The following is a 288,358-nucleotide window of genomic DNA, read 5'->3' as shown; positions in this document are numbered from 1 at the left end:
TCTAGTCAGGGTAAGGGGGTACACTCCTAAAATAACCCCTGCTCACCCCCTTGGTAGCTTGGCACGAGCAGACAGGCTTATCTCAGAGGCAGTCTGTAAAGCATTTGTGAACACATACAGTAACCCAGTGACAACACTACAGATGGACACCACACAGATTTTATATCAAAAATAAGTATTCTTTATATAGAGTTACCACAAGACCATTAAGCGACAAAAATACACAATCCTGTTACTTAGATGGTAGAAGGTTGCTTAGTTCTCTTAAGTTCTTAAATGCGACACTTTAAGTCAATGTACCTTTTAGATGCGACACGCAGGGCAACGAAAGTGTTGCAAGGATATTGATGCGATTAAGTTTTTGTTGCAAAGAAATAAAGACGTGAAGATCTTCCAGATGCGGCACGCTTCTCCGATGTTGCGAGAAGACTCGACTCGATGCTGCAGCGGCGACACCCTTTACGCGATGCGACGACAGCGGCCTTGGCAGAGACACTCTTCTCTGACGTTTGCGAGATGCTTACGCTCGATGCGATGCTGCAGCGGCGACACCCCTTTACGCGATGCGACGACAGCAGCTCTGATGGCGGCACGCTTCTCCATGGATGCGAGGCGCTTTTCTTGATGTGGTGCAATGCGACAGCTACGATGGCTGCGATGGCGACACGCTTCTTCCTCGATGCGAGACTCTTCTCTTGATGCGGTGCAATGCGTCAGCTACGATGGCTGCGATGGCAACACGCTTCTTCGGCGTTGCGAGACACTTCCTGGATGATACGAGACGCTTCCGCTCGATGCGATGGTGCAGCGGCGACACCCTTTACGAGATGCGACGACAACAGCTCCGACGGCGGCATGCTTCTCCTCCTTGAGTTGCGCTTCCAGCTCCTTACGACACGCAGTCCCTCAGAAGGCCCAACAACAGCAGCAGGCACTTCCAAAGCACTCTGGGAAGCTGGGGCATGAAGTCTGTTGTTCCTGAGACTTCAGCAGGAGGCAAGCTCTATTCCAAGCCCTTGGAGATCTTTTTAAGCACAAGTTGAAATAAAGTATTTTGTAGTCCTTCTCCTCTCCTTCAGCAGCAAGGTAACCACTGCAGACCAATCCCCCTCGTCAGGGACAGTACTCCTCCTTACAGCTTTCCCAGTTCCTTCTCCTCAGGCAGAGGTTCTTCTTGTCAAGCAGGATCTAATTCCTTGGGAGCAGGGTCCCAATACTTATACCCCTAATTCCTTTGTTCCTCTGGGGTAGAGGGGCCTTTGCCCAGTCCAAACCAGTTCCTGAGCACTTTGTTGACATGACTCTGACTTTCTATTCAGGGTACAGGGCAGAGTCATCAGCCGCTCCACAGGAGGTGGAGCCAGCATTGTGGTGGCAGAGCACAGCTCTATTCAGAGTCCAGGTGTACTCCTCCCACCCATCTGGATGTCAATCTCTATATTCACCACCAGGCTAACTAGCCCTGCCCCTCTGGAATTCCCCAGCCCTGTCACTCACAGAAACCAGACAGGCAGATGCACATCATAGCAGAGGCGGGCTGAAATGGTTAGGCAAGCAAATACCAACTTTCTAAAAGTGGCATTTGAAAACACAGAATATTAAAATAAACTTTACTAAAATATGTATTTTATTATTCTGAGTTCAGGCATACTAAACTCGAATTTCTACCATGTTCCCTGGGTCTGTTAGGATCATAGAATGTAACAATTCTAACAGCCCATTCTGGCCTATGGAGAACAGGTAGCCTTACAATAGTGAAAAACGAAAATGGCTGTAATTTTCTATTAGGACATGCCACACACATCAGGGCTTGTCCTACCTTATGCTTACAATGCATGAAGTTAAGGGTAGGTTTAGGGACTGGCAAGTGGGTGCACTTGCCCAGTCAGCATGACAGTACCAGACTGCACACAGGTTCTGCAATGGCAGACCTTAGACACATTTTACTAGGCCGCTTCTGTGGGTGGCACAGCCAGTGCTGCAAGCCCACCAGCAGCATTTGTATTTTCAAGCCCTGGGCACTCCTGGTGCACTCTACTGGGGTCTGACAGTAAACCAAATAAGCCAATCATGGAATCCAACCAACATAGACATTTTATATAGGGAGCACTTGCACTGTGGCACTGGTTGACAGTGGCACAGTGCTCTGAGCAGCTAGCACCAGCAAAACACATGAGGCACAGCGATAAAAAGTGGAAGGGAGACTCACGCAAGGTGCCAGGTCTAACACTCATCAAGCGGGGTGGCAGCCGCAACTTAAATACTCATCAAGTGGTTTGGGCACCCACCAACAACTCCAAACGCAGGATGGGCACCCGCCATCAAAATATCGATAAAGCGGGGTAGGCTCCCGCTTGTAAGAAGCACAAACGCAGGGTGGGCACCCGCTAATCACAGCGGCAATGCGGGGGAATCCCTATGTCGGGATTCCCTCAGAAAGGGCGGCAGCTCCGCACTGCGAAGTCCATGCTCTCCCCTTCCCTGTGGAAAATAAAATAAAGCGCTCACAGGGCTCCAGATGCAGTCAAAGTCCTGAAGGTCCTGGAATATCAAAAGTAAAGTACAAGGGTCCAAGCAGAACGTTCTTCCAGGTCCAAGGGGCATAGCTGGGCACAGTGTGGTCAGCACACAGGGCCCTCCAGCAGGGAGGCAAGCCCCCCATGGCTTTTCCTCCTGGGCCCCAGCAGCAGCAAGCCCCCAGCAAGTCAGGAACAGCACCAACAGAACAGAACCCACCAACATGGGGTCACTGCCCCTATACTTATACTCCACAATCTCTTTGTCTGGAGTACAGGGCATGGGGGAACCAGATGCAACTGGTTCAGGGGGGAACTGGAGCACTTTGTTTTCCAAGCTCCTCTTCCCCTTTGTCAGGTGGGGGCTAGGTGATCAGACACACCACAGGGGGTGAAGCCAGCATTGTACAGGCTGGGCACAGTCCTATTCAGATTCAGGGGATTAGTCCTCCCACTACTTCCACTGTAGATGTTCCATTCAGCCTAGCGCTGACTCACCCTGCCCCTCCTGGAGCCACACACACCTTCCAGCCCCAGTCACTCAAAAGCCAGACATGCATTTCACATCAGGCAGGCAGACACATAGCACACAGAAATGCCAGCTTCTAAAGTGTCATTTCTCAACCAGTCATCATAAATCTGCGCACACCATTGCGCAGCATTTATTCTTACAATTTCATACACACTAAACTCGACCAAACTGCTCCTCCCATTCCAGGAATTATCACTGACACACTTTATCTGGGAATCCCCAATGCATTCCTATGGGAGAGCAGGCCAACCTTGCTAAATGTACACAGAGAGCTCACACACTTTACACTGAACCACAGTGCTAAAGTGCCCAGAGGCCTAAAACCACCAACACCAGGTTAGAGATAAGGTGGGGAGAAAGGCAAAACGTTTAGGGATGAATCTGCCAAAAAGGGCCAAGTCCAAAAGTAATGAAGTAACTGTTAGTGTGTTTATATATCTGAACAAGCAGTAACATGTTCAGAGCATGAAATACTCACTCATTCGAGGCTTGGCAAAAGGCCTTGAATATTGCAACAAATGGGAACATCCTGGACATGGCTTCTTTGTGAGGAATCAAATAAAACAATTGTATTTTTGTCAACAACAGATACCATGAAGAGAGCTTCTATTTTGCTTATTTTTCGAAAATAGAAAAGCACACAGAGGCGTGCACATGGAAAGGCTTCTTAACGTAAAATAAAAATGCACATTTCCCTCTGAAAATATGAATGGTTGTCAATGTTAGACCTGGCACCTTGGCGTGAGTCTCCCTTCCACTTTTTGTCACTGTGCCTCATGTGTTTTGCTGGTGTTAGCTGCTCAGAGCACTGTGCCACTGCCAACCAGTGCCACAGTGCAAGTGCTCCCTATTTAAAATGTATATGTTGGTTGGATTCCATGATTGGCTTATTTGGTTTACTGTTAGATCCCAGTAAAGTGCACCAGGAGTGCCCAGGGCTTGTAAATACTAATACTGCTGGTGGGCTTGCAGCACTGGTTGTGCCACCCACAGAAGCGGCCTAGTAAAATGTGTCTAAGGTCTGCCATTGCAGAACCTGCGTGCAGTCTGGTACTGTCATGCTGACTGGGAAAGTGCACCCACTTCCCAGTCCCTAAATCTTCCCTTAACTTCATATTAGTCACCCCTATGGTAGGCCCAAGGGCAGGGTGCATTGTAAGCATAAGGTAGGACAAGCCCTGATGTGTGTGCCATGTCCTAATAGTGAATTACAGCCATTTTCGTTTTTCACTATTGTAAGGCTACCTGTTCTCCATAGGCCAGAATGGGCTGTTAGAATTGTTACATCCTATGATCCTAACAGACCCAGGGAACATGGTAGAAATTCGAGTTTAGTATGCCTGAACTCAGAATAATAAAATACATCTTTTAGTAAAGTTTATTTTAATATTCTGTGTTTGCAAATACCACTTTTAGAAAGTTGGTATTTGCGTGCCTAACCATTTCAGCCCGCCTCTGCTATGATGTGCATCTGCCTGTCTGGTTTCTGTGAGTGACAGGGCTGGGGAATTCCAGAGGGGCAGGGCTAGTTAGCCTGGTGGTGAATATAGAGATTGACATCCAGATGGGTGGGAGGAGTACACCTGGACTCTGAATAGAGCTGTGCTCTGCCACCACAATGCTGGCTCCACCTCCTGTGGAGCGGCTGATGACTCTGCCCTGTACCCTGAGTAGAAAGTCAGAGTCATGTCAACAAAGTGCTCAGGAACTGGTTTGGACTGGGCAAAGGCCCCTCTACCCCAGAGGAACAAAGGAATTAGGGGTATAAGTATTGGGACCCTGCTCCCAAGGAATTAGATCCTGCTTGACAAGAAGAACCTCTGCCTGAGGAGAAGGAACTGGGAAAGCTGTAAGGAGGAGTACTGTCCCTGACGAGGGGGATTGGTCTGCAGTGGTTACCTTGCTGCTGAAGGAGAGGAGAAGGACTACAAAATACTTTATTTCAACTTGTGCTTAAAAAGATCTCCAAGGGCTTGGAATAGAGCTTGCCTCCTGCTGAAGTCTCAGGAACAACAGACTTCACGCCCCAGCTTCCCAGAGTGCTTTGGAAGTGCCTGCTGCTGTTGTTGGGCCTTCTGAGGGACTGCGTGTCGCAAGGAGCTGGAAGCGCGACTCAAGGAGGAGAAGCATGCCGCCGTCGGAGCTGTTGTCGTCGCATCTTGCAAAGGGTGTCGCCGCTGCAGCATCGCATCGAGCGGAAGCGTCTCGCATCATTCCGGAAGTGTCTCGCAACGCCGAAGAAGCGTGTCGCCATCGCAGCCATCGTAGCTGACGCATTGCACCGCATCAAGAGAAGAGTCTCGCATCGAGGAAGAAGCGTGTCGCCATCGCAGCCATCGTAGTTGTAGCATTGCACCGCATCAAGAAAAGCACCTTGCATCCACGGAGAAGCGTGCCGCCGTCGGAGCTGCTGTCGTCGCATTGCGTAAAGGGGTGACGCCGCTGCAGCATCGCATTGAACGGAAGCGTCTCGCAAACGTCGGAGAAGAGTGCCGCTGCCAAGGCCGCTGTCGTCGCATCGCGTAAAGGGGTAACGGCGCTGTAGCTGACGCATCGAGTCGGGCCTTCTCGCAACATCGGAGAAGCGTAACGCATCTGGAAGATCTTCATGTCTTTATTTCTTTGCACCAAAAACTTCATCGCATCAGCATCGTTGCAACACTTTTGCTGCCCTGCGTGTCGCATCTAAGGTACATTGACTTAAAGTGTCGCATTTAAGAACTTAAGAGAACTAAGCAAACTTCTACCATCTAAAGTAACAGTATTGGGTATTTTTGTCGTTTAATGGTCTTGTGGTAACTCTATATAAAGAATCCTTATTTTTAATATAAAAACCTGTGTGGTGTCCATCTGTAGTGTTGTCACTTGGTTACTGTATGTGTTCACAAATGCTTAACCTATAATGCTCTGAGATAAGCCTTGTCAGCTCGCCCCAAGCTACCTAGAGGTTAAGCAGGAGTTATTTTAGGAGTGTAACCCAGTGGCGTAGCTGGAGCTCATGGCGCCCGGGGCTATCCCCCAGATTGCCGCCCATGGCAGGTAGCGGCAGAGGGGGGTGGGGGGGGGGGGGATCTGGGGAAAAATGACGGCGAGCAGCAGGGGTGGATTGACAGGGTTTAAGTTACGACGCCACTTTCTACTCCACTGCACAAGAAAGGGTGTGAAACTGCGGCGTAAGCATAGAGCAAACCTCGAAGGTCAAGTCTCAGTTGATGAAGGCCCACCAGCACTAAAATGGTAGCTAAACGCATAAGTAAATGTATCCCTTCCTCCTCTTTACACCACTCCATACTTGACTGCTGCTACAAGACCACAGCAGTAAAACCACCCGCTAGACATCAAGAACACCAAAACGACTCCCACATAGGTCACACTCTACACCCACTCTGTACACCACCAGAGCAGAAAAAATACTTTTACACTCTAAACAATGCTATTATGATTGGGGGATGAAGGCTGGACGCCTTCTGGCCTTGCAGGCTCACCAACAGGAAGTATCTGGGCAGAAACTAATACCAGAGGTGCGGCATGAAGCCACACTTCGGTAGCTTCTAAGACCTTACAATTCACAACACACAGATCGGAGCACTCGGTGATTAACAGAGTTACTGGCAATGAACGGAACAGGCTGACTTCATTCCCCCCCCAAAAACTCAGAGCATTAACCACTAGGTCACCCCCAAAAAAACAATGCAAGCTCAGCTGCTGCTACATCAGTGACCTGAGCGAGTGACCCGAGCCCTCCCATTTCGGCGGCCGTGAGGCAAGCCACAGTGGCCAGCTGGACCATATGAGAAGAACGAAGAGGATTCATTTGTTTAACAACCCTTGGTCGATAGTATCTGGAACCCAACTGCAGCACAATGGTGGGTAGTTAGTTGTTTTTGAAACAATTAATACATTTTAAAAAACACAAGAAAAAATCATAACTTTAACTTGCACAATCGTGTTCCATTAAGGACAAAGTTTAAATGATCATTGGCACTCGTGTGTACGCTCGGAAGGGTGGCAGAGCATACATACAGCCTTTTTAAAACATGTTTTTACAAAAGCTCTTTGATAGAGTACATGCTTTTAAAAAAATATTTGTTACTTGCATTTTCTCTCATCATGTAAAGGTTTTAATTAACTGAATATATGATTACTAAATTAACTCCAGTAAAAAAATAACTCGGAGCAGTTTACCAAGCCAATTAATAGGCTTACCCAAAAAGAATTAGTCCCGCAGCTGAATAGGCAACTCATAATACAATTACATATATTACCAAATTCTGACAGGGAAAAGTACAAGCCTGACTCCGCGCTGATGAGAAAACCCTGAGGAAAGGGCCCTTATTAAGCAACTTTGAGTCAGTTCCCCCAAACCAATCTTAGGCAAAGATTCAAAGAGGCTGTGCTAAACAAGGGGAGAGAATCAGTAATGGCTATATCAAAAGTATGCATTCACGAAGCATGTAGCAGGACATAGAAATGGCACATAGTACACCGCAGGGAGCAGTAGAGTCTGCCAACTACTTTCAACAGCTATGAAGCAAAACCAAAGAATACGTCATTGAACAAAGAGAACTGCAGTCACGTTTTCTTTCCTACCAGATCGTACCCCCAAAAACACAGTCTCGCATACAGTCAGCTAGCTGTCCATAAGGGCGTTATTTCAGATGGCGATTTAATCACCCGTTGTTCTAGAACGAAAACGCAGTCTGTCCAGGGCTGCCCCAGTGTGACAAAGAGCTGCATCTTCAGGGGAGTTTGGAAAGGGCGTCCACTGAAAGTAATCGGAGGCGTCTGCAATATTATTTTGATGGTAACGTGAGCGGGACTATAATCTGCACGGCTTTCCGCTGCCAATAAGAATAGGTCAGAGTTTTGCAGGCGGACATGAGACCCACACGATTTATAGAAATGAAAGACTCTAACCGAGTACCCTGTGAAACAGAGAATACAAATAAAAATGGACTGATTATGCATTATATAATAACCTTGGACTGATTATGCATTCTAGAATAACCCTATGAAACGGAGAATACAAATAAAAATAGACTGATTATGCATTTTATAATAACACCACCTACTATGTTCGTGCTGGCGGCCGCTCAGGAGAGGCGAGCGTGTGACGCGTCACTGCTGCCGTGCTGCGCTACGTTTCAGCGCGAGGGCTGGCCAAACATTATGCCCAGGGCCAACATTGGTAGCGCTTTCGCGCGCTACTAGATTGACGGCCCTGGGACAGGAAGCACAAACTGGGTACGTCGCTGCTTAAAAAGCAGGTGCACGCGCTTGCTGTTCAGACGGGGCCACGTGGCCCGTGGCGGCTGCCTTTATCATTTATTTGGGGACAGGACACTACTGTGGACTGAGTGTCCACCAAATGATAAGGCCGCCACCATGGGCCACCAATGCCGCACGGCTGCCGCCTCAAAAATAGTGCCGCCTGGGGCGGACCGCCCCCACCGCCCCCCCCCTAGCTACGCGCCTGGTGTAACCCCTTACCCTGACTAGAGGAAAGGTTCCCTGTTTGTCACAAGTACCTACCTGTGCCAACCAGAGAACCCGGATTATAATAGTCAATATAAGATGCTTGAAACCTAGTTATGCTAACTTAAACACCTCTAACTTAAGCGTGCATTTTGTACTATTAAAAACACTCCTACATAAGAATGAGGGAAGATACAGTGATAAGCCAATTACATGAGGTGAGAGTACAATGCTCCAGTGAGCTGAGCTAATGTGTGATTGACAAATCCAGAAGCCAATGACTGAAAGAGGCTGGTACAAAAAAGCCAATGGTTAAAGTGAATAAACTCTAAGTGCATTCTGTCTGTGTTGTAAGCAGTGGGTCCGGCTGAATGTTGTGCTGCTAAACCCATACCTTTAAAAGCAAGACATTGGCCCATGCACACATACAATGCAACATTCTCAATGGAAAACATAATTCTATTTAATATTTTACAGAGGAGCTTTGTTCGATCTAAGGCAACACTGTAATTTGTACAACATCTGCGTGACTTCCGGTAACTACTACTAGAAAGGTCAAACTAGTGTACTTTACAACATTTTGATATATGTCCCTATACTATTACATAGACTTTGGAACAGTCACTTCAATTAAGCCCAGTTCCTGATGTTTACAATACTATTACTGATGCACCAGCATGCCTGAATTCCTTGATTGGTGCCCTACCAAGAGTCCGGAACCTATAGCGCTACCTACTCCTCTAGTACGTGCGGTCCCACCAAATTGATTACTTTTTCAAAGTTCTCACAGACTCTTCATACAAGCTTTGGACAGATTACAAATAATTTTGCACAGATATAGAATCAGACAATTTAGGATACATTCAGCAACTGATGGAGAGAGCAAGTTCACTCTTACTGTACAGATACTAAAGGATGGCTAGGCATCCCATCAAGCAGCTCTAACAAGCACACTCCACTTCCAACTCCCAGTTGCAGCAAAACCTGTTTTTCCTATCACTATTTTATTCTGCTATTAGACTGGTTGCAACATGATTACAATCTTCAGTTTCTAGATCACTCTCTAGGCACTACAATATATGCCCCTTTATGTGTTGCTCCTAGAGTGCTCCTTGCTCCTGAGTCCACAAATAACAAGAGACTAATTCAGCTGCTTGCAGTCTCATCCCCCTTTAAACATGTGTGTATTTTAAGAGGACACTCTGCTACCCCAAGTAACTATGGCTACTCTAAACCTCGGTCTACCAGAAACAGAAAAGTATGCAACCTCAAGCCTCTACCTACTGACTCTAATTATTACATGACTGGCAGGTCATCTTCTCACTAGCTGTGCAAAGGCTGCCTACACGACTGACACTCAGCAAATTCTCATCACGCATTCATAGCCGACTCCCTTGCTGATATAAACTTGGACTTTTTGTTTATCATGTAGTCTAGGCTAAGCCCTGGGTTTCGAGACATTATGGGCATCTTGATCCCAATTGGTTATGAAACCATCCGAGCAGAAAGGGTAAAAAGGCACTGCATCCTAAATTGAATGCAAAATCTGGCATGCATTAAAATTGTTACTTCCCATTGTAAGGCCCATGATTTGCTAAAAGTGGACTAGTTAACCTTCTCAACACAAATACTTAATGTCACATAATTGATGTACCTTGCCTGACCACTGAAGACCTTTATTGATGCTCTCAGTGGATAAGTCCCTTATAAACAAATGCTAAATGATCATAACATCTACTGCGGTATTTTTATCTTAATTGAGGTATTTTGACTGATACTCATGGGTTAGCCCTCTGGAAAATCATAATCCAATACAACCTACATCAAATCTCATCATTCCCCCTGTCTTTTATACAAGCAGAAATGTTGATCTAATCATTCACTATGTGAATATGGTGCTCAACCAAAATCCTATAGAAGTAAATAGGTCGGCCCACATAATGGTTCTCATAGATATGCACCTGTGGTCGAAACAGAAGAGTATTCACTGGCCACTGAAGTAAATATATAAAAGATAATTCAATCCAAGACTGGCTGACTATCTTAGACTACGTATCAGTTTATACAACCATCACCCTTGTGGTAAGCAAATCTTTCTCTAACTAATGTAGACATGTTTAAAAGACAATTGAATCAATTGCTCCCAACAAAATAAATATACGTTCATAAACAACAGACACAACTAGTGTTCTTCTGATGCTCTACTTCCCATAAGAAAGAAAATTAACACAAAAAAAAACGAAAAACAGTTAACGAGACAACAATGAAAGTACTAACCAGCTTAAAAAATTCTCTCACGGAAAAATATATGCGCAAAGTGCTAACTTCAAAGGCACATTATTTCCATGTTCAGGCTGTATACGGTGCCCCTTGGAATCCTGATGGAGAAGGCAGGTAAGGCCATTCACCAATATGCTCAAGACAGTGAGATCTATTTCAAGATTCCCTCAATCCAGGCGAAATCAACACTGAACGAATGCCCTGCCTGCCGGAAAAATTGTACAGCTTCAGTTCTTCACGGGCTTAACCCAGACCAAATTAAATGCATTCTAATTCGTTGAAACAGGACTCAAATTTGAAAAGAAACTGTCTTGAAGAGCCACAATGTGATACTTTCATCCCGTCTTTTATAAACAAAGAGAAGCAGTGCCAGACTGGAAGCCAAAACCAGCACTGGCAAAAATATTCAATCAGCCACCTCCCACCACTCTCTCTATCTTTCCACCTATCCAATCTCACTAGCACTTTCCTTCCACTCTTTTTCCCTTGCACCTTTTTTCTTTCTCTCCTCTCTTTCTGCCTATGTCCCCACCATGTCTGGGAAGATAGAAAGAGTGAAATAAATTGAATTGGGCACCTCAGGGGTGTGCCCAGAGCTCTGACCAGTGGAATGAAGGTTCTGACATGTTGTGTTTTGGCACAGCAGGGCACTGTGGAATTGTTTAGGGCCGAACATCAGGAAATTATGTCAAAGTGAAAAGTGTTACCCCTGGTAATGTTTTCTCTATTGGTCAGGGGTTTCCCCACCCACAAACTAGTGCCAGGCATACAAGTGGCACTCCTAGGTATCTTCTTCTGAACACTGCTGGATCAGCGGAAGACAGAAGGAGAACTGCTCCTGCTGAGCTCTTTGAACTTCATAAAGAGGACTGCACCAGCTGTAACCTGTGGAGAAAAACTCCAAGTATTAGACCTACTACAAATGTCCCCAGCACGTAGACGGATCTGCTCTCCACCTCCCCCAGCGCCTTGAGACCCACACGGGTGAGCAGTTGCGCTTTACCAACCCTTTACTGATTGATTGATCATCTTCATTCTTGATGCAATGCAAAGAGAGATTTGCAGCACACACTCTAAATTGGAATATGAATGACAGTCAAAGGTTGGAAATGTAAGGCAGCATAGATAGTTATAAAACATGTGAGGTAAAATCAACATTGCGTGTTTTCATTTCTGAAGGAAACTGTAAGATTTCCTGGCTGCTTAGAAGTTGTGATGTTTGTCCTGGAAGCAGTTTCCTTGCAGCTGTGGGAAAGTGGATTATTAGTTTGAAGTGGGTGGTAGCCCTCTTTAAGGATTAATGGCACCATTCAAGACTTGGTCAGTTAGGTCTCAATTATTTAAACCTGAGCTCAAAGCTTGGTAGCTGTAGCACAGAGCAGACAGGTGTAGCTTAGACGAAATGTGTAAAGCATTTATCAGTACGGGAACAGTTAAGAAGTAGAAAACACAAAAAAATTAAAATTCCACTACAATTTATAAAAATAGAGAAACTTTTAATGAGCAAATAGACACCAAGACTACAAATTCACATTTAGGGAATCGTAGATATGATTTAAAAAAACTTTAGATGTTTCTAGTTCGAAAAAGGGCATAGCAGCAACCGCAGGTATCTGGACGCCCTAGATGAGTTAAAGCCGTGCCAGAGCGTGGGTTGGAAACAGGGGACAGGTTTGTCCCGCTGAAAGGTTTACCTTTTGACTTGGTTGTTTTTCTGGAAAAATATTTTGTCAACGAGGTCCTTAATGGATGGGACGCAGCCTGGATCTGAAGAAGGGCTTGTCATCATCAGGCAACTGGAGTGTAGGAACTTGGTAGTGATGGAGCAGGTAAAACAAAATTTTGTATACCTCCTCTATCTTGTATGAAAATATTAATCATTTAACCGACTAATAATAATAATTTGACTGACGGTGTGTTATGTTATACTAATCAACCTTTTGCAAAATTTTGTAAACACCAATTACACGTGGGACTTATTGCTATTTGCATGGCAAAATAACTCGAATAACTAAATTATGTGCGCATATTAATAGTAGTACATGTGGTATTAGAATATCGCATGATTTATGTTGCTTTTGTAATGTTTGCATTCTCGTTCTGGACTGAAGAGTGAGTGTTATTGCTTTAAGTGTTGCTAAAAGCTAGGAAAAATACTAATACAAAAAGGGATTAGTGAGGGTTTAACATTAGAATCTTCATTTCTGTGTATTAATTACTCTTTTGTGTTTGTTTCGCTTAAGTTGACATTTGGGCCTACCAAAACATTGCATCCAAAATGGAGTTCGGAAGTGGCCACCGTCTCGTGAGCACGATGATTACTGCGCAGAAGCGGATGGCTTGGGTTAAAGTAGGTTGGTGTTGGAGTGTACTCTTCTCCTGCGATAACTGCAAAACTGGACACTTGCAAACTTTTTCTAAACTTTAAAAAAAAAGAACCAGAGGATATCACTGGAGTGCCGCTGAGCTGCAGCCCAGCTGAAAGGAGTTTGACTTCCAGAAAAATATCTGAGTCTTCCACAGAGGCTGACGTCTAGAAGTATCCAACTGCTGACTAGACCTTCCTGGGCAGAGACTTTAGACTTCGCCTGCTCAGAACTTTCCTGCCACTGACGCAGTGATCCTCGAGCTTCCTTCCAAAGCTGGGTTACTGCTGATCCAGCGCAAAGCCGGAAGAAAAGAGAGCAAATTTACAATTATCCTCCCTGCATCGCAGACCCGACGTCACACTAGCTCACTCACGCACGCATTTATTGGTGGGGCCCATAACACCAACACTCATACGTTTCTTTTACGAGTCTGCACACAGGAGGGATGAATAACTAAGCGCTGGACATGTGGGGGTGTACCTTATCACCTATAGGGAGGAAAAGTTATTTACAGAATATACATTTGCATTACCACCTATAGGATCCTACCCTTAACATCAAGACACTCCACCACTTGGTCAACGGACCAATTAGTTGGACTGGTTGATGGTGAAATAGAATCAGCTAAAACACATTTAAGCTTCAGAAACCTATAGTTATTTGATCAAACAAACCACAAACTCATAAAATTCGGTTAATCAATTATTTGTTTATCTAAATTTTGTTTCGCAGTTAATATTAGCATTTCGCTCAATCAAAGTTTAGATTTTTTTCAATCAGCACAATTCGCATGTCATTTATATTGACCTATTCTTGCTATCTGGATTTCTCTCTAATTCATTTGGCTCTGCATAACCGAATTTAACCGTTAAATTGTCCAAATAAGCAGGCCAAAGCTCAAAGTCCGAAAGTTCTTTGCTCAGCACGTTATAGTCCAAAAGATCTCCAAAGGAACAGAAATCGTGCAAGCATCTGTCATCGCCTGTGGGGTCAATAGAGGTTTGCGGTCATTGAGCAAGAAGGCAGCATCATCATCTAACCCCCTCCCCTAGTCTACTACCCTTTTTATAATGAAATTCGGGATAACATAAAACATTCTTAGACTAAGAAGACAGACGATTGGCTGATTTGATGAGATTTGTAATATCATCCGATTTTACGTTAGTCCAGGTTCTCATGGATTTTGCTGGTTCACTTCCTCTGTCCATGTTGCCCTTATGCAACATTGTATAGTTTGCTTGTATGTCCCAATTGTTCATTTAGACCAGATTTTACTGAGTGAAGTTTGGCAGTCCTCCATGTTCCTATCCTTGACCAGGAACACTGTCCACAGGCAGGAGGTTGCCTGGAAGTCTACGGAGCCATCCGCGTCTGCGCAGTAAACATCGCGCTCACGAGACGGTGGCCACTTCCGAACTCCATTTTGGATGCAATGTTTTGATAGGCCCAAATGTCAACTTAAGCGAAACAAACACAAAAGAGTAATTAATACACAGAAATGAAGATTCTAATGTTAAACCCTCACTAATCCCTTTTTGTATTAGTATTTTTCCTAGCTTTTAGCAACACTTAAAGCAATAACACTCACTCTTCAGTCCAGAACAAGAATGCAAACATTACAAAAGCAACATAAATCATGCGATATTCTAATACCACATGTACTACTGTTACTATGCGTACATAATTTAGTTATTAGAGTTATTTTGCCATGCAAATAGCAATAAGTCCCACGTGTAATTGGTGTTTACAACATTTTGCAAAAGGTTGATTAGTATAACATAACACACCGTCAGTCAAATTATTATTATTAGTCGGTTAAATTATTAATATTTTCATGCAAAATTTTGTTTTACCTGCTCCATCACTACAAAGTTCCTACACTCCAGTTGCCTGATGATGACAAGCCCTTCTTCAGATCCAGGCTGCGCCCCATCCATTGAGGACCTCGTTGACAAAATATTTTTCCGGAAAAACAACCAAGTCAAAAGGTAAACCTTTCAGCGGGACAAACCTGTCCCCTGTATCCAACCCACGCTCTGGCACAGCTTTAACTCATCTAGGGCGTCCAGATACCTGCGGTTGCTGCTATGCCCTTTTTCGAACTAGAAACATCTACAATTTTTTTAAATCATATCTACGATTCCCTAAATGTGAATTTGTAGTCTTGGTGTCTATTTGCTCATTCAAAGTTTCTCTATTTTTATAAATTGTAGAGGAATTTTTATTTTTTGTGTTTATCTACTTCTTAACTGTTCCCGTACTGATAAATGCTTTACACATTTCGTCTAAGCTACACCTGTCTGCTCTGTGCTACAGCTACCAAGCTTTGAGCTCAGGTTTAAATAATTGAGACCTAACTGACCAAGACTTGAATGGTGCCATTAATCCTTGAAGAGGGCTACCACCCACTTCAAACTAATAATCCACTTTCCCACAGCTGCAAGGAAACTGCTTCCAGGACAAACATCACAACTTCTAAGCAGCCAGGAAATCTTACAGTTTCCTTCAGAAATGAAAACACGCAAAGTTGATTTTACCTCACATGTTTTATAACTATCTATGCTGCCTTACATTTCCAACCTTTGACTGTCATTCATATTCCAATTTAGAGTGTGTGCTGCAAATCTCTCTTTGCATTGCATCAAGAATGAAGATGATCAATCAATCAGTAAAGGGTTGGTAAAGTGCAACTGCTCACCCGTGTGGGTCTCAAGGCGCTGGGGGAGGTGGGGAGCAGATCCGTCTACGTGCTGGGGTCATTTGTAGCACTTAGACAGATCTGCTCCTCACCTCCCCCTGTAGTTGTGAGCCCTTGAGGAAACTGTGGGCTTTACCCCGCGTGGAGTTACCACGCAAGTAGATACCACGCAGACCCCTTTTTGGTACTTTACTCCACAGTAATTTACCATACAAGTATTTTTCTTTTTTTTTAATGACATTACGTCATTTAAAAAAGGAATATGGAGGAGTGGTAAGAGTTAAGTGATGAGTAAGGGTGGAGGAGAGGGAGGTAAGGGTATTTTAGGGTTCAGAGGCAGGTAGAGGTAAAGGAATCCAGAGAATGCCTAGTCGGTTTGCTTGCACCTCCAAATAGTTTATAATTTAATAATAGGTAAAAGTGAAATGACAGTCTACATGACAATCCCCTCTGAAATCTCCCTGGAATATCATTTGTTTGAGCTGCATAGAGGAAGGCTGTGGTAGAAATTAATGACATATTTGCTGGCATTGCTGTACCTAGACACTCTTTACTGGTGAGCTGAGTCTGATTTATAATAAGCCGGTCTGACGCCCGAGGGTGCCTCACACTAAAAAAGCGTTTTCACACTCCCTGTGTGCTGAAATATCTCCCAGCAAGGATTCACAGCCTCCTCGCCCACCCCCAATGGAGAGCACATCTTCTTAAAGTAAGTGTCACATCACAAAATGGCATAGCATAGGGGGTGGTTGCTAAGTCCAATTAAACACTATGCAGGGTGACAACGGAGATATAAAACCTAAGCGGTTGCAATATTCAAGCCTTTTTTGTACACACATTTTGTACGTGATATTTTTTTTAAATAAAAAAATATATTGTTTTTATACCACACTTGCTTAAACTGATTTGGCAGTTTGGTAACAGGGTGAATAACAGATATTAGTATTCTCTAGTTCAACGTTCTTCAATTTCACCAACCTCAGAATGATGAACGGTTGACCTGGCCCTGTCAGGATTCAAACCTCTGACCTGCAGGTTGTACAGATATCTCATGAGCGAGCACGGAACTGGCAGAGTTGTGTTTTTTCCCTTCTTGATACAACATGAAAATGAGACTGAAGATTTACATTACCCAACCCTCTTGTAGTTAAGTGTCATTCTGCAGAGATCTGTGTGTTTATGAAGGGGAGTCCAATCTATCGACGGGAGGGCTGGATCGAGGCATGTTTTCAGATAACGAATCATTACCTGATGGAGCCTTATTCATCTTCATTTTATGTAAATCTATGTCAGGTGCATAGCCTGAAAATCTGGCATGGATCGGGCCCTCCTGACCTATGATGAGCAAAGGCTGATTTGAGGATACAGTGATGAGAGAACTACATTTCTCAAAGACACTGTGAGGGTCAGCTGTTTAGGGGGCGATTTGATCATATTCACACATGGCGAGGGGCTGTTATTCCATAACACGCAGGTGATGAATAATCGGTCTTAACTAGGGACCCCAAACTGTGAATTATTGTATGTGTCAAATATTTTCCTTTTGAAGAACAATTTCCATAATTATTTTAATTTTTAATTTTATTTTACACCCTGTAAGAGTGCAAACATAACCCAAAAAGACACTTCAGCAAAGAAAATTGCTCTTTATACAGCATCATCCTCCAATTATAAAATGACTGAAGGAAGAGAAGCTGACGGAAGGGTCGTAAGCGTCCGCGGAAATCGATGCAGCCTTGCCTGCAGTGTACAATAAGGAGAGCTTGGATGGTGAGGATGCTGCAAGCTGAAAGTGGAGCCATGTAGCCCGCTTTACATTTGATAACGTAGCGACCCCCCACCCCGAATCACAGGCCCCAGCCCCATTCTCGGGTGACTCTTGAAGGACAGTGCCCCATGTTGCCTCCAGGCTCCGGCTCAGGTTATGTCAGGCTGTGGTATGGCACCGCGCCATGGCCAGACTGGGAACACAAACCTTTTCTACATGTTAGTCACCCCTAACGTAGGCCCAACGTACCCCTGTGGGCAGGGTGCAGTGTAGGTGAAAGGTAGGACATGCCCTGGTGTGTGTGGCATGTCCTGATAGTGAATTACTGCCAATTTCGTTTTTCACTATTGTAAGGCTACCTGTTACCATAGGACAGAATGGGGAGTTTGTTTATAGCATCTTATAAACATAACTGGCCTTGGGAACTAGGTAGGACAATAAAGTTTAGTATGCCTGAACTCAGAATCTAAAGACACATCTTTTAGTGAAGGTGATTTTTACATTCTGTATTTGAAAATACCACTTTTAGAAAAAAGGTATTTTCTTGCTCAGCCATCCAGTAGGCCTCTGCTAAGTTGTGGATTGACTGCGGGCTGAATTGACCTGGGCAGCATTTAGAGTAGAGGGAGGAGATTTCCTTACATCTGAATTGGCCTGGTCTGCCTCTGACAATGCCGTATCCACCTCCTGCCAGGGAGGGCACAGACACTCTCTGCCTAAGAGGACAAAGGATTTTGGGCTCTAAAAAGTGGGGCCCAAACCCCTGAACTTTAGAACTCTTTTGGAACCAAGAAGAATGCCAAGAAGAAGAGCTGGAGAAGCTGTGGGGAGGGACTACCACTTTGCTGTGTGCTTTGCTGTGTTGGCCTGCAGTGGCTGCTTCTGTCTTGAGCAGTGAAAGGACTGGACTTGAACTTTCTGCAACATTCTTTTTGTGAGTTTTTCCAAGAGCTTTTCCCCTGTTCAAGAAGTCTCAGGAACAGCAAAGACTTCAAGTTCTTCTGCTATCAGCACTGGGGACTGTGTGTTTGGTGCTGCAACAGAAGAAAAGGAACCCTATGCCGTCTACAAAGTCGCTGCTGACTCCGTGTCCTGAAGGCAGGGCAGAGGGCACCACCGCATCGCAATCCTGGTCTCACCGACTATGCCATTTGATGCTGCTACCGAGCCGCTGCTCTCACCGTGACCTGTGGGCACCGCACTCCGCACCACCTCACTTCACGACGCCACCTTGGTATCCCCGACGACACTGCTTGACGTCGACATCGACGCCGCTGCTTGCACCTTGGTTCGAGGGCAGAGCTCGTAAAGTTACATGACGCATCACCCTCATCCCGCACCGCAGCCTTGGTCTACCATTGCCGGCGCCACTGGCTCCAGTTCGTCAGCCGATGACAGCGCTTCAGCAACGACGCTGCTTGCACCATGACCTGCCAGCACGCGACGAGCTCCGCATCACTTCGTACCGCGACCCTGGTCTCACCGACGACGCCATCTGACACCGCCACTGAGCTGCTGCTCGCACCGCGACCTGAGGGCATCGCACGCCACAACGCTGCACTTCGCATCGCAGCACCCGATGCCTGCTACCAGCACTCCTGACTTCAACCTCGAGGAGTTCGATCTGCAACGTGTATGACTTCAAGGGCCTGACGACTCCTGCACCGACCTCCGAAACCAACGCCTGCGGACGCCATGATTTCGGAGCTCAACGAGAGGTCACCGACGCTCTGCATTTCTATAGATATTGTTTTGCGGGTCTTCCCGACACCGTAGCTGGCCCGCAATGCCGCTGTCAGTCAGAACTGTTTGGATTTTGTTGCTCATGACACCGGGATAGACCCAGACAGAGCCATCGACTTCAAAGAACTGTTTTTCAAGGTTATTTTGATAACTGAAGATTTCTAAGTACTGTATTGTGGATTTTTATCGTTTTTGGTCTTGTCTTAAGTATATAAAAATATTGGATATTTTTCTAAACTGGTGTGGTATCCTTTTGTAGTGCTTACACTGTATTACTGTTTGGTATGTGCAAATGCTTTACACACTGCCTCTAAGATAAGCCTGACTGCTAGTGCCAAGCTACCAAGGGGGTGAGCAGGGGTTATTTTAGGAGTGTATCTCCCTTATCCTGACTAGAAGGAAGGGTCCCTACTTGGACAAGGTGCAAACGGATGTATGTCGTTACAACGCACACTTTTACAACGCATGCACTTACAACGCATTTTTTACAACGCAACATCGACTACAACGCATTCCATTACATCGCATGACACTACAACGCATTTTTAAAAACTACCTTTACATCGCATTCCATTACATCGCATACTACCTTTACAACGCATACCATTACAACGCATAATATTAAATTGCATTTAAGGTAAGTATTAGATAGTATAGGGTTAAAAATTAGTATTCTAACTCCAGGGGGTGCAACAGTAGGGTAATTGTTGGATAGTATAGGGGTAAAAATTACTATTCTAACTCCAGGGGGTGCAACAGTAGGGAAAGTGTTGGATAGTATAGGGGTAAAAATTACTATTCTAACTCCAGGGGGTGCAACAGTAGGGAAAGTGTTGGATAGTATAGGGGTAAAAATTACTATTCTAACTCCAGGGGGTGCAACAGTAGGGTAAGTGTTGGATAGTATAGGGGTAAAAATTACTATTCTAACTCCAGGGGGTGCAACAGTAGGGTAAGTGTTGGATAGTATAGGGGTAAAAATTACTATTCTAACTCCAGGGGGTGCAACAGTAGGGTAAGTGTTGGATAGTATAGGGGTAAAAATTACTATTCTAACTCCAGGGGGTGAAACAGTAGGGTAAGTGTTGGATCGTATAGGGGTAAAAATTACTATTCTAACTCCAGGGGGTGCAACAGTAGGGTAAGTGTTGGATAGTGTAGTGTAATATTATGCGTTGTAATGGTATGCGTTGTAAAGGTAGTATGCGATGTAATGGAATGCGTTGTAAAGGTAGTTTTTAAAAAGGCATTGTAGTGTCATGCGATGTAATGGAATGCGTTGTAGTGGATGTTGCGTTGTAAAAAATGCGTTGTAAGTGTAGTGCGTTGTAAAAGTTGCGTTGTAAAGGTTGTTCCCGGTGCAAACCATTGCCAACTAGAGACCCCCATTTCTAACATTGGTGGCAGCGGTCAGATAGGACTTGTGTTTGCACTTGACTTACAGTGATTGGTGTGCACTACTACCATATCGCTGACCATAACATACCACATACAGTTTTTTGTTGGTCTATTCTTGTGATCCTATCGTTTTGGAACTTTAACTTCCTACTGAGTCATGCCTGACACAGCAGCATCATCATTTGCATCCCTAGAGTTGGGCTGTGAGGAGGACAGGTTGGAAGCCTACAACATCAAGGAGTTGAAAGCTATTTGTAAAAACCTAAAGGTCCAAGTCAGAGGCCTCACCAGGAAGGAGGAGCTTGAAAAGGCCCTGAGGGCCTGGGTAGCAGCCAGACATATGTGTGAAGAACAGAGGGTTACCCCTAATTATTTTTCCTAAATCAGGGTAAGAAAGAACTGAATGCAAAGAAACATAGATTTAGGAAATAGATTCAATAACAAAATCAGCGTTACTCTCGAACCCAGAATTAGTGAGAGCTTAAATACTTTTTATACAACATTTTATTTTTATGAATTTGTAGAAAAAAATAATATATATATTTACAATTACATGTTTTAGATTTGCTGTTCATATAAAAATTGATCACAGTTTTTCAATTGATTCAACATGTGTAAAATTGTCTGACACAGATAACATGGGAAGTCTCCTCAATGTAAACATCAGTGTGTAGGTTACACATGTGACAAGAAAATATTCAAGGACTGCTGGGCAAAGGGTTGAGCGTTGCTATGGCCTTAGGATGTATCCACAATCCTACGCGCGTTTCGGCATGTGCCTTCATCAGGGGGCCATACAATATTTTCACCAGTACCTAGGTGAAATATGGACAACTGTCAAGAGTATGCTGCATATTGAAGTTTAACAACAAACAAAGATCTTCATAAATCTCCTGTCGTGACATTTTCTACGGTATAACAATTAAAATCACTAGTCTATTATATCTTATTGGACATCTTTTAGTTGTGCACTAAAAAATGCTGTACACCTTATATAAACCCATCACCAAATGTGACTTTTGATTAAGTAACCTATTGGTTAAAAAGTGTCTAAAATTAGGACTGAAAGATAGGTAAAAGAAGGAAGAATTAAGAAAAAATAATGGAAATGTGGCTATGCCCTGAAACTTGGTCAAGTGACCTGGAAGCAATGAAGACTTACGAATAGAAGATTGAATGAGGGGAACAGACTTATGTGTCTTACTCGTGTATCACAAATTTTCTCGGTTCTTCGGTATGTGTACTGCTAAATTATGTCTGAAATAAACAAGAAAGGGGGAGATGTGTATAATGAAAATACGAGGACCGGCGTGCTAAGTATATTACATTAAGGGAAGTATAAAGCTGACCTGAGTCCTAGTAGATGGAGTATTCAATCTCGCTAGGAAGTTTTTTCTAAGATGTATAAAAAGGGTACGATGCACGGGATATTTCATACAAATTCAGTCATGATAGACTACGACCCATACGATTATCTAGATGGAGAAGAATGGAATCAATAAACCAGAACCGGTCTTAGGGATGTGTAAGTATGCTATATCCTGAGCATAATGATATGACTTACAATCAGACGAATCCGGTTCTCAGAATGTCATGTAAGGAGGAGAAAGGAATTGCATACGGAGGTCTAGTAGTGGGAAAAATGAAAAAACGTAGGTCGGTGGTTATGGCTAACAAATCAGGCTGTATTGAGCGTCAGATTTAAATGTGACGAGTGCAGGTCGACTTACTTAAAAATGTGTCCGAAGTATATCTAGGAAGTCTTCGTGTGATAGGCAGAATCAGGTGGAGATAACGTTTCTCCAGTAGCTTCAATGGACGAGCATATGTCTCAGTCGTAGAAATCTAGTAAGAGACGATAGCGCAAATCAATTTGTAAATGTACGTGTCTCCTCTATTAGTAATATTTTTTCAAAATGCGAATCCAAATGCACTTACTTCGCAATATACTAGAACGCGAACCAGGTGACATTCTCTGGTAGCGTCGGTAGATGAACTCGCGTCTAATTCGTGAAAATCTAATGAGAGACAAATAGCGTACAGCACTGTATAAGTATATATGTCCTCTCTAATGTGGTATTTTTTAGTAGCGGGTATAAATGTACTTACTTTGGAATATGTTTACTACGCGACCCAGAGAAACGTCATGGTGCACTCGGGTGTCTCCGGTATAATGCCTCGCTGCTCTCGCTTTGCCGTTCAGGGAGGTTTTGATGCGAAGCCTGAAGTCTCTAATGTAGTGTTTGTTTCGTGTGATTGGGCGATGGTGTGGCATAGCAGAGATGGAGGGAGGACTGGCGTTCATATGGATCATACAAGATGGTAAATGTAGCGGCCATCTTGGAGGGGAGATAAAAACCAAAGTTATATTGGAAGTTGCCAATTGGAAGAAGGGGATAAATTTTAGAAATCGACTTGATACTGATACAAATATATGGCCATACCAGTTGTCGTGCATTAAAGGTGGGCTGAACGGATGAAAAAGGGGGTGGGGGGGGGGGGGGGATTTTTTGGGGAAAAAAACCACAATGGGAGTGAAGAGTTTTGCGTATATTAAAAGCGTGGATGACGATCTACAGCTTAATTGCTATTGTATTTGATAACTTGTTCCCACGGTATTTCACTGTTCATACCTTTAAGGTATGTGTTGAGATGGAAAATCCAAAATACTTCTCTTTTTTTGCGTATACTTGTACCTGTGTTGGTGGAATGGTTTCTGATTTTCTCTAAAATAAGCCACCGTATTTGGTCTGGTGTATGGTTTGCTTCCATGTAGTGGCGAACCAGGGGGGCTTGAATTTTCTTAGTCCGTATTGCTGACCTATGTTCCGTCAGTCTAGTGGACAGCATACGAGCTGTCTCTCCAACATAGCCTTGATTGCAAGAACATAGTAGCAAGTATACAACGTTGGTGGTCTTGCAATTGGTGAAACTCATGAGTGGTATGTTTTTGTTGTTAAAGGTGAATTGTTTCGTTTCTATCGCAAAATCACATGCTGTGCAAGACATGCATTTAAAGTTGCCCACCAGTTTAGTGAGGCCAGTACTGCATAATTGTGTTTGAATGACTGCAGGTTTGTGTGGTAAGCGCGATCTTACTACCAAGTCTTTGAGGTTTTTATTTTTTCTGTATGCATACAGAGGTTTGGGTAAGGCTTGATTTTTGGGTTTGGTGGCATTAAGAATATGCCAATTCGAGTTGATGACATGGCGTACTTTTGCATTCATTGTTGAGTGTCTTGATATGAAGACCAATCTAGAATTAGGGGTTCTTTGGCGGGGTGTTAACAAGTGTTGCCTGTCGTAAAATCTTGCTCTCTTGTACGAGTCTCGTATTAGGCGTTTGGGATAGCCTCTAGTTAGAAATTTCTGTTTCATTTCCTCAGATCTTAGATCAAAGTCTCGCAAGTTTGTACAGTTTCGGCGGAGACGCAAGAACTGACTGAAAGGTATGCTGGTTTTTTGTGTAAGGGGATGGAAGCTGTCAAAGTGAAGGAGTGTGTTACGCGCTGTAGGTTTCACGTAAAGATCTACTTCAAGGTGGTCTCTATTATTTTGGATTTGTATGTCTAGAAATTCCACTTTGACATTGTCTGTGGGAAAAGGAGGTGAGGGAAGTAACTAGGGGTGGCCTCATAAAAGGGGGATGGCCAATTGGACTTACCGGAGAGTCGGACCGGGCGGCGAGGATCACGCCTTGGTGCTTGAAATTGAGGAGACAACGTGCACGTTAATAAGCCTGTGTTCAGGTGGAATGCGGAAGTAATGGAAGCTATTATGAGGAACTGCGTCTGATGCCATGTGATCATCGTCACGTGGTGAAAGTGCCGGTGCATGCAGACAGAGTGAAACAGAATAATAAGATGGTGGCCATCTTGTAGTGATGAATTGAGGGTGAAAAGTACTGATAATAAACTAGCAGGATTACCCCCGATAAAAATGTGTCAGTTGGGAGCATTTTTGGGTGGTGATCAACAAGGCGTTAACCGCAATTAATATTAACAGTCAAATATTGATAAGAACAGAACCATATACAATTAGTAGTCACTGTGACTTGCTGTATGAATTCAGATTAATCAGAGGTGAAGAATTATCACTGGTGACTGTGTAAACCATGAAAAAGATATTGGTGGCCATCTTGAAGGTGAATAATTGCGACCTGAACTGCGGGTCAGAATGAAGTCACAATATGTACACTATGTGAGTGAGACCAAAAAATAATTATTATAGATTGTAAATAACAACGCTTCCACAGCGGTTGTCAACAATATCACGGCACATGGACAAGTATAAAGTCCAGTTTTTATCGAGATTGACAGATTGGATTAAAATCATATGTAAGGATATGGCATGGAAATCACTTCAACATTAGCACCACTGGACACTCGTGCAAGGGTTTGTAGACAACAGTTCACCTCATTAGAATGTGAAACAGAAGGAGCATAAGATCATTTGAACCATTAGCATGTTATAGTCATGTCTCCAATCAGGAGATGCTGGAGAGGCAATGAAAGAATGTGTGAGCACAAAACAACCATAGCAATTACAGACAAGTCAGAGTACCAGGAAAAGTTCATCAGAGTTAGAGCAGGGTGGTCCAATTCTCCAATGGATTGAGTCCTGTATCGATGCTGCCTGTGGGTAGGATCCATTTCAATTCCTCCTTATTGAATATCTGCACCTGTGTGGGCTTTATTACGCTAATGACCAACCATCTGATGTCATACTCTGTATGTCCTTTGGAGGTGAAATGGGGTGTTTTGCAACGAAGGCGGCTGTGATGTTGGCAAATCCTGATCCTTATTTTCTGGGTGGTTTGCCCAATGTAGATCATATTGCAAGGGCAAAGGATAGCATACACACCATTAGAGGTGTTACAGTTTGAAAATTGTTTCAATTGTAGCTTAACATAGCCGAAAGAGAGTTCCTTACATTGAATTGTAAATTGACAGGCAACACAGTTTCCACATTTGGAGTGTCTGGATAAAGGCACCATACCCCAGTGGTCATTTATTGCATTTCCTAATTATATTGTCCCTGTAACATTTCTATTTTCTGTGAATTTCTACATTTTTTAATGTTATTTCCTAACTATAATGTTCCTGTAACCTTTGTTTGTTTAAGTGAATTTCAAAGGTTTTTAAAAAATGTATTTCCTAACTGTAACTTGTAACCTTTGAGAGTGGGTGTGTGAATGGCAGGTTTAGGTTGGTGAGTGTGTGTACGAGTGTCTGAGTGGGTCTGTGAATGAATGTGAGAGAGTCTGAGTGGGTCTGCAAGTGGATGTTTGAGTGCCTGTGTGGATCTATGAGTGGGTCTGTGAATGTCTCTGTGGGTCTATGAGTGGATGTGTGAGTGTTTCTGTTGGTATGTAAATGGTGTGTGGGTGCCTGTGTGAATATGTGAGTGGTTGTGTGAATAGCTGTGTGGATCTCTCAGTGGGTGTGTGACTGTATTACTGAGTCTGTGAGTAGGTGTGTGAGTGTCTGTGTGGGTCTGCTATTGGGTGTGTGAGTGTCTGAGTGGGTCTGTCACTGGGTGCCAGAGTGCTTGTGAGTGGGTTAGTTAGTGTCTGTGTGGGTCTGTGAGTGGGTGTGTGAATGCCTGTGTGGATCTTTAAGTGGATGTGTGAGTGTCTGTGTGAGTCTGTGTATGGGTCTGTGAGTGGCTGTGAGAGTCCTACATGGGAATATGACTGGGTGTGTGAGTGTCTGAGTAGTTCTATGAGTGGGTGTGAGATTATTTCAGTGGGCATGTGAGTGTGTGAGCGCAAGAAGAACTACACAAATTTGCCACCATCTTACCATACATATTATGCCATGTAGCCAATAAAAATGGTATCTGTATACTCGATAATATACCAGAATGAGGAATGGTGAGAAACATATTATCACATTCGTGTTTCAGCTTTGACCCAGATTTCATTCAGTTGTATAATGTGATTCGCATACACCTTTAATATCATATTTATTCAGTTGGGTATTCCCTAACCCAAACAATTCATTACGGAAAAACTGTTGGCCCATGTGGGTTTCTAGCTAATCCATCAGATGGTTGGTCATCAGTGTAATAAAACCCCCAGCGTGAGATGCGATCCTCGCCGCCCGGGCAGACTCTCCGATAAGTCCAATTGGCCATCCCCCTTTTATGAGGCCACCCCTAGTTACTTCCCTCACCTCCTTTTCCCACAGACCGCTACATCTGAATAAATACCCATGGGTTACCGGACCGATCCTTTGGTAAGACCATAGATTGGATTATCACCTTTACGTTACCACATCCACTCTGGTTCTGACCCTTTTACTCACCTTACAGGTTATGCACGCATTCCCTTAATGCCTCCCTGTGTTTCCAGTTCCACTGTGGGACTAACCCTTCCCTACAGTTGGTAAGTGAAATTTGACCTTAACTCACGTCCAGAACACCAAGTCCTACCCCAACCACAGGTTACCTTTAGAAGGACACCCTCCGCTGGATTGCAAGTGCGACTATTGCATCATTGACTCACTCGCAGTCTTAAAATTATCATCCTTTTCGTTCACTCACTTTCTGTAAAAAATCAATCAGTTTTTGTAATAAATCACCTCCACTGATATTGGCTTAGAACATGGTTCCTCTCCTTCTCTTAAATTATTTCACCATTAGGACATACTTTTGACTAAAGACATATTAACCTTTTAATTGCATGTCTGCCTGGTTCTTCAAATCTTATGGTTAACTTTTCTAATGTTTTTTTTAACCCCAAATCCCTGTAATTATCTCCTTTTCTCCCCTTTTCATCTCTTCTCATTCCTTATATCCACAGGCATCCATCTCAGGCATGTACCTGTATGTCCTGATGATGATCCCGTTATCCCATGTTTGGGATCGAAATGTCGTCGACTCCATTACACCATGACACAATCCTATGAAACATTGCAATGTGCTTTGGTGTTTTTCTTCATTCCTGCTTGCCAATTTGTTTATTCCTTTTCAAGCAATGAGCTATGACCGAGCCCCCCTTTTCCTTTGTGTGTTCTTATTGTTACAGAATTTGTGCTTCCACTTTATTGTTTTCTTAATCCAAATATTAAAATATTTTTCTCCAGCTGGACAACGCAATAGAGATCTCATTGTAAGACTAAATGTATTGCTTCTCCCTTATCCTTCCTGTGATGGACCACTGTTTTATGTAATATAGTAAAAAAGAAGGGCCCATCGCTGTCAAAACTCAAACAGGGCCTACCCCAGCCGCAGCCCTAGCCCCCGACTTAGCCTATGCCAAGCACATCGATGTCTGTGAGCGGGCAAACCAGCACTAGAAGGGACTCAGTCTGGAGTCTGCCTGAAGAGGTATAAACCCGCCCGGAGACTCAGTGCGACAAATTCACACTTAATCCAAGCAATAATGGCGACAATTACCTGCCCTGGAAGGAAAAATCGATTGAATTCTTCTTTCTGAAGGGTAGGTGTTCTCAAGCCGAATCGCTGGATCTACCAGCGCAAGTGCCTACAGAACACTTGAAGCATTCAACCTCATCCACAGTGCCCATTCAAGCACCCCCATGTCAATGTATCTCTTCATGCCCTACCTCATGCAGAGATGTCTCCATCATCAAACTGCCATCTGACAGTATGTTAAGTGCATCATTGGAACGCAATCCAAGAGGAATGACAGGGAAGTGGCCTCCATCAACCTCAAAGGCTGGACCCAGTCTCCAAAATGACATAAACATTTCCAGAAATCTATATTACCCAGTACCCTCTAAGTTACATGCTCGCATATCCATCACTTACTTTAGAAACCAAGTAAAGGAACCAGCCCAGGGACCTCCTGGGACCCCCAAGATTATCAGGGTGCACATATCAGTGGTAGAGGTTGTGCCAGATCTAGAGAGGAGCATGCCGGACTGACTTGAGGCCTTTGACAATGGCAACTAACTTGGCAATATTACTCAACAAAATGCTGCTACCCCAAATTCCAAATGCTGCACATGCAACCAAGTCTCTAAGCAGCATAATGACTGGTCCCCCCTGGCTCAGAATTTTAAGCAAATAGAGTCACAAACGAGTTGCGTGGCATCCGGTCGTTTCCTCTTTCTAACCAGTACCGATCAGGGTAACTTACTGGCCTCGATGAATTCCACCCTGGCCTCCACAATAACCACCTTGACCTGGCATTTAGACAAACTGGAACTCCAACTGGACCTGATAAATATGCTAGCCACATCTATAACCAGGCTGGAGCGCAGACTAGATGCTCTGGACTCAGGTGTGCAACTTGCTAATAAAACCAGGGAGTGAGTTAATGCCTGCTCATGCCATCCAATAGTAGAAAAATTAAGAATCCTCCCGGAGGTCTTATCATCCACGATAACAGACTGGAAATAGGCCTTAAAAAGGCCTATTAAAGCAGGCACATGAAGCACAGACCAAGCCCTGACTGCCACAGCAACCTCCTCTGGCACAAATGCAATACATTTTCAACTATCTTTAGGTACTGGGTGCAACCCAATCGGCCCAGCTATGAGGATCTACATCCGCCTACATCCGAAACAGAAGCTCTTGCAATCAGCAAGGGCACACCAAGGACATTGCAGCTTCAACCACATCAGGCATGAGCCCCCAAAACACAGTCATCCAGTTGGACAACCCGGCCAACTCAGCTACTGTAGACTCTGTGTCCACCACTTGCTAACTGAGCACAATTCAAAACACAGCGACTCAGTTGGTTAATCCGGTCACTTTAGCTACCGTAGCCTTTTCTTCCATTGAAGGTCAACCAAGTGCAATCCAAACTACAGCTTCCCAGTTGGGCAGTCTGGCTACTTCAGTTACTGCTGCTTCCACAACTATTGGAGGACCTAATTACTGTGACAATGAAAGTGCATCACCTCAGACAGACAACCAGTGGAGCAGACCAGTATCAAAGAGATCCAGGAAAAGTATGAAAAAGGCCCAAAATTAAGTCATATACCAACGTCAACTACTGTCATAAAAGCTGGCATCCCAAATTTGGATGGGGCCAACATATACCCGATCTTCCAGGGTATCCTAGTCCCAAGGAAGACACCCAGCGGAGGCAACATAATTGATAAACCAACCTGAGGAATCGCATGAGCTTTCCCGCCCGGTACCCGAGTACTCCATAAACCTGCAGAACCAAACAGATACTCAGGAAATTCTTCCCCAGTTGCGAGCCCAGCCAGGGACCTCCCAAACAATAAATGCCCAGCCAGGGCAAGTGTTAGAAAAACTCCTACAAAGAACAATAATGCCGCTCAAAAATCAAGATCCCGGTAATGAGGTCATTTCTAACACCTGTGTAAATCAGCATCTGGATGGAAAGTATGACACCAGTCCCTCGAGTAGTAATAGCTTTAATAATGAGCTCAGAGATGAACAAACACTGGCAAAACTGATCCTTACACCTCTTTACAATTCAGAGGGCCAACACGATATACTAAACAGATCCAACCTGCTGAGACTGTTTCAAAGCATCTCCCACTTAGCAAGAATTTCTACAGAAGATATTTTGGGGGTCAAATTTAAAACATTGACAAATGGCCCGAATCGGCCCAAATCAGCAATCATAACATTTAAATCCTCCACATAAGTAGCACATATTCTGTCTAACAAGTATACGTTTGACAAGTGGGGGACTGAGATCATGGAACTTTTGGCCCCAAAATACCCTTACCCGCTGAAGGAACAACGAGAGTGTTCAAGGCCCCTGACCCAGCTACGCAGTATCCTCTTGGGGGCTGGAAATTCACAACTCAACCTTACATATAATAAATTGATGATATACTGCTCTTACGGCAACCAGGTAGGCACAATAAGGGGAATAGCCTTAGATCAAACTGAAAATACAAAACAAGGAAATGACTGCAGTTGCCTATCTACAACACTTCAGGGTAATACAAGAAAGCATTCCTAGCCCTGACTGCCACTCTCCTCAGCCTGAACGCAATAGGAACCCAAGTATAAATCTTATATCATGGAATGTAGCAGGTCTAGCAAAGCTACTAAAGTCCTCAGCTGCAATGTCCTTCATTCACACTGCTGCTCTACTCTGTTTCTAGGAAACTAGGGCAACTAGTTCCATCACAATCCCAGGTAGTAGCGGCTCGTGGTAGGAGTGCTGCGGGGCGGTGAGGCGGGGGAGGAGCAGGGTGGGGAGTAGTAAACTGCGGCATACGGCCGAACAGAGGTAAGTAAACAAATAAATAAATAAAACAAATTTAATTGCGCGCGCTGCATTGCCAAATGCGATGCAGCGCGCGCAACAACATTTGTTTTATTTATTTATTTGTTTACTTACCTCCGTTGGGCCGTATTCCATAGTTTACTACCCCCCACCCTGCTCCTCCCCCGCCCCGCCCCGTCCCACCGCCCCGCAGCCCTCCCACCACGAGCCGCTACTGATCCCAGGTTACTGCAAATACCTTCAACCAGCTGCAGGAACCAACTTATTTGGGAGACCCTCCTGGTGGACTTTCTATCTATGTAGGCTTTGGCTTAGACCTGAAAGTCGACTCAAACTATTCAATTAAATGTTTCAACTGGTGACCCTAAAAGGCCTGCAGCTAAATTTGACGATCCCGCTTGTTAGCGTATACTTTAACTGCTTTAGGCGGAGAACGCCTGGGAAAGCTGGTTCAGTTCTGTTACTCACTTGAAACAATCCCATACGAAAACACTGCACAAGAAGTTATCATTTCTGACTTAAATCAGCGATCTTTGGGAAATGATGTGGCAAACCTGGCAATGGAATTTTATACTGACAGTCCGTTAGCCACTCTTTATCAAGCACATAGCTTGAGCTCCATTCAGCATACAATTGAAAGCAAATCACTACCGCTCATATTCCTAAATTCTTTTAAGGGAATAAGCTCTTTGGATTATATGTTCACCACAGACAGGATCCAGGATGCGGTAGCAAACTTTGACATCTTGACTCGCTCAGAGAGCGACCACTTCCCACGTGTTACCTCATTAAAAGTTAGTTCCAACAGGCTTAAACACCTGAGGGCAACAGCTGATTCTACAGAGGAGGAAAGCTGCAACTTAATCAGAAGGATCACATGGGGCCCAGTAAATCTGCAGAAACTCAACGTCTGGGAGTCGACCAGAGGTGTGCATCTCAAGATCCTTAATGGTGGAACCCTCCTGACCAACTGGGACTCAACTGTCAGCGAATTACACCGCGTATTCTGCAATAATTCACACTCTCAAACCAATTCTGCCAATGCTTTGTGAAAAGCAAACAAACACTCACATCATTACTAGTAAACTAAGGCTATGTAGGCTTCAAAAATCCTGCAGAAGGGAAAGCAAAGCCTCAACTAAAGCCAAAAGCCGGATTACAAACCAATAAACAGCATAAATGGATAGTCTGGGCTGCTAAGTGTGAACAGATTGACAATGGTTGCATGTATACTCGCTAATGGGCAAACCGGGCCAGGCTGACCTTTAGAGGTATCTTAAGAACAAAGCAAGTCCTGCATCAGCAAGTGTTAATGCCGTCCCTGAATCTCAGTGGATAGCGCATGTGCAAAATTTGTATGCAGCCAGGAATGCACCAGACAAGGACTTGGAGCCTCAAAACTACTTCCTGGAAATCCTGCACCAGGAGCCGCTGTTTTCAGGTCATTATATCTTCAGAATCCTGAAGAAGATCAGAGCTGCCGGGCGCCTGGTCCAAATAGTATACCCACAGCAGTCTTCAGAGTGGATCTCACTCTGTGGTCTGCTATATTGTTCCCCCTCTACCAAACGTGTCAATTGACCACGCAATTTCCAGAGAACTGGAGGGGTTCTATCCTGAATCCTATCTATAAGAAGGGTACAGGGCAGACCCGTCCAACTACCACCTCATCGCCCTACTGGACATTGAAGCTCAGGCCTATGCTTCCACCCTAATGATAGAACTGGAGTCCTAGGCGGAAATTAATGATAAAATCCCATTCACGCAAACAAGTTTCAGGGCAAATTATTCTACACAGTATAACATTGTGGCACTTTCTTTGCCATCTCTCAGGACAAAGAGCAAGAAGCATCTCCCACTCTTTGCTTGCTTTGTGGCTCATTCAGCAGCTTTGACCGGGTAGACAGGAACAGTCTATGGAAAAAACTCAGAGGATGGGGCATCCAGAATACCTTGCTTCTAGCTGTTATATCCCTATACACCTCTACCTGGGTTAGAGTCAAGCTAACACCAATGACTGTCTCCAGGAAGATCTCAAGCAAGGCTGTGTGCTCATCTATTTAACCTCTTCACCGCCGACATGAGCGCCATTTTGAAACAAGCTAACCTTATTCCCCAAAAAATCGGAAGGACCAAGACTGCGATATTGCAATACGTGGATGATATCGTCCTCTTAGCTCAAAGACCAAAATTCTCGTCTTTGGACACTCAGTCAAAAAAACAAACTATAGGTGCAGTCTGGGAGCACTACAAATTTAAACACCAACTCTTGTAACAATCTGGGTGTCTAGTTTACCACCAAAGGTGGGTACAAAAAGCAACTGAGACATGCCACCACAAAAGCAAAGTCAACTATAATCAGTGTGTGCAAACTGAATAACTCTTTGGAAAGCCCATCCACTTCCCCAATAAGATAAGTACTGTCCGCCACTCTGTTCCCGACGATTACTTACGGTCAGGAAGCCTACCCGGGTCAGCTAGTACATAACTTGGGCAAATACCAAGTTATGGCTTACAAAAGGGTCTTTAGACTTCCGACATATCTCTGGAGCCACCTGATAAGGCTGGAATTTGAGCTTGTGGCCCAAACGTGGGTTAATATGGCATCCTTTGTAAACTATTACTACCGAATAAATGAGGCGCTGGCCAATACAATGAAATAAATCCTCCAGCCCATCTTCGCTCAAAGCGGGAATGCATTGTCACAATATCTACAACACTCAATTGACTCCCTTCAAATTGATCAAAATGTGCTAAACAGCTTACAGCTTACATGCACCATGCTTAACATTGACCTGAGAAAACAAACTAAAACATTATCCAAGGCAAGCGGCATGGACAAGCTTAAAAACTCAAGAGTCCTGCAAGCAGTGGAGCTGTCATACATGAGTGCACAACCGTACTCCCTTAGACAACAACCCTATTTGTCTAGTGCCCTCTGTGAAGGCTGCCTAAAACAAATAGGTTTTGCAAGGGTAATGGGCTTACAAACCAAGGAAGTAAACCCAAGATGATGATCCCTTAAAAAACAGTAAACCGACAAACTACAACTGCTTATTGTTATAAGGCACCTTACCCCTGGGGCAGCTAGATGATACTTTAGGGGTGACATTGTAAAAATACGGTAGTTAGAGACTTTGTAAGTACCTTTAAATCCAAAGTCGAATTTGCATATAAATTTAATGTAAAGGCAGCCTGAAAAGCAGTGCTGCATTTAAAGTGACAGCAGCCAACACAGTAGTGCACACTTAAGTACATTAAGTCTGCTGGACCTCTAAACCCACATGCCGTATTATATACTAGGACTAACAGCTCGGCTGTCAGTAGCAATTGTAATTAAACCTAATTACCATATACCTTATAATGAGGGCACTGGCCCTGGGTGAGGAAAGTGGAGCACACGGCACAGTCAGAGTCCACTAATATCAATAGAAAAATGGGGATGATCAGGGCAAAAAAGCATGACTTTCCAACACTCATACAAAGGGATGAACTATTAGACTGATCAGTGGTCTGGGCACCTCACATGTAGCCATCCAGGTAAGGACATTTTAGGGATTTAATGACATTTTGGCCACTACAAATATTTTCATATAAATCAGGTCCTTGTGTTTCACCAACCTCTGAATAAAATTTTCCTGACAATTTGAGTTGAATGGTGAAAGCCTGACAAAGAGAATTAAGTGTCGCTGGACTGATTAGTGTGTATGAAGTGAAAGACAAAAAAAAGTATGAATTCCTGGATGAAATGGCAGCATATTGCTAGGTAGCGCAGACTGTTTGAAGCAATTCAGAGAGCAGGAACATTTCATGGGAAAGAAAGGGCATTCTGGGTAAGTTCCCCTCATGGGGAAATTGAAAGAGCCTACAGTACCCTGCTGTCAATTTTAGGCAAGTCAGCTGTGGCCACCATGAAGCATGCTGTAAGACAAGACTATGCAAGGATGCTCGAACCCAAGACCACAATGAACCACGACAAGGATCTACTGTTAAAACATGTTTTTTATTCTGTGAGTTCATGCTCCTACTTCTGCCGAGGGTGATTTATTGGAACATGGTTGAGGCAGGTCTTTTAAACACTGCTTGTGCTCTCCTGAATGCGATTCATGCTGCAGCCCCATGAATATTTGTCTTGGTTATTTTGCTCCTGTGCTGTTTTTAACTCTTGTTTAATGCCTAATTTCTTTGGAACTAAGCAGTGGCTCTCGAAGTACATCAACCTGTAAACATAGACATATATTCGGGACTTATCTGTTGCGGGAACTGTCTAATTCAATGTGCCAACATTGTATGCAATCCTATAAACCCATGATGTGTACTGTGAAGGGCAGAATGACATCTGAACAGACCAATGGCTAAATAGGGCTGACCCAAAGTCCCTATATCTATGTGGGTATGTACTCATTTTCTACTTTTGGATGCTTGACATCCAGAGAGCTAACGCTGTCTCCAGGTCATACATATAAAGGAATTTAGTAATTTAAATGTGTCAATGTTTGTACCACCACATCAGTAATTCATTTTAAATAGTGCAAAAAACATTGCAATGTTTTAATATGCTTTACTTAAAGGAGCTCTCACTCATCTCAAAGGATCTGTGCTAAAGCACACATAAAATGTATCGGCATAATCTAAACAAGCACGCAAACGCAAAGTTTCAATGACTGCACATACATCTGTCAAGCTCTAGCCTAGTGGCTGCCAGAGAAGCTTGGAATGTCTGATGTGACATGCTACCAATTTGCCATCAGTGGACACCTCTTCTGCTAGCAGAAATATTATATTAATCTGTCATAGATATGACACCTCCTATCTCTACATTCTTGAGTACCTATGTATTTGGGAGTATTTCTTTTTCTTAGTTCACTGGTCACTTTTGTTATCTATTTTCATACTGTATAAAAGTCTGACAGTTTTAACTACCTATACGCTTTAGAAATAAATTTGAATTTGAAGTTTGAAACATTTGAGTGCTGGGGTGGATTGAAAGGCACAGATGTCAAAAATTGGGTTTCCATCATAAGAGTTGGTCCATGTAAAATGAGATCTTCTCTGCCCATGCGCACCATCATTGAAGTTCAAGCTTTACCTTGCCTCATATGGGAGTACTAGCTAGATTTTAAATACAGCAGTCCTAGTTTGTCTCTCCATTTGCTCTCCTGCCTGATGACATCACCCTTAGACTAAATTCTACCACTCAGGTAAGTAAGAGTTACTGCTAAATGTAAGTCTGCCTAATGTGTTACTTCTCACATTTTGCAATCAAAGAAAACAACCAATGTGAAGGCTCCGTACTACAGAGGAACAAGTCACAAACATTTGCAAACATTCCACCTCATTTCTATTAGTAGGTTGGGAATTAGACAGCAACTTCAGTAAAAAATATAAAAAAGACAATATGTGAAGAGCATCAGGGTCAGGACACAGAGTTACATCACATCGCGAAGTCCTTCTCCGAACACCCAAGCCCACATTCACAAAGATGTCCCTAATGGCCAGCTTCCACTGCCATAATACCATTGATAGAATAAGATTGGTGGAGTGGTGCACTGCTTGTTATTATGACAGTGGTGGTCAAATAGTCAATGAGTCTTGATGTACAGTAAATCTTTTTTATTTTCCAAGAAATGGTTTGCAGCTAACGCGTTTCGTTCATTAAATGAACTTCTTCAGGGCTGTAAGTTATAATGAGACATATAATGGTGTGCACAGAATAACCATATGCACGTGTGTGTTATATACGTTTTGTGACACAGAGGTGAGTACGGAAAAGGAACAGTGATATGGGGAAGGAAGAAAATGTGTAGGATGGGGGAAGGGGGGGGTCTGGTGAAAGAGTAACAATTATATGCTGAGTGAACAGTGAATAAAGGAAATGGGGTGGAGCCACGGTGAAGGCGAAACGGGTGCGCTATTGCAGATTCCTGGTTCCAGGGCAATGGTGCAGATACACTGAAGACATGAATAAGTCGCGAAATCACTAAAAACACTTTGACTGTAAGAATGTATACATGATAGCATAATATCAGTGGAGCTCCCAAATCAGAATGCGCAAATTACTCCAATGTTAATGCAGTGTCTACATGGCATGAAATAATAAAAAAAATATATATAAAAAGCAAAGATAGCGTATCAATATAAGTCAAAGAGCCTAGCCCAGTAACAAATGCATGCTAAATGAGCCGTTGGTGAAAAAACCCCCCAAAAAACTGAAAACAGTGATTGGAGCCGGGGTGTTGGGGAACAGTGGTGCGCTGTTACCGATTCCTGGTTCCAGAGTAATAGTGCAAGTGCAATGAAGGCATAAATATACCTGCAAAATCACTGAAAACACCATAGCTAAAACGTGCATACATTCTAACTTCAAATTGATGAAAACCCAAGTCACAAGATACAAAATATTTTAAAAACACAGATGTGTAGTCTACATAGTACAAGTTGGTTCAATTGTTAATTCTGATAGATGGTGTCGTATCAGGTTAGGCCAATGCCCCCAGTCCCGCCATGGAATAAATCTCAAAATTAAAAAAAAAATGTTTGCGCCAGTATGTAACAAGTATTAAAACAAGTGACGATTTCTAAATTCTAGACGCTGACCCTCCCACAGCTACTGCACACATAGTTGGAAATATGATGCCTGTACGTACCAAGAGTAAGTAAGTATTCATGTAGGTTCGTAGCTGTACAGTGGCCAATGTTCAGCGCGGGGGCCGCCTTGATAAGGGCCTGTGAGCGCAAAGTCTATGAAAAAAGAGTGCAATGAGGGCCAAGAAAGTGTAATGGGTGGGGAATGAGTGGTGGGGCGGCGGAGCGAGAGACAAGTATGGGAAATAAAAAGGAGGCGGGAGGGTGTGCACGGGCAGGGACTAGAAAGGTGGCGCATGAGCAAAAAGTAGCCATGCTGGACAAGGGCTAGCACAATGGAGCATGGGCACAATGGGGCCAACATGAGCGAAGGTAAACAGACGACGCGTAAGCAACAGGGAGGCTCAAGAGATGTGGCCGAAGCCAAGCGGTAATGGCGTCCTCTGAACGTGTCAGAGAGGATGGCCAAGTGGGTATAAGAGCGGGTATGGGAGCTCCGGTGAGGTTTGGAAAAGCTCGGGAGCATGAGGAGGAGCGAGAGGGAATCTGCGGTGGAGGGGACGTGAAAAGTGGAGGCTGGAGGGACTGTGGGCCAGAGAAGAGCGGAGGTAAAAGAGAGAAATTGTATGAAAAAATATATAATATAAATAATAGGGAGCACGGGCTCGAAGTCGGAGGTGCAGAAATCCTGGAAGTGGGATAACGGCGGTGGCGGGGAAGGTGCCTGGGCCAGGGTCGGAGGAGAGAGCGCTGAAATCGTAGGACGAGGTTCCTGGCTGTGGGGCATCAAAGGAGAAAAGAAAAGAAAAGAAAAGAAGAGGCGGGGAAGGAAAAAACCCGGGTCAGGGTCTGGAGGCCATAAGCGTGAAAGAGGAGGGAACGGGTGCGCCAGGCCGAGATGGCCTGCGGATCAGACGTACCTGTCAGGCGGGATGCGAGTAGAGTTGTCTGCTTTAATGCACAAATGGTGATTCCTCTGTGTAGGTATGGCGATATAAGTAGCTTTGCTGAAAGTTGAAAAAGCAAAAAAGTGCCGATGTGCACGTCGCTGGGTGGGCGGGGTTGGAGAACCACTAGGCAGTGTAGTTGCGATGCGAGATCGGGATGGGTCCGATGCTCTGGGTGTGTGGCGGCCCAGGGGGGCAGAGTCAGCACAGGTGCAAAATGTGCGAGTGGACGAACGGCATCACAAAGGAGACAAATGGGGAAAAACGGGTCAAGGACTCAGTGGTACAACAAGGGGGTAGTGGCAGGGACAGCACTGGTCAAGCGGGACACATATCAGAAGTTATGCTGGGGGGGAACAGCTCTGAATATAGATCGAAGTGATCAGTGCAGGCGGGCAATGGATAGAGGTGGAAGTAGAGTGAAAAAGAGTAAAAAAGGGGGGGGACTGCAATGCAAGTGGAATAAAAGTACCCAATAAATCTGAATGTATGTATGAATGAATGAATATGGGGATGAATATGAACAACCCTGACAGGGAGTCCAACTGTGACAAGGTGGAGTGAAACTCATGGTCAGAATTGTGTCCCCACTTCACCGCATCAAGTCTGCATATCCACTTACATTCTGCTCTCCTAAGTGACAGATCTCTGTTGCCACCCCTGTTGCTTGGTAGGATGTGGTCTATCCCTAGGAAGCCAAATTTGATTGGTCCTGTATGTGTGGTGCGGTAATGCTCTGTCATAGGGTACCTGTCGTCATTGTTGATAAGTGCTCTGCGGTGTTCTTGGATTCTGGTCTTGAGGTTGCGAGCTGTACTTCCTACATAGATGATACCACATGGGCATTCCAGAATATATACAACATATTGTGTATTGCAGGTGATGTGATGCCTGATTTTGTGTGTGCGACCTGAGTTGTACGTGAAGTTTTTACTTGTATTGTGTCCCAGGCAGCAGACCTTGCAATTGGTACATGCGAAGAATCCCTCTGGTGGAGGTGGTAGCCAAGTATTGGTATTTGCTTTCCTTGTGGTGATGTAGCTTGGGCAAAGGGAACTTCTCAAGATACGCCCTCTTCTGAAGATCAAGGATGGATGGTTGCTAATGAGAGGGCGTAGTGTAGGAATTTCAAACAGAAGGTGCCAATGTTTCCTGAATGCCTTGAATATTTTATCACTGTGAGTTGTGTAGTTAGTTAAAAATGATACCCTTTCTTTCATCGGTTTGATACCATGAGCAGTAGTCTTATGTGGGTGGTTGGTGGTGAGAGTCTCTGCCCTGGATAATGCAAGTGCTCTCTGTTCTGCCTTGTCTACAGTTTTTTGATCATAACCCCTGGATGTGAAATGTGCCTTGATGTCAGCAATGTTCCTCCTGAAGCTCCCTTCCTCACTGCATGTACGGCGAGCCTGTACCATTTCCCCATAGGGGATGTTGGCAATTACTGATATGGCATGGGCACTGTCTGCGTGTAATATGCTATTGCAGGAGGTGGGTTTGCGGTGCAGTGAGCTGTGTACTACTCCTTCTTTAATGAAGAAGTGGATGTCTAGGAACTGGATGTGTGTGGGGTGGTTTTGCATGGTGAGTTGGACATTGAAGGGGTTGTCGTTCAGGTAGAGTAGGAAGTCATGCAAAATTGTCTCAGGCCCTGACCAAATGCAGATGATGTCGTCTATGTACCTCCCCCAGTACAAGATGTATTGGGTCCAGGGGGAGGCACGTCTTGCCCATGCGTGCTATTTCTCGTACCAGCCCATGAAGAGTCCGGCGTACGAGGGCGCAAATCTAGAACCCATGGCGGTCCCTTGCAGTTGGTGGTACCACCTCTCATTATGTTTGAAAAAATTGTTGGTGAGGATTAACTCAATCATGTCCATGATCATGTTGTTATAGGAAAAGTGTTCTGCCCCTCCAGTGTCTAGGTAATGACGAGTGGCGAGCATGCCATGCTGCTTGTCTATGCATGTGTATAGTCCAACCACATCTAGCGTGACAAAACTGAGTTCCTCTGACCAATTAAAACCCTCCAATTTGACCAGGATGTCCTTGCTGTCTTTTAGATATGAAGGTAGGTTGATGACGTGTTTCTGGAGTGTAAGGTCCACAAACTGGGACAATCTCTCTGTGGGGGAGCCCACCCCTGAAATGGTGGGTCGGCCAGGTGGGAAGGGACCCCCTTTGTGTACCTTGGGCAGAATATAGATGCATGGGAAGCGTGCATATTGACATGAAAATATCTGTATTCCTGATCTATCAGTAAGCACTCCCCTTTCGATACGGAAAGTCTGGTGTTGATGGTGGTTTGCAGTGTGTCGGTGGGGTTGTGAGAGATGGGTTCATAGCAATGGGGGTCATTCAGCTGTCTTCAGTGATTTTGCAGATATATTTATGCCTTCATTGCACTTGCACTATTACTCTGGAACCAGGAATCGGTAACAGCGCACCACTGTTCCCCAACACCCCGGCTCCAATCACTGTTTTCCGTTTTTTTTTTCACCAACGGCTCATTTAGCATGCATTTGTTACTGGGCTAGGCGCTTTGACTTATATTGATACGCTATCATTGCTTTTTATATATATATTTTTTAATTATTTCATGCCATGTAGACACTGCATTAACATTGGAGTAATTTGCGCCTTCTGATTTGGGAGCTCCACTGATATTATGCTATCATGTATACATTCTTAGAGTCAAAGTGTTTTTAGTGATTTTGCGACTTATTGATGTCTTCAGTGTATCTACACCATTGCCCTGGAACCAGGAATCTGCAATAGCGCACCCGTTTTGCCTTCACCCTGGCTTCAGCCCTGTTCACAACTTCTCCCCCTTTCCTTTATTCACTGTTCACTCAGCATATAATTGTTACTCTTTCACCAGACCCCCCCTTCTCCCATCCTACACATTTTCTTCCTTCCCTATATCACTGTTCCTTTTCCGTACTCACCTCTGTGTCACAAAGCGTATATAACACACACGTGCATATGGTTATTCTGTGCACACCCTTATATGTCTCATTATAACTTACAGCCCTGAAGAAGTTCATTTAATGAACAAAACGCGTTGGCTGGTAAACCATTTCTTGGAAAATAAAAAAGATTTACTGTACTCATTGACTATTTGACCACCACTGTCATAATAACGAGCAGTGCACCACTCCACCAATCTTATTCTCTATGTTCTCTGCACAGCAGTTGGCACTCAACGACGGCGAGTGCTGGAGTTGGGTTTTTTTGCACACTCACCCTACATTTGACCACTAGTTAACAACAAGGAAACAACATAGGGTAGTGCGGTCACTGTGTCCGCCGTTGTCTGGAACAATAATTTTACATTTGTTGGACCGACCAGCACACCTGACTATCCTACAAAGAATATGTCCAAATTGATCGACCGACGAGAAGAAATAGCGCAAGACCTCTTTGGGAAGGGGTTCAGTGCAGTGACGTCTGCACACCCTACAGAACAACCCAACACTGGACTTAAATCATGCTTCTTACGTCTGGAAAAAATCAAATAACAAGAACTGGCCCGCTGGTGGGACTGAAGAACCCTCCAGCAGTACATGGGCAACGATAAAATCCCCAGAGGCCTCAGAATCCTCATTTTTCCAACGTTCGAGGACCTCAGTGGAGGCCTGTTGGAAGAATGGGAACACAACCTCAAAGAATCATCCTTCACTATGATGAAGATCCTCGTGAAACATGCTAACGAGAAATGCCAGAAATTACAGACAGAAATTGAGGAGCTTGAGAAACAAATAGCTTCCATGAACTGTCTCGACTTAGTTGAAAAAAACTATGCTATACTTAATAAAGTCATTGATGAACACCAGCAGTATCTCAGGGATAAAAAAATGGGAAAAATCAGGATGGACGACCGTGACTACAGGGATGGCAGAATTTACACATTTCCCAAAAATATGACAAGTCTGCAAACAGCGATGACAGGAAAAGAACCAGGGAAGAAAGCCTAGAAATTAAATCTGTCAGTAGTAGCTCATTAGCATCTAATGATAGCACCACATCCAGTACAGGACAACAATCCATCCCTTTAGGGGAGGGCACATCCAACTTCCAAAGGGAATTGGAAAGATTACGGATAGGCGAGAGACAGTCCAAAAGGAATACAAGAAAACCAGAAGAGGTGGGAGGACAGGGAGGAAGAACAGACAATCACACAATGTCCCTCCGCTCCAAAAAGACCAAGTAATCACTCACACCATTGAACAAACTGAGGATCCCACCACGGGGGGAACCATCGGGCCTGCACACCTGAACCTTCCCAACTCGGAGTTACAGATCATCAACCTCTCCAACAGATCACTTGACAAGCATGAATGTAATGTTTTAAAAATGGGCTTAGGTTTCTGTCCCACCCAACAGGGTGACCTTGTTGATGTGCACATTGATTTGTATAAGTTTATTAGAACACTTAAATTAAAAGAATTCTTTGCACAGCAACAAATCAGACCTGTTGTCAATACTGTACCCACTACACCATCTGACCGCACGATTGGAGACATATGGGGGATACAAACTCTTCTGGCCATCGAATCAGATGAAACACCCAACATACGGAAAATCCTGGATGACTTAAACATCCAAGAGGATTACAACACGGATACAGGCCTCAGGTGTAAATCCAAGTTCATCCCCCCCGGGGGATTCCATGCCAATATTGAAATATTCGGTGACTTAATCACACAGGAACTCAGGAAGTTAGAAACCCCTGACAAATATGCACCACATCCATCCCCAAATCTGCCACGAGAAGAGAGGCACTGCAGAGACTACAAGATGACACCAATATCGTCATCAGAGAGGCAGACAAAGGGGGTAACGTGGTTGTCATGAACATACAAGACTATATGGGAGAAATCTCTAGACAGCTGAATGACCCCCATTGCTATGAATCCATCTCTCACAACCCCACCGACACACTGCAAACCACCATCAACACCAGACTTTCTGTATGGAAAGAGGAGTGCTTACTGACAGATCAGGAATACAGATATTTGCATGTCAATAATGCACGCTCCCCCACAGAGAGATTGTCCCAATTTGTGGACCTTACACTCCAGAAACACGTCATCAACCTACCTTCATATCTAAAAGACAGCAAGGACATCCTGGTCAAATTGGAGGGTTTTAATTGGTCAGAGGAACTCAGTTTTGTCACGCTAGATGTGGTTGGACTATACACATGCATAGACAAGCAGCATTACCTAGACACTGAATGGGCAGAACACTTTTCCTATAACAACATGATCATGGACATGATTGAGTTAATCCTCACCAACAATTTTCTCAAACATAATGAGAGGTGGTACCACCAACTGCAAGGGACCGCCATGGGTGCTAGATTTGCGCCCTCGTACGCCGGGCTCTTCATGGGCTGGTACGAGAAAGAGCACGCATGGGCAAGACATGCCTCCCCCTGGACCCAATACATCTTGTACTGGGGGAGGTACATAGACGACATCATCTGCATTTGGTCAGGGCCTGAGACACTTTTGCATGACTACCTACACTACCTGAACGACAACCCCTTCAATGTCCAACTCACCATGCAAAACCACCTCACACACATCGAGTTCCTAGACATCCACTTCTTCATTAAAGAAGGAGTAGTACACAGCTCACTGTACCGCAAACCCACCTCCTTCTATAGCATATTACACGCAGACAGTGCCCATGCCAAATCAGTAATTGCCAACATCCCTTATGGGGAAATGGTACGTGCACGCCGTACATGCAGTGAGGAAGGGAGCTTCAGGAGGAACAGTGCTGACATGAAGGCACGTTTCACATCCAGGGGTTATGATCAAAAAACTGTAGACAAGGCAGAACAGAGAGCACTTGCATTATCCAGGGCAGAGACTCTCACCACCAACCACCCACATAAGACTACTGCTCATGGTATCAAACCGATGAAAGAAAGGGTATCATTTTTCACTAACTACACAACTCATAGTGACAAAATATTCAAGGCATTCAGGAAACATTGGCACCTTCTGTTTGAAATTCCTACACTACGCCCTCTCATTAGCAACCATCCATCCTTGATCTTCAGAAGAGGGCGTACCTTGAGAAGTTCCCTTTGCCCAAGCTACATCACCACAAGGAAAGCCAATACCAATACTTGGCTACCACCTCCACCAGGGGAATTCTTCACATGTACCAATTGCAATGTCTGCTGCCTGGGACACAATAAAAGTAAAAACTTCATGTGCAACTCAGGTCGCACACACAAAATCAGGCATCAAATCACCTGCAATACACAATATGTTGTATATATTCTGGAATGCCCATGTGGTATCATCTATGTAGGAAGTACAGCTCGCAACCTCAAGACCAGAATCCAAGAACACCGCAGAGCACTTATCAACAATGACGACAGGTACCCTATGACAGAGCATTACCGCACCACACATACAGGACCAATCAAATTTGGCTTCCTAGGGATAGACAAACATCCCACCAAGCAACAGGGGTGGCAACAGAGATCTGTCACTTAGGAGAGCAGAATGTAAGTGGATATGCAGACTTGATGCGGTGAAGAGGGGACACAATTCTGACCATGAGTTTCACTATTTTCTCTAACCTACCCACACTCTTTCATAGCTCCCCTCAACATTTTGCTCGTTCACACTGGAGCCCTGTCCCTCAAACGACCTATGTCCATTTCTTTACTTTCAGCATGACTCACTCCGCCTTGTCACAGTAGGACTCCCTGTCAGGGTTGTTCATATTCATCCCCATATTCATTCATTCATACATTCAGATTTATTGGGTACTTTTATTCCACTTTCATTGCAGCCCCCCCCCCTTTTTCACTCTTTTTCACTCTACTTCCACCTCTATCCATTGCCCGCCTGCACTGATCACTTCGATCTATATTCAGAGCTGTTCCCCCCCAGCATAACTTCTGATATGTGTCCCGCTTGACCAGTGCTGTCCCTGCCACTACCCCCTTGTTGTACCACTGAGTCCTTGTCCCGTTTTTCCCCTTTTGTCTCCTTTGTGATGCCGTTCGTCCACTCTCACATTTTGCACCTGTGCTGACTCTGCCCCCCTGGGCCGTCACACACCCAGAGCATCGGATCTATCCCGATCTCGCATCGCAACTACACCGCCTAGTGGTTCTCCAACCCCGCCCACCCAGTGACGTGCACATCGGCACTTTTTCGCTTTTTCAACTTTCAGCACAGCTACTTATATCGCCATGCCTACACAGAGGAATCAGTATTTGTGCATTAAAACAGGCAGCTCTACTCGCAGCCCGCCTGACAGGTACGTCCCCTCTGCAGGCCATCTCGGCCTGGCGCACCCGTTCACTCCTCTTTCACGCTTATGGCCTCCAGACCCTGACCCGGGTTTTTTCCTTGACCGCCTCTTCTTTTCTTTTCTTTTCTTTTCTTTTCTTTTCTTTTCTTTTCTTTTCTTTTCTTTTCTTTTCTTTTCTTTTCTCCTTTGATGCCCCGCAGCCAGGAACCTCGTCCTACGATTTCAGCGCTCTCTCCTCCGACCCTAGCCCAGGCACCTTCCCCGCCACCATCGTTATCCCACTTCCAGGATTTCTGCACCTCCGACTTCGAGCCCGTGCTCCCTATTATTTATATTATATATTTTTTCATACAATTTCTCTCTGTCACCTCTGCTCTTCTCTGGCCCACAGTCCCTCCAGCCTCAACCTTTCACATCCCCTCCACCGCAGATTCCCTCTCGCTCCTCCTCATACTCCCGAGCTTTTCCAAACCTCACCGGAGCTCCCATACCCTCTCTTATCCCCACTTGGCCGTCCTCTCTGACACGTTCAGAGGACACCATTACCGCTTGGCTTCAGCCACATCTCTTGAGCCTCCCTGTTGCTTACGCATCGTCTGTTTACCTTCATTCATGTTGGCCCCATTGTGCCGATGCTCCATTGTGCTAGCCCTTGTCCAGCATGGCTACTTTTTGCTCATGCACCACCTTTCTAGTCCCTGCCCGTGCACACCCTCCCGCCTCCTTTTTATTTCCCATACTTGTCTCTCACTCCGCCGCCCCACCACTCATTCCCCACCCATTACACTTTCTTGGCCCTCATTGCGCTCTTTTTTCATAGACTTTGCGCTCACAGGCCCTTATCAAGGCGGCCCTCGCGCTGAACATTGGCCACCGTACAGCTCCGAACCTACATGAATGCTTACTCATGGTACGTACAGGCATACTATTTCCAACTATGTGTGCAGTAGCTGTGGGAGGGTCAGCGTCTAGGATTTAGAAATCATCACTTTTTTAATACTTGTTACATACTGGCGCAAACATTTTATTTTTAATTTTGAGATTTATACCATGGCGGGACTGGGGGCATTGACGTATCCAGATACGACACCATCTATCAGAATTAACAATTGAACCAACTTGTGCTATGTAGACGACACATCTGTGTTTTTAAAATATTTTGTATCTTGTGACTTGGGTTTTCATCAATTTGAAGTTAGAATGTATGCACTTTTTAGCTATGGTGTCTTCAGTGATTTTGCAGGTATATTTATGCCTTCATTGCACTTGCACTATTACTCTGGAACCAGGAATCGGTAACAGCGCACCACTGTTCCCCAACACCCCGGCTCCACTCACTGTTTTCCGTTTTTTTTTTTTTCACCAACGGCTCATTTAGCATGCATTTGTTACTGGGCTAGGCGCTTTGACTTATATTGATACGCTATCATTGCTTTTTATATATATATTTTTTAATATTTCATGCCATGTAGACACTGCATTAACATTGGGGTAATTTGCGCCTTCTGATTTGGGAGCTCCACTGATATTATGCTATCATGTATACATTCTTACAGTCAAAGTGTTTTTAGTGATTTCGCGACTTATTCATGTCTTCAGTGTATCTGTACCATTGCCCTGGAACCAGGAATCTGCAATAGCTCACCCATTTCCCCTTCACCCTGGCTCCGGCCCTGTTCATAACTTCTCCCCCTTTCCTTTATTCACTGTTCACTCAGCATATAATTGTTACTCTTTCACCAGCCCCCCCTTCCCCCATCCTACACATTTCCTTCCTTCCCCATATCACTGTTCCTTCTCCGTACTCACCTCTGTGTCACAAAACGTATATAACACACATGTGCATATGGTTATTCTGTGCACACCCTTATATGTCTCATTATAATTTACAGCCCTGAAGAAGTTCATTTAATGAACGAAACGTGTTGGCTGGCAAACCATTTCTTAGAAAATAAAAAAGATTTACTGTACATCAAGACTCATTGACTATTTGACCACCACTGTCATAATAACGAGCAGTGCACCACTCCACCAATCTTATTCTCTCAGTTCTCTGCACAGCAGTTGGCACTCAACGACGGCGAGTGCTGGAGTTGGGTTTTTTGCACGCTCACCCTACATTTGACCACTAGTTAACAACAAAGAAACAACATAGGGTAGTGCGGTCACTGTGTCCGCCGTTGTCTGGAACCATAATTTTGCATAATACCATTGATGCTTGTCATTGTGATTCATAAAGAGGGAGGAAGCTCTACTCATTGCACCCTCCTCCGTTCCAAAAAACAATGAGTTACAGAGTGAACATTGCCACTTGCCATGCTTCTTTGCTACATTGTGACTTGTAGTTGTGCAAATGCAAAGTTTTTTTAATCAGAATTGGGATTAGTAACCACAAAACTATTTAATACATCAGACTCTAAGTTAAGTAATGGGATGTAGTTTTAGTTCATGTCCTGGACTAAATTAATATCCAAATATTCCAAGTAACCAAACACCTACATGAGCTTCACTGATCCTACATGTTTTCTTTAAACTATTTAGTTATACACAACAAGATCTTAACACAGATTATTCAAGAGCTGGTTTACCATCAATTAATTATAACCCATGTAAGGTACAAAGTAAGCCTGCCTGTTTTTGGCCACTACTTGACAGAAGTGGAATAGAGCTGTGGCTGGACTGTATTTTTTGCATTAGTATACATAAGTGCTTGCAACAGATTACTGATTGTTACACTTTGGTGTTTACATTTCACTTGGGGTATGTCTGTATGAAAGTTTGCATGCTTTAATTCATGGGGCATTCCAGTAAAGCCAGAGCTGTGGATTGTCTTGTTGTTATCACAGTCTGTTGGGCTGCTGTTGTCTGACAGTTATATCACATGCACTTGGTCAGAGATACTTGAGAGTCTGGAGATTAGCTGAAGCCTGGGAAGGGACATTTCATCCACGTTTCTTGAAGATCCTTCTTTCATGTAGTTCTGGATTAATTTTAGATTAAAAAAACCTACCCGGGACCCATAAAAGCGGTCTCAGGCTCCTTAATTATTGACCAGATTTGGTACATCCAAACCTGCTTTGAGGTGTGAGGTATACCCTCGAACAGAGATGACCCATCAGGATTCAGAATCAGGATTCAATATCAAGGATATTGTTGAGGCTGACAGACAAGGAAGCAGGAAGGAAAGACTGCACAAACATGGGTGATGCTGCATGTGAGCTGCCACTGAAAGTCAGACTTGTTAAGTATCTCAGCATAGTGTTAGTATGAGAAATTGGTATTATCACCTAAAATTGGTCAAAGGAAAAGGTGAGATACAGATAGGCTGAGTGTCAACCATAAAGTACAGGAAAATTTACAAAAATGTATCACATCTATCCTCCGATATCAAATCAAATCAGTAAATTACAAAAGACCAAGATTGGCGGCTAGACACTGTGTTAATAAAAGTCAAAAAGTTACTTTAAAAAGGTACACATGCAGTTCTTCAATGAATAGATGGAACTGTTGGTTATGGCTCAATCCCTCTAGTAGCGAGTTCCACAGTGTGCATGTGATATCTGTAAACACTCTGTTGTCAGATGTGCTTTCTTCATTTCCATTCAACTGCTCTAAGAGTGTGCCACGGGCCCGTTTAGTTGGTGAAAATACCAGAGTTAAAAAAAATATTTTTAGTTTATTAATTGGAGGGGGCAATGTTGTCTAATATTGACTAAGATGATTGCACTATTAGAGAATCAATTACCAGGTAATACAGAGGATCTCAGAAGATTTTAAGGAAGCCACCTTGCTTTCGGAAACATTTGGATCAATTATTTGCGACAACTAGAACCTTTCAAGGTTTATCTTGATAAAGTACCCTGCATAGGAGGGGTGCAGTAAAGAAGAAATGACAGAAAGCGGTGATCGGACCAGTTTACAGGCAGAAGGTCTAGTGTTTCCGATATTCCTTTCCTGGCATTGATGGAGCCTCTTTTGTGTGTATACGACTTGGAATACTGGACAAGATAGTTTTCATCTTGGAAGGTATTCAATCGACTGAAGGCCCTGTTGACATTCGGCCAGTGTATGTTGAAGTCACCAATGAACAAGTTGTCTTGAGGTAGGAACAACTGACTGGTTCTGAATATGATATGATCATGCATTATTATTAGCAAGGTGGTAGAGGATGCTTTGCCCAATCTGTTTATCCTTATCCTGATTCTACACCCTCTCTGCCTCAGCAGCTTCATACTCATCTTGCTGTTTGGACATCATACCCTGAAATAAAAAGGAATCAGTATCATACTGTGACATTCCAAAGAAGACCATTGGTTAGTTTCTGCAGCTTTATTGGTGACTATTCGCAAGTGCATTTCCCTTTCTCCCTTTTCTGAAAGCACTGTCCGTGAACATAGTTATGTAAGTATGCATGTAGCTGGTTTGTGGACATCTGATGCATTGTCATATCGAGTTCTTTAAGGTGACACGTCTTCAACTCTTTCCTAAATTGGAGCAGTGTTGAGACGATCCTGATGGATATAGGAATGTTGTTCCAGATTCTCAGTGCATAGATGGAAAATGAATGGTAGCTTGTTTTTTTGCTTTTTCACACTTCTTAGTCTGCAGTCTGGTGATGTCCTGGCTGTGAGTGTGCTGCAAATCACAAGAGATGGTACTCTTGGTAGGTTCAAGTTCTGGCAACTGTCTCTGTCTTGTGAATTTATATCTCAAAGGGGTGCTCATAACAAATTGACTCAGACACCTGACACCTCCTCCCTTTGCGTCACCTGTGCCTTCAGCGGCATAGCCCTTATTATTGATCTCTATGAGGGTGCGGAGCCTCTGACTTATGCTCACTTTCAAGCCAAATTTTCTCGCTCGAACACTGAGTTCTATAATTTCTTGTGCATTAAAGTAAGATCTCCAAACTCTGTCCTATGTCAGAACCTGAGCTACTAACAACCCTACTGCACTGGGTACATTTAGGTCACACAGCTTCAAGGATAAATTACTAGGTTTTAAAGCTAATGCTTCACCCAATACCATTTAAAGTACATGGACTAAATACTTTCAGGACATTGACAAATGCCCACACTCAACTACCACTTGGAAAGCAATTGTTCCATTGCACTTCAAAGTAATTGAATCCCCTGACTCACTCAGACTAAACTTCATGGAACACGTTTACTCTAATGGTCTCCAGATAAACTATTCAAACTAAACCTACTAGACAAAGACTTGTGCAGACTTGCCAAGTGTGGAAAGGCACAATTGAACACATTGTTTTCTCTTGCAAATGGGTCACATCCTACTGGAACTCAATCCAGGTGCAACTCAGCAACATCTTCAATATACCTATTGTACTTGACTTTCCCACAATTACTCTTGACCAATTTGCTTCTCCTATTTCCTCTGACCTATTGGAAGCTGACTAAGGTATTTTTGGTCTACTTTTCACCATTGCGATCAAAGTCATTCTCTTTGAATGGGAAGCATTAAATCATGTATCATATCATACATGATATATGTGTGTTATCTATCTTAGAAGCACACACAACTCACAGGCTAGCCTTCAGTGAAAGCCCATCATGTTTCAGAAATCATGGGGTCTACCTGGGAAAATTCATGCAAACCCCTTCGACACTATAAAATATCCAAGCTCTACCGAATCGTATTAGTTTTAGCCTCTTCCTTTCCAATCCCCTTATTGGCATTTTTCTTACTTCGTCGCTTGTATCCCTCTTCATCACTTCTTATATTTTAACCTCTTTACTTTCTCTACTCTACTCTTCCTCTCTGTTGAAGTTAAACACAGCCAAACAGATGTTAATGTTTGAAGTAGATAGATTTATTGCTCAACCCTCATCAGCTCCCCGGCAGCAACTGACGCCAAACAGAACTTTCAATATAAAACTCGGTGCATTCCACGTTCCAAGGCTGGACAGCTTGGAATGCAGAATACATCACACTACAACATATTTCCCTCCTTTCACAAACACTTCTGAAACAGAAATGCTAAAAAAAACAAAGACTAAAAACATAAATGAACATAAATAACTCTATACTTCACAAAATCTAATGAGTCTAGAAACAGACCTCTTGCTTCTGCAGAGTCCTTCAGGAGAAAAGTCTTTTACACCAATAAATTCATTGAGTAAGATTCTCTCTTTTTCAGGCATATTGCTTTGGTCATCAAATACACTCTCCTCACTGTTCATGACCCCAACTTTGTGCACTCTGCTCTTATTCCACCACTCATGACCATTAACTCTAATAGCATTCTTTGACACAGCATCAACCTGGACAGGATCCTTGAATTTAGAATTCCCTTTCACTACATGAGAAGGAAACTTAATCCGAACCCAATCCCCCACGCTAATCCCTGAAAAATCTTCACGAACTCTGTGTCTGTTGTCAAAATACTCTTTCATCTTGCTCTGGGACAACAGTACTTTGGGGCGTATTACTTCGTCAATAGCATTACTTTTTTCAGTTTTAGACTGATAAGACCTTAACCAAGCTGGACACAACTTTGACGAGGGTATCCGTCCCCTTAAAAGTTCAAAAGTGCTTTTACCAGTCACAGCATTTGGAGTAGTACGATGGGACCACAACATACTATCCACAGCTTCCTGAACAGGAACAGAATTCTGAACGGACCATTGAATGCACTCAACCAAAGTGTGATTCATTTTTTCCACCAAGCCATTGGCTTGTGGATGGTACAAAGCAATACGTTTATTTGCAATAACATTCTTTCCCAGAAATTCTCTAATTTCCCTAGAAATAAACTGGACCCCACATTTGAAACCGCGCGGTAAGGTATTAAATGGACTAATAAAATCTACCGCAATCTTATTCCATGGTCCTTCAGGTAAAGCACACGGTTGAAGGGGAAGAGTAGTACTGAGTTTGATACTCTTGTCACTATTTGCACAAATGACACATTTTTCTCTTTTCTTAATTATATCAGTGTCCATTGCTGGCCACCAGTAATCCTCCCTAATTTTCCTTTCAGTCATCGTCTGGCCTAAATGTCCCTCATGACCGATCTCAATAATCCTTTGTCTCAAACCAAAGGGTGGAACAAACCTCTCACCTCTCATTAAGATACCATTCTTTTGAACATGAAGTTCATCTGCAATTTTAGTGTAGACTTGTAAATGCACAGGTAACATCCTTTCTTTAGGCCACCCTTCAATCACAAATTTCTTAATTATGACTAAATCATCATCATCTTACATGTTTGATTTCCATTCTTCTTCACTAATTCCTTGTCCCTGACAAACATCTACTGAAGCTAGAAGACATTCATCGCAATCTTCATCGCAATCATCAGGATAAAGATCGACAGACACAGGTGAACGAGATAAATAGTCTGCCCGTACATTTTTCCCACCTGGGATGTATTCTATTCTTAGGTCATATTGCAACAATTTGGCACTTAATCTTGAGAGTCTTGAGGTATGGTCTCTAATGACGCTTCCACTTAAAATGTTGACTAATGGTTTATGATCTGTCTGTAACACAAATATTCTTCCCCAAATGAAACACTTAAATCTCTCCATCGCCCAACAACACGCTAAAAGCTCTTTTTGAATCACTGAAAATATTTTCTCATTCTCTTTTAGCGACTTTGAAGCAAAACCTAAAGTGACTTATTTTCCGTTACTTTTCTTTTGAGACAGTGTTGCACCCAAACCATCATTACTTGCATCCACAGTTATAATACATTCTCTCAAAGGGTCGAATGGTGCTAATACTGCTGCAGAACTAATTTCTTTTTTAAGATTTTCAAATTCTTTTTGGCACACAGAAAACCACTCAAACATTTTTTTCTTTTTTTAACAATTCCCTTAGGTTCACTGTTTTAGCTGAAAACTTTTCATCAAACTTTGCATAGAATTCGCAAACTCCCAAAAAAGATGATACATGTCCCTTTGTTGTTGGACATGGTGCATTTGTGATGGCATCAACCAGCCCAGGTCTTGTTAAAACCCCTTTTTCAGAAATCACATGTCCCAAGTATTCCATGCTTCCTTTAGCAAATTCAATTTTTTTTAGATTGGCAATAATTCCTGCTTTTTGTAACTTACTTAAAACCCTATCCATAATTTCATCATGATGATCAAGGTCTTTTCCTGCAACCAAAATATCGTCTTGAAAAGTTACTACTCCTTTTATACCACCTAAATTTTTTTCCAAAACATGTTGGAAAGCTGAGGCAGCAGACGCCAATCCAAAGGACATCCTCTTGAACTGGAATGTTCCGATTGGGGATGCAAAAGCTGTAAAATGTTTTGATGACTCATCAAGGACAACTTGATGGTATGCGGAAGCCAAATCGAATTTACTGAAAACATTTGCTCCAGAGAATGTAGAAATGATGTCATCAGTGTGTGTTAAAGGATGAGAGTCCACCCAAATAACTTTATTCAAGCTTCTAAGGTACACACAAACTCTAAGTTGACCATTTTTTTCCGTGCAATAACTAATGGCGATAACCAAAGAGAAGCTTCAATCGGTTCTATAACATCATCTTCACACATTTTCCTAAGTATTTGTGACAATTCTTCTCATATACTAAAAGGAACATTTCTCAGTTTGTGCTTAACCGGGGTGGTGCCACTCTGTACCTTAATCTAATTCTTAAAACCTGCAATCCTTCCCAACTTTTCACTAAAAACTTCCTTGAATTTCTCAATCCATTTCACACCATCATTTTTTGGGCCCGACTGCTCACACACAGGGTGTTCTGTGACTAATGATACTTGAACTTTCCATCCAGGTCTCAGTGTCATTCCGAATAATCCTTGATGATACCATCCAAGGATGTTCAAACCTTTCTTTGCTGCATAGACTTTCCCAAAAATCACCCTTTCCTTAAACATCAAATGAAACTCAAAATACCCTGTAAGTTCTATCTTCATCCCGTCATACGTAACAGGGTTTCTGGCCGGAGGATGTAAATGTCCATCACCCCACTTTTTTTGAACAAATCATCTGTGACCATTGTCATCCTAGCCCCTGAATCAACTAAAAAACGAACATTCTTACCATCAACCACAATATCCTCATATGGGTCGATACAATCCATCTCAATTCCTCCCTGTACAACCACAATGTAATCTCTCTCGAATTGTTCATTGCTAGAATCCTCACTAACTTCTCTGTCAACAATTGAGTTAACTCTGATACTTTCATTGGGAGACTGACATACTTTAGCAAAATGTCCCGTCTTGCCACATAACCTGCACTTTACATTCATGGCAGGACAAGGACGTCCATTGAAACCGTACCTAGGATTCCCACACCTGAAACAGATATTCTTCTGATTAAAAAAACTTTCTTTTGGCTCTTTTTTTTTGTAAAAACTTTATTAGTGCCCTTTTGTATATAACTAATATTCTTCTTGCTATTGTCCTTAACAACAGACACTCCAGATTCTGTTTTCTTTGTCAATTCTTTGGACGACTTACGTGAAAGTTCTATACTTTTTACTATTTCTATAGTTTCCTCTAAAGTGCGATTTTTTTAATGTCAACAACTTCTCTTGTACTTTTTTTATCCCAACACCTGACCACAATCTGATCTCTGATAAGTTGTGACGTGAAAGCTTCAAATTCACACTCTGCTGCTAATGTGCGTAAAACAGCCACATAAGTTACAATTGAATCATCTTGTTGCTGTTCTTGTGAAAAACTTGTGTCTATTAACAATTAAACTGGGTAGAACATCAAATTGCTTTTCTAATTTTGTAACTGCTATTTGATATTTATCAATATCATCATCCTCTTCTCTAACTTCATAAGGTGGTAGATGCTCATAAACAGATTGACCTTCAAAACCTAAACTGTGTTCCAACAAAAAAAAATTCCTTTCTGCACAATATCTGTTTCCACCAATAGCACCAGGATACTTTGTAAAAGCTCTATACCATGAACGCCATGGAATAGGAGGGTCTCCTGGAACCTGTAGAAAAGGAGGTGGGGCATTAATACTCTGCATGCTCATTGGAAAATGTGAGCATTTACACTACAATAAAAAACAAAATGCAATATGTGTGCATATCACAGTACTATAAACGTTGAGAATAGACACGCAAAAATTGAATTATAAAAAAAAACCAAAATGTGTGTGTGTCACAGTGTTGCGCAACGATTTGAGGAAAACCCAAACGTGTGATACGATGTGGAACCTTGGCCTGAATGACACACAAATAAAACGTGTGCGTGTCACGGTTTTGCGCATTTTTTTTGTGTGTTGCATAAATGGCACGCAAATTAATCATGTGTGCGTGTCACAATGTGGAATAGTGCTTTGTGCGATTCCTAAACGTATACAGTGATCCTCATAATAACGTGACGGTCTAACTGGCACGCAGAATGATCATGTTTGCGTGTCACAGTGTTGTGCAACACTTTAACAATCTAACACATAATTTGCGATTTTCATGCTATTCCTCACTTGCACGTAGATTAGTCGTGTGTGCGTGTCACAGTATGCGTTATATTTATATCTTTAATCGTTGTATCTATATCTTTAAACGCTTTCCGTTTCTTACTTTTTTAAATGTCCGCCGCTTATTTTTAGCGTACGTGACGTCGCAATTGTTTTTTAACCAGTCTCCAAAGCAAGAAACTGTAGCGTTGTATTTATATATTTAAAAGGCTTCCGTTTGTTAAATTTTTAAAATGCCGGCCACTTATTTTAGCGTACCTGAAACCACTAATGTTTTGACCAATCTCTTAAACAAACAAAATGTCCGCCACGTTTTCCTCATGCGTGGAGACACTCGCGTTGCTGTCCGTAGATTTTATGCCTGGCCTGTAACGTAAACCAGGCAGGTGACGTTGTAGCCAATGTTAACGGCATTAACTTTTTTTTTAAACGATTTGGGCTACGTGAACAACCGGAGCTGATTAAGTGGAAGAAACTTACCTTTGATGGTGGCAAGGAACTTACTTTTGATGGTGGCATGGACTTTTCCGCGCTTGGTGAGTAAGGGGTAACCCTACTTACAGTTTCAATTTTTCTTCTTAGTTTAAAGGACGTGTAGGTTCTTCACCGTTTCCTCCGAGGGTCGGCAACCACGTGTAAATCACCGCCAAATTTGTTGAAGTTAAACACAGCCAAACAGATGTTGATGTTTGAAGTAGATAGGTTTATTGCTCAACCCTCATCAGTTCCCTGGCAGCAACTGACGCCAAACAGAACTTTCAATATAAAACTCGGTGCATTCCACATTCCAAGGTTGGACAGCTTGGAATGCGGAACACATCACACTACAACACTCTCCTAGCCATTATTTTCTTTTCTTTACATTCGCAGATGTGTTTGTCTTTCATCTTTCACCCACAACCTCATCACCAGTAGACTGGACTACAGCAATGCACTCTACCCCGGTGTCACCCAGGAACAACTCATGAAACTACAGAATGTCCAAAGTGCCACTGCCAGACTGGTGCTCGACATCCCTCGCCACAGCCACATGACACAACACCTCAGACAATGCCACTGGCTCCCTATCAAAAAGAGAATCTCCTTAACGCTCCTCAAACATGTCTACAAAGCACTCCACGATGCAGGACCAGCATATCTCAACCACTGCCTCAACATCCACACACCCGCCAGACAACTCCGCTCCAACCCTGGCCCTGGCCTCCGTCCCATGGATCCACAAGACAAGAACTGGAGGAAGATCCTTCTCCTACCTCATCGCCAAGACCTGGAACACCCTGCCCATCCACCTCAGGCAATCTGCGTCCTTGACACAGTTCAGGAAGGACCTCAAGACCTAGCTCTTTGACTGAACCTCCAACCCCAGATGTATTAGCACCCCCCGTACCTTGAAATCCTCACAGGTGAGTAGCCACGCTATACAAACACCTTACCTGATTGATCTTGTAGTTTCACAACAGATCGGCCATTCCCAATACAGTAACTATAATCTTCATTTTAGATACTCATTTTCTAGCTCATCATCTGTAATACATGACACGTGCCAGGCCCTCTCTGTACAATTACCATGTCTTGTCCACTGCTAAGTAGATGTGCATGAAGTCATGCAAATCACAATACCATGGCTTTACTATTTCTGTATTCTGCTAAAAAAAATATTCAATTAAACTTATTGAAATGTAAAAAAAGTAATGCAACCTACAATACTATTTCTTTATTGATCTTTAATATTTCTGTATTCTGCTTGTTATATAAACTCTTCAATAAAACGTATTTAATTAAAAAAAAATTGTAATTGGTCCTATGGCCCACTGCCTACTCCTAAATATGTTTTTTTGACCATTCACAAAGGTGGGCATTATAGCCTTATGGTCCATATGAACATAGGGCCAGATTTATGAGGCCAGTTGCGCTGGACTCGATCCACGCAATGTGGTGCATGCGGGACACAACTCAAAATTTTGATTTATGAGGCCACGCAAGGCCACTTTGCATGGCCCTGAGTGGCTTCATATATCTGGAGTAATGCAACAGTGCAAATTGCTGCATTATGTGACTCTGCCCTGGGAAGGTGTTCCATAGACATTGCGTGTGTGTTTGCACGCAACTTCCATGGATTTTGACACATTCCCAGATTTGCCCAAACTTGTAAACCTGGGAATGCACTAAAATGGTATGCCTTTCCAGGGAGGTGTAACAAGGAGAAATATCTCTGGATAGATCGGTGTGTGACTGGCAATGGGGTGGCTGCTTCTTCTCACCATGCATCTCTAGAACACCTATAGCACAACAGATTTTTCCACCTTAAACTGCCTGATATCTTGCAGCATTTTTAATTATTGCATTAATAATACACTGTGTCACTTTTCTAGCTCGACATGGATTTCTTTAGAACTAATCCTATGTTTAGAATGTTGCTATGAACAGGCTTTGTGGTGGACACATCTAGAAGCTGTTGATGTGCTCTGTGAAAAGTAGTAACTCTCCGCCTAAACAGGAAACTACCCAGAGTTTCCTAATGTGGGTTTTCTATACTTTATAAAGTTTAAATTTGCGAACGTTTGGTTCAGATGTTATTTTCTATGTATCTTCCCCACCGTGGGTATCTTGGTTGGTTTGACCAGTCACACCACAGTTGCAGACATTAACTTGCCTCAAGAGAAATTGTGTTATTTGGATCACTGACAGAATATATCGACCACCATATTATCAACTTACACAAATATCGGGACATAAACATCGTTGTCAAAAATATCGACCTCCTATATTTATAATTGTAATTACAAAAATATTGAGAAAAAAAATCGTTGTAAAAAATATCGTTTTTATTATATGTATAATAAATACTGTAAAATAAAGTAAATAATAAATGTAACTTAAAAAAAATAATTTAGATTTATTTGTAAATTGTAACAATTATAAGTCATACATTTAATTAAAAAAAATAAACATACATATATAAAAAATAATATACATATATATATTTACTTGAGAACAATTAATAAATAATAATTTTAATTAATTTAAAAATGTTATAAATATATAAAAAATTAAAAATAAATATATATACATACACCTGTCACATAAAAATTAATGTAAACAAATTATATTTTATATTTTTTAAACCTGCATTTTGCACTACATTGAGTGCAACAGTAGAGAAAGTGTTGGAGAGCAGAGGGGTAAAAATCACTATTCCCACTCTAGCGTTTGCAACAGTAGGTAAAGTGTTGGATAGCGGAGAGTTAAAATTACTATTCCCACTCGGGCAAATGCAACAGTAGGGAAACTGTTGGATAGGGGAGGGGTAACAATCACTATTCCCACTCCAACAAGTGCAACAGTAGGGAATGTGTTGGATAGTGGAGAGGTAAAAATTACTATTCCCACTCCAGCTAGTGCAACCGTAGGGAAAGTGTTGGACAGCGGAGGAGTATAAATTACTATTCCCACTCCTGCGAATGCAGCAGTAGGGAAAGTGTTGGATAGCGGTGGGAAAAAATGTACTATTCCCACTTCAGTAAGGGCAACAGTAGGGAAAGTGTTGGATAGCGAAGGGGAAGAAATTACTATTCTCACTCCTGCAAGAGCAACAGTAGGGAAAGTGTTGGATGGCAAAGGGGTAAACTTTACTGTTCCCCCTCCAATGAGTGTAACTGCAGGGAATATGTTGGATAGCGAAGGAGCAAAAATTACTATTCCCACTCCAGCTAGTGCAACAGTAGGGAAAGTGATGGATAGCGGAGGGGTTGAAATTACTATTACCACTCCAGCAAGTGCAACAGTAGGGAAAGTGTTGGAGCGGAGGGGAAAGAAATACTATTCCCACTTCAGTGAGGGCTACAGTAGGAAAAGTGTTGGATAGGGGAGGGGTATAAATTACTATTCCCACTCCTGCGAGAGCAACAGTAGGGAAAATGTTGCATAGCAGAGGGGTAAAAATTAGTATTCCCACTCCAATGAGTGCAACAGTAGGAAATATGTTGGCTAGCGGAGGAGTAAAAATACTATTCCCACTTCAGCTAGTACAACTGTAGGAAAAGTGTTGGATAGCGGAGGGGATAAACTTAGCACTCCCACTCTAGCGAGTGCACCAGTAGGGAAAGTTTTGAATAGTGGACGGGAAAAAATTACTATACCCACTCCAGTGAGTGCAACAGTAGTGAAAGTGTTGGATAGTGGAGGGGTACAAATTACTATTCCCACTCCTGCGCATGCAGCAGTAGGGAAAGTGTTGGATAGCAGAGGGGTAAAAATTGCTATTACCACTGAAGACCATTCAGATTAAAAAACAAACAAAATATCAACTACAATACAAAAGATAATAAAAACATAAAACACAAAACATGTATAAAAATATAAAAAATTACAAAAGATAGAAACATTATGATGATAAAAAAACTAAAATTTACATTCAAAGATTAATTTTTAAAATGTGAAAATAATTTACGAACAAAAATATTTTGTAATAGAAATTATTTATAGTCAAAAACTTTAATTATTGAATACATTTAGGTGCCGATTCCGATCCTGTAAAACCCGGGTACAAATGGTCGTAAGGAGCGTTTTCTCCGTCCGACTCGTACCAGGGAAAAACACCTTACAAACTCGCAAGTACGATTCGCACAGAAATACCATTTCCATACGAGTCGTACAAAAGACCGACCGTCAAAAAAATACATACAAATCTGAATCTGGACGGTGTATACGCGACGTCTGGACGGAGTCAGGCAGCGTTTTACAGACCAGCAAGTACGATTCGTGCCTACGTCACTCCGCACGTAGCATTTTTTAACGGGAGCCAAAAACTGCCGGGAAATTGAGGACGACGCGAAGAAGGAGCACCGGTACGCGACGGACAGCAATGGACCCCAACCTACGCGTCATCCCGGGCCTCATAGCCTACGACCTCATGTTCAAAAACCGATGCAGACGCCGCAGAAGGTCAGAACAACCCCCAGGGGCAAAGGGGGGGGGGGGGTGCAAGGGGCAGGAAACATAACCCACAACCCACAAAAAACAAATATATCCTGCACATTAATTACCTCCATGGTCTGGTCACTTCGGGGGGCGTGTCCACCAATCCCATGTCCCGCCACAACGGAAGTGGACGCGTACCCGTCACCACCACGCCCCTCAGAGCGTGGGTACGGTCCGTACCACCATTGCAGTGGTGATGTAGGGGTACGCGTGTACGGCCCGTACCCACGCCCCCCAGAGCGTGGGTACGGGCCGTACCACGCGTACCCCTACGTCACCGCCACAATAGTGGTACGGCCCGTGCCCACGCTCTGGGGGGCGTGGGTATGGGCCGTACCACGCGTACCCCTACGTCACAGCCACAATGGTGGTACGGTCCGTACCCACGCCCCCCAGAGCATGGGTACGGGCCGTACCACGCGTACCCCTACGTCACTGCCACAATGGTGGTACGGCCCGTACCCACGCCCCCCAGAGCGTGGGTACGGGCCGTACCACGCATACCCCTACATCACCGCAACTATGGTGGTACGGCCCGTACCCACGCCCCCAGAGCATGGGTATGGGCCGTACCACCCGTACCCCTACAGCCCCATTACATGATGGATACAAGGCGTACACACGCCACGGATGTAGGTGTACGGCTTGGTGGAGCACATCATCTGTAAATTGGGGGTGGTGTATGCCCAGGACAGCAGTGTACCACTGCAAGGGCGCAAGTGGGAGGGTGGGTGGGTGCAGAGGAATACCAGCAGTGGACAGGGACATGGGGGTGGGTGCAGAGGACTCCCAGCAGTGGACAGAGACATGGGGGTGGGTTCAGAGGACTCCCAGCAGTGGACAGAGACATGGGGGTGGGTGCAGAGCAATACCAGCAGTGGACAGGGACATGTGAGGGTGGGTGCCCATCACTCCCAGCAGTGGACAGAGACATGGGGGTGGGTGCAGAGGAATACCAGCAGTGGACAGGGACATGTGAGGGGTGGGTGCCCATCACTCCCAGCAGTGGACAGAGACATGGGGGTGGGTGCAGAGGAATACCAGCAGTGGACACCGACATGGGGTGGGTGCAGAGGTCTCCCAGCAGTAGACAGAGACATGGGGGTGGGTGCAGAGGACTCCCAGCAGTGGACAGAGACATGGGGGTGGGTGCAGAGGACTCCCAGCAGTGGACAGAGACATGGGGGTGGGTGCATATCAACTCCAGCAGTGGACAGAGACATGGGGGTGGGTGCAGAGGAATACCAGCAGTGGACAGGGACATGTGAGGGGTGGGTGCCCATCACTCCCAGCAGTGGACAGAGACATGGGGGTGGGTGCAGAGGAATACCGGCAGTGGACAGGGACATGTGAGGGGTGGGTGCCCATCACTCCCAGCAGTGGACAGAGACATGGGGGTGGGTGCAGAGGAATACCAGCAGTGGACACAGACATGGGGGTGGGGGCATATCAACTCCAGCAGTGGACAGAGACATGGGGGTGGGTGCAGAGGACTCCCAGCAGTGGACAGAGACATGGGGGTGGGTGCAGAGGACTCCCAGCAGTGGACAGAGACATGGGGGTGGGTGCAGAGGACTCCCAGCAGTGGACAGAGACATGGGGGTGGGTGCATATCAACTCCAGCAGTGGACAGAGACATGGGGGTGGGTGCAGAGGACTCCCAGCAGTGGACAGAGACATGGGGGTGGGTGCAGAGGAATACCAGCAGTGGACAGGGACATGGGGTGGGTGCAGAGGACTCCCAGCAGTGGACAGAGACATGGGGGTGGGTGCAGAGGAATACCAGCAAGTAAGTAAGTAAATCTTTATTCGGTTATAATCATTAATAACCATAAAAGTAGATACACATAGAATAAAACTTACAAATGCAGTAAAAACAATTTCCAAAATACAAACTATATCAAATACATAACAGCATAATAATACCCCAGTCTGTACACCTTCAAGTTAAATTCATCCAAGGTTTGCTCTGTGTTTAAAAATGCACTTTAAGAAGGTGCTGACGGTTTTTGAAACTAGAGCATTATTCAAAAATTGCAAGTGTAGCATTGCGGGGCGACATCTATTGAAGCCGAGAGCTCTAAGCAAGGGTATTAGCCATAGTTTACGGTGTGGAGTGTAGTACTTACAGAAGAGGACTGTGTGCAATGTTGATTGTTGTGATAGTTCATCGCAAGGGCACAAAATTAACGAGTCATCCCAATTGTTTCTTGTAGGAAAGGCTACCAACCTATGGAAAGAGTTTAATCTAAAGCGTACTAGAAGGAACCGCTCAAATTGAGAGTCGACATAAGTCAAGTATGGTTCCATCTCCAAAGTAGTCATGACTGCCAAGGAGTGTTGGACAGAAGGTTTGTTTATCTCCCTGCTCAGCCGGAGTTCTTCCATGTGAGACAAAGCCTTAATTTTGAGTTCTTTCTTTGGGATCTCGGCAATTAATTCGGGGTTTGTATAATATTTATCTAAACCCAAATCTGTAAGGAGGTTTTTTACGTACAACAACCATTCTATTTTTTTCATGTGGTCCAGAGACATACAATCTATCACTATGTCTTTTGTAAGTGAATTTTTTGTTGCTGTCCAAATACGTCGCCACAGCATTAGGGGTTGGATTTTTGCCAAATCCTCAATATGAGGCATTCCAAGCTCAGCGTGGCAGGCATAGGTGGAAGCACGCTTAGGTGCCATCAGGAGAAATCTCATAAACTTATTTTCTGCTGTCTGTAGTGGGGTAGTGTTTTTGTGCCCCCACAACCCTGCTCCATAAAGTGCGGTAGATTGACACTTTGCCTTATAGATACGAAGGAGCTCTACTGGTGGTCTCTTTCCCAGCTTTTGAGAAAATTTTATGAGAGCAATTGTTGCTCGCAATAATTGGTGTTTGCGAGCCTCAATTGCCACTTTCCAGTTGAGTTTATCATCAATCATTATCCCTAGATATGGGTATTGGGAAGTCTGTTCTAGCCTCTCTTTGTCAAGGGATATAGTCCTCCCCCTTTCTGTCTCTTGCCTGCTCTCATTACATAAGTTTTTTTTATATTTATTTTTAGATCCAAGCTACCCATAAACCTAGCATATCTATCCAGTGCTTCTTGCAGTTCCCGCGGAGTGCGTGCCAAAATTACTGCATCATCCGCGTAGAGGAGTGCGGGGACTAGACGATTATTTACTCGAGGGAGGTCCTAGCAGCCCCTCAACATCGCTGCCTCGAGGCCATTGGTATAGAGGGAAAATAAGAAGGGGGCCAAGACGCAACCCTGTCTAACGCCCCGCTCCACCTTAAATGATTCTGATAATTCTCCCCGTGTTCCAAAACGAACCCTAGATGAAGCACCAGAATACAATGCACGAAGGAGGTTTACAAGAGTTGGATCAATACCTATATCCATAAGGACTGCCCAGAGTTTTAAGTGGGAAACGCAGTCGAAGGCTGCCGATAGGTCAACATAGACCATATAGAGCCTTCCTTGCTTTGCCGACACGTATTTTCCCATTATGAGGGCAAGATTCAAAGCCTGTTCCGTGGTTCCAAAACCCTCCCTGAAGCCATATTGGATATCAGATAGTATTTTTTGGTCATCCGCCCATTCCTGTAAACGAAGGAGAAGGACTCTCCCCAGTACCTTTCCAAGCGAGTCCAGTAATGAAATTGGGCGGTAACAAGTCACCTCCTCCCTGTTTCCCTTCTTAAAAATAGGGACCATGATGGAGTGGGTCCAAGTTTCCATTAGTCCACACTTCATGGCCGCATCGAAGACCCTTTTTAAAATTGGAGCCCATAGGTCTAAATTAAATTTAAAAAAGTCCACTGGGACACCATCCGGTCCCGGAGCTTTTCCACATTTACTCTTTTTAACGGCATCTGTGACTTCAGTAATTTCGAAATTTATGGGTATGGGAAATAGATTACCTTGTGGATTCTGATTAGTCTCCTCTGATTGTTCAGCTCCTGGTAGTCTACCGAAGACTTTGGAGAAATGATTGACCCATGCAGAGTCATCTATTGTTACTTCTATTGTTGGCTGATCACTTACATTTACCAGAAAGGGTGTTTTCACTACCTTCCAAAACTCTGCGCTATTTTTATTCCTGGCGGACTCATATAATTGATCCCAAAGTGCTTTTTTAATTTCCTGTTTTCTTGTTTTACAGGCTAGTCTGTATGACCTTCTTAGGGAACGAATCTCCTCTATGTCTCTAACAGAGTTCGTCAGGGATTTTTTTAGAGCTTTGTGAGCCCGGGTGCAGTCTCGATTAAACCATCCTTTCTTCCCACCCTTGCTCCCTTTCTTCTTGTGTTTTAGGCACTCGTTTACTTTGACCAAGATTTTACTGAAGTTTTCCAGAACTTCCTCCTCCTCTATCTCCTCCTCTAGGCACTTCATTACGGCGGGAAATACCGCAAGTACCACCTTCTTTGTCAAGTCTGCTGGCTCTATCTTGCCCCAGCCTATGGCATAGCCATTAATTTTAGTTAAGGTTAAATTATTTTGTGCAAGTGCAGTCATCAGCAGATGGGGGGTTAAATTTCCCAAATCCATCACTAAATCAAAAGCCAGAGCAACGTGATCACTTAGCGTGTTAATGACTACTCTAAATTCCTGCGCCTTACTCACAAAGGCGGCTGAAACCAATATATAATCAATGGTTGACTCCCATCCCCTGCCCACATAGGTTGGCTGTAATTGTCCAGTACTAATATCCGTTTTATTTAGAATCACTAATCCTAGTTCTGAAAGAAGGTCGTTTAAGAAATCCCCTGCCCTAGAATGACTAAAATGGGTGATATAGGTTTCTGTTTCATCCGCTATGCCGCATATCTTACTATTTTTCACGGCACAGAGATGATGGTTAAAATCACCTCCCCAAACGATAATTGGGGCATTTGAGCCTTGTGTTTTCTTTTGGAGGGAGGAAAGTTTGTTCCGAAGGGCCCCAAAGGTATTTATTCTCTCGGAATCGGGCAGATTATCATAGGTATTAACCAGGAAGATCGTATTTTTCTTTAGGAACGATAACCTCAGGATCTGATAGTTAGGCTGTAGGCTAAGTTCCTTGACTTCTAATCCTGGTATAGTATTTTTTATATATATCGTTAGGCCGCCCTTGGCCCTACCATATGAGCCTTCAACTGCTGGAGAGAAGTATGTTTTATACCCTATCATGTGCAATTCATTGGTGGTCCACGTCTCCTGCAAGGCTATAACGTGATAGTCCTGCAGAAAGTCCATTGCACTTCCATCCATTATTTTCAAGCGTAAACACGCTATATTCCAGGACATAATTTGTAGTGTTAGGGCGTCCTTTCTAGAATTGGTAATGTTTTTAGCACTAACTGTTTCTTCTACGGGTAGAATGTCCTGGATTTCCAAAGAACAATTTCCCTGATCTAAAGATCCGCTGCGGGAACTGTTGCCATGGGCAATAATATCAGCTCCTCCAATAGAAGGCATAATAGGGGATTGTAAGTGATTACCATTTTCAAATTCTTGCCTTTCTGTATCGGCACTTAATTTGGCTATCTCTTTGGGCGTGACGGGTACTGGAGAAATGGATTTTTGGGACGAGGACTCAACATCAATAAGTCAATCTACGCTTTCCAGATCGTAAAGTGGGAGGAAGTGGTTAGAGGTAGGCACGCTATATTCCTGATAAGGATAAAAATTCGCTTTATGAGGTGCTACAAGGGGCCTTTGATAATAATGGGGATTGTTCTGTGGACCCCTAAAAAGAGGTGGGTTAGGAATATAATTACAAGGATAAGAGGAAAAAGGTTGATAATTGGGTTCCTTCCAGCCTACAAAATGGTCTTTTACGGAATTCGGTTTTAGTTGAGAGATCAATTCTTGTGGGTAAAAATAATTAACATAATGGGTAAGAATGCCATCCCCCCCTCTGGCTTCATACCAGTCACCAACATATCTGACTGCTCTGTGATCCCTAAAATTTATGATTATGACATCCCCCTTCCTGTCTTTTGGTCTTGAACCCACCCAAGACGTGCGTCTTACCATTAAGATTTCTCCGTTTATGTGCGCTGGTAGGGGTCTGTTTTGTTTTAACCAATTTATAGTTTTGTTTCTTAGGGCATAATAGTCCTCCCTTGTTCCTTCTGGGAGTTGTGGTACTCCCGTCATTATGATAGTATATGGTGCTGATTCTGGGGGTAAATCCACTCTTCTACTCGGAAGGGTGGAGAGTGGCTGATTAGGATCCTCACCATTTCCGTTCTCTTGTCTGTTTTTTAGAGAGATGTTATTAGTAGCCATAAGGGTTTTATTCCCTACTACTTTTTCGACGTTTCCTATTTCATCGATTTTAGTGCTATCAGCCCTCTCTGTTTGTCTTCCTGATTCATTACCGCAGGAGTTAGTGGGACCTTTGCCTTTGATGTCTTTAGCTGACTTTCCCAGTGATTTTTTACCCAAAACATTATGCGTGTTTGTAACGATACCACTAGTTGATGGTTGTTGTAAGGGCCGGATGGGAGAAACGTCTGAGTCAGACGAGCTGTTTTTTGTCTACACTCTAGCTAGTTCGATTAGAACTAAACTATTCTCTTGCTGCTTTTTGCCCAAATCATCAAGGTGCAGGGTCATTAATCTAGTCCTCTCTAAGAGAGGAAGTAATAGGGACTTAAGCATGATCTCAATTTTATTAAGTAGTTCACCCACGAAATCCTGACCAGATGCGAACCCTGTAATAGTGGTGGTTACAGGTGGATTAGTTATTTCCATGGACTCTAAGGATGTTAGCTTTTTAGATTGTGATTTTGCTTTCTCCTTTTTTGTCCTAGATGATATATTAGATGAACCTCGCCTCTTTCTTGCGTTAGGCCTGGGGTCAGAGGGCCCTAAACTCGATGGGGACGATATGTCCAAATTTGGCGAGTCTGATAACCCAGAAATTGTTGAACTCAATGTATGGACAGGGTTAAGGATCGCGGGAGAGCGATTAATTTCAGTATTCATTTCTTCCCGTTCGAACATGGAGTAAGAACCAGGAACACTTATCTCCTTTGCTACCACCCCAGGGGAAAGAACATTCCCAATTCTACCCAGGGAAGATCGTTTACCCGTTAACAAATCTAGTGAGAGTCGCTTCTCTGTGTCCGCAATCTCCTTTTCCAAAACTGTGGTCACACGTTTAAAGAAATGATCAATAGTGCCTGTAACCACACCTTTAGATGTATTTACCACTAGGTTGCGGGATTTCCCAGGGCATATAGACATTTTCAAAGACCGTAGTAAAGGGGAACCTCAAATAAATGGTCAACAGTGACAGTATGATACCGTTATGACTTCAAAATTGGGAGTACACAATTAGCACGGCTACGAAAAAGTTAGGGGGGTGGCCCGGCCCGTCCTCAATCGTCCTCGGACGGCCTCAGATGGCCCGCCCTTTACCCGGGCTTAGCCCCGGTCTGCGCCCCGCTCGCGTCCCGCGTACGCGGGAGTCAGTGTTAGATATATCTCCTGAGGGGGAGGGGCCGGGAAGAGGCACCAGGTGCGCTGCGGATTTGCGTTGCAGGGCAGCCTGGGCCTCGCAGTCCCGGGACGGATATTTAGTTCCAGAGTATGTTGCGCTAGGGGAACTCTTCTTCCAGTCCTTTTAAAAAAGCTCCAATAAAAACTTCCAATTAAAAGGGGATTTCAATCACTCCTCCGTAGTATCCTCGGCAGCAGTAGACAGGGACATGTGAGGGGTGGGTGCCCATCACTCCCAGCAGTGGACAGAGACATGGGGGGTATACATCATTATCAGATGACCACAACTCCATGGGTGTATGTACGCATCCCTAACTTTGGACAATGATGATAGTGCCATAACAACACATCACTGACAGCAGTGTCCCACACCCAGGAGGATGGATGTCTTCCCCCACTGCATGACACACCACATGTGTGAGGACAAATAACACATGCATACCCACCCCTGGCAGATGCAGCACAATACACACACTGAGATCATGCCACAAGACTGTATAGTCATGTCACTGCCTAATAAACTAAGAGAGCCAAAGAGAACACACACTGCCACGCACATCCCAGGACTGATAGGAATGTTCAGGTGCTGGGCCAGCCACCAAGATGTTGTCTGTCATGGAAGGAATAGGGTGGAGTTCCCACAGATACAATGGCCACAATTGTGAGTCAGGTGTTCAAATACCCAGCAGAACAAGTACCATATGTGTACTAGGCTGGGATTACACACATGCATTGCGCGGAAAAGGGACAATTTCTCCATGAAGGCATGGCAAAATACTCTATACACAAGTACAGTGAGTACCAAGGATGGCACAGACGATGCAGCCGGAGACATTGCTGAGCAGGCATGGCTAGAGTTGAAGGGATCCATCACCAACAAAGGAAATGTAGACACAGGGCAACACAACAATTGTGCAACCCTCTGCAGGGGAGATGTCAGGTGCCACAGAGGAAGGAACACTCCTAGGGACAATGTCTCCAAACACAAAGAGCAGACACGACCAAAGATTCTTTGGAGAGACCTTGTGAGGGCACGCAGATACCAGGTTCCACCCCATGAGATGCAGACTACAGCATGTCCATGAAACATAACACATTCCCACAACCCCAACTCCTGGAGCCTCAGCATCAACATCAATACATGAAATGCAAGACTTTTCAAAACGGAAAACAAAATGCTTTATTCAGCATGAAAAAAATAAGATGTAGGAAAGAACACTATGTACAAAGGCCAATGGCCAGCCCAGATATGAAGTCCTTGGGGGGGACACATGGCCACGCGTCTCCCCTAGCTTGCCTGCACATACTAAACCTCTGGTTCAGCGACTGGGGGGGGCATCATGTGGGGAAGGACCAGGCACCACAGGGACAGGAGGGGGAAGGGTAGGTGTGGTGGGTGCAGGGACGGACGACTCCACCACAGGGGGTGGGGCAGCGCCAAAGGTGGAGGTGAGCTCGGCGCTGCACACTTCTGCCAGTTCTTCAAGCGTCTCCCCTGCACCCGGAGAAACAGCAGGCCCCAAGGAGGGAGTGGGGGTCGGAGGGATGGGTTGCAGCGCTACGGGGGGAGGTGGTGGACAGGCTGGGGGACTTAACTCCCCTACCCGTGGAGTGCCTTGATCGTTTCCGGCCAGGTGAACTAGTGGGGCTGAGGCCCAGCCCAGCAAAGTAGGCCTTCTTCTCCGAATCTGGGGCAGGGGAGCCAAGGGGAGTAACATCGGAGGGACTGGGGAGTGAGTCATGTGGACGTGGTCTGTGGCTGCGTGCCTGCCTGTGTGCCCCAGACCCAGTGGGTGTGCCTGCTTCCCCCTGAGTGTGCGTGTCAGGAGGTGTGCGCTTGCCCTTACGTGGTGGTGTGCTGCTTGTGTCTGGTGGGGTGCGTGTGTGTGGATGTCTTGGTGTGCTTGGGACCGGCATGGGTGTGGGACTTGTGGATGGGGCAGGGGTAGGGGGGGAGGCAGCGCTGCAGGTGACTCACTACTGCCGTCAGTGACGAGTCCAGGGACCTCAGCAACATCCGTTGGTCAGACATCGCTGATGACATGCCCTCCATGTACGACACCATCTGGGTCAGCGGTCTGGTGTGGCCATGGAGGACAGTCAGGATCGATGTCTGCCCAACTTGCAACTGCCGCTGAATGTCCACAGACTCGGCATTGAGGGCAGCAGGGGGGACAGGGGCAGGGGGTGCGGTGCCTGGCACGAAGGAGACACGGTGTGGCCTAGCACGGACAGAAGGGACCCGAGCAAGTGGGAGGGCGGTGATGGGAATGGAGGGGGCGGCGAGAGATGTACTGCTGCTTTCAGCGGTGGGAGCAGCCTCCGCCCCCTTTGGAAGCTCAGCCTCGGACCCGTCTGCCTCGTAGTCAGTGTTGGTACTGGGCAGGTCCTCCGCCTCACTCCCCTCGCCCTCCGTGCCACTAGATTCCACCGACTCCTCAGCAGTGGTGGCACCACTGCTCGATCCCTCCTCCACGTCCATGCCGGTGTCTCCCTCGGTGTCCTCCGATGATGCTGTGGGCAAGGTGAAGAGACAGGAAAAAATCAGTCACCTGTATACATCTGACACATGAGTCCAAACTAAATAGGCAACAGTGCATATCAGGAAAGGCATCATGAGTAACATCTAGGATACTCCCCACATATGTAAGCCCTGCACTCCCCAGTTGGTTGATCCACCATGCCACTTGGCAGCAATGAAAATTAGGACACAACAGCAAATAATTTGAAATCACAAGATCATGAGAAGCTAGTGTCTGGGATCAGTTGAGCACAGCAAGACTATGAAGGCATGCCACCTCTTGTTCACTGTGAACCAAACAGTATTGTCGCACCCAAGGCCAAATACCACATGCCAATGCAGAAGGTGTCCCCACACTCAGAGACCTGTGAGTACTTTTGACACCCCAAAGAAATACATTGTGACTCCTGGAGAATCACAACCCTTTACACAATAGACATGTCTAGAATGTGTGAATGTGGCACTCTGTGAACACAACACACATGTGTCTGTATAGCAGAAGTCACACAAGGAGGTGCACTCCAAACTACATGTACACAGTCATTGTCTGAGCTGCCAGACTCATTCAAATCAGCCACTGTTAGGCTGAAATGGCATATCAGTAAGTACATATACATGGCACCACGGTGGTCTGGATGACTTGACACTCGTAAGTTGGTATCAGCAACAACCAAAGACTAACCCAAATGCTACCACACTGTGGGAACATGTATATGTATGAACTCCAAACAAGTTTTGTTCAAACTGTGCCTTACTTTAAAATGTAAAAGGAGATAGAGTGGGCCTGCACACCTATACTTAAACCAATTGATCACAACGTAATAATTTAACAAATAATTATAAGGATTCTTTTTAGCGTGCCTTCACGTGAGGGGATGTGAGTCTACATCCCTAACTATTGTGATAACTGAAAAGAGGCTGTGGAAAACCATAACCTGCGTGAAGCACAGCTTGGACTCAAAGGTCTCATCTAGTGTAATCCATAAGTGCATACAATTTTTAAAAGAGAGTTATGTCAATAAAAAACATGAACATAATTAATTTTTGTGATTGATTATAATGTATAACATATGAACTTTAAACAATATTTCTTCTGCTGAAACATAAATACATAGATGTACTGTTATCAACACAATCCATCCAGTTTATATACTGTAATAAACATATATGTGTCTAGTAGACGATCCCAATGCATTTCGGGTTAATCCATAACTCTTCTTCAGGGGATATGTAAATTACAATGAACAGAGAAATTCTTCTAGGTTGTGTTTTGAAGACCTCCATCCGGAACTACAATAAAAACCATATGAAAAAAAATTGAGGAATCAGAACAAACAAAATGCTGTCATTTCTCAAGAGGATTTGCACTCAAAGAGAAGCACCCTGAGTAGAAAAAGTTAAACCAAGAAATTATCCAGAACCCATCACCAGAGCGTGAGTGTGCGCCACAATAATGTGTTAAAGTTCATATGTAATACATTATAATCAATCACAAAAATGAATTATGTTCATGTTTTTTATTGACATAACTCTCTTTTAAAAATTGTATGCACTTATGGGTTACACTAGATGAGACCTTTGAGTCCAAGCTGTGCTTCACGCAGGTTATGGTTTTCCACATCCTCTTTTCAGTTACTTTAAAATGTGCCAGTGTGTCCCTGGAAAGTGTAAAGGTGGTGTCTTGTGCACTTCCTTGGGAGACATCTGTCATGCAGGCACATCATTGTCCTTCACAACAAAACAACAAGGTCAAGCATATGAAACATTGAGACATGTTGACAGGTGTAGTGAGTGCCAATGGACATTTTCTCTGAGTAACAACTTGAATAATGTTATTTGTCACATGGCTATCCGTCACCTGATCACACAGTTGGCTACACATATGACCTACTGACTGTCATCTGGAGTGGCACACATGTCCACACCCAGGACAATGCATAAGCTAATGGGCCTGCAATTGTTTAGCAAAAAAGCCTAGCTGTACTGTGGGTTCCCCCTCATGGCAAGCCAGAATGTACCCACAGATGTCAGCATACAAAGTCACAACTGTGTAGCATCTGAACCACACACAGGTGCCAAAAATGTACAAGCAGGATACATGATTGTCAAAAACTGACACAGGCTATGAAGCATGAACATTAAGCACTGGCCAACATCACGGGGGCACTGCACGATGACTTTCTGTACTGCGAATCATCACACACAAGTCAGAACTGGCAATGAAACATCAGGGTTGAACATGTACGCCCCTCCCGCACACACCCACCCATACCTGAGTCAATGTGACTGATACCGATCAAGAAGTGACACCTCTTATTCAGGGTTACAATAACTGTGCTTGAAAACTAGCTTCATTAACACAACATCACCATGTAGGGATGCCAAAACATATTGCTCACAAACAAACATCAACAGATTGTTGTGAATAGCCACACAGGCACTGGCCAGTGTGAGTATGCACAAGCAAACTGGTGTATCCCTGTCCAGTGGACAAATGTATCACACATGTGAAAAATACTACCTAGGGCAGGGAATAATGCCACAGAGGAAGAGCCGTGCTGAACCCACAGTGAATGTGCACAGTGTTGGATGACACACATGAGTAGGAGGGCAGGCTGTGTCAGGGGACTGTAGTGGGCACACTGCTCCATGGTCCTGGAATGAGCTGACTGTTACAGGAGCAACAGACCCGGCACTATGCATATATCCCACTCATGCACATCATGTCTGAGGCTACAACATTGGTAATGCATGCTGCAAGTCTGTTCATTTGAACCCTCACACTCCTACGTTGAGACTCAGCATCAGTGCCAACAATTATGCACCCCCAAATGACAGAACAGGACAGGGCACAGGCAGACCACCCCCACACATGATGCTGAAAGCAGTGTGCACCTTGATAAACTGGCAGCCTAGATGAGCATGTGCAATAGTGATAACACACAGACCAGGTAACACATGTCAAGGAGGGGAAGGGAGGAAGAACAGCACAGGTTGACTTGGGGGAACAGGATATGCACTGCACATATATAGCCTGGCAGTGTATCCAGGCGACTGAGCAGCTACAAAAGCTGGCGACACACAACAAACACACATGTACCTACCCCTTTCCTGCTGCTGTAACTCCTGTATCCGCCTATCCAGGTCAGGGAAGACCACCGCCAGGACGCGCTTCATTTGGTGGGTCAGGCGCCGGCGCCCGCCATGCTTGCGAGGAGCCTCCTCCTTCAGCATGACCCGACTGCGACCCTCCACCGATTGCACGGCCTTGACGGCATCCTTCCAGATCTTCCCCTTGTGGTAGGTGGATTCCTGTGTGGATGCCAAAGTGGGACAACATCACTACACCTGCACCATGTCACAGAGACACACATTTGAACATCTTAGATTTGTTGAAAAGGGCATAGTATGCTGGCAAGTAATAGCACCTTAGTCATAGGGACTTTTTCCACTGGGGACGCACCAATGCACTTAATGGCATAGTAAGTACACAGGTGGCATGAGGGGTGCGAAACAATCCCTGATCATGGCACACACTGTGCATCCCAAGCAACACAAGGCTGATGGACAGCACCGCAAAGCAGTCACATGCCCCAGGCCACTGACGAAACCTCAGCAGAGTACACAGACACACACAGGCACACATCAATCACCTGCCATTGGCAACAGCGGATGCAAACCTCACTCTGCACATGTGCCACTTGCCAGGGAGGGTCACAGGTGTGGGGCTAGCTCAGCAAGTCAGACACACAGCACAGCTTACTTCACACATCAGATGGATTGAGCAGTTGCCTCCTCCATGCAGCTGTGGTGCAACACTCCACATAGACACTCACCCACATGACAAGAAACATTCACACACATCAATGTCCAGGGGGCGTACACATCATTTGGACACTCTCACCACTCTCACCACAGCTCCACTCAACTCTCACACACATCTGTGGGTGAAGTCTCCTGTCACACCGGGTTGACCACTGAATCACCGCAGGACAATCGAACAAGAATGCCCAAGAGGATTAGGCTGGCTGAATGTGCCATGCACTATGCAGTGAATGTCACAGTAAGCACAATGCAAGTGAGGAGTGCACACATGAACTACATCAAGCCCTGCATGAGAGACATAAGCCATCCACCCCCCCCCCCCCTGGGACCCACTCCAACCAACATTGCATGTCTGTCACACCTGGACACAATGCCAGAAGTGACAGACACAATAAAGGTGCACAGGCAAAGATAGTGGAGTCAGCACTCACCTGCTCCCCTGGTCAACCATACAGCAGGGGGTACCGTGGGAAGATCACATCCAGCAGGGCCTCGTTCTCCTCCTGGGTGAAAGGCTGGGCCCTCTCCACAGTCCTTGACATGGTGCCAGAGGGAGACAATACAGCAGCAGTGGTATCGACTGACATGTTGTGCAGGCAAGTGCCCTCTCATGGGTTCTGCCTGCCTTATATCTGCCTTGCTGCCCTATTTCATTTACAGGAGTACAGAGTGATTGGTCAGACCCATTTGCATCCTACGTTTCCTCCAATCCCTTTAAACATACACCAGTGACAGCCTTAGCATCTTTCGATTTTACAGCATCATGTCAAGTCAACAACCACTTTGCAACAATGTATAATGTGGCCAACTGCTTTTTCCAGACCACATGATGTTAAATTTTAAACTTGAAACTCGGCATCTATGACAACCAGCATGCATTTGGGCCCAATACTTGTCCCTCATGTGTCCCCATTGTAATTCTTAAATCCCCACACAGGTACGGCGCGTTTCACATGTACCCCTAGGGCACCATCACTACAGTGATACGGGCCGTACTCACACGTGTACTCAAGTGGGACTCAAGGCTTCAGCATGTAGTATGGTGTCATCGTCTGGGACATGGCACAGGTATCATCTCTCAGCATGTCAATCTACGGAGTGTCCAGGACCCCCCTCTCCACCATCACATGCGCAGAGCACCTCATCATCAACTCGTATGCCATTGACAGCCAGGTGCTCCTCACCCTCAACAAAGACACAGACATTGGCAGTTCCATCATTCAAGTATGCATGAGAACCATTGATGAATGGCTGAACACGAGCCACCTGAGGCTGGACTTGTACAGGACTGAGGTGATCATCTGAGGATTGTCCCCTTCCAGCTGGGTCAAGTGCTTGTGTCCCACCCGCAAGAGCCCTGCACAAGCAACCAGTGGCCACACACACAAGATGGTGTGCATCATGTTTGGCTCGCTCACATTTCCCATGCTAGTCCACAGCATCTGTACCTCATGCTGCAACGCCCTCTGCATTATGCACATGATCCACAGATAGATCCACTCCAAGTAAATACAGACCATCCCCCAGGTCCATGACAACATCCGTGTCAAATACTGCCCTGCCCTCTATGGAGCAAGTACATCCAAACTCCCAGGTAACTTGTCCACATCCAGGGTGCATCTGCACACCTCTGCTTCAACACCCTGCGCCCCAGCCACCTCACCGTCCACCATAGATAGCTGCAATGGATCACTGTCTGCTGCAGGATGACCTCCACACTCCCCACCCACACTCAAGAGGCAGTCCACAACCCCGACCCCAAACCAACCTTGTACGTCTGTCATCCTAGATCCCGTTGGGCCATCTCCGTGCATCCAACCTTGCCCTGGCCACCGTTCTTCACATCCACCGTACTCCAGCATACAGGATATTGTTCTCCCACCTGGCCACACATACCTGGGACTCCCTCCCCGGGAACCTCCACATGAGCCATGACCTCTACGCCTTGATGATAATCTCCCAAATAGGTCTGTCCGCACAGTTTAGCAAGCACCCCCTCAGCAGCCAGAGGCCATCACAGGTGAGTGGTGTGCTCCATGCCTACATTGAATGATACCTTGTGACCTATGTGTGTCCTGTACAGACTCTGATCCCAGGGTATGTGAGGAAATATGAATTTTTATGATCAATTGTGTCCCCTATCTAGACCCCAACGGCTCCATGTACATGCTACAAGTACATGTATGTTCCCTCCATTTCAAGCTATGAAGACGCAAATACAATTGTGTCCAACGTTAATATGTCCTCTTTCAGATCTGCCATGAATGGGTCAGATATTCCGTTCCTAAGTATGCCTTGCCACCGTCTTTATATGGTATACTTTTCACGTTTTCCAGCTCTGGCAAGGTAGGCCCTGAATTCTGCCATCAAGCCTTTTCCTGCTTCTGCCTCTGAATGCTCCAGCCTGGACCTGCATCTGTATCCATGAACTTTGTCTTACTTCCTGCGCGGCTAACGGTGCCTAGCCCGGCCTGTTGCCTGCCAAAACTGTATTCAGCCTTCAAGTTATCTGCTCCGCTCCTCGAGAAATGCATTCCTGTCTAGTAGCTTAGGTAAACATCCCTCCAGCTGCAGAGCAAAGGGCCCGGCCTTACTGTCTCCGTGCAAGTAATTCATGACTTTCGTTACCATGGTAGGCCCATGCCCCCTCGCATCTCATGTAGACACTTAGACGCTTGTACACGCACTAGCAGTCAGTTTAGAATAGGCTCTGTCCGAAAAGACCTTTCCTTCCAGATAATATAGTTCCTTAAACACAAGATATTAGATACAATTTGGGACTAGGTTGTCCTGACATCCCAGACTTCTGTCTCCTCATGTAGGGCTAAATGTCAAGTTCCCTTCACCCTCTAGTTGCACGTCAATCACACGACATGCGGCTGCGCGCACATCTCTGCCATGTATTTCTGCTGACTTTGCAGGATTCTTTTATGGATCCACCCACTTGTGTCATCATCATAATGACGTTTTTAGTATACACCTTTATGCACGCCTATTGTAACGCCTTTTTTATTACGTATGTGTATTCTTATCTTTCCTATCAGCTGTTACGCCTCCTGCATCTGTCTTTACTGTAATGCATTTAATATAAATATGATAACCTGTCAATAATGTATTGCTGATCCCTTCCTGAACCTTCGTGGTGACGGAACTCGATTGCCTGGTTCGAACCATCATTCCTTTGCAAGGAATAAATTCCCTTTTATAACCTCAAATACCACGGATTCTGCCTCTTATTTTTACTGAGTTATTCTTATTGAATTTTACCGCATAAATTAAGTCTAGGTAATTTAAATTTACCACATAATTGGCGCCCGAATAGGGACACCTCTCACACCCCACGCGCCAGAGGTGCGTTGCAGACCCGGTCTCCTGCCACAGCCGGACGGACAATTACGTGTACCCGCAGGATTTCCTGTATCTCCCTCAGGCCAACGGGGGTGACTGAGGCTGCGATCAACACCCAGACGAGGCGGTGAGGAGTGCGGAGAATCCCGACCAGAGCCTAGCTGAGAGAGCAAGATCCGAGGTATACAGAGGCCCACCAGATTCCGAAGTTCCGAAGTATCTAAGTCACGAGTCGAGTCCAGTCCAGTTTGGTCTAGTCCAGTCCAGACTTCTGAGGCCTTCCGTTCCGTGCTTCCCGGTGAGTACCGTTGCTGGGGACGCATCTAGACGTGCACATTAGTTTGTGCCGGTCAAGACGGGTTTGGGTACACAGACCTGGTCTGCACTGTTTTAGCAGTGTATCTGTACTGTTTAGCAGTACATACAGTATATTTAGTATTATGCAGTTAACTAGTTTTATTTTAATTATTATTGTACGTTCTAAAAAGGGTTTGTGATATGTTTTAAATGTCGTGGTATGAGTGATTGTTCGATCTTCATTATTATGTTTTATGGTATTAATTGTGTTCAAGTCCGAGTAAGAATCAAGTAGCAAGGTTTAAGATGCCGTTATTTTCAAAATTAAGACAGATAAAAACTAGAAAAGGGATACTCGAGGAAGCTGTTCCCATTCCGCCTAGGGACACTCCAGGGTACTTTATGTACCATAAACATGGCCTAGATGCCGTATTATATCTTGATCTATGGGTGGACTACACCAAGGATTTAGCAGAGAGTCAGAGATGGCCCGCTACTGGAACATGGGATGCAGATTGCATCATGAGAGTAGAAGAAGTATTATGGAAAAAGAAAGCCAGACAGTCACAGAAAGATGCCATTGAATTATGGCGTAAAGAATCGCATAGGCGCACAGAGAAAGCGCTCAGAAAAGAAGAGAAAAGTAGGGAAGATTCAGAAAGAGCCCGAGAAAACATATTAATTGACGAAGGTATCCGAGTAAAAACAGAACAAGTAGACAGACAACGAAACACTCTCATGAATGGTATGTATCCTCTTCTGGCCGAGGGTTTGCCTAAGGCCACCATGGAGGTACCAAAAGATCTGCCACCTCCATTACTCCCGATTAAAGTACATCCCAAGACCGCAAAGGACATTTTCCTTTCTTCCTATTTAGATGATGCAGCCCCCGAATACGCTAATGGTGCGCAGCAACGCACACCACCTGTTAACGACGCCCAAACCCAAGATCAGCTGCACCCACCTCCGCAGCAACAAACCCCTCCTCACGTTCTAAACATTCCATCTGTTTCTACAGTCCTTCCTGCACCCACACTCTCTACCCTACACCCAACAAATCCTTTTGGACTTGGCACCTCAGGAGGTGCGACAGGAGGTTTTTCCACGCCACCGCCAGCAACTAGATTGACTTATAGGGATTTAGCACACCAACGTACACCCCAAAGAGCTAATGACAATATATTAAATGAGCCTCTTACAGATTGTAGATATGATCCAGTGCCAGGTAAACACGACAGAATGCTGCTATCTTCAGTACGTTTACGACGAGTTGCAAACTATTTAATGACATTACCAGGAATGGTTGAACATCTAGACAAAATATATCGCTTTGTCCAAACAGGGCAAGGTCCTGAAAGTATTGGCGAGGCCATGGAATACCAGAAAGTAGATATGCAAAAATTATTGTTACGCTTTTTCATAAACTGCTTGATCAGAAACAGAGATAGGCCTGAGGTAGGTCCGGAGGAAATGCAAGTACTTACCAGATGGGGTCAGAATATAGCAGACGGAAAACATGATAAACAGAAGTATATAGAAGTCATGTGCCGAAAGATCAGAAAAGAAGTAGAACGAATACATGAAAGAAGATTAGAAGCAGATAAAACTGAATCAGAGGAAGAGGAGGAGGAACAGTCAGAAATGAACACAGGACAATTAGAATTACCAGCTAGACAAACGATAGCTTATGTAGGAAAAGGAAGATCTTTTAATAAAACAATACGTCCGATACGTCCAGAATGTAACAGAATTTTTCAAACAGCTATCTCAAATCCAAGGACCCCTGAACACTTATTCCAGGCTACTGATAAATTACTTCGAGAACGAAGGGGGTACCATGTGCTCGATTCTATGGATGAACAAGAATTAGCCAGGTCAGCAGTACAATGGGCTGACAGCTCTGAAAAATACAGTGATGATGCGCTAGCACACACGTTTCTGAATCTCGCCCCAGATGAACAGCGTTTAGCTAGTATATACATGATACAACATCTCTTTATATTATATAAAGGCCAACACTCCGATCCTGGTCCCCTACCTGATATACTGATAGAACTACTACTGAATAAATGGAGAGGTCTAGGTACCGATCTAATGAAAGTAATTCTAGAATACCGACATAGATATAGTGCCTTTTTGTGTCCAGAACATGATTCAGCTCCTTCCATGGAGAGAAAAACATATTACATAGACAGACAGAATCCCTTACGCGAAGTACACCCAGTTAGAAATAATGATAATACGTTTAGACGCGTGTTTGTGTACACGCCCATAACTAAAATAGAACTATTGGAAATGAAAAAATTAGTGCCCAGCCATGACAAAGATCCAGCAGGTTTTCACCGTGAACTAAAGGACATGTTACTCATGGGTGATTATACCTATCCTGACATTATGAAAATATTGAAAGTATTATTGCCTGCCGGTATTTATGAGAAACTCAAAGAAAAAGAATGGGAAGTGGGAGACCAAAAGATTGATTGGACAGTATTAGAAAACGAAGAAAATGCCCGAACTGCAGGCGTAGGGCTTGGGGACAAAACTAAAGCATTACCAGGATTATTAGTACAAGTATTGCCACGTTTATTAACTACGAAAAAGGAAGACTGGGGAGCAATCTCAGCTTGTAAACAGAAACCCGATGAAGACACTAGTGATTTTTATTCCCGATTTGAAAAATGTTTTGGTATTAATAGCGGCCTGAAAGCAAGTAGCGAGTCATATCCACATCTTTTTGTAACAAAGCTAGTCGAGAATTCCCTGCCACAGGTCAAAAACAGAGTATTGAAAGTTGAGAGCACTTGGCAAGCTAACACTCCTTCACAGATGTTACAAATGTTACAGTATCACCAGAATAGAATTAGAGAAGAACAAGAACACGAACAAAGACGTATGAAAGACACGAAAATGAAAATGCTCGGCGCTCAGTCAGTTCCAGCTGACGGTCATAAAAAGGGTGCGACACAGTCCAGTAATTCAGCGGTTCCCGTTAAAGGGACATGCAACTATTGTAAACAGCCAGGTCATTATATAAACGACTGTGCAGTTCGGAAACATAATATCTCTACGGGTAAAACAAAGGAGAGACCACGTCCGCCTAGACAGGATCAGATCCAACAACAAGCACCTCAACATGTACAGCCTATGCCGGTTCCACGACCACAGCCACAGCCACAGACACAGCCTATTGCCGCAACACAAAACACGACACAACAGATGTACCAGTATGCACAAAATGACTATCCAGATTATCAGCGCTACACATGAAATAGCCTAGAGAGGGAAGTTGGCTTACCCCTTATTGAGGTTCCTGTAGATCAAGAGGGTCCTTATGTACAGAGTCAAGTATTAGGGAAAGACAGAAAGTTTCTACTTGATACAGGGGCAAGCAGAACAACTATAAGTCACGACGAAGTCCCAGGGGCACCCCTCTCAGGCTCACAAAATATTTCCCTTGGTTTTTCAGGAAAGCCTACTATTAACGAAGTATCGCAACCGCTTGCATTTACAGTTGGTTCATTGACACGGACTACAGATCTATTGCTTACAAAATCATGCCCAGAAAACTTGTTAGGTATAAAAACATTGAAAGCTCTAGGAGCTATAATATGTTGTTCTCCGGACGGAGTACGACTATTTTTGCGTGACTTTAAAGGTCACTACGTGTCAAGAGACATGGATCACCGGTTACAGAATCTACCTGCACATTTATGGGCAAAAGGCCCTACTGATGTAGGTTGTATGCACATTACACCATATCGAGTCACACTCAAAGCAGGAGTGGTATTACCACGAATGCGACAATACAAGTTACCTCCAGATGCTGTAGTGGCTTTACTGCAAATCATTGACGAGCTCATTGCACAAGGAGTGGTTGTAGAAACCGACTCCAATGTATGTAATTCTCCGATCATTCCGATTCTTAAACGAACTGATCCAAAAGCACCCCCAGTATATCGATTAGTTATTGATCTGCGCGAATTGAATAAATGCATTGTACCACAATATCCCGTGGTCCCAGATATCTCTTCATTACTGACAGCTATTGATTCAGAGGCAACGTTCTTTACTGTAATTGACCTCAAGAACGCCTTCTTCAGCGTCCCAATCGATCCGGAAAGCCAATATTTGTTCGGATTTAGTTTAAATGGACGAAGCTTTAAATTCGCACGCGCACCTCAAGGATTTACAGAAAGTCCTAGCATCTACAGCCAAGCACTGAAAAGACAACTTGACAGTATCCACATGCCAGTTAACACTGCACTGCTTCAGTATGTCGATGATCTGCTGATCACCGCCCGAAGCGAACCCGAATGTGAAAAAGCATCACTGACGGTTTTACATTTTCTGGCCGACAAGGGGCACAAGGTGTCCCCTTCGAAGCTGCAATTCTGTGCCCAGCAAGTTGTATACCTAGGGCACTTGCTGTCCAAATGGGGGAGACAGCTTACACCTGACCGCATCCAGTTAATTGTAAACATGCCACCACCCAAGACACAAAAGGAGGTACGGGCCTTCATAGGCCTCACTTCATACTGTAGGCAGTGGATTCCCCAATATGCATTTCTAGCAAAACCACTCATTCAGTTGACAACCCAGGAGGCAGCGACATCGACTGTCCTCCCTTGGACTCCAGAACATACACAAGCTTTTGAAGACTTAAAGAAAGCTTTATGCCAAGCACCTGTTTTAGCGACACCATGTTACAGTAAGCCTTTTACACTCTTTGTTACAGAACGGGAAGGTACTGCCTTGTCAGTACTCACTCAGGAACAAGCAGGATCACACAAACCATGTGCTTACTTTTCTAGCACGTTAGATCCCGTAGCTCAAGCTCTTCCTGCGTGCCTGAAATCAGTCGCAGCGACAGCTTTAGCGATCAGACAAAGCGATTCCATAGTATTAGGACATCAATTGACAGTACAAGTACCACACGCAGTAGAGGTTCTCTTGAACCGGACACAAACACAACACTTGACTATAGCACGACTGACAGGTTACGAACTAACATTGTTTCAGCCACACATAGAAATCAGACGTTGTAGTACATTAAATCCTGCCACACTTTTGCCATTAAGTGGAACAGACCCACTGGCACATGATTGCATCGAAGTCATTACTATTACGACAAAACCCAGACAAGACTTGACAGATGTCCCATTACCAGACCCAGACCTGACATTTTATGTAGATGGTTCATGTATGAGAACAAGTACAGGAGAGTTAGTGGCCGCTTATGCAGTCACGACAGACACCGAAGTCATAGAAACAAATTGTATTGACACATTATCAGCTCAAGCAGCAGAACTTATTGCTCTGACACAAGCCTGTATTCAAGCCAAAAATAAGAAAGTTAACATATACACAGATTCACGTTATGCATTCGGAGTTGTACACGACTTCGGAGTCCTTTGGCGAGAGAGAGGTTATTTGACTTCTCACGGTGCCAACATTCAACACGGTCCCCTCATTCAAGCTCTATTAGATGCAATACATCTCCCTACTGCGATATCTATCATGAAGTGTAAGGCCCATACAAAAGTCACCGATATCATTTCCCAGGGTAACGACCTAGCAGACCGAACAGCTAAGCAAACAGCACAGAATAGGACTCATGCAACTGACTTGACAAAGACAATAGTTCCGATGCCGACACACTGCATGACAGTTAGGGATCCCGCCCTTGATGTGATTGACATACAGACACATGCTACACCAGAGGAAATAAAGAAATGGACTGAATTAGGAGGGACCCAAACAGATCAGGGATGGATGACGAAGGGAAAATCTATATGGTTTCTCCCCGACTCAATGGTTCAAGTTATCATTAACACAATACATAGTCCAGCACATCTAGGAGAAAAAGCTATGTTAGACAGTATTCAACACATTTGGTTCAACAAACACTTACGAGCTGCAGCCAAACAGAAAGTCCGAACTTGTATGATTTGTTGTCAGTTCAATCCAGGTAAAGGCGTACCTGTAGATCAGGGTGGATTTCAACCTCCCGATCACCCTTTTGAAGTCCTCCAGATGGATTATATCCAGATGGAACGATGTCGAGGATTCAAATATGTCCTTGTAGTTGTATGCGCTCTTTCCCGTTGGACAGAGGCATATCCCGTCTCAGATTACACTGCCCCGACTACTGCCAAACAATTAGTTCGTGAATTCTTCCCACGGTATGGTTTGCCCCGTATCGTGTACTCAGATAATGGCCAGCCGTTCTCATCCGAGCTAATGAAACACATTTCACTCTTGTTAGGCTATCAATGGAAATTCCACTGTGTCCGACATCCCGAGGCAGCAGGTCTCGTGGAACGTCATAATCAGACCCTGAAAATACGACTTTCTAAAATCTGTAGAGAGAAAGGTGTCGACTGGATAGTAGCCTTACCAGTTGCACTCTTTTACATGAGAATGGTAGCACATTCTCGCACAGGGCTATCCCCGTACGAGGTGGTCTTCGGTAGGCCACCAAATATGTGGGGGACGCCTATACCTCGTAAAATCACTGATGTTGATTGTAATATGCTGACAGATTACCTTGCTTCCTTGATGTCTGCACTACAATCTTGCCGTTCACAGGTAGCTGCAGCCTTTCCCGACAACACCGAGGTGAAGCCCCATGAAGTGGTTCCTGGAAACTTTGTTTTCATCAGAAACTTCGACAGGAGGAGCCCATTGGAGCCTCGCTGGCAAACGCCAAAACTGGTACTTCTAACGACGAGGACAGCAGTGAAGGTCGAGGGTCGCAAGGGTTGGTTACACTCGAGCCATATCAAGAAATTTCATGGACTACCATCTGATTTGAACTCTCAGCCCTGCCCCCTTCCACAGACTGATTCAAAACTCCCCCTGGTTGAAAAGACCGAATCTCAAGACTATAAACTGAAACTAAGGTCTAGTAAGTCAGACAATTCGATTGTTTAAGTCCTCTCCAAGGTGAATCGGTTGAATAAGTCTCTGACATGTATCCTCTAGACCGAATTAGAGAGAGAAATAGACAGAAACAGCTCAAGAAATATGCATACTGTAAATCACTTCATAGTCACTGTATAGTGACATTGTTGATTATGTTTTTTCTAAGTCTTTTTATTATTGCTGCAAGTATACTGTTGCACATGTACTATCCTATTTTTAAGCGTGCTCATTCTGCTTACAATGTTACTGCCGAACATTCTTTTAGTGAACTACCTCCACATGAGTTGTCCTATAGATTTGCGCTGCGCAACAACACATTCATTAGTATGTTACACCATTTCCATCAGACCAGCAATGTTACAAATTGTTGGATATGTGGCCGACTTCCTCCCTATCAGAAATACAAAGGAGTTCTGCCTCTCTTTCCGTACCCGTTCACACACAATGGTTCCTGTGGAGCATGGTTTAGTTTGATTAACTCTTTAGATTCAAACACTGTAGTTTACCAGAGCAACTGGGTATGGGGAAACCTGAACTTAGTTTTGCTTAAAGCCTGTTATCCTAACAAGGAGGGACTTCCCAAAAGAACAGGAACTGATCTAGAAAATGAAGTATATGGACTAGGTAATTTTACACTTAACCTCATGATTCTGAATATTGAATCTGAAGCTGCACTAGTCTTGCCTGCTATGTCAGTATTTCCAGTCAAAGGTGAATTCTGTGTAAGAAAGAATGGTTCAGTACACCTAGGTCATAGTAAATGTACTACTGTGATCGAATTCAGTGATAAAGGCAAGTCTACATTTAGAGCTTCCCGTCATTCCTACTTCATATGTGGTCATACCGCATATATACGCCTACCTCTAGATTGGGATGGTATCTGTTACATTGCATTCCTTCTGCCACCTGTTTTCCTAGCCCCTTCTGATTATCATAGAAATACCAATCTAGTACACCATAGACCCCAGAGAGATATCCCGATTGTTGACTACACTGAAACAGCATGGGAACAATATACAGACTTCAATAAAGGTCTCTTTCCTTACATAGGTGTGGTCTCAAATAGTAAACTGATACGTAGATTAACCAGAACCCTTGAAGCAGTAGTGAATGAAACTACCTCTGCCCTAGGCAACTTAACAGAGGAGCAGTCTGCGATGCGGATTGCTGTTCTCCAAAATCGTCTTGTCCTTGACGTCATCCTAGCCGATAGGGGCGGAGCCTGTAGGGTCATCGGATCAAGTTGCTGTGTTTTCATCCCAGAAAACGCGCCATCCGTATATAAAGCCATAACTCGTCTTCACAAGATTGCAAACCAGATACATCAGAATCCAGGCACCTGGACATGGTCCGGCTGGTTCTGGAGCGTGTTGTCAGCCTGGGGATGGAAAGTCCTATCCTTCCTAGGTATTGGCCTTCTCATAGTATTCAGTTGTTGCCTGTGTCTACAATGTGGACCAGCGATTTGCGGCCTGTGTGCCACATCATGTATTCCACGTTCAAGTTTTCATTCAAAATCACGGAAGAAGAAAGAAGAGCAAATGATGTTACATGAACAGATTGATGGATTCCTGAAGATCGATATTTCATGAAGGGTCCGTAGGGGACAAGGAGGGAATGAGGAAATATGAATTTTTATGATCAATTGTGTCCCCTATCTAGACCCCAACGGCTCCATGTACATGCTACAAGTACATGTATGTTCCCTCCATTTCAAGCTATGAAGACGCAAATACAATTGTGTCCAACGCTAATATGTCCTCTTTCAGATCTGCCATGAATGGGTCAGATATTCCGTTCCTAAGTATGCCTTGCCACCGTCTTTATATGGTATACTTTTCACGTTTTCCAGCTCTGGCAAGGTAGGCCCTGAATTCTGCCATCGAGCCTTTTCCTGCTTCTGCCTCTGAATGCTCCAGCCTGGACCTGCATCTGTATCCATGAACTTTGTCTTAACGGTGCCTAGCCCGGCCTGTTGCCTGCCAAAACTGTATTCAGCCTTCAAGTTATCTGCTCCGCTCCTCGAGAAATGCATTCCTGTCTAGTAGCTTAGGTAAACATCCCTCCAGCTGCAGAGCAAAGGGCCCGGCCTTACTGTCTCCGTGCAAGTAATTCATGACTTTCGTTACCATGGTAGGCCCATGCCCCCTCGCATCTCATGTAGACACTTGTACACGCACTAGCAGTCAGTTTAGAATAGGCTCTGTCCGAAAAGACCTTTCCTTCCAGATAATATAGTTCCTTAAACACAAGATATTAGATACAATTTGGGACTAGGTTGTCCTGACATCTCAGACTTCTGTCTCCTCATGTAGGGCTAAATGTCAAGTTCCCTTCACCCTCTAGTTGCACGTCAATCACACGACATGCGGCTGCGCGCACATCTCTGCCATGTATTTCTGCTGACTTTGCAGGATTCTTTTATGGATCCACCCACTTGTGTCATCATCATAATGACGTTTTTAGTATACGCCTTTATGCACGCCTATTGTAACGCCTTTTTTATTACGTATGTGTATTCTTATCTTTCCTATCAGCTGTTACGCCTCCTGCATCTGTCTTTACTGTAATGCATTTAATATAAATATGATAACCTGTCAATAATGTATTGCTGATCCCTTCCTGAACCTTCGTGGTGACGGAACTCGATTGCCTGGTTCGAACCATCATTCCTTTGTAAGGAATAAATTCCCTTTTATAACCTCAAATACCACGGATTCTGCCTCTTATTTTTACTGAGTTATTCTTATTGAATTTTACCGCATAAATTAAGTCTAGGTAATTTAAATTTACCACATATGGATGGCTGGAGTTAGTTCAACACTCAGGCATAGTTTGACATTTCCACACACATATGTCGTTGAATAATGCAAAATGACAGGACCGTCTCATGACCAAAGTAATATATTTATTTGCGGTGGGGTACGTGTTTTGGTAGATGAAATTAGGTGCTCTACCGGGGGAATAGAATCCAAAGTTCACAGGGGGAGATGGTATCCTTGGCATTGGAAGTCATCAGAGTCCAGGGCACAGTGTTGGTCTTCATTGGTCAGACTGTGACCAGCAAGTCCATGTGGCAGAGAATGTCATTGGATGAGGTGCTGCTGTTGCGCCAGAGGGCCAGGTGCCAGGCCAGGTGACCTGGGAGATGTGGATGGTCCGCTGACTCTCACGGTCTTTTCCGTGGACGACCCACCTTCCTCCGGGGACCCTCAGATGCAGGCCTTGATGATGCTTGGGACACTCCGTGAGACGAATCCTCCTCCTCCACCTCCCTCCCTGTGTCTGGTGCTGGTCTACGCCTGGTGGCACAGGGAGGGTTGCCCATGCTTTGGGCGATCTGACGGAGTGATTGGCTCATGTCCCTGTGCACCGCCAGGAGCTCAGCCAGTCTTGCCTCCATCCGTCCTTGGTGTTGTTGATGACTGGCATGATGCTCGACCTGCAGGTTCTTTATCTCATCGAGGGTCCCCTGCATCTCTGAGAGTCTCGACACGACCTGGTTGATGCCTCTGGTGTCACGCCGGTATGAGTCCAGGATGTTGCGTATGTGTGACATACCGGTGTCCTGAGCTGGCTGGTCAGGTTCGCGCCTCCGCCTGCCTCCACTCCCACCACCCCTGCCCACTTGAGCCTGGCCTGCCCTTGTGGGCACATCGGGTCTATGGGACCCCTGAGGGATGGCATTTGCAGGGTTGCCTGCCTCCTCCTGGGTGCCCGGAGAACCTTGTCCCTCCTGGTCAGACTGGCTCTGTTGTTCAGTGCGAGCAGGGCTCCTGGGTGTGTCCTGGGATGTGGTAGGAATGGGGGGGGTGGTTGGCACAGATGTACCTGACGCAGGTGCTGCAGGGGCTTGGGCACAAGAGGGTCCACGTTGGTCGGGGTCATCCACGGAGTGGTGAGAGTCGTCGCTGCCGGTGGGATCATCTTCACGCGGAGCCTGGGACTGTGATTCTTCCCCCCCAGTGTTGGGGGAGATCGACGACGTTGCCCTGTGTGTGAGAGAGAGACAATGTTAATGGTGTTTCATGCGACATCTATGTTTCATACATATTCAAGTTGACACAGTTCCTCCAGGTAGTTGGTTGTGTCTAGCATTCCTCTCAATGTCCACTTGGGGATGGGTATGTTGCGGGGGACAGATTGTGATGTTCTCCTGAGTGTTTGACCTGTAGATTGTTGGCTCTGATGCTTATTTGGCTATGGATTGGTATTGTTGTGTCACATGTCCATTGTGGGAGTGTGTAAATCCGTTGCCTGCCCAGGGGGTGTGTGCTTGTGTTAGGGGGGGGGGGGTTGTGACCGGGCCTGCTGTTGTGTGTAGTGTGAGTTGTCATTGGGTCTCCCAGGTGATGTGTCTGTCCCCTCATGGTGCATGCTGGCATGACAGCGAGTGTGAGTTCCTGTGCTAGATACCTGTGCTTGTGGAGTTGGTGTTTGAGTGTACAGTGGTCCCAGGAGGGCCTTGTGCTGCATACAGCAGGGCCAAGTGTCAGCTACCTTGTCAGTACTTTGCCAGTCCCTGTGCATTGTGCATGGGTATGTACCTATGCCATATGGGCTGAGGGCATTGGTGTCTGCGTCTCATTTTCACAATGTGTTGTGTGGGGCCCACCCTCCCGGACATCCAGTCTTGTGTTTGTGGTTGTTGTAGCCTTGGACACGGCCTTGCCTTGATTTGTGAAGGGTGCATGGAGACGTTAGGGGCATGAGCGTGGTTTTTGAGTGTGGTTGTGTGCGGTGTGTGCTTGGGGGAAGTTGCGTGCATTTGGTGTATATGTGGTGTGGACCCCATTGCCTCCATGTTACATAAGTTGTTTGTGTACTCACCAGGCTCTGCGACTCCTTCGACTCCGTCTACTCCCACCGGCGGTAGCAGGGCCATCACCTTCTCCTCCCAGGGATGGTAGTGTACGGGTCTGCGGGGCGGCCCACCTCCAGTGATGTTACTCTGGGCATATTCTTCGTTCATTTTCCTCTTGACCGCCCTGCGCAGATCGTACCACCTGGCTTGGCATTCATGCCTGGTCCTTCGAATGGGCGCAACAGCATTCACCTTATCGACAATCCTCTGCCACATGGCAGATTTTTCAGCTCATGCTGGTCTGTCTGACCAATGGGGGTACGACTCGTACATACACGGGTGTACATACACGGGTGGGGGTTCGACTCGTACATACACGGGTGTACATACACGGGTGGGGGTTCGACTCGTACTTACACGGGTGTACATACACGGGTGGGGGTTTGACTCGTACATACATGGGTGTACATACACGGGTGGGGGTTTGACTCGTACATACACGGGTGTACATGCACGGGTGGGGGTTCGACTCGTACATACACGGGTGGGGGTTCGACTCGTACATACACGGGTGTACATACACGGGTGGGGGTACGACTCGTACATACACGGGTGGGGGTACGGCACATACATCCGCGGGGTCTGGGGGGGGTTCGGCGCATACCGGACCCCCAATTCCGCTCGCATCGCGCCATACTTCGCTTTTCCGGCACTTTTTGGGTGCCGTAAAAATATTGTCGTCCGGACTGGTGTTGGTTCAAATCGTACTTCCTTGTTCGTGAAACGGAGCCTGACTGCGTCCCGACGTCACGTCGGCGCTTTCCCGGATCACATTTGTATGTATATTTTCGTCGGTCGGTGTTTTTTACGATTCGTACGGAAATGGTGTTTCCGTGCGAATCGTACTTCCATGTTTGTAATGTTTTTTTACCGGGTACGAGTCGGACGGAGAAAACCCTCCGACCGACGGTTTGTACCCGGTTTTTCCAGGATCGGAATCGGCACCCAAATGTTTATTATTTATTGATAAATTAATTGCCACAATTAAAACACTATAAAACAATATTAAATAATTTGATATGTAAAAATATTAATACATTTATTAAAATTAAATTACTTCCCACCCTACTCCCCTATCAACCCACAACCCACGCCTGAAAAAATGACACAATTCACATAATTACCAATTAATTATTAATAATTAGCAACCAATTAATAAATAATAAATTAATTCCCACAATTAACAGTATAAAATATTAAATAAATAAATATTAATTATAAAATAATAATTTAATTATAATTAAATTACTTCCCACCCTATTCCCTTTTAGACCCACATCCGCACACCTAAAACAAATGACACAATTAACATATTTACCAGTTAATGAATTAATAAATAAAACTTTAGAGCCAATAATTAATTAATTAATAATACTTAATTCCCCCACTTAACACTATAAATTCTAAATTAAATAAATACTATTAAATAAAAATGTATGTTTAATTTATTATAATTAAATTACTTCCCACCCTATTTCCCTATAAACCCACAACCGGCTACGGAACTAAAACAATTTTTTTATTTAAAATAAAATTAATTACCACTACAAATTTAACACATACATTAAAAAACAAAAGCAATACTTAGACAAAAAATAGAGTACATACATTTAAAATACATACTAAAATACATAACACTAACAAAAAAATCGATATTTTTAACAACTATACTTTTGCAAGTGATATTAAAGACTTTGATATTTTAAAAAAAGATATTTCTTACCTTAAACTCGATATTCTTGACCACGATATTCTTGCTGTCGATATTTCTGTGTCTCGATATTACCAACTCGATATTAGTGCAAGTCTACATTTCCAAATGGATATTCTGTCTCTATACCGTGTTATTTCTAGGGGTGGGCGGAATTTGCGAAATTCACTTTCGCAAATTATCGCGAAAATGTTAAAAATCTCCGCAAACACATGGAAATATCGCGAAAATGGGGAAGTTTTTTTCCCGCCGGTTCGCGGTATTTTCTGCGTGGTCGCGGCTCGCCAACTTACCCATGCGGTTGCTCGCGGGCGCGGCCATCTTGTTTTCACTTGTCTCGCACTGCATGATCGCGAGAAGAAAGACGTGATCGCGCGACGCTTGACGTTACTGCGGGCGCGAACTGTCGCGAGACAGCACAAATGGCTACCAACAATCCAACATCTCGTGGAGAACGCGACCGGATCGGGAAAAATTGTCGGCAAACGCGGGGATTCAGGTAAGGCGATCGCGTGCACGCGAGAATGTATTATTTTACAGCGCGAGCAAGAAATAAATTATCGCTAAGCTGCGGAGTGCGGAAATTTTGACATTTACGCGCTTTCCGCAGAACGCGAAAATGCCAAATTATCGCAATTTCCGCGAACGGAACGGAATTTTGGCCCAGGCCTAGTTATTTCCCTTGCAACTAAAAGGATGATGATTCATTAAGGTATATATTTCTCTCTGCAATAATTCCTGCATGACAGGATGAGAATTAGGCCCTGAGGTAATTTTAATAACACTGTCAAATTTTGTGAATTTGCGCTGAGTGAAATTCAGGAAATGCTATTAATTTTTTTTGATTTTGTGTAATTTATGACTGGGAGACTGGTTTGAGGAGAAAATGTCTCACACTTTTTCTGTTCAAACCAGTCTCCTTCTAGCGTCTAGTGGGAAGTTATTTTACTCAATTTATGCTTTTGTGTGACATTTTTTAAACAGGATACAGCCAGCCCGAATTTCAAGTGGTATGTGTAATTTTGTGCAATTTTTTTCAAAGCTTTATGAACAACTTACACAGTTTCGGAAACATTTCCTTCCATCAGGAACTGAGTGAACTGTTGAATTAGGGACAGCTAGTGAATGATGCCACAATAGATCTGAAAATTCCACCAGAGGTCATCAAACAAAGCAACATTCTAGAATGGTTAATGTTGGTGATGCAGGACTGGGTAAAGAGAAGTATTTATATATTCACTGGATGGTCGCTTTAGGGGGCACAGCTCCGTGCCATGTGTCCTGCCTTGATTCCGTATTTCCCTATGCATTAAAGATCAGTCAGATGAGTTTCCCCTTTGCCTTTTCACCAACCTAAGCAAAGCCTGATGATGTGAAGAGAGTGTCACAGAACAACTGTGGTTCCCTAAAGTACACCAGGTTAACTCTCCTAATGCCAGTGCCATGACTCTGCTGTCATGGGAATTGAATGTTGAACCATTACTGGCAGTTCTCTGATCCCATGCATGAATTTTACTCAAGTGACACTTACTCTGAAATTCTCAATAATTCACCACACAGATTAGTTGGAAAGTGGCCAAACCTTTTTTTTTTTCTTTCGTACGCTTTATGGCTCAGGACTCATTGTTACATTTTCATTAATATTTTTTGCCATCTTACATTGTCTGTTTCCCTTCTGATTATCTTATTGTAAATTGTCTAGAGAGGGGATCACACAAGGTAAGCCTTTTCTAAATTTGTGAAATTAAATCTTTGATTAAATCCTGGGCCGGTTATGTCAGCGCGTAATTAATGCATTATAATATTGGGAATTTTATGTAGATTTGCTGCGGGCTTCGGCTTGCTCGCCACGCTCTTCCTTCATTAAGACGCTACAGCTGTTTCCTCCAAAGAACCTAATACAGGCTGAAGAGCAGAAATAGGTTGATGTGTGCTGCTTTCCTTTGAGTTCAGTGCTGGGGATTTAAGGTGGTTCTTTTCTAATTTTTCATTTCTAATTATAGCGGCTTAATGACCAGCCATCTTGTAACAGGGGGGCTCCTTTCGGGTGAATGGAGATTTATGCAAATCTAATTAATTTTGACTCCTGCTCTCGTTGCGCTCCACAAATCTTTACTTTTTTTCACACTTTTCAGTAGATGCGATGCTTCACTGACTAGTATTTATTTATTTTTGCCTTTAATCTTAAACTGTTCTCCAAGAAATCAAAAATAATATCTTTTTACTATCATGCGATTCGGGACGTCAAGGATGCTTACCCTACCTTCTCCTCACTTTAGAATAATATAGATTATTCTGTTATTCAAATGGGAAAACATGTTTCAATAAAATCCTAAGATACGTACCACCACTATGATACAGATGCTTCTCTTATCTCCAAGTGGGATGGACGAACTGAAAGGTGAAAGGGGCCCTCTAATTGAACCCCTTTGTGTCTTAATGCATATACTGGGACCCTCACTAAAAGATATTACTTCAGGTATTAAATACCTGTCTTCTTTTGTCCCCACTCCATAGAAGTCTGCAGTACATATCAGCAAAGTGCCAGATCTAACTTTCAAACACTGAGTCTCTGTACTGCTTCTCACCTAGGGGGCTCATTAGGATGTCGTGACATTCACCACCGCCGAGCAGGCAGTGGCGACCGGCACGACATCGTAACGAGTAAAACCCCCCGCCATATTACAATGGCGGGTGGTTTTGTGACAGACGCAAAGTGCATCTGCCGCTTTTCCGCCAGTCGGCAATCGTTACGATTGTCAGCCGGGCAGACTGGGGCACTAATATGGTGGCAGTGCCTAACAGGCACCGCCTTCCATATTAGCATGGGTTTACACAAAAGCATTTCCGCCATGGAAAGGTTGGCGGGAATTGCTTTGGGGGCCCGTTGCGGGCCCCAGGGGTTGGGGGTTGGGGGGCGGCACTTTGGGGGTACCTATGGTACCCCCCTACATTGCCATGCTCAAGGTGGCAGGCACCGCGCAGTGCCTGCCAGGTTGTGCATGGCAATGCCCAACATGCCTCTTTGGCATCGAGGCGGGTGCCGCAATGTTAAAGATGCGGATTGCGACTGCCAGGGTGGTGGTCGTATCCTAATTGGCAGGTCGGGACTGCCGCACCCCTGGGGGCCAGTCCCAGCACTGCTAGGGTGGCGGGCAGACTGAAGTCCGCTGCCATCCTAATGGGGCCCCTAGTTGGGGTATTGACAACAGAGCAGCACTTTTCATGGCAATCTCTTTTTGAGCAAGACATTAAGATAAAGATTCCTCAAAGCCAATTTAAGGATTACTTTTCAGAGACTCGATTTCTAACTATCTTGCCAAACAGCACAGACTCTTTGTTGCCAAAGGTTTGGGTTCAAAAGTCTCTGTGGCTCATTAGGATGGCGGTCGGAAAACCACCCCGATCGACATGGAAGCGGAAAACAACCGCCCGCCTGTACCGTGGAAATACCGGCGGGCAAATTAGGATCATCTCCTAAAAAACACTGACTGCGGCAGAACGGGGCCAAGAAAAACCACCTGTAGCGGGCGGAGATGGCCAAAATCCGTCCGCGGCGGTCGGATGCGTGGCGCAAAAACACCAACTCGCCGCAAGCACAGCGGAGACACCGCACAGGAAATTAGGATATCCCCGACGGTCCCGCGCTACGTACCACTGTTTCCGACCGCTGCCGTCGCACACTGGGAGGAATGGGAGAGCCAGCAGAAGAGCTGAAGCACAGCCTCCGCTGCAGACGATCTGTGAAAAACATGGCAGACGAAGCCAAAAACCCACCATAAGGCTAAAAAGTGCACACAGCAAACTAGCCATGCCCCCCAACACACAAAACACACCCCAATGATACAACCACATGGGAAAAAGAAAAATACATCTCCAAGGACAACACACACACCACACCTGACAGCAATTCCCCATTTGGACACACCCACATAGATGAGTACAAAACCAGCCCCTTCCCTGACCACAATCCTTTGCAATACTCCAAGACAGAAGGGACACACACCCCAGTTCAAAGGAGAGGCAAAGAACACAACACCACTAGCCACACCACATACAGCAGCACCACCACTTCCACACCTGCACCACTAACCCCCTGCACATCACACACCATACACACCACAACCACACCCACCACTCACACCCCTGCACCCACAACCACTTTGCACACCACACACCATGGCAACACACAAAATGCCCAAATTCACTGAGAGTGAGTTGAAGGTTATGGTAAATTAGATAGTCTGAGTGGACCCACAACTGTTTGGTTCCCTGGTCCAACAGACACCATTAGCCACAAGGACACAAATGTGGGCAAGGATAGTCCAAAGGGTCAATGCAGTAGGGACCACCCCAAGATCCAAAAAGGAGATCATGAAGCGGTGGCATTATCTGAAGAGGGTTGTCAAAGAGAGGAGAAGCAAGAACCGTGAGCTGGCTCAGAGGACTGGCGGGGACCCTCCCATTCCACCAAAACCATTCACACCATGGGAGGAGAAGGTGCTTGCCATACTGCATCCAGAGAGTCTCACAGGAGTAGCCGGGGAGTGGAGGCTGGTAAGTACAAACAAATGACTACCACCACACTGCTATGTACTGTCTTGCACAACTCCAAAGCTACACCACCTAGGACAAATTCCATTCATCTGCACCACACACTCCCAAAAACATGTCTCACAGATCCAACATTCACTCACTCCCATTCACCCCAAACGTAGCTAGCAACATTACCATGGGGGCATGTGTACAGGCAGCCAGCACTACAACTCACACCAGGCCCCATTGTCCCACAGCATCAGCAAGATGGAGCCCTCCCCCACCCTACCCAGAAGCATGTGTCAGCCATTACATTACCCTTATCAAACTTACAGGTAGGTAGCCATCTTCACAGTGAGGGTGTTTGTGGGTGGGAGGCCTGCACTACCACTCCCACCATGCCCTCTGTCCCATACCTCATCAGGATGGAGCCCTCCCCCACCCCAGCCAGAAGCAGTTGGAAGCCATTGCAGTACACCAAACAAACTTACAGGTAGGTAGCCATCTTCACATTGAGGGTGTTTGTGGGTGGGAGGCCTGTACCACTACCCCCACTATGCCCCCTGCTCCCCCACCTCAGCAGGATGGAGCCCTCCCTCCACCCCACCCAGAAGCAGTTGGAAGCCATTGCAGTACACCAAACAAACTTACAGGTAGGTAGACATATGATGCTGGCCTGTGACCCCACTGAGCAGGATGTAAGCCGCCACCACGCATACACACATGTGTGACATAACAAACCCAAATGTGGGCACATTACAGGTAAGTAGCCAGTACGTGCACCCACCCATTCATCACAAATTAAATGGTGCCATATGACAACACCAGCCCTCTCATTGCACAAATATGCACACCGACCCCATTGCCAAGCACAGTGTGCACACAGTTAAGCTAAGGAAACTGGCACAGCTACCAAAGTGTGACACACCAGTGCACAAGTAGAAGAAAGTCAGGTCACAATCATGCACAGCACCTATTTACATGTGCATCGCCATGAGGCAAGTGCAACAAGGACCATTCGAAAAATACGAAAGCATGTGTGGTGGTACAAATCAATATATGCACATGACAGGACAAAGGTATGCAGAAGATGACAATGGCCAGTCCATGGTCAGATGTGACGCCTGCCAGCTCAGACAAATCAACAATGAGTCCTCAATTAAAAACATGTTGTGCCAGGCCCTAGATGGCAACAAGTCCCTGTAATCATTAATTGTGCATGGGTCGCATGGTATGCCTTGACACCTCACACCATGGACAAGTAATGCATGTACCACTGCATCATGTCAGGAAGCACAGTAGTGCACATAGGAAACAATGTGATGATCAGTCAATTGTGCAGTGTACAAAAAGTGAATGACACACAGCTATCACAAAGCTTGCCAGGTGCACTACAATGACCATATCCCATCTGACCCACAGGTGACCAAGAACTCACTGTAGAGGACAACACCAGCAACCTGCAGAGCCGGTCTGCTCCCCCGGTACATGGACTCTCGGATGTTGACTCCCAGCATTCCATGGACGATGAGCTCAAAGCCGGCCCATCTGGTGTGCCAGGGAGCAACAGGTCCCAGGACCCCTTCATCCCCCCCACCACATCTGCGGCAACAACAACTCCACAGCAGACCACTGCTGTCATGGCCTGTGCGGCTACCGCCAATACCACCCCCACCCCCACCACCAGTGCTGCCTGCAGCACCCTCCCTGTCCCAGAGGATGACCAGCACACCCACCGACAGAGGAGGGCGGGGAGAGGATACAGGTGCCCACAGTGGTGAGGTTAAGGTCCGTGGCAGCACGGCAGGTGGGAGGGGCAGGGTCACCCACGGACACCAGGAGGCTGGGACCTAATCCCTGGAACACATCACCAGAGTGCTGGGCGCATACGAACAGGCCCAGGGACGAACGGGCCGGTCAAACGAACTGTTGCACGAGCTCATCCTGCTGATGAGGTCCATCGACACACGCATGGGACAAATCGTGGACCTCTTGGACCAGCAAGTGGCGGCACTGAGGGACAGGCATGCACCACAATCAACACCTCCACCTCCACCTCCCTCTGGTGGGCAGCAGTAAGACAGTTCAACATCCTCCCCTGCGCCCACAGAGAGGGGTGAGTCCTCAGACCCCACTAGCCCTGCAGCCGGGCCCCCCCTGCCAAACGACGAAGGGGCCGTCCTAAGAAGACCCTGGGAGTATCTGGAGGCAAAGCACCTGCCAGACGCCAGTCACAGAGCCAGCCATGATGGCAACCCTCTTCACCACAGCATTGACTTTTTGGACTGTCCTCCCCCACACTGCCTTGTGAATGGCATCTGTCTGTTGGACTGGGTCACCACATCAATGTGGTGACTACTCGATTATCTCATCTACCACAACTGTCAACTCACTGCTCCACCCCCCCTATGGAAATGTACAACCCACTCGCATCTCACCATTGAAAATAAAATATCCTTACACACGTTGTTTATTGCAGGATGTACAGCCTTCAACATGATCACAATGTACCAGGAGCATTGGCTGCATGTAGGTAAGGAGAAGTTGAAGGCACCTAGGGAAACCCAACAGAACTACTTTCACTGGTCTGGGTGTGGCATCACCGACATCATTCAACCCCTACCATCAGGACAACCCAACATGCACACGTCACAATGGGCAACAAGTGTTAACATACACGTCCTGTAGATGTTCCCAAATGACCTGCCCCAGAAACATTGCCAAACACCGCTGGGTCTACAACTGGCTGCTGTTACAATTCTCACATGCCCCTTCACGACAACAACAATATCAGCCGACAATGGGTATGTTGCACATTGTCACCCACCTTCAAGTGAAGTAGCGGGTGATGAGCTGTTCAAGCAGGTCAACACCTTCCTCCTCTCCACTGTCCTCATCACTGGACACGGGTTGGTTTACAGGCTGGGGCCTTGGGTCCTCACCATCATCCAGGAGCAGGTGATTCTCCTTGCGAATGGCTAGGTTGTGGAGCATGCAGCATGCAACTACAATCTGACACACCTTCCCGGGCGAGTATGCCAGTGCACCTCCGGTCTTGTCCAGGCAGCGTAACGTGACTTGAGCAGACCAAACAAACGCTCCACCACACGACGTGTCCTCCCATGTGCCTCATTGTAGCGGACATCAGCTGGGGTCCTGGGATTCCTCAGTGGACTGAGCAACCAGGGACAGTTGGGATATGCAGAGTCACCTAGGTGTGACAAACACAAATATACATTGCAATGACGCTGAGGGCAGCAGCTCACACACCCAGCACGTAATACGACTAGGCATACTCAACCACAATCCATGCACGCTCAGGAAGCAGATTAGCCATCAGCTGGGGCACAATGCTGTTCCGCAGGATGTATGAGTCATGGGCCGAGCCTGGGAATTTGACACACACGTGGGAGATGATCATATCTGCCAGGCACACCACCTGCACATTTATGGAGTGATAATGCTTGCGATTCCTGTAAATGTGCTCACTTGCCTGTGGTGGCACAAGTTGGACATGGGTGCAATCAATGGCACCTATGACATTGGGGATGTGTCCAAGGGGATAGAAGTCTCCCTTCACAGCTGGCAATTCAGCACCCCTGGGGAAATGGATGTATCTGTCCTTGTATATCATCATGGCGGACAGTACCTCATGCAGCATCATGCTGAACATCGGTTGTGACATCACACCAGCGCTGGCCACTGTCTCCTGGAACGATCCAGTGGCAAAAAAATGCAGGGCCGCCATGACCTTGTAAGTAGGGGTGAAAGCTGTTGGATATGCCCTGCGAGGCTGCAGGTAGGGCTCCAACAGGTCACAAAGGGTTTTCAGGGTGGCTCGATCAGCCGGCTTTTCCGGATGATCGCAACATCCTCCATGTCCTCCAGCACCGTCAAGTGACGAATCAGATTTGGCCTCCTCCTATTTGAGATGAAAGTGGACATCATGAGATGGGCACAGCATCTTACGTTCTGGATGGCACAACGACAACAATGACTGCTTTCAAAATTGAGTTATAGACCAGCTTACATGTGGGAACACCTTCAGCCACACAAAGGGCACACCTGTCAACTTACACAAAAAAAGTAGCTCAAATAGCACCTTGGTCAATGTGAATGCACATAGGGATATGGCCACATTTCACATGGGTACGCCTGGGAGTATAGCATCCAGCACATGTGTAACAAATCAACCCCACTGTCTCCTACATAGCTGCTGTACCTTTCATACCTTCATGCTTCATCTCAACATGGCACACCTCCACTACACAATTACCACAGTCGGCGCAGAAATGTCAAATGTGTGCATGAGCAGACAGAAGAGGACATGCAAAAAGGATCATCATACATTGAGCCAAGCATTGCTGTGATTGTCAATGCACCTCAACACTTTGACATGTGTACACATTGTAGAGTCAAGGACAACACTGTCCTGCCTACCCGAACATCAAATCCATTAGTGACATGTGACGGAGTATGGGCCAATACACAACTGCACATACACAAACGTGGCATGCATAGTCACCAGTGGAGTAAATGGGACATTGGCATCGTGTGCACAATGATGTGTGTTAGAAGGTGACCTCAGAGGGGCCCGGAGGGGGCCCTGACTGTCCTGAGACCCACCCTCAAGGTATCGTAGCCGGGCACTGGCGGGAGACTCCTCAGGGGAGAAATCTCGTATCTAGGATCGTACACTCGGCACCACACGACAAAGAGACACCACACCGAGAGTTCTTAAGCCAAAATCTTTATCAGATCGGAGTTGTAGGATCTTTATGATCCGCAAGGCAAATATATACAAGTGGAGCGCGGGCTCACAAAGTCTTGGAGGGGGGTAGGAGGTAGCGGGACAGTCTTTGGGGATATGGATCAGATGCAGGAGAGTACCCGGCGCACAGCTCACAATCCTCGAGCTGGGGGATACGCTTGTCGTCGTGGGGTCCGGCGGGACCAAGAGAGTCTGTGGGAGCCGCGAGTCACTCAGCAGGGCTCAGGTACAAGTTCGGAGGTCTTACGATCTTCAGGGAGCCGCGAGTCACTCAGCAAGGCTCAAGCACAAGTTCGGAGGTCTTACGATCTTCAGGGAGCCGCGAGTCACTCAGCAGGGCTCAAGCACAAGTTCGGAGGTCTTACGATCTTCAGGGAGCCGCGAGTCACTCAGCAGGGCTCAGGTGTTTCCAAGGCGAATCTGCTGGACAGTCCCAGAGCACCCCTTGTTATAGGGCGACCCCTCTTTGATGTCCGGAGTCTGTGCAGGCAGGGGTCTTGTCACCTGGGGGTCGCTTGTTGGGGGTTTCCTGCCATTGTCCTTTGATCCTTTCAGGGCCGGGTCGGGAGGAGTCCCAGACACCCAACAGGCGTGGAGCCAGCCCTCGGGGAGGCCGGCGGGTCGATCGAAACCCACCTTCCCAGGGAAGCGCAGAGGTGTGATGGAAACTGCTCCTCCCTTTCTCATCCCAAGGGGAGCGCGATGTCCTCCAGCCGGAGTGGCGCCTCTAGGCCAGGGTCGCGCTGGGGCCGGGCGGCCATCTTGGTGCATGAAGTGGGCACGCAGGCCCGGTGTGGCCGAAAGGAGGAAGGCCACAGACGGGGAAGTCCGGGTCGGGTGTGTGTGTTCTGGTGGGAAGGATCGGCTAGGCCGTGGGCTCGGGGGCTGGTGTGAGGTGCAGGGGTCAGGTCTGGCTATGTTACAAGGGCCGGGTCTAACACGCGTCCCCCCCAGCTGAAAGCCGGAGAGAACTATCCATCCTCTTGGGGGTTCTCTTCGCTGAGGCGGAAGAACCGGGAGAGGCCATCGGCGTTGGCATGGTCCGTACCAGGGCGATGTTCCACGGTGAAATCCATCCCCTGGAGGGAGATTGACCACCGCAGTAGCTTGGGGTTTTCTCCTCGCATCTGCATGAGCCATCGCAAGGGGCGATGGTCGGTTTGGACCTTGAAATGGGTGCCGAACAGGTAAGGGCGTAACTTCTTGAGGGCCCAGACTACGGCGAACGCCTCGCGCTCGATGGTGCTCCATCTCTGTTCCCTGGGCAACAGCCTTCGGCTGAGGAAGGCTACGGGCTGGTCTAGGCCTTGGTCATTCACCTGGGAGAGGACTGCCCCGATGCCATGCTCGGAGGCATCAGTTTGTACCACAAACTCCTTGGAGTAGTCGGGGGCCTGGAGGACGGGGGCAGTGCACATGGCCGCTTTCAGGGCATCAAACGCCTCTTGGCAGGCAGGGGACCACTGCACTTTCTTGGGCTGTTTCTTGGACGTGAGTCCCGTGAGGGATCCGACCAGACTGCCGTAATTCCGGATGAATCTCCGGTAGTAGCCCGTGAGGCCCAGAAAGGCTCGGACCTCCGTTTGGGTAGTGGGGGGTTCCCAGGCTAGGATGGCGTCGATTTTGGGCTGTAGAGGGGCGACCTGCCCGCTTCCGACCTGGTGCCCCAGGTAGGTTACCGAACCTTGCCCAATCTGGCACTTGCTGGCTTTCACTGTGAGGCCTGCCTGGTGCAGGGCGGTCAGCACCCTCCGGAGGTGCTGGAGGTGCTCACTCCACTCAGAGCTAAAAACTGCGATATCGTCGAGATATGCAGCACTGAATTTTTCCAGCCCGGCCAGGACTCTATTTACCAGTCGCTGGAAGGTGGCCGGGGCATTTTTCATCCCGAAGGGCATCACGCGAAAGCGATAGTGCCCATCCGGGGTGGAGAAGGCGGACCGCTCCTTGGCTCCTTCTGTGAGCGCAATTTGCCAGTAGCCGCAGGTGAGATCGAAGGTGCTGAGGAACCGAGCAGCCCCGAGCCGGTCAATGAGCTCGTCGGCTCGGGGAATGGGGTGGGCATCGGCTCGGGTGACTTCATTGAGTCCCCGGTAGTCCACGCAGAAGCGGAGTTCTGGGGCGACACCGGGGGCAGCTGCTTTTGGGACCAGGACCACGGGGCTGGCCCAGGGGCTGTCTGAGGGTTCGATCACTCCTAGGGTCAACATTTTCGAGACCTCGGCTTGAATACAGGACCGGACCCGATCAGGGACTCGGTAGGCTCGGTGTCTCACCAGTGGGCTGTCCCCGGTATCCACGTCATGGACACACCAGTCGGTGACTTTGGGGACCAGGGAGAAGAGGTCAGAAAACTGCCCTAGGAGCTGGCGGCAATCCTCACGTTGCTGGGGAGTGAGGGATGGGGAGAGGTTCACTCCCTCTACGGAGCCGTCCTTCTCTTTGGTGCGCAGGAGATCAGGGAGAGGATCCGACTCCTCCTCGGACCCGTCATCAGTGGCCAGCAGGAGGCTCAGCTCCGTCCGCACAAAGTGGGGCTTGAGGCGGTTCACGTGGAGGACACGGAGGGGGTCCCGGGGTGACTGGACGTCCACCAAGTACGTGACCTGGCTCTTCCGCTCAACCACTTTGAAGGGCCCGGTCCATTTATCCTGGAGGGCGCAGGGTTTCACGGGGGCCATGACCCATACCTGCTGGCCCGGCTGAAACTCGACCAGAGTGGCGTTCTGGTCGTACCAGCGGTTCATCTCCTCCTGGCTCGCCTCCAGGATGGCCTCGGCCATCTCTCGGAACCTCCTAGTCTGGTTTCGGAGGGTCAGGACGTAACGGAACACATCTCGGGGGGGGGGCCTCGGGGCGCTGCCTCCCACCCTTCCTTGACCAGGCTGAGGGGCCCCCTGACAGGGTGTCCGTAGAGTAACTCAAAGGGGCTGAACCCCAAGGATTTCTGGGGAACTTCTCGGTAGGCGAATAGGAGGCAGGGGAGCAGGACGTCCCACTTACGCCGGAGGGGCTCTTCCAAGCCCGCGATCATCCCCTTCAGAGTCCGGTTAAACCGCTCTACCAGGCCGTTTCCTTGGGGGTGGTACGGGGTGGTGAATTTATAGGATACCCCGCATTGTTGCCATAAGCACTTCATGTAACGGGAGTGTTAGACCTGGCACCTTGGCGTGAGTCTCCCTTCCTCTTTTTGTCGCTGTGCCTCATGTGTTTTCATGGTGCTGGCCGCTCAGCGCGCTGTGCCACTGCCAACCAGTGTCGCGGTGCGAGTGCTCCCTTGTAAATTGTATATGTTGGTTGGATTCCATGATTGGATTGTTTGATTTACTATCAGACCCCAGTAAAGTGCGCCAGGAGCGCCAGGGCATGTAAATGCAAACACCGCTGGTGGGCTTGCAGCACGGGTTGTGCCACCCACAGAAGCGGCCGGTAAAATACGTCTAGGTCTGCCATCGCAGAACCTGCGTGCAGTCTGGTACTGACATGCTGACTGGCCAGTGCCCACACTTGCCGGTCCCTAAAACCTTCCCTTAACTTCATGTTAGTCACCCCTCTGGTAGGCCCACGGGCAGGGTGCGTTGCAAGCATAAGGTAGGACAAGCCTGGATGCGTGGCATGTCCTAGTAGTGAATGACCGCCATCTTGTTGTTCACTACTGTAAGGCTACCCTGTTCTCATAGGCCAGTATGGGCGGCTTGGATTGTTACACCCTATGATCCTAACCGACCCAGGGAACATGGTAGAAGGTCGAGTTTAGTATGCCTGAACTCGGAATAATAAGGTACATCTTTTAGCAAGGTTTATTTTAATATTCCGGGTTTGCAAATGCCGCTTTTAGAAAGCTGGCCTTTGCTTGCCTAAACATTTCAGCCCGCCTCTGCGTGATGTGTATCTGATGTCTGGCTGGTGTGAGTGACAGGGCTGGGGGAACCCAGATGGGCAGGGCTAGGTAGCCTGGTGGTGAATAGGACGATCGACAGGTAGATGGGTGGGAGGAGTGCTCCTAGGCTCTGAATAGGACAGTGCTCTGCCACCTCAATGCCGGCTCCGCCCCCTGTGGAGCGTCTGAGGACTCTGCCCTGCACTCTGAAAGAAGAAGCCTGCATCGCGTAAACAAAGTGCTCAGAAACCGGACTGGACTAGGCAAAGGACCCCCTGGCCTGGGAGAACAAAAGATTTGCTGTATAAATGGAGGAGCCCTGCTCCTAAGAAACTAGATCCGCTTTTGACCAAGAAGAATCTCTGCCTGAGGAGGAGGCACCGGGAAAGCTGTAGGAGGAAGACTGTCCCTATCCTGGGGGATTGGCCTGCAGTGGTGACCTTGCTGCCAAAGGGGAGAAGAGAAACTGTTGCTGAAGACTTTGCTTTATTTTTACTTTCAAGACTTGTGCTTTTCCAAAATGATCTCCAAGGGCTTGGAACTGAGCTTGCCCCCTGAACTGAGCCCCAGGACCATTGGGCTCTACCTGATCTTCACTCGCCTGCCGCTGGACTGTGGTGTCCTTTCCCTCGCCGGAGCTGTGACCCTCGTGCCCAGTCCCTCCCTGAGCCGTGACCAGGACTGCTTAGCCGCCCCCGCCTTGGGAAGAGCCTCGCTCGATCTGAGTCGCTCCCCCTACGCTGTGCTGGGCTGCCCCTGTCACCTCGCTCGCTGGAGGCTCGCTGCGCACCTTCACCCTCCCGCCGGAATCGGCGCTGTGAGCATCTCCAAGCCTCGGACGGCCCGGACATAACCTGTGTGCCCGGCTGCCCCGCTTTGTTCACCCGCCACCTGCAACACCCCGCTCTTGTCGTGAGCCTGAAGATCAGACCCCTATCGTGAAGTGTGGGAGCCCCGGACGCCGCCTCGCTCTTCTGTCGAAGAGCCGCTGAAATCCCGCACCCGCCTTTGCGTCAAGAAACAAGGTACTGTACTTACGAACTCGACCGCGAGCTCGCATCGGATCCAGGGTCCGCAACGTTCTGATTTCCCTGTCATCTGCCGTGTGCTTCCCGGCCGCCGCCTCAGCACGGAGTGCGCTGAGGCCTACAGTTACCTTGTGCCCGCCTAAAGAACTTTCCGTAACAAAGAGACTTTACCGTATTTCCAAGAATTGTGGCCCCATCAGTTCAACGTTACTGGGCCTTGTATTTGAATCTGCTGAATCTACATAAAAGCTTATTTTTATATACCTCCTGATTGGTGTTCGTTTGTGGTGCATGCAAGGGGTTTACTGTATGTGTAATTGCATTTGCTTAACCGTGTACGCCTGAGACTTAGCCTAGACTGCTCGCGCCACGCACCTAGAGGGTGAGCAGGGGTTATTCTGGGGAGTCATCCTTCGCCCTGACAAGAGGTAAAGGGTCCCTGCTTGTTGTGGGTTCACACCTGCGTCAACCAGAGCCCCCTCATTTCTAACATTGGTGGCAGCGGTGAGGATTTACGGATTTGCATTTACGGTTTGCGTATAGTGAACCACTGATCACCACGTAGTGAAAGCAGATCAGTAACACAGCCACAAGACTAGCCATTGTTTTTTGTTTTGCCAAGAATCTCCGTTGTTAGAACCATGCCTGGTTCACTTCCCACCGGAAGGGCAGCTTCTATAATCTCTGGATTTGAGGACATAGATTGGGAAGAAAGCGCACTTCGGAATTATAGCAATGAAGAATTGAAAGGTTTTTGCTCCAAGTTCAGAATTGCCCAAACTGGATTGAAAAAGAAGGAACAATTCGTGAAGGCGCTGAGGGCCTGGTATGAGTCAAAAGCACCAGAGAATCAGGTGGAAATGGTTCCACCAGAAAGTGTCCATGAGTTTGGCAGAAGCCTGTCGCCAGAAGAGTTGGCGGACAGGGCCGCAACCCGGGCACACAAGGTGGAGATGGCAAAACTTCATGGGCAGATGGATATGGAAAAACAAAGATTAGCCATGGAAGAAAAGAAACTACAATTAGAGCATGACATGAAGCTGAGGGAGCTGGAGCTGAAAGCAAAAAGTTTGGAGCTTAATCCCTCTGGTGGCAGCACACCGCCAGTACCGGCGGAACCAAGAGTTTATATTCCCAAGGATGTAGTGAAGGAGTTCTTCAAGAATGACGACATCGGGCAGTGGTTCAGAGCCTACGAGGTAGCCATGTCTTCCCATCGGGTCCCTGAGAAAGATTGGGGAGCGGGGTTGTGGGGACGGTTCCTGAGTGAAGGGCGGGACACACTGTTAGATTTACCTGCTGATGTTCATAATTCTTATGCCCATATGAAGGAAGCATTGATGGCTAGGTATGGGTTGACCCCTGAGTTATACAGACAGAGGTTTAGGGGTTGCACTAAGATTCCCAATAGTACGTATGTGGAGTATGTGACTTTCTTTTGCAGAGCGCTGGATGGTTGGGTAAAGGGTAGTAAGGTAAATGATTATCAAGGGCTTCTTGATTTAATGGCATGGGAGCACTTGTCCAGTAATTGTTTTCCTGAGCTACGCCAGCACCTGATCGATAGTAGGCTGACTAACCCTAGGAAGCTTGCTGAGGAGGCGGACCGCTGGGTCAGTACCAGGGTCCACAAGGGTACCTTGGGAGATTCCGCCAAAGGTGGGCAGGGTCCCCAGCAGAAGAGTGGGGGGGACAGGGGTAAACAGAAGCAGTTCCAAAAAGGGCCCCAAAATAGTCCCCAAGGGAACCAAGGGAAGGGTTCTCAGCCTCCCCCACCTCAGAAACCGACCGGGGCCCCGACAGGTCCTCCTGTTCAGAAGGGGCCCGTCAGATGTTACAGGTGTAACAATTTGGGGCATTTTGCCTCTGATGTGAAGTGTCCATTGTTTGGTAAACCCGCACCCACTGGAGCTCCACCCCGGCAGGTGACTAGTGTAGCCTTGGGGGAGGAGAGGGATGTCCAAGGTGGGTGGGGTCCCGCAGAGATGTCCCTGGTCTCGCTAGGAGACCGTGAAGTGGTCCCTCCAACCCAGCTGCCTGAGAACACTAAGAAGTACAGGCAGTGGGTGACCATAAATGGCCATAGGGTGGAAGCTCTTAGAGATACAGGAGCCAGTGTGACAGCTGTCAGGTGTCACCTGGTGTCTCAGGAGCAGGTGGTCCCCAATGCATTCTATCCCGTTGTTGCCGCTGACAACACAGAGAGGCACTGCAAGGTGGCTCAGGTTCCCTTTGAGTGGGGGGGGGGTCTCTGGTACTCTTCAGGTAGCTGTGAGGCCCGCCATGACTGTAGACTGTTTGTTAGGGAACGATTTGGAGAGCTCACCTTGGGCTAAGGTGGAGCGGAGTGCTCACCTGGAGATGTTGGGTATGCCGGATTGGGCGTGTGTCACCACACGATCCATGGCAGCCAGTAGAGGTACTCAAGAGGTCCTGGAGCCTGAGAGGGAGGCCCGGGAACCGGCCTCACAGAGAAGGAGCAAGGGGCGCGGGAAGCCGGCCCCTGAAGTTCCCACGGTCCAGGAGGAAGCAGACCTTGAGGGGGATGCCCTGGAGCCTACAGGGGAACAGATAGCTGAACTGGGAGACCTGCCGGAGCTGACCCATTGGCAGCAGGAAGGGGTCCCACCAGGGAGGACTTTTGCAAGGCACAGAAGGAGTGCCCTTCTCTCATGGGTATGCGGCAGCAGGCTGCAGACCAGGCCGCAGGTGATCAGTCAGGATCACATTTCGTTTACTGGGAGAACGACCTCCTATATACAGAGCCTAAGGTTGCTGAGCCTGGGTCAGCCCGTGCGCTGGTGGTACCCCAGGACTTCAGAGCCTTCCTACTGGGGCTGGCTCACGATGTTCCATTGGCAGGGCATTTGGGTCAGAACAAGACCTTTGAAAGGCTTGTCGCCCACTTTTATTGGCCTCAAATGCGCAGGAGTTCAGATACTCACTGCAGGACATGCCAGACTTGCCAGGCAAGTGGACAGAGTGGAAGGAAGCAGAAGGCTCCGCTCCAGCCATTCCCTGTGGTCGGTACCCCATTCCAGCGAGTGGGGATTGACATTGTAGGGCCACTGGACCCCAGGACAGCGATGGGCAATAGGTTCATCCTGGTCCTGGTGGACCATGCCACCCGGTACCCGGAAGCCATTCCTCTGAGGACAGTGACGGCCCCCGTGGTGGGACGTGCACTGATGGGAATTTTCTCCCGAGTGGGATTCCCTCTAGAGGTGGTGTCTGACCGAGGTACCAATTTCAGGTCCAAGTACATGGAATCTCTTTGGCAAGAGTGTGGTGTAACCTACAAGTTCACCACACCTTACCACCCCCAAGGAAACGGGTTGGTTGAGAGATTCAACCGAACCCTCAAAGGCACGATAATGGGCCTAGAAGGACCCATGAGGCGTAAGTGGGACGTCCTCTTACCATGCCTTCTCTTCGCTTACCGTGAGGTGCCACAGAAGTCTCTGGGGTTCAGTCCCTTTGAGCTTCTGTATGGTCACCCAGTCCGAGGACCTCTAAGTCTGGTCAAGGAAGGCTGGGAGCAATCTCCCAGGAAACCTCCCCAGAATGTATATAGCTACATGCTGGCCTTCAGGAATCAGACTAGGCGATTCAGGCAACTTGCTGAGGCAAATCTGGAAGCCAGCCAGGAGGAGATGAAGCGGTGGTATGACCAGAATGCCACTCTGGTAGAGCTTCAGCCTGGACAGAAAGTATGGGTCTTGGCCCCCGTGGAGCCGTGCGCGCTCCAGGATAAGTGGACCGGTCCCTTTGAGGTGGTGGAGCGCAAGAGTCCTGTTACCTACGTGGTGGACCTGAAGTCTCCTAGGAACCCCTTACGGGTCCTACATGTCAACCGCCTCAAGCCCCACTTGGAGAGGTCCCACGTGGGCATGCTCTTGGCAACAGATGCTGGGATGGAAGAGGAGACCGAACCTCTTCCTGACCTCCTGTCAGCCAAGGAGCAAGATGGGTCAGTGGATGGTGTCATCCTCTCTTCCGCCCTGACCCCTGAGCAACAGAATGATTGTCGCCAGTTGCTGGGACAATTTTCTGATCTGTTTTCCCTGGTCCCTGGTTTCACTGATTGGTGCGTCCATGATGTGGACACTGGGGATAGTCCACCTGTGCGGCACAAGGCCTACAGGGTGACTGACAGGGTGAGGACATGCATCAAGGAGGAGGTCTCCAAGATGTTTGCCCTCGGGGTAATTGAGTCTTCCAGCAGTCCTTGGGCCAGCCCCGTAGTCTTGGTCCCAAAGGCTGCAGCGCCGGGAGCCACACCCGAACTCCGGTTCTGTGTGGACTACAGAGGACTCAATTCAGTCACTAGGACTGACGCACACCCCATCCCCAGAGCTGATGAGCTCATCGATCAGCTAGGGGCTGCCAACTACCTCAGCACGTTTGATTTAACGTCTGGGTATTGGCAGATCGCCTTGACCGAGGGGGCCAAAGAGAGGTCAGCATTTTCCACCCCAGATGGGCACTACCAGTTCCGGGTTATGCCCTTTGGGATGAAGAATGCCCCTGCCACCTTCCAGAGATTGGTCAACCAGGTGTTGGCTGGGCTGGATTCGTTCAGTGTAGCCTACCTGGATGACATCGCAGTGTTCAGCTCCACTTGGGAGGAACACTTGCGTCACCTCTGGGAAGTGTTGATGGCGCTGCGCAAGGCAGGCCTCACGATCAAGGCGAGTAAGTGCCAGATCGGGCCGGGTTCCGTGGTGTACTTGGGACACCAAGTTGGGAGTGGCCAGGTGGCACCCCTTCAGCCCAAGATAGAAACCATCCTGAATTGGGAGGCGCCCAAAACCCAGACAGAGGTGAGAGCCTTCCTAGGTCTCACCGGGTACTACAGGAGGTTTGTCAAGGGGTATGGCAACCTGGTTGCCCCCTTGACAGCGCTGACTTCGAAGAAGCAGCCCAGGAAAGTGATTTGGACTGACACCTGTCAGAAAGCTTTTGAGGCCTTGAAAACTGCTATGTGCACGGCGCCCGTGCTCTTGGCTCCCAACTTCTCCAAAGAGTTTATTGTTCAGACAGACGCTTCAGAGCATGGTGTGGGGGCTGTTCTTTCACAGATTAATGAGGAGGGCCTAGATCAACCCGTAGCCTTTCTTAGCAGGAGGTTACTTCCACGGGAACAGAGGTGGAGTGCTATTGAGCGTGAGGCATTTGCTGTGGTCTGGGCGCTGAAGAAGCTAAGACCCTACCTGTTTGGGTCTCACTTCCGGGCTCAGACGGACCACAGGCCCCTCAGATGGTTGATGCATATGAGGGGTGAGAATCCAAAGCTGTTGAGGTGGTCCATTTCCCTACAGGGTATGGATTTCACGGTGGAACATCGCCCTGTTACAGATCACGCCAATGCTGACGGTCTGTCCAGATTTTTCCGCCTTAGTGATGAGGAACTCCCTGGGGTAGGGTAGTTCTCCCCACTTTTCAGCTGGAGGGGACACGTGTTAGACCTGGCACCTTGGCGTGAGTCTCCCTTCCTCTTTTTGTCGCTGTGCCTCATGTGTTTTTATGGTGCTGGCCGCTCAGCGCGCTGTGCCACTGCCAACCAGTGTCGCGGTGCGAGTGCTCCCTTGTAAATTGTATATGTTGGTTGGATTCCATGATTGGATTGTTTGATTTACTATCAGACCCCAGTAAAGTGCGCCAGGAGCGCCAGGGCATGTAAATGCAAACACCGCTGGTGGGCTTGCAGCACGGGTTGTGCCACCCACAGAAGCGGCCGGTAAAATACGTCTAGGTCTGCCATCGCAGAACCTGCGTGCAGTCTGGTACTGACATGCTGACTGGCCAGTGCCCACACTTGCCGGTCCCTAAAACCTTCCCTTAACTTCATGTTAGTCACCCCTCTGGTAGGCCCACGGGCAGGGTGCGTTGCAAGCATAAGGTAGGACAAGCCTGGATGCGTGGCATGTCCTAGTAGTGAATGACCGCCATCTTGTTGTTCACTACTGAAAGGCTACCCTGTTCTCATAGGCCAGTATGGGCGGCTTGGATTGTTACACCCTATGATCCTAACCGACCCAGGGAACATGGTAGAAGGTCGAGTTTAGTATGCCTGAACTCGGAATAATAAGGTACATCTTTTCGCAAGGTTTATTTTAATATTCCGGGTTTGCAAATGCCGCTTTTAGAAAGCTGGCCTTTGCTTGCCTAAACATTTCAGCCCGCCTCTGCGTGATGTGTATCTGATGTCTGGCTGGTGTGAGTGACAGGGCTGGGGGAACCCAGATGGGCAGGGCTAGGTAGCCTGGTGGTGAATAGGACGATCGACAGGTAGATGGGTGGGAGGAGTGCTCCTAGGCTCTGAATAGGACAGTGCTCTGCCACCTCAATGCCGGCTCCGCCCCCTGTGGAGCGTCTGAGGACTCTGCCCTGCACTCTGAAAGAAGAAGCCTGCATCGCGTAAACAAAGTGCTCAGAAACCGGACTGGACTAGGCAAAGGACCCCCTGGCCTGGGAGAACAAAAGATTTGCTGTATAAATGGAGGAGCCCTGCTCCTAAAACTAGATCCGCTTTTGACCAAGAAGAATCTCTGCCTGAGGAGGAGGCACCGGGAAAGCTGTAGGAGGAAGACTGTCCCTATCCTGGGGGATTGGCCTGCAGTGGTGACCTTGCTGCCAAAGGGGAGAAGAGAAACTGTTGCTGAACACTTTGCTTTATTTTTACTTTCAAGACTTGTGCTTTTCCAAAATGATCTCCAAGGGCTAAGCCCCAGGACCATTGGGCTCTACCTGATCTTCACTCGCCTGCCGCTGGACTGTGGTGTCCTTTCCCTCGCCGGAGCTGTGACCCTCGTGCCCAGTCCCTCCCTGAGCCGTGACCAGGACTGCTTAGCCGCCCCCGCCTTGGGAAGAGCCTCGCTCGATCTGAGTCGCTCCCCCTACGCTGTGCTGGGCTGCCCCTGTCACCTCGCTCGCTGGAGGCTCGCTGCGCACCTTCACCCTCCCGCCGGAATCGGCGCTGTGAGCATCTCCAAGCCTTGGACGGCCCGGACATAACCTGCGTGCCCGGCTGCCCCGCTTTGTTCACCCGCCACCTGCAACACCCCGCTCTTGTCGTGAGCCTGAAGATCAGACCCCTATCGTGAAGTGTGGGAGCCCCGGACGCCGCCTCGCTCTTCTGTCGAAGAGCCGCTGAAATCCCGCACCCGCCTTTGCGTCAAGAAACAAGGTACTGTACTTACGAACTCGACCGCGAGCTCGCATCGGATCCAGGGTCCGCAACGTTCTGATTTCCCTGTCATCTGCCGTGTGCTTCCCGGTCGCCGCCTCAGCACGGAGTGCGCTGAGGCCTACAGTTACCTTGTGCCCGCCTAAAGAACTTTCCGTAACAAAGAGACTTTACCGTATTTCCAAGAACTGTGGCCCCATCAGTTCAACGTTACTGGGCCTTGTATTTGAATCTGCTGAATCTACATAAAAGCTTATTTTTATATACCTCCTGATTGGTGTCCGTTTGTGGTGCATGCAAGGGGTTTACTGTATGTGTAATTGCATTTGCTTAACCGTGTACGCCTGAGACTTAGCCTAGACTGCTCGCGCCACGCACCTAGAGGGTGAGCAGGGGTTATTCTGGGGAGTCATCCTTCGCCCTGACAAGAAGTAAAGGGTCCCTGCTTGTTGTGGGTTCACACCTGCGTCAACCAGAGCCCCCTCATTTCTAACAGGGAGATAAAGTTGGTACCGCGATCGCTCACGACCTCGCGGGGAAAACCATGCGGGAGAAGATTCCCATCAATGCCCGGCCCACCACGGGGGCTGTGACGGTGCGCAGGGGGATGGCTTCAGGGTATCGGGTGGCATGATCCACCAGGACGAGGATAAATCGGTGCCCTTGGGAAGTTAGGGGGTCCAGCGGCCCACGATGTCGATCCCGACCCGCTCAAAAGGGGTACTGACGACAGGGAAGGGCTGGAGGGGAGCCTTGCGCTTTCCTCCGCTCTTCCCACTGGCCTGGCACGTGGGACAGGACTTGCAGTGGGCTTCTACATCTGCTTTCATTCTGGGCCAGTAGAAGTGGGTCACGAGGCGACTGTAGGTTTTGTCCTGGCCCAAGTGGCCTGCGAGGGGATCGTCGTGGGCCAAGCCCAGGAGGAGGGTTCGGAAGCGTAGGGGTACCACCAGCACCCGGCCGGACCCTAGCTCCACCTACTTCTGCTCGCTGTACAAAAGGCCATTCTCCCAATACACCCGGTGCGTCCCAGTCTGGTCGCCTGCGGCCTGGGCCTCTGCCTGTTGCCGGGGCCCGACCAGGGAAGGACAGGTAGCCTGCTCTCGGCAGAACTCCTCTCGGGAAGGGCCCCCCTCGTGGTGCCACTGGGCCAATTCGGGCAGATCGCCTAACTCGGTGACCTGGGCGGAGTCGGAAGGCGGGGGTTCGTCACTGGCGACCGACCCTTCTGGTGGGGGGATGTGGGGACCCTCGGCGGGGACCATCCTATCTTCAGTGGTCGGGGCGTCGTCGACTTCCCTCAGGGGGGTCAGTCAGGCCGCCATGGATCGAGTGGTGGCGCACACCCACTCAGGGAGGCCCATCATCCCTAGGTGGGTCTTGCGCTCGACTTGTTTCCAGGGGGAACTTTCCAGGTCGTTCCCCAGGAGACAGTCGACTCGCTGGGAGGTTCTCACTGCGACTCTCAGTTTACCGACCACCCCTCCCCACTCAAAAGGCACCAGGGCTACCTTACATAGGCTTTCCGTGTTTTCGGCGGAAATGACCGGGCAAAAGACGTTGGGGAGGACCTGGTCTTCGTGGACTAAATGACTGAGGACACCGGTGATGCTGGCCCCGGTGTCACGGAGGGCTTCTACTTGGTGGCCATTGATCGTTACGAGCTGCCCATATTTCTTCGTGTTGGAGGGCAGGAGGCTTCCAGGGACCATTTCTCTATCTCCTAAGGATACTAGGGCCATGGCTGCGGGTTCCCACACTTCGGTCTCCTCAACCTCCTCCCCCAGTACTACATTGGCTATCTGTCTAGCGGGGGGTGCTGCCTGGGTGGTGTGTGGGGCCATGGGGCATTCAGGGTCGTTGGCGTAATGCCCGGGCTTCTGACAACGGAAACAAGTGATGGTCACCCGGTGCCCCCGTCTCAGGGGGGGCCGGATACAGCTGGTGGGGTGCCAGGAAAGGCGGAGGTTGGGACTTTTTGGGACTAGACTGGGACTCTCTCTGCCCTCCCTGGTTTCCCCCCCCTCTCTGGCGGGGTGGTCCCTGACTGGCTCGGGGGTACTCTCCTACAGGGCCCCGGGAGACCCGGGTGTTGGTCCAGCGATCCGCCTCGACGGCCAGCTTTCTCGGATCCGTGAGCTTGCTGTCGAGCAGATGCTGGCGTAGTTCCACAAAGCAGTTCGCAGCCAGGTGTTCCCACAACATAAGGTCTGTTAGTTCTTCCAGGGTGGTTACCTTGCTGCCCTTGATCCACCCATCGAAGGCGCGGCTGAAGAAATTCACATACTCCACCCAGGTGGTACCCGGGATCTTCCTGCAGTCCCGGAACCGCTGGCGGTACATCTCCGGGGTGAGGCCGTACCTTGTGAGGAGGGCCGCTTTCATGTGGTCATAGGAGGTCTGCATGGAGGTTGGTAGGTCGAGCAGGGTGTCTCTCCCTTCGCTCAGGAATCGTCCCCACAACCCGGCCCCCCAATCCTTCTGCGGGACCCGATGGGAGGTCATGGCGACCTCGTAGGCCCGGAACCACTGTTGAATGTCATCGTTTTTGTAATATTCTTTGACCACATCTTTGGGGATGTGGACCTTCTGCTCCACCGGGGAGGCCGCCTCTCGGTTCCCCGGGGGCCACGCTTCTTCGCTTTTTGCTTTCAGCTCCATTTCCTTCAAGCTGCGTTCATGTTCCAGTTGAAGTCTCCTTCCTTCGTGTTCCCGTTGGAGTTTCTTCTCTTCTAGTTCTCCCTGCACTCGCAGCTGTTCCACCGCTAGCTTTTTCTCGGCTAATTTCAACTCGCCCTCAATTTTGAGTTTGGCTAATTCGAGTTCGTGATGGCGACTTCTTTCTCTATCTGCGAGTTCCTCCGGGGATAGGCCCCCGTCTGGTACGAAGCCTCGCACCTGGTTGCTGCTGCGTTCTCCTTGGGAGGGTCCAGCTTCGTCGTGGGGCTCCCCCGCTCCTTCTGGGCGGGAGGCTCCAGAATCCACCCAAGCTTTCAGTGCCTTTTGCATATCTTCTTTGGTGTTGAGACCAGTGGTAGCGATTTTGAGTTCCTTACAGAATTGCTTCAGTTCTTTGTGTGTGTACTCTTCCAGCTGTTCCACCTGGAACACGGTACTGGTGTCGTTTTCTGTGAGAACCACGGCGTTTCCTTCTGCCATCTTTGTCGGTAGTGCGTCAGCCGTTCACGGTACGATCTCTAGATTATGGGCCCGAATCCCACCGCTGCCACCAATGTTAGAAGGCGACCTCAGAGGGGCCCGGAGGGGGCCCTGACTGTCCTGAGACCCACCCTCGAGGTATCATAGCCGGGCACTGGCGGGAGACTCCTCAGGGGAGAAATCTCGTATCTAGGATCGTACACTCGGCACCAGACGACAAAGAGACACCACACCGAGAGTTCTTAAGCCAAAATCTTTATCAGATCGGAGTTGTAGGATCTTTATGATCCGCAAGGCAAATATATACAAGTGGAGCGCGGGCTCACAAAGTCTTGGAGGGGGGTAGGAGGTAGCGGGCCAGTCTTTGGGGATATGGATCAGATGCAGGAGCGTACCCGGCGCACAGCTCACAATCCTGAAGCTGGGAGATACGCTTGTCGTCGTGGGGTCCGGCGGGACCAAGAGAGTCTGTGGGAGCCGCGAGTCACTCAGCAGGGCTCAGGTACAAGTTTGGAGGTCTTACGATCTTCAGGGAGCCGCGAGTCACTCAGCAAGGCTCAAGCACAAGTTCGGAGGTCTTACGATCTTCAGGGAGCCGCGAGTCACTCAGCAGGGCTCAAGCACAAGTTCGGAGGTCTTACGATCTTCAGGGAGCCGCGAGTCACTCAGCAGGGCTCAGGTGTTTCCAAGGCGAATCTGATGGACAGTCCCAGAGCACCCCTTGTTATAGGGCGACCCCTCTTTGATGTCCGGAGTCTGTGCAGGCAGGGGTCTTGTCACCTGGGGGTCGCTTGTTGGGGGTTTCCTGCCATTGTCCTTTGATCCTTTCAGGGCCGGGTCGGGAGGAGTCCCAGACACCCAGCAGGCGTGGAGCCAGCCCTCGGGGAGGCCGGCGGGTCGATCGAAACCCACCTTCCCAGGGAAGCGCAGAGGTGTGATGGAAACTGCTCCTCCCTTTCTCATCCCAAGGGGAGCGCGATGTCCTCCAGCCGGAGTGGCGCCTCTAGGCCAGGGTCGCGCTGGGGCCGGGCGGCCATCTTGGTGCATGAAGTGGGCACGCGGGCCCGGTGTGGCCGAAAGGAGGAAGGCCACGGACGGGGAAGTCCGGGTCGGGTGTGTGTGTTCTGGTGGGAAGGATCGGCTAGGCCGTGGGCTCGGGGGCTGGTGTGAGGTGCAGGGGTCAGGTCTGGCTATGTTACAAGGGCCGGGTCTAACAATGTGCCATTGACCATGTGGGCACTGTGCACTGTTGATGTTTGCCAGATGGCCATTGCCATTGTATGGCACCCAAATCATGGTAGCTACCGCCTGTCCCCAGCGGTGTGTCACCAGCACTCCCCATTTACACAAGTGCAGTAGTGATAGGCATGGAGACATGGGGAAATTGCGGTTGCAATGCACCGCCATCCATGTCGCGGTAGCTACCGCCTGGCACCGGCGGTGTGTCACCAGCACCCCCAGTCACACAAGCGTGGTAGTGATAGGCATGGAGACATGCCCAAATGGCGTTTGGCATGCTCCTCTGCCCAAATCGCGGTGCCTCATGTGAATGTATGGCACACAAATCACGGTAGCTACCGCCTGTCCCCAGCGGGGTGTCACCAGCACCCCCCCTTCACACAGGTGCGGTAGTGATAGGCATGTAGACATGGGTAAATGGCGGTTGCAATGCACCGCCATTCATGTCGCGGTAAATACCGCCTGTCTCCACAGTGTGTCACCAGCACTCCCCATTTACACAAGTGCAGTACTGATAGGCAGGGAGACATGTGGAAATGGCGGTTGGCATGCTCTGCCGCTAAAATCGCGGTAGCGCACACCGTGCCCCTACTGTGTGTCACCGCCATGGAGCTTGCCCTAGAGCCAAAGCGAAGCTCGATAGCGGTGGCATGATGCAAATATGAAGATCGCTGTAGGCGTGCTCTGCCACCGCGGAGGCGGACATTGGCTGCATTTGAAAGATGCACCATCGCGGTAGTGAACCCTGGGCCCCAGCATTATGTCACCGCCATGGAGCATGCCCTTGCAGCCAATGGGAGCCATGATTGCGGTGGCATGATGCAATTTTGAAGATCGCGGTAGGCGTACTCCACCACCGCGGAGGCGGTCATTGAATGCATTTGAAAGAGGCAGACCTGGAACGCCAATTGCTGCAGCTTGGCACTTTTGAAACGACCCCAGGGGGCTACATATGTGTGCGAGTGAGCCTCACATTTACACTGCTCCCAGAGCCTGCTGCCTGAGACCCCTTACCTGCTGCTGCCTCCAGGGACTGCTGCCTGAGACCCCTCACCTGCTGCTGCCTCCAGGGACTGCTGCCTGAGACCCCTCACCTACTGCTGTCTCCTGGGACTGCTGCCTGAGACCGCTCACCTGCTGCTGCCTCCAGGGACTTCTGCCAGAGACCCCATACCTGATGCTGCCTCCCTCCAGGGACTGCTGCCTGAGACTCCTCTCCTGTTGCTGCCTCCAGGGACTGCTGCCTGAGACCCCTCACCTGCTGCTGCCTCCAGGGCCTTCTGCCTGAGACCCCTCACCACCCAATTCTGCTGCTGTTGTCTCATGTCCACAGTGATGGCAAGGACAGAGAAGATCCGTGCCAGTCCCTTCACAAGTGAGGAGCTGGAGGTCCTGGTGGATGAGGTGCTCACACAGAACCCAAGGCTATATGGTGCCCCAAATGTTGTGGTAAGTCTTCGACAGTGGTGGGGTAGGGCAGGGGGGCCACACATGTAGTTGGACAGATGCAGTATGTGCCTGAGAGTATGGGGTAGTGTCATGCACTGCCTGACATGCTGTCTCCAGTGGGAGGGTGTGTGTACCCAATGCCACAACTTTCCCTCCCTGCACATGTATGTATGAGTGACCTGTATTGTGTTGTCAGCCATACAGTGACACAGAAAGTTGTTTATGCTGTAATCAGGACAGTGATTGCTTGGCTGGATGGCTGTGTGTGCACCTGTAGTCCATCTCAGGGTGAGCCCAGCTGGCCTACACAGTCCCCGCCTACAAAGACAAGGACACCTCACTTAACTTACAGAGTATAACATCAGTCTTTTCACATTGCACTCCAGCTATGGGCCATCTCAGCACTGTATTTGCACACAACTGCCCTTGTGAATGGCATTTTGTATTTGTGAGATCTTGTCCCTCAATGTGACCACCATGACACATTCATCTATTCACAGGACAGGGACATTGATGGCTGCGCAGTCTTGGACACAGTGAGTCCACCCCCAAACACAGGTTGACATGTGATGTATGTGTTGCTCATGCCAACAATGGACTGTAGATGTGGGTAGGCTACATGGGTGTTTCAGTGCTGGCATCCTGCATGTGCGTGAGATGTGCAGGGACTGTGTTCCCCCTCACACCTGCATGATTTAACATCAGCTTTTCCCATGCAGGTGTCCCATGTGAGCTGTACTATAGTCTCTGATTGACATATCGTTAGATATGTGATGATTTTGTATCTTGCTGCTATACTGATAGATGTCGGTACATGACACTGTGTCACTGATCATTTCCCCCTCTTGTCTCCCATGCCTGCAGCTCAAGGTACACCAGCGTAAGGCCGTGTGAAGGGCCATTGCAGCGAAGGTGCGAGCTCTGGGGGTCTCAAACCGACAGCGCACCCACTGCCATAAGAGATGGGACGACATCAGCCGGCTGGCATAGAATGTGGCGGAGATGACCTTGGGGCTGCTTCCTCGCACTGGGCATTTGGCATGGCGCAGCATGACACCACTAATGGGGCGCATCTTGGCGGTGACACAGCCTGAGCTGGATGCACGTTTGAAGGAGCATCAGCAGCAAGCCAGGGGTGAGCATTTCGGGAGTCTGACTTTGGCTGGGAGTGGCTGCATGTGTATAGAGCCTGTGCCAGTGCTGGCCTATGTGATGTTGGTAGTGTGATGCTGTGGCTGCTGGCCTGGGTGCCGGTGGCATGCATTTGCCCTACCTGTACTTACAAAGGTGATTTGGATGCTGTGCCTTCACATTACATTCTGAGTTGTGCTCTTCAGGTTTCTTCTGCATTGGGGTAGTCTTGGGAATCCCATGGAAGGGAACAGCAGTGTGACCGATCTGACTGTGCATACATCAATGCGTCCATTGCATGCACCCAGATTGGTGAGGCCTACACATCTGACAACAATGTGCACCATTCTATTGTCCCCAAGGTACGACATGGTGGGTGGCATGGGCTAATGTCCATTGTGGACTGTCAAGTTGTAGTCTGGGTCTGTGTTGTCCCCTCCTGTTCCATCCAGATCTGTCATTGGCAACAAGTACTGTGCCCCCATCATGTCCCTAGGTGTGCTCAGAGCTAGTTGTGTGACTGTTTGAACAGAGCCACAAGCAGGGTGTTGTGCTGTGTGGTCATCACATGGCTCACTCATGCCTGTGTTTCCAGTTTCCACGCACTGCTTGAGTCAATATAGCGAGTTGGCACGATGTGATTGCACAGGGTGGTGTGCAACATGTAGATGTGGTCTTCTTTTGTGATGCATTGCTCGCATATGTTTGTTCTGTTGCTGTCACTGACCTGACCCTACATCTCTCTCTCTCATGCAGCATCACCTGTGGTCACGGAGGGACAGGAGACGGACACCAGTGGGGGTGAAACTAGCACAGCAGCTGCCCAGGAGCCCACTGACATAGATGTCACCAGCACCTCAGAGGGGGACAGGAGTCTGCTGGAGGGATCCCAGCCTGAGACGCAAAGCACCACATCATCCGATGCCATTGGGGATGCATCCATGTTGGAGGGCACAGGGAACAGGGACTCTGCATCGACCTCCACCACACAGCGGCCAGTGCCCACCCTCCCAGCCACTTCCTCTGGTGCTGCCCGTGTCCGCCTCAGTAAGAGGGAAGAGTGTCCTTCACCCCTGGCACCACTGCCCCTGCCCCTGTCCCCCCTACTGACATCAGTGCTGAGTCTGTGGATCTTTTGCGCCAGCTGTGTGTAGGCCAGACAGCTCTCCTCAATGCCTTCATTGACCACGACAAGAAATTGGCCCAGGTGGTTGCTTTCATGGAGGGCACACATTCAGACGTGGTGGGCTGCACCGGACAGTCCAGGCTTTGTCATCAACAGTGACGTCAGCCCTGCAACAGGCACATACTCACAGTCCAGCTCCAGTCCCTTTGTCCACCCCCCTGGCAGTGGCCACATCTGACAATAGTGACCACGGTATACATACGTCAAAGTCACGATACAGCACACGAAGCACACAGCAGCAGCAACCCAAGCAGTCCCAGGCGCAGACACCATCCCCACAGAAGACCAAAGCCACCCCAGAGCGCAGGGAGAAAAGCCCGTCAGGTGACACCAGTGGACAAAAAGCAAAGCAGCAGACCTCAGGCACACATGCCTCAGTGGCATACCCATCCTTAGGACTCTCCTGCCCCTAAAGCATTGCGCAAAGAGAAGCATACAGTGTCTGTGCTCACCAAGGAGGTGGTGCATGCCAAGGGTATACCTAGGAAGGGCTCCAAGGCAGAATCACCAACCACCTCGACTACCATTCCGAGCCCAGTGAATCAGGGGCCGGAAGGCACTGTAGGGGTAACACCTAGTAAACAGGGGAAGGGGGGGCAATGGCGAAGCCAGGCAAAGCGTTCCGCTGGGTCCAGCACATCACCAGTGGGACTGCCAGCGCTTGCACATGCTGCAGCTGTGGTGGTGAATGTGCCTGTTGTGCCCACACCACTTCCCATTGATCCACAGTCAGTCAAGCCATTTAGGATCCCCAAGAAGTGGAAGGGCACCCCCCCACAATCTCCCAGCCACACCGTGTCTCCCATCTGCATGACTCCACCTCCACGTGCCACTACACCACCTGGTCCAAGCAGCCCTCTAGATTGCCAAGCCACTGATAGCTCTACCTCAGCTGTTCCGCTCTCTCCCCAGTCAAGTGCCCCAACAGTACCCGAGACACAGCCAGCTCCCAGTCCGCCTGACAGCCAAGTCTGAGTGGTAGTCACCCTCACACACCTGTCTCTCACACAGGTGGGCCTGTACTGCACATTGTTGCCCCCTGACTGTGTTACTGACCATGGAAAGGTACAGTCGCACACATTCCCTGTGCAGCTTCTCATGGACATACTCTGCACTTCGTTTTGGCCACTGGCCTTGTTGCTCTTTGCTGTGTTGAACTATTCCCTGTGCAGCTTCTCATGGACATACTCTGCACCCTGAACTGGCCACTGGACTTGTTGCTCTTTGCTGTGTTGAACTATTCCCTGTGCAGCTTCTCATGGACAAACTCTGCACCCTGAACTGGCCACTGGCCTTGCTGCTCTTTGCTGTGTTGAACTATTCCCTGTGCAGCTTCTCATGGACATACTCTGCACCCTGAACTGGCCACTGGCCTTGTTGCTCTTTGCTGTGTTGAACTATTCCCTGTGCAGCTTCTCATGGACATACTCTGCACCCTGAACTGGCCACTGGCCTTGTTGCTCTTTGCTGTGTTGAACTATTCCCTGTGCAGCTTCTCATGGGCAAACTCTGCACCCTGATCTGGCCACTGGCCTTGCTGCTCTTTGCTGTGTTGAACTATTCCCTGTGCAGCTTCTCATGGACATACTCTGCACCCTGAACTGGCCACTGGCCTTGTTGCTCTTTGCTGCATTGAACTATTCCCTGTGCAGCTTCTTATGGACATACTCTGCACCCTGAACTGGCCACTGGGCTTGTTGTTCTTTGCTGCGTTTAACTATTCCCTGTGCAGCTTCTCATGGACATACTCTGCACCCTGAACTGGCCACTGGCCTTGTTCCTCTTTGCTGTGTTGAACTATCCCCTGTGCAGCTTCTCATGGACCTACTCTGCACCCTGAACTGGCCACTGGCATTGTTGCTCTTTGCTGCGTTGAACTATTCCCTGTGAAGCTTCTCATGGACATACTCTGCACCCTGAACTGGCCCCTGGCCTTGCTGTTTTGCCCTTGCCTGTGCAGCTTCTCATGGACTCACTCTGCACTTTGTCCTGCCCACTGGCCTTGTCCTTCACTGCTGTGTGCCCCCTGCCTGTGCAGCTTCTCATGGACTCACTCTGCACTTTGTCCTGCCCACTGGCCTTGTCGTTCACTGCTGTGTGCCCCTGCCTGTGCAGCTTCTCATGGACTCACTCTGCAATTTGTTCTGCCCACTGGCCTTGTTGTTCACTTCTGTGTGCCCCCTGCCTGTGCAGCTTCTCATGGACACACTCTGCAATTTGTCCTGCCCACTGGCCTTGTCGTTGACTGCTGTGTGCCCCCCGCCTGTGCAGCTTCTCATGGACATGCTCTGCATCTTGTGCCCTGCTCTTCTCTTCTCATGGTACCTTTCTGTGCAATATGTGAATAAAGACAGTTGCTCCTGTTGTCTATTTTGTCAGTGTCCTTACTGAATAAAGTTATCTTGCTGTGTGTAAATGGTTTACTGCGCCACATGGGCTGTGTGCCACTTCAACATAGTCAATTTTTGGGCTCACTTACTCTCTTGTTTTCAGGGGGTGACAGGGTCTTCAGTTCTTCTTGACCCAGATACTTGTGTGGGCAATGGTGTCAATTTACAATGGATAGCAGTAGTCATTTACTTTAGTTCATGTTGGCTATATTGTACACATGTCAGGTTGGGGGGCACTGCCAGCACAGAGTGGGTTTCTGCACACAGTATTGCAGGCAGGCTGGCCAGGGTCATCATGTATGTGTGTTCTTACTTTATGTTTGCCCAGTGGTGTTTGTGTGTGGTCATCTTGTGATGGCCAGTCATCCTAGTCCCATGGCTTACTTTCCATTTGTGCTCTTGGATGGCCAGGTAGTGTGCAGTGTGAAGGGGGTGAGATTGTGGGGATGTGTACATGCCTCTGCACTGTCATCTACACACATGTGTCACCCAGGAGTTGTGTGCCTGTTGTTTCGATTGTTCATCCCTGTGGATGTGGTTGTATGCCCATGTGTGAGTTGTATGTTATGCACTGTGCAGTGTGTTGGTGTGTCCTTGCAGTTCTGTCTGACTCATACCTGTTGTTTTTGTCACTTGTGAGTATGCAGAGAGTGTTACTGGCAAGTCAGTGTTGTGTTTTGTTGCACATCCATGTGTCTTGTTGCTGTTTGTGGAGACTGTGCAGACCTGCTGCTCCACACTGCCATTGTGGTTGTGTTTCCTCATGCATTGCTGTCACGTGGTGCCTTCTTGCCTCCAGTGTGCCATGTTGTGTGTGTTGTCATTCCATTCCCTATCTGTGCTTCAGCTGCCTACCCATTGTGGGTGTGCACTCCCTCTCTTTGTGTATGGTACACTCCTGCCATGTCCCCTACAGAAATGCAGTATACTTTATATGTGTGTGTGCCTCCCCATGACTTCATTTGTGACACTGTGTTTTGTGGTGCAGTTCTTTGGCCAGGGTCAATGTGTCACTCAGGGCATTTCCCCAATGGGTCATGTGTGATGTTCTGGTGCTGTTTGTCAGTCATGGTTGCTCCTATGCAGTTCAACTGTGTGTGCTACCGAGTCCTCTGGTCAAGTTGTTTCCACCTTTGTGTCCCAGACTTGTGCATCTGTTGGGTGTTGTGTTGGATGTATGTGTGTTGGCTGTGTTATTGCTTCACTTCCTGGGTGTGCTGTTGTCTTTGTGCTGTGCTGTATGGTGTTGTGTGTGTTGCTGTTCTGTCACTGATGTCTGTGTGTGGCTGGTATGCTTGGTGTGCACATACAGCTTGTTGTGCATGCAGTGCTGTGTGTGTATGTTGCCTTGCGATTGCCTGGTGTGCATCCCCTGATGTCCTGCTGTGTTTGCTATGTGATTGTTCTGCCTCTGCATCTGTTGTTTGTTTGCTGTGGCTGTGTTGTTCTGTGATGGTGCACTTCTTGTGTGTGTTGTGGTATGTTGTCTGTGCATTGTTCCTGAGTGATGAGGTTGTGCACTCCTGTTGTGTCTGTGCTCCCATTGCCTTTCCCCAGCTTAGCTGCACAGGGCATGGTCGTTGTTGTTGTGGCTCTGTGTGTGTTTCTGTTGGGTTATGTGTTTGTCTGTTGTATTTGTTTTGACATTTGTGGTGGCATCCCTGTGTGTGTGCGATGTTTGTGGCTGGCCCTAGGGTGTGTGGTTGTTTGTATGTGTATTGACTGGCAAGTATTGCGAGCCTTCAGTGGGTTTGGCACTGGTGGTGTGTGCTGCTGGTGTGAGGGGGGTATGTGTTTAGATTCCTACTGGTGTTTGTCAGTCCTGAGGTGTGTAGATGGGCCCTGTGTGTAGTGCTGCTGGTATACTCCTGTGAAGTTGTTGTATGGATGTGTGGCTGTTCACTGTTTGACTTCAGGGCCTTCCTTTCATCCTTGTGCCGATACGTGGTTTAACTTGCTGTCTCCCTGTGTTGTTGCACTGAGCTGTCTGTGGTTTGAGTTCACTGACTGTGCCAGCCATGTGTGCTTTGATGGTGTGAGGGTGTTGTTCTCGGTTCCTTGTGTTGATGTGATGTACACATGCTAGTTGTGTGTCTCTATTGACTTCCATATGGGTGCAGCCCACTTTGTTTTCCCTATTTGTTGTGGTCCATTGCGGTTGGCGTGTGTATGTGTGTGTGTGTCAGTCTGTGGTATGTATGTGTGACTGTGCAGGCTGTGTGTCCATTTGGATGTTAACTCCTTGTATGTGTTCATTTGTTGCTTGTCCTCATTTTTATTTCCCTGAGTGTGGTGTTGTGGTGGTGTGTGTGTTTCCCTGGCCCTGTGCTACTGTGCTGTGTGTTGTGTGTTCCTGTGCAGCCACTCCTGCAGTATCTGTCTCCATGTTGTGTGGTGTAGAGTGTGTATTGACCTGGCTTGTTGTTGTGCATGGGGTGCACAGGAGGGGCACATGGCATGTGCCTTCATGGGGTGTGCTAGTGTGTGGTGGGAGGGGGTGTGGCCCTGTGGTCTTTGTGAACTGCCCATGCCTGACACTGGCCCTGCCTTTCTGCATTGTGTGCATGTATTTCCATGTGTTTGCCGCTGCAGTGACATGACCGGGACATTGCTGCATGGTGGCAGTAGCTGTGTGTCTAGGATGCAGAGGGGTGACTTTGTGGCAGGTGGGTGATGTGTGGGTGACCTTGTGGATGTGTCCCTGTCCCCCCTATGGTGTCTGATGTGGATTTGGACCCTGTGTCTGCACGTGTGTTGTGTTTGTGTTGTTGCGTACCTGCGGCGGCGTCCGCGGCGGTCCATGAGTTCATGGTGATGTAGCAGGTACAGCACCGGAAAGACGTGTAGAGCTGGGTCCATGGCTCTGGTTTCGTGCTCCGTTGTCGAACTTCTGCCGTCTGTGGTTGGGCGGTGTCTCCGCTGCGGTGCGTCTGCTTGTTTGAGTCATCCTAATTTGTGGAGCGGGAGGACGTCATTCCGCACAGCGGAGAGTCTCCATTGGCTCCCATTGCCGCGGTGGCGGGCGCACTTTGATGGCGGTGCGCGTCGCACCGCGGCGGTCGGGAAATGGCCTATGTTTGGCTATACTAATATGGCGGACGTGAGGACCGCTGCTCATGGGTGGAAAAAGGTATTTTTCCGCACCGCCAGCGCCGCGGTGGTGCCACCGCCCGACATCCTAATGGACCCCTCTGAATCTACTTTACTGTAGTTATAAGCCATTGCCTCCATTTTCTACTGAATCATCTGATTACTTGTCATCCAGCAACAACTCTCTGTTCATCCTCAGTTCGTCTTCTCACAGTTACCTCTATTTGAGAGTCTCACCAGGGTGGTCTCTTCCTTAGGAGCCGAATTCTGGAATTCTCTACTTCTCTCTGTCAGAAGTCAAATTAGTCTTCTCCAGGTAGACTGCAGCAGCTGCTGTTTCATCTGACCTGGTGATATTAGCCTCAGGATACTCTAATAGGTGATTGAACGCTTTTAAAGTACTGTAAATAAATACAAAAGTTCTGTTTAAAGGGGTGCAGGCCTGAGAAGATGGCTGTCTAGACAAGGAGCTCAGTGTTGCCCTTCAACAGGCGTCTCTTTCCTTCTGAAAACCCCTAGCCGAATCACAAAGCAGCCTGGATCGGTAGAAAAAAATTAATCCCAGTATGCAGTTTCAACTTGCCTCTCCTTGTTCACTAGTGACTTGTGCTACCCAAGATGACTGCCGAAATGCCAACAGGCAACCTCTAGATTAAACCCCTATCTACAGGGCACCTTTGAACTAGCCAACGTATAGCCTCTATGCCCCAGCTTTCTGATATGTTGTCCTACATGTAAAATCTCTTGTGAGTGCATTTACAATTATTCAGACACCGCTGTAGATCATCTGCACGCTTCGGGAACCTCATTCACGTGGGAAGCCCAGACCTAATGAAGCCCTATGAATGACGAAACACCCTCTACAGAGCCTTTAGCGCAAACAGTGCTTGTGGAAATGATACTGGGTAAATGATTGCATACCTGAAACTGTGCACTCTAGCATTCAGCACCCATACATTGTGTTTGAAGCTCTATGACGCCAACGTCCCCGACATCATTTCTGTGTGAACTTCCAAGATGGCGACGTAATGCAGCAATCAAGTCAGCCCGCCACTTACTGAGAAATTCTTCTTCCTTTACCTCAACAATTCATACAGATACTGTGGCACCTCAATTAAAGAAACACAGACAATTGTCAAGTTTCATAAGCAGCTTTAAACCTGATTCACGAGAACATAAGCAAAGGAAGGCCAGGTCCAATTTGTCTGAAATTTCTTTTGGTGTTTTTATGCACAAAAACCACAAAAGGTTTATCAGTAAGCTATGAAGCTACTTGAACCGCCTACAGAACCTTAATGTACAGGCTATTGTAATGGGGGAGGGGGGGGGGGGGACTACAGTACAATGGTATCTTCAAGTTTCTAGACCAGACGTAGGTATCCTATACTGAACGCATTTCAACATTTTCACCCAATTAGGAAAATAAAAAAAGTCCATTAAGGCGCTAGAAATGGTAAAGGGGCATAAGAACCCCCATGCAGCCTGGCACCAAATCACTAAGAATTCCATTTCACTAAGAGCAGGATACCCACTGAGGACACGCTTGGCATTTGCACAGGAAGCAACCAAAGCAGTCAAGGGGGTGGGGGCAGCTCTGGGAGAGGCCCAGCAGTCTTGAAGTAATAACTGCACGATTCATCGCTCTTCAATCAGAACTTCAGTCGAGCGGAAAAAAGCCCCTATAACCACTGGTAAGTTACTAACTCACAAATAGGCACTGGCTACAGAAAGAATCATAGAAAGTTTGCACACAAAAAAAGAAAAAGTGTTAAAAAATTATCCAAGTTTAAGGCAGAACATGCTAGGTAATAAGGCGATACCCTTGGACACCCAAACAAAACCTAGAACATTCCCGGCTCAATTGAGACTACTGTAATTCAACCAGTAGGCCCACCCTTCAGAAGCACTAAATAGTTTTCTACACCAACATATATATTTATAGAAAGTTAAAAAACATTGACTTTATGGTGTCTGCTGTAGTCTGATTAAAGGCACTCCTAGATTTTAAGATAATTTTCAATTTCTTTGTGAGGGATGGACTGCCAAAAATACGGCCACTTGCTCTCCATAAGATTGTCAAACAAGTAACATCATACCTCAAACTAGTCAAGACTATTGGCTTTGTCAATGTTTGGTAGTTGCGTAAGATAAATAAGCAGCAACTATGGCTTGTATGCAATACTGAAAACGCTTTAAACAAGCGGCCGCGAGACGCGATATGTGGTGGGGGAGGGGGAGAAGCGGGAGTTGTGTGCGTGCTCAGCCACACGAAAGTGATCGCGATCGCTGTGAAAGCGAAAGTGATCCCGATGACGCGCTAAAGGCGTTCCTGAGTGCTGCTGGCTCGCCTAGCGCATGGCGGCTGCGCGCGTGCATGCTCACGTGCACGCAAGCGCTAGGCCAGCCAGCAGCACTTAAAAATCTCACATACAAAATGTCTCTCCGAGCCAGCTCATGCGCTGGGCTCAGCGAGACCTAAAAAGGGAAAGCCAGCAATTGTGTACGAGGGGACAGAAGATACCAAAAGGCAGAGGGAACCGGCAGAACATTTGAAGGAGTGAGAGTTGGTACACAGAGAGTGCCAAGCAGTATAGGAGATTATGCACAGAAACAAAGGTCATGATAAAAGGCAGTATGTGTGATCAAGGAGAGTTATTGGAGGAATTCGCTCATTAGGATGATTTTAGCTTCCTTTTTGAAGATTGACAGAGAAGGTATTCTTCTGACGGAGGATGGTAGCGAGTTCCAGATTTGTGGAGCAGCCCCAGAGAATGCTTGGTTATAAGTTTTTTCCTTGCGGAAGCGGGGTCGTGGGAGATTCTGATTTTCCCAGATACCACAATTTTCTGGGCGAGGTATGCCGGGGAGTTCGTGTACAGGGCTTTGTGTGTGATGCAGGCCAGCTTGAGCTGGATTCTGGCCTCGAGAGAACGCCAGTTCAAGGCCTTCAGATGTGGTGAAATGTGGTCAAATTTTCTTGAGCCAGATAAGAGTCTAGCTGCTGCGTTGAGGCAAGCTTTTAGCGGGGCCATGGAAGTCTTTAGTAGACCAGATAGAGTAGAGCAGCCATATTCAATTCTGGAGATAACTAACGCCTGAAGTGCGGTTTTTAGGTCGCCAGTATCAAGGAAGGATTTTAGTTTTCTCAAGTTGCTCTGATGGAACCTGGCAGTTTTGCACACCAAATTAATGTGTTCACGCATATTCTGGTTGCTGTCCAAAGGTATCCCGAGTGATTTGGCAGAATCCACTATGGTTGGCGTGCAGTTGAGTGTTGTGATCGAGTTAATCCATTCACGGATGTCATTGGATTTTTTTGGGGGGGAGATGAGAAGGAACTCTTTTTTTTGGGCATTCAATTTGATCTGGTTGTTGGCGAGCCATTTAACAGTCAGATTCAGGGGATCATTCAGATAGGTAATCTCCTCAAGACAAGAGATTTTGATGTATATCTGAGCGTCATCGGCATACATGTGGAAGGAGATGTTGGCCGTGCGAAGAATTTCAGCTAGGGGACAGAGTAGAGCCTTGAGGGACATCGATAGAGATCGGGGAAGGAGCAGATAGGTTGTTTTTGACTAAGAATCTCTGGGTGCGGTTCTGGAGGAAGGAACCAAACCATTTGATGACAGAACCTCCTAGGCCCATCCTGTTGCGAGGCGTTCAAGAAGTTTCTCATTGTTGACTGTGTTGAAGGCTGAGGAGAGATCCAGGCGGATCAAGAGACAGGTTTTGCCTTGGTCAAGGGCTAGAAGAGCATCGTCTACGATGTGAAGAATAGTGGTTTCAGTGCTATGCCCAGGCCCGAACCCAGGTTGGAAATCGTCAAGTAAATTGAAATCAGGGATGTGTTGGTTTAGCTGTAGCTGCGCACATTTTTCCAGCACTTTTGCAAGAAGAAGAATATTCGAAATAGGTCCGAAGCTGTCTGGAATTTCTGGGTTCAGAGAGGGTTTTTTAGGATGGGGATGACTTGCCCAGTTTTCAGGGAGTCAGGTATGGACCCTTGAAGAAAGGAAGCGTTGATATTTGTAGTAAAGATGGGAACGATGAGTGGGGAGGTTGCTGCCAAGCAGTTGGCGGGGAGAGGGTCTTTAAAGTGGTTGTTTGGTTTTAAGGAGGCTAGAATTTTAGAGATGGATTGGTCATCATAAAGTTCTAAGTTGGACCAGTGAGCCTTGTTTTTGGGTGTTGTTTGGAGGAGACGAGAGAAGCTAGTAACACTGATTACGTTCATGGTTCCCTAAGGCATTACTATACTACACGTATATGCCAGTATTTTGATCCCAATTTGCATACATTTATTTTAAACCATGATTTGTTTATGGTATGTGATGATATAACATAATACAATGTGATATGTCATGTTATCGGAATCCTAGCTACCTTTGTGTGTTATTACATTTGAAAGCAATAGATACAGAGAGACACAACCAAGCACACACTCATCTACACTAACAATTCCAAATGTAAACATTAATATACCGACATTCACTCATGCTCAGTTACCCATTCACAACAATCCTACTTTCACACACACACACACACACAATCAGTATCTGCACTCATTAACATTCCTTATTCTTTCAAGGTTGTTGCTAGGAAAGAGCCACTCAATTTTCAAACATTGACTGGTGCACTGAGCAACTTGTGGAGGGTGCAGGCAATTCATGGCTTCTGCTGCCTTACAGGTACTGTTGGGAGGGGTCATTAATAATCAGGTAATGACTTGTGTTATAATTTAGTTTTGCTTGTTTTTTATTTCATCCCTTCACTATTCCGCCTCCCCTCTTCTTTTTCTCCTCTTCAATCACCCTTCTCAGCATTTCCTTCTTTCCCTTCCCTGGTCTGGATGTATAATGAAAACTAAAAACAGCTCTTACAAACCTGCTATGCCTTTATCTTTTAGGTCTACTACCTCTCAAGACATCACTGTATGGTCCCAATCAAAACACTACACACATAGATATCCACTGTCAGATATTAAGGCCATGTTCCTGAAAATAAAGGATCTAAATCATACGATCAATTGCCAAAAATACTTAACTACTGATATAAGATAAAATGGGACCTAATAGTGTTTTGAGAAACGAGAATAGGCATTAAAGAAGCTTCTCTAACGTGTGAGTATTTGATTGACAATTTTGCTTGCCCTTCAGCACAAAGGAAGAAACATTACCTAAGTTCTCAATCTCAAACTCTTCGGGGTTACACGTACTGGGAGTGAGTCAGATAACGAGTGGTGATGGCTACTCACAAGACTAAAAATAGAGGCACTGTCAGTTATATTATGATCATATACACCCCTACTAAAGATAAATCAGATTTCTGTATAAATCTCAATAAAAATCTATCTCATACCCCTCAAATAACAGTAATGATAATAGGAGGATATTTTATTATTCTTTGGGATTGGGCCACTGACAGAGTATCAAACTGTGGTTTTAGACCAAGCAAATCAAATAAACAGATGGATCACAATCCAGGGCTGATTTACTCAGACCTGTATTGTAAGGAAGGGCGAGCCAGCCTCAAACATATGCTCCTTGACTGTTTAGAGACAAAAACATCTGTAAGGACATCAATAACTTCACCTCCCAAATTCGAAACATAACTAGCCTCCAATTCACCTGAAATCACCCCTCAAAACATTGCTGAATCATTCAGTTAAGAGGACATACTTCTACTACATATTATGGCAACAATTGAAAGTAAGGAGTGGAAAGACTTTAACCAATTATCTTTGAATACATGGGTGGGTTGCACTCAATTTATAAGGTGTGCTGATAGCTCACTTAACTCCTTTTTAATCAGCACTCGACGTAAAAGGAACCTCTGGGAATCGCTGGATGATGCATTGAATCTTCTAAACACTCATGAAGACCTAAGACAACTTGGATCCTTCTCATCACACATCACTTACCTTGAACACCCTCCCTCCTCCCCCCCGCTGCTCCAGGTCACACAACCAGTCAGTTTACATGCTTGATTGTACAATTTGACTAGAGTGAACTGAGAGAGAGAGAGAGAGAGAGAGAACTCTGTTTATTTAGACCATAGTCTTTAAACACAAGTAATATCTCATAAACAATAAAACCATACATAAAAAGATCACATGAACAGATAAAACCACTTGATTCCTTAGAACTAATTTAGCTTAATACTTTGTTAAAAGGGGACCGGTAACCACCTTCTTCCCTGGTAGCATCAACATTTTCAATATTAAATACACAGTTAAATAATTAAAATAACATTAAAAATTATTAGTCGGCGGTATCGTTGATACTCTCATTAAAAGGGGATTCATTATCCACATCCTTTCTCATTAGCAGCAGTTGATTAAAACCGTTGGATCTATAACTGTTCTTTAAGCTTTGTTGCTTATATACTCAGAATAAGGGATTTTAAGAATAGATACATTTTCTACCCTTGCTTAAGTTTATCCCATACAAAACGATGTATGCCTTTCATGTAGCTTCCTAGTGCAATAGCAATGTCAAGACTTATCATTTCTGTCAGTAACACAATGGCTTGGGCTCGTGACCTTATTCCATATTCTAAAAATACTGGGCCTAAAAACTATTTTTTCAATTCTAAAACTGTAAGGCAATCCAGCAATATATGCTGGATTCCAGATTTGGTCCCAAGGCCACATTTGCATGTTCCATCTGGGTGTAACATCTCTGACTTTATTATTCCCTCCATTAACCATGGGTTAATGCCAATTCGTATCCTTAGGATTTCGCACCTTAGCCCATGGTTTGGCAGAGTTTCTAGGTATGGATACCATGCAGCATTTACCCAGGAGTTTATTATACATTGGACCGATTTTTTCTTCCTCAGGTACTCAGTCATTATTCCTTGACTGCTCCATGCCTTGGTACCTGAGAGACGTCTTTGTAAATTCTACATCCAGGGGGTGCTGTATAGGGCTCATATTTAAACTCCCTGTTATTACCTGGATTTTCCTTCTCGCTTCCTTTGTCCATTTTAAGCTACTATGCCGGATCTCTTCGCTACACCAGTGTGAGATTTTCTGCACTCCCCCTGGGTTCTGGCGTTTCCAGAATCTTACCAAAGACATTTGGACCTGGCTGTTCCATGCTATTGTTCCTAACTCCATCCTAATTGCCTGGATCATTGCAGAGCTTGGTAGGGACAATAGCATTTTTAGGGCCTTACCCTCCTCCCGATCCCACCCTCCTTTACCACTTAGAAGGAGGACTTCTGCCCCATACAGTACTTGGGGTGGGATCATAGCTTCATAAGCTTTTAACATAGGTTTGTGCGACATATCCCCATACTCCTTATTACATTTTTTCAGCCCGCAGATGGATGAAAAAACTTTAGTTTTTTGGGCTTCTAGGTGAGTACACCATTTTAGGGAGCTGTCGAACCAAAGGCCCAGGTATTTATATTCTTTTACTATTTCCAGTTTTGTTTGTCCTAAATACCAGCTACATTTTTTATCTCTCTTGCCAAAACATAAAATCTTCGTTTTATCCATATTTACAACTAAAAACTTTGCCTCATAGTATTCTTTAAAAGCATTTAATTTCCTTTGGAGCCCAAGTTCCGTTTGATCAATTATCACAAGATCATCGGCATATAAAAGACTTGCTACTTTCCTTCCGTTCATTCTGGGTCTTGCGCTTCTTTCTACTTCCAGCGCTGCAGGTAGATCGGCTAGGAATATTGCAAAAAGCAGGGGGGCCAGGACACAGCCCTGTCTTAGCCCATTTCCTATGGCTATTTTCTGTGTCAGTGACCCTTGTGTGTCCTTTATTACTTGGGCCCAGTTCCCTCTATGTAGTTCCTTTAGGATGATCAATAGGCTTTCCGGTATATCATATTTTATCAGGCACTCCCATAAGCTCTTACGATCCACTAGGTCGAAGGCTGCCCAGAAATCAACGAAACAACAGTACATTTTCCCCTTTTGTTCTATTGACTTCCGGGCAAGTGCCCAGAGGGAGAAACAGTGGTCTATAGTGGAATGACCTTCTTTGAATCCCCCATGTTCAACCGGTACCACTGAGTTCTGGTCTGCCCAATCTTTTAGTTTACCTAATACTATTTTTGTGAAAATCCTTTCCCCAATATCTATTAGATTAATTAATCTATAGTTTTTTTGGGGCTTGCATATCACCTTTTTTGTGTAAGGGCCTTATTATTGCACCCTTCCAATTGTTAGGGAACGTCCCAGTTTCTAAAATAACTTGGACCATCTTAGCAAAGAATTCTGCCCACCAGTCCAACTGAGTTTTAATTATCAGGGCAGGGAGGTTGTCTGGACCTGCTGCCCTTGTTAGATTCAAACGTTTTATCGTGTTTTTCACTTCAGAGGCCGAAAAGTCGGGTTTTAAAACTGCTACCAGACCTGCTCAAATGTGGTTGCAAACCCTCTTCCGGTTCTCTGCCTGGGCTATATAATTCCAGCAAATATTCCTCCCAAGCTGCTTCTTTTACCACACAGTTCATTTTGGCCGCAGGGCGATCTACTGCTGATTGAATTAGTTTCCAGAACTGGCGTATATTCTTTGTTTCTATTGCCTCAAGCAGCTCTTTCCAACAGTTTTCTTTATACTCTCTTTTTGCCCTCCTAATTAACATATTATATTCTCTTTTTAATTTCATGAGGATCTCAGCCTTACCCTGGTCATACTTTATACTTAGGCTACGTGCTGTTCTCCTCAATTCTCTCTTCTTTTTCAAACAATTCTTTGTAAACCACCTTCCTTGTCTCTCCGGCTTTCTTTGGTTCCTTTTATCATTTATTTTGTCTTTCCTCAGACCCTCGCTGAGGCTTTGGACCACTTCTTCAATTTTATCCACATACCAATCCAAGCTCTGGCCACTTAATGTGTCCAGATCTAAGTTCTGCTTCAACTTTACTTGTGCACTGGACTCATGAACTTTGTGCCATCGACATATTCGTTAATTGTCATGAGTACCACACATGCAGTGGTAGTTTACCCAACTGCTATGTTTGTTTCACGCAGTCCCTTACCTTTGTCAACTGTTTTATAAAACTCAATAAAGTTGTTTGAAATAAAAACAAATGTGTGTATAGATTGGAAACCTATCAATCACACAATCTTATAGATTTATCTGTCAAGTGAAATCCCTGTGCCAATCCTTGTAAACAAACTCAAATGCACTTTATACAAATGCTGTTGGACAACCTTCTGCTATTTTACGAGGCAAATGGCCAGGACCGACGGTTTGCCTTACTCTGATTGAGTAACAGATGAAGACAGTGTGCTTGTTTAAAACTAAAATCAATCTTAAAACTGTTTGTCTGTCTGTCTGCTTCCTCTGATGTCTTTTCTATTCTTGAAAAGGATGCATTTTCCGCCTCTTTGATAGTCTCTGCAGAATCATTGGATTCCTGCCCGATTCCAATAGTTGTCTCCATGGTCATGTTACAAAGAAGGTGCAGTCTGCACAATATCAGTTCTGCCGACAAAGCAGGTTAAATCCTTTCTTCAGGGTGATCCTTCTTTACTCCGTTTCCCCATGGCACTCCCTTTCCTTTGAAGGGTGTCTTCAATTCGGTGCACAGCTGATTGCAAATGCATTGAAGTGTGAGAGGACCACGCCCATCCTCAAAGTGACAGATGTTCCAAACCTGGTATTCCTCGCAAGCTTTTTTAGGTTGCTACTTCCCACTTTTGAAATTCTTATCCCCTGACTGTACATCTTGCTCCTTCTCTTCTGTCTTTTAGTATGGAACCAAGAAATTACATTTTTACTCTTTTTAATTTTCTGTGAATGAGATATTCTTGATTGTACCGGAAGCTTTTTTAAAGTTGTTTTGTAAATATTGCACAATCTGCACTTTTTCAAGAGATGTGTGTTGTTCTCAGGTCTCTGTGTGCCAACTGAGTAAGTTAGACACCTAATGAGAGAACAATATTGGAAAACATTGTGCGCAGATAAATACAGAGGACCATACGTGAAAGAGTGTGCATGACAGAGATTCTCCCCCAAAAATCGTTATAACTTAGTAGGCACAATGCATGATTCTTATACATACTTCATTCTGTGCTTCACACTTCTCTATTAGAAGTACTTGTTTGTCTCACCAGAAGACGCAGAATATCATCAACATATATCTTTCCCTGTCTCATTCAGAAAGAGAGGCTCACAACACTGTTCCCCTACACCCAGCACACAACTCTGTAGTTATCTACTTTTTAAGCATCCTGCTTTCTGTCTGTTCAAAATGATTTCTTATATTGATAACGTGAGATGCATTCTTGTCTTGACAATGTGAAATGCATTCTTATATTGATAATGTGAGATGCATTCTTATATTGATAATGTGAAATGCATTCTTATATTGATAATGTGAGACTTTAGGATGAAGAACCAGAACCTTTTGGGTCCGGCGGCGCAAGGTACGCCTTAATCTCCTGGGTTCTCCTGCTCAGCTACACAGAGACACGGGGACACTCCGTTGGCGTAAAAGATCAGATTATATTAGCTGCAGCTAGTACAGTTGTCCTAGAAGTACACACGGTATGTTCTCAGGAAACTGCCACTCCATGGCGCACAATCTTATATAGGTCATATGTGAAATATACATTAACCAAGAACACACCTAAAACATATAGAAAGAACCAATAAGAAAGGTTGAAAAACAGAACCAATAGGAAAGGTTTGAAAACAAAGTATTGGGTAACTCGAAGAGCCTCTCCTCCAACTGTGTTTGTCACCCCTCCCCAAGAACTAATTCATTAACAGGTTTGTGACCGACTCGCATGTGACGAGATACGTTTGTGTGTTTTGGTGGACAGTTGGGAAACGAGAGAATACTAGCAGAGGACAGCGAAGGCCAGACGATAAGATAACGTTAGAAGAGAATAGTGTGAACCAACAGATAGTTGAGACAGGGATTATAAAAACAAGACGGGGATTAGTGTACTCGGCCAGTGCTAACATCAGCTTTGTAAATAGAGGCAGAAGGCTTATTTCGACACGAAGCTGCAGAAAAAACAGAAAAGACTATGTTCGCCGTGCTGCCTGAGTGAGGGCAACACAAAATGGCAGCGGAGCACAAAATGGCGGGTTGATTCGATCACGATCGAAAATCGAATTTCCTCAAGGAGGCTAGCAAGGTGAAATGGCTTAAAGAGGAGCATGCTGAGATGGTATCTAGAAACTGGGGACATAACCCCACCTGGCATTATTTTGAGTAACAATGATCAAGAGGTTATGTAGAGTTGGGTAGAGTGGGAGATGAACAGTTAACTGGTGCGACTCATGCTCCACTGAACTTACAGTTCCTATCCCAATTGCCGGAGGGGAGCAAGCCGGGGGTGGGGGTTGGGGGGGAGTGGGTGGAGGCCTCCACGGTCTTTGCCACGTGAAATCCTTAACCCTGCGGCCACTCCTCTAGACTTAAGATTTCAGTGGTCCACAAAATTCATTGAATTTTCCTGTCCATAGCCGACATAGGCAGGGAAAACAGCACTTTGGGGTGTGTTTTTGAAACTCAAAATATTCAGCAGTTTGCAAAAAACACAGAAAAGTAAATACTTTCTTGGATGAGTAATTGAAGTCTTCAAATTTATAAAAGAGGGCGTATAATGTACATCATAACAAGTACCATTAAAAAACTATGAAACGGTTAAAATTGTAAATTTGCATTCACATTGCGCAGAAAGGACATGATAATATACAAAATTAGCTTCAAGGTGCCAGTTTTGAAGCAGCTGTCGAGTTTGACTGCCTAGTCGAATCCACCTAGTGCCGGGCAGAGGGGTGGTTTGCCAGATTAAACCTGAGACATGGACATTATGACCACATCCGAGTTCAAGCCAATGTGCAACATGCCTAAGGTGTGAAGGCGCAGCCAACCAAGGTGCAAAGTGACGAGAGTGCAAGTACTTAGCCAGCGCCTTTTCTAAAGGGTCGATCAACCAAGGAGCGGCACATCAGAAAGTAGTGAAAGTGCCTAACCAATGCCTTTTCTACGGCCACCTTTTCAGCGCCACATTAATGCATGTCTGGGATGTTAAAGTGCAAAGATGGTTTTAAAGTGCAGATATTATGGCTACGTGTAAAATGCCACACTCCGTTTCATATTGGCCAATGTGACATTAAAAAAGGATAAGTTGCAAGATTAGATCCAAAGTGCAAGCATTGTACCTGCATATCATTTTTCACCCATGTGACATTGAAAAAGGATAAAGTGTAACCCTGGGCGTAGTTCGCGAAGTAGCGCTACGCGAACTGCGTAGTACCCTGTTCGCACTGTGCAAGATGCCGTTTTCAATGATTGCACAGTGCGGACAAGCATCCGGCACTGTGCAATCATTGAAAACGGCATCTTGCACAGTGCGAGCTGTAGTTTTCTGCCGCTCAAGTAGATTTTTACTCGAGCGGCAGCTTTCTCAACGCGGACTGGTATTTTCTCATCGTGACCGGTCGCGAGCATACGCGACCACTCGCAATGAGAAACCTGACCTCCCCGCTTTGAGAATCTCGCCGGGAGGTTTATTTTCCACGCTCGCGATCGCCAACTTGATGTTGCTGATCGCGAACGAGGAAAAAGTCTCGCCGGGATGTCTTTTTGCACGCTCGCGGTCGCCAACTTGACGTTGAGGACCACGAGCAAGCAAAAAATGACCGCTGCACTACGCTACGCGTGTTTGCACTGTGCTACGTGCAATTCGCGTAGTGCGAAGTAGCGCAAACTTCGCAAACTACGTGAGCGTAGCGTAGTGCTTTGCCCAGGCTTAATAAAGTGCAAGATTCGATCTAAAGTGCAAGCGTTGTAGCAGCATGTCGTTTTTCACCAGTCATAGTAATTGCCTTGTTGGTAGTTGTCACAAAGTTCTGGCAATAAGTGGGATAACAGTATTTTGAGTTCAGTCCAGAATGAAAGATGACTTGACACGGCTAATCATAACTGGAAAGTTCTAGTGGTGGATGGTAGATGTTACAACCGCTCGCAGACTTTAAGAACTGCATGCCCATAGCCGTTACCCTACTATGGAGCAATATTTTGCCATTCTTACCAGTTCCATCGGAACATCACATGTATAAGCATAGGTGACTGCATCCCTACAGGTTCTTAATTCATACTTAAAGAATAGTGGCTTCTGCAGGATGCGTATATCGGTTATCAACGCAGGCCAGCAGCATCATACATGGTACAGGGACTTAAAATCATACAAACTCAGACGGCAGCGTTGCTGCCCCCCACATTTGGACTTCAAGTGCACGCAAAGTTCCCATAATGGTTGGGCCAACAGTCTCATATAGTGTATATTTCTTAAGGCAGTCCTGCCCAAGAGGGCCTTCAGATAGGGCTGAAGTGCTGTGGCCTCGTGTGCCAGAAGCAAACCCAGAATCCCTATAGTGCATGAAGCTTCTTGCAGGTAAAGTGTTTTGGGAAGCTCCTCCCATAAGATTTTAAGATGCATTTCAGAGGTTGGTAGGTTACCCCAGAGGTGGTTTTCCTTGTAGGGCGTGAGGGTCTTGCCCCTCCCCCACCCCGGGTGCCAGTGCTTAACTGAAAGTACCTGATCCATGGCTGCCCCACCCCAGCGTCTTGAGACGGGCGAGTAGCGCTTTAAAACCCCTGATTGATTGATTGATTGATTGGTCTGCCAGTGTTTAAAGGGCTGGGCCCCAGCAGCGCAAACTCGATTTCTTAATTAGTGCAGGTTCCAGCGTTAATGTTCAGGTAGGGTGTGGCCAATCCTACTGATTAAGAATGCCAGTGTTGTCTGCAGTCCAGTGAGCATGTCCGGTTGGACAGGTCCCAGACTATGGCAAACCAGACATGCGCACTTCAGGCCTCAAATCCATGCTCTCTCCTATGGAGTCAGGAGGAATGTCGCTCGGCCCCACTGGTGTCCTTTAAGGCGCTGGATTCACCTGCTCAAACCAATCCTTGTTTTGCTCTCATGCATTTTTTGCATGTTAAATGCATGAGAGCAAAGTTTGGATTGGTTTTGGACAGGCTGGCCTCTCTTAGAGTCCTAACGGGCGCAGGGGCGGGATGTTAAAGAGCATGACCAATCCCTATGTTCTTTTATTTTAAATCCACACAGTGATTGGTCAAGTTTCCTTTAACAGTGACGTCACATCATGGAAATGCTCTTCCCCTTTTCCCCTGATTCACAGCCAGTGATGACATTGGGCATGAGCTAAATGGTTAATAGCAGTCACCTCGTTATGGGGCATGAGCTAAATGGTTAATAGCAGTCACCTGTTATGTGTCCTGCAGACCCGCACTCCGAGTGCGTGCTCACAGGCCTGGGAGTAGGGTCTGGTCCGGGCCTATAAATAGAACTTGGAGCTGTTGCAATACGGCATCATTTTGATGACTGCATGCACTGCCAGTGAGTGGTAATTACATTTCTGCGCACCTTCACCGACTTGTGGCCCTGTAAACCTGATTTCACTAACTTTTTAGAGTACACTTTCCTTCTAATTTGATCTAGGTGTTCTCGTTACAGGCAGGAGATACTACCCCGCCCTCTACACACAAGCTGCAGTGTCACAAACCTGCAAATCCACAAGCTGGCTTGTAAACTAGCAGCTACAATGCCTGGCTGTATACCTGACTCACGCCTGTCTCTAACTTGTATTGACTTCAAGTCACTAAAAGTCGGGGCCGCCGGCTTCAGCAAGGAAGCCGGCGGCCCTGACAGAGGAGCTTTGCATGTACAGTAGTTCTATGCAACGTCGTCGGGAGGAAGTGCACGTGGGAATTCTGTAACTGCTCAGTCGAACCCAGGGGAGCACTACACCAATCCGAACCCAGGGAGCGCTACACCAATCCGAACCCAGGGGAGCGCTGCACCAATCCAGCGAGTGGATCAGCCGTGAATAGATGACGCGACCTCTCTGCCTCCACACACAGCCCCAAGGAGCAAAGAAAAGCCTCGGGTGTAGGAGTAACACCTATTATTTACAGCACTTCAGTATGGTAGCACCATATAAAAATAAATGTATCATTACTATAGATCAGTACTGGGCATACGTCAGAGGCTTGCATAGAGGTTTTCTTATTGTGTACATATCCAAGATTGGCGTACTGTGGATGTACCCATTTCCATACTGTGCATATTAGAGGCGCCCATTTTGTGTAAATATCAGAGAACTTCTTAGAGGGAAATATATATGTGGCTTCCACATCATAGATGAGTATGAGGTATGCATGTCATGCATGTAACACATACCTGCAGTTTGTGCATATATACGAGTCATGCACATTGTGCTAGAAGCAAAGGCTTCAATACTGCACATATCTAAGGTTTCTGTACTGTGTATATATCTGAGGCTAGCATACTATGAATATATCCGCCTGAGAACTCAGATGCACAATACGTATAGATATTCCACTGTAAAAGTAAAATTAAATTATCAAAAAATAGTTCTTTGTTAAATTAATTGTTTAATTAAACTACAGGACCATCACGTCTTAAATTCCAGATTATGCGCCACCATTACAAACATTGCACACAATAAGCGTAGGAACTCGCGGTATTAGGACTAACGACGGCCAGGGCCAATAAGCTGAGAAATCAGGTCTGCTGAGACCAGGGCTGGATGCAGTGACCTCTCTGCCTCCACCCCAGCCCTAAGGACTTCAGAAAAGTCTCTGGTGTTTACTGGGTGAGTCAGTGGTTAGTCTTGTGCATAGAACCCCTGTGAGTTTGTTGTCAGCTCCATTTTCACCACCTCCGTACCAGGGCCGGACTGGGAACCAAAACTGGCCCTGGCAAAGAGCTCGGCCGGCCCCCCTGGGAGCGACCGAGCTGTTTGCCAGGGCCGGTTTCGACTGATTTTGTTACAGGTGCCGATTTTGAAGCTATGCTGCAAAAACGGCCCTGTAACAAAATAGGCCCCTACCCTAGCGGCCCACCGGGGAAATGCCCGGTGCCCGCTACGGCCAGTCCGGCCCTGCTCCGTACTCCAGAGGTCCTTGATGATTGTCACTAAGTGGCATAATGGCACATGGTAGGGGTTGCTCCACTTGCAGTGCAGACTTCCCGCCGCTACTGCTCTCTTTACTTGGTCCCATGAAGAGTTAGGAGCCGTTTTCAAAACTAGGGTAAAGCTTGAATTACTTAACTTTAATATTTTTTACTCCAACTCCTCCTCCTTTTTTCCAGAAATTACACCGCGAGGTCTTAATCATATGAAATCCCTTTACTGGTGTCATAACTACACTTATACAACTGCTTACTTAACCTTCTTGCTTTCTCAAATTTGCTTGAAAATGCACCATTTGCCCACTTTTTTTTTCAAATTTTTGCCAGGGGAGGGGCCACCAGAACCTTCCTTATGACGATAGGGCTCGCTATGCTCGCTCACCACAGGGCACTCATCTACACTTTTACGCCTCACCAATTTCAAATGTCACCAGCCGCCACTGGGTTACCGCCGTGTGAACGGGGAGACCACAGTCTACAGTCCATAGTATCGGATTGTGAAGAAGATGATTCTTCTAATGTCATAAATGCACTTTCATCACAGACCACCAACAAAGTAGGCAGACATCTGTAAATGTAGCAGGCAGTCCTTTGTTAAAGGACCGACACAAAACTCCATCAATCATGTGAGATTGTGGGCCGATCATCTGGGTTTAAATGACTCACAAGCCTTGCACACTGCATAACAATCAAAGATACCCTGTGGAGCCAGAAGGGTTATGAAGTTTATGTAGTATCCCATTATTCTTGTTTGCACTCTCAGTGTGTCAGAAAACATGGAACACCTAGAGTGTTTGCAAAAATTGAGTACAGGAAGGCCTCGTAATAGGTACACACTTAGGCTGCCAGGAGACAGTAGCCAAAGATGACAGTAGTTGTTCTTTGCAACAGGATGCTGAATTTTAGAAATACAGGAGATGTTGTACTCGACTGATCTGGAGGAACAATTAGAGACTTTTACCACAATTCTGGTATTCAAGGCTGCTTGGTTATGAAAAGGAGAGAAAAGGGAGCATCTGGTAAAGCGGTTTACATTGATAAAAAAAAGATTTGATCAAATTGGTCACTTGTGTTAAGACTGAACTTGGTCACTGAAAGGTCAATGATCTTTCAGCGATTTGGCTGGGGCAAGGACAGGCTCCATGAGTGAAGTCCACAGACACTCACTCAGATATGTGGATCTTCACCAAAGAGAGGACTGCTATTTCTAAAGAGCTCAGTCTCAGCCTGTTCAAACACACACACAACCTCCAGGACAGGAAGGAAGCGGGAGCTCTAAATTTCAATGTTTCTTGTGCAGCCAGAGCAGGATGTTCGTAGATGATGCCAAAGGAGTTGATGATATCAGCCAGAGGTCAAAGGTAGAATAGGAACAGGAAAGGGAATACGACTGGATCCTGCTGGACCCCATTTATGATGGAAAGGAATGGAAATCCTTTGTGGTGTGTTTTTAGGAACAAGAAGAACCTGTGCAGGGCAGTGCAATGGAGACCAATCAGGCCTTCAATGGGCTGTGCCTGATCCCATCGGTTCTGATAGCACCCCTTTAAACATGGCACCTGTTAGACCTGGTACCATTGGCGTGAGTCTCCCTTCCACTTTTTTGCTGTTGTCTCCTCTATTTTTAATATGTTTTGCTGGTTTTAGATGTTTGGGCACTGTGCGACTGCTATTCAGTGCCACAGTGCAAGTGCTTCCTATTGTAAATTGTTGTAATATTAGTGACTCCATGATTGGCTTATTTGATTTACTTGTCAGCCCCTAGTACAGTGCACCATGTGTGCCCTGGGCCTGCAGATTAAATGCTGCTAGTGGGCTTGCAGCACTGGCTGTGCCATCCACAGAAGCAGCTTGTAAAGTGTGTCTCAGGCCTGCCATTGCAGAGTCTGTGTGCAGCCTAGTACTGCCATGTCAACTTGGTAAGTGCACCCACTTACCAGTCCCTAAACCTTCCCTTTTCTAAGGTAGGCCCTAGGGCAGGGTGCATTGTGTGTGAATGGTAGGACATGAACCGATGATTTTTGTGGCATGTCCTGATAGTGAATTACAGCCAATTTCGTGTTTCACTATTGCAAGGTTACCTGTCCCCATAGGCCAGAATGGGCAGTTTGATTATAACATCTTATAATCCTAACTGACCCAGGCAACGTGGTAGAAAAACTAATTTAGTATGCCTGAACACATAATTATAAAATACATTTTTTAGTGAAGTTGGTTTTAACATTCTGTGTTTGAAAATACTACTTTTAAAATGTAGGTATTTTCTTGCCTAACCATCCAAGCCCGCCTTTGCTAGGTTGTGTATTTCATGTCTGGGTTGTGAGTGACAGGGGCTGAGGGGGCTCCAGGAGACAGGGGGAGTCAGCACAAGGCTGAATAGACCTATCTGCATTAGGAGTGGTGGGAGGAGTAGCACATGGGCCTGAATAGGGCTGTGCCTGCCTTCCACAAAGGTGGCTCCACCTCCTGTGGTGTGTCTGATGACCCTGCCCCACACTGACAAAGGAAGAAGTTGTGCACTGGCAGAATGCACCCAGAACTGGTTTGCACCAGGTGCAGACACTCTCTGCCTTCAGAGACAAAGGATTTGTGTGTATAAAAAGGGGGACCCAGACCCCAGAACTTTAGATCACTTCTGGACATCAAGACGGACCTTTTTCCAAGGAGAAGAACCAGAGAATCTGCAGGAGTTTTTGACGTTCCCTGTGCTAGTTGTAATTGCTGGGGTTGGCCTGCAATGGTTTCTTTATTGCCAAGGAAAGGAGAAAGACTTTCATTTGCAACTTTCATCATCTTGAAAAAGAATCTCCAAGGGCTTGAACTGTGCTTGCCTCCTGCTGAAGTCTCAGGGATACAAGTTTCACCACCAGCTCCCCCCTGAATTTCCTTACTGGGGATTCTGTCTGCAGAAGCCTGGGATCGCGTCTCAACGAGAAGAAGCGTGTTGCATCCGCAGCTGTCGCCATCGCATCATTGGAGAAGCGTGTTTCCGTCGCAACTGTGTGTCGTCGCATCACCGGAGAAGCGTGTGTGGCAACCGCAATGGTCGCTGTTGCATCATCGGAGAAGCGTGTAGCAGGGCCTTTCGTGGCTCTAAAGTTACAGAGTCGCCGCTCAGCCGCCAGGCGTGCACGCATCGTCTTCACGTCATCGCATCGCATCAAGGGCACCATCTTCTCGCATCACACCGGATCGTCACATAGCAGCAAGGTGCAATTTTGTCGCATCGCAACCAGGACGCATTCGAGCTTGTTGCATCACCTCCTCTCGGTAAGGAACAGACGCATCACCTACTTTGCGCAAGTACTGAGGAGCAGACGCAACGTCTCCCCCAAAGCAAGGAACCGACGCATCATTCTCCCTGTGACCTTTTGCTTATTTTGCGCGACGCATCCAAAGTTACGTGTCGCATTTACCATCTAAAGTGAACTGAGTTATTTCTACCATCTTAAAGTAATTTTCTTACTACTGTATTGTTGATTTTTGTCGTTTGCGTCTTGTATTAAGTCTATATAAAGAATTCTTATTTTTATAAAACCTGTGTTGTGTCCATCTGTAGTGTTTTCACTGTATTACTGTATGTGTTCACATATGATTCACACACTGCCTCTGAGATAAGTCTTCCTGCTCATGCCAAGCTACCACAGGGTTGAGCAGGGGTTATTTTAGGAGTGTAGCCCCCTTACTCTGACTGGAAGCAAGGGTCCCTATTTGGACAAAGATGCAAGCCATTGTCAACTAGAGACCCCCAGTTCTAATAGCATCCATGTAGTAGGGTGTCCAGATTCTCAAAACAAAAACATGGACAGGTGTCATAGTCATAGAAGTAGGACCGACTGAAGTACCCATGGCTTTAAGTGGGATGAAAAAACGGGGGGGGGGGGTGTCTCTCAAGGGGCATGGCCATTCTAAGGACGCGGCTTAAAAGATATAAGCTAAACAAATCTGTGCTTATTATAGCCTCCCACCCGAAAGATGTGCTGCTTCTGTCGTTGTATCCAGATAAATATTATAACGAGTAACATCACTCCTAGAACAAGCCTGGACTATTGACTTTGTCAACAATATAACAAGTAACAACACACCTAGAACAAGCCTGGACTATTGGCTTTGTCAACGGTTGTTAGCTGCATAAGAAAAATAAGCAACAACTTTGGCTTCGCTGTACATAACATTGAAAATGCCTCAGTTCTGGAATGAAGAGACAGACTGTGAAAGAACAATAACGGATCTCTTTAAAAGCAGTGAAGGCTGGTACTGCTGCAGCAGTAAGCTTTTTTTTCTCCTGAGGGCAAAACTGGAGAGCCCAATAGAGACCTGTCTCAGCACCTGTGAGAAGTAAAGCAGGCGCACCGAGCGAGACACTATTTAAAAACCAGGACATTTATCTGTTTAACCTGGGCACTACGCAGTGCTTTAAATGGGCCGGTACTCACCGGTACTAAGTACCGGCACTTCTGAATTTTCTGGCCCTCAGTACCGGCACTTCTCATTAGCCAGGGAGAGTACCGGTACCCTAGTAGATGGCACTACAGGCTCCGGTATTTATCTCCTCTAGCACAGGGCAGATGCCGCTCTGCTTTTCAGGAGCTTGTAAGAGCGCAAAACCTCCTGCAGAGTCCCTGCTTGAGAATCCAGCAGCGTCCATGTGAATGGCCTGAAACTGCAGGGGTCTAAGAGGGCTTGCTTGCGTCACGCTGTGACTAACAGTGCAGGGTCTAGACAGACCCTTCACTGTCGATCATGTGCCCGAGGACTATTCCGCTGAAAGTGCTTTAGCCTCACCCCGCCCCTCTCCATCAGGTGTTTAAATGGGTCGGGACGGGCAGTCAGTCAGTAATCCAGGCTTATTTTAGGATACTGATTGCACTGGCCATTCTAAAGCAGTGACAGCCCAACAAAATCCTTTACCTTCGCCAAAGCCGGTTTTCTTTTCAGCTTTTTGTTCAGGACAGGAGCTACTTCTCTTGGTGGACGGAAGGAGTAGGGATGAATGTAAAGACGTGAGGTGGCAGGTTAATGTAGGATTGCCACTTATTTTCAGATAAAAATACCAGATATTTGAGTATTCAAATCATGAATCGTCTCAGAAATTGTATTTTAACACACATTTCTGTAAAGTCAAATCTGGTGCATTTCTTAACTTTAGTTTTCCAGACGGCAAATTTAGGGGATGAGTACAGCATGGAGGGAAGAACAGGAGACAAGTATGGAAAAACCAGGGAGAAAATGTAAGACTTGTGGAGAGTAAGCAAAAGGTGGGAGGAAGAGGAGCAGAACTAGTGAGAAGTTTATAGGCTGGGTGAAGATTAGAGGCAAGTGAAGAGAAAAGGGAGAGAATCAGGACACTCAGTAGATTTTAGAGGGAACGTGGAGAGAGAGAGAGATAGTGCGTGTGTGTGCAGCTTGAGAGCATATAGTATTGTGCCACATAACAGTATGGCATTAAGAAGCAGCAAATATTACAAAGCGATAAACTGTTCACATATCAGCCTTTTTGGGTTTCATTTTGTGTAATGAGGTAACCTGTTTCGGTTACATAAACACATTTCTTATGTGTTTTTCATAGTTGCTGCAACTGATATAGAAGTCATTATGTATCGTCATATGTTGCCCTAAGCCCCGCCCCTAGCCCCACCCACTCACCACGCCTCTAGCTCATATTGAGTACCTGCACTTATTATTCCCCATTTAAAGCACTGGCACTACGCAAAAACCGGGACATTTCTTTGATTTGCAGCAAAGTGTCGGGACACCGGGACACTCCTCCAAAAACCGGGACCGTCCGGGGAAAACCGGGACGTCTGGTCTCCCTACCATGTAGTCCCATTGCTTGAAAGCAAGGGTAAGTGAAGAATGGCGGAGACCTCTTCCGCCAAAAATTGTAGGTACTAAATCCCATATGTACTTGGGATTGGAGAGGTCTCCCATCAATACTTGCTGCCTTCATGCGAGAAGCTTTTGTAACTTTTCCCCTTGATTCTAATGGTGAGAATGTTTTAAATACACAATAACGACCTGACCAAGTGAAAACTTTACCAATGATTGTTAAATTCCCACTTTTTCAAAAATCTGTTTGATATTTAGACTGCCTCACATATTAATTCGCGGTAAGAAGGATGAGAGGCCAACAATACCCAGGGCTGACTGCTGTGCTGGAATGCAAAGGATAAAACTACATCAGAAAGTGGGGAAATGCGTTGAAGACTAGGGGCCATATGTAGGTAGCCTCACATTTACCGATTCATAAATACCGAATTTTACCGATTCGGTATTTATGAATCGGTAAATGTGATGTAGGTAATGATTCGGTAAAGTTTACCGAATCGGAAAAATTCGGTAATTATGAATCGGTATTTACCGATTCGGTAATGAGGCATACCTTCCCATTGATTCCTATTGGCCTGCAGGCCCATAGGAATCAATGGGAAGGTATGCCTCATTACCGATTCGGTAAATACCGATTCGGTAATGGGGGGAGCATATTCAAGGGTGGCAGGGTGGCCCATTGACACCCTGTTGCACCCCTGAATCTTGCATGTGTGCACATGTGGCGCACATACATGCCGTAAGGGCATGTATGTCTGCCACATGGCACTCTTAAACCTGCAAAATATTGCTTTTTGCAAGGTATTCGTTATTTATCACCAACCTGTATTTGGTGGTAAATAACGAATTTCTAATACTAATTTTCACTCTTTAGAGTGCTCCCTACATCTGATTTCTGGATTCGGTATTTACCGAATCGGTATTTTACCGATTTCTTAATTTCCGATTCGGTAAATACCGAATCCAGAAATCAGCCCCCTACATAGCAAATGCCTAAATACCGGTCGGTAACGGGATATTTACCGAATTTCGGCCGTTACCGACCGGTATTTGGCTTCCTACATGAGGCCCTAGGTGACTACGAACAACCCGTAATGATGATAAGTATATTTACATGGCATTGCTAGTTACAAAGAACTTATTACAGCAAATGGCAATGCAGAAAACCCCTAATATAAACCATAACCCAATTCGCATGCAAAACACTAACTCTAATCCTAACCCCCACTCTATCAAATTTATTTCCAATATTAAATGCATTCTCTACATTGTCACTAAAAATAGTCACTTTTCTTCCTCTTTTTTTGTTATTCTGGTGTTCTTCATAGTGCCTTCTCCCATCGCCGTACAATGACGCTTTTCTACAGTCTATTTTGCAGCACGTGTTTGGGTGGATCGGCCCCAGAAACAAGAATGAACATATGTCTATTGTCAGCACTTCATGGCCTACATATAGGAGAGAGGAGCTTAAAATACACCAAAAAGAACAACATGTCTCATGTGCTGAATTCATTATCCTCTAAAGGCAGAGGCCTGCGAGCAAACAGCAGGTATGATGCTCATTAGGAACTCTACAAAGGAACAGATACTAATCTGTCATGTTGTTTTCTCATCAGGGTTTGCTTTATATTAATAGAGTTATCTGTGCACTTTCAGTACACATTTTGTACAAGTCAAAGTCACACGCGGTGGCTTTTTTGTGATGGAAAGGTAGTATAGCTCTACATTATTTGCGTGTGTGGGTAAAAAGGATGGAAAACTGTCAGACATACGAAAAGAAAATGACGAATAACAAAAAATGTAAAAATATTTTATTAGAAAAAACATTACTGGAATGTAGCATTTGGGATTCAGGATTAGAACATCTTGACTCCCTCTTTCCCCAAGGTGTCCCATCTAAGCCTGGGCAGAGTTCACCGAGTTCCGCTACGCGGGACTCCATGAAGTGACAAAAAACTCTGTCAAGCTACACAGAGTTCCGTGAGTGGCAGAGTGCGTTACCTCACGCCATGTGCACTGATTTTTAGCGCTGGGTGTTTGTCCAACTCTGTAAAGTCAGCGCAAACAACATCACACACAGCACAAGAGGGCACTGCTTCTTTCTGCTGCTTGCTAAGAAGTTCTACTCGAGCATCAGCTTCCTCAATGAGAACGTAAGGTTTCTAAAGGCGAGCAGTAGCGATCATCTGCGACTGCCCATATTGAGAAATCTCGCTGGGAAGCGATCTTGCGTTGTATTTTCCTTGTTGGTGAGCGCAAACGTCGAAAAAACTCCACTCCGCTATGTGGAGTTTAGTTTTTCGGAACTTCGTGAGCTCTACGTGGCACGGAGTGCGAAAAACTGTGCAAACTCCTCAAACGAAGCAGAGTCTAGTTATATCTTTTTTTTTTTTTTTTTAAAACCTTTATTCAGCAGAAAGAAAGTCAGTACACGGCATTCCGCCTACAACCACTTCGGGCCGGCAGCAAACCATAATAAGCAAAGCAATAAAGAGGTACACAGCGGAACGTCCACAACCCTAAAGGGCCGGCCGCGCAGCAGTAGATATGGGTTTTGCATTTTAGTAGAACAAGGATACTGTTATCCAATAAAAAATGAACAGCAACTAGATACCCCACCCCAAACTAGCATCGCGGTAAGAGACAAGCAGGACAAAAATGAAAAATCTGATGGCAATCTAGGACTGATCTAGGCAACAGGACTCCGTCTGAAATGCAGAAACGCAACCACACATAACTCGACAAGATCATTATTATCCCTGTAAACAGCCCTCCGAACATGCCAAGGCCACAGCCGGTTGCATAAGCGCCCCGGGCAGCCCATCACCCAGCCCACCGCCACCGGCACCCCGGTCCCAGAAGGCCACAAGCAGAGCGGGCAGGCACGCCAATCCAGGATATCTAAAAGAGTCCCCGGCCCCCCCATCCCCGGGGGCCTCAAAGGTCGCCAACAGCTCCCCCGCAAACTACCCAGTCTCCACTCCAGTCCGGGAGGCGGGGGTCGTCTCGTCAGGCAGCAGAGGGTTCAGCAACAGGTACGTCTTCAAGGGTCCCCGCATGTCTCCGGGTCGGGAACCAGTCGGAAGGAGGTCAGAGTAAAGGGCAAGCTGATCCTGCCAAAGGATCATTGTTTCTAGCCAATCTTTGAATTTGGGTGCCCTCCCCCTTCACCATCTACAGGCCACTCTTCACTTGGCAAGGAGGAAGCACAGCGAGGCAAATCTGCTATGCAGCACTGGGAGTTTTTCCGTATATCCCAAAATGCCCATCAACGGTGTCAGCAGGAGCGAGGCACCCAACATCTTCCCCACCGCCTCAAAGACCCGTTCCCAGTATAACTGAAGGGCCGGGCAGCTCCAGGCCAAATGCAGCATGTCAGCACTATCTGTCCGGCATCTGTCACATCTTGCGTCCTCCCGCAGCCCAAATCTTCGCAGCCTAGCGGGGGTGTAATAGTACCTTTGCAGGAACTTGAAATGCGTGATGCGCAACCTGCCGCTAGCAGACACCTTCTCAATCTGGGTACAACAGTAGTGCCATTCCCGGTCTGTGATGTCGTGTCCTAATTCACTTTCCCATCTGGCCCGAGCAGAGCCATGCGGGGCGCCCAGCTCGACATAGACCGATCGGTACAGAATGGACACCAAGTGGGAGGCCGTCCTCGCTCCCAGCAAGGCGTGCAACTGAGGGAGCACCTGTGGTTCAGCCGGGTAGTCCGGCGTACAGGCCTGCATCCCCTCCCTCAGTCGGGCATAGACGAATGTCTCCATCCCAGTCGGGGGAGGCTCGGCACATAACTGCTGAAGGGTAGCAAACCTCCCATCCTTGTATATATCTCCCCATGTGACTGTCCTCCGTAGTCACTGGAATCGTTTAAAAACGCCCTCCTGCAGAAGGGTCAGTTGAGGATGAAACGTCAGCGGCAAGCGGGGGAGTAGAGCATCGGGGCCTGCATTTTGCGCACAATCCAATTCCATGCTCGCACTGTGCACTCCACAGTCGTATGGTCCCGTTCACACCGCCCCGCAGGGAGCAGGATCGCCCCCTCCAGTGGAACCGGGTCCACCAGCCAGTGCTCCGTGGCCACATGGGCCGTATATTTCGGGCCGTGAAACCAGTAGTGCGCATAGTGCGCTTGCGCACAGATGTAGTAGAGTTCAAAGTTAGGAAGCTCAAGACCTCCCAGTGCGTAGGGACTGGCCAGCGTCTCCCAGCTGATCCGAGGTTGCTTGCCGCCCCAGACAAGGCGCAGGAGCTCCGTCCTCAGCGTGGAGAAAAAAACTCTGCCCGGGTGATAGGGAATGTTCAGGAAGTAATACAGAAACTTAGGCAGTACAGTCATCTTAATCAGGGAGATTCTGTCAACCATGGACAATGGCAGAGCCGTCCACCTCGAGATGGAGTCCCGCAACGCATCAATGGCCCGGCCATAATTCTCTCGGATCAGCTCCTCCCTATCCAAGGCGACAGTCACCCCCACGTATCGGACGGTGGAGTCACACCACTCCAAGGGAAAATCAACCGCGAAGGGGATGGCCGCCGGAGTGAGGGGTAGGATCTGGGACTTCGCCCAGTTTATGTGTATGCCGGAGAGGCCCCCAAATCGTACAAATTCCCGTAGGAGCGGGTTGAGGTTGTGCAGCGGGTCTTTTACATACAACGTGACGTCGTCCGCATATAATGAAATCAAGATGGGGCGCAGCAGGCATCTAAGGGCCTTCTCCAGATGATGTTGGCATACCCTGGCCGAAAGCGGCTCCATCGCCAAGGCGAACAGCAGCGGCGACAGTGGGCATCCCTGTCTAGTGCCCCGCGACAGCGATATCGTCTGAGACAGGTGGCCATTGATCTGCACGGGTCAGTATAAAGTAATTTGATCAAGGCAGAGAAGCCAACCGGGAATCCCATACACCGAAGCACCGCGTGTAGGTAGTCCCACTCCAACGAGTCGAACGCCTTAGTGGCATCCAAGAAGACAGCCGCCAATGGCAACTGCGGGGCCACTTGTTGAACGATCGAAAAGAGGGTACGCAGGTTGTGGGAAGTGGAGCGCCCGGGGATAAATCCCGCCTGGTCCGGCAGGACCCATTTATCCATCAGGAGGTTCAGTCGATTAGCTATCATTTTAGTGAGAAGTTTACTATCTACATTGATGAGGGACAGTGGTCGATAGGAGTCACACTTGTGGGCCGGCTTACCAGGCTTCAGAATGGACAGGATAAGGGCCTCTCTCATTGTGGGCGGCAATTCCTGTGTCTCCTGTGCCTCTGCATACACTTCCAGAAGAATGGGGGCCAATTGACCTATGTACAGTTTGTAAAAATCACTCGGTAGCCCGTCCGGTCCAGGAGCCTTACCAGACGGCAGCTGGAGAACCGCCTCCCTAAGCTCCTCATTCGTGAAGTGGACACATAGAAACTCCCTCTGCCTGTCTTCCAGATACCCCAACGTGATTCCCCCAAAAAACTGTGGGAAGTCAGCCTCGTTAATCCCCTTAGAGCGGTAGAGCTCCGCATAAAAGTCAGTAAAGGCCTGCAGTATCTGAGGACTATCCTTCTGGCAAGTACCTTCCCCATCTTCCACCTCTAGTATGTAGTTGGCGTATCGAGGCTGTCTGATGTCCTGCGCTAAGGCCTTCCCGGGTCTCCCTCCTTCACCATATCGGCGCGCCTGAGCGTATTTTCCTCTGAACCTCATTTCTCTGTCCGCCTCGTTTGTGTATTCAGTCAGTAGTTCCCTCAACTGAGCTCTGCCCTCTCCATTGCCCCTTCTCCAGATATCCGTCTCGAGCCCCTTGATCGTCGCCTCAAGCAGGCGCAGCCTCCTGCGAATGTCGCGCAACACTCCAAAACTTTTGCCCATGCATTCCCCTCGTATAGTGACTTTAAATGCCTCCCACAAAGTACCCACGTGCACAACCGATCCCCTATTGCGTTCAAAGAACTCTGTGATTGCCTCCCCCAGTTCAGTGCGGAATACCTCATCCAGCAATGCCTCGGGGGCCAGTCTCCAGCATCTGAGGCCTGTAGTCAACGTCGGGACCTCTACCGTCAAGCACACCGGGGCATGGTCAGATAGGGTTCGAGCCATGTGAGTTACACTGCGTTTCCAAGGGCATACTCCCCTGGACCCAAGCCAGTAGTCCAATCTAGACCATGCATGGTTGAATGAAATGTCCCCTCCCGTTCGCTGGTGTGTCTGTGCCTCCACAAGTCCACCAGCCCGCCGCCCTCCAACAAGCCCCTTAAGGCGCTCTGGCTTCTCGTGTAGTGGTGGGGCATGTGTGAGGATCGGTCCATCGCCGGGTCAACAACTGTGTTAAAGTCGCCCACCCAGAGCACATGAGTGGCCCCGACTGCAAGTATCTGCCCCCACATTACATTCAAAATGTCCGGATTGTCAATGTTGGGGCCATAGTAGCTGATGATAATGAGCGACTGCGCTCCCAAGGTGCCCCACAACATGCAAAACCTTTCCTCCCCATCGCTCCGTGAACCAGCAAACCTAAAGGGGGTACCCCTCTTGACTAAAATGGCCGTGCCCCGCGCATATGTTGAATAGGCGGAGAATATCCTATCCGAGGCCCATCTGCTACCAAAAGTGGGAGGGGTTCTAGGGTCAGTGTGAGTTTCCTGTAGTGCCACTATGCTTATATCGTGTCGGTCCAGGTAAGAAAGTATGTGCCGCTTCTTCCTGGGATCACGCAACCCTCGCACATTCCACGACAGAAGCTTCAGGCTATTTCTACGATCACCCTCCATGCTCATGAAACAGTGCACCGGAGGTGCGTATCCTCCGACCTAGTGAACGGTGCGTCAGTCCCCAGTGTAGTGTAACGTGGTGCCATGTTAGTCGCTGCAATGCAGTGCAGCAGTGTATCTGAAGTTGTCCCAACGCTATCGCTAGTGTGTCCCACTCCTTCCTCCCCACGACGCTCTCCTGCCCCCCTCCCTCCTGCCCCCCCCTCCCACAACAGCGCCCCAAATGCACCGGCATCCCCGAATCCTCCCGCCCTTCCCCCCTCCCCAACCATGAGGCAAACAAAATCAAACAATAGAATGCCAACAAAGAAAGACTAGTCCACTCTCAAGATCTAGGCTAGCCCTTAACTTTTGAATTCAGGGGATCTGCTGCAGTGGGGCGCCAGAGTGCAGTCAATTCCCTCGTGTCCCACCTTGCGGTAGGACCTTCCGCCTCCGCCCCAGGTAGGCCGGTGCGGGGGAGGGTAGAGTCGAGGGTGCCCTACCCAATGAATCAGACCCCTTCAAGCCCAGTGCAAGCAAACAGTCAGGCCACACCAGAGTGAGCCGGAGCAGCGCAGCAAGTGCTGCGCCCAGGGTACCCCCAATGCGGCATCACAAAATGTCTGACATAAAGCATTACAAAATGTACTCATCTGTCGACGACAGCTCCAGCAATAAACTCTCCCAGCGCACCACAGCAGCTCTGTCCATCTCCCACGGCGATAGGTCCGCCCCAAGGCAGCCCGGAGGTGTCCTCTCCCCCAGTGCCGCCAGGGCTCTCGACAAGGGACCAGAGCATCTAGTCCAGGCCATCGCAGGAGCTGATGCACAGTGTCTACTCCTCAGCCATGGGCGAGTGCAAGCTCGCCCTCCCAGCATCCGTTCCGTGGGTCGGAGACTGTCGTCGCAGGGTCTTAAGGAAGTCCCAGCCATGTCTCGCCACCACCAGCTCATCTCCGAAGTCCCCGGAAGTGTCTCCTCTCTCAGCTCCGCCGTAAGGCCTTGTATCAGGCCATGAGATCCAATCCGGATCAGCAGAGGAGTCGGCGCTCAGCGGCTAATCCTCAGTCATGGGTGAGCAAGAACCCGAACGCCCAGCATTATTGCCGTGCGCCGGAGATGATCGTCGCAAGGTCTTGAGGAAGTCCTCAGCCTGCTGCGGATTTGCACAGATGATAGTTCGGTCTCGATGCCGTATCCGCAATTTGGCAGGGTATAGCAAGGCATATTCCACGTTCGCCTGGCGCAATTTCTGTTTCACAGTTAAGAATTTCCGGCGAGCTTCCTGTACTGCCAAGGTAAAGTCTGGGTAGATAGAGAACGGGTTGCCCTCGTATTACAGGTTCGGAGTCTCTCTCGCCCTTCGGAGCGCAATATCTCTGTCCCTGTAGTTGAGCAGCCTCGCCACTATAGTTCTCGGCGGTGCACCAGCCGGAGGCCGCGGGCCCAGCGCTCTATGTGCCCGCTCCACTATTAGATGTGCAGAAAAGGAGTCAGCGCCCAGCGAGCCCGTCAGCAGTCTCTCCACGTAGTCTTCCATTCTCCCCGTGGCTGTGGACTCCGGTATTACCACCAGGCGGATGTTATTCCGGCGGCTTTGCGCCTCTAAATCCTCCCTTTTGGCCGCAATCACCTGCAGGATCTTGTCCATGTGAGCCATTTGGCGCGCCATTTCAGTGGAGCTGTCTTCAGTGGCGGATATGCGCCTCTCTGCCTCCTTAATCTGCTTGTCATGCTTGTCAACCTTAAGCACCAGAAAGTCCAGCCTGGTGTTCATGGTGTCCATTTTCCCCGAGAGGGTATTTAAGCTCTGCTGCATCGTGACGAGCATGGTTTTTAGTTCATCGTTCGGGGCAGTCGCAGGGGGGGCAGACGGGCCTGGGGTGGGCACCTCCGCGTCCCCTGTCACAGGTCGCGTGGCCGCTTTCTTCTGATCAAACAGGAGCTTGGCCTGGCGGGCCTCTGCCTTCCCCATGCCAGCAGATTCTCAGGCTCCGTTTGCAGTAAGGGGCCCTCCTCTTCGTTTAACTGGTCTTCCCTCCGCAGGGGCTCTGCAGATCCACGTCCCCGGCTCCTGCCCCACGCAGCCCACACAGGGGGCGGTTATATGCACGCTGCGCCCGGGCATCGGCGAACGGCAGCCCAATCCAGCAGCATATGCCCTCTGAACTGCTAGGGGGGGGCGGGTACATCACCAAGTGTGTCGCCCTCTCTTCCACCTCCTCTCAGCCACGGGCCTTCTCTCGGGGAGCCACAAGCACAGCAGGTCACTCCGCCCCAGCGCATCGGCCGAGGTCCAGCAGCATTATTCAAGCCCAGCAACCAGGTGCTCACAGCCAGCAAGCCATTGTCCCAATCTCGTCAGCCATGTAGCCGGGGGGGGGCCACAGATAGAGAGCCTCACCTCCCCGCGCAGCTCCAGATCCGTCTCAGCGCCGCTCCCGTCCGAGTTCCAGTGCCCACCTACAGCCAGCCACAGCTCCCAGCTCCTCTCCGGTTACAGCGAGCATTCAGGGCATAGACGTATCGGGCTCGCCCCCAGAGGCAGTGTACGGGTAGCGAGTAAAAATAAAAAATGTTGTAGACTTGTAAAGCGCACAGCTGCCCCAGCAACGGGGCGTCCCGGCGCTGTAGACCGCTGGGGAACCCGTCCTGGCTATCCCTGTGAGATGGTCCCTTTCTGGGTATCTCCAAGGTGGAACCAGGCATCCCTGGCGTCTGTGGGGGGCCGTTGTAGAGATGAGGCAAGCTTAATGCCCAGAGTTGCCGAGTGTGTTCCTGGTTAGAGTAGGTACCGAGGCAAGCATTATCGAGTCCATTTTGACCCTGGTCCACGACCCTGCCGCGTCGGGAATTGAACCCTGGTCCCTGGCCGATTCTCTGCTTACGGGTCTGCCGCCTCTAACCAGTGAGCCACACCTCTCCACAAGTGCAGCGCCAGCCCGTCCCCAGCCGACACAAGGAGGCCCCGCACCTCCAGCAGCCGGGTCTACGTACTCCAGTGTCCCGTGTGTCCCCGGTGAGTCCCGGCAGCGTAGGTCTTCCGCACGCGGGGGCCTCAGCAGAGGATCTCAGGCAACATCAGCCCTCACCTCTCCTTAGCGTGTTTCCGAGTTGCGGCGGCGGGTTCTCCCTCCGCACCCCATGCAGCAATCCGTTCTCCGCCGGCGGGCCCTCAGCCTCGTGGCCGCACCGGCACTCGATTAGCGCTCGCCGCCGCACCAGCCTTCCGCCTCTGAGACGTGACTCCTCCCCAAGGCAGTACCGGGCCCAATAACTCCTCCGCCGATCAACTCCGCGCCCTGAAACTTGCAGCGAGTCTTCCTTAGCCCCGTGGGTCAGTGTTGCCGCATGTTTCGTCTGCGGGCGAGGGGTCTTTGCACGGATATATGCCGGATATCAGGGTCGGGCGTTCAGAGCCTCACTACAGTGCGTCCATCTTGGTTCGGCGCCCTCTAGCGCCCTCAGAGTCTAGTTATATCTAAATTAAAAGCTGCTTTAGCCATAATTTGTGAAAAGACAGGGGCATCATTTGTGGGGCTAGTATCTACATTCATCTTGGTAGCCCTGAACACCTCTTTGTCACCAACGATTCAAAGGCCACAGGAAAGGGCCAAAAACCAAAAGTAAAATAGTGCAACAAGAGCCATGTCTCCTTTCTGGAATTTCCATCAAAAGCCCCACTCCTATCCCTCAACAGTGAAACGTGAAAAGCTAAGAGTAGGACATGGGTGAGAAAAACCATACCCGGGCCCACCTGGCTCTCCTCTGGCCTCTTTGAAGCCATCTGGTTGGTGCTGGGGAGCTAGGAGAAGGGCTCAGGTTGGTAGCTGTTCCCTTCCTCAGAAGAGGAAAAGATTTTTTAAAACACAACGCTCTAGGATGGCACTGGAAGAATTGTATTCTATCGCATGTAAACTGCAAAGTAGCATTGTTGCCTCTCCATAGGCACCAAGGGTCTGATTCACAAAAGGCCTCCACACTCAAGGGAGAATCCCCACACTTGGGGCGGAATCACTGCAATGAGAATTTTCATTGCGAAGCTTCCACCCGAGTAAAGAGGCCCTTTATGAATCAGGCCCCAAGATGGGATCCAGCAGGGAAGTGTCTTTTCTATGGAGACTATTAAGGATGTACTGTTTGTCTTCCTCATTGTTCCCCTGCTTATTTAATGTGGAGAAATGTGAAATTACTGATTGCAGAAGTATCTCTGGCTCCACCACCAGGAACCCCCTTATAGCCGAGTAAATGCCAATACCAATGGTGCAAGAGGGGTTGCAAATTTAGGGAGGCCCGTCAATGCCATTTCGCCAGCATCCTGTTTGTCTGGGACCACCAGGTAAACTATGGCACTAAGTTGTTCCCTCGTGAGCCACTTCAATGGAAAAATGTCCATAGCAAGAGTGGCTATCTTAAAATTTGGTTGACTGGCTTCAGTCGTCAAGGTAGAGGTATTGGTTTTACATAGTTTTTAGGGAGGCACTATGTGACTCAACAGGATTGTGACAAGAAATATCTGCAAGATATGCTGCATTACTATCTTCAGGTTAAACAAATAAGGTATGGCTACTAAGTGAACATAATGGTCAGAAACTGAGTTATTGGTTGACTGGGGTGTGAGCCCTAGTCAATCAGCAACCAGAATCCGTGTCAGGGTGAGGCACAAGTCAACCACAAATACACCTGTGCTCAATGCTCTGGTAGCTTGGCACAGAGCAGCCAGGCTTAACCTAGAGGCAATGTGTAAAGCATTTGTGCAACACTTCAAACAGTAATAAAGTGAAAACACCACACAAAAGGATCCCACACCAGGCTAGACTAATAGAGCAGAATTTAATTAATGAAACAAGACCAAAACGACAAAAATCCAATTAGTAGAATCGGAGTTATGAATTTGTAAACGTTTTAGTGAAAATGGAGTTAAAATGCACAAAGTGCTGAATAGGGATATCTGGTTGTGCAGGTCAGAGTCACACTTTTAGGCTGACCACGATGGAGCACAGGTCAGCTGCAGTCACCAGGTTGGGGCCAGTGAAGTTTACCTTTTCAAATCCATGCTGAGGGTCTTATTCATGATGGAGGGGGTCACGAAGAGCAGGGAGAGCGTCACAGAAGGCTGTCTGCGTAGCTCAAAGCTAGGCGTCATAGGTGGGCGTGCTGGAGCTTTGTGTTGGTGGTCACCCGCTAGCGGTCTACTGTAACATAAAGAGGCGGCTGCTGGAGCTCCCTCAACCATATCAATGGTATAGGACCTTAAGGGCACCATTTGGGGGTCAGGAACTCACTGCAGCTGGATCCAGGGGTGGTGCAGTATGTTAGGGAGCCTTTTATGTCCCTGAGGCTCAGATAAGGAGGACGGCAGACTAGCTCTTGGAGTCACTCTGTTGTCCTGGGCTCAAGGGAGAAGTTGCAGGTCCAGTTCTCTTCTCACCCAGGGAAGAGGGCAGCAGCTCAGCACAGCAGGGCAGCAGTTCCTTCAGAGCAGCAGTCCAGCATAGTGGCAGTCCTTTCATTGCACAGTAGTCCTTCTTCCTGGTTATCCACAGATTCAGAAGTGTAATGAAGTGGTGGTGTCTGAGGTCCAGTATTTATGTCCATTTGTGCCTTTGAAGTGGAGAAAAGCTTCTAGAAACATGTCTTTGAAGTGCACAGGTGCCCTGCCTTCCTGGCGCTGGCTCCAGGCTAACTACAGGGGGTATGGAGCCCTTTGTGTGGAGACAGGACACAGCCCATTCAAGTGATGTGGGGCCGGGCCCACCTCCTCCCTCCCATCCTGCCAGTGATGGTCCATCCAGTCACACCTAAGCTCCCCTTTGTGTGTGGCTGTCTCGGAGGAATACACAAAGTCAAACTGTCAACTACACCCAGTCATGTGAACAGAGACAGGTTGCAGGCACCAAACGGGTAAGGCAAAAAAATGCCAGCTTTTTAAAAGTGCCATTTTCAAAATTGTAATTTAAAATCCAACTTCACCATGAGTTTTGAATTCTAATTCCAGAGACACCAAACATGAACTGGCACCTGGTCCCATATGAAAATCACACTTTAAAAAATATAATACGGTAACTCCAATGTTATCCTACTGGAGAGGTCGGTCTTGCAGTAGTGATAAACAAACTTAAGGGTTTCTCACTACCAGCACATGTAGGGCCCGATTCACAGAACTAACTTAAGACAAAATCCTAAACTTACTACCATTTTCGTATTCACAGAAGGCACTTACTCATTTTGGTATTCACAGAAGTTAGGAGTCCTAACTTTAGGACTCCTAAATGCCTTCTGTGAATACCGAAAGTCTTAAAATTAGGATTTTTCTCAGTTTAGGAGTCCTAAAGTTAGGACTCCTAACTTTACTACTACTAAACTGAGAAAAATCCTAATTTTAAGACTTTCGGTATTCACAGAAGGCATTTAGGAGTCCTAAAGTTAGGAGTCCTAACTTTACTACCACTAAATTGAGAAAAATCCTAATTTTAAGACTTTCGGTATTCACAGAAGGCATTTAGGAGTCCTAAAGTTGGGAGTCCTAACTTTACTACTACTAAACTGAGAAAAATCCTAATTTTAAGACTTTCGGTATTCACAGAAGGCATTTAGGAGTCCTAAAGTTAGGAGTCCTAACTTTACTACTGCTAAATTGAGAAAAATCCTAAATTTAAGACTTTCGGTATTCACAGAAGGCATTTAGGAGTCCTAAAGTTGGGAGTCCTAACTTTACTGCTACTAAACTGAGAAAAATCCTAATTTTAAGCCTTTCGGTATTCACAGAAGGCATTTAGGAGTCCTAAAGCTGTGACAGCTGTCTCCAGTGCCTAGTCAAAAGCTAGTAAGTGGCTCATGGTCATGGTCTTGGAACCCAGCAGTTCATTTAGAGGATCTGTGATCTGTAGCTGAGTGGTGTTGGAGCTTAATATTGCTGGAGCATTTGCCACTTCTCTCTAAATCCTCTGTGGGTGAGTTAGCCAAATCAACTGCAGGGTGCCATGCACCACACATGCATACACATACTCACCATCTCTTCTAGAATCCTACCAACTCTACCAAAAGTTGAGAAAAGAATCAAGGACTGAGTTTCTCACATCTTTGGTCATGGATTCAAAAACCACACCATGGAATATTTAGATTGTCAAAGATCTAACACAACCAGCCACTGAAACTAGTTTGCCTACTCATTTGCAAGAATTGTGTAATGAACTGGCAAGATTTTTTAAAGCCAAAATGTTGACTCTGTCTTAAGTTATGTTATTCCAGAAGCTGTTAATTTGGATTTCTGAGATGGCTTTATCTACAAAAAATACTACATTGGAGATATTTACTCCATTAGAAGGTCCACTAAAGAAAGTATTTCCCATGAAGACCAAATAAGGCTCACCACTGGACCCCCATCCACCTCGGATCCTGGAGTTGGTTGGCAATGAAGTCACGCCCACCCTTACCAACTTAAGTAACCTTTTTTGTCCCCAGCTAAAGTACCTAAGTGTTGGAAAATGGACATTGTGAGGCCACTCTTAAAAAACCCATCAGGCCTGAATGGCACACGCCCGGAGCAGCTATTTCTCATGACAGCCTTAATGGTGGCAAAACGAGACATTGCAGCGGCGTGGAAACAGCCGCAACCGCCTAGCTTGGCCAAGTGGGTCGCCGGGGTGGAATGGTGTGTGGCGCAGGAGCGAACTCTTTACCGGGCACGGGGTTGCCCCAAGAAATACCGAAAAGTCTGGGGGAAATGGCTGGGCAACATACCATGATAGGGCTGTTTAGAAGACGGGGGGGAGTGGGGGGGGGGTTTCAGGGGGAGGGTGGGACTACGGTGCGTTTTATGCTGTATTACTGTGTGGTGGTGGTTCAAAGGGCCCGAAAGTTTCTTCTGTTGTACTACCTAAAATAATAAAAACTTGTTTATCAAAAAAAAACAAAAAAAAAAACATCAAATACAGGCTGATTTCTCTGCTCCCCCTACAGCTACATAGCTGAGAAAGCAGTTAATGCACAACTGACCAACTGACATGCGATGACCCAGCTACTGGACGAATGCACATTAGTATTCAGGCTAGGTTACAGGTTGAGGATGACTCTGGACAAGGGCGACTCTGCTGCTCCTGTCCTTCTAGATCTCTCTCCTGCTTTTGATATGGTTTTTCATCCAACTTTACTCTCTAGACTAACTACTTTTGGGATAAATTTACAGAGGCAGTCAGGTGGTTAGTCTCTTTTTTAACTGATCATACTTGGATTCTCCTGACATGCAAATATGCAGAGGCACACCAAAATCAGTCCATGTTGTAATATAGGTAGTAACCAATGTAGTAATCAAAAGGAGTCCGTAAGATATTCTTTCTTTTCATTTTATTTTCTTCTCAAAATCCGAATACAAAACACACTGACAGTCAACACGTGTTTCGTCCAACTGACTTTTTCAAGGCTGCAAACAATTATAATACAATTAAAAACTATCATATACAAATGTGTGTACAATTGAAATTGCCATTGGAGAATGTCCCCAAAATTGGACATTACTCAATGCAGTCAAATACCACAACGCAAGCACCATAAGAAAGGGTGTGACAAAAGGGAAACAAAATTCCATTCCGTGGGATAGTGGCTCCTTAGACAACCAAAGACACCATATTCATGCTATCGTGAAAGATACCATATAAAGAAAAAAGGAAATTAAGAAATGGATGATATAATTCTGTGTGGCAAAGGGTCACAAAACCAAATGTGACTGATGCCTACTTAAAACGACCAAAACCATGAGCATGCTGAGCAATCAAAACCGTGTTCATACTGTTCCTTACCTAGACGGTAAAGGCAAAGACACCCTGCACCTTGAGGAGCAGCGTACCGGAGGTAAAAGTGTCAGTACGAAGGTTCTATATGCAGAAGAGACCTAACAAGGAAGGTTGCGAATATGGATATGTAACCAATACCAACATTATGAACAAACAAAAAGTAACTAACTAACTAACTATCAATCTGGAAACTACTCATGTCATAATAACATGAATACCTGAGCTCATATAGAAAAGTCAAAATAGACATATGAGAACGAATAAGATCTCCAGATATCTTATGAAGCTAGTGAAAATATATGTATAATTGTGACCATCAAAAACACACACTGTTGGTATCCAATGCCCCCACCATAGTTTCAGCAATTTGTTGCCAAACAAACTGTCACAGAGAGCCCAGTGAGAAACCATACTGAGACTAAACTGAGTGTCTGTACACAGACGCCAAATTTGAAACACCAGTTCAGTTCAATTGGCAAGGCACCCACCACCGCCAGGAAGAAACATTACACCTGATATCCTCCTTTGTGTGAAACACGTTCACTTTGTTAACTATTCCTGTACACTTTTCAATTTCTGATGGGAGGAGTATCCTGGACTTTGGACTTCAGACAATGTGGTTCCTACAACAATGGTTTCATCCACCAACACTGACAACCACACTCTTGTGTTGTCACTATTTGTCAATATATTGTTTTTTTTTCTTTTTCACATTGTGCACTGCTATAAATTCACTTGTCACAAAATCTTTAGGTCATATAATATCATTGACATCTAGCAAGTAATGAAGTTATCCCCTTGTGATTTACCAAGTGTAAGTAAAAGCTACTTGTGTATGCATGGGCATGTGGAATGTCAACAATGTGCAACTTCAGTAACACAAGCAAACCATGTCAACCCAAAACACACACACAAATGTAGTCTCATGACATATTTATTCCATTGATCCAATCTTAGGCTGGCATACTGTCAAACAAATCTAAATAATACATCACTGAAATGATCTGTCAGTGACCACAAACGTCATGTACATACCTCAACAACATGGTCAGAGGGGATACATCTGACAATGCCAAATAGAATTGGCAAATGACAATTGGCTCATGGAATCAGCTGGGGTCATATCAACAACCTCACAAAAGGAATCCCACATCCTTTAAAACAAGAAACCAAAACATATCAGTACAACAGTTTCTGAGCACAGGTTAATTTCAATTCAGTGTTGATGCATCTGGTGGAGTGTCATCATATGTCAGTGGTATGCCACAAGCACTGTGGCATACAATGATGAGACACAACAGCAGCTACATCAAGTTCATACACATTGAGGACTTAGCCAATGTGAAGGGAGACTAGCATGATTTGGCCCAACAACAACATTGTGTTGGAGAACAAGATGTCACACATATTGCAATAGGACCCCCACACGACAGGGGACTAGTCCAATGGAGTCTAAGCAACTTCCATCCTACTGCTGTGCAAGCTGGCTTGGTTCCAGAGTTGTACACCCAAAGCCTTTGCCAGACATTCCCAGGAACAATCCATGTCCACTTCGTACTTCAAAACAGTATCATATACCTGCTGATATCACAACTCTGAAATATCCAAATGCAGATGACATGATGAAGGTACCTACAACAGACCAATACAAAGAGATTAGCTAGGAATCCATACATCTGACATGAATCACAGTCAACTTCTGAAGTACACAGTACATGGGTAAATGTCAACTACATAAAGCAACATCAATAACGGGTGCATGTGTCAAGACCTTCCTCCACAAACAGCCATGCATAGAGTTTGACACAGCTGTATATTCCTGACATGTGTCCATGAAAGTCCTGCTCAAAGCATCACAACAACAGTCACTATAACAGTCAAAGTCATGACATCTCACAGCATACTTACACTCATGAGAAGTTGTGAGCTCTTCTCACATGTCAACTCCTTCCTCTTTACAACTATCGTCATCATTTGGCATTTCAGGATCCTCACCCGGTGGCTTCTGCTGGTCTCCATCCTCTACAATGAGAGGGATGCTCAGTCGCAGTGCCGGGTTGTGGAGCATGCAGCAGGCTATGATAAATTTACACACCTTCTCGGGAGAGTAGAGGAGGGGTCGCCCAGTCCTGTCCAGATATCTAAATCTGGCCTTCAGGATCCCAAAACCCCGCTCCACTGGCTGCCGTGTTCTTTCATGGGCCTCATTTAAAGCGGACTTCCCCTGGCGTTGTCGGATTCCTCAGCAATGTCAACAACCATTAGCGGTTGGGATATGCTGAGTCTCTTAGTTAGAAGATACACATATGTGCAATAATGAGTCACACACTTTCAGAAGATATGATCTGACATCACACACCCACACAAAGGTTTGAAACATCATACTCACTGTTAGAAACAGCGTCTCTAGTTGGCAGGGGTATGCACCCTATTCCGAATAAGGAGCACCGGTTCCGACAGGGTGAGTCTAAAAATATCCTAGACCACCCTCTAGTAGCTTGACGCAGAGCAGGTAGGCTAAACTCAGGAGGCAATGTGTAAAGTACTTGTGCAGCACACACCCACAGCAATCGAGTGAACCCCCCACAAAAGGACACCACACCAATGTAGAAAAATCGGCAAGGTCAAAACGGCAGGGATTCACCATGTACCATTAAAGGTTTTCAATCAAATGTCTGTGTACCGGCTGTTACAAGGGTAAATGGTAAAGGTGGTATTTCCTAGGGTAAAACAGTCCTTTAGTTGAGGTAGGTTAGTGCACTGATCGCCGTATTATGAGTACGAGTCACTTTGGAAAACAATACTTTGCGTGTCAGTGGGGCTTGTCTTTACGTTTTATCAGGCTGGGGAGAAGACGAGAAAAGCAAAAAGAATCACTCAGGCAAAGGCATCAGGGTTTCCACTCAGCAGAAACCAGGGCAAAATCGGTTCCTCAAGCGGGGTAGGCGATCTGCCCAGACCAAGAAGTTAGGAGGGCATCACTCTGCACCGATCGTATTGTTGGCAGTTACGTGTTTAATTACTGGGGGCAGAAAGATGCAGAGTTAATCGGCCCCAGTAGGCCCGTTATCGAATGAAGACAGTCCCCGAACAGGTCCGCTCTCAGAAGTGCCCAAAGCCAAGCAAGTTAAAAAGCAAGTTCCAGGGAACCGGCCGGCCCGCAACCCGCCCACTCGCAGCAACCTGGTAGCACTGAAGCGTTACCTGTGAAAGCGGTTGCGGGCGCTGGTGCGAGGCTCCTCTCACTCTGGGGTCTTCAAGCTCAGCTGGCGCTGCACGGGTGAGGAGCGAGGCAGCCCCTCCCGCTCTCAGGCGCGTCTCCTTTCTTCAGTGGTGACACTGCCCCGAGGGAATCCGGGTTGCCAGGCAATGCCTCGCAGCCGGGGATCGCGGTGGCTTCCCTGCCGGAGCTGGTGTGTTTACTACCGACTTGGGGCGATTTTAAATACGGTTTTAGCTCGGATCCACGGCGGTGATGATCTCAGGGGCAATTTCCATTAGTGTTTCGGCTCGGGCCCACGGTGGTGACTTTGGGGGTTAAGTGCAGGCCCACGCAGCAAGGTAGTCGGTCCCAGTTCAGGTGCAAATTTAGGTGCCCAGCGTTGCAGGGACAGTTATTAAAACGTTGCGGTCCTTATGATCCCCCAAACCAAATGGGCTAGTCAACAGCAAATTGTGGAGACACTCTGGAGATGCTTCTTCAGTCTCCTCTTGGCAGGGCAAGATCAGCAGGCAGCAGGGCAGCTCAACACAACAGGACAGCAGTTCCTTGGAACAGTCATATCCAGCAGAGTGGCAATCCTCCTAGCGCAGCAGTCTTTACTCCAGCAGAGTTTCTATTGCTCCAGTAGTGTTACAAGAATGTGTGGCCAGGACCCTCCCTTTTATACCCTGGCACCCAGTCACTAGAAGGGGGTAGAAGCTTCTGGAAGGGTCTAGGGGTTTCTGGGGTGTTCCCTGTCTTCCCTGACCTGGCTCCTGGCTGTCTACAGTGACAATGGCAGGGTCGTTAGGTCTATTGTGGGGCAGCCTATTCAAGTGTAAAGGTGTGAATCACCTCTCCCTCCTCACAACCCAGGAAGGCTACCAGCATGCAGATGGGAGGGGGAGTCTGCAGTGCACAAACTAAGTGCAGGCAGGAAAATGTCCACTTTCTAAAAGTGGGTTTTATAAAGTAGTAGTGCCCAAATCCCATATATCACTAGAAAGGGTTCCCCACTAGGATTCCAACTATACCAAACATGACCTACCTATTAGGTCCCAGTCAGAAGTTTTCCCATAGGGGGATTCCCAATGTTAGCCTATGTAGGGGTAGGCCTCACTGCGGTAGCAGGGGCCTGTGGCAGGTATGCCAGTGTCACCATGTTTTTAGGAGAGAGCATCTGCACCTTAGCACTGTTTAGCAGTGGTAAGGTGCCCAGAGTCCTAAGTCCAACAAAAATGTGCAGTCAAGTGGAAGGGAGAAGGGGCAAAAATGTAGGGGGAGACCACCCTAAGGCTGCCAGGTCCAACACTCACAAACTAGTCAGGGACTCTCCTATAGTAGGGGTGACATCAGCTGGGGTATGGTGCTGTTCTGCAGTATGAAGGAGTCATGGGCTGATTCTGGGAATCTGGCACAGACATGTGAGATGAATAAATCTGGTAAAAAAACACTTGCACGTTGATAGAACGGAAGTGCTTTATATTCCAGTAGACTTACTCCCTGTTGTGTGGTAGTACTAATGCAATATGTGAGCCATCAATTACTCCAGCCACATGTGGGATGCAACCAAACCCATAAAAGTAATTCAAGAGACATAACAAACTCCGCTACTTGCGGAACTCTACGTAGCGTGGTGGAGTTTTTGGGTCACTTTGCAGAGTTCCGCATAGCGGAACTCCGCAAACTCCGCCTAGGCCTATCAGTGACACACATACCACCCCTTCATTGTGACCCAAAATTTGAAAAGTAGTCAATGCTATGGTAGCAGTGATGTCTTGGATGTATGAATTAAGTAATTTGTCCATACTGTTCAGGTGTCTGTCTAGTGATGCACTAGAACTGTACCCTTCAGGAGGACACAATGGTGTGCTGTCCCATATGGTAACTCATTTCGGAGCACATGTGGTGCTGGCCAGGGCTACTTGATGTCAGTGGGCGGGCCTAGTCAGTATACGTATGATCAGGATTGAGGGTAGTCCTCAGATGACTTCAACAGGGTGTAGTAATTTTTTCTTTTAGTGCTCAGCATGTGTGCATTACACATGTAGTGTGTGGACTATTGATCAATGGTAATGCTAGCTCTCTACAAACTCCGTGTCATCCTAGCAGATCACCTATATCTTGCATTTCTGCTCAGTTTCTTTATCTATTGCATCCATTCTGGTCAACGCCCATCAGAAGATGTTCATATGGAAAGCCATCACCTGGAAGGTGCAGACCATGGTGGTCGCTCATTGGCACAGTATTCACTGCAGGAAACAGTGGGAGGACCTGAAATGCTGGACCCATAAGATCGTGGAGGTCCAGCTGGGGCTGTCCTCTCAAGACAGGCGGGGCATACGCCGGACCGTGACCCTGCTAATGGCCTGCATACTGTGGTATACCCGCAGCTTGGTAGGCAGTTGAGAGCCCAACAGAAGATAGGAGAGGGTGAGTATTGGCCCAAGTGAATCATTCTGCATGACCATCTATCTTTTGTTACAGGCAGCTATTGCCCCATCAACCTTGAAGGTGACTCATGTCCCACGCAATGGGAGTCCAGTCAAATGTCAGTTTCAAGAGTTGAATAGCCACATGGCTGCCTAATGTCACAGATAACCTACATTATCTTTTGATGTCATGTATGATAGCGATCACAAACAGGCCACTTGTTATCTTCGTGTCTGGAGTGATGCTCCCTTACTATGAAGGGAGGAGTCTCCTTTGCACAAGGCACCTCACCCCTCCCCTATCTCCCCTTGTGGCCTGTGTGTGGAGGCAATTGACATCCTGAGATAGATCTCTGTGGGTCAGACTGTAGTGCTGAATGTCATCCAAGTGCAAGACTCACAGCTTACACCAATGGTGTTGTACCTGGAAGGCTTACACACTGACATATCTGCCCTAAAGAGATCTTTTCAGGCTCTGGCTTCCACACCCACTGTAGCCTTCCACCAATTCCAGCTTTCCAACCCACCTCCTGCCTCTTGCCCATCCACAATTCCTGTTCCCATACCTGCCCAAAGCACACACAAACATCAGCACACATCCACCTCAACATCCACATGCAGCACATGAAACAGAAACATGTGAAAAAAGACAGGAACACAACCACTCACCAGGCACTTGACCCCCTCACCACCACATACAGTGACATACACGCAGACACCATACCTGCTGCACCACATACATCCACTACACACATACAGCCAGACACCACACCAGAAGACACAGCCACTACATACATACAGCCAGATACCACACCACCAGACATAGCCAATACACACATACAGCCAGACACCACACCAGCAGACACAGCCACTACACACATACAGCCAGACACCACTCCACAAGACACAGCCACTAGCGACACCACACACCTAGACACCACACCCACACCACCAGCCGCAGACACATCACACATTGGCAAGGAACAGAAACATTCATCAACCAAACACACATCAGACATACAGAGACATGGATGCACAGCACGCACATCAACATCTCACATTTGACATTCCAATGCCTTGTCTTACCTCCTCCCCAGTCTCCCAAAGAATGTACCCTGTTTGCCTTTGACCTCTTCCCTACCACAGCTGCCCGCCCCCTCCCACAGCCAATTGGTTTTGTTTCTCACCCCTACCAATCCCTTCCACTTCAGGGTCCATCTCCAAAACACCAGCCCCACTCCCAAACCCCTCACTAACTCCTGGCAAAACAGAAGGCCAGAAAAAAAGAAAAATCACCCGTCCAGAAGCTGGTCAACCCCCCCCCCCAAAAAAAACCCCAACCCAGATGTTCTAAGGCAAAAAAAAAAAAAAACTGTTCCCACCCTCCCTATACCCATCACTACCATTCATGTGTAAAAAATACCACGTATGGTCAAACACAACTGTCCCAATCCCAAGACCTGTCCTCCCACAGATAAACCTAACCTTCCCAATCCCGAGCCCTTCCGATCCCGAGCACAGCCCTCCCAAACCCAAACCCAAACCCAGCCCACCCAAGTAACACCATAGAGGTGCGTGGCCTGCACACTAGATGCCCCTTCCTGGAGAGGTTTCCCGAGCAGTGTACTGGAATGCAAGTTTGGTGGCACAACAGTGTGATGGCACACAGATAAATATTTGGACTGGCCATTGACTTTTTTTTGGGAGACCAATTTGTTCTTTGGAATAAACAACTTAGTTGGCTTACAACACCTTTGTCCTGCCATTAATACTGATGCTAATTGTTGTCATTTGATAATTTTGGAGGTGTGACTAAAGTTATGTTTGTTTTACCATGATGGCTGATCCATTTGCAGTGGTAAGTATTGTGAGACCTAGGGACAAGTGATGGGGTTACAGAGGACGAGGCTTAATGTTCAATGGATGTGTATGTGGGATGAGTTCCAGTTGGGGCAGACATTGCTTTGGGTGGTATCTACTAAACTATGGTAAGCTTACCTTGTCCAATGTCCTCGTCTTTTGATTTGCAGTACTATCTAGGATGTTGGGAGGATATGTGTTTAATGAGTGCAAAGTAGGGATTTGTTTCTCCACACATGGGGAGTGTTGTATTGTCATACCTATTTGGTACTTTGGTTGCACATGTAACCATTTTCATGTGTGTTCTTTCCACCTACATTTAATAGATGTCTGACAAACACTGTTCCTGCTGTGTTTTTTTTAAGGACTTGCACTTACACATTAGCCACATGTGCATGCCACTTATTGACAATACTGGTTGTCCCTGATATACCTCATGCCAAAGTTCCTGTGCACACGGACACTTTGAGGCAGGTGCAATACGGCCCCTTGGTATGAGTAACCAAAATATGCAGTGAGTCTTTAAATTGTGGCCTTTGAATGTTTGACACCGTGGCATTTGGGAATCCCTTTTTCCTGACTTTCCTTTTTCATGTGGTTGATGTGTGAAGGCCCAGTGCTTTAGCACTGAAGATGTGTTTTATTTTCCTGACTCATCCATACTGATGTATGTTCGATGTCACAACAGGATATAGCTTATGAGTAGGGCTCCCGGTTTTATGGTATTTATCTTTTTTTACATTTCCGCCTGTATTTATCCATATTTATTTTGTGGTAATTTTATCTGTATTTATCCATATTTATTTTGGGTTTTGTGAAATAAATTGTGGCTGAAACTGGTATATTTTCACATTTATTTACGGATAAATATGAACTCATGCTTGAATGCCTGCCAGGTTTGTGTTACGAACATCTGAAGAAGATAAATCAATACGCCTTATGTGAAAATATGCAAATTTCAGTATCAACCTTGTGCATATCTACTGCTGTTAAAGCCTCTTTACTAAAATCCCTTTCTTTTTTTAACCCCTTACCTATCATCCCACACAGCTATTGGCCTGGCAGTCATAGCAAAGAGTATTTAGAATCACCCAAATGCAACACAATATCTGCTTTTATCCACATTTAACAATAAATGCAGACAAGGAAACAAATGGTTTTCTGTCTGTATTTATCCGTCAAAATCTGTAAAATGTGAGGGTGTCACAGAAGAAGATTGCTATATTATTCATGAGGAGGTGCTGTTTTGTGACACTGTTTTTCACACACATCAGTACACGAACTTCTGAGATGTGCAAACATGTTAAGTTTGTGAGAGTGTGCCTGTACATTGTCAGTGACCTAGACATAGAGGGCATCATGCAGATGTGATGGGAACATACACTCTGTGATGTTGCGTACAAGGTCCCACAAAATATGTCTGAACCAGAGATTTATTTATTTATTTTATCTGAAAAGTTTTATAAAGCGCAAACAAGACCCAGATGGGTATCAGAGCGCTGTACAAAAGAAACTAATGTTGACATGGGGAAACAGCATGAGTACAATACATTAAGGCAACATTAGAGAAGCCTGAAACATAAAAAGTAAATGGGGGTGTCAGGGGAAGACGAGGTAGCACATGATCAAACAGGTAACAGCCCTACTAGACGAGGCCGTGAAGTTTGCGCAGAGCACCATGTCAAAAGAACAACACAATGCATTTCAAAACACAAAGTAAAAATATTTTCAAGGAAAAGAAGGAAGTGTCTAGCAAATGTTATGGAGGCTATAGCTGATAAAGTTCATCCAATAGTAGCCATTTGACCTGTTTTTTTAATGAAGCAGTCGAGGGGTTGGCTCTGATCTCCGTCGGAAAGGAATTCCAAATTCTTGGAGCAAGCCCTGAGAAGGTGCGATTGTAAGTTCTTTTTTTGTTGAATTAAGGAGGTTTCAGTAGTAGGCTATTGGAGCTTCTTACGTTTCGACTGGACCCGGAGAGCTCAAGTTTTTTTGCCAGGTAAACGGGTGTATTGAAGTGTATACCTTTATGTGTCAGACAGGCTACCTTGAAGCGGATCCTTGCTTCAATGGAAAGCCAGTTAAGTTGAATTAAGTCAGGTGTAATATGATAATGCTTTCTGGAGCCTGTAATGAGTCTGGCAGAAGCGTTCAGTGTAGCTCTTAGCGGAGCTAACCTAGATTTAGGAAGCCCAGCTAGGGTCACCAAGCCATATTCCACTCATGAGATAACAAGGGATTGGACTGCTGACTGGATGTCCTCGGGATGTAGGAAAGTTTCGATTGTCCTAAGGGTGCTAAGCTGATGATTGGCACTCCTAATGGTGGAACTGATATGCCCTTGCATGTTTAGGAATTTGTCCAGGGTGACGCCATGAAGAACAAGTGGAGTCCACCATATGAGGGGTGCAGTTGAGAACTGAGATTTCTTTGATCCAGTTTTGCGTACGGGCCGAGTGGTTGCGGGGCATAATCAGGAAAAATTCTGTTTTGAGGGTATTTAGTAACAGATGATTATGCGTTAGCCATTGTTGACTTTTTTTAAGTGCCCCATTAATAATTTTAATGTCATCTGGAGAGGAGATCTTCAAATATAGTTGAGTGTGATCCGTGTACATATGGTACTGAATGCTAGCATCATTCAGAATAGCAGTTAGAGGTTCCATGAAGAGATTGAAGAGCGTGGGCAAGAGTGCAGATCCTTGAGGTACACCAATAAAGACCATGGAACTGGCAGCCAGAGATTGGTTGACTTTGATGGTTTGGGTTTGGTTATGCAGGAAAGAGGAGAACAAATTTAAGACTGAGCCGGATAACCCCATCCTTTATTAAAGGAGAGTAATCAAGTTATCTGTTTGATAGTGTCAAAAGCAAAGGACAAGTCCAGAAGGATTAGAAGACAAGGAGCATCTTGGTTAAGAGCTCTTAGATATGTATTTTATCAATGATGGATTTTGTGTGTTATATGTTTTTTATGTGCTGGGTTTTTTAACATGCTTTTATGATTCTGAATAATAGAATAAAGTGATTTTGACTGACTGAGTGAGTGAGGTTTCTGTACTCTGACCTGTTCTAAAGCCCGATTGGTGTCAGTCTAGGAGATGAAATTTCTCGATGTGGTCGCAAATCTGTCTTTGAATGCATTTCTTGAGCAATTTCGCTAAAGACATGATGCTGGTGATCGTACGAAAGTTGTTGGGATCCGTTAGGTCTGCATTAGGCATCTTGGGGATGAGTGTGACTTGCCCCATTTTAAGGCAGTCGGGAATCCTCCCCTGTAAGAGAGATTGTTGGATGATCCTGGACCAGAGAGGGAGAATGGCCGTGTTGAGGTCTTTGAGCAACTAAGCGGAAAGTGGATCAACGAAATGGTTGGAAGGATTAAGAGATGCCAGGGAATATGCCAACTCCTCCATATCCAGGAGCAGGAAAGGATTCCAGGAGGCATTGTTTTTGGAAGTGTACTCTGTGGGGTATAGTGGAGCACATACTGCCGAAGGTACAGGCGAACACAAGGCGCTCATAGACAACAGGTTAGTAGCGGCACGTTGAAGCTCCCGATCAATACTTCTAGACTTTTCAGAAAAGTGCGCTGAAAAGTCCTCCTTATTGGGTCCAGAGGTCTTGATTGCCGGAATAGGTGTGGAATATTGATTAGCCTGTTGGTCGGTTTTTAGCGCTGTCTAGCTGAGCCTTGAAATGATCAGTTTCAGCAATGCGAATGTGTTTGTTATATGAGCTTCTCATCTTTCTTAACTGCTTGAGACTAGAGGTGGAGGGGGCATTTCTCCAACGTCTCTCAGAGAGCCTCAGTTCGCGACATTCATCATTAAGGGCGCCATTGAACCAGGGTTTGGATTGTTTGCAATAAATCGTTTTGAGTTGCTTCGGAGCGGCAGAGTTGAGAATATTTTACATGGAGTTGATGCAGTGATCCGTCAACTCTGCCAAATTGTACATGTTAGAGGGAGGTTCCAGCAGATTCTTGCTCAAGTTGGAAACATTAGAGATGTTGATGTCTCTCAGATTAAGAGCCAGTTGTTTGTTTTTGAGCGGTTGGCCTTGTCTGACCAATACCTTTTCCCGAATGCGAAAGCAGATTTGGTGATGAGTCGACCGATCACATGGAACAATGTCATCAATTTGAATGATGACATCTCTAGCTATAATAAGGTCAAGGGTAGCGCCCTTGTAGTGGGTGGATACGTTGCAGGCCTGAATGAAATTGAGGTCGGAGAGGAAAGCCTTAAAGGAGCAGACTAGCAGATAATTTGTGTCATTCCAGTGAAGGTTGAAGTCACCGAGGAAGATATGGTTAGGGTGGAGGGCCGAGCAAGCAGAGATGGATTCCATCAATTGCTCTATGAAACCCAAGTTATCCCCAGGGGGATGATAGATCGTGTGAAGCACACAAACAATCTTGCCCTTGTTCCAAATTTCAGTGACTAGGAGCTCACAGGTGGACAGCAGATCCTTATGAGTTTGCTTCAATACAAGGCTAGAACGATGGATGTAGGCAATGCCCCCTCCAGATTTGATAGATCTATTGCATCTGATTATATCATAGTCAGGAGGAATTAAGATGCTGAGTATTGGGGAGGAGGAGTCATTGAGCCACGTTTCTGTTAGAATCAGGAGGTCCAATTCTTGTGATATGATGAATTCAGAGATATCCGCTGCGTGTTTCACTGCTGATCTGCAGTTGAAAAGCCTCGATTTGAAATGAGAGTTTGTAGTTGCTTCCACTAGGTGAGACGTGGCGACCTGAAGTATGTTGCCCTTATTCATGGATCTAAAGTTAACGCTAGGTTCTCTATCCAGATCCGATGAGATAGTGGGTATGCTGCTAGGAGAGACCGCATAGTCATCATACGATAGTAAAAGTGCGAGTGTGTCATCATCAGGCATCTGAGGCTGGAACTTAAGTGGTCTAGAATGGAGGATGGAAAGAGGTCGAGAGGGCCAGGGTTGGTTGCTAGGGTAAGTACCAGAGGACCTTTCCATTCCGACACTTATAGAACTTGCTGGAGGAGTAGGAGGATCAGTTCCCGGGGGAGGATAGAGTTTGCACAACTTCTCATTCTTCAGTGAGCAGTGTAGGAGGGTCTGGAGGTTATCCTTTAAAGTAAAGAGGTCCAGCTTCAGTTCAACCAGTTTCTCCTCAATCAGGCGAAGGCTGTCAAGGTCAGGTACCAGCCCAGAATAAGATGACGGGAGAGGCCCCTTCTCCTTACAGCGCTTGCACCGGGAGATGGTCCCCTGTTTGAGCTCAGTTATGGATCCATAAGTAGGGTAGGATTGTTATAGATTATGTCAGGGTTCTGGACAAAAGGCTGAGGAGAAAACCTTTGAAGTTGCAAGGGGGGGGGGGGCCTGTGGTAGTACTGTGCAATGGAAGTAGAGATGTAAGAGGCGGAAGGATGAGGAGGGTTCAAAGGAAAGGGGGGCCCTGAGGTAGTATCCAGTGTGATGGGTGTAGAGATAGAGGAGGAGAGGGGATGCAAAGGGTTCAAAGGAGGGGTGCTGGGGTTTAAAGTTGTGTGCAGGGTAGGAGAAGCAATCAGATTTGAGTTACTGGTCCTAGGAGAAGCAGTCAGATTAGAGTTACTGGTGCTAGGAGATGGGAAGCATGTAGTGTCAAGGTTGGTATTGGGAATAATACGATTAGAATGACTCAAATTGGTAGGATTAGGGTTATTAAGTGAATTTCGAATCTTATTACAAATACTGTCAAACTGATTCAAATACAAGTCAGACGCTTGAATAAGGATATTGCCGTTATTGTAGAGAGAGATGGTCAGTTCCGCATTGAGGAAACAAGATGGAGTTATGCTGATACGGAACCTGTGTGGGGTTTTACAAAGAGCCTTGGAACGAAGCATATCAGTAAAAACTCTTCTCCACTGGGCTCTTCAGGTTGTGTAGAAGATAAGGTCTGTCACAACTACTCCCTTAGATGCACATTGGTAAGTATCAGAGATGAAAGTTTCAGGATAGCGTTTGAGTAGCTTGCGTTTAAAAGTCTTAGCTGCTTTCTTCGAGAGGTTGGGAGGGTAAACAATCTTGTGAGTATTAATGCCTACCCATGTCAGGCCGTTGGAGGAGCAAGTAGAAGGTTGCACCATGGTAGGGATAAAATGCCTCTAGCATTATCCATGGTCTTATGGCTCCAGAGGTGGTGCATGTAGTGTCACAACCCCATGATTGATGTATCCTGTAGGTCATAGTTGGCTAGGAATGCTTTCATTCAGGTGATGTGAAGTGTCTGCAGATTTTAAGCTGGGGTGTTTTCCCTGCCCACACTAACCCATACACACACTCACTGTCTTCTATGTAGTGGTGGACTCAAACAGTGTTGTGAATTTTGGGTTTCATAGTGTTTTTTTAGCTCCGTTCTCCATAAGAGGACTTTGAGTGGGATGACTGGAGGAAGGGTCTCTCACAGGAGCGTGGCTGACGTAAATGAGGGCGTGGCTTCCAAGCACGCAAGCTGTACATCTATGATTGGCATAGGGTCCCACACAAATGATCTATTCCTTCTTCTGTCATTGCACAACATCCAGGTAGCTCATACAGCGAGTTACATTGCACCTACAAGTAGCCATGACTATTGGATTTGCCAATGGTTGTTAATTGCATTAGATATGGGAGCAACAACTGTGGCTTCATTTCATAGGATTATGATATTGCTTCAGTTTTAACCTGACAACACTGTGAATGGACTATTGCGAGTCTCTTTACAATTACATCTGCAGCAGTGGAAGATGGTACTGCTGCAGAGTTGAATATACTTTGCAGCCTGAGGGTGAGGGCAAATATGGAGAGTACGATTGGACCCGTCTCTGCATCTGCTTTTTTGACCTGCCGGTGCTACGCACTGGCAGACTCCGGACCACTTCAAGCCGTGCTACACAACTCGCGTTGCAAACTCTTTCCTCTGCTCCTTCAGGCCCCCTCATGCCCTGCATCTCATGAATTATGTATTGGCAGGATGTCCCAGCATGATTACTTGGGAACATGTTGCTCACACCCCCCACTCATACTGAGAAGGCTATGCCCCTGCTTTTCCTTGGCAGTGCATCGATTTGCAGAGGACTCCATGTACATGGGTAGGTGTGAGACTTTCCAGCGGTTGCTTCCACAATGGTGTTGATTTTGGGCGTCATCGAGCAGGTAGGATGTGTGCAATAGGCTCCATGTCAGCACAGGACGTGAAAAGGTGTGGGCAGGTAAGTTTCGGCCTTATATCCCTCCCTTTCCACCAGCTCAGATGAGGTTGTTGGACCGCCGCGGTCAGCTCGTCTGAAAGGCGCATCCTAATTGGGCAGGTGGTTCGTAAGGCAGTCCGCTCTCCGGCTAGCTCCATTGGTCCTTTCCGACACCACTGCGGTTGAAATTTCCTGGCAGAGTTGGAGGGACGGCGTCAGTCACAATTCTATGTATATGCACGCATCGTAATCCGCTGGTCAGAGCGGCAGCTTCCGACGATAGCACTGTGGTCTGACCGGCTCATGGGATGGGATGGTGCAGTGAGCTAAAAAACGGTGATGGATTAAAACCATGATCTCTTGACTTGGTAAGAGTATTCTGCATCATTCAGAAACTCTGTCCATCACCACCCCCTTTTTCCCAAATCGATTTTATCCACACTCAGTGTGGGAGGGTATGCTCAGACGTGAGTCCCTTGCTCATTGCACCATCAGGATTCAGGCAAGCCGGGCCGACGAAGGCTGTGATGCCAGAAACCGGTCCCCGGAAGCTTGTTTCCTTCCCAGTATAAGAATTGGCTTGGTAGTTTGGTTTGCCCTGTTCCCATCATGCACTGGGACAGGTACAGACTAATTTGCATGTAGCCAGGTTCTGAGCTGGGATGGTGCAGTGAGCTAAAAAACGGTGATGGATTAAAACCATGATCTCTTGACTTGGTAAGAGTATTCTGCATCATTCAGAAACTCTGTCCATCACCACCCCCTTTTTCCCAAATCGATTTTATCCACACTCAGTGTGGGAGGGTATGCTCAGACGTGAGTCCCTTGCTCATTGCACCATCAGGATTCAGGCAAGCCGGGCCGATGAAGGCTGTGATGCCAGAAACCGGTCCCCGGAAGCTTGTTTCCTTCCCAGTATAAGAATTGGCTTGGTAGTTTGGTTTGCCCTGTTCCCATCATGCACTGGGACAGGTACAGACTAATTTGCATGTAGCCAGGTTCTGAGCTGGGATGGTGCAGTGAGCTAAAAAACGGTGATGGATTAAAACCATGATCTCTTGACTTGGTAAGAGTATTCTGCATCATTCAGAAACTCTGTCCATCACCACCCCCTTTTTCCCAAATCGATTTTATCCACACTCAGTGTGGGAGGGTATGCTCAGACGTGAGTCTCTTGCTCATTGCACCATCAGGATTCAGGCAAGCCGGGCCGACGAAGGCTGTGATGCCAGAAACCGGTCCCCGGAAGCTTGTTTCCTTCCCAGTATAAGAATTGGCTTGGTAGTTTGGTTTGCCCTGTTCCCATCATGCACTGGGACAGGTACAGACTAATTTGCATGTAGCCAGGTTCTGAGCTGGGATGGTGCAGTGAGCTAAAAAACGGTGATGGATTAAAACCATGATCTCTTGACTTGGTAAGAGTATTCTGCATCATTCAGAAACTCTGTCCATCACCACCCCCTTTTTCCCAAATCGATTTTATCCACACTCAGTGTGGGAGGGTATGCTCAGACGTGAGTCCCTTGCTCATTGCACCATCAGGATTCAGGCAAGCCGGGCCGACGAAGGCTGTGATGCCAGAAACCGGTCCCCGGAAGCTTGTTTCCTTCCCAGTATAAGAATTGGCTTGGTAGTTTGGTTTGCACTGTTCTCATCATGCACTGGGACAGGTACAGACTAATTTGCATGTAGCCAGGTTCTGAGCTGGGATGGTGCAGTGAGCTAAAAAACGGTGATGGATTAAAACCATGATCTCTTGACTTGGTAAGAGTATTCTGCATCATTCAGAAACTCTGTCCATCACCACCCCCTTTTTCCCAAATCGATTTTATCCACACTCAGTGTGGGAGGGTATGCTCAGACGTGAGTCCCTTGCTCATTGCACCATCAGGATTCAGGCAAGCCGGGCCGACGAAGGCTGTGATGCCAGAAACCGGTCCCCGGAAGCTTGTTTCCTTCCCAGTATAAGAATTGGCTTGGTAGTTTGGTTTGCCCTGTTCCCATCATGCACTGGGACAGGTACAGACTAATTTGCATGTAGCCAGGTTCTGAGCTGGGATGGTGCAGTGAGCTAAAAAACGGTGATGGATTAAAACCATGATCTCTTGACTTGGTAAGAGTATTCTGCATCATTCAGAAACTCTGTCCATCACCACCCCCTTTTTCCCAAATCGATTTTATCCACACTCAGTGTGGGAGGGTATGCTCAGACGTGAGTCCCTTGCTCATTGCACCATCAGGATTCAGGCAAGCCGGGCCGACGAAGGCTGTGATGCCAGAAACCGGTCCCCGGAAGCTTGTTTCCTTCCCAGTATAAGAATTGGCTTGGTAGTTTGGTTTGCCCTGTTCCCATCATGCACTGGGACAGGTACAGACTAATTTGCATGTAGCCAGGTTCTGAGCTGGGATGGTGCAGTGAGCTAAAAAACGGTGATGGATTAAAACCATGATCTCTTGACTTGGTAAGAGTATTCTGCATCATTCAGAAACTCTGTCCATCACCACCCCCTTTTTCCCAAATCGATTTTATCCACACTCAGTGTGGGAGGGTATGCTCAGACGTGAGTCCCTTGCTCATTGCACCATCAGGATTCAGGCAAGCCGGGCCGACGAAGGCTGTGATGACAGAAACCGGTCCCCGGAAGCTTGTTTCCTTCCCAGTATAAGAATTGGCTTGGTAGTTTGGTTTGCCCTGTTCCCATCATGCACTGGGACAGGTACAGACTAATTTGCATGTAGCCAGGTTCTGAGCTGGGATGGTGCAGTGAGCTAAAAAACGGTGATGGATTAAAACCATGATCTCTTGACTTGGTAAGAGTATTCTGCATCATTCAGAAACTCTGTCCATCACCACCCCCTTTTTCCCAAATCGATTTTATCCACACTCAGTGTGGGAGGGTATGCTCAGACGTGAGTCCCTTGCTCATTGCACCATCAGGATTCAGGCAAGCCGGGCCGACGAAGGCTGTGATGCCAGAAACCGGTCCCCGGAAGCTTGTTTCCTTCCCAGTATAAGAATTGGCTTGGTAGTTTGGTTTGCCCTGTTCCCATCATGCACTGGGACAGGTACAGACTAATTTGCATGTAGCCAGGTTCTGAGCTGGGATGGTGCAGTGAGCTAAAAAACGGTGATGGATTAAAACCATGATCTCTTGACTTGGTAAGAGTATTCTGCATCATTCAGAAACTCTGTCCATCACCACCCCCTTTTTCCCAAACTGACCGGCTCAGTAATCAGTTCCTAAATTGTTTAAGAAAAATATGAAAACAAGTTTTAAAACAAAAATACAAAGAATTATATTAACATTCACTGGACTAACTTCAAACAAATTATGACATTTTAAAATAAATATCACATTATTTAATTTAAATTAATGCCCACTAAAACTAATTTTAAAACAAAAATCATTCCACAGAAAACTTTCAAAAACACTCACAATTGAATTAATGAAAAATTCGAAGAACTAACATGAAAACTACAACAGTAAAGTCATTCATACATAATCAATGATCAAATAATCCAATACACATAAAAATAGTATACCAAAAAATGATATCTTGAATATCTTTTCACCCTATTCCCAAGGAGAAAAACATATTAAAAAATACATTCATAATAATGAGATTTTTTTTAAAATACACCTTAAAAAAACATTAAATAACATAAAAAATATCAAGTATATACATAATTATTATTCAGCTAAATATTTAATTAGCAAACATATGAAATTAATTTAAAAAGTATATTTTTACATCTATATTAAAAAAAACAATATTAAAAACAACAATATCCTTGAAAACTATTGCCCTCATTATGATGCCGGCCAGACGAGCGTCCAATCAACATTATTTTGGGATCGGGACCACCTGACAACTAGCCAACAGTCCCGTCCTTTAAATTACGATCCGACCGCCATGTAGAAAAGGGCCGCAGCACAAGCCTCAATGCTAAAAGGCATGTTTGGAAATATGCCAGCACCGTGTTCCAGCCACCACAGAGTGCATGGATGTTTCAGGGGGCACCACGGGTGCCCAGCGGGCCCCATAGTGTATGCCCAAGGGGGACGGGGGCCCTTCTACTGGCCCTCAAAGTTTCTTTATGACAGCCTTTCAATGGCGGTCGGACCGCCATGAAAATGCTGTTGGAAAGGGACATTGTAATCCCTACGGGGTGGCTTGTGCAGGCACGGCCCCTATTGTAGGGTATTACGCTCTGACCAGTGGTCCCACAGGCTCCTTCAGCCCGTCAGAAGTGTCGATCGGTCCCTCCGCCCACTGCCTCTGACCGCTCGCTTCATAATGTGGCTGTCGGACCACGGCATCAGATGTCAGACAGACCATCATCGACAGGTGGGTGGCTGTCCGTCCGACACCGTATTCAGGCCCTATATTAAATACCTAGAAAAAGTTATTCTTGACCACAATGTTTTGGTAGCAGCTATATATTTTTTTATGATGTTTATGTCACACGATATTAAAAACTCAATATTTGGTCTAAAAACCCATGTGCCAATCCCTGCAGACTGCTATTCCTACCCTACTGACTTCTACATAGCACAAATCGCCGAAAAAGATGAACGATGCCGTCTGTGCAAATGCACATATTTTTTCTTCATTGACAACCACGTTCCCTATGGAGAAAGCATACTTGGGAAAATGGGTGGATCCCCCTGGGTCTAGGGCCCAGCCACGATTAGAAATTGACCTTAAAACGGGACCCTTTCAGGCGCTATATTGATCAGTCCTCAACAATGACTAAAAACCCCTGAGGTTTTCCATGGCAGCAATGCAGTTGTTGTTGACAATTGTCATGTTTTACTTCATCTTGTGTTTGCTAAGATTATTTCCTTTTCCAGATGATGTGCTTCTGTAGGTTTTTTCATTCGGACTTAGACTGTTGCGAAGTGCACATTATGAACTGAGTCACCTTTCAATATCTTGGTGAGTTCAGGTTGAGGGTGGGTGGGGGCTTATGACTAGCTATGATTGAGAACTCTGGGGCTGAGACAAAAGGCAAAGTGAGTTTCTTAAGGTGTGTGTCCGTGGGTCCTAAAGGTGTTCAGAATACATGCACATCCAGTTGTTGGCTTCCCTGTAGAGCACACAATGCGATGGTCACATATGTGACAACTGTATATAAGGAAAGTGTGTGAAGGAGGTAGAAGGCACTTGAAATAAGGACAGAGCCTAAAGAAAGGAAGTACGTACAAAAAGGAAAAAGGAAAATACAGTGCTGAAGAGGAAAGAGATGCTGTGTGAGAATGCAGCTATAGGATGTCAGAAACTTGCAGGGAGAAAAGGACATACGTGTCGGGGATAGTTTGAGGAAAGTGGTGTGATGGGGTGAGCAGGAGTTATTGAGAGACTGAAGACCACTATCCCTTCCACCTTCCTTTGTAATATCTTCAGAATGAAACTTTTTCTATCCTCGCTATTTACAACAAAAACATTGTTGCTACAGTTATTTCATAACGCAAAAAAGCAAACGCAAAATCAGGAGGTCTGACTTGTTTTAGGCACTTGTCTGTTGTTGCGCTATATGCCCGGATGCAGTAACACAAAACTCACAGAGAGGACCAACATGTACTTAACTACACAGGTGACTCCTCTTGCAAAGGTTCCCTAGTTACACTTCTTTTGCTACACCCCTTCTAGGTGCACCCCACCTTTCCATCCCTCTTAAAGCACTGCTACAAACTGGGATACACCCTCCCACCATGTCCAGGTGAAAGCCATCAGTGAGGTGTTGAGAATGCTGACAAACGTGCAAGTGTGTGGAAGCGCCCAAACGTTCAAGGCAAGGGACGCCCATGTAAGCGCTCTACCCATCTCTTACGTGGGAGGTGGGCTCACCAATGGCAGAGAAACCTGCAGCAGAAACTGCATTTACACCTGCCAGAAATGCTAAACTAAATTATGGCAGGGGTTGAAGAATATTTCTTTCAGCTATAAACTTATGTTTATGGCTGGAAATACCTTTGTGGACAGGATCCATTGTGTGCCTTTTTATGTCATGTAAATAAGCTGAAATTCAGGCATGGAGTCAGCCTTCAGGGGCCAATAAAAGACATCCCTACCACAGAGGAGCCAGGAAGAGTCCCCGGCCGCCCATTAATCTCCTATGTTTATGTCGCTGGCGCTGGTATATCGTTTTCCACATCCAGCAGCAGACAGGCCTTTTACTGGCACGAATTAAATCTCGCTGCTGAATTGTCTCAGGCAGTGTCATCACCGTTGTAACCGCGCTCCCCGGAGATGCCTTAACAAATTCGCGTAAAATAAAATGATGGCAAAAGGTGAATAGGAAAAATAAAAGGTACACACGATACCTCGGAGGTGACGTTTCAAGCTGCTGGCGAGCAAAGGGAGGTACAAGGCCAGCAGTTTTCAATTTCCATTTACAGTGTCTTTCAAATGAAGAGCGCCGGGCACGGTGGCTCAGTGAGTTATGCACTTCTGGCTTCAGGCGTGACATGCAGATTTGTGTCAAAAATAACCCGGGCTTAAATCCAGAAATAACGAAGTGTGAATGTCAAATCTGACATGTTTGTCAATGTAATTTCCCTAAATGACGTGTCTGAGATACCTGAATAAAAATAGCATTTACACCAAGTATTTTTTCAGGATTTTTTTTTAATGTTTTAATATTTATGACACCCGTGCTATAAATCCATATGTCACATTCACTGCGGTGAAAAATATGACATTTGCCAAGACCTACTTCTTTGTAGGGCTCAGCAAATGTAATTTGTTTCTCCTGCGAGCAAGAATATCACGATCAGCAAAATACACAGAAATCGTGTGAAATAAGAGTAAACTAATTGTTGGGAATTAGAAGAGATTTTGCTTACTTAACAACAATTTTACACACATTCAGTAGCGGCTGCTACCCACCAGGCGTGGTGATGCTGGGGGTGAGAGGGGGGAACGAGGGAGGGGGAATAATGAAATAAATTGCACTTAACTCTTTACTGCCGACCACTGGCTGCCGCCGCTTCTTTCCCTGTCCTCCTCTCTCAAGGAAGCATACAGCCTCCCAGAATCCCCTGACCAATCACAACGGTGCCTGAGCAGCGTTGTGATTGGTCTGAGTGCTGTGGTTCGGGGCTCACACAGGGGCTGGCAGGCTGTGCATGTTCTCCACACAGGCTGGAGAAAATGCGGAGTGCGCATTACGCTTTGGCCGGCCCAAGATGGCGGCCAAAGCACCATGCGCAATTTAGGTGCTTCCACTACTCCACCCCCTGTGACGCGGGAGGCCCAGCCCCACCCGCCTGGCTTCAGCTGCAAGCTGAATACAAAAAACAAAATGATGATAACAAATGTTATTAGCACTTTATTTTTTGTATTCAGCTGGTAGTTCAAGCAGTGGGGCGATGCTCCTCTGCCCTAGCGAGAAGTAGCTGAGAGTCTGTGGCAGGCTCTTAGTGGAGCTTGCAGAGCTGGGACCAGCCCACCTACGAGACTCAGGCCTCAGGTGTTGTGGAGAGAGGATGCGAGGCAGGCACCTTTATGGCCTGAGTACCTACACTCAACCTCCTCTCCCACCCTGAGCCTGAACTTGCATAAAAGGGAATTGTGGGCAACACACAGGGCTTCATTTACAGGGCCATTGCGCCGCTGGGACGTCACTTCTTTTGACGCACTGCCCATATGTACAAGGCTACGTAAAGTAACCATGCATGACTTTTCATGGCCTTGTAAATATGGGCACCTTTAACACATTACTCTGCGTGAAAGGGGTGTTCCATGGGTGTTGCTGTGGGCCTTCCCACGCAACATCCATGGAACCCGCCACATACCTGCCAGGGGAGAGGAGTTGGCCTCACGGCTAGGGTGCTCGACCTCGGACCTGGGGAACTGGGTTCGAGTCTCGTTAATGACGCTGAAAATCCTGTGATTCTGGGCAAATCACTTAATCTCCCAGTGCCTAACAAAAAATAAAAAAATGAATGTCCTCATGTAACGTAACTGGTGCTATGTAAAGCACTCTGATACCTGATTGGATTCGGGTCAAGTTTGTGCTATATAAAACTCTGCAAAAAAAATAAAAATGCCCAGATTTACAAAGTTTTGTAAAGCTGGGAATGCGTCAGAATCGAGACATACTTTTCTTTCTCCTCCTTTTCTCTCTTCTTTCTATGAATAATGCATTCTGCAGCATGCATAGAAAGAGGAAAGTGCCATCAATTATTGTTTTTGTGCAGTAAGGTATCCCCACAACTCAGACACCATTGCAACATGACGCAAGGGGGCCTGCACTGGCGAATGGCAGTCAATTGTGCACCAGTTCTAGGAAAAGCACACGTATGTGTTGTATTCTTGCTAATACGATGCATCCCTGTGCTTTTAAAATGATGCAGCTCGGTGCAGCAAAATGGCTTGTGGCACAGTGTATTTCATTTTCTTTAAATGAGTCCCAAAGTGGGGCCAGAATGCCTTGTCCCAACCACCCGCCGCTTTGCAGCCTGTCCATCTTGTGGAAAGTCTTTGAGGAAGATGTTTGAAGTGTCACATACTATGTATGCACTTGCCAAGGGCGTAACATCGACCCTCTACAGCTCCTGTGGTGAAGGGGTGTGGTGGTCTACACTTCAGTGCTCCACAACACATCAAGGCGGGTGGGATCAGCAAAAGGTTAATGAATATCTGTGAAATTGAGAGAATCAGGGGGCCCTTCTAGCAATATGCAGGAAGGCCCCATCATTTTGTGTTACACCTCTGGCCCCTGCCACTTATGCCTCCTCAATGCTGCCATTACCTGAAATGACCCCCCAAAAGACAGTGGTTATTTTCAAAATTAAACAATGTTGATTATGTGTATCCACAATTTTCAGAGCTTCATTATCATTTTTTATTTATCTGTGTGAGATCAATGAATTGAGTTAGATCATTGTTAGACCTGGCAGCCTTGACGTGGGTTTCCCCTGCATTTTTTGCTTTTGCTTCCTGTTTTATTACTGTGTGATGGATTTAGTTTGGCTGGTCTAGAAGCTTTGGGCACTTTGCCACTGCTGATCAGTGCCAAAGTGCAAGTGCTCCCTTTGTAAATTGTTATTAAGGATTGGTGTTCCATGATTGGTTTATTTGGTTCACTGTTAAGTCCCTAGTACAGTCACTGTGTGTGTCCAGGGCCTGTAAACCAAATGCTGCTAGTAGGCTTGCAGCACTGATTGTGCCACCTACAAAAGCAGCCTTACAACATGGTCTCAGGCCTGCAATTGCGCTGCCTGTGTGCAGTTTAGTACTACCATGTCAACCTGGCAAGTGCACCCACTTGTCAGGCTCTAACCTTCCATTTTATTACATGTAAGTCATCCCTAAGGTAGGCCCAAGGTACCCCTATGGCTATCTGTCCCATATGATAGAATGGAGAGTTTGCTCATAGCATCTTATGAGTATTACTGCCCATGGGAATAAGATAGGAAAATAAAGTTTGATATGCCTGAACTCAGAATGTTAAGATGAACCTTTTAATGAAGGTGATTTTTACAGTCTGGGTTTGAAAATACCACTTTTAGAAAGGAGGTATTTTCTTGCCTAACCATCCAGTGTGCCTCTGGTAGGTTGTGTATTGACTGTCTGGATTTGGAGTGACAGGGGCTGGGGATGTGCATTCTGTTCAGACAGCCACTTGTGGGGTTGAGGTATGTCCTGCCTTTCCCGGGCGAGTCATGGCTGGGCTGAATAGACTGGGGCTGCATTTAAAGTATGGGGGGGAGATTTCTTTCACACCTGAATGGGCCTGGTCTGCCTTAGACAATGCAGCCTCCACCTCCTGCCAGGAAGCGGCACCAGAGAGGTCAGAACTGGTTTTGTCTGGGCAAAGAGCATCTCTGACACAGAGAACAAAGGATTTAGTAATATAAAAAGAGGGGCCCAGACTTTTAGATTACTTCTGGGAATCAAGAGGAACCTTTGCCTAGAAGAAGAGCTGGAGTAACTGAGAAGGAATACTGCACCAGTGCTGTTTGCTGTCTGTGGTTGGCCTGCAGTGGCTACTTTCTGACAAGAAAAGGAGAAGGACTTTGCTGTGTGTTGCATCCCCTGCTTGAGAAAGATCTCCAAGGGCTTGAAATAGAGCTTGCCTCCTGTTCTGAAGTCTCAGGGACACAAAAACTTCACCACCAGCGCCCCTGAATTTCCTTTCCTGGGAGTTCTGACCTTCAAAGTGGTGCCTGCTGCCGTTTTGGACATCTGAAGGCTGTTTGCTAATGGGAGCTGGAAAAGTAGCGCAACTTCGAGAAGCGCGACACATCTGCACCTGATTCTGACGTGTCACTGAGAAAACCAACGCAGCGCCTGCCTGTGGCTGGAGAAATCGATGCATGCCATATCGAGTGCACCGATCTCCGAAGTTCGAGATCAATGCACCAATTCCAACGCAGGCCTTGCTGTGCGGCTTCAAGAACCAACGCATCACCTCCTCCTCGGTAAGGAACCGACACATCACCTCCCCTGTGCAACAGTAAGAAACTGACGCATCACCTCCCCCAGAACAAGGAACCGATGAATCAACTGCCCAGTGACCCTTTTTGCTTGCCTTTTTCGACGCATCCAAGGTACTTGTATAAAAGTGTTGCATCCCACATTTTCTTGTAACAGAACTGTTTCTACCTTATAAGAATCATAATTTTAGTAACCCTGGGTGGAGCTGGCATAGTGCCACTACGCGGATTTCAACAGAGTCGGGAAATTGCTCGAGCTCGTGCATGCGCAGTTCTCCCACGACATACGTCCGACATAGGGGGTTTGCAGGAGAGAGACGGCGAGGAGGAGGAGGGCAGCCCGGAGATGCCACAGTATAGGTAAGTGTTTTTTTTCTTTTTAAATTCATTTGTAAATATTTTTTATTTGGGGGGAAGAGGTGGGGAGCCTATTTTAGCAGGGGGGTTGGCTAACTCAGCTCTACTGCGAAGTCAGAGTTTTGCCTAAACTCTGCATTCTCAGCGGAGTGCGGAGTAGGCAAAACTTCGCACACTCCCCTGGCAGAGCAGGGTTCTCTGCCCGCCCTTAATTTTTAGTACTGTATTGGGATTTTTTATCGTTTTGGTCTTGTTTTGGTTTATATAAAGATTACTTATTTTTCTAAACCGGTGTGGTGTCCATTTGTAGTGTAGTCACTGTATTACTGTATGTGTTCACAAATGCTCTTCGCACTGCCTCTGAGGTAAGCCTATCTGCTCGTGCCAAGCCACCAAGGGGGTGTGCAGGGGTAATTGTAGAAGTGTATACCACTTATCCTGACTAGGAAGAATGGTCCCTACTTGGACAAAGGTGCCAACCCTTTCCAACTAGAGACCCCCATTTCTAACATTGATATTCAGCGGTGAGGATTTGGAATTGCATTTGTGTCTTACTTACAGTGATTGGTGTACACTACTTGTAGAGTGCAGACCATCACGCAACCACATACAATTGGTGGAACCTTTTCTTTTGGACTATTTTTTATTCTTGCAACTGAGAACAGTCAATCTTCATCATGACAAAGCCGGCACCACTTGCATCTGTGGATATTGAGTTTGAAGAGGATAGGGTTGAAAACTACACTGTGGCACAATTGAAAGTTATCTGCAAAAATTTTAAAATCTCTGTAAGAGGCCTCTCCAGAAAGGAGAAATTCCAAAAGGCACTGAAGGCCTGGTTGGAGTCAAGGGATGTCAGCGAGCATGCCGAGCAACCTATGGAGGAGGTGGAGAATTTAGATGAACAGCATGATAGGTTATTGGGTCTTCCTGGGGGGAGGTTACCTTCCCGGGGGGGGGGAGGGTCAGCAGTATATCTTCAAAGCGGCGGCTTTCAGCAGAGTAGCTGGAGGACAGGGAGGAAAACAGGATGCATGAATTGGAGCCCACGAAGCAGAAAGAGGATGCAGAGTTGGCATTTCAGAGGCAGAAATTAGCCCTGGAAGAGAAAAAGATGCTTTTAGAGCATGAAAGAAGTTTGAGGGAACTGGATCTAAAGGCAAAAAGTATAGAGTCCAATCCCAATGGTGGCCACGCAGCATCAGTGTCTGGAGAAGGGAAGGTATACATCCCCAAGGAGGTTATTAAGGATTTTATGAAGCATGAAGATATTGGTCCGTAGTTCAAAGCATATGAGGTAGCAATGTAGTCCTACAGAATCCCTGTGAGAGACTGGGGAGTAGGGTGTGGAGTCGCTTCCTAACTGAGAGGAGTGATACATTGCTAGCTTTGCCCACTAAAGATCAGATGTCTTATGCCCCCATGAGCCTTGGTAAGGCGTATGGTTTGACCCCAGAGCTCTACAGGCAGAAGTTGAGGGCTTGTAGGAAGCTCAAGTCAAGCACTTGGGTGGAGTATGTCCCCTATTTCTACAGAGTGCTGGACGAATGAGTGAAGGGTAGCCAGGTGAATGATTTTTTGGGGCTCTATGATTTGGTTGCATGGAAGCACTTGTCAGATAATTGTTTTAAAGAGCTACACCAGCACTTGATTGACAGTAGGCTGACTGACCACAGGAAGCTTGCTCTAGAGGCAGACCGGTGGGTCAGTACCAGTGTCCAAAAGGTTGTGTGGGAGACTCCGCCAAGCGTGGTCAGGGTCCCCAGCAAAAGAGTGGGAGGGACAAGGATAAACAGAAGGAGTTCCAAAAAGGGCCCCAGAATAATTCCCAAGGGAACCAAGAGAAAGGTTCCCAGACTCCCACTGAGAAGAAGACATGGGTCCCTGCAGGTAAGCAGGCCTAGAAGGGCACTGGTGCATGTTATGCTTGTGGTCAGGTGGGTCACTTCCAGGGAGACCCTAGGTGTCCCAAAAAGATCACCACTGCACTCACTGGTGCACCGCCCCAGGAGATTGCTGGTGTAGTCTTGGGGGAGGAGTTGGGTGCCCATGGGGGGGAGCCAGCAGCACTTACCCTGGTCTCTTTAGGAGACAGTGAGATGGTCCCAAAGGCTCATCTGCCTGATAACACTAAAAGGTACAGGCAGTGGGTGGCCATCAATGGCCACAGTGTGGAAGCCCTGAGAGACACTCGAGCCAGTATGATTGCTGTCAGTTGTCGGCTAGTGTCTGAGGAGCAGGGGGTCCCTAACACATTCTACCCAGTAGTTGCAGCTGACAACTCGGAGTGCCTCTGCAAAGTGGCACAGGTTCCATTTAAGTGGGAGGGGGGTCTCAGGTACCTTAAAAGTAGTTGTGAGGCCAGTCATGACTGTTGACTATCCGCTTGGAAATTATCTGGAGAGTTCACTTTGGGAGAAGGTGGAATGGAAGTCTCACTGGGAGATGTTGGGTCTGCCTGAGTGGGCGTGTGTGACCACTCGGTCTATGGCAGCTGGTAGGGGAAATCAAGAGGACCTGCAGCCTGAAAGAATGTCCCACATGCCTGCCAGAAAGAGAGGAGGCAGGGGGCATGGGAAACCGGTCCTGAGTTTCCCACGGTCCAGGAGGAGGCAGATCTTGAGTGGGATTCCCTGGAGCCTTAAGGGGAACAAGTGGCTGAACTGGGCGACCTGCCTGAGCTGACCCAGTTGCAACGGGAAGAAGGCCCCTCCAGGGAAGATTTCTGCAAGGAGCAGCAGTAATGCCCCTCTCTTGTTGGCTGCTGCAAGCCAGGTTGCAGGTGATCAGTCTGGGTCACATTGGATTTACTGGGAGAATGGTCTCCTGTATGGTGAGCCTAAGGTTGTTGAGCCTAGGTCAGCCAGTGTGCTGGTGGTTACCCCAGCACTTCATGGCCTTCCTACTGGGGGTGGCTCATGAAGTGTCTTTGCTAGAACATCTGGGGCACGGTGGGTGGAATTTGCGAAAGTGACTTTCGCAAATTATCGCGAAAATGTTAAAAATCTCCGCAAACACGCGGAAATATCGCGAAGATGCAGAAGTTTTTTTCCCGCCCGTTCGCGGTATTTTCTGCGTGGTCGCGGCTCGCCAACTTACCCCTGTGGTTGCTCGTGGGCGCGGCCATCTTGTTTTCACTCTTCTCGCGGTGCATGATCGCGAGAAGAAAGACGTGATCGCGCGACCAATGACATTACTGCGGGCGCGAACTGTCGCGAGACAGCGCAAATGGCTACCAACAATCCAACATCTCGTGGAGAATGCGACCGGATCGGGAAAACTTGTCGGCGAACGCGGGGATTCAGGTAAGGTGATCGCGCGAGAATGTATTATTTTACAGCGCGAGCAAGAAACAAATTATCGCTAAGCTGCGGAATGCGGAAATTTTGACATTTTCGCGCTCTCCGCGGAACGCGAAAATGTCAAATTATCGCAATTTCCGTGAGCGGAACGGAAATTTAGCTCAGGCCTAGACAAGACCTTTGAAAGGCTTGTCACCAACTATTACTGGGCCTGGATGCACAAGGATTCTGACACCTAGTGTCAGACATGCCAGACTTGCCAGGGGAGTAGCAAGAGTAGGAGGTAGTAAAAGGCTCCTCTCCAACTCTTCCCTGTCGTTAGCACCCCCTTTGAGAGGGTAGGCATCGACCTTGTGGGGCCTCTGGACCCCAAGAGATCCATGGGCAAAAGGTTCATCCTTGTCTTGGTGGACAATGCCACCCGGTACCCGGAAACCATCACTCTCCAGACTGTGAGGGCCCCAGTGGTGGGTCGCGCGTTGATGGGGATTTTCTCCTGTATGGGGTTCCCAGAGAAGTGGTGTCTGACCGGGGTTTCAACTTCATATTTAGGTATATGAAGTTCCTGTGGCAGGAGTGCGGTGTAACCTATAAGTTCACCACTCCTTACCACCCCCAGGAAAATGGGCTGGTTGAGAGATTCAATCGCACCCTGAAGGGCATGGTTAGGGGCCTTAGTGAACCCATGAGGTGTAAGTGGAACATCCTCTTATCATGCTCATACTATGCAGAAGTTCTAAGGGTTCCGTCTCTTTGAGCTCCTGTATGGGCATCCTGTAAGAGGACCTCTAAGTCTGGTCAAAGAAGGCTGGAAGAAAGCTCCCAGTAAACCTCAACAGGATGGGGGCGCTAGAGGGTGCACAGCAAGATGGCTGCACCGTAGTGCAGCTCCACCAGCCGGAGATTACATTCATCAACAATCCTGCTGTTTCAGCCCGCATCCTGCAATTTCACATATATGCGCAGAAAGCTCAGCACCTAAGGCAAGCAATGCTCGGAAGATATTGCCAAGAGCGGCCACGACTGCGGAGTTAGACAGGTATCCTGAACATGAGCCTTATGGCTGAAAATGGCTGTCTAAGGCTCTTGCGGGGAGCTGTCGAACTGGGCGTGGAGTACACCGAGGGCTGTGCCCTGCGAGCGGAGGAGGTGTTGGCGCTAATTCTTGTTGAGCCCCCGTGGCTGGGTGTGACCAGTGAGTGCACGCTGGCACGGTGAAAGCGGGACGAACCGCCGCATCACCAGAACGATCAATGGCCCGGGCCTGGGTTGTGCCACGTCGCTGGCTGCTGAGGGGGAGCGCGGCCTCCTTGGGCACCACTTCGGCATAAAATCGAGTGCGTTGACACCTGGGATCCCGCTGACCACACTGTACTTGCCGTCCGGGAACCAGTGGGAGCGCCACCTGGGGGTAGGAGAGATCCTCTTGCGGGCCTGCCACTGGGCCTAAGTCCTATTCCATTGCTCAGCGGTGATCGAGTGACTGGGTGCCCGGTGCTCCAAGCGGCCTCTCACGCCAGCGGGTCCATAACTGTGGGATCTCATCACCCTGTCGGCATCACAATCGCTGCTTGGTTTCTGCATTGCCTGCGCCGTGGCTGGTCTGCCGCTGCAGAGTTCTTCAGACCATACTGTCTCCTGAAGCCCAAGATCGCAACACCATCACTACCTCGTCCTACAAACATAAGAGTTCAGAATAGAAATAGGTAAGACCCAACAAAGCCAGTCCCAACTCACATTTGAGTCCCGCAAAGCCAGCAAATCACAACAACGGGCTGCGTCGGACTCTGAAGCAGACGCCTCGGCTGACAGACTCTCAACAATCGAAAAAACACTCCTGGCTGTTTGGTCCAGCTTGCAGACCATTGATGGTAAGATAGATAACCTAAACCTTGGGATGGATAATATGTCTAATAAACTGGAAAAGCATGCTCTGCGCCTAGGCAAGGCGGAGACATGAATCTCTGATGCTGAGGACGGTCTGCAACATGTGGCATCAAAAACATTCGACATAGAGAAGGTCCTCGCCGTAATACAGGCCAAAAACGAGGACTTAGAGGCCAGATGAAGGTGGAACAACCTGCGTATGACTGGCCTGACAGAGTCCACCAACACAGGCCGCCTCGAAACATACATTGAGGCCCTTCTGCAGGCGATCTTCGGTGCCGAACATCTATCATCTGTACTAATCGTGGAACGCGGGCACCACTCTCTGTTGGCCAGGCCTCCACCGGGCTCTCCTCTGCGTTCCCTGATCGCACACTTGCTGAATTACAGGGACCGCAACACTATACTCCTTATGGCCAGAGAAAAAGGGAACATAGTCCACGAGGAGAACTCTTGCTTTTTATCTGGACTTTACCGTAGCCGTACAAGCTGCAAGGAAAGAGTACCAATTGACCAAAAAGATCCTTACGGCAGAAAAAGTTCCCTATGCAATGTTATACCCGGCACGGTTGCGCATTGACTTGAATGGAAAGTCGAGGATCTTCACATCGCCAAAAGCAGCAATGGACTTTGCAAAATCGCTGAGGTGCAGACAGCGAGACTCCTCTGTTCCAGAGGACGACGACAATGAGACCTCCTTGCAGGGCACTAGGGAGGGACACCATGCTTGAACCCACAAATTTTCCTGCTTCTGAAGGTGCTGCTTGCTGTCTCATCACGCAAACTCTGCTCCGGTGGCACTGGCCCTACTCTGTTGGCCGTCCTCAACTATTTTGCTGTCTCGGACATTGATGGTGCAGATAAGATTTCCGATTTAGTGTTACTTTATATATCTCAATGCATGCAAGGTTGTTTTGTACTAGGATTCGGGCACGTAATCATATCATTGTTCTCCGGCCAACTTCCTTTCTAACATGGGAGGAGACCCGCGCTCCAGTGCTCCCCATTGGGTATTCCCTGCAGCTGTTATGGCAGCTAATTCTCTCAGTTGGACATTGTTTTGGGTGGTTTGGGATATCTTTAGCAAGTTGGGGTTGCTGAAGTGGTTTCGGGGGAAGATTGGGAGGGTGGACATTGGGGTTATGTTAGAACGGTGCAATGGTACTCGGACATCCCAATACAAGATGTGCAGTGGTATGGATTTGTTATCCTATAGTGCAGGCTTCATGTCCTATGCCAAGGTCACACACAGGCTATGACAACATTGTTTGCCTAACATGGAACTTACGAGGGCTCAACTCTCCCAAATAAATATGACAAGTGCTAGCTTACCTACATCGACACGAGGCCAAAATAGCACTCATACAGGAAACACATTTGACATGGCATACCGCAACACAAGTAGGGGCGAAATGGGCGGGGTACAGACTTGCCTCATCGTACTCATCCTATGCTAGGGGGGTAATCCCGCTGATCAAAAAGAACCTGCCTTTCACTATGCTCAAAAGCCATACGGATGAAGCAGGCTGATATGCCTTAACACATGGCAAACTAGCAGGGGAATTAGTCACACTGGTGAACGTGGACGACCCTGTATTCTATGAACACATCCTCTTAACACTGCGAGAATGGCCGGACGCTGCGATCATATGGGGAAGGGACTTTAACACTCATTTAGATCCATGCAAGGACAAATCAAGTGGGACAGGAGGACACTCACCTAGAGCTGCCAGAGTTATTAATGACGGTATGGCAGAACTCGCCCTGACAGATGTCTGGAGACTGCGCAATACAGACAAACTCAAAGGGACTCATATATCAACAGCATATGGTAGCTGGCCCGACTAGACTATTGGCTCATGAGTGAGCGCAGTTCAACCTGGGTATCAGATGTAGAGGGACTCCCAAGGACGCTATCGGACCACAATCCAGTTAAACTCAGCCTACATATCCCACAAACTGCACACCGACAGTTCACTTGGCACTTTCGTTCTGAGGCGCTACTTGACCCACTCTACACAAACACTATTCGCGAAGCCATTACATGATACTTCGCACAAAATAAGGGGATGGTGGACAGTGCAGCGACTCTGTGGGAAGCATTCAAAGTCACGATCCGCGGGCAATGTATAAGCACCAGTGCAGGGATACTGAAAGACCTTCCGGGGCAGCTTTCCAAGACTGAGCACACACTGCGAAGATTAGAGAGGGACTACGAGAACGCTCCGAGCGACTCACTTCTTGCCCAAATTAAAGAATGCCTAACAGAATAGACTGATCTGGCGAATAAGGAAATTCGATACTTATCCAGACTACACATTTCCCGAGTATATGGGGAAGGGGTCGACCAGGGCACACTTTAGCGGTTAAAATCAGAGCCAGGGAGGACAAGCACACCATCACAAAAATAACTGACACCGCTGGTGTGGATCACTACTCCGCTGCAGCTATTGTCACACAATTCCGCACGTCTTATGCAGAGATGTACATGTATTTAGTTCACTGTTATGTCCCTAGTACAGTGCACTGTGTGTGCCCAGGGCCTGTAAAACAAATGCTGCTAGTAGGCTTGCAGCACTGATTGTGACGCCTAGACATGCAGCCTTGCATCAGGGTCTCAGGCCTACCTTTGCGGTGCCTGTGAATAGTCTAGTACTGCCATGTCGACCTTGCAAGTGCACCCACTTGCCAGGCCCTAACCTATCCTTTTATTACATGTATGTCATCCCTAAGGTAGGCCTAAGGTACCCCTGTGGGCAGGGTTCAGTGTATGTCAAAGGTAGGACATGTCCTGATGTGTGTGGCATGTCCTGATAGTGAAATGCTGCCAATTCAGTTTTTTCGCTCTTGTAAGGCTATCTGTCTCATAGGATAGAATGGGAAGTTTGCTCATAACATCTTATGTGTATTACTGCTCATGGGAACAAGATAGGAAAATAAAGCTTGACATGCCTGAACTCAGAATGTTAAGATGCATCTTTTAGTGAAGGTGATTTTTACATTCAGCATTTGAAAATACCATTTATATAAAGGAGGTATTTTCTTGCCTAAGCATCCAGTGTGCCTCTGCTAGGTTGTGTATTGACTGTCTGGCTTTGGAGTGACAGGGGTTGGTGATGTGCATTCTGTTGGGGGGTTGAGGTATGGCCTGCTTTTCCAGGGTGAGTCAGGGCTGGGCTGAATAGGCCTGGGTTGCATTCAGAGTATGGGGAGGAGATTTATTTCACACCTGAATTGGCCTGGTCTGCCTTAGACAATGCTTTCTTCACCTCCTGCCAGGAAGCTGCACCAGAAAGGACAGAACTAGTTTTGGGTGGGCAAAGAGCTTCTCTGCCACAGAGAAAAAATGATTTTGTATTATAAAAAGAGGGGATTTTAGATTACTTCTGGGAATCAAGAGGCACATTTGCCAAGTAGAAGAGTTGGAGAAACTGAGGAGGAATACTGCCCCTGTGCTGTTTGCTGTGTGGGGTTGGCCTGAAGTGGCTACTTTCTGCCAAGTAAAGGACAAGGACTTTGCTGTGTGCTTTGTACCCTGCTTGAGGAAGATCTCTAAGGGCTTAAAATAGAGCTTGCCTCCTGTTCTGAAGTCTCACAGCACAGACACAAAGACTTCACCCCAGTCGCCCCCTGAACTCTTTTGAGTTCTGACCTGCTGCAAGGTTGTTTTGGGACTGGTATCTGCAAGAACTGTGAAAATCGACGCATCGCCGGTTTACGACATATCACAACGGTGCAAGAAGAAATTTCCACCACATTACCATCGCAGAGGAATAGAGACAGTGCCTGCTCACGGCTGAAGTGTCTGCCATGTGACGAATCCTGTGCATCGATCCCCGGTGTCAGAGATCATTGCACCGATCATGACACAGGCACTGTTGGGGAAGAACCTACACATGTAGGGGACGCAGCTGAAAACACCGTAGCGCATCATGGGACTTCACACATCGTACCGGATCGTCATGCATTGCATCAAAGTGTCAAGTCTGTTGCATCGTTGGGGGACGCAGTAAGAAATCGATGCATCACCTCCCCACGCAGTAAGATACCGACGCATCACCTCCTCTCTGGTAAGGAACTGACTCATCCCCTCCCCTGCGCAGCAGTAAGGAACCAATGCATCACCTCCCCGGAGCAAGAAACCGACGCATCACCTTCCCTGATTGTAAGGAACCGACGCATCCCCTTCTCTGTGACCCTTTTTGCTTGCCTTTTTTGATGCATCAAAGGTACTTTGTGTAAAAGTGTTGCAACCCACATTTTCTTGGAACAGAACTGTTTCTACCTTTTAAGAATAATATTTTTAGTACTGTTTTGTCATTCTTATCTTGTTTTGGTTTAGATAAAGATTACTTATTTTTCTAAACTGGTGTGGTGTTCATTTGTAGTGTTTTCACTGTATTACTGTACGTGTTCACACATGCTTTACACACTACCTCTGAGATAAGCCTGTCTGCTCGTGCCAAGCTACCAAGCGGGTTAGCAGGAGTTATTTTAGAAGTGTTTCCCACTTACTATATAGGAAGAATGGTCCCTGCTTGGACAAAGATGCAAACACTTGCCAACTAGAGACTCCAATTTGTAACAATCACATTGGGCAATTGCAAAGCCTGTTGATGGGGCATGGAACAGACATAACTGCAGTGGCGAATAATACAAGGTACTAATAAAAAATAAAAAATAAAATATACCCATGATCACCTAATAAAAGCTTCATTCATATTTATTCAGAGGATCTGTTGCCTATACTGATTGGAAATCAATATATACTATCACTTCTCACATGTTCTAAACATTGACTGAGAAAGGATGTGTGGGTCTTGACTGTGGAGGGCAAACACACTGCGGGGAGGAGGGGGCATCGGTGCAAGGCCCGCAGTGCCCAGCCCTGGGAAGCTGGGATCTTGGACAGGTGGATCAGGGTAACAGGCGGATTGAAAGAAGGCTCGAAACCTGGGCTAGGTTGAGGGAGCCCGCAAGGAATGTAAGTACAATTCAGCTCAGTTCTGGATCAAAAAAAGGTCAGGAAGCCTTTTGGGCCAGATGATGCCTTAGAATGTATGCACCTGTGACAGAGGGGTGATGATTGTGGATCTGGTGATTGGCGATGGATAACTTAGTGGACTACTCCAGCGCCTTGAGATTGGGCCAGTGTGGAGCTATTCCAGAAGTGAGGATGTGTGTATGGGAAAGGTCTTGGAGGGAGTGGCTACGTTTGCTCGCCTGCTCTACACCTGGAGTACCCAGCACTATGAAATGATGGACTATACCTATTTCTCTGTCACAATCAAGGTGGTGGCTGTGATACTCGGTGCTCACAACTTCAACAGTACAACGAAATAAGTCTAAGTCTGTTCCGCCAATATCCGTATGTCAATTGGTGCTCTGGAGGAGGGAGAGCCGCCTGAGATTCCTCTATTGGAAAGAAACTAATCTAAAACTCGAAAGATTTTCTGAGCACTCCAAAAATTGGTCCAAAAGTTTAGGTCGTGGTAGCAACCATTCTTAACTGGACCGTACAAATAATTGTTTGTCTTTTCCTGTGGCACATGGAACGTGCGCACGCCCGGATCACTTCCGGTGTCTGCCTGATTAGCATACGGACTCAGCTCCTCAGACATAGACCTCCTCCCCCTCTCGGATCGCACCCCAATATCTCTAACTGTCCCGCGTGGGCCCCACATGGAGGCTTCACAACACAAGGCAGACATTCAAGCAACAATCCAGGCTTACATCTCACACAATGACACCAGCAGGGTTCCCTGGCCAGGCTCTGGGGCTCAGTGAAGAGTATAGTAAGAGGGCCCTGCACAGCCATAGCGGCCAGACTAACTAAGGGTAGGACGGTAGAGAGGCCGAGGGAGGCACTGCCCGTTCAGCGAAAAGAGCTGAAACACAGATTCACAAAGTAACAGGATACCTGGAAGGTGTGGAGGTGGCTGACAGCAGTGAGAGCACAAGTTGGGATGCTTGACACGGACAAAGGGAACATGAGCTCCTCTGTACAAAGCAGAAATATAACGTAGGGGGAAACAGGCAGCTTGCTGGCTTGCAAGATAAGGGCCAGAATAAAGAGACAGAGTAGCACTGACGCAGGATCTTGGGGGGAGAGTCACATCAAAGATTAAGATATAGCACAGGCATTCCCTGATTCCAATGCCCTGTCATATAAAGCAGACTGCAGACTGAATCGAAAATAGCAGGTTACCTCCAGCAGCCAACATTTACTGCTCTTTTCGAGAGGCACAGACTCTCTGGACAACCCAAGTCATCTCCAGGAGATCATGTTTGAAAAGCTACAAGGGGGCAGGACCCGATGGCTTTCTCCTGACATTTGACAAACATTTTTGTCAGGAGCTTGCCCCCATCTTGAACAAGTTTACAATAGTATTGCCTTGAAGAGCTCACTCACAAACCCATTGTTTAAGGCCTCCATTGTGTTGATGCCAAAACAGGGAAAGACCTCTCTCTTCCCCTCCTATGGGCCCAGCTCGCTAATTAATATCAATAGCAAAATATTTACCAGTGCCCTCGTGAACGGCCTCAATCCCTTCACTCCACGCCTTGTGAACCGGTTGGGTTTTACAATGGAGTGGAATTGTAGCAATCATTCCAAGAGACTCCCCCAGATCATAGACAAGATTAGCAGAACTCGCCGAAGGGTGATATTCCATCCAAATGATGTCAAAAATGCATGGGGTCTACCTTAAAAAAGTCTTGGTCATATACGGATTTGATTTTAGGACTTGGATCAAGGGTAGCTATGATTCCCTAACAGCGACAGTGAGGGTAAAGGGCTTGAATTCCCCCAGCCTGCCCATTTAGAGGGGGTGAAGATAAGCTTGCCCACTCTCTCCACTGCTCTTTGCGCTATACATGGAACCAATGGTGGAGTGAGTGTGGAGATGGGATTGCAGGAGTCACAATAAAGCCAAATACACACACACTTAACACACATGTTGATGATGTCCTGTCCATCTTGTCAGACCCTGTGAGGTGTGGGGTCCCTGTTGCTCCTCATGGAGGAAATGCAGGCCCATTCAGCCTGGATCCCCAGATAGCTGTTATTTTGGATTGTCATGGGTTGGCTGCATTGCAGCTATTAACATGACCTTCCTTTCCAGGATCCTGTTCCTGTTTCAAATGCTGCCACTTCATCCCCCCCCCCCCCACATAAGTTACAGAAGCTAAAGCAAAAGGTAGGCTGTTTTAAATAGATCGGGAAAAAGCAAGGATGTCCAAGCAGCAGGCGCGTAGACACCCAGATGAGGTAGGCCTAGTATTCCAGATCTTACCAAGTGCTGCCAAGCCCCACAGCTCCACTACATGGTGGAATGGTATAAGAAGGAGTCGGAGAAGCACTAGTGCTTTATCGATCAGCCTATTGTGGGAATCCACATCTGGAAATTACCCTAGCTATTGTGGAAATCTGGCAAAGATTTACCCCAGAAAAGCTACATTCATGGGGTCCAAACAATCAGATCTCTGCTGGCGAAATTGCGGAGCTATGGGCACCTTGCTTCATTGCCCAAAGTGACTAAGTACTGGAGCGAGGTTCTGGACAAATAGACGCCATATTCAATAAATAAACCCCGAGATTTCTCATCAACATGGTCCTTAGCCTTACCAACAAACATTTTCCCTATGCTCCCTTAGAGGTGAAATGGTAGTGTTAGACCTCTGTGTAATGAAACATGTTATCACAGCTCCATGGGGCAAGGACACTAACCCAGACCACCAGTCATGATTTTACTCTTTATGGGAGATGCTGAATATGGGAAGAAATCACCAAGACAAATGGTGGGTTTCAATACAGTTATGAGAAGCTGGCAGTCGCTGCCAGTGCAGGTAAGTGGGGTGGAGCGGGGGGAAGGGGGGCAGGGGGAGTCGACAGACGATGGGATAGGATTTATTTATTTATTTTATTTTCCCTATTCCATCATCTGTCATTCCTCCACCGTGCCCCACCCGCCCCTGTCAACCGCACTTACCTGCACGGCTGCCACTGAAAGGTGGCACCTCTTGCTAAACTTCCTCTCAGATACATTGAGAGAAACGGCATGTCTTAAATATTTGTGAGCCCTTCAGCTGATAATAGGAGGGTGGGGGTGGTACCTTGGTGCAGTAGGGCAAAAATGAGGGGGTAAAGGGTCCAATGCAGCAACATATCCTTACCCCCAGACTGGTGAAGGAACAGTGATGTTCAGGGTCTCCCAGCTAAGCAGTGGTAGGTTGTGGAAGAAGGGGATGTTTAAATGATATCCAAATTTTATTGCTACAAGGGTTTCAGTGATTCATCAGCATTTCCTTGCTGGTCTCTGGGTGTAGGCGAATAGGCCACATTATGTAGCATGGGTAACTTATGCTGCCTGTTGTAAGCAAGGACAATGGGTCTCCTATCCAATGGTTGGATAATAAAATGCAGATATAATTGACGGACAGAGGGCCCCTAATGCCCTGGGCCCTGCTGCCACTATCCTGTTGCACAATAGACAGCTAAGTCCCTGAGGACCAAGGGCAGATGTGCTTAAGAGAAAAAGAACCCTTGACATCAGGACGCACAATGCGGGGTTGAGGACACTCTGTGGAGTAGCCGTGCGCTTTACAAGTACCTATTTTCATTTCATTTCATTTCATGTTCATGAGTTTGAAATGCACCTTGAATACATGTACGTCAATTGGGGATAGAAAGGAGCAGCTGTAGTGGCATTGCCTCACTGCAGCTTGTCTGATCAGTCATGAAGTAGAGACAAGGAGATGAAGTAGGCAGGGCACTTGGCCCCATGTTTACTTTCCATGGTTTCCACTCTTAACCTTCCACCAGATCCTCAGTTTCTAATAGGATACATTTGATGGGCTAAGGATGGGAGTTGGACTCAGGCCTGTCAAGACCCCATGACATGTCAATTACAGTAAATTCGGCATTTTGGTTAATCGCCATCCAAGTCTAAATATTTTAAATAAGTTCCTTTTGCAAATATCCATGAATTATGTAATCATTAATGTACTTTACCTATGAAACATCCAGCTCGATAGGCGTTGAGGGCTAGGAGGTGTGCGCACTGGTGTATAATACCGGTTAGTCGATTCATCCACGCTCAACTTTCAATGGTCCCACCGCCACTGGGCCACTTATCAACAATAATTCATAACCTATCCTGAAAGGAGCGCCTCGGTTCCAAATATTCACAAATCTTTTATTCAAGTAATGGTTTCGTGCAAAAAAAAAAAGAAGGTTCATAGGCAGTCTTTGATGAATTTCAAACTGTGTTTTATTTCAAAAACCTTTCAAATTGTTAGATCCACGCACTATAGTAACAAATCAATCAGCCAATGTGTTTGTCCACACTTGGACATCATCAGGGCTCCAAATTATGTATTGATAATCTGCTCCAAATTTCCTGTTCCATCCATCCCATTAATGAGGAAGTTTTCTGACTTGTAGCGTGTTCAGATCCGGCGCGCCTTCTCTCCACGCTGGTTTGCAAAAATCCGCCATAAGCCTATGAAACGTTTATGCAAATGTTTGAAGTGCCTTATTTGCAAATAATAGGTAAAGGGGCCCAAAGATTTCCCTAGAAGACACCTGCAGCACTCTCAAATGCCTGGATTGTAGAAAATCAGTCTCCTAGTCATGATTCCAAGCCATGTCTCTTTCTTAAACTATTACAAAAGGAAGGAACAGAGGGCTAATTCGGGCAGGTCCAGCATACGTTGCCCAGTCACAAGTCTAGAAATATAGAGGTATGCTGTTCCTCAAAAAGTGATCAAGGAGGGTAGAAAATGGTATTGGAATGTATGAGTCTGCAGAGTCAGGAGGAAAATCCTCCTTTAGGAAAAAGACCCTCACACATCCAGCAGATTAGCTGTCATATTTCGTCAGCAAATGGCCTAGATGTCATGTATCATCATCAGGTCTGCTCCGAATCGGGGCGGCGCTGCAATCCCCGATCGGCGACCTTTGTGGCGCCTTTTAGTGGAGATCTTTTTTCCTTTAAAATGCCGGTTGGTGTGGTGCAGGTGAGGGCCCTAAAGTGAAGTGTGTGTTGGAAAAGGTGTACTAAAAATAAGTAGTGGTGATCCTAAGTAACTCAGTTTAATAAGGAAGGTCCCACTCTTTATTAAAAACAACAAAATGCGTAATCCTACAGTAAAGGTGTCTGTTTTACACTATAGTGATTTATGGTCAACATGTTTCTTGCAAAGGTTAATTTAACCGCAATTCGTCAGGACCGGAAAGTTCACACACTTATTGGTAGTGGTAGCAACTGAAAAGGCACTTACCACCAGTACAGCACCCTAATAAGTGGTTACTTATGTGGATACGGTTAAGCACGCCCTAAAGTGCAATGTTTCAGGTTCCAACGAGCGGCGCTGGATTTTGACACTGAATAGTGCAGTATCATCAGTCCTCCATGTGGGACGCCTCGAATCCTTCCCTGTGTCCGCGCCGTCTCAGGAGACACAAACAGGATAAGGCGGGTTGATTAAAACGGGACCGTTTTATTCAACCCGCCTTATCCTGTTTGTGTCTCCCGAGACGGCGCGGACACAGGGAAGGATTCGAGGCCTCTTTCTTCAACTACCCTTCACACCCTGTCCCTTTATCTCACACTTGCAACTTCTTTCTCATCTCCGTCTTCTCCCTTTGATACTCTTTTTCTGTTTTTCTCTTTCTCCTTGCTATCTTGTGTCTCACTTTCCTTAAGACAAACTCTGATGATGAAAAATAAGTCCAGTTGTCGTATTATGCATAGGGGGCACTGCCCCTATTTGCACTGTGATGCACATTTAACTGGGTGTACTCAGTCAGGACCAGATTGCCTACCGGGCGTTTTGCCATGCTGCCGAGCTGGGAGCTGATGTCACTGCGGTGGGGGCTAATTTCGTTGATGGAGACCTACGTGTGCTTCGAAATAAACAAAGCAAAACAAATTTCGTTCAGCACACGCAGGTCCCCATCAACAAAATCAGCCCCCAGCTCGGCAGCATGCCAAAACGCCCGGTAGACAGTCCGGCCCTGTACTCGGTGCAAATAGAGACAGTGCGCCCAATCACAGATAATGCTCTCCTCCCAGGACAGCGCCAAAGTTGCACCTGCCCTAGATGCATGCAGCTCATTAGTGAAAGACTGACCATCTGTTTGAAGCAGGCGGTCCATCTTTCACGCTGCAGGTGGCATCTGGCCTGCTTTTGAAAGGAGGGCAGAGATTCCCCCCAGGCAGGGCAATGAGTGATTTCACCTGCCTATAAATGGATCTCTGAGGGGCAGTGACGGCCCGTGTAGGGCGTTATACCGGGGCAGTGACGTGGCGCAGAGGAGGGACAGGGTGGGGGGTTGCAAAATGCGGCAAACAGACGATTTCAGGTAAGTTATGAAAAAAATTAATAAAACGAATTTCGTTGCGCGCGCTGCATCACATTTGGCGATGCAGCGCGCGCAACGAAATTCGTTTTATTAATTTTTTTCGTAACTTACCTGAAATCAGCCGTTTGCCGCATTTTGCAACCCCCCACCCTGCCCCTCCTCTGCGCCACGTCACCGCCCCGGTAAAACGCCCTACACGGGCCGTCACTGCTGAGGGGGTTTATAGGACCCCTTTTCCTCTTTGAAAGGGCCACCATTGGGGAGGGGGACTGACAGTGTGCCGTCTCTTTGTGGTGCAGTTAGTGAGCTGACCGGTGGTCTCTGCCTCCGTGCCAACGTCCATAATACAGTGCAAAGTGTTTCCATCATTAGGATGGGATCCGGAGGCTAATCATGGAACGCCCCCTTAGAGTCCCACTGATACTAGATGTGCGCCAGCCATTGTGTGTATTACAGAACATGCTGTGAACGCATCTGCTGCCCCCTCTGTAAAACCAAAGTGACCCGGGAAACAGAAAGCGGGAGCTTGTGCTTGTTGCCCCCACACCTGGGGCACTCTTTGAAATATAGCCCCTAGTCTCCAGAAATGAATGCCATGCCCACCTCCTGCAACCATAGCGTTAAGTGACGCCCTTGGGCGAAGTTCACATCTTATAAAACTAATATTCATTCATTCATTCAGTCAAGTATGCACTGATATTTTTACTCTATTACATGTATGTTTTATGTTTCCTGTTATATTCATACACACTTTTGAAAAAAATCCGTAGATTTTTTTATATATTTTTCTGAATCTTGACATCAACATTAGCAAAAAAGCGATAGACATTGAAGCTGCATCAAGGCACCCCTGTAGCAGCAGACGTCTGCGGCTTACAAATCATTTCACCGCACCTGGACTCAGAGCCATTGTTTAGCTGCACTTCTCAGACCGTCCACCAGGTGGAGCAGGCGGATTTTAGACCGGTCTTGAATGATTCCTCGGGCGAATGTTGAGCGAATCTTAATTTCATTTTTTGCAGTCATTAATGAAAAGCATTTATTCCGATATGTTTATACATCCCGGAGGGGACAACATTTAACAAAGGACATGGAGTAATATATTTCGAAATGTTCGGCAGGAATAAGAATATACAGCGGCACAAAATATATATTGTTCGGCATTTAGATTTTTTAAAATAAGCATTTGAATGTATTAAACTCACAACTCATCCCAGAGTTGGTGTCCTCATCTACCCTCCAGATCGAAAATAAGCTCCTGCAGAGAAGGCTTCCAAACAGAGAGTGTGTGTTTACAATGGGGGCTCCTGGGGGTGGCAATCGCAGATTGTCCACCCCCGGGTTGCTTCGGGCAATGGTATGCCCTGACAGGTGGCGCGCGCGTTAGGTAGGGAGCCGGGGCGGCGCGAGCGCTGTGGTGACGTCATAACCGTCACACACAGCTCCTGAGGGGTTACGGAGGTGGCGGTCGCGTTTCTTGAGGAGGTAGCGTGAAGAAAGTATTTTCTTTGAGGGGGGTTTTTGTAAACTTGAAGTATGGATGCAGCCGCTTCAGTTCGCGAAGCGCTGCGTGTGCTATGTGAGGCGGGCCGGGAAGATTTGGTCAGGCCCGGAGTGTTATCACAGGCTTGGGTGGGGCTCGATAGGAAGACACGGGGGGCGGCGGGAGGTGTGTCTGCGGCCGTGTTAGCATGCCTGTCTAGTGAAAGTTCTCCGGCTCCTTCGCTTTGTGGGGAGAATGCGAAAGATTTGTCCTTATCACAGGAGGGGGGCGCTTCGCTTCCTCAGGCTCAGGATGTTGTGCCTGCAACGGCGCAGTTGAGGAGAGGGAGGGGCAGGCCGCGCACACGCGCCAATAAGGTCCTGTTACCTCAGCAACAGGTCACAACAAGTAAAGGCTTGGTTTCCCTGAATTCAGTCGAGGGCTCGAAGGGGAAAGAAAATACGCCATCTGGTGGGCATTGTCAAGAATTACATGTGGCACAAGGAAATAATCAAGCATTGGCGCCACATAAACATGACATTTTTATATTTAATAAAGAGAAGTTAGGTGGTTCAGTTTTCGCTACCAAACCTCTTGGGGAACGGAGTTTATCACCTATGTTTTCCAGCGCAGGGGGAGAGTTATTGTCATGCTCAGGGCAAGGAGAACGTACGGGTGGTACAGGTGATGCTGTGGCGCAACATGGCAATGAAGGGGAATTGTTTTTAGCGGGGAGGTCGGGGTTGGCATCTGGGGGGGGGTTTCCACACATGTTTACACCGGCAACATGGGGGGAAGCAAGAGGCAAGGCGGCCTTGAAGAGGCAGAAGAGGGTCAGTGGGTTTGGCTGCCTAAAGAAATTAGAGATACGGAGCGTCTCTCCCGTTTTAAAGGAGTTGGAGCGACAGCGGCTGCGGGGTTAAGCGCCTTGCAGCCCTCCGTGGGCGAAACGCTGCCATGCACAAAAAAGGGCAGTGGGAGTAGACCGACCAGGCTTTTGGCGTCCTGCAATGACCGAAATGGACGAGAAGGGGATTTTTTGGCGAAATTCCCCGCGCCGTTGGATCCTAAGAAAGCGTCTCGTTTTGCACAAGGGATCAAATGGAGTGTTTATGATGGGGGTGTTGGGGATGGGGAGCTTCCTGGTTGTAGCTCAAGGGGTGGTAGAGTAGGAAAGGACGGGGGTTTGAAGGACAAGTCCGTTGAATTTGACAATGTGTCTTTAGAAGAAGGGGAAATTGGGGAAGAAGATACCCAGGCGCAGGACTTTTCCTTGTTTCTTGGGGGGGGGTCTACTAAAAAACTTTCCAGAAATTATTTTTCACAGGGAAACACACAGGCTGACGCGATAAAGGGGACCAAGTCAAGTACGGATTTCGCTGGGAGGAAGAGGAGAATGTTGCCGGATGACAGACAGGTTATACCTACAGGTGAGGCATTTGTGAAGTCTCGTTGTAAGATTTTGGGTGTTGATAAAAGTGTGGGCACGGCTGATGAGGTAAAGTCAACGTTAGGTGCGGTTAGTCAGGTGGTTACAGATATAGCGGGCTCTGACGCAAAAAATCAGGGGCATGTGAGTAACAATACTGGGGCAAAAACGGAGGTTAGCACACCGCAGTCATCCGTTTTGAAGCGCTTGCCTTACATGGGTCTCTCTATGCCATTGGGTTCTCACTTGTCGAAGGTTACGAAAGAGAAAATTTGGAAGGGGGAGTTTGTGGATGTACTTAAGTTACTCCACAGAGAGGTCCAGGCGAAAGAGGGCTCCAAAGAAGAGGCATGGGAGTTAGCCAAGAGGCCTAGGGTGCCCACCAACATAGATTCATGGACCTCGGCGTTCCTCATTTTCGCAAGTGTATATTGCGAACGTTTCCCCGATAGGTCAGTGGCAATTTTTAAATATATGGATACCATCAGGAAAGCGGCCATTGAATTTGGGGGGTATGCCTGGCTTCGGTATGACGAAGAATTCAGGGCACGATTAGTGCTGATACCCGAAAAACCATGGGGTGAGGTGGACAACGAGCTTTGGGTGCAATTGATGTATCCACAAAGGCCCCCGGCAGCCATGCATACAGCAAGTGGTTTAGCAGTTCACAATCGGCCCTTTCAAAATAAGCCCACCCTTGGGGGGGTGGGCAGTTGGAACAAGCAACAAAATTCCATGTCCGGCGCTTGTTGGAACTTTAACAAGGGATTTTGCAATAAATACCCCTGTAAATACAAACATGAATGCTCTCGATGTGGAGGTAGACACGCCGTTACTCAATGTTTTGGGGAACAGCAGCATTGGGAGGGGAGCAGTTTGCCAGGTAGGGGGAGGGGAGGAGGCTTACAACCTGGAATCAAAGGCTTTTACACCAATTAACATGGACAGAATGGCGGTATATTTGGCGCATTACCCCGACTAGCAGGAGGCAGCTCTGCTCGAGTGGGGGTTTAAAGAAGGGTTCAAGCTAGGGTATCAGGGACCCAGAATTCGCCGTTTTGCAAAAAATCTTAAGTCTGCTGAGGAGTTTCCACATGTGGTGAGGAAGAAATTGTTCACAGAAGTGGCTGAGGGTAGGATGGCAGGCCCTTTTGTTACATGGCCGTTGGAAGATCTTATGGTGTCACCTCTGGGTGTGGTCCCCAAGAAAGCGGAAGGCGAATTCCGCATGATCCAACATCTTTCGTGGCCACATGGGGCATCTATAAACGACTTAATTGCCAGGGAAGACTCCATGGTTACGTTTGCATCCGTGGATACAGCGCTGGGTATGATAAGGCTGGCAGGGCAGGATTCAGAACTGGCGAAATGCGACATCAAGTCGGCTTTCCGGCTATTACCTGTTCACCCCTCAGATTTTTGTTTACTAGGCATTCATTTTGAGGGACAATTTTTTGTGGATAAGGCCCTCCCCATGGGTTGTGCAACATCTTGCAGGCTGTTTGAGGCGTTTAGCTCATTTTTACAGTGGTGTTTTTCATGGGTGACAGGTCACACGGGAGTAACACACTATTTAGATGATTTTCTTTTCATGGGTTCAGCAGGTTCCCAGCAATGTGGAAAGGCGTTGAAAGATTTTCAAGCATTCACGCAGGAGATGGGTTTCCTTTAGCACCAGAAAAAACTAAAGGGCCAAGCAGTTGCCTAACTTACCTAGGTATTGAAGTGGACACCCATAAAATGGAGGCTAGGTTACCGAAGAAAAAAGTGACCGAGATCACCAGGCTTCTAGAATATGCCATAAGAGCCGACAAGTTGAAGTTGTGTGAGGTACAGTGTTTGCTTGGTCATTTGAACTTTGCTTGCAGGGTGGTCAGGGCGGGCAGGTCATTTTGCAGAAGATTGGGGTTTGCCATGTCGGGCATCCTGCTGTCTCATCACAGGATCAGAGTTACGTCTCATATAAGGGCTGATTTGGTGGTATGGCTGCATTTTCTGGAAGATTTCAACGGCGTCACAATCTGGTCGTTGGAGGCGGATTTTCATTGGGAAATACAGTTATACTCTGACGCTTCCGGTGCAAATGGTTTTGGCATATTCTGGGAGGGGAAATGGTGTTCGGAGCAGTGGCCTCAAGCATGGATTACTGAGAAAAGGAGTATAGCTTATTTGGAGTTTTTCCCGCTTATAGTGGCCTTGGCCATTTGGGGTCCACAGTTGGCTAACAGGGCAGTGGTTTTCAACGTGGATAACAGGACCGTTGTAGATCTGGTTAATGGGCAGAAGGTCAGAGACACAAAGTTGCTGAAGCTCTTGCAAAATTTTATGTTAAGATGCCTGCAGTTAAATATGATTTTCAAGGCCAAACATATTGCGGGAGTGGCAAATAACATTGCAGATGCCCTCTCTCGTTTCCAGTGGGCGAGATTCCGTGGTTTGGCGCCCGGAGCAGACTGGCAGAAGACACCGGTTCCCCGGGAGGTCTGGGATCTGGCGAATTGACCACGCATCGTCTCATCGAGAGCTCATTAGCTACCAGTACCAAGCTGGCCTACAGACGTGCTTGGTTGGAGTTTTTAGAATCAGGAGCTAAGTATAGATCCCCTCATGGGGCAGGTTTCAGACAGCGTAGGGATGACACAATCAGGTTCATAATGGGTAATATCCATAGGAACATATCTTCCACTACCATAGCCGGGAAATTGGCCGGGGTATCATTCTATGGAAAATTCTTTTGGGGCTATGAGCCGTCAGCTGGGGAAATGGGTCGGAGACTATTGCAAGGTTGGGCGAAAACGAAAAAGAGAGGCCAGTACCATAGAGAGCCTATATCGCTCAGATTATTATACAACATTACATGCGTTCTTGAGGGGATATGTTTTTCTCAATTTGAATATATGTTGTTGAAATTATGCATGATTTGGCTTTTCTTTGGGGCATTCCGAGTTTCAGAATTGTTGGGCACTGCGCATGTTGAGGGTCTGAAAGTGCATAATGTTTCTCTCTCCCTTTCTTCTATTTCTATTTTCTTAGCACAGTCCAAAACAGACCAAGTGGGTAAAGGGTCAAAGGTGGTTTTGCAAGCAATTGCGGGTCCATTATGCCCAAATCAGGCATGGTTAGATTTCATGTCAGTGGGGGGGGCAACATCAAATTTTGTTTTCATACACCAGGATGGTTCCCGACTAACGGCCTACCAGACGTTAATGATTTTGCGCAGAGCTTTGGAAAGGGTGGGAGCAGACCCCTTTCAATTCGGGACACATTCTTTCCGAATAGGAGCGGCTTCAGAAGCCGCCAGGTGGGGTTTTTCGCTCAGTGATGTTAAAAAGTTGGGTCGCTGGACTTCTGATTGTTGCTTGCGCTACATTCGACACTTGGAGAGCGATTTCCCTAAGTTATGATACTAATTGCCTTTTCTTTTCAGGTGTTTGTGCCAACGAAACATTGTCTCAGCACCGGGTGTGGATCATTGGACATTCCTTCATTAAATGGGCCGCTAAACAAGCGGAGAAAAGGCATTTTGGGAGGAATTTGGGGTTTCGTTCTGAAGAGATCCTGTTGTCATGGTTTGGTAAGAGCGGCATGAGGTGGGGTCAGCTTTTGCCTCTGATCAGCGAACTGTCTTGTAGAGGTAAACCGGCGATGTTACTGATTCACCTGGGAGAAAATGATATAATTCAATTGTCAGGTCTGGGTTTACTTATCGACATGAAGACAGATCTTAACATCTTGTTAAAGACATGGCCAGAAACACAGTTGGTTTTAACGGCACTAATGCCTCGAAGAGTCTGGAAAGGAGCAGAAAAGTTTTCTGCAGTTGAAAGAGCAAGGCGAGAAGCGAATAGAGACCTTCATCGTTTTTGTCACAATGCTGGGATAGGTTGGTTGGCTCATGACTCCATTACAAAAGATGACTATCAATTTTTTAGGCACGATGGGGTCCATTTATCTCTTATAGGTAATGAAATTTATCTGTTAAATATAAGGGAAAAAGTTTCAAAGAATTTCCAAATTGAAACATGGTGTTAGTTCACAATGTTTTAGCGACATTCGTTTCATGGATAATATGAGTTATTTTGAGGCTGAAGTTCAAACAGTTTTTACCCATCCAAGTGTGTTTTCTTCTCTCTCCCCCCCCCACCTTTTCCCCCCCGCTTTTTCACAAAAGTTTTACATTTCACTTGAACCCCTTTTTAGTGCATTAAGGGGTGGTAGGTGTTGCAATGTGCTGCTTAGGGGAAAGCAAACTTTGTCACATACGGAGGGGATGTTGGGTAATGACAAAGGTTGACAGAGTCTAAGAGTCAAACGATTGTTATATAAATAAAGTTTCACCTGTTTGGCGACAGCGGTGGCATGTGTTCTCTTAACTGATGACAAGCGTCCAGTCAATGGTGAGTCGAGTTTGATGAAGGGGGGGGGGGGGGGGAACTCCTGTGTTAGGGTTTTTCCCGGTGGCAGAGTTGGAGGAGAGCAAGACAGGCAGGAAGGGTTGGGGGCATCAGGAATAGTTTCGGACAGAGGGAAGCAAGGGAGCGAGGTTGGAGACAAGGGGTAGGCACGAGAGGTAGATAGGGGTTTGGGGAGGAGGTTTAGGCCGAACAACGTTAGGGGAAGTTGGTTGTTGGAGAAATTTTGTAGGGGTGGGGGGTGATAGGTCGGAATGGTATTTTGTGATATTGTGATTTATTTGCCACCTGTCCAATAAAGCGGCCTTTTACCCCACTTATTGGCTTGGGTCATTATTATTGCCCGATGGGGGCTCCTGGGGGTGGCAATCGCAGATTGTCCACCCCCGGGTTGCTTCGGGCAATGGTATGCCCTGACAGGTGGCGCGCGCGTTAGGTAGGGAGCCGGGGCGGCGCGAGCGCTGTGGTGACGTCATAACCGTCACACACAGCTCCTGAGGGGTTACGGAGGTGGCGGTCGCGTTTTGACCCACCCACCCTCCCTGTGTACATATGAGTTGTTATATTGTTCTGAATATGTTGATAGATATATAAAAAAAAAAAAAAACTTTTGGGTGGTTGTCGCTTGGCCAGGTGGCAGAGTTGGAGGAGAGCAAGACAGGCAGGAAGGGTTGGGGGCATCAGGAATAGTTTCGGACAGAGGGAAGCAAGGGAGCGAGGTTGGAGGCAAGGGGTAGGCACGAGAGGTAGATAGGGGTTTGGGGAGGAGGTTTAGGCCGAACAACGTTAGGGGAAGTTGGTTGTTGGGGAAATTTTGTAGGGGTGGGGGGTGATAGGTCGGAATGGTATTTTGTGATATTGTGATTCATTTGCCACCTGTCCAATAAAGCGGCCTTTTACCCCACTTATTGGCTTGGGTCATTATTATTGCCCGATGGCGCTATACTCTATTGTACTAAAACAACAGGGACTGGCGCCCATCGTCTTTGCGTGCCTTAGGCCAAGTCACTACTGCTACGTTATTCAACATTGACACTGGTTTATTAATTCACATTTCCAAGTTTGGCTGAAGTGCATCGTTCTGCAGTACCTCCACACAACACCTGGGGCTCTATGACAGATAGGGCGCACTTCTCCTCTTTGCTCCAACGCGCACCTTTAGCAAGTGCGCCGGGCGCAAACTGGGAAATTGAATCCTATTATGGGGAATGCGTTGCTCTCAAGGCAGCCGCAAACTCATGCTGCCCCCAGAGCAGCACATTTAAGAGAAATACGGACTGGCTGTTTCAAAGCTGCTCTGTATTTCTCATGCAATGAGTAACTGCCCCCGCCTGCAGGGGGATATCTGAGCGGGTCCATGGTACCCTCCTTTCATCACTCCGGAGGGCTGCCTTTAGGTGTCACACTTTCAGTGTGCCGCCTTTTTGTGAGGCATTTCCAATGCGCGTCCTAAAGGCACATTTGCCTCTGCATGGTAAATACAGCACAGGCGCATAAGGGGCCACACCCCCATTCAAATGAGGGAACACCCCCTGGTGACAGCGCTGGCGCTACATGTGCACCAGAGCTATCAGTATTAAAGAAGGGGCCACACAAGCATTTGCAACACCTTCTGTAATACATAGAGGGTGTACAGAGCAGGCACAAAGGCCAGTTGCAGTCTCTAGGCACTTCTATAATACGGCCCCAGTAGTACTTAATTTGAAGTTACCCAAAGAATTTCTTACTTTGGCCCCAAAACAAAGACTTCACTCACCTGCAGCCATTTGCACAAATTAATCACTGGACACAACACTTTGGGCCGGCAGAGGCACTGCCACCTGGCGCCAGTAGCAATAAGGTCCACTTTAGAAAACAACAGTATGTTATGTATCAAAAAGTCAATTGTCTTATTTCCTTGCAGGTTCATGCCTCTATACCAGTGAAACTTAGAAAGGATTCACCCATTGGCCATTGGTGGTGGTTCAGAGTGTGGCCACATCAACAAAGACACAGGTACAACACCAAGGCCAGATCACAGAAGAGCAAAGAAGTTGACATATGACTCTACTACAGTGTAGTTAAGTTGGTCACTGGGGTACTCCATAGGAGCTGAACCTATAGGCTTGCACCTGTAGGTAACAATCTTCAACAAATCGCACACTAAACCACACAAACGCAAGCAATATTTGAATGACCCTATAACTTTATTTTGGATGTTTTTCACAAGTAAATACCACAAAATGGTCACATTTCATCTTGTAGATATCAATGCATTCATTAAGTCTTCAGTCTGCACTAGTTTTGTTCCACATACATGATCAGAATGGTCAGTAGTCGGACATGCTGTAGTCTGGAGGTGAGGGTTGGTTCAAGTATTAAAAAACGACCCCCACTGAATTTTGAGTTGATTCATTGCGCTATTGTTCTTCGCTAACTTAATTTGTGTTGCTTGTGCATCATGGAACACATCATTGCATATCAAATCCGGATGTACAACTGTTTAGGCAAACAATTGTAAAATATTGGATAAGGTAGACAAAAACCTGCAAGAAATTATTGTGTGCCCTGAAAATTCTCAATACCTTCATTAAATTCATTCAGTACTTGTTCCTTGAGCTTCGAAAAGGAATGTTCATTGCTTAACCACATACATTCGTAACACTGAGGGGGAGATTTGCTAAGGTTTTACACCATAATTGCGTCACAAAAGTGGCGCAAATCTGCGCAAAATCTTATTTTCCGATTTACTTTTCAGTGCTAAACTTGTTTACCGTTGGAAATAACGTAAACGTAATGCAAAGCAGGGCGAAGCGCTGCTTTGCATTACTTAGTGCCAAGGGGGCGTACCAAGGGTGGTGCATGGGCATTCCCATGCAGCAACCCTAGGTTTTTGACGCTAAACCCTATTTACTAAATAAAAGTAGGCAGGCTTTGGCATCAGAAAATAGCGCACACTTCATTCAGGCCCTATGAAGGAGAAATGTTTTATTCTCCTTTATATTCCGACTTCACATGTGTCCTGCATTGTACAGCACACATGCAAAGTGGAAAAATGTTCGAAGTTAGTCTAAGCATAGTATGTTGTACTGGAAGGGTATCCTTCAAGTACAAAACCTATGCTTGACTCACAGAGACATCCTTGCACTATGGCGCAAAGGTGTCTCCATGGCACACAGCAGCTAATTATAACACTGGCGCTAGGGAAAGGGGAGGAGAGTGCCATATGTCAGTAAATATCTCACACAGCACAGCATTTGCGGCGGCTGCACTGTGCTGCGTGAGAAACTGGTATATCTGTCCCTTAGTCACTTTTCACTCATTTCTGGTCGCAGGAGTCCTGCCTCTACACATTGCAAGGTCTGTGCATGAATCATCACAGGGAAGGGAAGTGGTCCAGGGGATTTAAAACCTGCCTTTGTGCTTGACTCATCATTGTTGGGTCCTGGGCAATTCACTTGATCTCGCTGCATCTAAAAACATGCCTATAAAATCTATTTGTGTAATCCTCACTCGCACACAATGTTGTAGATTGCCCTCCAACCGCGCTGTACAACGCCCTGTCGCTTCATAGCGAGGTTCATGCTATACCATTACATTCAGACATAAGCACCCAGCATATAAGTGAATGAGTGACTTTATGGCGGATATAGCATGGTTAGCAGAATGAAGCAGCCGCGGCCCGTGGAGGGAGTTCCATGGGGCAGAGAGGCGGGGCGGGAGAGGGACAGGGTGGGGGTACTAAAAACCAGAATATGAATAATTGGAGGTAAGTAAACAATTAAATAAATAAAATGAATTTCGTAGCGCGCGCTGCATTGCATTTTGCGATGCAGCGCGCGCTACGAAATTCATTTTATTTATTTAATTGCTTACTTACCTCCATTTAACCCTATTCTGGTTTTTAGTACCCCCACCCTGCCCCTCCCCCGCCCCGCCTCTCTGCCCCATGGAACTCCCTCCACGGGCCGCGGCTGGAATGAAGTCTGGCCGTCGGTAACTGCACACTCACTCTAGTAATGACATTACGAAGAGGTGGAGACATGCAGAGTCACAAGAGAAAATGAAAAGACTGCCGCGTTTTACTGAAGTGGCTTCTTGAACATACTTTCTTCCTGACGGTGTGGTGTTTCAGTCTCTTTCACAGCAACCGCAGGGCCCTTAATATTGGTTGTTGCAGCTTTGATTGTCTCTGCTCTCCACAATTGTCTATCGGACAGTATTTCAGTATTGGATCTGGCAGCCCATGGGCTTTCAGTGCACTTCCCAGAATGCTTTGGTCAGTACTATAGCCTGCGGTGAAGGTGTAAGGTATAAACAGTTTCAGGCAGTGGTTAATTTGTAAAAAAAAAAAAACATAAGTACCCGGTAGGAGGCAGCTTGCTCCAGCCCATTTCTCCTGTTAGCGCCGTCTAAAACAGAACCAACTACTAACCATGAAAGTGGGGAGAGGATGTGGCGTAATGGCCAGAACTGCTGACTTTAGAGCTGGGAATCCAGGATTGGGTCTCACCGTCAGGCTCGACATCCAGTGATTCTGGGCACACCACTTAATCTCCCCGTAAATTAGTGTGTCCTTAACTGGTGCTCATGACAAGCACCGGTGTTGATGATTAAGGGCCAGTGCTTAGCACCGGAAACCACCGGCTCGAATTAAGCCCTGGAGATTACAGCACTTGTACACTTCATCAAATCAACTAGTACTCGGTTTAAAAAGCATGAATTAGAGTGCACATATGGTTCATCTTTCTGGACCAATTCCTTTTCCTGATCCAGTACTCTCTTGTTCAACCCATCCTTGCAGTAGCTGTGTGCCAGAATATTGTATACTGAGATATCGTCCACCATAAATATTGGGTCCTAAGTATTGTTTATAAAAATATTGTCCCTTTTGGCATCCATTTTCTCTTTTTAATTTCAATGGGGCAAACTGCTGGCAAGTGATATGTAGGATATGATTTTTTTAATAGAGATTATTTTCTGATCTATACTACCAATGTACCAATTAGCAATAAGCCAAGGCTTCCTAATTTGGAGTTCTATTTCTAGCAATCCCCATTTCAACCATTATGCACAATTCTGTCTCTGAATCTGAGAGAGAGATGTGAGGGTTTGCCAAAGACTGATTTCAGAGTCTCACAAGAGCTGCAAGTTGTTCATCGCAGCAACAGTTGGATGCTTCATCTATCATCATGCTACCCCAGTGAACCGCCCACTATTTAAGTAGTTCAATTTAAAGTGAAGGATTATTGTGGCTATATGTGATAATGACTGATTTGTAAAGAGCGATTTATCACCCCTAAGGCGCTGGGGGACGTCAGGGAGATTCAGTGAGATATTGCCTAGAGTCACAGGATGCTGAGCTGCTGCCGGCGATTGAACCCTGAGCCCAGCACTCTGGAGTCAGCCGCTCTGGCCGCTGCGCCACACCTCTCCCTGACATCGGAGGCTGTATTCCTATCATGCAGCGGCAGGGCCGGACTGGGAACCAAAACCGGCCCTGGCAAAGTGCTCAGTCAGCCCCCCTGGGGCTTGGGGGTGCCGCCGAGCTCTTCGCCAGGGCCGGTTTTCGCCGATTTTGTTACAGGGCCGATTTTGCAGCTATGCTGCAAAAACGGCCCTGTAACAAAAACGGCCCTAAGGGGCCCAAAACCGGCCCCCACCCGTGCGGCGCACTGGGGGATTGCCCGGTGCCCGCTACGGCCAGTTACAGCCCTGTGCAGCGGTGTCAAATTTTACAAAAGTAATTCATACAATTCATAGTACACTCCGCAGTAGTTTGACCCCGAGGTGCCAGAATGCTGCTTTTCTGTTTTTCCCTCAGGTGGATTTCTCCAGCTCTGCAGTTGCATCCAGCCTATGCAGATCCATGCAGTTTTCATGTACATGAGCTGCGTGATTGATGAACTTGGTGACATTGGGCTTCCTTAGGGCTCTTGTTGGATTTGCCCAGGTTTTTGCATCTCGTACTTGAAAAGCAGCTTCACGTTTCCCCCAGTAATAGGTCATCTTTTTTTGTTTTTCACAACATCATTTTATTGTTGACAACCAGGACATCGGGAATGCCTCACATGGCACCCATAGTGCACACAGGAGATGACAAATTTGGATATCAACATTTTCAACAAGGACATGTTAGAGGTCAAGCAAACAATAAGGTACAAAGAGAAATAATAACAGAAAAACAGAAAGCTGCGCCACGTTGCCTCTGCTAGACAGGGAGAAATGTTGCATATATAAGGAGAGTCCTTGCCACCTATAGTCACATCCAGCGTGTATATTATGCATCGTCCAGTCCGCTGAATTCACAACAATAAGTCTGCAATATCAGGCGGGGGGGGGGGAGGAGGCTCCAAATACAGACCCCTATAGTCAGCCCACCTCTTCCAGATCTTATAATGTTTCCGAGGGCACCCCCTTGCTTCAAAAACCGGGAGTTCCAGACCCATACAGAAGTCCAGGTCCTTTTTCCAGATCCCAATCAACGGCGGAGATTCCTCCTTCCAGGCACGGGCGGTGTCTCTCTTTGCCAATAGTAATAGGTAATCTTGAGGCAAAACAAATGTATATCATGTTTGCGGTGCATTCATTTGGCATTGCCTCATGCCTTCATAGGCCAAGGTTGAGGTGCCCTGACCAAGACGTTGTGTACACCAGCTACCGAGATTCAGGAAGTGTCTTAGTCAATGTACCTCTCTTCTGATTTGCACCAGTCATGGCTATCCCAATGGTGAGCCTCACAGAACTCTTAATAACTCTATACTTCTGAGAACCTCACAGGTCATGACTTGCATCATGCTTTACTATCCCAGGACCGAGATATACTGTGAGTTCTGAGAATGCACCTCCTGCCTGACAGTCATTCACAGCTTTATCACTACTGACATACTCACAAAGCTCTTACAAAACACTTCTAGCGTGACCTTCACTGACCCACCAATCACTCTCAATGCACCTCTGTCTATCTGTCTCTCTAGCAGCACTGAGACATCCACAGATCTCTTACAGTGCACCTCTCATTTGGTTTGCGCCACACAGAGGTGTGGTACCCGCATATCATTATAAGAGTATTGTCTCACATACATATTATATCCTAAATAGCCTTTGCGAAAATCTCACCCCTTGGTGGAGCAATAAAAAAATCTACATCCAATGGGACAGCATCATTGCAAACAGTACGTAGGACAGAATATTGATGTCAGGTGCTATTTCTACATAGAATATTCTGACATAAACGCCACGCTGAAGAACCAGGGCCTTATGGGCCTGGCGGCGCAGGGCACGCCTTAATCTCCTGAGTTCACCTACTTTGTTGAACAGAGACACAGGACACTCTGTTGAGCGTAGAAGATCAGGTTTATTAGCTGCAGCTAAGTACAGTTGTCCCAGAAGTACACCCGGTATGTTCTTAGGAGACTGCCACTTTACTCCATGGCGCACAATATTTTATAGCACATAGATTTACCAAGAACACTCCCAATGCATACATGGTTAGCCAATGGGAAGATTTTGAAAACAAGATATAACCAATGAGAAAAGTTTGAAAACAAGATATCAAGTAACCCAAATAAACCTCTCTTACAACTGTTTTTGTCACCCCTCCCCACAAGTTAATCAGTGGTAGTGTCTACAACTCAACTTGCAGGTGGCAGGACACATTTGTATGCTTTGGAGGACAGATGTGAAATGAGAGAATACAAGTAGAGAATAGCGAAGGCCAGAAGATAAGATAAAGTCAGGAAAGAATGGTGCAAACCAACAGATAGTTGAAACAGGGATCAGTCGGACCAGACTAGGATTAGTGGACTCAGCCAGTCCCTGACATCAGTCTCGTAAACAGAGGCAGGAGGTTATTTTGACACGTCGCAGTGAGATCAGCAGAAAAACTTTGTTCATTGTGCTGCCTGAGTGAGGGCAACACAAAATGGCGGTGGGACACAAAATGGTGGCTAAATACAAGCGAGATCGAAAATCGAATTTCCTCAACGCACTGATTTTCCACTACTGAGACATTCACTTGGCTCTCACGATGCACCTCCGCAAGGACTTGCATTATGCCCTTATAGCTCTTTGCTGACACCTTTGCTGAGATCATGTGCTACACCTCTACAAGAACTTGCACCATGTACTGTTTATCCTTCACTAATACATTTGTAGTGCTCTTGTGATGCATCTGTATACTGGCCTGCACCATGCACTACTACCCCACTAATGAGACATCCACAGAACTCTCACAGGGATCCTTCATTTTCACTTCCCCCATAGGGCATACTTTGAAGCCCCAATTGCCGTGGGAGTATCACTTTATTTGATGCTCTGGTGGCGTAGCACCCTTTCACAGATTTACAAGGTGATGCTAGGCAACTTAAGGTGACTTAACACCACCTTGTAATCATGCCCCTGTCCGCCGCAATCCTGTGTGGAAAAGGGATGTGCAATGGGTGTTGCTGTGAGCGTTCCACTGCAACACTCATTGCTTTTTGATGATGCCCCAGATTTACAAGGCTGAGGCAGCGCCAAAAACAGTGCCATTCTAACACCATGGATTACCTTCATTCATTTCTCCTCGTTTTTTGCTCTTTCTATGTGTGTTGCCACAAATGATGCATGGTGTCCCTTCCTGCACATAAACAATCACCCCTGCTGTGCAGGCACCCTTACAACTTGGCAGCAGGGGACTTGTGCTAGGCAGGTTTTTTCCACTAGCGCTAGAGGAAACATAGGGATGCGCCATATTCTTGTGAAAACAGCGCATCCCTGAATTTTAAAAATGTCGAAGCGTGGATAATTTTGGCACAGCTCTGCGCTCAGACAGTTTTTTGTAAATACGCCCCAAAGACTTTCTCTATGCTGTCCTAAAGAACTTATATTCTGAACTGCACAATGGCACTTTAGTTAAAACACATTTGGAAAATATTTGCAATGTGGTTTATTCATGCCTGGTAAGCAGCCCCTATGCATGGCTCCTGGAACCAAACTCCAACTCTGTTTGCAACCCAGAGACAGTAAACTTCTTGAGGGAAACCTCCAGCAACCCAAACCTCTTGAATTCAATGCCTCCTCTAAAGCCAAGGAAAGTGGAGGATGGGGTCAGAAGCAGATCATATTGAAATGGAATAAGCATCAGATTGCAGTGAGTATAATAAATGTGTTTGTTAGAGTGCAACGACAGTCGCCTCTTCGCCTCACTACCTGTGAAACAGCAAAGATGGTCATGGACCACAAACAAAGGAACATGAGCTTCACCCACCTACTGTTCTCCCTGTCCATGACCAGCTGACCTAGCCCTCTTAACATGCAGTCATCAATGCATGCAAGAAATATCTCTCTAAACTGCTTATAGCTACACAATTAAAACATGCTCTAACAAGCTTCAGACTTGTAATCACAAACACTGCTCTCCTTTCAGCTTTACTGTATAACTGACATCTGGACCTTCTAGTTCTCACTCAGACTTGGACTAACCCAACCTCCAAACCTGTAGTCGATAGATTACCACCTAATGATTGCAGCATGAATAGATCCGCCAAGACAGGATGAGAACCATAGTCATTTACAAAGAGCACATTTTGTCACATCTCTGTAGAACTCTCCCCCAGCCTTCAACCGCAACCTTAAGCACTGTCATGGCGGCAGATAGGACGTTAAGGTAAATCTCTAAACTAGCCTTTGATTCAGGCCTACTGTAGGGCCTGTCTCCAGTGAATATGAGAGGAACTCTTTTCTGAATAGTGAAGGTTTGCAGAGACATGTTCAAACCCAAATGACCCAACAGGCAGCTCCCAGAAGCTTTTTGCTTTCCCATCCTTTCTACCGTGGCAGTCCTTTCTAGTAGCAGATGGTAGGTTCAGCATCCCAAACATTTCGAAAGAGGTGTGTCTGTAGACAGAATTCTCTATTCCCATATGCTATCAAATGCACTGAGTTAACCTCAGGCAGAATATGTTTAATAGTCCCCAAATTGGTCAATGTTAATAGTTCATTTGCTTATAACTTCTTTTTGGGGTCAGAGAGGAAGGTCAGATGTAGCACCTAATTGAAGGAACCTAATGTCTTGCTCCCTCCCCGGGGGCTTCCCACTTTAGAATGCAAAACTCCCACCGGGTATAGGTGATAACTCTTGATACAGGCAAGGGTCTGGGCAGACCTCGGAGTGCTAACAAAGACATTGAATCTTGCACTGAACAGTGGCACATCTCCAATGCAGTTTCAGTTAATGTTTCAAGGACAACATGAGCTGACGTTCAACAGTGGCATGAGAAGATAGAGAGAGCAAGCCTGGACCTAACAGCAGGCCGAGTACCTGTCCAGTGTGATAAGGGAGAAGAGGTTATTAGTGACCTCTAGAACAGAGGATATCATGGAGCAGAGAATGGGGATGCATCAGTCCAAACTGTCCCTGGTTGTGTCAAGGCTGGTGGAGAGAGATCACCTTGACTGAGCATTAGAGAACGAGAACTGAAGCAGTGATGCACCAGCATCAGGACCACTTGTCCCACTCCGCTGAGTTACAGTGGTGTGCTATAAACTCTCAACCAGTTTGAGGACCAAGTGGATGTCCTGGCAATCTTTGTAGAGCTAACACGACCTGAGTGCTGGGATGTCTAAAAGAGAGGAGAGTGCCACGCAGAACTTGTGGAAGTCTTGTAGATCCTTTTTTCAGAAAATACCTTTTCCTGCTCTGAATGATTTGCCTTGAAAGCCAAGAAAGAGATGAGATTAATCCCAAATCACTAGAATTGGATAAAGGAGGCTAATTCAGAAGCATGCTCTTGGTTTCCTTGGTGAAGGAAGACATATGTGAAAAGATTCATCTTTAACTGATGAAAAACAATGCTGTTGTCAAGTTAACCAAATCATTTGTAGCCCCCACCTGAATGCAACGACTACCGTTAGGTAGGAAAAGATTCTGGAACTGAGAAAAGAGACATGAGGGGTGCCATCTCTGCCCTGTTCCCTGCTCATATTAAATGTGTCATTGTTCACTCAGGCTGAGGCTGTTAAGATATTTAGAGAGAGATTTGGTTGATGGGATGATGAGGTATGAAGATGCTGTGCTGCGACTAAGCCTGGGGCCTACAGCTTCTCAATTACTTTGCTTTGTTGATGATTGTGGTCACTAATGAGTCGATCTTAAATTAATGTGTGACCCCAGAAATGTGAAAGTTGAACGGGCCTTACTTTTTGTTTGAGGAGCTGAGTTATTGGTAACTGGATTACTTGCCTTCGCCGCCATGCCCTTCTCTTCAATGCTATGTGCTTGCAAGTGGACTCTGTGCTTTAATAATAGGGAATCCAACAATATGTAGGCATTTTGTTCACAACTCCTCTTTCCTGTTGTGACTCTCGAATGTGGATATGCCCTCAAACTCATCCCATGCCTCATTTCTTATCCACACCATACTCCTATATTGTTTTTTCCCATTAATCAGACCATTTTTCATCTAATTCGTCCATTCCTTGATCGTACTTCTTTTCAGTGGTCCGGGGACAAGAGCCGGACTGGCGTATAGGGCAGTCTCGAAGTACTATAAGGGCTGGTCTAAGATGTCAGTGTGCAGTCCCATTCGTGGGCCAGTTTTGAGGTCTGGTGGACTGGTTTTTACTGTTGATTTCCTTGACATTACCACAAACATTGCATGCAGCGAGTTCAAATGTATGTAGGGTCCCATTTCTTGCACCATAGCAATACAGCATGTTTTTACAAGTTCAAACTCCCCTGATTTGCAAATATGGGTCACTTATTTAGCCACTTTTTTTCTGGTGCTCAGACCAATTTTCTGTCCCAGTCTGGCCTTGTCCAGGGGCAAGACCCCCGCTCAGGATTTTAGGTCTGGCTGGATTGCCCAGTTGTTTTTACGACCTACTATTACCAATTCATTCAAATATACTAAGAGTGGACTTTGACTCTTCCTAGAGGAGTATTTTTCCTTTACTTCGATTGGCACTTTTGTGTAGCATTCACGGTCTTTGGAATCACAGCTTTACAATGCATCAACGACTACCTTATTTCTCAAAAGTAAACTTAATTTTCACACTTTAAATTTTTCGTATAATGCATGAACCCTATGCAGAAACCAAAAGTATTTTATTATATTTTGCACTGAAGCAGGTTTTTGGTTAATGATTTAGTCAGGACTGAAATGCAAGCCAGACCTGTGGACTTTGCCGATCTGTGTCATGACGCCCCTCTACTTAAAGGCTGACACCCCTCAATACAAAGCGCAGTAACAAAGGGGCACTGAGCTCTCAAGCTAGCAATGCAAGACAAGACGCCCACATGGGGTCTAATTGGTTATAACATTTTATCAACCCCGGTGTTTCCACAAAGAGAACATCAATTATGTAAAGGTAAACTGGTGTGGAGGAATATGAGGTCTCCTCTAGGTGCCACGAGAGAAGGGTGCCTTGTAACTACAAGCAGGGACATTATAAACTATGTTTTATATGCCCTGGTGAGTGAGAAACTGGCAATCGAGGGGCATATTCACAAGGAGTTAACTCTGATTTATCTCCACCTTAACGCAGCAAAAGTGGAGATAGATTTAACACCCCTTTCACAAGCTGGTGCAAACTGCAGACAACACCAGTATTCTCGCGCAAACAGACCCCAAATTTATCTCCACGGTGGACACCACAAACTAACACTAATGTGATGCAGAGTAGGCGTTCCCGTGCAAAAACACATGAGAAAACCACAACACCACATTCACGACGACCTGCCAGATCTGCGAAGCGAAGCAAAAACAGGGGATAAACCGCAGTAGCACCAGGGATTTTACACCTGCCTTTTGCTGGTGCTAGGCAGGACGACTACCCACAGCATGGAAGTGAGTCCAGCCAAGAGCCACACCAGGAGACCCACAGATGCCATGAAGGCAAGGATCATGCAGCTCCGATACCCATGAGGATCACAACAACCACCTCCACCACCCCCAGCCCCCCGCCATAGTTTTTTCATTACCTGCCAACCTCTCAGCATTCACCCGTGAATGCATATCCATCTATCACTTGTAGGTGCTGGCTGTCAGGGTCTTTCAATAGAGCGGGGGTACAGAGGTCGGGGAAAGGGCCTCTGTTGACACAGCAGTCTTTCAGGCTGCATGCCATTGTTCTCCTTCAAGAGATCTGGAAACATACGAGATCGTCTAGTACATACCCGCCCGAAAACCATTCCTCAGAGAGCGGTAGGCACTCTATGGGAGCTCCCCGCAGTGACTGGCCACTTCCCCTGTGGTAATTGCTCCATTTGCCCACAAACGACACACACCACCTCTATTGATATAGGTACCAACAGACCCTGGTTGCAAAAGAGGTTCACTAATTGCAACAGCGACAATCTCATTTATTTACTCACTTGTCCATGCCACCGCAATTATGTGGGTATGACAACTCGGAAAGTAAGGACTCGTATGTTAGAACATAAGAGTTCATTCAGATGCAAGAAATCAACTACCAGATTAACCAGACATTTCATTGAAAATGATCACAAGGCAGAAGATTTTTCGTGGACAGTGCTCGAAAAGCCGATGATACCATCACATATCGTTGACATCACCAAATACCTCTTTACAAAAGAGCAGAAATGGGTGTTTAGACTACACAGTGATGTCAGGGGCCTTAATGACGACATCCCCTGGACCACCATATAAAAGGGTTTGTGATATTCATGTCTTCTACAAATACCCCTTTGTGGTTTCTGTTTCTTTCATTTAGTATGCCCTGTTACTTTGGAACCTTTATGTGGCCTTAGAAGGTACGGTACAGTTCCAAGTCATGGCCTGTGACGCTAGGTACGCTCTGACATCACGACACCATAGCATGCCCTTAAGGCTTGGGACGGTGCATGATACTAAGTGTCCCAGGACTTTTTCACATCGCACACTAGGCCAGGCAATGCATTTTTATCAACTATATATGCCAACACTTACTATTATTCTTTTGAAATCTTCCTGGAGTCCTCTTCAATAGTGACCAACTAGGAAGGAATAATGCCTTCACGTTGTTTTCATATGGCTTTCCCACTAAGTAATGTGTGGTTTGCACATAAGCACTCAAGAGGTATAATATGTACCGACACATCTGTAACGTGGCTTTAAAATATTTTAACAACTATAAACCAGACATTACATAGTTAATGCTACAGTGCATATTCACAGCGATCTCTATTCAAACTGCAAGGCGCGAGTTACACCTCTAGCGCGTCAAATACATTCACGGACTACAGACGCCTCCATTGTGACGTCACTTTGTAGTCCTTGATGTGCTCCGGCCTTAATTATTGACGCACATCATAGGCTGCCACATTTGAAATATATGAGGCTTTTTCTGGCCTCATGAACATGCCTTGTTGAATGTCTGAGTCACCTTGCCCATTAATCCGCGATTCGAGTTTAAACTTTAACGCGCGAGTTACATCTTTAGCGCGCTATCCACATACACGGACTACAGACGCCTCCATTATGATGTCACCTTGTAGTCCTGGCTGTTCTTCCGGCAACAGGCGATGACGGACATCACAATTTCCCGCGTTTGAAACCTACGAGTTTTTTCTCGGCTTTATAAGTATGCCGGGTTGAACGCTTGGGTTACCTCCCTCCTGACTCTGCAGCCACAACGAGGTAACGACGGATAGGTGAGCACTCTCCTTACCCCTACGAGCCCTATTATAGATAACATTGGGATTGTGTCTGCATTTTTAAAAGCTATGTCTTGAGCTTTAGATCTTTATTGCTAGACAGTTCTACACGAGCTTATTTAAAAGACCTGAGAATGTTTGTCACACTCAGTCTCTTATTCCCCTCATGCCTTTAGCATTACAGAGAACACCCTTTATTTTGTTTTACAATAATAATACTTTACGATGAGCAGTATGGGCAAGCATTTAAGGCAGGATATGTTGGGTTTTTTCATACAGTCTCTTTCCTTGACTTATGGCATTTTATCAGAGCATATGGGCTAGGGTCTCTTCCTTTGGGACGACATATGTGTGGTTTTATTAACTAATACTTAATACACAGTTACTAGTAGTTAACTACACTAGTACACCTATGAAGATGCATTTAGTTTTTTATGATCATTCTCTAGATATTGGGAGTTTAATTTTTCTTCCACACAGAGCGGGGCCTCCTAGTCCTGAGCCAGGATCCAGGCGAGGTGAGGCCCGTTCCTCGATCATTACGGGTAAGCCCCCTAACACAAGGCTGGGTACAAATATAAAATTGGGAGTACTCTTATTCTTAAAGATTGAGACACTTTCTTTTTGTTCTCTTGACAGATGCACGCTGCATCCTTTTGAGGCGGAGGATCTACCTAAGGTGGTACATTGTGCCACCTTTATATGATAGTGAGATAAATTTACATTTTTTATCTTTATCTTTCTTTTTTATCACTATACATTTCACTTGTTTGCAGTAGCGAAAAACTAACAACAAAGGTCCTGAAGAAAGCCGCAGGGGTAAATGTATCTCATCAGGCTGAAACATGTCGACCTCTTTATACAGCAGTTATTTGTTTAACACTGCTTTTTGCACTGTTGTTTTACTTAGAATGTGAGACACATATTAAATTAGTAGTGTTTTCTCACAATTCTATTTTAACACACCACTCTACTTCCTTTTGTTAGCACTGCACTCCCTTCGATTGTTCTATCATCCTACTATGGTTGGTCTTCTTACTCCAATCCTTTGACAACCTTGGACCATCCTTGAGTGAAATCACTTCCATTTAGATGCTCTCTATGATCAAGAGAAGCATCTTATTTTGGATTGGATGACCAGATGATAAGATTGATCACACAGACAATTGATGGGTATCCAAAATTCCGCTCTAAGGTCCTCTTAGATTGCGTTTGGTTGTCTCTTTCTTTTTCTTCTACTCCCTCCTCTGCTATGTGGGACTAATTAGCCCCCTATTTCACATTTCCGCTCAATTTGCAGGATTTGATGAGACCCCCAGTTCTTTGATTTGTTTTTCAATTATAGGTTTAGGGGATTAGAACTGAGGCAGGTCACTAAACTCTCCCTTAGACCCTATCATACTTTTTTAGTGCTTGCATGCCAAAACAGACAATGTCTCCTGCATTTGTTATTCACTTGACATCCTGATACCCATATCCTAATATTTGTAGGGCCCTGTTCGGAATGCGACATCGCCTGGGTTGAGAAAAGTGAGTTATCTGGCGGTGATGTGCCCATCCACAGCTATCGCCTGCTAACGCAGGAATAACTATCGCCATTGCGATGTTGTTGTTGCCTGTTTTCTCTGCCGTTCACTGTAATTATCGCAATGTAGCGTGGGCTTGTGAATTCCACACTGTCACGGCAAAAAAAATCGGGGTTAGGCAGTGCTAACCTTTTGCCGACAATTTACTCTGGCGATAGTTATCGCACGTTCTTGTTAATATGGCCCTTAGTTTGTCCCCATTTGAGCCAATGGCTCCATATGCTAACATGGGAATACTTTATTAAAGTGTGAAAGAAAGTAACGACAAATATACTTCCAAGTATTAAAATGATAGTTAGAATAAATTAAACAACGTGCCACTGTTAGATTTATTATAACCATCACAGAAAGGAACTTATAGAACTTTCTTTTCTGTAAGCCAAAATCCAGCCTTCCAGCAGCCCTGCCAGGCTGAGCCAAGCTGTCTTAATGGGGTGTGAAACGGCCTGACTAGAGACAACGGATTTCCTGTCGGAGGAGACTGCAAGCTGCAGAGCACAAGGCAGGATGAGGGTTGGGGTAGCCAAAATGGTTTTCAAAGAGGGAATGACAGTTTAGGGCAGCTAATTAGATTAGTGAACAGGCTGGAAGGAGAGTTTTAGGGGAATGTAGCCACACCAGTGGGTTGGCTTAGCCAGAACAAACCCTCCAAGAGAGAGTTTCTCCATTTTGGAAGACTAGTGCTTTCTGGGTCAAGAATATGACATACTTTGGAGGAAGTGGTCATACACATGGGTGGTAGCCTGCATACCATTGGTCAGGGTTGCCACCCCCCCCCCCCCCCACTTGCCACCCAGAAACACTAGGTAAACATGGAAAAGTTGTCAGGCAACTCGGATCCCTGCCTGAAGCAACAAGGAGAAAAAGGACTGACCTGCTGGAACCCTGACCTGCACCCAAAGGATTGCACTGGGATGGACTGCACCTGCTGCCAATCTGGAACAACAGACCTAAGGACTTTGCCTGGCTTCACAAGGATTAAGGAGCAGATATCCTGAAAGCAACAGTTTAACAGAGCTCCACCTACATTATCTCTACCAATGTTGCATTGAGTGGATTTTTAAGGAGTTGGCCAGGTGGATTGTGGGAAACATAGTCCCAACATCCCAAGGACTATCCCAGAGCTTCTCAACCCTTGGATTGGTGTTTTGGAAACTTTGAACCCACAAGAGGAACTTCAGGAAGAAGTTCCAGCAACTTTGGTTAAAAGCTCCATAAGTGGACCGACCCGTCGTTGAGAGTCAAGCTGCCGATATCGAACCGCAACCTGGCCTGGATTTCAGGTTCATCCAGCTGAAAGCTATAGAGCTCCAGCCGTTGACGAGACTTCCACGAGTTGACCGATGCCTCGTGCTGAAACAAGCCGACGACTTCGATGCCGATCCAGCCTGACATAGTGCCTTGCTCAACAATGGGAGGAAAAAGATCAGAAAAAGTTTCTAAGTGCAAATGCAAAATTTTGACAGAGGCCTCCTGCTTTGTGTACTCGGCCAGGGCTCCATTGCGGTTGGCTGCAAACTTGGACTTTGTCCCGGTTAAGCGCGACCAGATGTCCAAGTTAGCACTTTTGGTTTTTAGGCACTAGAAAGTGTTTATTCTTTAGAAATTCATATCTCCAGTTCCCCACATTGGAATTTTGTCATTTTGGTGTTTAAGTGTTCATAAACATAGCCTATTTTTAGAAATTGGTTTTGGATTCTTATTGTGTGTTGTGCCTTACTTATTTAATGTATTGGTGTTTTTAAATGCTTTACACACCTGTCTTCTATGTTAAGTCTCCTAAGTTAAGCCTGTCTTCTTGTTGCCAGCTACTACGGGCTGAGCAAGGGAATTCTTTATTGAGATCTTGACTGAACTTGTTATTTAGTTGGTGGCCTTATTACTAGTGATAGGTCCCTACTTATCACTACTAATAAACCACTTTGCAACACGCGGTCCTCTACTATGTATGGTTCCTGGATTACGGGCCTTTTTCTGCATACGTTTTGCACCTTCTTTCTGCTGGTTGAAAATGTTTCGGGAAAGCATCTGGTATTACAGGGTGCAATTCTGCTTCTGGAAAAAACTTGTGTAAATGTGTGCAGTCGTAAATCCACAGTAAAAATGCAAAATTACCTCATCACACTATACACAATGAGGGTTTACGTGGTGAAATACTTCCAAAGCAATGAAGGGTCCTGACAGTACAACCTAGTCCTCACACATAGCCAGACAGACACACATGCATACTGGCACACATGAGCAAACACACGCACACACCGAAATATGTACTCACACATTTTGCCCATGGCCGGCATCTGACTACATTGAAAGTATGTTTCAACAGTTGGAACTCAATTTTTACTTGTTACTGTGCTGTTGTTCTGAAGGCCACGTGAAATACGTCTGTGCAAAAACGTTTTTTTAAACTCTCGCTGTAAAAAACCTAAAATCACAACGGGGACCAGATTCCAAGCCCAATGGTTCCCCTACTGATGGCGTTTGTCTTGCCTAGCCAGATTTTACCACTACTATGAGGGCAGGTCAGGTCCCCATAGTGTGGGCTATACCGGAATACATGCACCCTACACAAAAACTTGCCCTTTATGTTTAATGTCCCATTACTCCAGAAGAACAGATTATTTAGATGATTTGTGCTTTCGAATCAATAATAAATGTTGGTGAGTTGAAAAAGTCCAGACATTTAAGATGACCTCATCGCTGCCAATCTTGTTTTATTCAGTCAATAGTTGAGTGCTCGTTATTCATGTATTTTGATCTATACAGCCGAGATGCTTTGTGTGGAGCTGGTACTTCTAAACCTGAAAATATTGATATCATTGAGAGTAACTTTTTTAGATCATTGCTCGGTCTGTGAGTCACTCCTGCAACAGAAATGAATGCAAGATCTGTTGCTCTCATTCATTCCAGATGGTGCATCATCCAGTGTTAGAATCCATTATTTACATGGGTTGCTAAATTCTGAATCCCTCAACTAGCCTAAAACTATATGATTTAAGGAGATCGCCTGCATTACTTACAAGGTGAAATCCTACCCTCATTCACAAAGCATGCTTTTTGGAATTGAAGTGAAGAACATGAAAGCCGCCATCAGGCGCACTTTGATGACATCATATAGTGAGCATGAAAGGGCTGCCAATCCAGAAACAATGGCAGTGCAAAATATGATCTGTACTCCTCCATATGCAAGAGTCCATGTGCGTGTCTATAATTTATGCTCCAAATCACCAGCCCTGTTGTAATTAGAACAGATTAAATTTTCAATCAGCAAGTGCCAATTTTATGAAGTTGCTCCTAACTGAGACTTCGGTAAAAAAAAGTGTTTGTTTACCATGTTGTCAGTTAGGAAAAACTTCATAAAATATGAACTATTTAATGAAAAATGTAATAAAATGTGAACATCTGTGCTAATCTCAGCAAAGGGCATGTGTGTAAAGCCATGATTAGACTTATAAACTTCGGAAACGCAGCTGCAACTATAAAAGATAGATGCACAAACCAATTTTTGTAGAGGCGCGCATTGTTAATGAAAACACCCCTGATCTAGAAACATTCAACAAACTTAAATCAGATTATTCGCTATGGCCACAGAGCGATTATATAGGCTAAATTAACAGCACTGTGGGTGGATCATCTGACCTTGAGCTTCCATCTGGTTGTTTAGCACCCTGAGGTACAGATCACAGCCAGGTGTGTGTATCCTTAGAGGTGCAAAATGATGCTGAAGAGAAGAGCCAGACCAGCAGAAGTTTTGGTTTTATGTTTTATCCCGCTCTCCCTCCCTCATTCCCTCCATCTTTCGCCTGGGGCTTGTCTTCTCGGCAAGAGACATTGTGATGAAATGAAATACCAGCATTTGTAAAGCGCACAGCTACCTCCGGAGAGGTGTCCCGGCGCTAGGGGCTGTCCGGAAGATTAAGCGAGCTATTGCCCAGAGTCACAAGGTGCTGGGCTAACCTGCCGCCGGCGATCGAACGGTGAGCCCCTGTGTTCCGGAGTCAGCCACCCTGGCCACTGCACCACATCTCTTCCCTGATGCCCTAATTGTACAAGTAATGTTAAAAAATGTTTAAAAATATACTAAATTGGTGTAATTCTGAGAAGGAGGTCCGTCGGCTTTGGTGCTGGAAACCAGAGTTCGAGCCTCGATGTCGCTTCCACATCCTGTGATTCTGGGCAAATCACTTAATCTCCCCGTGCCTGAATGTGTAATGTAAATACGGTGCTCATGTAAAGCGCTCCAATACCTTCGGCTCGGGTTCGCGCTATATAAATATGCAACAAAAAAAAAAAAATGCCCAGCTCAATGAGTGCTCATCTAATATGCACATATAGCCCTTGCTGTGCCATCATTGAATGATATGTGACAAGAATGTTTAAAGTTCGGAAGAAACACATTTCACAAGATATTTGCTTTCTCACGGCTATACATTCATCTAGAACCCTTAAATAAATTGAAATAAAAATCATGGGTGAATTTGTTACAGTCAGCTCTATTGATCCATCTTTGTATTCTTCTTCCAAGTGTTATTCTAACTCTCACTCATGTAGTCGTCTGACTGCAATAGTTTTTCAACTCAGGGTTCAAGGGCCTGAAGAAGGGCATAAGACTGCTATGGCATGTTAACCAATCGTCACATGTTAAAGGCAGCTTTAGTGAAGCTTTCTACTTTGTGGGACTGCCGAAAATATTTGGTTAAAAAATGTAAAGTTACAGTGGTTGTAATATTGGTTGAGCATTATGTGTTACATATTTATATAATCTTTCTTTTTCCTTTTTGTTGATCCACAATATTGGTCTATATAAGGGTTCTCCAAAGTCGGACTTGGAGGTCCGGAAGCGTGCCAGACATTAAGATAACTACATTTATCTAAATGGGGAAATGCTAAAATTCTGGTATGGATCCGGCCCTCCAGGACCGACTTTGGAGAACCCTGGTCTATATGTTTAATAGAAAGACTTAAACCTTAAAATGGAAAAAATATTCTTGGGAGAGAACCCAAAGCTTCCCTTACAAAGGGTGAGGGTTGTTTGCTCTGCTTGCTCTCACAGCATGGTATGTGCCTTGATTCTTAGTCCTGTCCTAAGGAAAGGAGATCCTATTTTGTGATTGCTGGGCCAAATTTATGAAGGACCGTTTCTGACTCCAGTCTTTACTCAGATTGTATTAAGTCATGAAAGATCGGCCTAACTCATAACAGTTTTATTCGAGTGTATGGATTATGACAGTCTTAGATCTATTAGGACTGATATACCACAGGATGCTCCAAGCTACAGTCAGTCTTAAGAATGTCTGAAGCGAGTTAAAAATCTTCCAAAAGAGACCTATCTTATCTTGCTTAGAAGTGTTTTAAAACTGTCTCAAGCCACTGTAAAATATTGAGTTATTGTTTGAGGGTGGTGGAAGCTTCACTCAGGCACCACCCACAGTCCATGTCAGGTTCAACCAGAAAGTCACTAATTTAACCTGTGTTTAACCCTCTGGAAGCTTTGCACAAAAGCAGGCAGGCTTAACTTAGAGGAAATGTGTAAAGTATTTATGCAGCATACTAAAGTGAAAACACAATACAAGAAGAATACCAAAACAATTTAGAAAAGTAGAGACAATGTTAATAAATAAATGATGCTAGAATATCAAAAATTCAATCAGTAGAATCAGATTTACATTGAAAAACTTTTAGTAAAAATAGCACTTGAAAGCACCAAGTGCCACTTGCAGTCATCTGGTCGCGCTACAGGGGGGAAAGCCACACGGTCAGGACCGCAGTGGAGCACAGGACCACGAGTTGGATACAGGGATCAGGTCACTCCTGCTGAAAGTTACCTTCTCAGGGGGGAACATAGCGGCTGTGTGCTGAAGCAGCCGCGGGCGCTATGGCGGGTAACGGAGCCTCGGGCGGTTTCATGCTCCCGACTAGCTAGCTTACCGGGGATGCGGAGGTTGCTTGTGCTCTGGCTGTCGGGATGGATTCTACTCTGGGCCTGGTTAAATCTCCGGACGTGTCGCTCACTGGCTCCGAGGTGTTGAGCAGCAAGATCCTGGGGCTGCATTGGAGGGAGGCAGCCAGGGAGCTGCGGGGCTGCAGGTCTGCTCGTGTAAGGCCCGGTGGCAGCACAAGGCAGGCTCCTCACAGCTTCCAGAAGCAGAGTGCAGCAACCGGTCTTCCTCGTTAGGGGACCTGAGGTGGGTAGAGCAGAAAAACGACAACAGGAAAAATTGGGTAAGAAGTCTGCAGTTCCTGCCTAAGGAGAAAGTTGCCTCAGTGGATGATAAGGCCAGGGATAGGCCCTCAAGATATACATTGCGAACAAGGAATATTGGGGGCGGTAAGGTGGGACTGGCACCTGTCTTTCCTTTTGTGACCCCTTTGAGTATTGTACATGAAGTAAAAGATGTAAGCAAAGGAAAGCAGGGTCACCATGGTGGGGGTGTAGGGGGTGTGACTGGTGCTTCGCAAAACTGGAAAACCGGCAAATCCCCTTTTAAAAACACAGGGGAGAGAGGTAAAGAGCCAATAACTCAACCAATCAAAATAACACCTTCACTTAAATCTTTTTTCTGTGTTTTGCCTAGCTTGCAGAGAGGGGGGGAGTCCTGAAGAAGTAATTTTAGCCAAGAGTGCTAGAATGGAGGCACCCAATATCGATATGAATGCTACTGAGAGCAGGATGATGGGAGTTCCCCCTCAAACATTGAGGAATGAGGACAAAATGAGTCCTGAAAGAGTCCAAATAAACACAGCTATAGTCCCCATTAGCAACAGGTTTGAAATATTGACAGTAACTGAACCACCAGAGGAGGCAGGAGATCTTCATATAAGGAGCGACAAAAATGGTGATAATGGAGGGGGGCCCCTGGGAAATGCAGAAGATTCACTGACGGGTATTTTACTGGGGTTAAAGAACGAAATTACGAGTCACTTCGAAGTTTCGGAGGGCAATCAGGTTGTCATATAAGCTTCATGCTCAGAGCTAGCACAGAAATTAGATTAGGTTGCCTCCCGCACCAAAGCTTTGGAAGATGAAGTAGGATCAATAACACAAGATGTGATAAAAAATGCCACTGAGATTTCTAAGCTGCTTAAACAAAACCAAACGCTAAGGAACAGCTTTCCAAACTTTTCATGTTGGTGACACACTTTTTGGAGAGGCATCATTTTGGGACACAGTAAGGCAGTGTAGCGAGCGAGCGTTGCAAGCGAGACCGAACCACTTAAGTGGGGTTTGGAGGGGGGGGTTCTCCCCCAGAAGAACATTTTGAAATAAAAGTGGGCAAATGGTGCATTTCAAGCAAATTTGAGACCATTAGGTTGAACACAGGCCCCTGCAGCGGATGCCTTCGTCCACTGAGCCACCAGACCCGGCATACACACACCTCTCTCTCTCTCTCTCTCTCTCTCTCTCTCTCTCTCTCTCTCTCTCTCTCTCTCTCTCTCTCTCCCTCTCTCTGTCTCCCTCTGTCTCCCCCAGTCTCACTCACCCTATCTGTCTCCCCCTCTCGCTCCCTCTCTCTCTCTCTCTCTCTCTCTAACTGTCTCCCCCCTCTGTCTCCCTCCCTCTGTCTCCCTCCCCCTCTCTCCCTCTGTCTCCCTCTATTTGTCTCTCTCCCTCTGTCGCCCTCCTCCTTCTGTCTGTCTCCCACGGTCTCCCTATGTCTGTCTCCCTCCCTCTGTCTCCCTCCCTCTGTCTGTCTCCCTCTGTCTCCCGCTCTCTGTCTCCCTCTGTTTCCGTCCCTATGTCTCCCTCCCTCTGTCTCCATCCTTCTGTCTCCCTCCCTCTGTCTCCCTCCCTCTCTCTCTCCCTCTGTCTCTCTCTCCCTCTTTCTCCCTCTGTCTGTCTCCCTCTCTCTATGTCTCCCTTTCTCTCTGTCTCCCTCTTTCTCTGTCTCCCTCTTTCTCTGTCTCCCTCTTTCTCTGTCTCCCTCTCTCTCCCTCTGTCTCCCTCCCTCCCCTTCCCTCTGTCTCCGCCTGGCTCCCTCCATCTGTCTCCCTCTCTCTGTCTCCCTCCCTCTGTCACACTTTGTCTCCCTCTCTCTCTCTCCCTCTGTCTCCCTCTCCGTCTCCCTCTCCATCTCCCTCTCTGTCTCTCTGCCTCTCTGCCTCTCTCTGTCTCAGTCTCTGCCTCTATCTGTCTGTCCCTGTCTCTGCCTCTATCTGTCTGTCTGTCCCTGTCTCTGTCTGTCCCTGTATGTCGCTGTCTCCCTCCCTCCGTCTCTCTCTCTCCATCTCTCTGTCTCTGTCCGTCTCTGCCTCTATCTGTCTGCCCCTGTCCCTGTCTCTGCCTCTATTTGTCTCTGTCTGTCCCTGTCTCAGTCTGTCTCTGTCTCTGTCTCTATCTCTGTCTGTCTCCCTCCCTCTCTCTATCTCTCTCTCTCTCTCTCTCTCTCTCTCTCTCTCTCTCTCTCTCTCTCTCTCTCTCTCTCTCTCTCTCTCTCCTGTCTCCCCCTGTCTGTCTCCCTCTCTCTCTCTGTCTCACTCTCTCTGTCTCCCTACCTCTCTCTCTCTCCCTCTGTCTGTCTCCCTCTGTCTGTCTTCCTCTGTCTCCCTGTCTCCCTCACTCTCTGTCTCCCTCTCTCTGTCTCCCTCTCTCGCTGTCTCCCACCCTCGGTCTCCCTCCCTCTGTCTGTCTCCCTCTCTCTGTCTCCCTTTCCCTCCCTCTGTCTCCCTCTGTCTCCCTCTGTCTCCCTCTCCCTCTGTCTCCCACGATTTCCCTCTCTCTCTGTCTCCCTCCCTCTGTCTCCGTCTGTCTCCCTCTGTCTGTCTCCCTTCCTCCCTCTGTCTCCCTCCCTCTGTCGCCCTCCTCCCTCTGTCTGTCACCCTCTGTCTCCCTCTCTGTCTTTGTCTCCGTCCCTCTGTCTCCGTCCCTCTGTCTCTGTCCCTCTGTCTCCCTCACTCTGTCTCCCTCCCTCTCTCGCTCCCTTCTTCTTTCCCTCTCTGCCTCCCTCTCTGTCTCCCTCTCTCTCTGTCTCCCTCCCTCTGTCTCCCTCCCTCTATCTCCCTCTGTCACCTCACCCTCTGTCACCTCACCCTAGCTTCCCGGACACACACACAGCCGCACCCGAGTACTTCGCAGGTCTTTAAAATACCATTTACTGGGACACGTTATGCAATAGATGAGGCATAGTGAGAACAAAGCTGTCAAAGGAATGCCTCTTAATTAGAAACAGTTATGTGCTATGTGCCCGTTAATACCAGTGTCATCCCATGACACACCCACCATTTGCAGGCGACACAGTACTGTGTCGGGACACACAGTTTGGAAAGCTTTGCGTTAAGGGATGACTTCGAGAGATTGGAAAATTATTCCCGAAGGAATAATTTAAGATTCCTAAATATTCCAGAGGCAGAGGAAGGTACTGATATGAAGGCCTTCATAATCCGTATACTGAGAAAGACAGTCCTAAAGGATACTAAGGACATTAATCTTGAACAAGAAATCCAAAGAGCGCACAGGGAGCCTTTTCAGCGCCATCCCCAGAGAACGAAACCGAGGAAGATCTTGGTGAATTTCCTTTCGTATACTGTTAAGGAGGTAATTCTCAGTGGGTCTCTAGGAGATGAGCCTTATCCAGTCAAGGGGTTCTCTGTTACATCAAGATCAGATATATGTAAAGCTACAGAACAGAGGCAATGGGAGTTAGGTAACAGAATGGAGGATCTGAGGAAGTTGGGGGCCAAGGTGCAATTAAAATTTCCTGGGATGCTTCGCATAATGTGGGACAACCAAATGTATAGTTACCGCGCTGTTGAGGATGTTGATGCACTAATAGATTCAATATAAAAGAAAAAGGAAATTACCAAATAATAGGCAGATGATTGCAGAATTGTTGAGTCGGGAGACTGGATAATGGAACTCAGAAGTGCCGAAGCGTGGCAAAGTCTGTTGATTCAATCGTTGCTTCTTGAATATCCCCCCAATAGGTAGACCACAAGGCAAAATTATGCATATCAAGATAGGGAGGGTTCCCCTGGGTGGGGAGGGGATGGGTAGTGGGGGTAAAGATGGTGCACGGGTGGGGAGCAGAGGGGTAAAAATAAAAAAAGTCATCAGTATCACCTAAAAAGGAATGTCTATATGAACCGAATTTGGAACAGGAGGTGGGAATTAGAGTAGGGGGATGATGGCTAAACTAGGTGAAGATATAGATATCCTTACTTGGAATGTGATAGGTCTCAGGTCTCGTGCCAGGCAGCTGCTGGTGCTGAAGTATCTGGAAGAAAGCCGTGCTCATATTATGGTCTTGCAGGAGGCGCATCTGGTGGCAAGCTACAGTAAGGAACTATTCCATATGTATGGATGGGTTCAGAGCTTTTTAGTGTCTGATCAAGAGCAATGTTGTAAGGGGGTAGCGATCCTAATAAGAAAGGGTTTTTGGTTGGAGGTTAAGTATTCTAGAATGGACAGTTCCAGAAGATGGGTTTTAGCTGGAATGAAATGTGCAGACTTTGAATTTATTTGTGTTGAGTTTTATGGTCCAAATGAGGATGATCTACAGTATGTTGTAGATTTTGAATTAAATCTAGTGGAGGCTATGGCCCCACTGATTTTGGGTGGTGATTTCAATATTTTGCTGGACCCTATTTTGGATCGCTTAACCAGGAGAAATAGTGCTCAGGCACCTAGGACAAGACAAGCTCTTAAAAATATGATGCAAGACATAGGGTTAGTCGATATATGGAGATATTTAAGAGGGCAGTTGACAGGGTATACCTTCCACAGTAAAAAATATGGACATTACTCCAGATTAGATAATTTTTTGGTGTAAAGGGGTCTAGCGGCAAATATAAAAGAGATCATACACCATCCGGCACATATCTCGGGCCACTCAGCCGTCACCATGACATTACAGGTCCCAGGAATTAAGTCCAATGTAAGATGGACATTAAATTGTGCTCTCCTCTTGGATAAGGAGGTGGTACTCATCCTAAAAAAGATCACATCTGAGTATTTTTTGGTTTATACTGGGAGTAGAATGGGATGCTTTCAAAGCATACATCCAGGGGGTATTAAAAAGTCTTGGTTGTTCCAAGGGTAGAGTAGAGAGGGCTGAATTGGCATGAATGGAAAAAGATGCTGGTATTCTTGAGGCCTCTTTACAAGTGTGGTAAATATTTCATTACCGGTACTATTTTTATGCGGTAAAGTCTATTAAGAATAACTCAGTAAATATAAGAGGCAGAATCCGTGGTATTAGAGGTTTTAAAAGGCTTTATTCCTATACAAAGGAATACAATTCGAATTGTAGGCTTTCTATTCCATCACCACGAAAGTTCAGGAAGGAAGGGCGTACATTATTGACAGATAATTGGTTTTATAGAAAATGCATTACAGTGGAACAGATGCAAGAGGCGTAACAGCTGATAATACAGATAAACTGTGCATACGTAACTAATAAAGGCGGTCATATGGGCGTAATTTAATAAACGTCATTATACATGATGTCACAAGTGGGTGGATCCATAAAAGAATCCTGCAATGTCAGCAGAAATATTTGGCAGAGATGCGCGCGCAGCCGCATGACGTGTGATTGACGTGCAACTAGAGGGTGAAGGGGACTTGACATTTAGCTCTACATGTGGAGACAAAAGTCTGGGGGTTATGTCAACCTAATCCCAAATCATATCTAATATCCTATGTTTAAAGAACTGTGTTATCCAAAAGGAAAGGTCTCTAGGATAGAATCTATTCTATACTGACTGTTAGTGCGTGTACAAGCGTCTAAGTGTCTACATGAGATGCGAGGGGGTAGGAATATTCCATGGTAACGGGGCCTATGAATTACTTGCATGAGGACAGCGAGGCCTGGCCCTTTGCACGGTAGCTGGAGGAATGTTTACCTAAACTGCTAGACAGGAATGCATCGGATGAGGAGCGGAGTAGATAATCTTGAAGGTGAAATACAGTTTTTGGCAGGCAATATGCTGGATCAGGCACCGTTAGCCGCGCAGGGAGTAGGACAAAGTTCATGGATACAGATGCAGGCTCAGACTGGAGCTTTCAGAGGCAGAAGGCAGGAAAAGGCTTGATGACAGAATTCAGGGCCTACTCGCCTGAATCTGTAAAATGTGGAAAGTGAACCACATAAAGTCGGTGGCCTTTCATACTTAGGAATGGAATATCTGACCCATTCATGGCGGATCTGAAAGAGGACATGTTGACGGTGGACGCACATATATTTGCGTCTTCAAAACTGGAGCAGGAGGGAACATACATGTACTTATAGCATGCACATGGAGCCGTTGGGGTCTACGATAGGGGACATAACTGATCACAAAATTCATATTTCCTCACAAGCATCAAGTGGAGGGAAAGATACAGAGATGCTGTCAAAACGACTTGAAGAGGCTCAATTAAATTATAAAATCAAACTGGATTCCAAGTGTAAGGCAAGGTGGCAGGCTGGATGTATGAGACAGTTTGAGTACGGGGAGAAAGCTGTTGCATTCCTGGCTTGGAAGGCCAGGGTAGAAAGAACTAGAAATATGATTATGGAACTGGTAGGTGCGCAGGGCGAGGTGTTACACAACTGGGAAGATATGCAGAATCATATGGTCTCTCTTTTTGCCTCGCTATATAGGGAAGAAACCCAACGACTTAGAGATTAGTTGGAGTGGTTAGTCTTCCTCTACTTACTAGAGAAGGAAAAGAGTGTATGAAAGCCTTGATTACTCAGGAGGAGATTATAAGGTCTGTGACTAGAGCTAACAGCAGGAATGCATCAGGCTTGGATACTATCCCTTCGGAGGTTTATAAATGCTTAATAGAGGAAATAGCCCCAGTCTGGGAGACTTTGATTAATTTGGGGTATAAGGGGAGGACACGGGGATCTGGGTCATGGAAGGAGGCTACTATAGTTTTGATCTTAAAACCAGCTAAAGACCCTAAGAAGGTGGATTCGTATTTTCCGATATCTCTGCTTAATGCCGACTACAAGTAGGTGCGCAGGGCGAGGTGTTACACAACTGGGAAGATATGCAGAATCATATGGTCTCTCTTTTTGCCTCGCTATATAGGGAAGAAACCCAACGACTTAGAGATTAGTTGGAGTGGTTAGTCTTCCTCTACTTACTAGAGAAGGAAAAGAGTGTATGAAAGCCTTGATTACTCAGGAGGAGATTATAAGGTCTGTGACTAGAGCTAACAGCAGGAATGCATCAGGCTTGGATACTATCCCTTCGGAGGTTTATAAATGCTTAATAGAGGAAATAGCCCCAGTCTGGGAGACTTTGATTAATTTGGGGTATAAGGGGAGGACACGGGGATCTGGGTCATGGAAGGAGGCTACTATAGTTTTGATCTTAAAACCAGCTAAAGACCCTAAGAAGGTGGATTCGTACTTTCCGATATCTCTGCTTAATGCCGACTACAAGATCTTTGTCAGTATTTTGGCAGGGAGATTGGCCAAACTGGTACCTCAGTTTATACATCTCGACCAGAAGGGATTTGTCCCAGGAAGGCATATCCATGATCTTACTCAGCAACTAATTGGCAATATAGATCTTGCTACAGCTCGTTCAACATTCTTGGTTGTAGTTACATTGGATGCAGCTAAGGTTTGCTGGGTTTACCTATGGGAACTTTTGCTGATAATTTGCTTTGGATCTTGTTTTATCGCAACGTTAAAAGCTTTGTATGAACACTCAACAGCTAGGATTCTTCTCAATGTTTTCTTTACAAGAAGGTTTCCGATCACCAGGAGAACACGGTAGGGCTGTCCTATCTCTCCATTGTTATTTGATATTTATATCGAACCATTTGCTCAGCTATTGCGGCAATATGTTCAGGTTATTCATTTTAGTTCAGGCACTCAGAAAAATAAACTTGCATTGTATGCGGATGATCTCGCAATTTATACTTCGGACCAAGTTCTAACTATTCCCAGGATGAAAGTTCTTGTGAAGGAATTTGGTGCACTATCTGGTTATTTGGCAAACAACCCGAAGTCTGGGATAATGTGTTAGAATGTCTCAAACTGGAGGGAGAAAGTACAGAATGAGCTTAGATATCTAGGAATAAGTATAATAAAACCATTAGAGGCAATACCCCAGTACAATTTGGAGAGGGTAGTAAAGGAGGTTGATGCATCACTAGTTAGATGGAAGAATCTGCCCTTGACCATATATCGAAGAGTGAATTTAATTAAAATGGTGACACTCCCCAAATTGACATTCCTTTTTAACTGTATTCCTCTGACATTCCCAAAGTCTGTAATTGATAAGATACAGGGGAAGCTAGTCAGTTTTGTTTGGGCATCAAAGGGAGCCCAGCTGGCCTGGAACAAATTGAGGCTTAAGCTTGAAAAGGGTGGACTGGCTCTTCCAGATCTAACGTTATACTGTATGGCTTTCCAGTTAAAAACTGTTGAGTGCTTCTAGGTAAACCGGAGTCTCTAATAAGGGTAGGTTTGCTGGAAGAGATGGTAAGGGAGTGGGGCTCTAAAGGTTTTCTGTATAGGTTTGGGGCAAAGTGGTTTTTCAAAAAAGTTAGGCTGAAGATTTTAAAGTCAACACTTACTCTCTGGCTGGGAGTAAGAAAGATTCTCAGCATGGGCTATTTTTCGGATTTCTCCCCAATTTGGGATTCACCAGGTACGCCGGAGTGTCTCAAAGATGGGTTGAATCTGCCATTGAGGAGGGCGGGAATTGAAGTATGGGGAGATCTCCTGACAGTGCAGGACATGTTGCCGTTGGAAGTGTTAGTGGGGAAGACGGGTAATTCCCTTTCAAGATTCAAGTACCTGCAGCTGTCATCTTGGGTGGCAGACAATGCACAGGAGATCGGCAGGATGTGGGAATTTGACTCAAAACTGCAGGCTGAGGCCCACAGGAAAAAGGAAGTTGCCTACTGGGATTGGACTTTACTCGAAGCCGAAGATAGGAAGCTGAAGGCACCATACTTGATATGGGAAAGGGTTATCCAGATGACTGAGTGATCCAACTCAACACCTAATCAGGGATCAATACTCAATAACATCACATACCATTGGCCCACACACATTCACCCAAATCCCTGATGCACTGGGGGTCAAGTTTTAATGACGTAAAGATCTCATTTTCTTCACAGGTTCATGTATAACATTTCAAAATACATAACTAAACCTGTATATCACCTCTCTTTCCTCTGGTGGATGGACCAATTGGTTGAGTAGTTAATGGAAATAATAGTACTATCTATCTGACTATCCAGTTAGCTAAATAATCACTAACTCTCGGTAAGATTAATAACGTTTATCTCGAATAATTGTGAATTAATAATGCTCATCGCATACAGGTTACAAATGCAAACAATGAAATTCACAAGAGGGAGAAAAAAACATCAGCAAATGCAAACAGTGTCATACTGATCATCACTTGTACTATATGCACAAGAAGTAGTGGATAGATTAAGAGACATAAGTTTCAGCAAAATAATGTGAAACAATACACATATGACGGAGGGGATAGATGAAGAGGCATAAGTTTCAAAGACAAAAATACATTTGCAGATGGTTATGCAAAGTTCGAGTCAGACGGATATACTAACCCAAAGATCAGTGAAATACTATCCCCCTGGCCTAGGAGGTAGTGGGGGTCCTCTGCGATAAAGTCAGAGAATAAAGACTTCAGAACCCAGGGACAGGGACAGGATCAGCCAGGCCTCTCTGCAAACCGACGGACAGCGACGCTTCACCCCTCTCTCCTGCTGCCTCTCTCTCCTCACAAGCTACGCTAAACCACACCCCCAACAGCACCCCAGTTGTACCCTAAAACCTACATGTCCAACCCACATTAGTTGAAACGTAATTTCTGACTCGTTCATTCATTTTTAATACTTGATACTTTCACATTATTTCACATATTTTTTCTCAGCTACGTCTGCGGAAGAAGTCTTGGGTCCCATGGCCAGTCTCATCCTTTTGGCCGGCAAACAATGTCTTTCTCAGTATATCGACCTTGGACCTTTGCACCTCTTCTGCTGTGCTCAGCCTTTTGTGTCTATTTTCTTTATTATTTCAGGTTTTCTCTCCAGCACAACTATTGTGTACACTTTAAACAGTTCAGGCCCAGTCAGCTCATTAATGACAAATAAAACATAAGCATTCATTAAATACACAGAAATGCACTTTTCACTGTTTACCACCCACCTTTGCAATATCCCATGTTAGTGTTTTTCCTAGCAAAGCTTTAAGCAAAAGCGGAATTATTTATTATTTTTTAAGCAAATTGCAAAATGCGGCCTAGTCATGCATTATTTCTTGTTTCGTTCAAAGCGCAATATAACATGTGGTTCAGTTCTTTCATGCATTAGTTCACAATAGTGCACGCATGCACAAAGCAGTTTCCCGTGTGTTTATGTGATTTGGACATTAGTTTCCACTGCGCACTGTTAGTACACATTATGGGGGTGTTAATCCGAGCAGGTTTCTTTTTAATAACCCTGCTCCATCAATCCCCCCTCTGATGTCTTCCTGGAGCCATCATAAAATACCCACCATACCAAGTGCCATCTTCATCTATCTAAAATTCAGTGTTCTTTTCTCTTTTTATTACATTCTCGTCTAAATTTTTCATCATATCATAGAAGTCTCCTTTCATATCTTCTAGTTCTATCTCATCTCTTTTCCTCTTTCTTGCTCTTCGTTTGTTCTTTGATTCTGTCATCTCTTTCTTCCACATCTACACTTACAACATTTATATATTGTTATTATTATTAAGGCTACTATAGCTACTGTAATGATTGGCATTATTATTTTTCCTAATAAGCTACTTCCAAAGGAAGAAAAACATTTACCTACAGATGAGAAACTCTTACCAAGGGGCATATCAACAACAACCGGCGATAATTATCGCTGAGCGCACTTAGCGCTCGGATAATTATCGCTGGCTAGCGCCGTTTTTTATCGCCGATTTTTATCGCTGAGATAGCGTGCTATTAGCGATAAAAATCTAGCGCTAACTGGCTAACGTGAGATTATCCCAGCGATAATCTCACGTTAGCTTGTTGATAGGGACTCACAAACTTAGCCATGGTATCCTCCTTCCATAGGATATCATGGCTAAGTCAGTCCTGAAGCAGGTGTTAGGAAAGTAGCGATAACAGGTGTTATTGCTACTTTTCCTGATGCTATGCTTCATAGCGTTAGGCTTGCTGAGAGGAGAAATGTCGCCTAGCGACATTTCTCCTGTCATGCCAGGTCAGGAACGCCCACTTTGCATCTCATTAGAGATGCAAAGCTGGGCGTTAGGAATCCTGATGCTAAAGCAAGGTTTCACGCGTTAGCTTGGCCTTGCTGATTAGGCGATAAAATTATTGCGGCTTTTCGGCCCGAAAACGGCCGCAAAAGCGGCGATATTTTTTTATCGCCTGCTTGTTGACATGCCCCCAAGTCTCTCCCAGACACCATCAACCTCCAGTTGGGTCAAGTATTCATGTAATTTCGTAATATTCTTAACATATCCCTCAATACCTTTACTTTTGTCCGGGATATAGGTACAGCAGTGTTGGATTTTCAACATGCCACACACTCCACCCTCTTTTGCCAATAAGATATCAAGGGCAAGTCGATTTTGCAAAACCATTGATCTGATTGCAACCATTTCTGTGTCAATCATCAAGAACCCACCAGCAGTATCTGTTGATAAACGATCAACTACTGTGGACAATTTTCGAATTTTATGTGAATTTAGAACGACTCCAACTGATGGTGTCAGTGCACTAAATATATCATCTATTATTTCTGAGCAACTTGCTCTTTTCTTAGGTGTTAGTCCTTGTTTTATTTTATTGATTCTGTTATTATCCCTCTCTACATGATAAATGTTTGGAAAAACAATTCCCAAATAACACTACCATACCAAAGTGCAGGCAACCTGTAATAGGCTTTCTTACCACACACATAATAAACTCCTGGTAAAACAGGATCAGTTCCACCCTTTAATCCCTATCCTCCAGTAATCTGGAAAGTATGCTCACACTCACTAGTACCAATGAAATAATTATTATAGTTAGTTTTCAGTCTTAGCAAGCAGAATTTCCCTTTTTGATGGCAATCCAGGGACATTGCATCGTATGTCTCGCCTTTCTCATAATTTCCCTCTCTAAAAGCCCACGGTGGTACCTGTAATTCTGTTCAGCAGCTTTTCTTTGGAAACTTTCTCTTCTATTTTCCACCATCTCTATGAACACTTTTTCTTCAACCCGCAAACTACATGTTAGATGATTTTTATTAAGCATATTCTATATCCAAAATCTTGGTAATATGGAAGAACTCTCCCATATAACGTGCATTTATACTACTTAAAACTTTGTTCAGCTCTTTTATAACAGGTATTTCTGAAAATACTAAATCTATATTGGAATAATGATACTCCAGCTTCCCCATTACATAAAACAAACTTGTTAAGACACTACACAACACACCATATGTTAAAGGTAGGTGATGATGGATCACCCCCTCTGAGACAGACGAAGGTAATTGCATGCACACAATATGATCACTCACATTCATTGTATTATTATATTCATACTACAATTTAGTAAACACATTTAACATGAAATCACTAATTGATTTGTCATGATAAAAGATTCTTCCATCAATTTGTTCTATATTAGTATTAGGGGTTTCATTAGTAACATCACTCACTCTTTTACTTGTTACATCATTAGTATTGTTTCCGTTATTAGTTACCATTAAAATAAGTACAATGACAGTTAATAATATCCACATGAATGTTAATAAAAAGATACTGCTTAAGCAAGCTTTAATACATCTACGTTTTAGACTAGATTTTGGATGTTAAGTCACTTTTGCTTCAGCCATTTTGTATTCTACCCAAAAATATAAAAATCTATCTAAAGCTATACAACTATAATGTTTCTCAAAAATTACTAGAAAAATAGTGTAATCCTTCAACTTCACACACTTCAGCCTCTGGTCTTTGACTTTGGTTTACCAGTTGCTGCTCTTCTTGTCTTTCAAGCAGACTTGGGACTTGTCTGGTATGGCTTGCATGAATTGAATTTGGCAAACCGCTACACTTCACTGCTGTCGTCGTTACCAGAATCACTTGATAAGGTCCGTTCCACCTGGGTTCTAAACACAACTTCCTGACGTGTTTCTTCACGCGAACAGACTCTCCAGGATCATGAGCTTGATTCGGCTGTGCTGTGGTTGCATTTTCTCCAACCTGGTGAAACACATAATGCCCCAGATCAGCCAGTCCTCTGCAATAATCAAGCACTAGATCATCAGATATATTCATCAGTTTGTTCGCTGGCACAAATGCTTGTCTCATTGCTCTTCCCATCAGGACTTCATGAGGACTCAATCCAGTCTTTTTATCAGGAATGCTTCTAAGACTCATCAATACAAGGGGTAAAGCATCAGGCCATTTCATTGTTGTGGATGCACACTCTTTCCCTAACGTAGATTTTATTGTGCCGTTGATCTGCTCCACCACTCCTGATGCTTTGGGTCAATAGCAGTGGCGGCTGGTGGAATTTTAAACTGTTGTGACGTATTTCCAAAGGAATCAACGTACTCGAGCGAGCGAGTGCAGCGAGCGAGCCCGATGGCAATAACGAGGGTTCGGGGGGGTTCTCCCCCCGTGAAGACATTTTTTAAAAATTGGCATTTTTAGGTGCAATTTTCAGCACTATTTCTGTGATAAATGGACTGAAAAATCAGTTCTTCTAGGCATTCATAAAAGAAAACTCATACATTATTTCAGATAATTTCTGTGTTGCCAAGCAAGTCTGACTTCTGAAAAGGGCTAGGGTACTAAGCAAAACTGCTTTGTCTCTACCCTTACCAATAGAAAACACCTAACATAGGTGCATAAACATCCATAAAGAAACACACTTATTTTGTTCCTACCGGAAATGAAGGCTGGACACTTCCTTTTCTGCATCAGCTATTCAATGTTGATTGCCCAGTAATCTTCATGACATATTAAATAGCTACAAGTATAAGAAATATCCATTCGAAACAATCATTTAATTTTTAGGAAGTCAGCAAAAACTTTGCATTTTTGAGCGAGGCAATTTTGCAAAATAAAAAATGAATATAGCACTCTGAGGCCCTTGGGTCCATCAGTATTTTAGAAAAACACTAAATAAAAATAAGTTATGAAATGAGTGTAATATGCATTGCTTAAAATATAAGAAATATCCATCAAAAATCTTTCATTTATTTTAGAAAGAAACAACACAAACTTTATATGTATAAGCAGGCTAGGTAAAAAACATTTTACTTTATTTTTAAATACTTTGCATGCCACTCTCAGTCCCTTGGGGTAACTTAAGCATGTTATAGGCTTTGGATTTTAGGGACTATAGATATTATTTCTGACATATATTTTATTTTATTATTTTTTTCAGTTATACTTGATTCAAGGATTACAGAAAGCACACTGCTATCAGCCACTAGTTGCATTAACGGATTCTAAACTTGGTATCAAATCTTTACTACTAAGTATTGTTATAAGGTTAGTTTTTACTGTTTGTCATAACAGACATTACATTTTTAGCAAGCATTCTATCATACTTAAAAACATTTACCTATATATAGGTTCTCTTTTTTCTGTTTTTCTGCACAGGAGGTACTACACCCCAAGGATTCATTCATCGTGTTATCTATTCATGACAGCTTGACAAACTTCGTTAAAGAAAAGTGTAGATTTAACATTCCATCATTCCAATTCTAGCGATAATTTAGATCATCTACTGGTTTTAGGTATATCGCTTCTCATTGAGTTCATAAGTAACATTCAGATATACTCTATAACACTTGTCTAATTATCAAACCATCTCTTCTTTGTTCTTCTCATTAGTTCCTTTTATCAGATTGGACCCCAGTCTTGGTCGATCATTTATGCTTCATATCAGTCCTATTTGTGCTTATGTAAAGTTGACATCAAGGTAAACTTGGTTTATCTTATATTCTTTTCATTTTTGGTTTACTTTCGAATCTTTTATTTTTATTTTTCCATTTTTCTATCTTTGTTTGGTACATAATCCTGGGTTATTTTCTATTCTATTCATATTTCTGTTTTCACGGGTGTTAGGTGCTATTCTTCCTTAACATACCTATTATTATTCTTGTATATTGCTCTTGGGATTTTTGGTTTAAATCAGATGTTTTTGTAGACCTACTGCACTGGAATCCTTTACCACTTAGTATCAGATATATCTACTATTGTGTGCTATGTTATTGTTGTGGACCAATTTGTGTTTTTGTGGATTGATTCATCAATTCAGTGTTTATCTTTCCATGTAGCATATTTGTAAAGAGTTGACACCTGATGAAGGCACATGCCGAAACGTGTTGTGGAGACGATTATCATCAATAGTCACCATTATCAAGTGGTTGTTGTCATATGTTCTTGTGTCAATAACAGTGAAGATAATTGTCATCAACAAACCATTATCATTAATTAGGTGTTGTTAAATATTTGTGTTTTTGTAATTTTGTTAGTCTTGTGAACAATTTTGTATAATATATATTGTTATAACCCTTTCTTTTTTGAATATTTATGTCTCATGTCTTCGTATAGTTTTGTATTAACAAAATATGTAATCATTTTGATACAAAGAAAGAAATAGAAAAATTATTTATTCACCAAAAAAAATCATTTGAAAAGTAAAAATTTAAATAAAAAAGAGGAAAACTTATATTATGTTAAGTTGATGATTGGTTTTGTCAAATTATTGTTACATAATAGCATTATTTGTATTAGAAATTAAGGGTTCTTTTTGTTTATGGTTGGTTCACTCTTCGTATGCACACCTGTACTATCATTATTTTTCCCTAATTTTACCCATTACTCTCAGTCCCTTGTGCCTGTCAGTACAGTAGAAAATGGCTACATAAAAATAAAATATGAAAAAAAATAAATGTATATTTTAAGAAATATCCCTTCAAAACCAATATGATATTTGTAAACACAAACACAATTATTTTAAATAATACTATATAAATACTTTGATTGCCACTCTCAGGTCCTTGTGCCCTTCAGCCAGCACAGCAGAAAAAATTGAATAAAAAGAAATTATGAAAATAAATAAATGTACATTTTAAGAACTTTCAAAACCAATATGATATTTTTAAACACAATTTTAAAAAATAAAATAATATTTAAATACTTTGCATGTCAATCACAGATAGAAGGGTTCTTGTCCCCGTTAGTACAGTAGAAAACGGTTAAATAAAAATAAATTAGGAAAATAACTAAATGTTGTACATATAAAGACATATACCCTCAAAACCAACATATTTTTAAACACTAACAACAAAAATATTTTAAAAAATAATAAAATATGAAAACAAATATCCATAAATTCATAGATACATAAAAACACATATATAAATACATATCAACTGTACAGGAGTTGTATGAATATTAAATGGAATTATTACATTTCCAACAGTACTTCCTAATGTTTTCATACAAAACAAACCGAGCTATAAACACCTGAAACTATGATTACACATCAGATTCATATTTTCTATATATATAGAAAGTTTGCTCGTCGATCTTTAATATGAACAAACTTTTCAATTTTTCTTTTGTTGAATTCTGGTATTTCCTTTATTAGCTCTAATTCCATTGACAGCATAGCCAATGCATTAAGTCTAGCTTGAGTCATAGTGTTTCGCAAAAACGTTCTTACCCTCTTTAGTGTGGAAAAACATCTCTCAGACTCTGCTGTTGTCATGGGTTTAGTAATGACAACTCTTAAAAGCTTTATGGTCTCAGAAAAAGATTTCTCTAAGTTGTTTTCACACAAAAAGCTAAATAAAGCGATGGCACCACCAGTAGTTTGACGGAAGTCACGTCTTCCATACAGGACCGAAAGTTCTGTACACAATCTGGCCTTGTCTAACATAGGATAGGCTTCTATTGTTTCTGCGAGTGCCTCAGCTGGGAAAGATTTGTCATGTCCTTCAAAAAGGTCACTTCGCAATAGTGTTGCACTTACAAGATGCTTTGTGATTGCAAAGCGCTCTCTGGCATGGACCACAATAATGTCACAGACTTCTTTTGCTTCTTGGGTCAAAGTATTTATTTGCAGTCTCCGGTTTACAAATGTACATTCTTGTGGCAGTGTAGAATCCAAACTGTCAATGGATTCCCGTACTTTGGTGATGCTTGTCACAAAGTCTGTAGTAGCTTTCTGGACATATACAGTATCAATGTCTCGCTTTTGCAATTGATTATACAAAATGTCTACCTGGGGCATTATACGGTGAAAAAGAAACAGAAAGAATATCAACTCTCTATCATCTAATGTTCTACTAAATCCCTTAGCTTCACATATAGGTGCCGATTCCGATCTGGTAAAAAGGCCCTACGAATCACCGTACGGAGCGTTTTCTCCATACGACTCGTACCCGGTAAACTGTCCGTACAACCCAGGAAGTACGATTCGTACAGAAAGCCGATTTCCGTACGAATCGTACAAAAGACCGTACGGGTAAAAAAAACGTATGAATCATCTCCGGAACAGCCTGTACGCGCCGTCCGTATGGATGTAAGCAGCGTTTTACAGCCCAGCAAGTACGATCCGTCCCTACGGCACTCCGTACGGCTCTTTTTTTACGGGAGCCAAAAACAGCCATAAAAGCTGATTCCCCAGGGGTACGAGTCGTACAGGCCCCCCACCACCCCCCGTATGTACGGACCTTACTCCCACCCCCCGTATGTACGCACCGTACTCCCACCCCCGTATGTATGCACCATACTCCCACCCCTGTATGTATGCACCGTACTCCCACCCCCACGCACCATACTCCCACCCCCGTATGTACGCACCGTACTCCCACCCCCGTATGTACGCACCGTACTCCCACCCCCCGTATGTACGCACCGTACCCCCACCCCCTGTATGTACGCACTGTACTCCCACCCCCCGTATGTACGCACCGTACTCCCACCCCCCGTATGTACGCACCGTACTCCCACGCCCGTATGTACGCACCGTTCTCCCACCCCCATTTGTATGCACCGTACTCCCACCCCCGTATGTATGCACCGTACTCTCACCCCCGTATGTACGCACCGTACTCCCACCCCGTATGTATGCACCGTACTCCCACCCCCCCATATGTACGCACCGTACCCCCACCCCATATATACGCACCGTACTCCCACCCCCCGTATGTAAGCACCGTACTCCCACCCCATATGTACGCACCGTACCCCTACCCCCCGTATGTACGCACCGTATGGGTACGTCTCGTACAACTTTTCCCGCTACGATTCGTACGGAGCGGGCCGATCCGTACGTACTTTTTCCCGTACGAATCGTACTTCACGGGTCGGACGTGACTTGTACGATTCGTACGGAAAAAAATATGGATTCGAGTCGTAAGAAAAATATTTTTAAGAGATCGGAATCGACCCCATTGTATTTGACTCAAAATCACCACTGTTTACAATGGTTTGACATGCATTCAAGAAGATCGTCTCTGTATTCATAAATTATCAATATTGCTCGAATACTGAAGTTCCAGCGAGTTGCAGACCCTCTTGGAAGTCTTCTTGAAACTTTTTTTTCAAGAATATCAGTCCTTTTCGGGGAACGTGCAAAAAATGAGGCAACTTGTCCAAACTATTAGGGTAAGCCTGGTGGCAGCATTGTCTACCACCACATTTTCGCACTAGTGTCCACAAATAGAGTGCCACTAAGTCACGCACACACTTGTGTCACGCACAACACCCAATGCATGCATTGTTTTGTCTTTTTTTCCCTCCTTCTTTCTTTACAGGTACAAATGACCCAGCGAGTTACATTGTTTCTTAATAAAACTCTATTTCAGGCTTCACTATTGGAAGCAGCCCTTAGACGGTGAAGTGTGACCTATACCACACTCCCGCAGTGGTGACACATTACCAATTGTGGTAAGAACGGAGCCCATTATTCTTCTATCTAGGTCCTGATGAATGCCGCGGACCCTTCGGGGCCACCCAGGCAGAAACATGTCGACCATCCACGAGATCATTCACTAGACGGTTGGGAACAATAAACATCCCATTCACCGTCGCACTTATATTTTAATATCATATAGTTTTCATTTCACATTAAAGAATTGCTACTGACTACTATAATGATTTTTAACTTCACACACATAGTCACGGGCCCCCACTCCATCACTTAGAAGTGCATCCTTGTCGTCAAGTGTATGCCCGTCCTCCATCAAACGAAGGTTTTGGAGGGCGAGGACTGGTCAATGATGAAGCATGACACCAGGTGGTGTGTGAGACCAGTCCGTATCTTTTTGTGAGATGCCCACACTCACGACGTTCTTGTAACTCGTTTGGGTTATCACACTAGGAGCAGCTCTTTTGTGATGAACATTTAATATTGGAGGCTGCTGCTCCTAGAACCCCATGCCTCTAGTTCCCCCCTCCACACATCCTGTGGAGCTTTCTTGTGATTGGTTTTTATTTTTTCAGCCAGATGCTTGAGGTCAGTGACTCCTGTTTTTGTTCAGGCAACTTCACCTCCAAAAAGTAACCAAGGGAAACAGAATAAAGCATTTTTAGAAGCGCTACCAGTAAGCCACTCTATCCTAGCATACCATGTTCTGGTAAACCCACGTGTATAACCCTGTCCCCTATCTTTTGCAGACTGCTCAATTTTAATTTCAGGTTTATCAGCTCCTAATGTTTTCACTTGCGGTTTATCAGCATGTGTCAAGCCCAAAAAGGGGTTTACGAGTAAACTGTCAACTGTGTTCATTGTATCTAGCAATAGATCAGACTGGAATTAGAAAACCTAACCTGTTTTTAAATATTCCCTAGGTTGAAAACACAAAAACTATATTACGCAAAATAATGAATATACTAATATGAATTGTCATGCACACAATAGTAACAGCAATTAGTCATCCATCCTCATTATGACAGGAATGCAACTGCAGCATCACGTACAGCTGTCCCCCATGCGGTATAGCCTTGTAACTAGTTCAGAATTCCTCCTGGGATCCTGTTAATAATTAAAATGTGATGTAAGCTTTGAGGCTAGGTGCCATTGCATGCACATCACCAGTGGCGATTGAAAAACTTGAACATGTCAATTCAGTGATCTGCCTAGAATTTAAAGGGTATATTCCAATTATGGGGTCCTTGAATTACTATTAGAAGGATAAAATCAGTATATGTTAGGAGTAAACCTAAAACAATTTACTTATACATTTGGACTTGACTTTAGATGGCAAATAATACAAAACATGTTGAAATTTTCTGTAAAAAGCATACGACTTGCATTGAGCAATACCCTTTAAAAGAGTTCTAGGCGGATCTCTGATATATCCAGCAGCCGTCTGTACCAAGTACAGCAAAATAAATGTACATTTTTCCAATTAAGAGTTTACCATTGCAGTTAGACTATTTCCAAATTCAAAAAATATATGGATGGAGCTATTCTACACACAAGACAGACTATAATTACATCCTTTAGACAGTGCTAGTCATATCAGTGATCTTATTACTAAATGGACAGGAGTCACACTGTCACAACACATTAGATAAATTTTATATATCCTACTCACTGTACATACTCTGTGTGCATTATAAATATGGTACGGAAAAAAGTAGACTGAAAAACATCGGTGTGAAAAACATTGTTGACTGAAAAAATAGAATGAAAATAAGTCGTGGCTTTCATGCATTATACAAGAAATATAAGTGTACTCGTAGCAGGGCTAAGGGCCATCCTCCCAAAGTAGACAGGAGCATTTAAAATGAGGTGGGGTAAAGGGTCAGGAGACTAGCACTGAATTGTAATGATTCAGGTAAAGTTAGCGTTAATGGATAATAACAGGATGTTAGGGTAGCACTAAGGCGTAGTACAGGTCTATTATGAATCAGGGTAGCATTAAAGAGTAGTCCATTTTTTAAGCATCAAGAAACGACAGAATGTATGGGTAGTTTGGGGTTTAATATCTTTAGGGATGGTAAGCATTAAGGGATAGTAAGGGATTATTAGGCTACAGTTAGATAAATGAAAGAGAGCATACAATAATAAAAGATTTAAAAATCAACATTTTTGGACTTCTCATAGTTAATCATGAAAAAACACAAAATTATCCCCTTTAAACCTTAGTCACCACAACCTCATACTCTCTGCACTGTTCTGCTAAGATAAACCAACAGGCCTCCACACCTAAAGATCACACAGTTGGCACCCATATACAGCTGAATGTGGACCTTTGCAGTAAATAGAGAAGCATGTCCTACCTTCTGGCCTGAGGTCCAGGACCAGGAAGCTGAGTTTCTATCAAGGTTCTGTCGCAGCAGGGCCGGAGCCACCACATGTCTTCTTTCAATATCTTGCAGTACTGATCTTGAATGTGATTATATTATGATCAGTCTTAACTCCAATTTCTCATGTGCTAAAAGAATTAAAACAAGAATTATTACCAACAATTACTGCACTGTATTCATGTAATGTTTCTAGCAAATGTGCTACCTGTACAATACTGTTTTACACAAAACAAATAAACACAAACATTTAAGATAATAAATTCAGGTGGTTTTAATGGAATGTGCATGAGTGCAAGTGAGATCCTGGGTCTCTGCAAGCATGGTCATTTGTGTAATTTTGTGTAGAGTTGCTGGTTTCTGCAAAGAAGTGCATACACGTTTAAACGAATATATGTGAACCAATGTGTGTGTATGTTTTATTTTGTATGCATTGCAGTGAGTGCCTGTGGCGCTGTGCATGAACTCTAGAATCCTGTTGGTTTAGTGCGCAGAGTTATGGGAACACCTCATGTGACTCTACTGTGGCTGAACCCTAGCCCTGCCTGCCTCTATGCCTCTTACCAACATTGGCTCCATATTTGAGGCCTGCCAACACAGCAGTATGGGGCCATAGACGTGACTGTGCTCATTCGGCCATGCTGGCACCCAACTCAACTTCCCCCCCGTGGACCCCGTGTGCGAGACCGTAGACAGCCAGAGCAGCGACTCCAAGCCCCAGGTACTCTCTCGAGGGCCCACGGCCTGACTTCAACCCCCATTGCATTGAAGACCTTTCCGAGGCGGAGGTGACCAGTGGACTCATTTGAGGATAACTATGTTACTATGACTCCCTCAAAGGGAGCACCTGCATCTTTCTTGAGCTTTGTGATGCCCCTGGAGAATGAGCAATTAACTTTACTACTGGTATAACTCTTAATAAACTGATTAGACTTTTGTCCTTTAGGCTTAGCTTTAATTAGATAAAGATGGCCTCTTTTTCTACAACTGGTGTGAGGTTTTTTTGTGGTGACTTTTACTGTGTTACTTTACTATGTGTTGCACTAATACTTTACACATTGCCTCTTTGATAAGCCTGCCTGCTCTGAGCCAAGCTACCAGACGATGAGCAGAGGTAATCTTACATGTGTATCTGAATTAACCTGACTATAATGGTGGGTTATTGCTGGCTTAGGTGTATACCCTAGCCAACCAAAATCCCCATTTGTTAGAGGGACACATGCAGCAGCGCCTGCAGGTTGTCTGCTTTCATTCCAAGCAGCAACGTGCAAAGGGGGTGGGGGAGGGGGGCTTATCAGATTCTATCAGGCCAAATTTAAAGGGCCATCTGCATCTTTTTGTTCCAGGGAGCTATCTAGAGCTTCACACCTAGATGCAAATGCCTCGACCGAGGCGAAGCAGCTGCCCTCCTCTTCCTGGACCTCTCAGCCTCCTTCAACACCGTTTCCCACCAAACCCTCTGAGCAAGACTCCACGTCGCTGGCATCTGCGACAAAGCCCTGGATGGATCAACTCCTTCCTCACCAGCCGAACACAGAGAGTTAGACTTCCACCATTCAACTCAAAACCCACTGAGATCAGCTGCAAAGGGCCTCAGGGGTCCTCCCTGAGCCTCACCCTCTTCAGCATCTACAGGGCTCCACTTGCAGCCATCGTCAGAAACCGCAGACTCAACATTGTCTCCTATATCGACAACACTTAGCTGATTCTCTCCCTCACAGAAGAATGCACAGCCACCAAGAGCAACTTCCACATGGAGATAAAGCAGTCTCCACCTGGATGAAGGACAGCTGCCTCAAGCTTAGCTCAAACAAGACCTAAGGGGCTCATTATGATGGTTTTGACCGCCCGCCAGACGTGCGGCAGTCCCACCAGTGCAATTAGGATGCGTCCGCCATACTGCGGGCGCATCCTGGCCTTTTAACATTGCGGACGGTGCTTCTGGCTGCAGCACCGTCTGCAATGTCAAAAGAGCATGCACAGCATTTCCCTGCACCACGTGGCAAGCACCACACAGTGCCTGCCACTTGGTGCATGGAACTCATGGTACCCCCCCAGTGCACCCCCTACACACACACACACAGAAGGGGCCCACAATGACCACTACCCACTGACCACGCACAAAACCCTGGCCTCTTCCTGGACTCCTCGCTCTCAATAAACCCCCAAATCAACGCCGTTTCATCCTCCTATTTCCACACACTCCATCTACTTCATAAGATCTTGCAGTGCATCCCCACCATGACTTAGAAATCCGGGACAAGGCCCTCGACTGGATCCACTCTTTCCTCTCCGGCAGAACACAGCGGGTCAGACTCCGACCTTTCCTCTCGGACCCTACACCAACCACCTGCGGAGTCCCCCAGGGGTCCTCTCTCAGCTCAAGGCTCTTCAACGTTTACATGGCTCCGCTCGCCCCATCGTCAGAACCCATGGACTTAACATTGTTTCATATGCAGACGACACCCAACTCATTCTCTCCCTATCCAGCGAACCCAATGCAGCCAAACACAACTTTCAAGAAGGCATGGAAGCTGTCGCAAAATGGATGAAAAGCAGCTGCCTACAACTCAACACTGTCAAAACAGAAGTACTCATCATGGGCCCACACCCTGACGCCTGGAACGACACCTGGTGGCCCCCGCCCTCGGAAGCCCACCCACCCATGGACCACGCACGCAACCTTGGTATCTTCCTGGACTCCGAGCTCAAAATGGACCGCCAGATAAACTCCGCCCTCTGCCTCCTATCTAAGACCTTCAAATGGATCCCCCTCAAGCACAAAAAGACCGTCACTCACGCCCTCATCACCAGAAGACTCTAGTACGGCAATGCACTCTATGCCGGAATAAACAAAAACCTTTCCCGCAAGCTATAAAACATCCAGAATGCCACCGCAAGATTGGTCCTCAACCTGCCAAGACACTGTCATATCTCCCTGCACCTGCTCACACTCCACTGTCTCCCCAGCGAGGCTAGAATTACCTTCAAGATTCTCACCTACGCACATAAAGCCCGCCATAACACCAGACCAGCATACCTGAACAGCTGACTCAAATTCCACTCAACCAAAAGTGCCCTACGATCAGCCCAGCTCTCATACGCCATTGTCCCCCGTGCCAGAAAAACCAGATCGGGAAGCCGCTCCTTCTCCTTCCTTGCGGCCAGAGCCTGGAATACCTTACCGCTCCACCTTAGACAGACATCACTCCCATCTTCACGCAAAACCTAAAATTCTTGGCTTTTCGACAGAACCCCTCCTTGATGGACTGGAACCTGCACCTCCCCTCCTCCCCAGCGCCTTGAAACCCTTACTGGTGAGTAGTCGCGTTTAACAAACACATGATGGATTGATACCTCAACCACCACTTCTCCTTCCACACATACACCAGACATCTCCACTCCGTCCAACTGGCCCAGGCCACCATACCACGTATCAGCAAGACCACTGCTGGAGAAAGATCCTTCTCCTAACTCCTGAAACTCCCTGCCTGTCCACCTCAGGCAATCACACTACGTCCGCAATTCAGGAAGGACCTCAAGACCTGGCTCTTCGACTGAACCGCAGATCCCCTCACCCGCTCCCCTCACCCCCAAACTGCTTGAAACCCTTATGGGTAATGAGTTGCGCTTTATGAAAATGAGTGTGTAAATGAATGTACAGGTTGTGTTACATAAGTGAGTGAGGGACACAAGGTGTAAGAGTTGCATGTTGTTTATAGCTCACTGTGCGATATTAGAAGGATTACAATTTATGAACTGTCGATAACAACTATCTCTGTGTTAAAAGCAGTGACCCACTTATCTGGCAACATAAAGTAAAAATATTGTCATCTGCATATTACATGATCTGCTTTGCATCAGACAGAGTGCATTTAAAAAAACTTGCAAGGGTTAATATCATATTAACCCTTAATAATTTTTTTTAATGCACTCATGAGGCATTATACTAGACCTGGTCAACCAACTGGGCAATATGCTAAAATAATTATATAAAGCAGCATATTTAAACAATGCAAACATTGCACAAAAAATTAAAAGTACAAATTTTTATTTCACACTTACCTTATCAGGCAGCTGCTTCTGTCTTAGTCAGCTAGTTGATGGCCTCGATGCTGGTTGCTGTGTGCTTTGTGCTTCTCTGGACCTGCTCCTGCCACCTTCAATTCAGAGCTGCGGCTGGTTCAGAGGAGCTGAAAGTGAAAGCTAGACTCTGTGCAGCATGTAGCATGCGACTCCACCTCCCAGGGTCATGAATTAAGTCTCATGACTCTGTGACACAAGGAAATGCTTGTGCGTTTATTATTTTTTTAATCAGTGTCTGTAAAGTTATTACAATAATGCTGGAAATCATTATTGTAATAACGAAATACAAAAAAAACCCTACCTTTCCCAACTCGTCATAGACATGGGTGGGGTCAGTTATGCTTGACCCCATCCCATCCAGTGATGACTGGTGAAAGGGAGGGGGGAGGCAGGGCAGTGTGGTCGAGTAATGCAGCCTCGGGCTTATACAGTACCTGCCCGAGGCTGCTCTGGAATGTTCACCTTCCTGGCGTCATCAGTGGGTGGGGCCGCGGGCCCTAACTGGGCTGTCAACATAACTACCGGGCTGACATCATGTCTGCCCGGTAGATCTAAAGTTTCCTTTTGTGACACATGCGCAGAGCGCATGTGTCACAAAGTTGCCGTACACACCTGCATTAATTCGGTGCCTGCCCTGCTGCCTGGCCTGCATGATGCAATGACGCTGGAGTCTGACTCCGAGCGTCACAGGCAGGCAGCAGGACTCCAACTCGGGCTCACGGCTGAAGAACACTGCAGGCAGGCTGGGCAGTGTAGTCCCGCGCGGCGTGCGTGCACCGTTCCACTTTCGATTTAAAATGATAAGTAACATTGCTGTTACTTATCATTTTAAATCCAAATGGTGCACGGCTGCCGAGCGAGGCGAGAAGCGGCGCGGTTATGAAAGGGAGGGCGCCGCCCGCCCATTACAGTAAACTGCCGCTGGTCGATAGGCTGAATGCAGCTTCTGTTCAATTTGTAATGCTGCACAAATCATCTGAATTATCTCATTATTAAAATGGGTTCCTCTATCTGTCTCTAAAGTGACTGGAAAGCCGAATCTAGGGATCAGTTCTCTTAAAAGTAGTTTGGCTACAGTAAGGCTGTTGGTTCTTCTTCAAGGGATAGGCTGCCACCCAGCGAGAGAAAAAGCAACCCAACAATATTTTAGACCATTGCACGGGGGAAGCTCGATAAAATCCAACTGGAGTCGGGTGAATGGTCCTGCTGCCTTTCCAATTCGTCCCCAACTAACAACTGTTTTTCTGCCTGGATTTTGCTGCTGACAGGTGACACACCTCTGGGATATACTCTCTGCAATGACCCTGAACTTTGGGTAAAACCATGACTGCTTGAAGAGTCTAAACATTGCATCTCTTCCAACATGCGCAATTCCATGGTACACCCTTGCCATCTGGAAGAGTAAAGAATCTGGCATGACTGGTCTTTTGTCTAGATAAACCCACACTTTGTCCTCTTCCACATCACTTGCCTCTTCCTTCAAGTGTCTAACCTTCTCCCAAGATTCAAATGAAAATGAGAACATAAGATGGCAATTGATATTTTCTTTTTCCATCCCTCTGTTTAGGGCTATTAAATTTCGTGCACAGAAACGCGCTACCTGATTGGCTTATCTGTTGCCATTCGTCACAAAAGCATCCAATAAATCTTTTATAGTTTTGCTGTTTCTTATTGGGGAACCTGAAGAAGTCAGGAATCCCCTTTGCATCCATAGCTGACCGAAGTCGTGGACAACCCCAAACCCGTATTCGCTGTCAGTAAATATGGTTCACCTTCAGGCTTTTGGCAATTTTGCACGCTCTAATCAGAGCTATCAATTCAGCAATTTGGGCAGAGTTTACACCTTTTAGACAGGATGCTTCTAAAACTCCTGCTATGGTGCATACAGCATAGGCAGAATACACTTCACCTTTTTCATTCCTTAAACATGATCCATCAACAAACATCTCACAGTCTGATTCTTCCAATGGGATGTCCTCAATGTCAGGCCTGGGTTTTGTGCACAGTTCTGTCACATCCAAACAATCGTGATCTGCCTCTTCTCTTACTTCCTCACAATATGAATTCGGCAACAGGGTTGCCGGACTTACAGTTGTGCACCTCACCACGGTCACATTTTCAGCACCCAAAATCACTCTTTCATACCTAGTCAGCCGACTATAGGTCATGTATTGCGTCCTCGAATGTGGCACATACACCTTGGCTGGATGTCTTATCACAATTGCTTTACTTTGTTCCAGACTCACACAAGTAGCAGCTACTGCTTTCAAACAGCCTGGCAACAATGCGCCACTGAATCCAAAGTAGCAGAAAAATATTCTATTGCAGGTCGTGGCATTCCATGTTTCTGAGTTAGGACTGAAAGTGCACACCCATCTCTTTCACAGCAGTACAACGCAAAATCGTTTTTATAATCTGGCATTCCAAACGCAGGTGCTCAACAAAGACTGTTTTGCAATTTAGAAAAAGCTTCCATACTTTCATCATCCAAAACAATCGGATCTTTCACATCTTTTCGTGTTAACCTCTGCAGAGGTTTTGCAATCAGTGAAAAGCCACTGATCTACTGTGCAGTATCCAACCATTCCCAAAAACATTTGTACTTCTTTCTGAGTTTTGGGTAAGCTCATTTGTTTAATCACACTAATTCTTTCTGGTGTCATCTTCATGACTCCTTTTTTAGGTCTCGCGAGCCAAAGGCTCGAAGAGACATTTTATATGTGGGATTTTCAAAGTGCTACCCACACTTTTGGCTGGCCTAAACCTTGAGTGCACGAGAACACATGCACGTGCACAGCTGCTCCTCTGCTAATTGCATTCCCCCCTCCCTTCTCACCCAGTCCTTTGATGCTCTGCTCAATTACTTTCACTTTCGCGCTTTGACCTTTGCATTCCCCCCTCCCTTCTCACCCAGCCCTTTGATGCTCTGCTCGCATCTCCCTCCTCCCTGGGCCTGAAGGGAGACAGAGACATCCTCCTTAATTGCTGTTTCCCCTCTGAGCCCGAGAACACATCGGGTCCTGTTGATCAACTCTGAACTCCGATACATTGCTCTCAAGTGACCGTCTGTCAGAGGAAACAAGCAGCAGGCACTTAAATGACCTATGGGGCCCCAATAATGCGAAACGCTACGAAAATCAGATAGAAATCTGTACAAACCAACACGAGTCACATGCCATGTGTGTCACATAATTCCACTCCTCCCTACATGACTCCACTCCACACAATGGCATTCCACATCACACAATTGCACTCCAAGTTACACATCTGCCCTTCATGCCACACAATTGCTCTCCATGCTGCACAATTCCATGTCTCACAATTCGACTCCACATCACAGAATCCCACGCAACCAAGTTCCACGCAACGTAATTCAACTCCACACCACATAATTTCATGCCATATATTACCCCTTCAAGTCACATAATTCCACTCCACCTCTGTTCAATCCACTCCATACCACATCATTTCAACCCATGCCACAAAATTTCCATGCAACACAATTCAACATCTCATCATTCCACTCGTGCCACAAATTGACACTTACACAATTCCATGCCACATAATTCTAGTCCATACCACATAATTCCACTTCAGTGCACAACATATAAATCCACATCATGCCACATACTATGCCACATTATTTCACTCCCTACAACATAATTCCACTCAGTGTCACATAATGCCTCTTCCCTTTCGTGCCGCATAATTCAGATCAACATATTTCCACTCAAATCAATTCATTGCCATGCGGCACAATTGCACATCACGTAAATCCATGCCACATATTTGTACTATATGCCACACACTTTCACTCCACACCACATAATTCCACACCACGTCACATAATTCCACTCCACATCACTTAATCCCACTCCACACAATTGCACTCCATGTCACACAGTGGAACTCCTCACAATTCAATGTCTCAAAAGTTCACTCCATGGCACAGAATTGCACGCCATACAATTTCACACCACACAATGGCATTCCACATCACACATTTGCACTCCAAGTTACACATCTGCCCTTCATGCAACACAATTGCTCTCCCTGCTGCACAATTCCATGTCTCACAATTCGACTCCACATCACAGAATCCCACGCAACCAAGTTCCACGCAACGTAGTTCAACTCCAAAACACATAATTTCATGCCATATATTACCCCTCCAAGTCACATAATTCCACTCCACCTCTTTTCAATCCACTCCATACCACATCATTTCACCCCATGCAACATAATTTCCATGCAACACAATTACACATCTCAGAATTCCACTCAGGCCACAAATTTCCACTCACACAATTCCATGCCACATTTTTCTACTCCATACCACATAATTCCACTTCAGTGCACAACATATAAATCCACATCATGCCACATACTATGCCACATAATTTCACCCCCTACAACATAATGGCTATCTGTGTCACATTATGCCTCTTCCCTTTCGTGCCACATAATTCTGATCAACATATTTCCCCTCAACTCAATTCCTTGCCATGCGACACAATTGGAAATCACGTACATCCATGCCACATTATTCTACTATATGCCACACACTTACAGTCCAAACCACATAATGCCACACCACCACACATAATTCCACTCCACATCAGTTAATCCCACTTCACACAATTGCACTCCATGTCACACTGTGGCACTCATCACAATTCCATGTCTCAAAATTACACTCCATGGCACACAATTGCACGCCATACAATTTCACACCACACAATTCCATGCCGAAAAAAACAGCACCACTTAAAGCCAATCCATGGCATGTAATGCCATGCCACACAATTCAAATCAACATAATTCGGCTCCATGCCACATAATTCCAAGGAACGTAATTCCACTCAACACCACACAATTCATTACCATGTCACATAATTCCACTCCATGCTATAATTAGCACTCCACTCAGTGACACTCCATGTCACCCAATTGCACTCCACATCACACAATTGCATTTCACGCCACACAATTCCACGTTGCACAATTCCACTCCATGCAACACAATTCTGCACCACACAATTCAACTCCATGCCACCTAAGTGCACTCCACCCTCATATTTCCAATCCAAGCAACATAATTCCACTCCATGTCGCATAATTCCAATCCTCTCAATGCCGCACAATACCATGTCAAACAATTCCATGCAACACAATTCTTCTCCACAATTTTTCACGCCACCTAATTCTACTCTACACCACATAATTATGCGACAGAATTCTACTATATGCCACACACTTTCACTCAACACCACATAATTCCACACCACGTCACATAATTCCACTCCACAACACTTAATCCCACTCAACACAATTGCACTCCATGTCACACAGTGGCACTCCTCACAATACCATATCTCAAAATTTCACTCCATGGCACACAATTGCACGCCATACAATTTCACACCACACAATTCCATGCAAAAAAAAATTGCACCACTTAAAGCCAATCCATGGCATGTAATGCCATGCCACACAATTCAAATTGACATTATTCGGTTCCATGCCACATAATTCCACGGCACGTAATTCCAGTCAACACCACACAATTCATTACCATGTCACATAATTCCACTCCATGCTATATGGTTTCCACTCCACTCAGTGACACTCCATGTCACCCAATTGCACTCCACATCACACAATTGCATTTCAAGACACACAATTCCACGGTGCACAATTCCACTCCAGGCAACAAAATTACACTCCATGCAACACAATTCGGCACCACACAATTCAACTCCATGCCACCGAAGGGCACTCCACCCTCATATTTCCAATCCAAGCCACATAATTCCACTCCATGTCGCACAATTCAAATCCTCTCAATGCCGCTCAATACCATGCAACACAACTCTTCTCCACATACTTTCACGCCACCTAATTCTACTCTACACCACATAATTCCACTAGTCAACACCCCACAATACCATGCCACACAATTCAACTCCATCCCACACAATTTCACTCCATGCAACATCACGACTCCACATCATGCAACATAATTCCACTCCATGACACATAATTCCACTCCATACCACATAATTTTACATTATACCACACTGTACCACCTACATTTAAGCTCCCCAAAACAACATAATTTCACACCACACAATTCCACACCAGACAATTCCATGCCAAAACATTCCATGTCACATCTCATAATTCTACTCCACAGAGCATAATTCCACTCCTTGCCCCTTAATTCTATGCCACACCACTTGATTTCACACCATGTCACATAATTCCACTGCACGGCACTGAATTCCTCTCCACAGAATTGCACACCACGTCACATAATTGTAGTTCACGCCACACACTAACATTTCTATCTCAGTGAATGCAAAATAATTCCACTACACATAATTCCATGCCACATAAAGTGCTCTCCACTTCTCATAAATCCACACCACATAATTCCATTCCATGGCACACAATTGCATGCCACGTAATTCCATACCACACCCCATAATTCCACACCACATCACATAATCCCACTCACCCCCATACTTCCTCTCCACAGAATTGCACTCCATGTCACACAATTGCATACCACGCCACACAATTCCATGTCTCACAATTTCCCTCAACACCCCACAATTCGAGGACACACCACACAAATCCACACCAAATAATTCCATGCCATAACACATAATTAGACTCCATGGAACGTCATTCCATGCCACATAATTCCACTCCACTATTAATGAATCCACTCAATAACATACTACCACTTAGCGGGACATAATTAAAGTCCACCACATAATTTCATTCCATGCCACATATTTCCACTCCATTCCAGGAGACATACTTCCATTCCTCTCAACACAATTCCATGCCACACAATTCAATGCCACACAATTACACTCCACACCATATAATCCTACTCCACGCCATGCCAACTAATTCCACACCACATCCCTTAATTCAACACCATGCCACATATTTTAAATCCAGGGAACATAATTCATTTCCATACAATTGCAGTCTATGCCACACCACGCCAAACAATTCCACAACTCACAATTCAGCTCCATGCCACACAGTTCCAAACCACTCAACATACTTTAATGCCACATAATTTCACCCCACACAACAAAATTTCACTCTGCATATTTCCACACTACTTGACACCACGTATTTCTACTCTCCAGCTTTCTCTCTATCCCTCACTTAAACCCTCTTTCTCTGCTCACAGTATACCTGTCTCTCTACCCATCGCTCTCTATACTCACACTCTATTCCTCTCTGTACCTCTAGCTCTAAACCTCTCTCTCCAGCTTTCTCTCTATCCCTCTCTTAAACCCTCTTTCTCTACACCTCTTAACCCTGTCATCATGCCAGCTGCAGTTATAGAAAACATCCTGTAAAACATCACACCTCCTCTAGGTCAGCCAAAAGGGTGTCTACATCTCTATGTATCAGCAGGAGTTAATCAATGGAAATACGTTAGAATATTTTATCTAGGGGACGTGTCTCAAAGATTGTTTATTATATGCCAGGAGGGGTATCACAAAATGTAAGTACAGCAAACCTATCGCAAGGCTTATTGCACAACTGCAAAATGTCAGGGTTATACACATTGGAATTAAGGGGGTGCAGAAGTTTAAAGGGGTACATTATTGGGTGTTTGCGTTCCAGATTTCAAGGGGAGGCTTGAGTAGCTCACTTACATCCCATCGTATCGTAGCAGTTCAAATTGTTGGCACGCTTGTGTGGCGCAGTGGGTTATAGACACATGAATGTGTAACCTAAATACGGTGCTATGTAACGCGCTCCAATACCTTTGTGTCGGGTTAGCACCATATAAAAAATACAAAAAGAAGGAGTTTACTAACCGTCATTTGGGACCCCTCCAAACGCCACGGAGTGCTTTTTTATATAAGGCTCAATCAACAATGACCATCGGGTTGCAAGCAACGCTCGTGCAGGCAGTCCCTCCAAAACTGACTCAGGGTAAAATTACATCAAGACAGGCGCGCAACACCCATTGGACTCGAAGGATTTCAGACCCCTCCCCCCCCCGTCGTGTGTGCCAGCCCGGGATGAGACAGGTTCCCGGGCATAGACACAGCCGCACCCGAGCACTTCACAGGTCTTTAAAGACCATTTGCGTGTTAATGAGGCCTCGCTGTTGTGTCACCCCTTTTACGAGACCCTGCAGCTCCACGCTGCCTATTGCTTAACGTTTCAGACCCTCCCCCCCTCAAAAAATGTATTCTAAACCCCCCCCCCAAAAAAATTTGGCTTACGTTGCGCCTCTGCAACAAGACAACACGTACGTAAAACAACTCTCACGCACCTCAAGGGAGATACTACTGCCACTGTGTACCGGGTGGGCAAACGTAGGGGGGGGTTTACAAGGCTGCACCGCCGCAGGTCTGTCACTTTGCCTCGTAAAAAAAAAAAAACACGTACAGCCGGGGAAAAGGGCTTGCGAATCAGACCCGTAGCACAGCTTCCACAACTGCATTAGCAAGAAACACTCAAACACTGTCGCTGGTGCACCCTGGCGATGCCTGCAACAGTCTGCTCGTGCTAGAGTGACTCCACACAACACCTGGAAGGGTTCAAACATCTCGTCGTTTGTTCGGGTGCGAAATGTCTCCGGAGTTACTTGGGGGCATATTTTCAAGCCAGGCCAAAAAATTATCGCCGCTTTCGCGGCACATACAAAGCAGAAAAAACGGCGAAAAAGGGCTTAATAATACGCTCTATGGAATTCCAATTCAAGTCCATGTTATATGTCCTAAACATTTAGCATGGCCTTTAATTTAAATTACATAGAGCATATTAGCAAGCCCATCATCGCCGTTTTAGCGGCAGTTTTCCGAGGCTAAAGCGCCGATAATTTACACGCCTGCCTTGTTAATATGCCCCATAGAGCTTTGGTCACATTATAATACCCCTGACTAGCGTGAAATGACTCGCACAAAAGCTACAGCTAAGTGTGCTTCCAGGTTTCCTTCTCTTTGGCAGGTAGCTCAGTCGCTGCATGCAGTAACAAGAAAACATTCAGAGTCATGTGGCAAGGGCATTAGTACACGGTGACTACATACTGGCCGCAATCCACGACGGGCCGAACGAAGGGCAGCTTTGGGGGAAGATACATTACCAAAAAAACACACTGTGAGACTGCAGTAAGTTAGACACCACATTCAATTCCACAACATGGCGCTATAAAAGGGGACAGGTGTGTACGGGCCGGGGGGCTGGAATAGGAGGCTCCTACAATCGGGCACTCTTTGCTCACCTGCAACTACTTTATGAAAATCAATTTTGAGGAAGAACACAGCACAAGCAGTTTCCTTTAACGAAGGGTCACAAGGACAGACCTGCAAACCCTCCCGGTGTAAGCGGGAGACTACCGATTTCAAGGCTAGTCTCCCGCCTCACGATTCAAGCATCCACAAAAAAGATTCCTCGGAGATTCAGCTGACAGGTCTTGCAATTGTGTAACGTCCGAAATATTACAGCAAGACTCAGCGTGGAGAGGCAGGGGGCACTAGAAGGGGTGACAAACCAACAAAGCACCATTCCCAAGCAATAGGCCTTTCAAAGACCTGTGAAGTACTCGGTGGCACTGTGTGGGTGCCCGGAAAACTGTTTCAGGCCAGTCTGCCACACATGGGGGGGGGGGGGTGGCACCGCCACCTGTTAATTGGGACTTCCTCTCTCTGCCTGGCATAGCACTCCATGAAGAAACAAACGTGCATTTGGTCCGGCAGCAGCACAACTTTAATAGCCCATACATGGCAGTAAGCCGATTCAAGGCAGCATTCAACGGGGGGCAGACACACATTTAAGGGGGGATGGGATTGGCCATCCCAGTGCAAGGTTCTCCGCTCACGCACCACCCACCACCCCTCTCAGAAAAACAATAACATTTTACTCCCTCACCAGAAAAAGGTACACTTACCTTAGATTCAAATCACAACACTCGAACCTCTCCTTCGCAACTGCTCACAAACACATGCTCGCCGGGAAATACAATACTGCCTCGGCAGTCTGCGTCGTGTTTCAAACGCGAACATTTCAGGGGTGAGTACAAACCACTACTTCTAACATTAAAAAAAAAATAAGGAGACACATTCGACAGAGTCCGGTTGCGCACATCCCAAAACAGTCCAGCTGGTGAGTTCTAGGAAACTTGGAGCCAAAACACACTGAGGGCACTGCGGACTACACTGCCACAACACAAGGGGAGGGGGAAAAAAAATACAGAGGTCACGTGTCAGCAGCACACACAAATTGATACAAGCGGGGCCTCGGGCTGCAACGTAAAGCACTACCTGCCGTTAACTGACAAAGTGCCGCTCCTCCCCCTCCTCCCCAAACTCAGTAGTTTGCCGGGACAATAACTCAAGGGGGCCAAATGCGAGGGGCACAATGCACGCCAATAATAAATCCAATTTGTTTGTGGGAGGCTTTCAGAAAAACACATTTGGGGACAGGCGCCTTCATTACAATATTACAGGAAGTGGGCAGGCAGTTTACAGCGTCTCCCATTAAGCCCTAAAGCTAAAGCACACACAGGGATGTGGTCTGTCGGATTTAAATGCCGAATTTGGTGCAGGAAAACAGGGATAGAGCCTCGAGGTCGCGTCCACAGCCGGTGATTCTGTGCTAATCACTTCATCTCCCCGTGCATAAATGTGTAATGTAAATACGATGATACGTAAAGCGCACAAAAACCTTCGGATCGAGTGCGCGCTATATAGAAAGATGCAAAATTAACCCCCCGCACAAAAAAAAAAAAAAAACTGGCGTCACTACAGCTCGGGCAGGATGCGAAATGTTTCCAGACTTAAATAGAGCTTTTGGCCCATTTAAATGCCCCGGAGTAGCGTACAATAACTAGCACTACATCTAAAGCAAAGTGTGCGTCCAGCTATTCTTCTTTTTGCCAGGGTAGCTTAGTGGCTCCATGCGGTAACAAAACCAATTTAAAAATTATGTGGCCAGGACTTTAAGTCGGATGAAAAAACGAGGGGTCTCTCAAAGAGGCGTGGCAAATGTATTTAAGGTCGTGGCTTACAAACACATGAGCTAAAAAACTATGCTCCGCATACTGTGCCGCTTCAATTTTATTTTGATGTTTCTGTCATTGCATCCAGATATATGAGACAGAAGTGCATCATGCCAACAAGTCAGGCCTATTGACTTTGTCAACAGTTGTTAGTTGGATACCATAAAAAAACATCAAATGTGCATGTTTTTGCTACAGCAGAACGCCCAGGCTCTTACGCCTCCTCCACCCACTCCGAGGTACATAACAGATTTCAGAAGTGCCACTGGCAAGGCAGAAAGCAGCAGACATGTTAGAGTGAAAGTTGATGAACATCACGCTGAACTTTACATGTATTAGCATACAACACTTGCGTTTCCATGTATCTGCATACCATGTGGTTCCTGCTTTCAGTTCACGTGTTTACACTAGTTAATTATCCCTCGATGAAAGCGCACATATAGATGTGTGCGTCTCACCCTGCTGCCGGAATATCCCTGCGTGCACGTTTTTTTACTCTGCGCAGGAAGTACACCAAGGCTATCGGCCAGCGAAACCTTTGCGACTTTTCGCGGTTGCATCCATTCCTCCACAACCATCCCACCCAAAAAAAAACCACACACATTGATTGATTGCTTAAAAAGCCTCTTCCTCTATAGATCTCTCACGGCCTCTGCCATATACAAGAAAAAAAAAATACATTGCACAAAAAAGATTGGGGGAACTGTCAAACAAACATAGAGGCTTGGCAAATCACTCTGGGGGTAAAACGGTATTTTGCGAATAATGTGCTAAGCCGAGCAGATTGTAATACTAAGTGCAATAATATGAAAGCCCATTTCGCTTTCAACCTCCATCAATCGGCCTCGCTATATACCTTTATACCTCTTTCTATACCTCGGGCTCAAAATCTCTCTCTACCTCTCTTTACCAGTCATTACAAATATTTGTGTAGCTCTCTCCATATCTCTATACCTCTATCTCTAACACAATCTACGGCTCTCGGAACATCTCAACAACGCAATCTGAGTCTCTTTACTGCTCAGGGAAGTTCTTTTGATCTCTCTGTAACTCGCAGTAAAACTCTAACTCTCTCTTTTTTCACATCTCGCTCTAACACTCTCTCTAACCCTCTCTCTACCCCTCGGGATCTAACACTAAAAACAAGAGCTCTCTCTAAGTCACAAAAATATATCTCTAACAGACGGTTTAACAATAGCTCTAGTTCTCTCTATACTTCTATACCTTTCTCTCTAGCTATCACACTCATCCTCTAGGCCGCTCTCTCTAACTCTATCTCTTCCTCTCTACCTATATCTACCTCTCGCTAACTATCTCAAACTGTCTCAAATTATCACTCTAGCTTGCAGTATACCTGTCTCTCTACCCATCGCTCTCTATACTCTCTCTCTAACCCTCTCTCTATTCCTCTCTGTACCTCTAGCTCAAAGCCTCTCTCTCTCCACCTCTCTCTCTATCCCTCTCTCTTAACCCCTCTTTCTCTACACCTCTTTTAACCCTGCTAACAGCCTCTCTACACAGGTCTCTATAACCACCTTGCTCTACACACCTCTCTCTCTACACACATCTCTCGCTAGCTACACACCTCTTTCGCTCTCTACACACCTCTGTCTCTACCTGTAAGCGGAACACGGCGCAAAAAAATAATGCTTTTACGTACAAAAAAAAAGCAGGCCCATCACAAAATAGGTATCGCCTTGGGGGGCCAACAACTTTTGCGACAGGCATCGGTTACTGTAGTTGCACCAAGGACACTGTCCACCATAAGTAAAGAGGGAAAGAAACATCTCACACTATATACATCTCTATTTACTTCTCACACACACTCTCTCTCTCTCTCTCACCCTATCAGGATACCTTACAAACACTCTCTCTCTACAACTCACTCACTCTATACCCCTCTCTCTCTACACCTAGCTAACACTCGATCTCTACACCTCGCTCTCGATTCCTCTCTATACAGCCCCTCTATCTCTATCCTTCTCTCTATACCTCTCTCTATTTAAAACTATCTCTCTACCTCTCACTCTACCTCTATTTAACGCTCTGTGGCTGTAACTCACTATTGCTCTCACGGGGCAACACTCTACCTCTATAACTCTCTCTCTACACCTTTCTCTCTAGCCCTCTATTTTTACCTATATCTCTACCTCACTTTCTATCCCTATCGCTCTCTAACTCTATCTCTACACCTCTGTCTCTACACCTCTGTCTCTACACCTCTGTCTCTACACCTCTGTCTCTGCACCTCTGTCTCTGCACCTCTGTCTCTGCACCTCTGTCTCTAACCTTATCTCTCTAACACTATCTCTCTGATTCTGTAACTCACTCTCAAAAAAACTTCAAAAGTAAATAAATATAAACAACATCTATTTCCTTACTTTTGGCCTAATCGCCGCACACACACTATACTTATACAGTTAGAAGTAAATCGCGGGTGACGCAATCATGCCACACTTAAAGAACTATAAAAAACATTTATTTCTTTACTTTAGGTATAATCACGGCAACCACAATTTACTTATAACAGTAAGGCGCGGGTGCCGCAATTATAACAAAAATAAAGGTGCAGATGTACTGTTTTTTTCTTTACTTTGGGTATAATCGCAGAAACCATGGTTTACTTTGAACGTTAAAAGTAAAGCGCGGGTGGCGCAATTATAGATAAAGTAAAGAAATAGAAGGAACGTCTATTTTTGGGATTATATCAACGCATTATATCTATGTCTTACATTTTAACTATATGTCTCAGTTCAACATTTGGAGAATTAAAACTTAGATGTGTTTTCGAGGATTTCTATACCTCTATCAGTTTTACAGTAGGTTCAAAACATAGTAAAAACATCACTTGGACACCACTAAAACACATACAGCTCTAGAATCACACTCTACCCGTATACTACAATAGATGGCCTGATGTAATACACGTTGGATCTTCTGGCAGATTTCATTTCCATGCACTCGTTTAGTTACGTCTCCCATACTCAGACACGTTGCGGGTTGATAAGGGAATAATAACCCTTGTAAGCATCATCTACATTTAGCAAACTAGGGTCATAACACCCTTGAACATTCCAACGTATTAATACGAGTGCGCAGCACTTTTGATCAGATGGTCAAAGGGATAGCAAAGGTTCACCGGTTCAACCTACGCCCTCTTTACTCAGGCAGAATATTATTGGCAAGAATTACAAATTTATGTCGATACTGCAGAAATATGCTTTATTTTGAAATTACATTAGACTCATTTTTATTGGGCACTCTTTAATATATATGCGATCTGAGGAAATATATATGTTTCAAGATCAGTCACGTAAGAAACAACACAATATATATATGGACTGCATTAATAGGGAAAGACTACAAACGACTGTACTCAACTCAAACATATAAAATAACTTTTATATAAACTTTAGTTACATTTCATTTCGTCTACATTTGAGAGCACAAACAAATAAATTAATGGGGGAAACATTTTTGTTAACCATTTACAACAATGGTTCCTTAGTTCTAACAGTTGCTGTCTCTCCCACAAGAGTAAATAACTGAACAAGCACACACAAACACTCACACACACACACAAACACACACACAACCACAAAAACACAAAACCACACTCACAAAACAACACACTCGAAAACAAACACACAACAACACTCACACAAACAAAACACAAAACCACACACACAACCACACACAAACAAAACACACAACCAGACACACAAACACACACCCCCACACACACAACCACACTCAACCACACACACACTCAAACACACACACACTCAAACACACACACACAACTACACACACAAAAAAAACCACACACAACCACACAGAGAGACACAAAACCACACACATACAACCACACACAAACCCCCACACACACACTCGACCACACACACAAACAAAACACAAAAACACACACAAACACACACACAACCACACACACACTCAACCACACACATAACCAAACACACACAACCACACCCACACACACACTCAACCATACACACTCTCAACCATACACACTCTCAACCATACACACTCGACCACACACACTCAACCACACACACTCAACCACACACACTCAACGACACACACTCAACGACACACACTCAACGACACACACTCAACCACACACACTCAACCACACACACTCAACCACACACACTCAACCACACACACACTCAACCACACACACACTCAACCACACACACACTCAACCACACACACACTCAAACACACACACACTCAAACACACACACTCAAACACACACACACACACAAACAAAACCACACACACACAACCACACATACAACCACACACATACAACCACACACCTACAAACACACACAAACCCACACACACACTCAACCACACACACACACACTCAACCACACACACACACACTCACACACACACACAACACACACACACACACACACAACACACACACACACACACAACAACACACACAGACACAACTACACACACACACACACACACACACAACCACAAACAATTTCTGGACTGACAGCATAAATACACAGTCAACAAGCCCGATGAACACTCGGAAAAATTTATAAAGTCACCACCAACTTTCAAACCATCTTGCTGTTGCAAAGTGTGTGCTGTACACATGGCAACACCGTGCCACAGCGCAGTGTTGCAAGGAATGCTTTGATCCTCGGAGGCTAACAGACCTCAGTCTCTGCATTAGTTAACCCCGTCTTGGCACTGCATGAAAACAGGGTACACACTGTCCAGCATGAAGTGAGACATTGTCCTCGGGGCTGGAGATCCTATTTAGCAATCTGCTTTAAAGATTGTGATTCGTTTAGGACAGTAAACATAAAGGAGCACTGGAAACGCTGATAACATGGATTCCATTTTGCGTATTGACTACAACTTTTAAAAAGCACGCAGTACTGAAACAAGCATTTACACTGCAATAGGTCTCGCATTTAAAAACAGGCTTTTGCAATGCACTAGGTCTTGCATTGACACGAGTTTGAGCTATTGGCATTGCACATAACAATGCATTTTAATTTAGATTACTTTTTGAAAACATAAATAGAAAGGATTTGTTTATTACAATACCAAGAGCTTAAACTCTCGTAACTGCGAGACCTATTGCATTTGCAATGCAATAGGTCTCGCATTTGCAAAAGTTTAAGCTATTGGCATTGTTCATGACAATGCCTTTTTTAATCTATTTTATAAAACAAACACATAATGGCATTTAGTTATAATTTACAAAGCCAATAGCTAGTGTGGAATTATTATTAGCAATGCCATCTGCTCACACTTTTATAATGCGAGACCTATTGCATTGCAAATGCTTGTCTATTTTGTGTCCTAAGTACTGGACTTCAAAATTGTAATTTTGCTGTGGACACTTCGTGTCCACCTTCTGCCAAATGGTTCAATGAGGCAATTGTATCTCTCACACATGCCTCTCATGTCGTGACTCTAGCAGGTCATCAATGTATTGAACCAAAACTGAATTTCCTGACATAATCAGAGTCTCCAAACACCTTTTCAGGATCTGATTAAAGATTGAAGGACTCTCTGTGTACCCTTGAGGAACTCGGCATCATGCTAAAACACGGTCTCAGAACCGAAATGCAAATAAATACTGGCTTTTTGGGTGTAAAGGAATCGAGAAAAATGCTTGGCACAAATCAATCACTGTGTACCATTCAGCATCACAGGGAATTTGGTAAAGGATCACTGCTGGATTTGGCACTACTGGACAACAGGGTACTACAATTTTTTTTTTTTGTTAAATCCTGCGCTATTCTGTATTTTCCACTAAGCTTTTTAATTCCTATAATAGGAGAATTACAAGGACTGCTCAGTATTTCTTTCGGAATTCCCTGTTCAATTATTTGGTCAATCACAGGAGTGACTCCTGCAATTACTTCCGGACTCATTTTGTAATGTGGTGTGTTTGGATAAATGGCACCCTCTTTCACTGTAATCTGAATAGGATCTACGTTTGTCATTAGACCAATTTATTTTCCTTTAAAATCCCATACATCCGATCTTACTGCAGTTTTTAATTCTTCAGGCAAATTCTCTTCTGTGAGAAGTGAAAACAACTCATCCACTTCTGTCCCTTGCTTCGCTAGCATCATCTTAAATGTGACATCCCCATCAGGTGTCTGAAATGCAATACGATCTGGCATACAATAGATGGTACAATGAATTTTGCATAATAAATCTCTTCCCAAGAGATTTACTGGACTCGAGTCACATACCAGAAAATGAGGCATGTCTCTGAAACTTCCAATATGAACTTCTATTAGATTGGTAACTGGTGTTTTAATATGCTCATTCGAGACTCCTACAACTTGGGATAATTTTTATCCTAAGAGGGGTAGGTTTGGAATTTCTGCTGCCCCAGCACCAGTATCCACTAGGAATGTAATATCATTACCTTCCACTTTTCCATTAACAAGTGGACCGGACGGATCTACCGCTAAAGATGCGCTATGCACGCACTTTTCCTCCCCCCTCAGGCACCGTCATTGAGATGAGTCTGAATCACTTTCACTGCACTGCAACCAGTAGTGTGAAACCATTTGCACATTTTGATTCTTACCAACGTGATCACCTCCGTGAAATCCAATGTTCGCACTGTACCTCTGCACTTGAGCATTCACAATATTTGGCATGGGAGCTTACAGCACCTGTAACTATGGAGTAACTACCTGCTGCTGCAGCTGTTGATTTACACCCACCTCATTCTGCATCTGTGGAATAAAATTTTGATTTACCCCATTATTCTTTTGAGCAGTTCTACACTCGTTCTTCCAATGTCTATACTTTCCGCACGCATGACAAGGACATTTCTTCTTAACCTCTACCTCCACTGGGTATTTGACCATATTGATTTTGACCATTCATCGGATAACCTGTTAGCGAACCATTGTTTACTTCTTCCTGCTCTGCTACCTTCACTTGTGCCCGCATCATTTTCTCTTTTCACTTTTTATATCTCGATTCAATATTGTCACTACAATACTTCGCATTTCTTAAAATTTCATCAATGGTTTTGCTCTGCTAGCAGATCAAATGCTGCTGAATCATGTTACTAATATCTGGTTTCATTCCAAGCACAAAATGATATACAAAATGTCCCATGTCTTTGTCTCCAATATTCTCAAACTCACTGTACTGTTTAACTACCTGCAAGAACCATTCATAGTACGCATGTACTGATTCCTTTGGTTCTTGGGTCGTCCTGTCAATCTTAACCAAATCTGTTTCCTTCAGGGAAATTTTCCATTTCAAAAAAGTGATTACCTGAATATACTTTTTCATCACCTCATCAGATGGTGCACCTGTTTTTGGGTCTCTAGTATATTCTTCTTTTGGCCAATCAACAGTAATCTTACACTCTGTCCATAAATCAGCTGGAACAACAATCTCAAACAACCCATCTAAGTCTTACAGCAAAACCTTTGAAACTTTCACAAACCTCTCTACCTGTCTGTACCATTCAACTGTTTTTTCCCGTAACCAGGGAAATCGCTTGTAATAGATAATATATCCTGTCGCGTCCAGGGAGCATGAACATATCTATCACCTGGAACTTTTCTCATCGGACACACCCTATCAATTTGTTCTGTCTCTCTCAACAGTAACATAGATGCTCCTTTAACAGCTGCCTCTTTCTTTTTTGTCCATCTACCTTTTCATCGTTCTACATCTCCCCATTTCTTCAAAATATTCCTCAACTCCTTCATCTGCAACCTTTTTCCAGACGCATTCAAACTCTCCAAATCCTTTTCAGTAACGGCCAATCTGTATGATTTCTGTAGCACCTTCGACTTCTCTATGTCAATTCCATACTCACTAGCGGCCTCCGCTATTTTCTCATGAAGATTTATTGCTCTCCAAGTAATACATTTACATAAAAACGACAGCTCTTCATCTCGGTAAATCCCTAATCTGTCTGGATTTATTGTACCAATAATCATCTCTTCCAAATCTACTTTCAATTGGCTCACATTTATACTCTGTGGTTGAGGTTTTTGCTTTACTGTTTCCGTTATCCAATCATTTAATTTCTCTGGTGAAGGACCTGCTGAACTCCCTGTCATTGGAGTGACGCTCGGCCCTATTCTCCTTGGGTCTATTTGTATACTTCTTTTAGGGGTTTCTGTTATCATTTCACAAACCGAAAGATCTAACAATGTAGTATTCTTGTCAGCCTGTCCATCCTCATTCGCTACCGTCACCATTCCACTCCTAACACTACTTCTCGGAACTGCCAACGTATGTACTTTTGATAGATTCTGTTTTTCTCCATACAATGGAACTACGAGCCCAATTGTTACCGGTAGCGTCAATGCTTCCAAATTCAGACTTAACTGATTTATTTTCTGGATCTGCTCTACTCTTGCCTTATTCAATAAGTTCATTTCATTTTCTTGTACTACTCTAGCTATTTCCATGACTTGTGGAGTTAATAGGGTTCCCATTTGTGGTGCACTTGGAGTTACCTCCCCCGAATTTTCTTCATATGGCGTGGTCTTTTCATCATAATGCCCTCTAACAACTCATCATCAGAATTGTTTTGATTATCTCTTAAACCGAAGTTTCTATATTTTTCTTTTTCTCTTTACATTTGCCTCCTATCTGTTCTTTAGCAACTAAAACTGGGCACAAACCCTCAGTTATCACAGCTCTTCTCCATCTTTTCAATTTATTTTCCCTCCTCTCAAATGGATATCCAAACATCATATTTCTGTATCTCCTACCGCCTCGATATCTTTCTCTTTCGAAAGCTTCTACTTCCCATTCCTCTCTTGCTTCATACTATGTAGGTCTGGGATTTGGCTCTAGTGAATTCATTCGCTTATTCAAATTCTATAAAATGCTTACATTAAACGAACCATGCTGCGGGAAAGCTATTACACCATCATCCTTTGTATATTCCACCCAATTCTCTAACCAAGTACAGATATGGTACCCTCACTCCAACATCATAAAGGAAGCAGGCGTTCTTGGAGGTGGAATAGGAATTCCCTCCCTAGTCACTATTGGTTTATCCTTTTTAAAGAAATTCTTTATTTTCTTAAGCAACTTCATTTTCTGACTCTTTACGCTAATGTATCTCAACAAACAAACCAATAAACTTTTCCGTAGTTCTACTTATTCTATTTGTCATTTCTCGTCCTAATACCAGCGCGACTCACACCAAGCGTCCAATCACTGTTCTCTACGTATCTGCTATCTCGACCAATGCTAGCGCTGCTCACACCAACCAATCAATCAGAGCTCAGTACACACCCGCTACCTGACCAATGGTGCCGCAGCTTTTCTGACGTCGGTATTACTCCTGCTACTGACCCTCCCTTTACAAAATACTACGGCAATATTTTTCTAAGTTTTCTTAATCAAAATTTCTGTTAGTGCCAGGAGCGGTGGTGTGCGCCCTGTGTCCCTGCCGCTGGGGTTGGCCGAGCTAGTGACCTCCATAGGTAGGCGGGTGTTCGAGTCCCCTACAGACCTACGTTGGTGTCACAACAGAAAAAAAATATTCTGTTAGTAACAACACAAAACAATGCTACCATGTCTGCTCCACTAAATAAAGAGATAATATTCACTTTCCAAAGAGATTTTTCTTACACTGCTAGAAACAATAATGACCAGCGTTATTTTACCCTTCAGACAAGTTCCGGGAGGACCTGGTACTCCTCTAGGGATAAGTCCAAAGTTTAAAAAGGGGACTTTATTTAAAGAGTTCTTGTTACTCCCCTGGGATTAAGACTAGAGTTTCGGAAGTGGACCCTTCACTATTTCAGACACTCTACTTACATGCAAAATGTTCCCTAACTATAACACCTACAGCCTTCCGCCGTACAGTATTATAACAACAGACAAAGTACTTCTGCAGTGTGATTTCTTTATCCACACTCTTCCTCTGCCTACTTCAGGCTAAATTCCATTCCCGGGATTCCTCAGGTAACTCCGTACCTGTACTTCCAGACAATATAGAACAGGACACTAACTTTTCATGTTAAGAACATATAATCAATAATTATTACCAAACTAATCAATAATTAAACTGTCCTCTGCGACCAGAAAACTGATCCAGCGCAACACCTAATCAGGGAACAATACTCGATAACATCACATAACATTGGCCCATACACATTCACCCAAATCCTTGATGCGCGGGGGGTCAAGTTCTGATGACGTAAAGATCTTGTTTTCTTCACAGCTTCATGTCTAACATTTCTAAATACATAACTAAACCTGTATATCAACTCTCTTTCCTCTGGTGGATGGACCAATTGGTTGAGTAGTTGATAGAAATAATAGTACTATCTATCTGACTATCCAGTTAGCTAAATAATCACAGACTCTCAGTAAGATTAATAAAGTTTAGCTCAAATAATTGTGAATTAATATTGCTCATCGCATACAGGTTACAAATGCAAACAATGAAATTTACAAGAGGGAGAGAAAAGCATCAGCAAATGCAAACAGTGTCATACTCATTATCAATTGTACGATATGCACATGAAGGAGTGGATAGATTAAGAGACATAAGTTTCAGCAAAATAATGTGAAACAATATACATATGACGGAGGGGATAGATTAAGAGACATAAGTTTCAGAGACAAAAATACATTTTCAAATGATTATGCAAAATACGAGTCAGACGGATATACTAACCCAATGATCAGTGAAATACCACCCCCCTGGCCAAGGCGGTAGTGGGGGTCCCCTGAAATAGAGTCAGGGAACAAAGAATTCAGAACCCAGGAACGGAACAGGGACAGGAACAGCTAGGCCTTCTTCAAACCGATGGACAGCGAGGCATCACCCCTCTCTCATGCTGCCTCTCTCTCTTAGCAAGCAACGCTAAACCACACCCCAAACGCACCCCAGTTATACCCTAAAACCTACATGTCCAACCCACATAGGTTGAAACAATTCATAGAACTCGATTTTTCATTGGATATGCCGGGAGGTGGTCTGTCACACCATCATGATTTCATTCTAAATTACTATAGTCTTTTTGTTCTACGTAGTTCGCATAACGTAATATCTGACTCGTTCATTCATTTTTAATGCTTGATACTTTCACCTTATTTCACAGATATTTCTCAGCTATGTCAGCGGAAAAAGTTTTGGGTCCCACGGCCAGTCTCATCCTTTTGGCAGGAAAACAATGTCTTTCTCAGCATATTGACCTTGGACCTTTGCACCTCTTCTACTGTGCTCATCCTTTTCTGTCTATTTTCTTTATTATTTCAGGTTTTCTCTCAAGCACAACTATTGTGTCAACTTTAAACAGTTCAGGCCCATTCGGCTCACTAATGACAAATAAAACATAAGCATTCATTCATTACCCAGAAATACACTTTTCACTGTTTACCACCCCCCTTTGCACTATCCCATGTTAGTGTTTTTCCTAGCAAAGCTTTAATCAAAAGCAGCATTGTTTATTATGTTTAATTCAATTTGCAAAATGCGAAATGCGGCCTAGTCATGCATTATTTCTTGTTTCTTTCAAAGCAAAGTATAAAATGCGGTTCAGTTCTTGCATGCATTAGTTCACATTAGTGCACGCATGCGCAAAGCAGTTTCCTGTGTGTTTATGTGATTTGGACATTAGTTTCCACTGCACACTGTTAGTACGTGTTATTGGGGTGTTAATCCGAGCAGGTCTCTTTTTGAGAAAACTTTGCTCCATCATGAGCCTTAAACCATTTGACAACTTTCCTTACAATTACTTTACAGGGTGATCAAACCCAACAATCTGAAACTGAATCATTTTGTACCATCAACAGGTTGTACTGGTTGCCCCAAAAGTTAGCTAAGTTTGTGCAAGAACCGATACCAAGATGTTCTAGATGTGGTTTGCTAAGAGCCAACGACCTACATATGTTTTTCCAGTTCCCAGAACTACAGACGTATTGGCAGGATGTCGAGAATGTCGTCAACTATATTTTTGGACATATATAACTTTGAGTTCAACATTGATACTGATGGTGTTGGAGGACCACCCCAGTCAGCCCCTATCGATAGTCAGGAGGGCCCTTCTGTTGCATTTGATGCTTTTAGCCAGAAGAGAGATTTGTAAGCGATGGATGTATCCCCTCCCCCCCAAGTGCCTTGATTGGCTTCAGGCAGTTAAAACTATAAGCGAAATTGACACTGGCGCTGAGGGAAATCTCACAGTAGGATATGGGACAATTTCCAAAGGTGGTGTGGAACAGCAATGTCTTACGGAAGTGTCCTATGTTTTCACCTGTGTTTACCAGGAAACTGGTAGGACTGGATCAGCAGGGCCAGAGTTACAATGCAATTAGCCCGAGGTCAGAACAGGTTGTATACTAAGGCATGGTTTTGCAGACATTGGTGATATGATGACAACAAACAAAAAATGAAAAAAGAAAGGTTACCTTCTTAAGTCCTGTACCAAGAGCTCCATTCTCTCTAGAGGAGACTGCGAGGAAGTGACTTCTGGCTCAAAGAGTTTCAGCACAAACTAGCCCTTTTGCAGTCACAAGGAGCTCAAACTTCAGGATTTTCACCTTTTACTTTGGAGGACCTCCCACTGGGACCAGGACCTGGGGGCACCTCTTGGCGATTAGGACTCACTCTAGTAGAGGCCAGCAGTAAGGCTCCCACACAACTGGCCAGCTGAGGAGTTTCAGAGAGAGCTCTGAATCTTGTTGTATCCCTGTGGCTCACACAGGCAGTCAGCCAACTGAACCTTGGGTCACTTTGGGAAGCCTGGGATCATGGCAAAGAGGTCCAAACGTCTTCCTTCAGACAGCAAGGCAGTCCTCAAACAGCAGGGCAGTTCTTTGGCAGCCAGGCAGTCCTTCTTCTGAATCTTCCACAGGTCCAGCAGTGTTCTGAGATACCATGGAGGTCCAATATTTACACCTGGTGCCAGCCTTTCTGTTGAGGATTCCCTTACCTATCCCCAACACAGGTTCTAGAAAGTTCTTCATCTTTCCCTGGTCAAGGCTCCAAATGGTCTAGGGTGACAAAAGGAGGGGCAGGCCTGAAGTTGGGTTCCTTTGTGTGTGTTGTAGGCAAAGACCTTTGAAGTGTAAGTGGGGCTGGGTACAGTTCCTCTCCACTCATCCTGCCAGGATCGCCCAACCTTTCCACACATAAGTCCCCTTTATGTCACTGTCTGGAAGTAATACACAAAACCCACCAGCCTTTCACAGTCAAGTGACCCAGGACACTGGCAGAAGGCACAATCTGTTGGAGCAAGAAAATGGCAACTTTCTAAAAGTGGCAATTCCAGAAGGTTGACTTAAAATTAGGCCTGGGCGGTAAAGTCCGTTCCGGTCGCGGAATTTGGGTAATTTTGTGTTCCGTGGAGAACACGGAATTGCCAAAAATTCCACGATCCGCACCTTCGTGGAATTTTTTGCTTGTTCGCGCTCTCAAAATGCGTGTTCGCGAGATATTTCCCCCAAGCACGCAAAAAGCATTTGCGAACAGGAAAAAAGCAACGCGAACGGGCGGAACAAGCAATCTCGCGTGTTCGCGGAATTTCTGCGTGCTCGCGGAGATTTTTTACTGTTTCGCAGAGCTTTGCGTATTGCGACTACGCAAATTCCGCCCACCCCTAAAATTCACCAAACAGGAGGGATAAAGGTAAAAAGTTTGGGGAATTACCATGATAAGGATGTCAAGTCTAACAGCTGCAAAAATGTTTGGTGAATCGAGCCCTGCTGAATCCTAGAGCCTCTGGGCAGTGATGTGGCCAAATGCTGCCTGTGCACGTACAAAGGAATGAAGAAAGCAGATTTAGCTCAAGCTCATGCAACATTATTTTTGCCCCAGGGAAAATGGATGAAAGAGAGTGTGAAACATTTGCTTGACAGGTCTATTACTTCTAAACCATTACTCATATGCAAAATATTTTAACAATAAAACCATGGCTCATGGATAATATATGTTAGAGAAAGGGTATCAAATTGAATTAGCTCTATACATAGTTCCATCTTTAACGATTGAAAATTGGACAAAGGTGCATTTGCTATATTTCTCATTATGTAAAAACAACAAAATAAACATTGAAGATCAGGTCGCTTTTGCAAGTACATCATGTTTTGGAGCATAAAAGGGCATGATCTAACTCAGTGACACTCAAAGTACGGCCCGGGGCCCTCTGTGGCCCTCTGACCTTTACATGTGGCCCGCCTGGCGAACAGCAGCACAAGCTGCTGTTTAATTTCTGAGCACTAATGTTGAGAAACAAATGTTAAATAAACTGGCAAGCATTTATTAACCTGCAAATAAATGCTTGCCCGTTCATTTGACAGGTTTTTATACCCCCTTACTTCATCCCTGACCCACCCAGACCCCTCTACCGCCACCCTGCTGACATCAATGCAGCCTTCAGTCCCACCACAGACCGTACTTTGTGGCCCCTGGGCAAATGTTTGCGTGCACCCATGGTCTAACTTCTTCCCATAATCTGACAATGTGGCCTTGGTTGTACTGTTTCGCTTTCTTGTATTCTTAGCGGTGTAACCTAAGGCAGTGGTTCTTAACCTTTTGTCCACGAGGCCTACTCAGGGGATCCGTGACTGCGTAACAAAAATGTAATAATATTATAATTCCCATGAGGCACAGGGTCAAGACTGATTTGCATATGGCCATGTCTGAACTGGGGTGGCGTAGTGGGCAAAAGAACGATGGATTTAACCCAGATCTCTTGACTGGGGGAGAATGTCTGCATTGTCAGCATTCCGTCCATCATTTGTTTGTTGTAACGCATAATATTATAATTAATACATTCAAAATAATGAAGTATGTACAAATAAAGAAGCAAATTAAAAATGTGAAATCTTTTTCCATATGTGCATTAAACAAAATATTTAAATATTTGAGCATTTGTTTGGTGTATACTTGTTTTTGTATTTTTTTTTAATGTATTGTTTTGAGGCCCAAATTATTGAACTTGCATAAACTGGGGGTCCGAAATAATGACTTGGTGGGGGACCCTGGATTTCAGTAGTGATTCAGTGGGAGTCCACAAAAGTTAAAATGTTGAGAACGACTGATCTAGGACAAAACTATGGATGTTTCCTGATCTTCTGAGATTATGGCAGCTAGAATATGTGACTATTTCAAGAAACTTGCTTGAAAAACACATTACCTTTCTTATTGCAAGACTGCTTGGGGCACTTCTTTTTGGCCTGCAGCTGCCATTCAAATGGATCGTGAAAATCACACTGGAGGTAGGATTTCAAGTACTTACTTAGAGAAATTCACAGGTTTGTGCTCGCAAGTTTCAATTGTGCAAGCTTATTAACTGTTGTCTTTCATATTGTTTTGAGGTTTTCTGCTAGCTTTTGGGCCTCCTCCACAATGGGGCAGCTGAAACCAACCAGAGAGTACATCAGATTATACATTTCATTTCGTGGGAGGTTCCCGTCCACTCAGGTATGTCAGCTGTTTTTGCAAGGCCTGGGTCAAAAACATCATGTGGTGCCCCACAAAGCATAAGCACCTGTAAAAGAAATGTCCTACTGGGGCAAAGGTTAGACTGCAGCTGTATCATCTAGCATCATCTAGCACCATCTAGTGGTATAAACCATGTTAGCAGCCTCATAACCAGGCTTATTTTCAAAATCTATAAGCAAATTTGAGTGCAGGAGTGTGAGGCCTTGAAAACACAGGACCCCTACCTCCCATTTGATGTCCCTGCATCCACAATGTTGAGTGACCCATGAACCCCTGTTTTCTAACCATGGCACGTTACCATTGTGAAAACTGGGGGATCTGAGTGCCGATTGCCTGACACTGAGTTTCAGAAAA

Source organism: Triturus cristatus, chromosome 1_2 (assembly GCF_964204655.1).
Source record: "Triturus cristatus chromosome 1_2, aTriCri1.1, whole genome shotgun sequence".
NCBI lineage: Eukaryota > Metazoa > Chordata > Amphibia > Caudata > Salamandridae > Triturus > Triturus cristatus.
This window is presented reverse-complemented; position numbering follows the sequence as displayed.